The 284,966-nt window shown below is 47.6% G+C and overlaps 7 protein-coding genes, 3 long non-coding RNA genes and 1 other non-coding gene across 19 annotated transcripts; 6 read left to right on the top strand and 5 right to left on the bottom strand.

Annotated features, from left to right (window-relative positions):
* Positions 1-18,284: 18,284 nt before the first annotated feature.
* LOC123783511 (olfactory receptor 10J1-like) lies at positions 18,285-19,217 on the top strand. Its single transcript, XM_045784281.2, has one exon. It carries the CDS (start codon positions 18,285-18,287, stop codon positions 19,215-19,217), a length of 933 nt encoding a protein of 310 aa, XP_045640237.1.
* Positions 19,218-69,649: 50,432 nt separating this feature from the next.
* Positions 69,650-71,213, bottom strand: ACKR1 (atypical chemokine receptor 1 (Duffy blood group)). The gene is made up of 2 exons (XM_045784330.2): positions 71,097-71,213; positions 69,650-70,671 (listed from the first exon to the last, which is right to left on the bottom strand). The coding sequence occupies exons 1-2, from the start codon at positions 71,118-71,120 to the stop codon at positions 69,700-69,702; spliced, it is 996 nt and encodes a 331-aa protein (XP_045640286.1). The 5' UTR covers positions 71,121-71,213; the 3' UTR covers positions 69,650-69,699.
* A 2,641-nt stretch (positions 71,214-73,854) lies between these two features.
* Positions 73,855-103,168, bottom strand: CADM3 (cell adhesion molecule 3). Of its 5 annotated transcripts, XM_045784326.2 has the most exons (11): positions 102,938-103,168; positions 85,793-85,894; positions 83,713-83,853; positions 83,064-83,216; positions 82,282-82,419; positions 81,779-81,949; positions 79,556-79,646; positions 78,968-79,137; positions 77,460-77,515; positions 76,333-76,458; positions 73,855-74,915 (listed from the first exon to the last, which is right to left on the bottom strand). In XM_045784326.2, exons 1-10 carry the CDS (start codon positions 103,017-103,019, stop codon positions 76,345-76,347), a joined length of 1,218 nt encoding a protein of 405 aa, XP_045640282.1. In that variant the 5' UTR covers positions 103,020-103,168; the 3' UTR covers positions 73,855-74,915; positions 76,333-76,344. The 5 variants fall into 5 exon arrangements, with proteins under 5 accessions (XP_045640282.1, XP_045640280.1, XP_045640284.1 ...); XM_045784324.2 differs by lacking the exon at positions 77,460-77,515; XM_045784328.2 differs by lacking the exons at positions 77,460-77,515; positions 102,938-103,168 and adding an exon at positions 86,650-86,667.
* Positions 76,292-77,547, top strand: LOC123783546 (uncharacterized). Its single transcript, XR_006777235.2, has 2 exons — positions 76,292-76,423; positions 76,833-77,547. It is a non-coding gene; the product is annotated as an uncharacterized LOC123783546 (long non-coding RNA).
* Positions 87,125-183,991, top strand: LOC123783545 (uncharacterized). 2 transcript variants are annotated; one of them, XR_006777232.2, is made up of 9 exons: positions 87,125-87,473; positions 126,465-126,595; positions 126,980-127,114; positions 128,781-128,992; positions 134,709-134,942; positions 140,648-140,796; positions 140,893-141,081; positions 180,380-180,632; positions 181,743-183,991. It is a non-coding gene; the product is annotated as an uncharacterized LOC123783545 (long non-coding RNA). The 2 variants fall into 2 exon arrangements; XR_006777231.2 differs by having other exon boundaries at positions 128,781-134,942.
* TRNAR-UCU (transfer RNA arginine (anticodon UCU)) lies at positions 126,642-126,715 on the top strand. The gene has a single exon. It is a non-coding gene; the product is annotated as a tRNA-Arg (tRNA).
* A 6,727-nt stretch (positions 183,992-190,718) lies between the features above and the next one.
* Positions 190,719-218,657, bottom strand: LOC123783275 (gamma-interferon-inducible protein 16-like). Of its 3 annotated transcripts, XM_045783913.2 has the most exons (13): positions 218,369-218,657; positions 216,047-216,148; positions 214,436-214,720; positions 213,227-213,357; positions 212,470-212,637; positions 209,138-209,305; positions 205,827-205,994; positions 202,499-202,666; positions 199,143-199,310; positions 196,207-196,377; positions 193,563-193,982; positions 192,005-192,190; positions 190,719-191,038 (listed from the first exon to the last, which is right to left on the bottom strand). In XM_045783913.2, exons 2-13 carry the CDS (start codon positions 216,123-216,125, stop codon positions 190,970-190,972), a joined length of 2,181 nt encoding a protein of 726 aa, XP_045639869.2. In that variant the 5' UTR covers positions 216,126-216,148; positions 218,369-218,657; the 3' UTR covers positions 190,719-190,969. The 3 variants fall into 3 exon arrangements, with proteins under 3 accessions (XP_045639869.2, XP_045639873.2, XP_045639870.2); XM_045783917.2 differs by lacking the exon at positions 196,207-196,377; XM_045783914.2 differs by lacking the exon at positions 216,047-216,148 and having other exon boundaries at positions 218,369-218,656.
* Positions 218,658-243,829: 25,172 nt separating this feature from the next.
* Positions 243,830-255,533, bottom strand: MNDA (myeloid cell nuclear differentiation antigen). Of its 2 annotated transcripts, XM_087855468.1 has the most exons (8): positions 255,092-255,533; positions 253,649-253,680; positions 250,611-250,895; positions 249,728-249,861; positions 249,044-249,211; positions 247,667-248,089; positions 246,107-246,295; positions 243,830-244,140 (listed from the first exon to the last, which is right to left on the bottom strand). In XM_087855468.1, the coding sequence occupies exons 3-8, from the start codon at positions 250,873-250,875 to the stop codon at positions 244,009-244,011; spliced, it is 1,311 nt and encodes a 436-aa protein (XP_087711594.1). In that variant the 5' UTR covers positions 250,876-250,895; positions 253,649-253,680; positions 255,092-255,533; the 3' UTR covers positions 243,830-244,008. The 2 variants fall into 2 exon arrangements, with proteins under 2 accessions (XP_087711594.1, XP_045639877.2); XM_045783921.2 differs by lacking the exon at positions 253,649-253,680 and having other exon boundaries at positions 255,092-255,532.
* A 3,772-nt stretch (positions 255,534-259,305) lies between these two features.
* LOC123783230 (uncharacterized) lies at positions 259,306-263,131 on the bottom strand. The gene is made up of 3 exons (XR_015721580.1): positions 263,051-263,131; positions 261,369-261,484; positions 259,306-260,777 (listed from the first exon to the last, which is right to left on the bottom strand). It is a non-coding gene; the product is annotated as an uncharacterized LOC123783230 (long non-coding RNA).
* Positions 263,132-276,633: 13,502 nt separating this feature from the next.
* LOC123783254 (olfactory receptor 6N1-like) lies at positions 276,634-277,749 on the top strand. Its single transcript, XM_045783874.2, has one exon. The coding sequence runs from the start codon at positions 276,634-276,636 to the stop codon at positions 277,576-277,578; it is 945 nt and encodes a 314-aa protein (XP_045639830.2). The 3' UTR covers positions 277,579-277,749.
* Positions 277,750-283,049: 5,300 nt separating this feature from the next.
* Positions 283,050-283,994, top strand: LOC123783253 (olfactory receptor 6N1-like). Its single transcript, XM_045783873.2, has one exon. It carries the CDS (start codon positions 283,050-283,052, stop codon positions 283,992-283,994), a length of 945 nt encoding a protein of 314 aa, XP_045639829.2.
* Positions 283,995-284,966: the final 972 nt, after the last annotated feature.

Below are 284,966 nucleotides of genomic sequence, written 5' to 3'. Positions count from 1 at the left end.
TTCCCAGGGATCTGTAACCCACAGAGGGGAAATCACTGGTCTAGGCTAACCTCCTGTTCTACCATTGCTTTCCTTGGGTTCACGAGATGACGTCTCAGTCCGTAGCCATGCATTGGTGTTGGCATGGTTGTGTATCCATTATGTATATTTCATAGATGTGCCTAGAGAGAAGAGAGAGAGATTCTTGCCTTTTAATCCAGATTCTTAAGGTCCAGGAGGCCATCAGCTCTTTCTGCCACCAGGACAGGCATCTGTCTGCTTAGGGAGGAGTCCTCAACAGGGTGTGCTGGCTGCCTGGCGGATTTTCACAATAAACACGATGGCTCTACTGTGTTTTATTCTTGTCTTGACATGAGCGGTTGCCTGCTTTGGGTGGACCCAAAAGAAATAAATGGAAACTCCCAGGGCTCCCAAAGTAGATACCACTGACAAGGAGATGGGGACATGGATTGTGGAAGCCACAGCTTTGGGTGTGGACAGAGATTCTTCCCCCCGAAAAAAGAAACAATGTGACTTCAGGAAAAAATCCTAAAGATGATCTTTTCCTTCCATCTTTAGAGACTTCTTTCTAACCTGGAAGGGACAATCAGTGGAATGTTTCACAGAAATAATGGATTCGAATGGAGACCAGACACAAACTATATTTCCAGTATCTGATTTTAATAAAACATACTATTGCTCAAATTCAAAGGTGACCGTAGTATTTGGATTTTACATAGTTTGGCTTTTACATATTAGCAAGAGCTAGTATCTGTTTATCGGTGAGTCTACGGGTAACCAATGCAAGGTTACCAGTGGCCAAAGGGCCTGGGCAGGTACAGGATCATACAGGTGCAGTAGGCTGGGGAAAAGTCCTGACTAGCGTTACAGTTCTTGGGTGTCCCCTAAAAGTGTAAAATACAGAAAAAATCTGTGAATAGGTCTCCTAACATCCCTCAGGGCTGGACCGCTGACTGAGTGTGACGGTCCCATGGGCGTCTGGGGTATCACGCTGTCTGTCTTTGAGATGCGTAACCAGCCGCTCACTTTCCATTTTGCAGTTGGGGAGCGGTCTGAGCCACGAGGTGTGCTCCAGCCAGCCGACCAGGAGCTTGGCTTATAAATGTTGTGTTGCAGCCCGGGGACCCCGAGGGCCTCAGACTTGCCGTCCTGCCTTCCGACAGACGCAGATCAGTTGAGGTGTGCTGACTTTTCCTTCAGAATGGGGAGAACAGAAGTATAAGCCTGCTAAGGAAGATTCTGAGGGAAGGGTGGTGTTAAAAAAAAAAAAAAAAGTTTTATAAAATGTCAGACGATTGCATTAAATTTTAAAACCTAAAGAATAAAACTAAGTTACTGCCCATGCGTATTTCACAGAGATTAAGTGTAATGCTGACTCCGAGTCCATGCTCTGAGCAGGCTGAGGGCTGTCGTTCTCAGCCCGGATCGCCCAGGGTGTGTGGTTCCTGGTGAGCTCCTCGGTGTCTCGGCGCCTCAGCCCCATCTCAGGAAAACGGGGCTGGCGATAGTGCCCGTTGTGGCTGAGAATTAAATGCGTAGATGCAGTGAAAGGTTTAGAGAGAGGCTGGCAGATAGTGAAGCCGTGTATGGGACTTACTGTGTCATTATTTTGTAAGGAGCCCTTGGACTTGAGAGCAGCGGGGACAGAGCCTCCCCATGTCCATGGGAAAAAGCTAGAAAGACCACTGGGGGACCCAGGGGGCACACCTGGGTCCCAGGATGCGGCCTGCGCACACAGGCCACGTGGGCCGGGGGAGCGGACGGCTTGGGGGCTCAGCGTCTCCGGATCTCAGGGCAGTTGCTCTCTGGGGGTCCCGGGGCGGGTCCCAGGCACGCTTTGAGACGGAGAAAGCCATCCTGCGCTCAGCCCTCAAGGCAAATGTAGTGTAGGCCAGTTTATTTTAGGCTTCCTTACAGAATTACACAGTTCAAAAATGGAAACAGCCGGCTCTGAAAGGAATCCCTTTAGGCTGTTAGCAGATAAGGACAAGAGGTCTTCGCTCAGCCAAGGACATTTGCATTTTAATAGGTAACTTTCGAAGCCCTAATCCTTCAGGACCTGGCTGAACAGTACTGTGACCAGTGTGTTTCTGGGGGTGAGGATGGGCGTGAGTGGGGGTTGAAAAAGGAGGACAGACGGAATCATCTGAACCTCTCAGACGGTGTTCCCCGAAGGTCGTCCCTGCCGAAGGCCATCAGGAAGTTCGAGAGCCAGAGCGTGCGTGCGAGCGTGCGTGCGTGCGTGCGTGCGGCTGCGGGAGCGGGAAGGGTCGTGCACTGCTGCTGCATGCTGGTGTGCAGCGTGCGTCCGAAGCGTTTAGCAGGCGCCGACACCCCGCCGTACCAGGGACAGCCTTACGTCGGGGGACTCGGCCTGCTTCTGCACAACCCGTGAACGTCCAGCCAGATGTTTATCATTATTTGAGCCTTGAATCCGACTAATAAATGCAAAGAATTTTTCCGTTTCTTCCTATATGCTGAATGTTCTAGGGAAAAAACCCGTGGAATGCCCACGTAAAGATTATTCTGCGCTCTTCCTGGAACAGCATCCTTGAAGGGCTCACTGTTGGACTAAATCAGACCCCCAGCAAGTCGTACCCCCTCTCTTTGCGTCGGTGCCTCGCCCTCCCCTCGGGCTGTGCATGTAGCCAGTTCACTTGTCCTGGATATGTTTTCTTATAAAGTTATTTCATCTTATTTCTTCTTTATGTTGAGACTTCATGCGGGTGGAAGAGGTGAGTCTACAACTCCCACAGTTGGGGCTCCTTAAGAAATGGGGTAGAAAATTATGAATACAATATGAGGTATTAGAATGACTATTTAGAACAAGAAATTATATCACAGCAAGTTATGGAATATATAAAAGCCGAAAAATGACATGAACATTATAAAAATCCAGAAAAAGTAACAATTCGCTGCTAGACATTGCACTGTAATACTTTTCCTTTGCACCTTTACCACGTACTCTTTGATCCTCTTCATCAGACAGTGATGTCGTATCATCATTTTTAATAGAGAAACTAGAAACACAACTCATTCTTTCTCCTAGTATTGCTGACCAGTATTTTTTTCTATACTTGCTCCTCGGGGAGCATACAAGGTGCAGTTTCTACGAGACGCCCTCACTGTGTGTAAGACTGTTACAGGTTTGTGGCTTACAGACACAGGAATCCTGATGAATTCTGCTTTTTTATTTCCATGAACAAGAAGACAAAAACATCATGGGGTGTTTATAGTTCTGTATTTCACATTACTGAGATTATTCCTGAAGGGAGAGGACTCCCATTTCCACTAGACACAGAAATGAACCAAATCCCCTGCTTACAATTTTACACACATCTGACGCTCGGGAAAACGTTTTGACAAGATTAGCTTCTGACTCCAGATAGTTCAACCTCGGTTTTCCTTCCTGCCCACACATTTCCAGCGCCGAGGGCCGGAGGTGGCGGTCCCGCTGCAGCCTGACCTCTGGCCCTCGACCTTCGTGTCTCAAAGCCCAAACATCTGGCTCTTTGGTGGTTTTCCTGGAGGCCGCTCATTGCTACCACGATGGCGCTCGAAGTGCCTCGCCGCGTCTTACCCTGTCTGGAAGGAACTGCGAACTGCACGCATCCGTTACACCAAACCAGGACCGAGCGCCCTCAACCCACGTCCTCCTTAGCCGGTTCCCAGAACGGCTACCCTCCTGCTGCCGGTAGGAATGGAAGTCTCACCCAAACGTGGCTAAAATATCTGACTTCTGTGAATCTCACAAAAACATATGACCTCTTCCGGGACTTTGGAGGGGCCCACGCCAGTGAGGGGTCATGAGGGTTAACTTTCCATAGCCCCCCAACCCCGCCTCTGCTAGGTGAGTCCATGATCCGTTCGTTCTTAATCAGGAGAACAAGGAGTGTTCCCAAATACACAGCACAAGATGGGGTCTGATAGGATTGAAAAGCGCTGGTCTGGGTTTTGAAGACGAGAGGAAGGCCAGACGAAGGTGAGATAGGTGTCTTAAACTGGGCAGTTTCCAGAGAAACTGTCCTTTCCTTCAAAACAGGCAAGATTTTCACAGAGGTTCAAGAAAACACTGGAGGACTTTGGGTCGGGCCTCCAGTGTCGGACCCAAAACTAGAATGTCTGGTCTGACAAGGGATGTGAACAGTGACTGAATATTGGAAAGATTCAGTATCAGAAAATTCAGGATGGGGGCGCCTGGGTGGCTCAGTCGGTGAAGCGTCTGCCTGTGGCCTAGGTCACAATCTCAGGGTCCTGGGATCGAGCCCCATGTTGGGCTCCCTGCTTAGTGGGGAGCCTACTTCTCCCTCTGCCTCTGCTGCTCCCCCTGCTTGTGCGCACTCTGTCAAATAAACAAAATCTTAAAAAAAAAAAAAAATCAGGATGTTTTGGTGGCCGTCCCTATAGGCCAGTGTTTCTCATAGGATTGCTCAAGGATTTGCAAGTTTTTTAAATGAGAAAATACAAACATTTTCCACTGGTGATGATCTAAACAAAATAAGTCCTGGATTATTCAGATGACCATTTTGTGACTAAATTTACCACTTGATTTCAGTGCCAACATTTGCATTTTTGCTTACAATTTACAACTGCATCCAGTGACTGTCAAATTCAGTCATTTTGCACCCATGGAAATGGGTTCAACAGGAGAAAAGTGGAGAGAAGAGTCCCAGGGCACAGGCATACCACGGAACAGGCTGCCGAACACACAACCACCGTCCGTTTGGTTTGGTTTGGTTAAATTGAACTATGATTGACATATAACGTCCTATTCGTGTCAGTGGACATCAGAGTGACTTACACCATGATCCCCACAACAAGTCTAGTTCCCCGTCACCACGCAAAGTTATTGCAGTTTTATTGACACTACTCCCTGTGCTGTACATCACGTCCCTGTGACTCGTTTATTTGATAACTGGTGGTTTGTACTTCTTAATCCCCTTCAGCTATGTCGCCCCTCTGGTGACCACCTGCATCTACAAGTCTGTCTCTTTCTTTTTTCTTTTTTTAAGATTTTATTTGAGAGAGTGAGAGAGCAAGCATGAACGAGGCAGAGGGTCAGAGGGAGAAGTAGGCTCCCAATGAGCAGGGAGCCCAATGTGGGACTCGATTCCAGGACCCTGGGACAGTGACCTGAGCCAAAGGCAGACCCTTAACCAACCGAGCCTCCCAGGTGCCCCTATGAGTCTGTTTCTATCGCAGCTCATGCCACAGTCATGTTGCAGAAAGATGCATGAAGAAAATCCTCTCCACGTGACCTTTGGGGCAACAGTTAATGAGAAGGAAAATAAAATCAGAAATAAGTGATGATTTTTTTTATATTCTCAATTATTAGATATACAAATTTACAATATATTTCAATAATGTCAAAATGTTCATCTTGAAGAGAAAAAGAGAACTACTTATAATTATCAAGGGCTACCTCCTTGAAGTCAGATTTTGAACATAGATTGCTGGTAGAGTTCTGATTAATTACATGCCCTCATTTCCCAGAGTGAACAAAGTCTTCAGTCTATTAATATCATTTTGCACAACATACTTTTCCAAACAGGCGATCCCTGAATCTGAATTATTGTAACCAAATATGGGAATGACTTAAATAGAGATACAGAACTGATACTTGATCATTCTACCACAAAACCCAACACACACAGAATTTTGTTTCGGCACAAAAACATTATTCATCATGTATATTCATTTCTTTATTTGTTCAACGAACATTTATGTGCTAAGCGTTCTGTAATGTGCTGGTAATACGAACGAGAACGAGATGGACCAGATTTTTTCCCTCACAGAGTGAAGCCTCCGTTGGAAAAGATAGACATTAAACAAGTAAACAAATAAAATAGGAACAGCTTGTAATTAAGGTTTGTAAAAAGTAAATAACGTTGCCAAACAGAATCACAAGGGTAATTGCGCTTAGATAGGATGGTTAGGGAAGGCCTTCCAACAGAAATGACTTAGAGCACGAGCTAGGATGGACCAAGCTAAAGGCTAGGGCAAGACTATTTCAAGCAATAGGAAGCTCAAAGTCCCCCAAACAAGAAGGAATTTAGACAATTCCAGGAATTAAGAGAAGACAAGTAGGACGGAAGCACAGCAGGGATTAAGGGGGAGAGAGGCACAAAATGAGATTAGATGTGCATCTAGCAGCCGAGTGGCGAGTGGCGAGAGCCTGGTGGAACATGGGGAAGCATCAGGACTTTATTTGAAGGGTAATGAAAAGGCATCAATCAACTTGAGCAAGGGAACACACACACACACACACACACACACACACACGCATTTGTGTGTGTATTCACCTTTAATAGGTTTGATGGCTCTTCATCAGATACATGTATGCACACATCCCTATACACACACATTTGCACACACACATTTGCACACACACACACACACACACACACACACACACTGCAGCTGTGTGTGATAAAGATTTTCCAGGTGGCAATTGGGAAATGGTGAGGAGACAATAAAACACGATGCTAGATTGGCCTGGAAAGGCAGCAGTGCAGGTGAAGACAAGTCGATGGGGTTCAGGCATCTGTTGGGAGGTGGTATTAACAGGACTCGCTGACAGACTGGAACGTGAGGGAAGCATAAAATAGGGTTCCCAAGTTTCTGGCTTTAACCTCTAGGTAGATGGGGATGCCATGCATTACATGGGGAAGACTGAGGAAGTGTCAGATTTAGGGAGGAAAATCAAGTGTTCCAGTTTGGAGATGCTTTAGTTTGAAGCCTTTGTGATATCTAACATGTTTATGCCAAACAGGCAGTTATAAGAGTCAGGAGACCAGTAGAAATGTCTGGAGCAAAGACGTAAAGCTGAAAATCGTTGGCGTACGTTTAAAGCCAGTGGAGCAAGAAGAGATCAGCCAGGGAGAGAGAGCTGCTGGAGAAAGAGAATGTCCCAGGACAGAGCCGTGAGAAATTCTGATTAGAGGATGGGTAGAAGAGGAAGATCCAGAAAGAGACCAGAGGAAATGACCAGTAAGGTGGGAAGAATCTCAGAGAATGTACCACTAAAGCTGAGGAGAGAGCGCTGTTCTAGAGGAAATGGTTGATTGTATTGAATTTTGTGGACGGATGAAGATAAGAGAGTAAAATTTTTCTTTGGATCTAACAATGTGGAAATTTCTGGAACCTTATCAATGGCAATTTTGGGGGACTGGTAGGTGTGGAAGTTGGGCTGAAGTGGGTCGGAAAGGAGATAGGAAGTGCGGAAGTACAATGAGCATGCCGGCCTGAGTTTTGCTGTGGGATGACGATGCAGGAGGATGCGGGGTCAAGCGAGGGTTTCTATTTTTTGGAAAGTGCCAGGTCCTATTTGCTAGCTGATTGGAATAATCCAGTAAGCAGAGACACATAATGAGGGAAGACAGAGGCAAGTAGTGGAAAGGGTGAAGTCCTTGAATCACAAAAAGGGAGAAATGGTTTTCATTCATTCATTCAATTCAATTCAGAGTTCTTGAACATAACACAGGTGCTTCTGCTATCACGTCATATGCGTTTATTTTAAAAAGTCCTTGCATTCTGCAAAAATACACACTAAAAATAACAAGGCTTTTGGGGAAAAAAATATTGTGGCAGATCATGCAAAACCTATAACCAGAGCACTAACATAAACATTAGCATTTCTGCTAAATAAACGGTTAAAAAAAAAAAAGTTAAATCTCAAGTGAATGAATAAAATCAACAGTAGACATAGGACTTGATATGCTTCAAAGGAAAGGAAGGTGGTTGGAAGGAGGGCAGTGAACACTCTCCAGACAGACGTATGGTGACACTAAGCCAAGGAGAACCCCTGTTCCTTGTATAGGTGCTCGGGCCCGTGCCGCGCTCACTGCACCGGAAGATCTGGGTCCGGGCACTGTTTGTCAGTAAACGTTCACATGGTAGGGAAATCTTGTGGCAACTGGCTTCCACATCATAGTGACAGTATTCCTGGGTTTACCAGCAGTATGTGGCACATTTGCATTTCAGAAACATGTGCTGTGTCACAGAAGCCGTAGTATATTTCCCGTTGAGCAGCTGCTGTGTGCATAGCAGTGGACCCAGCCCTGTGTAGGGTACAGATATGCGAGAAAGGACATTTCCCCTAACTGTGTTTGACTTTGTGAAAATCTTGATTTCCATAGTCCGAAGTAATAAAGGGGAGACAGCAATGTGTTCCAATAAAAATAATAAACATTGAATAGCAACAGTGATGCACGTTTATCAAGCACTTAATGTCAGATTGCTTTATCCCATTGAATAGTCCCAGGAACCCTATGGAATGGTACTGGTAGCATCCTCGTTTTTCTTAAGTAGCGGGGTCATGCAAACAATGAACAGCAGAGCCAGGATTTGACGCTCAGAGGTCTGAATAGCTAGGTTCTTAAATATGGGGGGAGAAGGCATTCGGCGTGGTATCCCTGTACTTTTCCCACAACATTTGGGATTATTGACTCGTTCCCTCCACCTCCAACAAGCTGACAACTCATGGCCGTCGTTTGCCTTACAGTTTATAAAGTACAATTCTGGAAGAGCACCTGCAGCTGGGGGAGCTGCGGGAAAAGTCTGGAAAGAAGTGATTGGACCTGACATTTGGGGTGCTGGGAGTTAGCCTGCATTGTCACCATTTCATGTGGTAGGACCAAGCCTCTGTCCCACGGGTTAGACAGGCAAAACAAAGAGTGACAGGGGCTTCCGCCATCTTGCCTGCCCCCCAAAGGGCCACTCTTTAGGTGAGGGGACTCCAGTGACATCAGGCTGTGGGGTGGGCTGCTTGCAATGGCAGCCAAGGGAGGTGGGGCCTCGCATGGGCCGGCTGGAGGAGGCAGACGGTGCGACCTACATTGCTCTTAAAAGTCCACGAAGGCCCCCCTCTGAGAGCACCTACATTTGGATACCTGACGGAGGACAAAAGAATAGTCAATAATGTTGGAGAAATGGGGACAAGTAACAAAAAGAGGACCTCACCACCACCGGTCCTCCTCTAACGAGGGGCGGTCAGGGGCAGGCACAGCAGTTACAATCAAGCTGGGAGCCACTGCTCCCACAGGGTGGGCCACTCCGCCTCATTCTGCGCCCTCTCCTCTCCCCCCAGCAACGAGGGGCTGATGCTGGAAAAGAAAGGGGCGTGGAGGCGTGGTCACCACCCTTCGCCTCCCAACACCGAAGGAGCCACAAGCCGCATTCTGGGCTTGGGGGCAGGTGGGAGAGCAGGGGATGATGGGAACGGGAGAAAATTTCACATCGAATAGAAAATTAAAATCTGAGAACACAGGATTGTGTTAATGACTCCAGTGAGACAGTTTTAGTCACACGAAGTGATAAAAAGTTGGTCTGAGATGTCATTAAGGGAGCGTGCTGCCCAGCGGGAACGGGGCTGCGGTCATAGTCATTGGGAAAAAATAACAATTTTGTGCATACGCCTCACAAGCTGGGCTCCTTGCAACACGGCTGCGTCCGTGAGCGGAGCACGTGGGCCGCGACGCCCCTGCAGGTGTGGCACGCGAGCATTCGCCCCGAGTGGGACCGGAGTTCGGGCAGCTCAGGTGGGCGCTCAGGGTGGCCGCGTGCTGGTTCCCAAAGAGCAGCGGCTCCGGCTGCCTGGTGGAGGAGTCCTTGGTTCTCCTCTCGGGTCGGCCGGTGACAGTTCAGGAGCCGTCGTGCCCTCGCCTTTTGGGATCCTCTCTCGCAGGTGGAAGTGAAAAGAAGAAGCAGAAGGTGGGGGCAGATTTGAAAGCGGAAGTCAGAGGGAGAAGGGAGTTGAAAGCAGAATACAGGAAGGATGGTAGGATTGATGAAAACCATGGGGCGTCTGTTAGAAGTGACTTGGGGGACAGATGGGATCTCCAGGTTCCTAATCCGTTTTTATCCTCAGTCCCAAAGTAGGGAAAAACCATAAAACTTTAAAACAGGAAAGGACCTTAGAGAGGATCCATTTAAACTTGTCATGTTAGGGAATGAGAAGCCCGAGCCCCGGATCGAGCTTCGTGTGAGTTTTCTAAGCCATTCATCAGTGGTCACCACGGAACTAAATTATGAGGTTCCATTTGCTTGCTTGTTTGTTTGGACTGAAGATTCAGGCTGAGCAAAGTCTGAAAGAACCAGTGCTCCTAAGGACTATTCTAGTTCTGCGGGGGGAGGAAGATCCTAAGAAATGAGAAAATAAATGAGCTGAAACATAGCACAGGTCAGAGTGACGTGACAAAGCCCGAGTGGGTGTCCCATTCCTGTATTTACGTTCTTCACATACTGAAATGGTAATAGGGCCATTGACTCTCGATCTCAACTTCAGTGAGTCGCCACATGCAGGGACTCACCATCCGCTCTGCGGGACGGACTGGCAGGTGCACACCGTTGACTACATGACCGCGGCCGGCAAGCTTCTCTTTAGGAGAAACACCAGGAGATTGAAGTGTCGCAAAACCCAGGCCAAAGAACGCTTCAAGCCTGAAAGTGATTCACAGTGCTGAATGCATCCGAATTATCAAGTGGGGGAACTGAGAACAGCCCAGTGAACTGGCTCTTTCAAAAATCTTGGTGTAGCCCCCATCACCCAGGGTTTGTGTCTTAGCCACGCAAGCCCCCCATCTGAACGGTAGACTCACGGAAGCTGACCAGGCTCTGAGGCGTCACTCAAACTCCCTAGATAGCTCCAAATGCGAATTCATTCACTTTTCATGATAAATAGACCCAACCAGACATATCTTTGTGGCTTTTGCTTCCTGGTGGATATAAGCAATAGAGTATGCTAAAATGCATGTCAGAAGGCTACTTACTCCTCCCCTATTACTCTGTTCTTACCCTGTCAAAGAATGCATCACAATCTATGACTTTTTTGTCTGGTTCCTCGTCACATACACTGTACGTTTGATTCATTGTTCTTAACCTGGTGCTCAGCGCAGTGCAGGGCGTGTGTAGACCTTCAATCAATATTTATTAGAGGTACAAATGAGCAATTAACTCATCGATTATTTCTATCATGATATTGTAACTTAATAAATCATCCTTCTCTTCCTTAGAGACAATTATCCAAAAAGAAAAAAAAAAATCTCTTGAAGAGCATTCGAAGCATGCTAGACCACTCTGACTCCAAATGTTGATCTTTCATGAGGACCGTGAATCTTAGTTTTGCACCCATGCTAAGGAAAACTAGCACCTAAGGCCGTACTCTTCAATTCGTTCCTATGGTAATATCATCGAGGGTTTTCTTTTATGACTGATGGCCTGCCAGCCCTACTGAGAAAGGAAGAATGTGGGCAAGATATAGCCTCTAATCCTCTTTCTCTTATTGTAACCACCCGGTATTTAATTATACATTTAATTTACTGGAAATACAGTATAATAAAGTCAGCAAATGAAAAGGCAGATGAAGTCCCTTGTGCTGCCTGGCCCTGGCGTGTAGATGCCCTTCACCCCGGGCACACGTCACCTCGCTGAGGAAGAGAGAGTCTCCTCCGACCTGTCTTTCCTGGCGTCGTTGTGGCAGCAACTCCAGTTCTTTCAGAAACCACAGCGATTTGATTTTCTAGGGCACATGGCCGGCCGGGTACTGGCCGCGTGGATTACCTTGAAGTGTGTCACTCAGACTTCGCGGCCAGATTGAGAGGACAGCAGAGGAACGCTGCAGATCCCTTCGTGCCCTTCACCTCTTCTCCTCTGGACGCCGTCATCAACCCCGTTTCTAGAGCTTTTGTTTCTTCTGCTTACAGGACTGCGCGTGGGTTGGCTGGCATTTGCAGACCCCACTGCTACCCGCCGTGTTATCCTCCTGCCACCTCACGTGTCTGCTGATTGTAAGACACGGGCTTGCTGGAGCACGACGGCGTGCGGTCCCGCGTCGTCCACGCGGCAAGAGTGAACTCCACCCCCACTGGATGTACTCCAGTATGCGCTCGACTCAGATTACGTGGACCAAGTGTGGATTCCAATTCTACTCAGTCCTACCTCACTCTCTCGCCCTAAGGGATGAAAAGAAACTTCTATACACAAACAGTTTCACAGAATAAATGTAAGAGAAAGGACATGATTAGGAAAGCACCGTTTGCAACTTCTAATAAAAAATTGATTAAGACAAAAGTCATCAAAAGATGAAATGATAAAATATTGATGAGATCAATTTGAATGGAGCGCCAGGCTGTTGCCACCTGGAACACTGATCAATTTTGCATTGCTTGGGGTGGGAAAACCAAACAGCGTGCACCTCCTGGTTGGGCTTCCAGATAAGACACAGGACGCTTCGCTAAACTTGAATTTCAGATAAACAATGAATAATTTTTAGAACGTGTGTCTCATGTAATATTTGGGACATACTCATCCTAAAAAAATTATTTGTTGTTTATTTAAAATTCAAATTTAACGAGGTATCCTACATTTTTATTTGTTAAATCTGCTAACTCTATTTGATGTAATGCAAAATTGTGTGTATATATATATATATGCACATATATAGTTTAATACAGTTTCACATATAATTTATATAGTTTAGTATAATGCAGTTTATAGCATATATATTTTAATATAGTTTATATACTTTAATAAGTTTAACCTGCATCTAATTAAGCCTTTAGAACTGACTTCCAATTTACAGAAAATACAGGGCATAGAAAGACAAATGGTACTTTGCATGAATGATATCCTGAAGATAAGATCTTGACTTCATTCTTAAACACGCCCATGAAATGAAAAAACTGGGTGGAGGATGGTAGAATGCTCTAGACCAAAGATGCTCAAAGGAGGAACTTTTTGCGCCCCCCCCGCCCCCAGCAAGCACTGACAATACGTAGAAACACTTTGGTTTCCCCCATATGCTGCAGGGAGGGGAGAGGATGCGGGGCGCACCTAGTGGGCAGAGGCCAGGGAAGCTGCTAACTGTCTTGTAATAGGCGGGACATCCTCCCCCCCCCCCATGACACCATAAAATGTATCGGGCCCCCGAGGACAGTAGTGCCACTGCTGAGGGACCCTGACCTGGCCTCCAAGAGCCTTTGAAGACTCTACAGCTGATTGCAATGCACGGTGCCCATCTGAATCCTGACACCACACTACACGTTCAAGAGAGAAGGCAAGGCAGCGATTTAAAAATGATAGGATGGACAAATGCGTACATGGGAAAGGCTCACGATACGTGGCTAAGAGAACAAATGAACTGGATGTAGCGAACTTTCTATGGCATGACCTCATATTATTGAAAAGGAACAAGAGCTATGAAAACAAGTCATTCCATGTTTGCTGTAAACATAAGGGCGTGTGTGTGTAAGTGTAAACACACACATTAATGCAGAGAAAACCAATTAGAGAATTAGTCACCAAAATATTAATAGTGTTGGTATTTCTAAGTTGGAGATCATAGGTGATTTATGCGATCTATTCTTTCCTCTTTTCTGTGTTTTCTATAATGAACACATATTACTGTTTTCAGCCGAGGGGAAAGAGGGTGGTTTTAGAAAGGAAGTTCTTAGTCTGGGTGGAAGACCCTTACGGCAATCCCCTTTCACAGGGCAGAGCTGAGATGGCTCCTCAGACATCTCCCTTGTGCCCAGAGAACCTTGATGGAGATGGTCATGCTGAGCCAGAAACTTAAAGAACTGGAGCAGAGATCTGCTGTGTCGTTCTCTCTCCAGCAAGTTCCAAGAATGAATCAAAGGGAGCACGAGCAATGGGCCTGACGGCAGCCTCTGCATTTCCAAGTGTGGGAGGCGGGTCTTCCTCATTGGGAGCGAGGCTGAGATGTATGTCTGGTGAACCTTAACAAAAGTGGCTATGGGCCAACACTGGACAAGAGAAGCCCTGGCCGCCATAGCCCTCCGCGTGCCCTGATAGGATTTGGATAAGTTGCAGGAAGTTGTCCATTCTCTGATCCTGAAAAACTAGAATTAAGGGTCTTCGCTTTGTAGGCTTATCTAGTGTTCCCGTGGTTTTACTTGACTGAACTCAATGCAGTATTGGTTTCTGAAACCCCAACAGTTCCCCACAGTGAGTAAACAAATGAAAGCATCTCCCTCATCTGCTACCCGAGTTCCTAACAAAGCTCTTGAGACAAGCCCTAGGGTTCTGTCATCCTTAGCTCTTGGTACCCCAGAGGGATTTTCAAAAGGATGGTCCCAGGAGACCTGGCACAAGGGCTTTGCTTCTCTTGGGGACAATAAATATCCAAAGCTCCTAAAATCTGGAGTTTAAGAGACTGCATTTTTTCCTGGCTACTTCTCAAGCCAAAGGAACCAATGCCCTCAACTTGAAGAAATATAGCAATAATTTGAGGCTTTCTCTGATACTAGAGAAAGCTGAATTGTCCTTGCTTTGCAGGTTTTAGCTTCCCTTGTACATGGCTCTTGAACACAAGGTGTTTTTACCAGCTTCCTCTGAATAGATTCAGCCCTTTCAGTGACTTTTAAAAATCACTATCTGGAAAGTGATTCCTTCTTCCTTTCGCCAAGGTCAGAAGCAGTGAGTGGATGTGGGCAGAACTAAGTGAAAATGGAATGCCATGTGTGTTTTCTAAATTCTTAGTATTTTCCCTCTATGTTTTCCATTATTTTTTGGTTGTATTGATTCTCATGTCATTAATATTATATTTCTTCATGCTCATCTTGCTGTGGTAATGGATTCAAAGACATGAAATTTAGCGGAGACATGATAATAATCTTCCACTATTGGGCTGAAAAGAAAATAGAAGGTGGGATAATGCAGGGAGGTGGCAAGCTGCAGCGAGACAGCTGTTGAGTCAATAGAAAGTGATATTTTCTAAGAAGTAAGGCTACTCAATGATAGAGTGGATGATAGTATATCTACATGGATCTGTATAGTGAGAGAGCGTGACTGCTGGTAATGAAGAGAGAGAGCCACTGCGCTGTTATGAAAAGTGTCCAAGATATAATAGTAAGTGAAAAAAGCTGGTTGTGAATTGTATGTGCAGTTTTATTTCATTTGTATAAAATTGAAATGGTATGGGAATATGCACAATTGTACTTAGAAAATTTCTAGACAGAAATTTTAAAAAGACACAAACATGAATCATGTTTACCCCTGCACCAGAGAAGGCAAAGCATAGGAAGAGAAAACTAACTGTCCCATTTATACCCTTTTGTATAGATGGCTGTTTTTCCCCGAAAACATTTTTATAATATAAAAAAACCTAGTTTCATATTTTAAGTAAACTTGGTATTTAAAAAAAAAAAGAGGGGATGCTAACTTGTAAGATAATGAATTTTCAATCATTGGAAGCACTGACGCAGAATTTGGGGGAATATTTGTGAGAAACGCTTGCTTTTAAAATTACCTCCCAGTGCTAAGGTCCTGTGATTCTGTTATATGAAAGGACTTAACACCACCAAGCACGTGAATTTTCCCAGCTTGCTTTCCATCAGAAAGACTTGAACAATGAAATGGATAAGATTAACTCCTTGGCCAGGATTGCTTGTCAGGTCTAAGCAGAACATGATTTCTCTAGAAGGAAGTATTTTGACTTTTTTTTTCAGGGTGGAGGGATGTATTTGGCTAAAGACCCACAATCCAAGAAGACAGCAAGTGATATAAAGTATTGTTCTTCTTGGTGACATGGATTCCACAGAAATAGGCTGCCATTTTGTTTCTGCTGTCATGACCTTACTATCCTGGTGTTAACACTCATCAGGTCTTTGCCATCTTGATGAGTCCTCGTTTTCCTAAGGGGATGATGAGAGAAGCGAGGGAGACACGAGCTCAATTCAATCTTTTTTTCTTCTCTATCCTCACTTATCTTCTCATTCCCCCTTAGTGGAGGTAGGATTGATTTTCCAGTTACATGAGATTGGGGCTTTATCTTGTTCACTAACACATCAGTTTAAATAGCAGTGGTTTCCAGACTAGCCTATCACCACATCTCAAAGGAAAATGAACACACATTTTGCTCTCCATTTCCCCCTATATTTTGCAAATATTTTATATTTTTCTATTCTTCAAAATCTTTAGTAAGGAAATTCCAAAATCTGCCCTCATTTAGCTGCTTGCATCCCACTGTGGGGATACACAGAATTGAGCCTGTCTCTACTTAAAATTTTAATATTTTGTTCATCATAGATTTTTGCATTAGCTTTTTAAAAATTTTTCCATTAAAATCATGTTCATCTTGATCACTGAGGTTTTTTGGTGCTCCCCTAAATGTTGCACCCAAGATGAGCACCTCACGCGCCACACTTCCCTTCCAGCACTGTTTAAAAAGCTTTTCTTTTTCCAACAATCCTTCTTTAAAAACCGCAGCTAATTTCCTCTGGATCTGGCTGTTGGGTGCTCAAATTTCTATGAAACGCCTGTTCGGAGACTGACTTGGTCTTACAGGATACTGTCCGCTTTCTCTTCTCCAAGGGAAGTTAACCCACTACGTTTACCTTTCCTCCTCAATCCCCTCTGCAGCCTCGTTATGGCATCTCATTGTAAGAAGAATTTAACGTTATTTTTCTGTATGTTTAGAAGAGAAATAATTAAGAAAATGTGGATTATATAGAAAGGATAAAAAGAAAAATCATTTGATTCTGCATTCACTATCCAGAAAACAGTATTTTTAGCATTTCGGTGTATTTATTTCCAACCCATTTTTAATGGTGTGTCTACCATTCCATGTGTTTCCTTTCATTGTTTGTTCCTTTTCTTTCCTTTTTCTTTTTGAAAAATTATGGACTGTCTGTCTATCTATCTATCTATCTATCTATCTATCTATCTATCTATCATATTTTTCCGTGTCAGCACATTAAATGTTTAATAGCTCCATAATTCCCATCAAATGGATGTATTATAATTCATTATTCCTTTACTTTTTTACATTGTTTTTGGTATTCATTATTATAAATAATATCCTAAAAGCTTCTTATACATATATCCTGATACATCTCTCTGGTTATTTCTTTAAAATAAGTAATTGGAAGTGGAAGTATGAAACTAAGGAGAATGGACACTCATGATCACTAATATACTAATATTTCATTTACTTATCAAGGTAAACATACTACAATTTTTCTGGGTTCCCCAACGTTTTCCAGTTTTTCCAATCTTTTTTTCTCAATGCAATCTCATTCCCAGAGTGAGAAAAATTCTTTAATTCTTTTCAATAAAGCCAGGGAAAAAAGGTATCTTCTTTCTCACCTGTTTTGTAGCCACGAGGCTTCCTCAGGCGGTTGTGGTAAAGGTAATTGACACCAGCCTTAAAACGAGAAGACGAGATGTAGGACTTACTAATTTTGAGCAAACCGCCAAACCGTAGGTGTCTTAGCTTCCCCATCTGCAAGATGAAGATAGTTATTGAAAAGATGGGATTGATGTGCTGTTAAATAACACATATAAACATTCTTCATAAACTAAAAAGTGCCATTAAGGAACTATTCTTGTTGTTAATTATTATTAAACTTTTTTTTAAATAAGAGCTAGTTGGTCTCTGAAACTCCCAGATACAGAATAGAGGGAGGGTGCACAAACTGGTTCCCCCAGAGGTACCCAGTTTATTATTCTGAAGAAATTAGAAAAGAGAGCTCAGGGTCTAGCTGTGAGTCAGACCCCCTGTGAAAATTCCCACCCAGCGCCAGCTGGAAAACACAGAACTACACGCAGCGCAGGAGAGCCAGCACTTAGTACTGACCGACACGCCGAGGGCCCGCATCGACGGGGGCAAGAGGAGGCTCCGTCCGTACCTGAGAAAGACGGGAATGTGTCTGGTTGAAAACTGCTGTCGGGAGGCAGTCTGTTTTGAAGCAGTTGAATGATTTGTGAAGAGGGTTCACGAGAAGGTGTAGACATGTGGAACAGGGACAAAGCAAACACTCAGGTCCCCTGAGAGCAGAGAACGTTGTCCCAGTTGGCAACTCGGAAGGTTAGATCTTTAAGAAGATGATCAGAATTGTGGCTTCAACAAAGGGGAAGAGGTTGGCCAATGTGTTAGGTAAATAAAAATCTGAAACTAATTCGTGAGAAAATTCTCCTCAAATTATGCATTTTCTATTTCTCTAGCCCCAGTTGCCTCCAAACACCCGTGTTCTGGCTCATGAGGAAATCTGTTCCACACTAGCACAGGTGTCCTTCCTGCTATCCTGTCACATCCCTGTTCCTTCTTCTGTGCCTTTACACAGAACTGTCCATCCGTGCAATTGCTTCCTGATTGTGTTTTCTACCTTTTCACTCCCGGGGCACAGGAGCACCCATGCACCGGGCACATCTCCTGGAGCAGGTCATTGTAGCCCCTTCTCCTGGTCCTGAGCGGGCGGGGGCCCTGGCGTGTTCTGACTGACTGATGGCCCTGAGTCTCCATCTTGTAGACCCAGCATTCACCCATGAAAAGCAAGAACTACACAGGGGTGAGTGAATTCATTCTCCAGGGGTTTTCCAGCTTCCGAGAACACAAGATTATCCTCTTTGTGATATTTCTTACCTTGTACCTTTTAACTCTGGCTGGCAATGTCACCATTGTGACGGTTATCAGCTTTGCTCGTCGCCTCCACACGCCCATGTACTTCTTCCTTAGTGTGCTCTCCACCTCCGAGACCGTGTACACACTGGTCATTGTGCCGCGGATGCTCTGCAGCCTTACGGGTCTTAACCAACCCATCTCCTTGGCTGGCTGCGCCACTCAGATGTTCTTCTTCCTCACCTTGGCCATCAGCAACTGCTTCCTGCTCACGGCCATGGGCTACGACCGCTATGTGGCCATCTGCAACCCCTTGAGGTACACAGTCCTCATGAACAAGAGGGTGTGTGCCCTGCTCGTATGGGGGGCTTTCAGCATTGGGCTGCTTGTGGCCATAATTCAGATTTCCTCTGTGTTCAGGCTGCCCTTTTGTGACAGAGAAGTGGCCCATTATTTCTGTGACATCCTCCCAGTTATGAAACTCTCCTGTGCGGACACCACGCTACATGACATAATTAACTTTATCATCAGCTCACTTGTTATTGTCGTGCCCATGGGGCTGGTCTTCATCTCCTACGTCCTCATCATCTCCACCATCCTCAAGATCCCCTCTGCCCAGGGCCGGAAGAAGGCCTTCGCCACCTGCGCCTCCCACCTCACGGTGGTCGTCGTCCACTACGGCTGCGCCTCCATTGCCTACCTCAAGCCCAAGTCCGAGAACAGCAGGGATCAGGATCAGCTGATCTCGGTGACCTACACGGTCATCACCCCCCTGCTGAACCCTGTGGTATACACGCTGAGGAACAAGGAGGTCAAGGAGGCCCTTCACCGTGCTGTTGGCAGAAACCCTCTTGTCTAGGATCTATGGTAGTTTGACACGTGGCCTGTCATCTTCTGGATATGTGGGAATCTCAAAAAAAAATTTTTTTTGATCCTGTCCTTCATTCTCTACCCAGGAAGCATTGTGGAATGTAGTGGTAAGGCGGCAGTGAGGAGCCCAGACTTTCCCTGACTTGGGGTGCATTTTCATCATCACGCTCCCGCGCTTGCTACTGATCTCAGACGTCAGCTCCGGAGGACGTGTCAGTGCCGCTCGGAAGGTGCAGGGCTGGTAGGACTAACAAGCAAGAGGGTGGCTGATGGTTACCAGTTTGTGGACAGCGGGAACCTGGGCTGTAGGACACCTGCTTGAAGGGAGGAGTTGGGAGAGCAGCCTGAGCGTCGGGTAGAGCCTGAGCTCTGAACCAGAAGGAGAGCGTGGCTGGTGCGCAGAATGTACTGGAAACACAGAACCACCTTCCTACTTATCATCGCTTTCTCCTCTGGGCAGTGACAAGAGTCACAGACCCTGACATTCCAGAAGAAACATTTCTCTGCTTTAACATTCTCACATGCCCTGGAGACCCAGGAGATGTCTTCCAGTTTTACTGAAGCTCACCTTAGAACTGATTCTTTGGTGAGGTCATACAGTCACACGTTAGTGAGTAACTTGTCACTGCCGGCAGCTGCACCTCCCTGCAGTTAGAGACGCGTCTCTGGGGGGTAACGCACGCACTGTGCCGCGTTCACGAGTGTGGGGATATCCGAAGACCTTTTCTGAAATTAAATTTATTAACCCCGCCTCCCACCTAACTCTGGCTGTCTCAGATCTGGATAATTAGCGCGTGTCTTGCCTTCACGCTCTTCATTTCTGCATTGCTGAACTCGTTTTCCGTCAACAGTTGGGTGCCTGCTTTAAACTCTAAGTTTGCACACTTGTCTAAATGCAGGCTGGGGTGTCTCCCAGTTCCTCTTGCTGTTGGGTCTGCGGGGGGGCAATTGTACTGATTTGTGAGAAAGGTGTAAGGCTTTAGGGTTATTTGGCCCGGAGTGAAAAAGAGACAGAGCTCGTCAGATGTCTTCCAGTCTGTGAGAGGGTGATGCTAAAAATAATAATGGTAATCCAAACTTCCCCCCTTCTCAAGGACAGTCCAGGTGTCCCCACGGGAGGTGCGTTGAGAGGGCATGTCGGACAAGCGGCTTGGGATCCCTAATGGTAGAGGGGCTAAGAAGAGAAACTTCCATGTTTACGCAGCATTACCTAAAAGAATAAAAGCTTTGTCTCTTCACAGCAGCTGCCTCACTGTTGCTCTTATCTGGGTTCCCAAGAGCACCTCCGAATCCTTTCTGGGCCTGGGTCAAGGGAAACCCTCTCACAGGCCTGCTGCTCAGAAAGCCCCGCTGGACATCCTCTCTTTGGGGGTCCTCACTGTAACAGCTCATTCCCAAAATCCTCTTCCAGCATTTTTATAGATGGCTGCGTTTTTGCACACAGAACCCCCTAGGACCTCCCACGGCTGCCCAGGGCTTTATAGGATTGGCGCCCATACTGAAAACTGTGTGTTCCCCTGTGTTCCTATAGTTTGATGCTGCAGAAAATTATGGTGTAATTTTCCCAAAGTAATATTTGCAACGGTAAAGAATGTGCATTGAAGGCCCACCCATTCTTTGTCTTTTTTGAAATTTAGTTTATACCATCATAACAGAGCCCAAAAAAATTAAACCAATGCATTTAATTTCAAAGAGAATGTGTGACTAATTCTCCCTCCACACAAATCCTGTCTGAACAGAGTGATGCTTAAGCCCACACCTTAAGCTTAGTCACCGCATAACCATTATCTCTCTAAGTCAGGACCTGCCAGTTCAGGGGCTTGCTACTGTGACGTGAGGCACACATCTCCTTTTGGGAGAATGTGTGATCCCACGAAGACACATCCCAATCTCCCCAGCAAAGGATGGTTTTGCATCAAAACATCCCTCAAAGGAATCCTACTCTTGTTCCAGAATATTCTTTGCCTCTGTCCCCACACAGTACCCCTTGCTCACACCCGTCCTCCCCATGGTCTTTCCATCCTCCCAGAGTTCAGCAGTCCTGGAGCAGACAGACTCCTTGCTGGCACAGATGTGGAACTGGGCATAAGGAGACTTTTGCAAGTGACCGTAACATTCCCAATGGACCGCATGTGCTCTCCTGCTTTGTTGACAAAGAGAAGCGGCTCACTGTTCTTGGACTGGGTGCTATGGGAGGAAAGGCTGTAAGGGCAGGTGAGGCCTGTGGAGCCCTTCAGTGACCTCTTCGCCCTGGGGAACCAGGACTCCCTTTCACTAGGGACCAGAGGCTGCCTCCGAGCAGAATCCGTATAACACACGGGAGCTCGCAGGGTGACCGTGAGCGCGTCATCTCCGTCATCATCTAAGAAACGTTGTGTTAAAGTGCGGGCTTTGGTCCCGCTGTCCTGTCGGAAGAGGAAGTAAAGACGTCCTGCATCACCCGGGACTTTCCTCTTCTCCGCAGCTTTCATCCGTGCAGGCCGCAGACACCAGTCCCGGAGCGGGAGACAGGGCTGGCTCCCCAGTGTCACTGATACCGCAGCGCACGGAGCAGCCCCGTCCCCACCGCGGAGCCCACTCTGGGAGGTCTCCCATGGGACGCTCACGGCTGCGGTTTGAGGGCGTTATAATGACTCTTCTGGAAGCTGGCTTGGCTGTACTGGACCAAGGCTCAGAACCGGCGATGCCTGAGGAGTGGAAGAGGGTGCACGTGGCGCCCCCGCCCGCCGCTGCGCAGCTCCTGTGTTCAGGGCCGGTCCCACCGCTTGCTCGCCCGCGGCTGCAACATCGGCATCGTGGCGGTACTTACCATCGGCTCAGGTCCTCCGAAGACCCCTGGGAGAGGCGGGCTTAGCCATCATAAAATCAGCTGTTTTTCACTTGCTTCGGAAAGCAGGTGTAACAAATACCATGGTCTGGAAGTAAATTAGGGGATAACGAGTAACTTAATCCAGGGAGACACAGCCTAGAAACACTGCGAAGTCGCGAGCTGAGTTAGTGCTGGTTCGTAGTAGGAAATGGAAAACAGCTCTTCTTGCTTCAAGGGTTTCTTAAAATGTTCACCCTAGGCAAAGAATAGGAACAGAGACTTTAGGGAGAGGTTGCTAAGGAGAGATTAGAGACTTCAGGATTGAGAGACAAGGAGAGCACCTGAGTGGGAGGAGGAAGAGGAAGGGAGGGAGCCCAGGCTTTAGTCGGTACAGCGGGAATTAGGAGGATGACAGGTCCCTCTGATCTTGTTAACTCCCCATGTGTGATTTGTGGCCTTGTTAGTGTACAAACCTGGGGTAAAACAGCGTGGCTGGCCCGAGAGTGGCGTTTGAGTGTCTGATTACTGGTAGTGATATGATCGAGAAGGGGAGTATCTCAAACCTGAGAAGATGAGGCTGTGCTTAGTGGCAGGAATAGGAAAGAAACAAAGGGGGACAGAACACTAATGCTCTGTTTTTGCTGCTAATAAAAACTTTCTATAACACTTACACATCACAAAGTGCATTTTGCCTTTAACCGATCTCACCCAATCAACTCTTGCAAGATTGGTGTCATTTCTATTCGTATTTCACAGATGAAGACACTGAGGGTCAGGGCCCAGTGAGCTCACAAAGGTAATGCGATTTGTTTGGGAGACACCAGCTCTCTGATTAAAGTCTGAGATCCTTGTAAGTTTTCATATTTCTTCCCCTGCGACCCAGACTGAAGGATCAGAAGGGCCAGAGAGGGGTCACCCCAACCCTGCAGGACCTTCTCTCTTTCTAGGGAAGACTGCCTGCCCCATCTTCTCCCCCCAGGGTGAGATGGAATGGTGTTCCCATGTAGGGAGCCAACTGTTCTCCTGTCTCTGTCCTGGGGCTTTCTCATGCCAGGCGTATCCCTACTCGCCGGCATCTGTGGTGGTTTCAAAAATATGTCCAAAAAATAACTCTACTCTCCTTGATGGTAGGTCAACTCACTTCTACTGAGTAGATTACAGCCAAACTGAGGTGTGCCGTTTCCAAGATGAGAGTAGGGGAAGACAGACTTCTGCGCTAGGCCCTTGCTGCTCTGTAGGAAGGCCTGCGTGGCAAGGAGCGAGGAGGAGCTCCGCCAGTCGCCAGTGAGGAGCCGGGGCCCCCAGCCCAACAGCAGGCCCAGAACGGATCCCGACAGTGGCCACACGGGCCAGCGTGGAAGCAGGTCCTGTCCTGGTCAAGGCTGAGATGAGACAAAGCCCCTGGTTGACTGACTGCCGTTCAGTTGTGCAGCTAAGCTCCTTCCTGATCTCTGCCCCACACGAAGGATGAGATAAGTGTCTGTGCTGGAAGCTGCTAGGGTTTGAGGTGCGTGGCACGTAGCAGGGGTAACTGATATAGCAACAACACAGGTGCCGCGCTCCTGCTCCCCAGGGGACACGGAGAAACAAGACTAGTACCCACCCATTTAGTACGACTGTGTCACACGGCCCGAGAGGATGACAAGGAGCAGGGCAGCCAGAGCTCCGGGCCGCTCTCCGTGGGTCTCGGGGTGGTGCGAGGGACAGCAGCACCGGCAGCAGTGGGGAGATGCTGGCCGGCGGGCTTCTTAGGTTGTGCGGTTAGGGGCACAGCCTTTGGTCCAGCAACAGAGGGCCGCGTTTTTAAGGGTTTTAATGACCCGAACAAGGATGTGATTAGAAACTAGTTTGTTCACTTCAACATGTTGTTTCAATGGTAGGGTCTTTCCTTTCTCTTTTAACCGCTGTTTCCTGCCGAGCTGTCCTGTTCATGCCTCCAAGGAAAGAGAAGCTCTGTTCTCCCAAAGCGACATTCTATTGCCCAACGTGCGTAAGGAAACCATGGCAGTGGATTGCTGGTTCTGTAAGACGAGCACGCTTGCAGAGCTGCTGGAGGAACCGCTGCCTTCCAGGCTTAGGGGCTGGGCTGTCACCCGTAGACCAAGGACAGTCCCTGGTTCAGGTGGCCGTGGATTTCAGTATAGCATGAGCTGGAGACTCTGCGGCCTGGGGCAGGGTGGAGACCCAGCTCTGTGGTCTTGACGATGAAGTCGCCAGGTTGTCGATAAGGAGCTCCTGGTTGCTGGGTTAACAGATGATGCCCTTCACCCCGAATCAGGACAGCAGCCAGGAAGTTAGGGGCTCAGAGAAGGTATCTGTGAAGACGGATAGACTGAGCCCATCTCCAGAGGACGTGGAACAGTGCTTGATAACAGGAACAAGCTAGCTACGTTGACCTAAATCTGTGATTTATAGATTTGACTGTAAGCATTTCATCCTGGTGTTCGTGTCTCTGTCTCCAATAAAAACTGTACCAGCTCCCCGTTTTTTAGTTATCACACATTATGAGTCAGACTTTAAAATCGAAGAACATGTAAGTCAGGTATGGTTCCCCCACAGCATAACCTCCAGCAGCTACCGCTGTGATTAATTCATAATACGAGCTGTACAAGTACTTGCAGCAGGGACTAATCTGGGTGTTTCCAGGTTGGTGAGAAGAATGAAAGGCAGTTGTCTGATTAAGGCTCCCGGTTGCAGACACAAGCCACCATATCTAGTTGTGACTATGCTCCTTTACTTACCTATGCCGTGCAATAAACCACCCAAAACTCAGTTTGTGAAACAATAAACATTTATTTAGCACACGAATCTGTGGATAGGTGATTTGGGTCAAGTCAGCTACTTTTGAGGCAATAATATCATCTGAGCCAGAAATGGGATGATGGGATTAACACATTTTTAAATCCTTGTCTTATTTGTAAAATTTTAGGTTTAAATCAATCTTGATTTCTCTCTCTGTTAATTCTAAAACTCCATTCATTGTAATATAAAACATCAAGAATTCCCTAAGTTATTTTTTTTTTTTAGATTTTATTTATTTATTCGACAGAGATAGAGACAGCCAGCGAGAGAGGTAACACAAGCAGGGGGAGTGGGAGAGGAAGAAGCAGGCTCATAGCGGAGGAGCCTGATGTGGGGCTCGATCCCATAACGTCGGGATCACGCCCTGAGCCGAAGGCAGACGCTTAACTGCTGTGCCACCCAGGCGCCCCCTAAGTGATTTTTAAAATAATTTTTCACAGTGTATTTTTGCATAATATTAAATAAGTTATTTTCCATAAAATACATTACTTTAGATCAATATATTACAACTAAAGCTTACGTGGTAAGTTATTTTATCAAAGTCTTTAATGATATCCATTAATACATATCTAAAAGGAAAAATTTGACTTATCCACCTTTAATAAGTGCTCCATATTATTGAATTAAATTTAAAATTATGAAAAAACGTAATTTATGGACAGATTCACAATGACATTTTATATACTACATTTCATTCAGGGATAAAAATAGATGCATTAAAATGAAGGTTGAAATTTAACTACTTTTTGCTACATCAGAAACACAGAAAAAAATCCTTTAATGATTTTGATTTACGTTTCTGAGGTTGAGAGCCTAAGAAAATCCCACACATTGTATGTAAAATAATATTCACGCTTAGTTTGCAAGTACTTACATTCCAAGTGTTTGAGTGCTGAAGACATCTTGATGTGCTGCAGAATAATTTGTTAGACTGGGATCTCTGGCAATCGATGGATAAATATCAAAAATAGAATACATATGTGTATTTGGGATAAGACCATATATTTATACATATAGACATATGTGCTAATGTGTAAATGTGCAGAGGAGTAACAGGCACTCACCCCACACACTGGTTATGTCTGAGGAAGAGGAAGGGAGAGGAAGGGACAGGGTGAGCTCCTGATTTTATCCTTCAATGTCTTTACCTTAAAAAAAAAAAAAAAGATAGGAAACAATGACAAATATGACAAAGTGAATACATGGTACTTGATTTGTAATTTTATAACTTTACTCCAGTTTTTTGTAAATTTAAACTTTTCACGATTGTTTTTTATTTTGAAAGAATCTTCGGGTGAATTCTGAGAGATCGTTTTTGGGTTCCTCATTAACATATTCTATTTCGACATGAACGTTCCTCATGATCCATAACTTTAACCAATGACTCATTGTGGATATAAATGAAACGAATGTATGAGCAAGAAAAAAAAAACATGTAAAATGTTGTAATGGTCAAAACCACCAGCTCGTCTTGCAGCGATAAACTCTCAGAGTGGTTGAGTCACGAGCAGGCATTTCTGATCTCCGCTAACCACCAGACCTGCTCACCTGATTCCCACTGGGAGGCATCCAGCAGGCTCCACTTTAAAGAAACAAGACCAAGGAATGGAGGGCCTCTCCCCTGGCTTCCATTTTGAAGCCCACAGCTGACGTCGGTGGTGAATGATGTCAGTTGTCTGTAAGATACGAGTCTTCCATATTTCCGTGTTGAACCAAGGCCTGGACACACAGATCGTAACGTCAAAAGGCTGTACCCTCATGAAGACAGATAGCCTGTCTGCTTGGGTGATGCGCTCAGGCCTCCTCGGGAGAAAACAGGGAAAGGGGAGTTACGGGAGATGGGGCCATCACAACACCTGAAAGAAGTGACCAAGGAGTAAAAGAGCGTTCGCCTCCGTCTCTCTGCTTATTTCTCATCTGAATTTGACTCCTGTCAGCTGGAAAAACAGACCCCGTCCTTGAAAGAAGAGAGTCAGAGGCCCGTTGGTGTCCGTCTCCCCCTTGCTCTGACCTCTGCGGCCTTTGTCCTCTCAGCCCTCAGGCTTCGCGGAGGAGGGAGGTGTGATCACGTGGGTACTGAGTCCACTCGGGTGGAGGCTCCCAAGCCAGAAAATCGGGGAGAGACTAGAGGTTTTTTGTGTTTGCTTGTTGTTTGTCAGTGTGGGGAAGGGGGGGTGGAGCCAGTAGTGGTGGTGGAAAAATGGGAGAACTGATGTTTGGAGCACCAGGGATCTTTATGGCCAGAGAAAGGAGAGTAGGCATGGCTGCCAGATGGGAACACCGTTACCTTTGGTTCAAGAGAAGAAGTGGTCTGGAACCTTGTTGGTTCACAGACCAGTTTCCTGTATTGGGGGGGTGAGGGCACTAAGGAGAAAGAGGCAGGCCACTCCAAATTGGTAGGTGGCAATTTTATTAAGCAAGGGAACAAGGGAGCTTACCTAGGGGCTTGTCTCAGCAGATCCCTGTACCACCCCACCAGAATCTGAAGAGTTTACATAGATTAACTGCATTCAGCTTCACGTACCCTCCAGATGCTCTCGATGCCACATCTGTCTCAAGGTTGCTCCCACTGAGCAAGTTACCCCATCCCTCCACCCACCCTCCTTTCAGGAACCCTCGGTTTGTTTCCCTGAATCAAGAGTCTCATATGTTTTTTCTCCCTCTCTTATTTCTTCCCATTCAGTTTTCCCTTCCCTTATGGTCATCTGCACTATTCCTTATGTTCCACGTATGAGTGAAACCATGTGCTAACTGTCTTTCTCTGCTTGACTTATTTCACTTAGCATAATCCCCTCCAGTTCTACATGTCAATGCAGATGGTAGGTATTCATCCTTTCTGATGGCTGAGTAATAGTCCATTGTATATACGGACCACATCTTCTTTATCCATTTGTCTGGTGAAGGGCATCTCGTCTCCTTCCACAGTTTGGCTATTATGGACGTTGCTGCTATGAACATTGGGGTGCAGGTGCCCCTTCTTTCACTACATCTGTATCTTTGTGGTAAATACCCAGTAGAGCAATTGCTGGGTCATAGGGTAGCTCTATTTTTAATGTCTTGAGGAACTGCCATACTGTTTTCCAGAGTGGCTGTACCAGCTTGCATCCCCATGAACAGTGAAAGAGGGTTGCCCTTTCTTCACATCCTTGTCAAAATTTGTTGTTCCTTGTCTTGTTAGTTTTAACCATTCTAACTGGTATAAGGTGGTATCTCAATGTGGTTTAGATTTGTATTTCCCTGATGGCAAGAGATCTGGAGCATTTTTTCATGTGTCTGTTGGCCATTTGTATGTCTTCTTTGGAAAAGTGTCTGTTCATGTCTTCTGCCCATTTCTTGACTGAATTATTTGTGTTTTGGGTGCTGAGTTTGAGAAGTTCTTTATAGATTTTGGATACCAGCCCTCTATCTGACATGTCATTTGCAAATATCTACTCCCATTCCATAGGTTACCTTTTAGTTTCATTGATTGCTTCCTTTGCTGTGCAAAAGCTTTTTATCTTGATGATGTCCTGATAGTTCCCAGGAATAAATTCTACCTGTTCATGGTGAATAATCCTTTTAATGTACTGTTGGAGCCTATTGGCTAGGATCTTGGTGAATATTTTGGCATCCATGTTCATCAGGGATATCGGTCTGTAATTCTCCTTTTTGATGAAGTCTTTGTCTGGTTTTGGGATCAAGGTAATGCTGGCCTCATAGAATGAGTTTGGAGGTTTTCCTTCCATTTCTATTTTTTGAAACAGCTTCAGCAAATTGGTATTATTTCTTCTTTAAATGTTTGGTAGAATTCTCCTGGGAAGCCATCTGGCCCTGGACTCTTATTTTTTGGGAGGTTTTTGATTACTGCTTCAATTTCCTTGGTATTAGTCATCATTTCTCCCCTGGCATTCATGATTTTATTAATTTGGGTCCTTTCTCTTTTCTTTTGGATAAGTCTGGCCAGAAGTTTATTGATCTTAATAATTATTTCAAAGAACCAACTTCTAGTTTTCTACTCTTTACTCAAAGAGGAGCTATAAAGGGACTCAGGAAAGTCAAGACATCGTCCAAAAGAAATAATTAACACCACATTTGTTTATCATCAGCCAAATCCAAATCTATGTGGAAAATTCTCTGATTCTGAGGGGGCTGTTGAACCCCAGGGACCAGGTATGAGGAAAAGGGATGGATAGGGTAAAACAACCTTTGTTCATTACACTCAATATATCAACTCCCCCCCCCACACACACAATTGAGTTAATGAAACCAAACAAGTGAGTTGGGGGAACAACTTACCTTATGAGATCTTTAATTCCTCTATCACATATAAATAATATAAGCTATATTTGGAAGTCCTATGTAAATTCCAACAAGCTCTATGTGGAAATAGAACGTGTCCACATGAAGTTGGTAGGACAATTTTTATGTCATCTCTCATCTTGTTTACGTGTTCTGATTCTAGAGAAATCCTCCACACCAACCTCACCTGTGGCTAAAGTCTGTTGTTCTACAGCACCTGGACCAAGGCAATAAGCTCTTCCATATCCACATAAAATTGGGGGCATAATCTATCAACTGGGCAAAGAGAGGATATTGTCAGGCCACTCTGAGCCCCTCTGGCCTCAGTGCATTTGCACCATCTGGAGTCAGCCTCTGGCACTGTGGAAGTCCTGAGTAGGAGAGAAACCCCAAGTAAAAAAGAGATACTCAGTTGGACGAAGAGAAAGATCACCCTGAAATAGGAGCAGGATTCCTGAGGGGGAGGATTTCATACAGTGAAAAGGCTTAGGGGTGACGCTGGAACAGAGCTAGCCTTGTTCTTTACAGCCCCATTTGATTGGACAAAGTCTGTTGGAAACAGATTTAACCCCAGTGTAAAGAACTCTCTCTCTCTCTCTCTCTCACACACACACACACTCACACACACACATACACATACACACACGCAGTATTAGAGATGAAGTGGATTTCTCTGGGAGAAACTGAATTTCCTGTTATTCAAAGGACAGTATGTGTAATGGTCAGCATTTGACCTCTGCCATGACAGATCCCTTTGTTTATTGATCTGGTCTCTATGCCCTTGAAAAAATGAAAATTCTATCAACTTCACTATTCTTATCTGTAAGATTGAAAATAAAAGTAGTACATTCTTCAAAGAGTTATTTTAAAGATCAAATGTGATAATGCATGAAATAAGCTTTTAGCTCAGTGTCTACCATTTAATAAGAGCATAACAATTATTGATTATTATGATATTTTTTAAGTAAAAGACTACTGAAGTAATTATTTTCTAGAAGATTGTTTACTAAAGGCTTTTAAAAGCAAGGTCAGTATGGAGAGGAAACTTGTACTAATATTATTAAATGGTATTTCAACTATGTCAGTTTTTAATTTTTATTTTTAATTCATGAATGTCAAGGTTGCACGATGGTTTTCTATACATATAATAGGGCACCTGGGTGCCTTATGTCAGGCCAGTTTGGAGAAAGTCTGATTTCTATTATGATTAAGTTTATGTGCCTGACTGAGCTCGCAGTGCTAAGGTTCTGCTTAGGTTCGAGGGTGAATTTACTGAGAAGCTAATAAAACTTAAGCTTCTCCCTCATTTGCACAGAAAATAAACATTGGTTTTCATGTATTCAGAGTCTGAGCCCTCCCCTTGTTCGATGCCCACACAGAGAACCGAGGTCAAGTTCTGGCCACCTCTTTTATTTGATGGGAAAAATCTTGGTGTTAGGATCTCATCTCAGGACTCTTTGTTCAAAATTTCATGGTGTGATATCCAACAAATAAAACATAATAGCACTAAAAAACTGCCATTTAAAATAATTTCTTTCTCCAGCCACTTGTCCTTTCTCTCTGGAGCATAGGGTCTTTTCAGTAACAAAATGCCTTTTTAGACCATTTGTATCACAACGTTGAGCTCCCACTTTCTCTTCTCTTGGACAGCCCAGGAGATTGCTTGCACAGAACACAGAAGCAAAGAGACTTAAAGCTGAAGTGCCTAAGAAATGACCTGAATTTTGGTGGCCCTCCGGAAACAGAAGAGAAGGTGGTAGAGGGGGTGAGGAACACGACCTAGATGGTGACCTATAAAGCGGTGTGCTGTGAGAGATCGTCAGGAGTGGGGATTGTTGGAGAATTTGAAGAAGAATGCTCGGATACGAACACTGCCATCATTTGCCCCGTGGTGTTATATACAACGTAACCGTGTTCTATCCCTTCCGTCTGTTAGTTCTGCTACAAGAACAGGTACCTGGCTGACTGCTAGTTTGTGGCCAATTAGAGAAATGGGCTGGATTTCTTTTCTCTGTTGATACAGGGTCAAGAAAAGACAATAGCCTGTAGGAAGTAAGCGCAAGGCAGAAATGGAATCAAGAAATTAGAACTAAGTGCGAGCATAAAAATCAAAACCCTGGGGAATTTGCAGACATTATAAGAGGGCTTTGGACTTCCCATCAGACATAGAATGGTAGGTTCGAATCAATCAATTTTAGGCAATTAGTGTGTGTATGTCAAAGGGCAGGTTGCCCCTGACATCTGGGATTACTATGTATATGAAAGAATTAGCAAACGTTTGGCAACCATAATATATTTAGTTAATCTTGACATTACCTTCCCTGGGGTAATGGGCACAGGGGACCAATGACCATGAGTGGGAGGGGAAGTTTGTAATCTTAATCCATGTGTGCCTCCGACTGGTTGTCCTGTTGAGAAAGCCAGAAACAGACCTGGAGAATGAAGAAACAGAATGGGGAGTGGAAGGAATACCATACTTAGGGCTATGGGTTCACGTGCCAGCTCTATAGTGAGTTTTATGTGACTCTGGGCTAACAGGTCATTTTTTAAATTTCTTTATACACCAACCATTCAAACCACGATCTCTTAAATGCTGACTGGTCTTTTAGGACTGAATCCTTCAAATTCTCTTCCTTACAAGATACCCATTTTTGTTTTGTTTTATTTTGCTTCGGGCAGATGGTCTATTCTCTCACTCATCAAAAAATGCTTTTTTTCCTTCATGTTCAAGTTTTTATTTAAATTTTAGTTAGTTAACATATAGTGTAATATTGGTTTCAGAAGTAGAATTTAGTGGTTCATCACTTACATAAATACCCAGCGCTCATCACAAGTGCCCTCTTTACCACCTATCGCCCATCTAGCCCATCCCCCCACCTACCTCCCCTCCAGCAAACTTTGGTTTATTCTCTATCTTTGAGTCTCTCTTATGGTTTACCTCCCTCTCTCTCTTTCTCTCTCTCTTTTTTTCTTTCCTCTATGTTCATCTGTTTTGTTTCATTGTTTCTTTTGATTATAGCTATGACTTACTGGCTCTACCTATTGCCCTGGTTTTCACTCTCATTCATATCTTGCCTTTTTCCCCTTCCCCTAAAGAATTCTCCTCGATTATCCTCAAAATGACTTTCTCCTCCATCCAGACAGAATAGTCATTCTTCGGGGTCTTCCTGATTCTTCATCCTAATTAAGTCCTAATCAGTGATGCCTGTTGCCACCAACTCCCCCTCGCAGAGAGGCGTCCCAAACCTTAGAGATAATGACTTCTCTTGATTATCCAGACACTCCCACCCAGTTTTTTCATTTCAGATGGGTTTGTTGGATTTGGGGAAGTGGGTGTTAAGGATCAGGAACTATTCAAAATGAGGTTGGTGTAGGCTGGCAAACACACCACCGATGGCTCCTTATCTGTTGGAACAAAATCCATGGAAATGCTGATTAAACAAACATCCCCTCTGCTCCCCTTGTGGGTCTGTGGTTAAGATGAAGCAGCCTCAATTGTGTGAGTCGACTGGTTTTATTTTACTGGGAGTTCCCTTCTCCACGTTTATATTGATAAAAAGAGTTAGATACTGAGTGTGGGTAGTGTAATATAGCCTGCTTATCAGAGGAATTGCCAGAAGAATATAACATCAGTGCCATGCTCACAAGAAGAATGCATGAGTTAATGCTTATCGGGAGAGTATACCATAGATAGCTTGCTTATAACTAGTTAGATGTTAAGTGCTGGTCATATAACACGGAGAGTGTGCTTATCAGATTAGGAACTTAAGTTTATTACCTTTAGAAAGGGTCCTTTTTAGTATATCCTCCTGCACCTGCATATTTTAAAAGGTTTTGGGGTTTTTGCTTTGTTTTGTTTTTCCAAATGAATTGTGTTTCTTAAATAACTCATGCTCTCATTAAAAAAAAAAAAAAGACATCAAAGGCTTCCAAACCAGAGCTACCAAAGTTAATTGAAGTAATTCAAGCAAAAGCAGTGAAAGTTGACATACAGTTAACCTATACTACCTTATAGAAGGTAAAAATACAATTTTTTTAGGACATTTGGGATAGAGGAAAGAATGTGTTGGTCTTCGCCAGGCAGAGTCTTTAGATACTAGGTCAGAGCCAGAACTCTCATAGATTACTCTAGGGGCTTGAAAGCTGTTCACCCAACAGATATGTCCACCCAGAACTTTAGAATGTGCCTTATTTGGAATAAAGGTTTTTGCAGGTATAATTAAGGTAAAATCTCAGAATGAGATTTATCCTGCATTAAGACAGGCTCTAAATCTAAAGACAAATGTCCTTACAAGAGACAGGAAAGGAGAAGACATAGGCATAGGAGAAGGCCATATGAAGACGAAAGTGAGATTAGATTTATGCTGCCACAAATCAAAGAATACCCAGAGCCATGAAGGAGAGGTGAAGAAGTCTCCTCTAGAGCCTTCTGTGGGAGTGGCATTGAAGGCACCTTGATTTCAGACTCCTAGCAACTGTGAGAGGAACATCTCTGTTGCTTTAAGTCACCAAGATTGTGGTAATTTATTACAACAGATTTAGAAAACTAATATAATTACCTTGCTGGAATATTCCAGCAAGAGCTTTGGAAGGTAGGGAGTGGGGGAAAAAAATGACTAAAGAATCCAGAACTTCACGGATGAGTTGAGGTTGGCTGGGAGTGATTCCAAACATAAAGGATCGGGAGAGGGTTTCTTCTTGGATTGGGATGCAAGGGGGTCTGGGCAAAGTTGGCTGAGACCATTCTTCTCTGGTCATGACTCTCCCCATACTTTGCTCGGCACAGCTGAGAGACACCAGCCAAACTTAGAGGGTCCATGCAGAGATTTCTGGGAAAATCAGGACCGCAGTATTAACAATGATGAGATTTTCAATAAGATAGGTATTTCCAGAGAGAGTTGTCCAAGATGATGCCTCAGATGGCTTGATCTTATCCACAGGTTTGGCTGCTTAGATTCTTGGTGTTCCCACTTCTCAACAAGAATGCCAGGCCCTGAGCTCTGGTGGCAACCCGGAAATTTCCCTGTGATAGGCACACTGTGAAGTTAATCCTACGGCATTAGTGCTATGGTGAATTTCACCCGCATGAATTCCCAACCTCAACGCCACTCTGGTTTTTCTGTTTTTTATTTGTTTGTTTGTTTTTTATTTTCTATTTTCCCCAATAATTCAAAATTTGGGGACAGTTTTATATTTACAAAAAAATTGGAAAGATAGTACAAAGAGTTTCCATATACCCTGAATCCAGTTTGCCCTATTATTAACATCTTACATTGGTACGGTACATTCATCACAATTGATGAGCCAATATCAATACATTGTAATTAACAAAGGCCATACTTCATTCAGATTTCCCTGGATTTTACCTACTGTCCTTTTTCTTTTCCAGGATCCCATACAGGACACCTCATGGTATTTAGTTGTCATGTCTGCTTAGGTTCCTCTTGGCTATGACATTTTCTCAGATTCTTCTTTTTGGTGACCTTGACAGTTGTGAGGACCGTTGGTCATGTATTTTGCAAACTGTCTCTCAATTTGGATTTGTCTGATGTTTCTCTCATGTTTCGACTGGGGTTGTGAGCTGTGGAGAGGAAGATCGCAGAGGAAAAGTGCCCTTCTCATCACATTATCTCAAGGGTACACACAATTACTGCTGGTGTTGACCTTGATCATAGGGATGAAGTAGTGTTTATCAGGTTTCTCCACTGCAGAGTTCCCCTTCCCCTGTCATTCCATACACAGTCTTTGGACAGAAGTCACCATGCATCGCCCATACTTAACAAGTGGGGAGTTATGTTCCACCTCCTTTGGTGAATGATATGTTCAGATATTTTGTCCATTTTGTAATTGGGTTATTTTTTTATTGTTGATTTTTAAGAAACCTTTGTGCATTTTGCATACAATTACTTTATCAGATATGTGCTTCACAAATACTTTCTCCTAGTCTGGCTTTCCCCCCCATTCTCTTAACAAAGCCTCTCAAAGAACAGTTTTTAATTTTAATAAAGTCCAATTTATCAATATTTTCTTTCAATAACCATGCTGTCGGTGTTGCATCTATAAACCCATCACGAGACCCAAGGTCGTGTCAGTTTTCTGCCGTGTTTTCTTCTAGAAGTTTTATAGTTGTGCATTTTGCATTAGGGTCATGATCCCCTTTGAATTACTTTTGAGGAAAGATGCGGGGCGCCTGGGTGGCACAGCGGTTAAGCGCGTCTGCCTTCAGCTCAGGACGTGATCCCGGCGTTGTGGGATCGAGCCCCACATCAGGCTCCTCCGCTATGAGCCTGCTTCTTCCTCTCCCACTCCCCCTGCTTGTGTTCCCTCTCTCGCTGGCTGTCTCTATCTCTGTCAAATAAATTAAAAAAAAAAAAAAGATGCAACATCTTGGCCTAGGTTCACTTTGTCATTATGGGCATCCAGTATTCCCAGCACCATTTGGTGAAGAGACTATCCTCTCTCTTTTGATTTGCCTTTGCTCCTTTGTCAAGAGTCAGTTTGCTACAAACCTTGCCGGAATTTGGACTGGGATTGAGATGAATCTGTAGAGTAAGGTGGGAAGATCTGATATCTTACCAATATTGGAAGACGATCTCTGTCTTTTCGTTGGTGTATTTAGACCATTCACAATGAAAGTGATGAATGATAAAGTTAGGTTCACATCTGCCATGTTTATATCTGTGTTTTACTCACTGCATTTGTTTTGTTTCTATTATTCCCTTATATTTCTAGCTTCTCTTGTTTTAACGGAACATTTTATGCGATTCTATTTTATCTCCTCTCTTAGCATATCAATTATGTTTCTTTTAAAAATATTAAAAAGAGGGGCAACTGGGTGCCTCAGTCAGTTAAGGGTCCAACTCTTGATTTTTGGCTCAGTCCTGATCTCAAGGTGATGACATCAAGCCCCACTTCAGGCTCTGTGCTCAGCACAAAGTCTGCTTGAGACCCTCTCCCTCTGCCCCCCCCACATGCACACACTCTCTCTTAAATAAATAAATAAATAAATAAATAAATAAATAAATAATAAAATTTATAGAAAAATATTTAAAAAGAGAGTTTGCCAATAGAGTTGGCAATATACATTTCTACCCAAAGTCCACCAGAAAATAACATTACAGTGCTTCACGTGTGGTACGCCACCCCGTAACTGAGCACCCTTAACTTCCCTTTCCTATATTTTACGATTTTGAGTCATTTGCTGCAGTTTCCCATATACTATAATCATCCAACACGCTCTGACTATTATTAAACAGTTATTTTTTAGATCACTGAAAAATAATAAACTGAAGATTTTACTTTAGCATGATTTAGTTGCTCACTGATGCCCTTCCTTTCTTTACGTAGATCCCAGTCCTGATCTACACCATTTTCCTTCTGCCTGAAAAACTTCTTCTAAAATTACTTGCAAGGACAATCTCTTGGCAATGGAGTCCTTCAGTTTTCATTTGTTTGAAAAAGTATTCCTTCTTCGTCTTTGAAGAGAATTTTCTGAATACAGCATTCTAAGCAGGTAGCTTTTTTTTCTTTCAAAGCTTTAAATATTTCACTTTATTCTTTCTCGCGTGGTTTCTGATGAGACGTTCTGATCAGCCTTCCTCTATAGATAAGGTGCTTTTTATCCTCTCTGTATTTTTTTCAAGATTTTGTCTTTGTCTTTGGTTTTCTCCAGTTCAAATGATATGCCTGATGATAGACTTTTTGGTATTTATTTTGTTTGGTGTTCACTGATCTTAATGAATCTGTGGTTTGTGGTCTATCATGAAACTTGAAAAGTTCTCTCTATTCTAATTTCAAATATTTCTTCTGTCTGTTTCTTCTTCTTCTTTTAGTATTCCAATTAAACTTTCTGAAATTTTTCTCACGGTTCTTGGATATTCTCTTCTGTTGTTTTTTCTTCATTCTTGGTCTTTTTAGATTGTGATTTTTTCTTGCCATGTGGCACACTTTGTAAGTTTGGTTGAGAGTTGGACATCATGTATGAGAATAAAAACTGAGGCAAATGGACAGTTAAGGGGAGGCTTTATGTTAATCTGGCTAGGAGTTGGGCTGTGTTTAATATTTGCTGTATCTGCAGGTCCCAGAGACTTCAAATTCCTCTGGGGTCCTTGTTTCTGTCTTCCCTGTTGACTTGGGGATTCGCTCCTCTTCTCTTTTAACTGTGAACGGTTATTATGCCGGAGTCCCATTGATGTGGTGGTGAGGTACGGGGTGTGGGTGAATTCCATAATTCTAGGATTAATTCTCAGTCTTTTAATCGGCCTGTGTCCACGGGATGTGACCTTCATCAGTGTATCTTATCCTCCCTCCCCACTCCTGGGTGAGAGAGCCATGCTCAAACGGCTGGAGTGAGAGGAATATTCTTCCCCAGATGGGATACGGCTCTTGGTAGATCTTCACCCTGTGAGCGGAGGTCTTTCTATGGAGGGTATTCACGCCGTACGTCACTCAGCTATTCTTCCCTGGCCTTTGCCAGGCCCCTGCGGTTCTTTCCTAACTCTTCGCCGTGAGAGCCCTGGGGGGCATCTGGAGGTGAGACCCATGGAGATACGAGGGGCCCCTTAAGACAATATCGCCCGGGTATTTCCCACTCTCAGGACTTTCCACGCTCAGCCTAAAGCAATTCATCAAAGTCATCCTGGAAGTGTTCCAGTTTGTGGCTCCGGCAGCTTCTCCAGCAGGAAGCAGATCTGTCCGTGGCTCTCTGGATTCACCTGTGTGTCCCCCAGTCTGGCAAGGATGGTTCACTCTGCAACTTCAGTTTCTTGAGGCATCCATGAAAATGTGTCGATTTGGTCTCTTGTTTTGTTGTTGTTGTAAGAATGGGAGTGACTTCCAAGTTCTTCACATATGGGAACTGAGAAACATCTAATCTGATTTTAAAGACCAGATTTTTTTTTTTAAGGGACCCCTCTGTAGGTCAGGACAGCCTGGCTTATGCTCAGGTGAACTCCAGGTGTAAATATTAGGTCTATACAAATAATGCAATTATTTTGGAGTTTTCTCCTAATATCACCTCTTCCTTGAAGCATTCTGTGAAGCCTTTATCTTGCACTGAACTCACCTTCATCTGAGTTTATATCCCTCTCTTTGTGGTCTTTTTATCTTGATTTGCACTTAATTGAATACTACTTAGTAACACTTAATTTTAGAAGACGAATGGCCTCTTCAGCTACGAGCTCTTTTATGGGAGGAACAGTCTTTTAGGCAACTACTATCCTCCTGGTTGTGCTGCCACAAGCGTATATGAGGCATATAGGAAATACTGAATTGTGCTTAGGGCAGTAGGGCGGCTGCTTACTTTTCTTTGATCTTGGTGTTAGTGAGGCTTCCTCAGACTTTTAGAACAGAAATATGCTCAGGTCACTCCATTAATAGAGGCTTATTGTCAGGATGGATGGGAGGCTAAGGAGGAAAGGACAAAACAGCCAAACAACCAGACCCCACAAGTGACTGGTACATCGTTCATCACTAGTTCAAGATACAACACTAAATGCTTTCATTTCAGGGCAGGGGCAACGACCCCAGAGCGGTCATCCATGTGGGGACAGCTCCTGCATTTCTGCTTGCCCGACTGTGCCTACGTTCTGGGTGATGGCCCTTTCTCCTGCTCTATCCATCTGTGTCCCTGATTGACTGATTTAAGGAAGTCCTGCTGAGCACCCTCTGTGTGCCAGGCTCTGGCACATAATAAGGCTCTGGAAATAATAAGGGGATGAAAGATACAGTTCCTGTGCACAGAACATACAAGCCAGAAAGACAGACGAGTAAGCTGGTCCTTGTAGCGCACGAATGCTATGCTGGGACCCTGGATATACAACAGGAACACAGAGAAGGAGGGTTTCATCCAGGTGAGGGGGTCAGGAAGAGTTGCTTGTAGCAGGTGTCCCCCAAAGTGAGAAGTAAATGAAGAGAGGAAGTTTATCGACCAGATGACTGTGATGAGTCTTTATCACAGGCAAAGGGGACAGTGTGTATGAAGGCCGAGGGAACTCACGTTTGTTTGGGAAGCAGAAAGCAGTTTAGTGTGACTGCGTTGTGCAGGATGGGATGGGGAGCAGGGGAGGATGTGGTGGAAATATAAAAAGATAGTGTCTTAAAGATAAGCAGGGTCAGATTATTAAGACATTTTAATATGTCAATAAGTATGAACTTTATCCTTAATGCCCCTGAAGGGAAGACACTGGTGACTTTCATCCATGAAAATGACGTAGTCCAATTGGCACTTTGGAAATACCATTCTGTTAACTGGTGGAAAAAGCCAAGCGAGACTTGACACAAAGAGACTAGTTACTGAGCTCCGATAATCTGAGGAAGAGATATGGGTGTGATGAGAAAGAAGTGAACAGAAGGGAGGGAGAGGTATTTAGGAAATAGAAAGGCGAGGCTCAGGACTTCGTCCATGAATCCTGAGATTCTTCTGATGCCGGGTTCACTTCCGCACAGCCGCTTCTGGGGTCCTGGCAGCCGTGCTCGGGGTGGTGGAGTCAGGGGCCCACACCCTGCGCCATTCTGAGCTCCTGCGTACACTTCCGAAGAGCCCCTGACCTCAGGTTCCTGAGGGGGGGAAGCAATCAGGACATTTTAGGAAAAAAACACAAAACCGAAAACCATGTGTAGGAGCTTCTCTGCACCAAGAATAAGGGCAGATTTAATATGAGGCCAAGTAAGAGTCTTATTGACGATGGAAGGGGTAGCAGGAAGGCAAAGTAGCTAATTCTTGCCTTTTCTTTTTTTTTTTTTTTTAAAGATTTTATTTATTTATTCGACAGAGGGAGACAGCCAGCGAGAGAGGGAACACAAGCAGGGGGAGTGGGAGAGGAAGAAGCAGGCTCATAGCGGAAGAGCCTGATGTGGGACTCGATCCCGGAACACCGGGATCACGCCCTGAGCCGAAGGCAGACGATTAACCGCTGTGCCACCCAGGCGCCCCATAATTCTTGCCTTTTCTAAAGATGGTATGGATGAGGCGGGAAGATCGAATGTTCCCCAAGATGCTGTTGTCCACCAGGAAGCAGGTGTTCCTTCCTGGAGACCCCATTGGTAAGTTGAGGCAGTTAGCCTCCCCCTGTCCCGGGTCCTAACCTCCAGCAGTGCCCTGGGAGGACATGAGCGTCACACGGCTCTCTCCAGACCAGGCATCCCGACACGTAAGTAAGGGGCCCTCATCCTGGAGCAGCCCCTCATTTGGACTGACCCCTGAAAGCTTCACAGTCGTACCTACATTTTGACTTTGTTTCTTCTTCTGTGCAAGGAGGTTGCACTCGGAGTAAGGCTGCGCTATCCGTCGAATTACTATGTGATTCTGAGTGAACACAACCCCCGCCGGCAGCAGCCACGCTGTTGTGTTTACGTCCTGGTGGGTTACGGGCATCTATTCTCGCCCTATCGTGGAACTATGTCTGCTGAACTAAAAAAAAGAAAAAGAGAAAGAAAAAGAAAAAAAAAGGAAGAAAGAAAGAAGGGAAAGGAAAAGAAAGAATACTCCTATTTTAAACAAGAGCGCCTGGGGGGGGGGTGGTGATGGGTTTTGTGAAAAGTAATCTCAGGGACTGCTGGTCTTTTGTGCCCCTGACGCAGTAGATGGCCCCTTTGCCAAGCACCTTACTGGGTTTTGGTACAACCAGTGGGAGCCTGGAACTGAGTTTTAGAGTGAAGATTAGAGAGAGCTTTGTTCCGCATTCTGTAGGAAAGTAATTCAGACTTCCTAGCAGGGGAGAAATGGCTGGGGAAAGATGGGAAGAAACGTGGGAGCAGAGGGCGGCAGTCACTGGTAAGCAGCCTGTAAATCCACATAGGTACCAGCGCTGGAGCACTTTTCGTGGGAGTGTGGCTAATATAACCTTTAGGGCAGCGATGCCGACGTTCACGTGTACGTGTGCATTCTGCAGGGACCTGTGCCCTAGACGCTTCCCCATCAGCCTGGACTTCATTAGCAAAGCCCGATGCACACCACGCGTGAGCTCTGTAAGCGGAAGTGGGGGGATTCCACAGTCAGGTGCGCACGTGCGTGGGCGGGAGGCTGTAGACACCAAGCGTTTACAGACCCAACGAATGCCCTGGGGGCCAGAGGTGAATGTGAGAATACAAACCTCCGAGGAGTCTGAGAAATGATGGCACAGGCATAGTCCTTCCCTTGAAATGGCTGTTGAGAAAACTTTGAAAGCAAGGATCACCCCAGCTCAAAACTTGGTTATCCTGCCCATGAGTACCTAACAGGTGTGAGCTGTGGAAAAGTACAAATGGAGGGAGGCCCACGTAATCTAACTGGTTATCTTACAAATCAAGTGGGGACAATGGTAATGTTCTTAACCTTTACCTAGATGGGCATATCTTCATAATATCAAAACTAAAAATATGGCTAAAGCTGATGAGAAATAGACACAGAATTCATAAAATATATGTTTGTTTCAAGAAACTTATTTTTCTTGCCTTCATTTCAGAAAAGTCACTAATTATGTTCTTTTTATCAGTATTTCCGTGTTATAGTTGTCTTGTTAAAAGCAATGCCAATTTAGATAATTTTCTCTGAGTTGTTGTGGCTCATAGATAGTTTTGATTAATTTCAAACTGAGGGCCTCAGAGGGGAGGGGGTGGGGGAATGGGATAGACCGGTGATGGGTAGTAAGGAGGGCACGTATTGCATGGGGCACTGGGTGTTATACGCAAATAATGAATCATGGAACTTAACACCAAAAACTAGGGATGTACTATATGGTGACTAACATAATATAATAAAAAATTATTATAAAAAATAATAATAATAATTTCCATTCGTAGAAAATTTGCTTTTCTGAGGCAGTAGCAACTGGAACCAACAAAAAAATGCGTAAAGCAATATTTCACTAGAAATGACCTAGCATTTTATGTATTAGGCTCGAACATTGTGATGGGGTCAAATATAATAAATTACTGCCAAGTATGTTACCAAATGTTTAGATTTCATCCTGTAAATTACTGTCACTTGCATCACATTTTTCTTTGCTGTCTTTTACAACAATATCTTAATCCATACAGTATTGCTTAGTTCTTTCAAAAATGTCGGTGCTAAAGGGGAGCCCGGGTGGCTCAGTCGGTTAAGCATCCAACTCTTGATCTCCGGTCAAGTTATGATCTCAGGGTCTCGAGATCAAGCCTGGTATCAGGCTCTGTGCTGGGTGTGGAGCCTGCTTACGATTCTCACCCTCCCTCTGCCTCTCCCCCACCTCTCCCTCCCTCTCTAAAAAAAGAAAAGGCCAATCCTGGAATATTATTAAAAAATAAAAACAGTTGGGACACCTGGGTGGCTCAGTCGGTTAAGCATCTGCTTTCGGCTCAGGTCATGATCTCAGGGTCCTGGGATCGAGCCCTGTATCAGGCTTCCCTGCTCAGTGGGGAGTCTGCTTCTCCCTCTCCGTCTCCATCTGTGTGCTCACTCTCTCCCTCTCTATCTCTCCCTCCCACTCTCTCTCTCAAATAAATAAATAAACAAATAAATAAATCTTTTTTAAAAATGATAATATGCAGTTATCTCTCTTTAGTCGTGACTATGCCATTATCATTAATGGACTTAAAATAGTCTATATAGAAACTAATACCAGAATTTTTTATATATGCATCCTTTCCTTCAGAGTTATGGAAATGCTTTTATTTTCTTTTTCTAATTTCTTTTGTGCTGTTGAAATATCACTTTTGGAACGTATTTCACATATGCAGTTTCTTTTGGCTTACAAAAACATTTTCTCTAAAATGTTAAGAAGTACTTCTTTAGGGGCGCCTGGGTGGCACAGTGGTTGAGCGTCTGCCTTCGGCTCAGGGCGTGATCCCGGCGTTGTGGGATCGAGCCCCACATCAGGCTCCTCCGCTATGAGCCTGCTTCTTCCTCTCCCACTCCCCCTGCTTGTGTTCCCTCTCTCGCTGGCTGTCTCTCTGTCGAATAAATAAATAAAATCTTTAAAAAAAGAAGTACTTCTTTACTCTTTAAAAATTACTTTTTATTACTTTTTATTAAGTAATTAATTTATTGTTTTTATTTCTTAGTTTATGTTGTTCATAAGCTTCTGCTAATATTATTAACAGCAAGCAATATTTCTTAACAAATAACTGTGTAGAACAGAAATTAAACTTTATTTTTTGTGGAAGATCATGATTTACTATTTTTTTAAAAATTCTTTTTTTAATGCTTCATTTTCTAAAGGTTTTATTTATTTATTTGACAGAGAGAGAGAGAGCACACAAGTAGGGGGAGGGGTTATAACTTGAGCCAAAGGCAGCTGCTTAACTGACTGAGCCACCCAGGCACCCCCAAAAATTCTTTATTTAAATTCAATTTAGTTAACATTATATGTTATATGCCATATTATAATGGCATATTATAATGGCATATTATTAGTTTCAGAGGTAGAATTTGGTGATTCATCAGTTGCACGTAACACCCAGTGCTCATCACATCACGTGCCCTCCTTAATGGCCATCCCTCAGTTACCCCATTCCCCTCCCTCCAGCAACCCTCAGTTTGTTTCCTAGAGTTAAGAATCTCCTATGGTCTGCCTCCCTCTTTATTTTCATCTTTTTAAATTTTTCCTTGCCTTCCCCTATGTTCATCTGCTTTGTGTCTTAAATTCCTCATATGAGTGAAATCATCTGGTATTTGTCTTTCTTTAAGTGACTTATTTGCTTAGCATAATACACTCTAGTTCTGTCCCCATCATTGCATATGGCAAGATTTCATTCTTTCTGATGGCTGAGTAATATTCCATTATATATATGTATACACCACATCTTTATCCGTTCATCTGTCAATGGACAGCTGGGCTCTTTCCATAGTTGGCTATTGTGGACATTGCTGCTATAAACATTGGGGTGCAGGTGCCCCTTCAAATCACTATGTTTGTATCCTTTGGATAGGTCCTTAGTAGTGTAATTGCTGGGTCATAAGGTAGTTCTAACTTTTGAGGAACCTCCATACTGTTTCCAGAGTGGCTGCACCAGCTTGCATTCCCACCAACAGTGTAAGAGGGTTCCCCTTTCTCCACATCCTCTCCAACATCTGTTGTTTCCAGAGTTGTTCATTTTAGCCATTCTCACTGGTGTGAGGTGGTATCTCATTATTGTTTTGATTTACCATTTATTTTAGGATCTTCTTTTGTTTCCCTCAATTCTTCCAGTACTTTACCTTGTTTACCCTAATGTAATTATTCTAACAATGATTAGTAACATTCTCATCATGTACCCAAAAGCGGTTTTAAGGTCAATTTACTGGGCATTTCATCAAGATATTCCATCTTTGATCCAGAAAATATTGTATGTAATCCTTGATTTGTTCCAAAGAGTGTCATTTCTTTTGGCACAGTTGGGTGCGTGTCTTCTAGTGACAAATTTAAATTATGCAATTTGTATGTCACCAAAGAAAGCTTCTGAATTTTCACCTAAAATTCTGTCATAGACACGTTAACTTGAATTGGATTCTGTTTTGCTCAAAATATTCACGTCATGTCAAAGTAACGCAATGGCCATTTTCTGAGATTTTCATCCAATAAAGTGCAAGAGGGTTAGTCTTCCTCAGCTATGAAATTTGCCAATTTCACTAATGTGACTTTCTTCATCTTCAGATGGGCAGGTCAAAATTACATTTGCCGTTTCCGAATTGTAAGTGTGAGTAATTCTCTTTTTCATTATCATTGTTTGTATTAGTAATTCAATTTTCATTCAGTAAGGGATAGAAAGTTGTAGGCATTTCATTTCGTTTCATTGCAGATTTGATGAGAATAGCTTTCTTACTCATGTATATTGTTTCTGTAAATAATTAAATCTTTCACTAGAAATTATAATATCATCGTCACAAATCGTATGTTGGTCATGCACATCGGAAAGAGTCCACCTTCATTATTTACAATTCCAAATACTTCAGCCTCTTTTTTTAGCTTTTCAAACATTTATTAGCTCAGAATTTCCTTTTTCCTCTAGGTTTATTAAGATATAACTGACATTTGACACTGTATAAATTTCAGGCGTGCAACATGTTGATTTGATGCACTGACATGTTGCAAAATGGCCGCCACCATGGCTTTCACTACCAGCTCCATTGAGTCACGTAATTACCATTTCTTTTTTTTTGTGGTGAGAACATTTAAGATCTACTCTCTTTGCAACTTTCAAATATACAATATAGTATTATTAGCTGTAATCTCATGCTATACATTAGATCCCCAGAACTTATTCGCCTTATAACCAGAAGTGTGTACTCTTTGACCAATATCTCCCCATTTCCCCCACCTCCAGCCCCTGGCCACCAATGAACTGCTCTCTGAGTTTTTATTTTTATTCCAAATATAAGTGATATCATATAGTATTTGTCTTTCTCTGTCTGACTTATTTCACTTAGCCTAACGCCCTCAAATTTCATCCATGTTGTTCAAACAGCAGGATTCCCTTCTTTCTCATGGCTGAATAATATTCCATTGTGTGTGTGTGTGTGTGTGTGTGTGTGTGTGTGCACAGAAACATCACACATCTTTATCCATTCATCCCTTGATAGACACTAAAATTTCTTAATTTTTATTTCTATCATATTCTTGACTTATTGACCTAGAATTTTTAAAAATGTCTTCCTTTAAACTGTATAAAATTTGAACATATTTTCACTAGAAATTCAAACTAAAGTAAAGGTGAAAGATTTTTACAAACAAAATAATTTGTTTTCAAGAAAGTTATTTTTCTTCTAAAATATTTAAGTGTGTTAAAAAGCAAATATGAATTATAATTAATAAATAGAAAAATAATTAAAAATTATTTTAAGCTGAAAGTTTTAGTCAATATTTGAAACTGTATTAGAATCATATTGAAGATTGGGGCACCTGAGTGGCTCAGTCAGTTAAGCATCTGCTTTTAGCTCAGGTCATGATCCCAGGGTCCGGGGACCAAACCCCACATTGGACTGGGGATGTACTGTATGGTGACTAACATAATATAATAAAAAATCATTATAAAAAAAAAAACCCGCATTGGGCTCCCTGCTCAGCGGGGAGTCTTCTTGTCCCTCCCCGTCTGCCCCTTCACTCTGCTCATGCTCTCTCTCTCAAATAAATAAATAAATCTATCTTTAGACTTATATTGGATATGTTTATCAAAATAAAGACATTCAGGGGCACCTGGGTGGCTCAGTCAGTTGAGCATCCAACTCTTGATATTGGCTCAGGTTGTGATCTCAGGGTCATGGGATCAAGCCTCATGTCTGGCTCTGGGCTGAGCAAGGAATCTGCTTGAGATTCTCTCTCTCCCTCTCCCTCTGCCCCTTCCCCAGCTTGTATGCATGCTCTCTCTCTCAATGAATACATAAAATCTTCAAAAAAAATAAATAAAAATAATAAAGGTATTCATAATTTTAGAGTTCAATGTCTGTTTCCTTGCCAATGTAGAGAATCAGTGCCATGCTTTTCGTATATTGTGTTGACGAAGATCTGAACTTAAGAGGAACGTGAATTGTTTAACATTGCAAAACATTTTTCATCTGCCATGTGTAACCTGTGCTGGTTAGTGAGTCTCTGTGGAAACTACAAATTGGAATGCAAAGAGAAGCAAGAAAATGGACAATTGGCTCTATTGGGAAATGATCATCTTTTATACAAGAACTCATTGCATTCATGTTATCGGAGAGCACAAATGTGACAAGTTAATTAATTTGTTTTGTTCTGTCCTAAGAGCTTCCGCCATTCAAACCTCTTTTCATGCTAGACAGTATTCATCTCACAGTGCTGCAACCTACCAACTTAATGGTATTTAGACACACTTGCTTTTTATTTTGAAGACAAAGGACAAGAGATGTGGAGAAGTGCTTCTCTGGGGGAGGTAAAGGTGTGAGTTAGAAGCAGATGTCAGGATTATCTGTCCTTTGGCCATTGCTGGACACTGGATCCCCAGGGCAGAAGCACTATTATGTTTTTATAATAAATTCTGTCTTGACTATGTTTGTAATATGAGTCCCTCTAGAATGTGGGACGTAGGGCAGGATCCCTTTGCCAGAATCAAAAAAGTGTCACTGACACTAGCCATTGTCTTATATAACTAGTGTAGCCTCTTTACAGGGCATTGGAGGTGTGAAACCATACTCTCCTTTCGGCTTTAACCATACTCTCCACTGCCGGCTGTAATACCAACAGCCTTATATAGCTTGAATTTCAATCTCCTTTCCAGCTGTGTGCATTGGTTGTAATTTTTCCCCCTTCATCTTTTTCTTCTCCTTTGGTGATAAAATTCTGCTTTTCAACAACTGCACCTCCTTGGCTCTGGGCTACGTTCGGGGGGATGGATTTTCTTTTTTTTTTTTTTTTTTTTTTTTTTAAAGAATTTTTTTTTTTTTAAAGATTTTATTTATTTATTTGACAGAGATAGAGACAGCCAGCGAAAGAGGGAACACAAGCAGGGGGAGTGGGAGAGGAAGAAGCAGGCTCTAGCAGAAGAGCCTGATGTGGGGCTCGATCCCATAATGCCAGGATCACGCCCTGAGCCAAAGGCAGACGCTTAACCGCTGTGCCACCCAGGTGCCCCGGGGGGATGGATTTTCTGATCAGCCAACCTGGGTTATCTGTTCAGGACAGTCTTGGGAGAAGTGGGATCCCGCAGTCATGCTGGGCGTGTGATCCATGTTGGTCCATCAGAGTTGCTTCCCATGCATAGTTCAGAGATGGGCGGCGCCATGGTTTTTCAGAGGTTGAGATAATCTCTGAGATTTCTCTGCTTCAAAATTGTAAGCACTAAGTCCTAGTTTTTGCTACAAACTAGAGAATGCCTATGAGAGGGAAAAAAACAACCCGGAAGAATAAGAGCCGAGTGATTGAGAGAAAGACACCTAGCGATGTCAGCTGAGCCCCTGGTTCCAGCCTCACCTACTGGGGATTTGGGGTTATATGATCAGTTACATTCTTTCATTCCCTCTCTAATTTTTTCTTTCTCTAATTCGGGTTAAATTTTTGCATTTATAATCAAAGTGTTCCAAATAATACAGAACTGTCCTCCCACCCGGCTTCTGGATTTTTTCCTTTTACGTACTTCACTGTAGCATTTTCCGTATGCCTTCCCCATTCACATCTCTGTGACTTTGAATAGAAGAGTGAACGAAGCTAACAAAGACTTACTGGTCCCCGTATAGGGAAGCCCTTCTCAGATCCTCCACTGTTTAACCAATGTCTTTGAGATGTGTGCTGTTTTCATGGTTATGAAATATCAGCTCACAAAGTTTAAGCATCTTGCCCAAGATGACACAGCTAGTGAGCAACCAAAGGGACATTCAGAGCCTGGAAACTCTGACTCCAAACCCTAAATTTTCCATCTTCCTCTCACTCAGTCTCCAAACAACATTAAAACAGAAACAGAAAACGTTGTTTGTTTCAGACGCCTTAGGTCCTGCGATTTCTCGGTGGCCTTTCTCTCCATCGTCCCATGACTCCGTTCACCACGTCTCCCCATGTACTTCTCTCAAAGACATCATTGATGTTTTCCTAGTTGCTTTAATAATGAACAGTTCTTACATTTGCCTTTCATACCTCTTAGTGTTTTTAGATCACATTAGATAATCCATAGAGAGTGTTAGGCACAATGCCTAGTACACACTAAGCACTCAAAAATGCCTCTTGCTGTTATTAATACAGAGGTATCAGTATATATTTTTAAATGAATTAGTTATGTGGCTCCAGACCCTCACTATTCCTGTCCCTAACTTCTCCATACAGACCAGCTCCCTGCAATTAACATCGTAGGTGCGGTGTGAGCAGGGAAATGTCGCGAAGATTGGCCACCTCCCTTTTGCGTGGTTCTCCCTCTCGTCTAGGCAGGAGTTGACTGAAACCGTGCTTGCCAGACAGCTTAAGCTTTCTCAAACATGTGCCGTTTGTCAGTGTTTCCAGGGAATTCGGGGGTAGAAATGATGGACTCGCCACACTGGAATCTAACAGGGTGATTGATGGCTTTGGCTGCAGAATGAGGTGTGGACCTGAGGACAAGGGAGGAGAGACATCTTCTCCTCAGTGACCCAGGGAAGCACAGAAAATAGCTCTGGATTTGGAGCTTGGGAGTGGGAGGGAGAACAAAAGTTAACACTAGGAAGCGGGATGGAGATGACCATAGAGACCAGATTTATGTGTCAGCAAATGCCGAACTGAAGTAATGAAACTGTGTTTAAAAAGTATTCACCCAGATACAGTTTGTATCCTGAGAGCTTTGCATATTGCGATAAAGCATCCTTGTCCTCCGAAACAGGGGGGAGGGGCGGAGCAGAAGTGAAGGGGAAAGGATGTGGGTTCTGGGGCACGATCTTTGGAGGAGAGGTCCCTTTCCCCTCATGTGGTGGCGGTGGAAACGGGCTCGGTGGCAAACGTGCTGCTGTTTGGGGGATGCTCTGGGCACCTGCTTTATCACATGTTCGTGAAAGATCATGTGCTCTCTCCAGCCCAGATGGATGCCACCTGTTTCTGTGCCAACATCCTGAACTCGTGGGCACTGAGCAGTAGCCAAAGGGTTATGTCCTGACTAAATCGGAGCCGTGGGCCTGAGCCCTGCCACTGTACCGAAAGCATTTCTCCGTGCCCTCGATTCTGCTGTCTGTGTGGAAGACCCCTCCCAGCCCAGATACTCAGGGGCAAAACCAGTGCTCCCCCTCTGCCGTGTTCCCGGGAGGGAGCCAGGAAGGGTGCAGAGAGGGGCTCAGTCTGTCTCTGAATAAATCCTTCTCAGGGTATGGAATCTTGAAAATGTGCAATAAGTCCTTGTATAAAGAGTTGATTCTTTCATTAATTAACTAAAACATGGCTTCTAAACTTAACTTCTGGCTTCTGTAAGAAAGATTTAAGACTGTGTTTACCCTGGCCCACCCAAAGATAAAGTTCTCCTTTCTCCCAAACTCAAACGCCTTGAGAAAATAGAATATAATATCTAGAAAACCCAGAGCCTTATGTCACCCAGTCCTGTCTCCAGGCTGCATCTAAGGACACCCTAAAACAGAAAGTAAAGTCAAAAAAAAAAAAATCTGATCTTTAACTGATTGCCTCAAAGAACATTGAAGAAAATCCCATTCAGAATCCACAAATCAAGCCCTTCATTAAGAGCAGTTTTGCTTATGTTTTTATTAGTAGTTGTCACGTATTCTTTTATTTCACGGCCCGCTCCCCACACTCCCACCTCTACTGGGGCACTGTCCTGGGACCCTAAAGTCCTTTTGGGGGACTGTATGTTGAGGCACGCACTGAAATTGCGCAGAAAGCAGTTATCAGCCAGGAACACAGCTTAAATTAGTTCCTCAGATTGGCTTCGATCACTTAACAGAAACCTAAGTCGGAGAGCCTTGGAACCCAGTCAGGAAAGACGGTCTCCCTCGCCTCCAAAGTGAAGAGCACTCAGAGCAAAAGCTTGGAAGAGGCTCCGAGTCCCTGGTCCAAGACAGAAGACAAATCCCTTGAACGACTGTAACCGGAAAACAGCAATCCACCCACAGGGGACAAAGCTTCTTCTCATACACTTGGAGGAAGTAGCCACCTTTAAACGCTGTCAGTCCCAAAGAAGGTCAATTCATAGACTCTCTACGCCATGATCAAGTGATCTAATACACAGAGAGCAACCAGGCTCTACCCTAAGTTACCTTTTCCAAGAAGGATTACACGGGAAGAATGTATGCCTCCAGCATTGACTTCGAGAAACAATTCAGTAATTCAGTTACTGAGAGCTATACCTTGACGAAAGGGTGTCAGTTCACCAATCTGCAGACGCTTGGTACCATTAATTCTGGGAAGCATCCCACTGTTTTACTTCTGAATTCTACAATCACCAAGTCATTCTATGTTCTCCACTTTGCCAACCGTGTGACCTTAGTCAAGTCACTTAAATTCCTGGGCCTATCTTCAAATCCTCAATGAAAAGGCTGGGCTAGATCAGCCCTATGTGTTTGCAAGTGTTCCGAGTTTGAATAAATTCGTATCGTTTGTAGTTTTACCTGCTCAGCAGAGCAACCCACCAGGAAGCTAGTATAAGAGGGCTCATCCCGACGCTTACGATTTGTGTAATGTACATCTCTTCCTGTTGAGCCGTGTTGCTACCTCTGTGTACTTTACTCTGGACTGGTTAGCGTAGTGCATTAGAACAGTAGGAAGGCTCCCACTGACTATCCTCTGCAGCTGGCGAAGTGCCTTCATGCTGGAAGAGAAGTTGTAGGGCATGGGGCTCAAACGGGGTGCGCTCAGGAGGCACATTGCCTGGATTTGATACCTTCACCACGTCTTAGTTGCATGGTCTTGGGACAGTTAGCGGTGCCTCTGTGGTGTCACTTACACAAAAGGGAATACAAGAGCACCTCCTTTGCGCATCTCCGTGAGGATTAAATAAATTAATACACTGCAGTGCTCCGGACATCCGTCTAGCATGTGGCAAGCGTTCCGTGACCATCAGCTCCAACGCTAATGAAGACCATCGCTCCATCGATCTTCAGAGGCCTGAACAGGCATTCCCGATGACCCTTCAGATGCTGCAGCTGGAGGAGAAGACAAGTCAGACTCATCGCCAAATGTCACCCAACTCAGAAGGGTCTACTGATAAGTGCAGACCCCAGGTGTGCTAGTTTCTGGGGGTGGTCTCTCTACACACAGGGCTTCCCCTGTGAAACCCGTGCCTGGGCTTTGGCCGCTGACTCTTCTGATGAGCTTCTCTCCAGCAGAATCTGCCCCCAGGTCAGCCAGGGCACCCCAGTGTCCCATCAGCTATCTTGTTCACCTGTATCACAGCTATCTTGTGAACCTGCCAGCAGGGCTAATAACTCTACGGCTGTGGGGCCAGGGTGCGGGGGGTGGGCACAAACCAGCGTCGTACCTCCCAAGACAGCCACCTGTACTCCCTTTTCACCGGAGGTAACTATTCTCTTATCGTAAAGGCCACATCACTTTGCTGGCGCTCTTCCATAGAGGATCACACACTTCCCAGCACACGGTGAGGAGCCCCGCTCTCCAATCCAGCCTGTCCTGCTGCCCTGCTCGCTCCCTGAGTGAACTGTTGCTGTCTCACTCTCTTGCACCTCGCCATGTGCGGTAGGGTATTTATTGATTGGGTGGGCGGATGGATGAATGCTGCCCTTGGAGTGTTGATGTACTTAGGGCCAGAATCGGCCCCTGCAGAGAGACCTCATTTAATTCAAGTAAATTTGAAGTGGTGCAAATGTACCTGGCACTACACCAGATATTATAAGGGATCCAAAGCATATGTCATCGTCTCTAAAAAATTTTTTGGACAGGCAAGACTTCTATTCATGAAGAAATTATACCTGAGGGGGAAAAAGGAAATGATATAAGACAGTACTGGCAGTCCTTGAATTAGAAGGCTCTTCCAAAAATTCATTTTAAGTTAGTTGTTTGAAATTTGGAGTACATTTACCTATGGAAACATTGTCATAAATTGTGCTCTGTTCCCAATATTCATCCACGGTATTTTGCCAGAGAAGTCAAAGATGAAAAGGACTTCAGAATTTATCTGGTCAAACCCTCTCATTTTATGGAAGATACGGTGTGACTTCCTCAAGCTCGCACAGCGAGTGACCTGAAGCTAGAATCTGAATCTCTCGACTTCCTATGAAGTGTTCACTTTAGTGACAGTCGGTGCTAAGGACAGAAAAGGCCATCATCATGACAGTGAACTGTGTTTACATAAATGTTGATCCAAGAGCCATCACAAGGCGGATTCTGGTGAAAGTGCCTTTTCCTGCAAGCTACAGACCCAGCACCCTCCTTGACTGGCCCAGCTCCTCCACTGCCCCCGCTCTGATCACGTCCGCAGGTCTGGCTCCTCTTCCCCGCCCCTTGTTCGGGCCATCTTGTCCTCGTCTGGCCACTTTAGCAGCTTCCTATACAACCTCCAACGTGATTTATCTACGACTGCTGAAAAACAAGCCAGATCATCTCATTTTTCTGCTTGAAGTCTTCCCAGGAGTCTGTGTCACCTCCTGGATAAAATGCACGCTCCCTGTCTTACTCTGCAAACTTCTCCCGGACCTCACTCCTCCCTTCCTCCCGTCACTTCCCGCCTGCCACTCTGTGCTCGGACCATGGTGCCTCGCGCTCTCCCCTCTGCCTGGAGTGCCTCCCCTCTCCTGGCTATTCGCTCTCTGCCCTTGGTACCCATTTTGCTCTGCCTCCAGCTTGTTTCAGTCCATCCCCTGAGTACAGGTACTTGAGCCGCCTGCCCCAGGGGTGGTGATAGAAGAAAATTCAAAACAATCCTTCTGTCACCTTACTGGATGACTGGGGGCATTTGCTGGGTGAGTCGAATCAGGGAATCTGCGAGGTTGCTGGATCCAATGCACGGACGGAAAAATCCCGGGTGGTGTCTCTGAGGCAGAGGCTAGACTGCACACGGCGACTCTGAGTCCCCAGATAGCAAGAACGGTCGGGCTTCCAGGTGTGGTCTGGCTCGCTGGCCCTCGGGTGGATTGTCCCAAGCAGGTGCTGCTGGAATGACTGTCCTGCATAGGTGCTGCTTCCGGGAAGCCTGCCCTCTTGTCCCTCAGCCCTGGCCTTTCCTGGCCCCGTATCCCGGCTCTGTTTTCTCCGGAACTCAGGGCCCTGGCACTTCTCTCTCTCTCTCTCTCTCTCTGTCTCTCGAGTCTCCCTCGGGCCCTCCCCTTTCCCCACATCTCCTCCAGCAAGGACCGATTCCAGCCTCCCGACACAGGAGGGGTGTTGGCCCTCAGGACCCATACATTTACCTAAAAGCCTATTAACGAGGTTCTGGTCTGGGCCATCCACAGCCACTGGGCAGTGTCTCCTGTCCAGCCTCTAAACCCAAAGATTGATCGTTCTCCCAATGAGGGGAGGAAGTGGTTAGTCTTGTGCCACAACGGTATCTCTCTAATTAAAAAGAAATTGATGAGGCTGATTTACGATAGGGCATTTTGCTGAGCTTGAAGACTCGGTTGGGCATCACCACGGACCAGAAGCCACGCTGACCAGCAGCGTTGCTCTCCCTCTCTGGCCAGGCTGCGCGGCTGTCCTCTGTGCACCGTAACAGGTGGAGTCACCACTCTGACCCTGGGCTCAGCACCTGCACTGCAAGGTCTATATATGCCTGTTTCCAACACGCCTGAGTCTTGGAGAGCAGGAGCTGTGCCTCATTCATACCTTTGTGATCTTTTCCCCAACAACAATGTCTGACACGTAGTAGGGGCTCCAGAAGTGACGGTTGCTGTTTTGTTGCATTTCACTGACCTCCTTTGATATCTGGCATTCGTGAAAGCGCTGACCCATGTCCTCAAGGATCTTACAACCAATTTAACATTAATTATTACTACTATAAATAATGATCCTTTCCTGATATGAGGGGTAGATGAGAAACCAAGAATTACTATGCAGATGGAAGACACATAGAAATATATTTAGCTAACCAACAACTAATAGCTCAGATCAGCTGAATGGCCAGCTGTGATGATTCAGCATCAGCCGGGGGCTTATAATAAGTCCGGCAGGAGCCCAGGTGTTCTCCCTTCTCTCCAGGGCTCTGGATGAGTCCCACACATTGTGGAGGGGTAGTAAGTACTCTGAACCGCAGAGCAGAGTCAGATACCAAAGGGGTGTCTAACAGATGCTCCTTTCAAATCAGCTCCGTGTCAAGGAAAAATCCTCAAGTCAAGATGAGAACTGATTTTAAAAAAATAAATTAGCAGAGTCTAACGGATGCGTGAAGTTTGGTTAGAAAAGGGAGTCTTTCGGGAACTTTCATTCTTACGGAGGAGATGAGGCAGGCATGTGTGCAGTTGGCATATAGATATTGCTCTACTCTCCTTTCTCCGAATTGCACAAATTGGCAGAGAGGCAAGATCTAGTGGTGATGAGGGACTTCAAGTAGCAGGACATCTGCTGGAAGTCTCATGCAGAACATCTGACGAATCCTTGCCTTGCCCTGCTGACAACTTCATCTCTCTGTAGGTGAAAAAAGCAATGAGGGGGAACTGGTACTCAGGACTTAATTATGACCAGGAAAGAAGACCTGGGTCATGATGCCTGGGGTAGGAGAGTGACTGGCATTTCCAAAAACTAATAATAAAGGGTAGGATGGCCTCGTATAATAAAATATGGCAACTACCTCAATTCCTTTTGGGAAACAGGCAATGTATGAATAAATTAATTAAAATATTCAGATCAGTGTACCCCAGACACCAGGAGAGCAAATTTCTAAAAGTTCAGAGCAAAGGATTATGATCTTGTGACCCATGATGCAGAAGAGTAATGGAACCCCGTTCTTTAACGGGATGGGCGCTTCTGAGACATGAAACCCACATAAAATAATCATGAGTCATCCTGATAAAAAGAGAAGGCAGCTAACAAAACCCACGGGGCTTCATAAAGAGCTCTTTGATGAGCTCAGATTGAATAAAGACCTGCACGAAAGTGTAAGGAGGAAAGCGTAACTCATAGCAAATCCGCAAGTTCGCATAGTCCTATAAGCACAGGAAGAACATTAACGCCCAATATTTACTGAGGATTTACTGGGTGCCTGGTACTGTTCTCAGCACTTTACATATATTAACTCACGGATTCCTCAGAAGAACGGGAGGAAGTAAGTGTGCACCTTATTTTGTTCTCACAGCTGAAAAATCTAAGAAACAAAGTGGGTAAGTCCCTGGCCCAAGGTCAAAAACCAAGACAGAGCAGAGTTGGGATGTGAACGCCCGCAGGCTGTCCGGGGCCGCACTCTCGACGGCGCTTCTCGGACGCCGTGAGCAGGTGGAAGAGCAGAACGCGTGCGTCTTTGGCAAAACAGTCACTTCCTATGGCTCTGATGGGGGATATTCCGTGTGACGGGGAGGAAGACAACGATGGGCTTAGAGGAGGGGAAGCAGTGGGAGGGAAGGAAAGGCAGCCCCTTAAATGCTGCTTGTGTTGCCGTTCTCTCCAAGGCGAAGAGTTTTAAGTTGGAGCAGGTAGATTCAACCGTGCGGTACCATCGAAGCCCAAGTAAAAAGACACAAGCTTCTAGTTGCTCCCAAGTCAGAGCTGTCCTGGGGATTCTGTTAGCTGGCCAGAAAGGAAACCAGAGCCGCTGTGATCACAGCATCCAAGAGCCCCGGTTGGGAGGGGCGAAGGAGTGTCCTCATGGGAGCAAGATCCGGAAGACGCCCGGTGCTGCCCTTGTCCCGTTTCCCTCCCTGTGGTTGACTCGGTCGGGCTCAACTCTGGGTGTGACATCTTGCAGGAAGCATTCACCACCATGCCACCCGTGTCCAGGGGAGTAAACGTGACGGTGAAGAGCGGGCGCTGTACGAAGATCCCCCGCTGGCCACGGGGCTCCCGTCACTGTGCATGTGACACACGGCGCTTCGCCCTCACAGAGGGCTGCCGTGCGCATCCCTGTCCTCGGTCCCCACAGTACTGTTCTGCAGGAGTTGCTCCTAGCCTACGGAACAGAGGTTTGGAGGAGGAGCTCAACATGCTTGCAGATCTGGAACCGCGTTAAACCGCGAGCTCTGCCGTCTGAAGGGCAGTGGTGTAGGAGAGGACTTGGAAGTGTCCGGGGAGCCCCGTCTGGGTGCTGCCGAGGCGGGACGTCCGACCTGATGCTGCGAGTGTTCACCTGGGGCGGAGGGACTGAGGCCGGCTTCCAGCTGGTCAGAGGGATTCACGCTCCCTGAAGAGAAGATACCAGCAGTAATCATCATAAACGGAGGCCTGATGTGGGATTAACAATCCCTACCAGCTGCCTGTATCAGCCCATTAAAAAAAAAGAGAACTTGGGGCGCCTGCATGGCTCATTCTGTTAAGCATCTGATTTCAGCTCAGGTCATGATCTTGGAGTCCTGGGATTGAGCCCCACGTCCAGCTCTGTGCTCAGCAGGGAGCCTGCTTCTCTCTCTTCCTCTGCGCCTCCCCCACTTGTGCTCTCTGTCTCTTTCAAATAAATAAGTCTTCAAAAAAAAAAAGAAGAAGAAGAAGAAGAAAATTCAAGGCCAAAGAAAGAACAGCTTATTACTATATCAATTTTGTTTTTACATCTTGCTGGAGACTGATAAAAGAGTTGTCACAAACTGGCAAGAATCCACAGACCAGTATTTGGGAAACATTGGATTAGAGGGTTTTTAAGGTTCTTTCTAATTCTAAAAATTGCCGGACTCCAAATCACGTATTTGGGTACCTAATTATGGCTTTCTTCTGTTGCATCCACCTTCTTGACTAGGGATGGACTTGGTGCCAGGCCACGTGTCATGTCCCCTACGTGCTCTCCAATCTAATCTTCCAAGGAACCCCTGGAGCAGGTCCTTGCTCGTCCACTTCCGGAGGAAACTGAGACCGGAGATGCTCTGGGGCTTGTCCCTGGTCACACGGCTGGAACTCCAGTGCTGGTCTCTGCTTCAGCGCCGTATAACAGCCCTTCCATTATTAAATACTCATACGATACTTCAAGTGTGTTTGGAGACCGCAAGCTCCCGGATGGCAGGGTCGGTATGTTTCTTATTTCTGAGTTCCATGGTCATAGTCAAAGCACTACCTCTAATGCAGTGGACAAAATCAGCCAGCAGTTATCGAATGCCTGCTCTGGGTCGGCCAGGGAGCTCAGGACTTACAGAGGATGCTTGTTGATGGGTTGATCAGCAAATTCGTGTAGGAGAATGATGCATCTCCGAAATTGGTGAAACTGTACTCTTGTTTAATTTATATACTGAATCTTCGAACTCACAGGAATCATAGGCAGAGACCATCTTTTCTCTGACTTAACAACCCAAAGAAGGAAAGTCCTGACGTTTTATTGCTTCTCAGGCTCCTCTCGGTGCCAGGGAGAGCAGCAAGGACCCGGCCTGCCCTTTCTTGCTTGTGCTCTCCAACCGCCCAGCCAGGCCTGCCAACTGTTTTACAGCCTGGAAGACCAAACAGGCTCCCCTCTGGGTCTTTTCGAACCTTGGCACCATTAAAAATGGTTGGGAATAATGCAGTGTGAGCCAACCAGTATGAAAGGTGGTTCGGAGAAGGGTGAGAATGTGAGATCCTTGGGGGACGGACAGCCTGGTGCCTGGCTTCCCAGCTTCTATGCACACAGTGCCATCCCAGGCCACTGTCCCACGTGCCTAGGGGACCGAGGTACTGCACTGCCAGGGCAACGGGGGAGGGAGAGCCACTTGCCCAGGGTCCAAGCAGTGAGGTCGTTCCCTTCTTGTGAGCACGGCAGACATGACCGAGCAGCCTGGTCCCAGGCTCCCGAGCTGCCCTCACCGCCCCTCCCCTGCCGCCCGCCCCTGGGTGCTGCTGCTCCCCTTCAGCCCTGTCCTTCCCACCACACCGCACGCATCCCGTGTCGGGGCTCAGGGCCTGTGGGCGGCGGGTGAGAAGGAAAGTGAGAAGAGCAAAATCTATCCATGACAACCTGAAGGTGGCAATAATCACTTCTACTTGAAAATTGCCTGGGAATGAACTGCCTGTTCTTATGTGGATATGCAAACACATGCAAATGTATGTAAATGTGAGACCCTCCTAACTGTTTTCTCCATCTGGTTGTGGCCCCTTGTGGTGAGGCCAGAAGGAAGTGGGCTCCCAGGGATGGATTCTGTCCAGTTCTCACCCTGGGCCGTGGGCGTGGCTGGAGGAACGGATCCTCTGTTCTGGGGCCACCTTGCCCCCCTCGCTGCTGTCTGGGAAGGGGGTAGGACACCTGGGTAGGCTCGTGTCCTCGTGTCCGATGAAGACCTCTTGCTTTGATTCAGCTTGATCTGGCCCGGAGAGGTGGGCCTTCCGTCCTCGGGCCCCTTTCTCATCCCCAGCCCCCCCACCCCACCCGGCCCAGTCTGTGAGGGCCCTTATCCCATTGCTTCGAGTATCACAAGGACCCGGGAAGCCTCCACATCCCTGAGGCTCCGCCACCAGCTGCAAAACAAGAGGGCTGAGCCCGATTCACTTCTAGGTCCCTCCCAGAAGCTCAGATCTGAATGTCTGGGATCTATGGTGGAAAATATAGCAACAGGGCTGTGCTGATATGACTCACCACCAGCTGGATGCAAGAGAGGAGGGAGCACACTTTAAAGTCATCCTGGAACACAGGCCTGGGTTCGAATCTTCGATTTGTCTGGTTCCTAACAATTCATTTGTGGACAAGTTGCATAATTTCTGATTTAAGGGCCCCATTTTTCCCTTTTGGTACTTAACCTCTGTCCTGTGTACATGCATCGGTATACACAACAGGCATTTAAAATGCATCCTTTGTGTCCAGCCTTGGGCAAGGTTCTAGCAACTGAAAGATAAGGAAGTCTTGGACTGTCCTTCAGACATCTAACCTGGGGCAGGGGGCAACACCCAAGGACGGAGGTAAAATAACACGGGGTGCTGACTGTGATGCCCCAGAGGCTGTGGGAGCACAGAGCCAGCATGTGCGTCTACGCACCGTCCCAGTCTGCAGGGACACGGAGGGTGCTGCAGATAGGGGGACACCGGGTGCAGGTCTTGCAGGACAAGTCGGCATTGGCCAGACAAAGCAGGGTGCGGGGAGCTTTCCAGTCTGAGGGACCAGCCCCACGCAGAGGCACCGAGGCCTGACAGAAGGCAGGTCACTTTGGGGAGCAGCTCATCACGCATCGTGTCTGGAACTTTCCATGATCGGCCAGGCCGGAGACGCAGGTTCAGGGGAAGGTAGGGAGGACTGCACGTGCCGTGCTGAGGCCTGGCTTTCCTCTAGGGTAATGGGAAGCCCGTGACTCCCAGAGGATTGACTGCTGTGTTTTCAGAATCTTTCTTGCTGTAGGTGGAGCCGTCTCGGGATGAGCCAGGCTGGGGCCTGAGAGGCCCATCAGGAGGCTGGAAACGCTAGTTGCCCTGCTCGCCCCGTGGAAGGTGGATCTGTGCCAACATCCTGCCCCGTGACCCCGAGCTGCTCCTCGGCACGACCGTGAGGCAGGGAAAGACGAGCTTGGGGCCCCATCTCTGCTCCTTCTTCCCTGTGGTTCTCCCACCCGCCTCAGCAGCCCGATTGTCTCCTGCGGCCCTTGACCTCCTTGCAGCAACATTGCTGATAAACGAGCTTGCCCTTACGGTCTATTATTTAATTCATGGCCCCTGTTAGAGGAATTCTATGTTAAGGGGAACCCGGGGTGAGGGGGGCTGTTTGCCAATGAGAGGCCGAGGCCTAATGGCAGGCATTTCGGGAATCGGCTCAGCCTTCCCACCGCCCCCACCGGCACTCCCGTCACAGGGTGAGGCTGCCTCCTGGCGCCCGGGGACGGCCTGCTGGGGTCGGGTCTGTGCCACCAAACGCAGACGAAGCCTGGCCTCTGCGTAAAGGACACGGTGCCCAGACTCGGGGTCTAGGAGCTGAAGACCGTGTGTGGCTGTACGCACACGCGCGTGTGAGCGTGCCCGCCTGCCCCGCGTCTGCGGTGTGTGCCCTGAGAGCCTTGTTCCGCGTGACGCTCTGGGGTCGCTTTGCTACCGAGAGGGAGTGAGGCTTTTCCTTCCTGCGCCTCACGGCCAGCTCCTTGGCAACCCCTAGACACTCGGTCATGCCTGATCTCGCACTCACCTCACCCCGATCTCCTGACAGCTCCCCACGGTCGCCCCTCCTGGGGACCCCTCCCAGCCTGAGCAAGGGAAGGACAGGCAGAAATGCTGCATTCTCCTTCACCCTGCCTCCGACTTGTGCCCCAGGGTGGTGGGGGGGGAAGACGTGAGGAGCGTCTCTACTTCTGGGGCCGAGGGGGTCGGGAAGGAACGGGAATGTGGTTTTTTCTCACTTTATCTAAAGCATGGGAACTAAGCGTGTGCAGGGCCTGCCCCCAATGCACAGTAATGCCTGAATTTTGAAGCTGAGTCTGGAAAGGAAGGAGACTGGAGAAGGAGAAGCTTCCAGGAGCCAGGCCTTCACCTGCGGGGGGAGGGGTGGGGGTGGGGGGGCTCCAGGTGAGAACAGCCCAGGTGAATAGCCACGGAAGTGTGCAGTGTTCCTCACCTTTCAGCCCTCAAGGGAATTGCCCGGGATCCTGTTAAAGCGCAGACTCTGATTCAGCCGCGGTCTGGGGCGGGGCCTGAGAGTCTGTATTTCCTCCAAGCTCCCAGGTCATGCCAATACTGTGATCCGTAGCCCATATTTTGAGTGGCAAGGCTGTAGAATATGTGCCATTAATCTCCTGCCAGAGAGCTGGGGGCAGCTCAGTGTCTGCCGAGCAGACAGGCTCTCCCCGCCACCCCACCTCCCACAGCAAGGAGCCTCCGAAGGACACCCTATTCCAAGGGACAGAAACCACAGGCCAACATGTGAGAAGAGCTGGGATGTGGTCATTTTGGGGTCCCTGGGGCAAGGTTCAGTATCATAAACAGCATGGGGGAGGTATTGCTGCTTTTTGGCAGTCCAAGGACATTTTATGCTCTGCCCTAAATAATACTGTAATGCAGCCAAAGCCAGCCCAAATGCCAGGAAAATGCCTGCAGCAGCCCCATTATCGCCCTCACTGGGCCAACCTCTCTTTTAAAGGATCGCTTCCTTGGAGCTTCTTGTTAAGTCGTCTCAGGCCCATTGTGTTAGCCTTCTGGTCCCAGGGCCAAGTGGAGACACAGGAAGGGAGGAGGACACGTAACACACAGCATTCCAGCTCCTTCTGGTGGACTTCTGCCTTTGCAGGGGTTTACGAGCAGGTGGAGTGAACGGCCCAGAAGGCAATGGACGCTTTCCCAGTTGCCTGGCCAGCAGACTCTTTCTTAATACTAATTGTGGTGTATTTCCTCTGAGCTGTAACTCATTGTACACCTTCCACATCTGTCAGTTCATTTAATCTTCAGGTCAGATCTGTGAGCTACGCAGGACTGGCATCATTACCTGCTTTTTCTCAAGTGGGAAAACTGAAGTCCAGAGAGCTAAGCGCCAGAGCTCAGAACACCTCGACCCAGCTGTCCCATCTCCACCCAGTGCTCTGTCCAAACACCCCGTCCTTACACACTTTCCCAGGGAACAGAGATGACCTGGGAATCCCTGGCAGGTGGCTGGGCATTCTTCGGAGCTGTCTACTCTGGTTAGTGGGAGGTATCTAAATTAAGATCATCCGAGGCTTGGCAACAAGGGCCGGGCGGGGAGTAACTGGTAAGCGGTGCCCTGTTCTACCACCTCTATTACTTAACGCTAATTCCAGTGAAGAGCTTCCTAAAATACGTATTTCGGCTTCTCTGCTTTCCTTCCATAGTGCCCCTTCGTCCTCTTAGAGCCGGTATCAGCTAATAATGTCCTGCCAAACCTGGGTCTGGAGGCAAGTGGAGCTGAAGTGACCACTTCTGGCCACTAGAGGGACCCCAGGCACCAGCTACAGTTTTTTGCTGCACTTGGTGGCTGGACTGGTACCTACCTCTTGGAAAGATTCAGGTCAGGTGCGCATCTGGCTAAGCATCCCTTCATTGTTCTACAGACCAGGTTTGGAAGAGACCAAAGTATCTTAACTCTGAACCAGAGGACTTTAATTCAAGGATCCAAGAAAAGAGATTAAAATCATCACAAGTGGGACCCAGACACCAGAATCAAAGAATTATGCATTTTGGTCCAGCTCTTTCATTTAACGTATCATCACAGGGGTTTCAGAGTCTTCTGGCCCCAAATATTCTGATTCAGAATATCTTGAATTGAGTCAAGGACTATTGAAAGCCTCTCCCCAGGCGATTCTGAAGCACTGCCAATTTGGGGGAAAGCTGCCGGACTAGTCCTGGCTCTGTCCCAGTGCACGGGACATCCCTCTGCTGTGTCTGATGATTTGTTACTGTCCAGCCTCAGCTTGAGTCCTTTCTGTAACTGTGAACTCATAACTCCTATCAGATCTGTCCTCTTATTCTCTTGCAAGACACCAGTTCTGTTCTCCTGTAACAGCATTTAAAAGCATGTGCAATTTATCTGTGTGTTTAGTGTCTCGTCTCTGCCTCTCACATTTGTCTCTAAACTCCACAAGGGCAAGGCCGTCCTCAGATATGTTCACCACAGTAAAACAAGAGCACAGAGCTGTGCAGAGCTCTGTGTGTGTGTGTGCGCACATGCATGTGTGTGCCTGTGAGCGTGTGTATTTTTTATAGTAACAAGAATGCCACAGCCCATCCCTGTCATCTGTAATCCAATTGTGGAAAGACTTTCTTAACATTCAGCTAAAATCAATCTGTTACTTCTCCCCCATCCAGTGTCCCTAGTTCCAAAGCTAGAGTGGGCTTCCTTCTAATGCTCCCTTCACAGGACAGCCATTCAGTGACATGAAGATAGCTGTGTGTTTTCTACATTTTCCAGAATTGGGGTCCCACCCGCCTCCCCTGCTCCTTCAGCCCCTCCGTCGGGGGGGGGGGCTGTCATTTCGGCCACTCCCCTTTAAAGAGCTCTGATTTGTGAGTGTGGTTCCCAGAGCTGAGCCCTGGGTTCCCAGGCTGGCCGGCGCAGGGCAGGAAGGAGTGGTGGAGCGCCCTGCCTTGGCTCTTACTGCAGCCTGAGTCCGCATTCCCTTTTTGGCAGCCACACACGCTACTGAATCATCTTTAGCCTGTGGCCAAGTGAAACCTCTAAGTTGTTGTTGTTGTTGTTTTAATAAGAACTTCTGTCGAGCCAGGTCTCTTCCATCTTGTTTTGTGCAACTGATTTTTTAAAACACAGGTTTTGCCTTAATTTCTATTAAATTGTATTTAATTTCTGCGATTTTTGCTATCCCAGTGGCCTTCCCTCCAACTCTCTGCTTCCAGAGATTTCCGTGGATTGCTCTCTGTCAGTCAACCAAGAATGTGGTGGGCGTAGCACCATCCTGGAGATTGAAGGAGTGGCCCTAGAGGAGAAACACGGGCTTGAGACAGTCCGCTTCTTCCTCACCTCTTCCTCGGGTCACAGACAGAAAGGGGCCAACTGATTTTTAAAGCACTTTCTTCCCCGAAGCTCCACACCCTTTCCCTCTCCTCTGGGTAACTGCCCTCATTGTACTGACTTTCAGAATCCACCACACCCTCCTTGGAAGAGTGTGGAGGGAAAACACCCTCTGTTCTCCTATCTTCTCTGCATCTATACATGGAGAACGTTCCTGGCCACCACAGGGAGGCAGGACCACAGGCTGATGAAGGGCTTTGTGATTTGCTAAGGGTCTTTGGGTGGGAAATAGAAGCCTGGACTGAGCCACCAAGGTGACCAAGGACCTTGTGGGGTTTCCGTATGTCCTGGGACCCAAACACGTGTAAGATTATTAAGGAGAGACCTGGGAAGTCCTGAGAACCTAGAAAGGAAAGGGACAGGAAGGGACCAGATGGGTCCAGGGAGATGCTGATATCTAGAATTGTGTCTGAGTCATTTCTGTGTCTTCCGGAACCTCTCCCAGTGTCCCGACCTTAGGAGGCACTCAATACATCTTTTAAATGAAATGAGTTACACATCCCTAAGTGCCTTAAAGGGTTAACCTGACCAAGTGCCCAGCATTGCAGAGAGAATGAATTGCCTCAGTGGGTGGGGGTGGGCTCCAGAAGGTTAGAGAAGGAGCCAGAACTCAGAGGTCTGGAAGGGGTGGTGGAATGGGCAGTGGGGGGACTGAGCTGAGCTGGAGCAGAAGCTGGGGAGAAGGAAGGATTAGAAACAAGCCGCAGGGAGGCCAAACGTCTCTCAGGTCCATGAAGAGTGTGGCCTCCCTCCCTGACTGTGATCAAATCTGAGGAGGTGGCTGGACTCCAAATTTGATTCCGAGCCAGCAGAAGACTGTCTCCTTGAACTCGGGGCGTCCCTGGGGACTCACTTTTCCTCAAGTAGAGATGAAGGATGACAGGCCTTCCGTCTCTCCCCCGCTGCCCAGAGCTGTACCGTCCCAAGGCAAAGCAAGCATCACTCCCCCCAAACTCCTCCAACCTGTGGCTCGGGGACTATGGCTGCTGGCCGAGAGTTGACACAAAAAGCAGGTTCCCAGGCCAGAAATCTTTTATTTTTTTTCTTCCGAGACGTTATTTAAATTTAAGTTAGCACAGAGAGCAGTACTGGCTTCAGGAGTGGAATTCAGTGATTCATTACTACTACAACACGGAGTACTCATCACAGCAAGTGCCCTCCTCAATGCCCCTCCCCCACTTAACCCATCCCCCACCTCCCTCCACCCAGGCCAGAAATCTTGTGCCAACGGTCCTCCAGTCTCTTCAGCCCCCAAATGATTGAATGGCTGGGAGAGATGCCCTGGAGGACGTCAGGAGGAGGAGCTCTGGGCCCTGACATTTGTTCTGGGGAATTCCATGTTTACTTGTTCCTCTTTTCCAAGGGCCTGTAAACCCTCCAGATTGGGGCACCACACTTTATTCATAGGAAATTAATTAATTCACATATTTAGCACCTACTTCCTGAGCTCTGACTATGTTCCAGTCACAACAGAGAAAAAGCTCCTGCGTTCTTGACACTTGCTCTGTTGTGGTGGGGGGAGGGGCAGATGAGCAGGAAACTGGTCAGCGAACCAAAGAAGAAACGAGACAATTTCTGTGTACGAGACACACCACACTGGAAACATCCCAGGTGAATTGGCGGGGAATAGCTGGGTGCATGGGGTGGCCAGGGCTCCATCTCATTGGATGTCAGGAAATGTGAGTCTTGGAAGAGGTTATATTTGCATTGAGACCTTGAGGATGAGAAGGAGCCAGTCATGGAAAATGGATAGGGAAGAGTGTTCCAGGCAGAAGAGATGTCAAGTGCAAAGCCCAGAGTAGAAACCGGATTTGCCCATTCAAAGAACAGAAAGTTCTTTAGGTCCCTGGGCCTCAAACTTCCTGAGCAAGGAGGAGACAAAGCCACTGTCTGATCACGGAAATTCCTGTGTTGAGTTTAACTCCAAGGGCAGTGGGGAAGAACTTGATGCCAAATTGTGGGTGTGATATTCTGTTTTCCTAAAGAGAGATTGCATAACTTTCACTGGATTTTCCAAGAGACCTAGGATTCCCCCTTCCCCAGGCATTAGTAACACCCGCCTTCGAGGAGAAGAGCAAGCTCAGGTCCTTCAGAAAGAGACAGTTTGGGGCGCCTGGGTGGCTCAGTCCTTAAGCGTCTACCTTCGGCTCAGGGCGTGATCCCGGCGTTCTGGGATCCAGCCCCACATTGGGCTCTCTGCTCCGCTGGGAGCCTGCTTCTTCCTCTCCCACTCCCCCTGCTTGTGTTCCCTCTCGCTGGCTGTCTCTCTCTGTGTCAAATAAATAAATAAAATCTTTAAAAAAAGAAAAAAAAGAGACAGTTTGCAGCCGTAGACAGTGTATTATTCTTCCAGGATACAGGGAACGACTCAGGACAAAAGTTCAGACCATAAGCCTTGAGGAGGACAAGGCTGGGACTTGGAACATTATCTGGGAATCTTAGGGAGTAGGCAACTTTAAGTGCCCCCAAAAGGTGGTACAAAGGCCACGTCTCTCTAGACGTGGCACTGTTGGGGCAAGTGGGGTTCTCCTGCCGGAAACCTGGTCCCCAAACACCTGGATGGTGAATTAGACACATTTGAGAAATTGCAAGGACTTCTTCCTCTCGTTTATACAACTGTGTCTGAAAGATTTCCTAAATCTAAGTGTGACATAAGGATGGCTGAAATCCCCTACAGCTGCCCCCCAATTCCCCTAAACCAGTTTTTCAAGGGGCTCTCTGGAGATCCTGCACCAGGTAGTCGAGGGAGAAATGAAAGCTGACGCCCACTTTTGCTGAACTCATTTCTCAGCTGGCCCCGCCCCCTGCGTGCCCCACATCCCTCCTGCCCAAATCACCCAGAAGATGTGCGGATTCGATTTGGAAGGACTTGGGCTTGTTAATTAACCTAAACGGTCACATTCGTCTGCAAGGTGCATTATTGTTAATTAAAGCTGCGATTCTCCTTGTGCCCAGACGGCGGGCTGCTGTTGTCAGAATAATTAGATAGCATACGATGGTTTTCATGCAAATCCCTGGCAATTAGAGCTGGCGATGAATTGGGTTTGAAATCCCAGTGAAGTTTTCAATCAGAATTCCTCAGAGGGCTGCCTTTGGGGGAAGGTGATGATGGGGCTGTGGGGTTCGGACATGGGGGTGGGAAAAAGGGTGTGAGGACAGGTATCTGTTTCCTTCAGCCTCTGGGAGGGGCCCCAGTCTGGAATAAATGAACTGTGGGAGTCACTGTGATCTTCGGTCTTCCCCCAAGAAGTAAGTCTCCCTCCGGAAGCAGTGGGGAAGGACCCTCCCCAGGGCATGGGGAGCTCCTGGCACTGATTACTGCTCTCATCTTTCCGAGAGGATTGTTCCTCTAGCCAGGAGGCCCACTAACTCAGACACAGCGAACGTCCCTGCCAATCCTAAGATGAAATTCAGAAGGGTTCTAAGGAAACAGGAGCTGGGTTCCTGGGGGGTGGCTGAAACGACGCCAGGTTCAGACGAGTTTGGGGGAGGCTGGTGGCATGCGGTGGGTGGGTTAGATGGGCCTGGGGTGGGAGGGCCCAGGAAAGCCTTGAAGAAGCATCCGAGGTCAGGATGAGGCTCACAGAAGAAGCATCCCAGTGCAGTCAACACTGCAGGGAAGGGCGGGGTGGGGGGAAGGACTGGAGCAAAGTGGCAGGGCAGGGGTGGGATGGGCAGGAGATAAGTGTGGAGAGGCAGCTCCAACCTCCTGGACCTCTTATCAGCCACGGGCTTCTGCTTCAGCCTTGGCTTGGTGAGACATGTGATAGAGGGCTCTCTGGGCTTCTCTCCAGCGAGACCCTGCAGGAGCCCTTTGTGTCTAGGGCCCTGGCCGCGCGGGGGGGGGGGGGGTCTGCAGTACAGCCTCCCAGACATCAGGTTGACCCTGGAGGTTTCAGAACGGAAAGCACCCTCCGCTGCCCCTCGACTAGGTCAGCCTTGCAAGCGGCGCCCCGAGAGGGGGTCCGGGAACGTCAGGTAGGAGGGAGAGGGGGCGGGGCTGGCGGGTTCCGAGGAGGAGTCTCCGAAAAGGGGCTGAGAGAGAATCCCTGTGCCGCCTTCGCGAACTGTGGTGGGAGGCCTTAGCATAACTGAGGTTTGTAAATTCTCTGTTTTTTCTTCCTTTTCACTTCTCTCTGTCTCCATCGGCCCTAAATCCCGCCTTTCAATTTGGGATGAGCCAATCGGCCGCGGCCCTGGTGGTTGCTAAGAGACGGGAGGTGGGGGATTTGAGGCTTTGTCACGCACCTACCCAGGAAAATTGCCGAGCCTCTCCGCCAGCCGCCTGCCAGGATGTTCTAGCTTGCGCCCGCTCCTGTCCTGCACTCTCCTAGTTATCTCCAAGCCCGGAGAGTCCGGCAGAGACGGTGTAGGGGAAAGCCAGGTTAGAGCACATCTTTACAAAACGGAAAGGCTGTGTCGGGATTCCAACAGATGGACGGTACCCTTCAAGTTTCCCCAGCTTCCCACTGGGCTGGAGGGAGAAGCTCGGTTTCGGGTGTGCGGCATCCCGGGTAGAGGCTAAGTTTGTTGGTGGCAGTAGAAGTTGTTTCCCTTACAGAGAGGGCGTATCCCCTGTCCTTCCAACCACTACCCAAACTTGGAGAAAATCCTCCGGGACCAGGACTACGCAGCCAGAGCGTCGGGGGGTGTGGGGGGCGGAGGCGCCCAGGGCATGGGGCTGTGCTATGAAAGGTGGAAGGAAAGACTCGTTGGGGGAGAAAGGTTTATTACAGGAGCTGGGGTTCAAAGGGGAAGTTTGGGGGATTCTAAGCAGAAGATGAGCCAGATCAGACCCCTGCCCTTGAAGTGCCTCAACCTTCTCCAATCTTGATTTTTAGCTCCCTGCACGCATCCCACACAGACACACAGAGAAGACTCGGCACAGAAGCCAGGGGAAAGAAAACTCATCTGGGTAAGGAGTGAGTCATTAATCCCGATTCCACATTCTGAAAACAAGGATGGAGAGTGGAGCAAAGCGGAGGGAGGCTCTGACAGACAGCGGAGCCCGCACACAGGTGTGTGTGCGGCCGCACGTGGACCGGTGGCATTACAGTCATGCACCCAGCATGCACGTAGGTTCCGACAGATGGAGACAGATGCACACACACACACACACACACACACACACGTGCACACTCAAACATACACGGGGATTAGGGTCCTGCTGAGACATGAACCTCGGGAACATGACTCCTGGGAAGTGGCTTCTGGAATTATCTTGATATGTTTCCTGGACTAGATGAGGCCCCCCGGGATGCTTCTCTCCCTGATCTCTGAGCAAGGTCAACAGGTGTCAGCGAGATAGAAGGCAGAGAGGAAGGCTGGACAAGTCAGACGGGGCAGGGGCCGTGCTCTGGGCTCTTCTGTCTTCTGTTTTTCTCTCTCTGGTTTCTATTTCTGTTTCATTTGCTTTCCGGAGCACTTGCTCTTCCTCCTTCATTTCTTCCAGTTTTTCAGCCATCCTGCTCCCCTCTACTCTGGCATCTCTTGTCCTCCCCTTTGAGACAGCAGTGACCCCACACCTCTAGAGACCATCTGTGCACCCTGAGGAAGTTTGTACATCATTCGCTCTTTCCCCAGGCCGGCTAGAGAAACAGAGGCCAGCAGGAAAGTCTGGCATGAAACGCCTCTCTCTCCATTCTCCTTCCTTTCCTCTCTGTCCCTGGATAAAATAAGAAACCTCCGGCTTCATAAAAGCAGCATAGACTTTAATTCAGGTGGACAGGTGGTAAGGGAGCTAGGACTTGCCTCCCTGGGTGTCCAGAGGAGCAGGCCGTGTGAGCGGGAGGGGCAGGGCGGGCGGGGAGCTGCGCGCAGTCTGGTGGTAGGACAGGGCCAGGAGCAGGGGTGCGGCCACGCAGTGCAGAATGGCCACAGCCTCTGCCAGGTGCTGCAGCAAGTCCAGGGCCTGCTGGGCCAGACACGTCGACAGGACCAAGGCCTTGGACCGCACGAGAAAGTCCAAGCCCACAGCCACCCCATGAAGCCACCAGAACACAAACCAGGCCCACAGGACGTTGACCCAGGGACACGGCCCCCTGCCCAGTATTTTCGTCAGTGCCTTGGCTCCTAACAAAGCGAGGGGCAACATGGTGAAGACGGCGAAACAGGCCGCAGCGTGCGAGAGCTGCAGAAACCAGTGGCTCCTGCTGAACATCAGGGAGCAGAAGCCCAGGGAAGTGTCGCTGGCCAGGGTGACCGGCAGCCCCAGGAGGATAGCCATTCCCCAGAGTCCCACTCCCAGCCGCAGGGTGATGTCAGGGACCTGCCCTCTGCCCATTTTGGGGCCCAGGCAGGCGTGGCACCCTATCAGCAGAGCCTGCGCGAAGGCTGAGCCATACCAGAGCATGTGGGCCAGGTGGCACAGAGCTGCGCCCTGGACGCCACGCAGCCCTGGCGCCAGCACGGGCACCGCGATGCTGAAGAGGGCGCTGCCCACGGCCAGTTGTACTAGCAGAGGCCGTTCGGGGCACACCCGCCAGTGGAAGAGAGGTCTGAGGAGCGCGAAGAGGACCGCGCCACCGGCGAGGATGCCCAGGACGCTGGTGAGGATGAAGAAGGGCAGTGAGGACTCGTCCAGCAGGCTGCAGGAGTGGCAGGGCGCGGCCGCCTCCACATTGCTGTAGTTATAGTTCAGGTCATAGGAATCATTAAACTCGTCCCAGATATCGTCTCCAAAGGTGAACTTAGTAGAGTCCCCCTCCGCCACCTGGAGGACAGTCCCAGAGCGGACAATCACATCATTTGTTTACCCCACTGAAGAGTCCCTGGGAATGACGGGGGCAGGAAGGGGAGTCAGAGGGAGGCTAGCCTGGAGGAGTGGATGCAGTGGGGACCATGGGACAGGATGGCACAGGGAGCCTCGGAGCCTGGGCGGAAGAGCAGGGAAGGGGACCGGACAGGCTGCGAGAGCCGGACAAGGTCAGGGCCAGGGCGCCAGCGACCTGGACGGATGGGGAACGAAGGAGACCAGAGTAAGAAGGAGAAAAAGGGAAACAGAGGGAAGGGAAAGAGGTGAGGGGAGAAGGAAAGAGGTGCAAAGGCCCCAGGACAGACAGGAAGAGGTGGTGGGGCAAAGAGATGGGGGACTGTGGGCAGAGAGATGGGGGACAGTGGGCCTGGCCCCACACTCACCTGGTGTTGCAGACAGTTCCCCATGGCGCTGCTGGGCTGGGGACAGGCAGAGACAAGGGCTGGGAACGTCCCGTGGGTGGCTGCGGCTCCCAGATAAGTGCCAGGGGCTAATGAAGGCCCTCAGTTCTGGGCAGGGCCATGGGATAGGCAGCGGGGGGGAGCCGGGCATTCAGGAAGCCTTCACCCCACGCCCATGGCCTGCCTAAGCCGCAGGCCCAGAAGGGGCACTAGCCTGGGGCTTCCTGTTTTGAGGTTGGATTCCACTGGTGGGGACCTGCACTTGGGAAAGGAAAAAGGCGGCCAGCAGATAGTGGGTATTTTCCCGAAGGTGGAAAGGGGGGCTGAGAAGCCAGGGGGGTTTCCAGCAAGGACGGAGTCTTCAAGCACCAGGAAGGAACAGGGGCCAGGGGTGACTTGTGAGACAGAGATAAGAGACCTGCTGGGAAGGCGGAGGGAAGGGGAGTCGATGACTCTCACTGAGTCTCCACCCCCTTGAATTGGATCCAAGGAAAGATAGCTCCAGGGCGACATTTGTGGGAGGGGGTGTGAGTAGCGCCTGGGGTTGGACCCTACACTGCTGACAGCCCCAGGGCTGTGTGTGCCCCAGTCGTGTGTGTGGCTGTGTGTTGGATGTCACATGTATATATCCGAGTGCTAGGTGTTAGGCAGGTGTCTGGGTGTTTCAGTGTGAGGCCAGGAAGGGCTGGGGGGCAGCTGTCGAGGCTGCATAAGGAACCCACTTTGGGGAGCGATTGGGCGCTCGCCTAGCCACCTATGGGCGCATGAATGCATTTTCCATACCAAGCACAACACACAGTCTGACAAGTTAAAGCAGGCTCTGGGGGACAATGGGACAGCGTATTTTAAAATGGGACTGTTGTCTATGGGGTAATCTCTATTCATATTTCTGTTGGGGGACATAAAGGCTCTGGAATGGCTGCACTGGCCTGGCATCTGGCAGTATGCGCGGCTCCTTACGGGGGTGGGGTCTCCTATTTCTCTCTGGCTGGCAGAGTGAGAGCATTTACTCTGCAGACACAGGCCCCTGAGCCAACACCTCTGCTCTTCTGCAGCCCCTTTCCCTCCTCGGCCTCTGCACCATCTCTGCTGTTTCCCTGCATTTCACTCTCTTGGGTGGGGAAACAGCCGGGCCATTGGGAGGGGTGAGTCATGGAGTCTCAGGAGCTGGTTAGGTGGCACTATTTCATTTCAAGGAAGCATGGGATGTTTCAACTCTGATCTCACCAAGAAACTCTTTTGCATTTAGGTAGGGGTGCATGGAGCAGAGTAGGGAAGCCCAGACAAGAAAGGTGGGTGACCTACACAGCTTGTCCTCCCCTTTCTCCCCAGGATGCCAGCTCCAGTTTCAGGTTCAACATGAGCGGGTGTGAATGGCCCTGGGGAGGGTCTGTGCTGCAGTGGGCCTGGCGGGGTCTCTGCCTTCATTTTAACCTTCCGCAGACCGCCTGGAGATGGGCAGCGGGGAGCAGTCAGACGCCCCTCCCCAGACGCACAGGAAAGCAAGGACCCAGCCAAAGGGGGTGAACACCCTCCTCTCCTCTGGAGAGTTCTATTGTCTCATACAGGGATGCCCTTGGGAGGGGGGCATGGCAAGGCTCCAGGCGCAGGGGACACCCGCAGAACCGCCCTCACACGGATACATCCCCACTGGGGCCAGAGTAGCAAGAAGGAGGCAGCCGGACGACACGGATAATCCAGATATATTGAGGGTGGCCCCTCTGAGATTAGCACAGGAGAGTTAGAAAGATTATAAAGATACACGATCCCCTCCCTGCTCCCCTCCCCCCAACCCACAGACAGACACACACAGCACGACGGCCCCTCCCCCCCGCCCCCCGTACAAATATGGCTTCTGTGTAATATGGACAGAGTGGTTCAGCTTGAAGAGGAAAGGTCATTTTCCCAAAAGCGGGTGCTGGGAGACAGGGAGCCGACAGGCCTGGGGCCCTAGGCTGCCTTGCTGCTGTGAGGGGGGCCCTGGCTGAGGTGGGGGGTGCCTGTGGTGCCTAAGGGCCCTAACCAGCGGCTGGAAGATTCATGAGGATATTACCTGAACTGAGGGGGGTGGGCAGGCCTGCCGGATGCAGCCTGGAGGACGTGCTGGAGGGGGTGAGCGGGGCTGAGGGGCACCCTGGCTCTGAGGCTGGGCGCCGCCAGGACGGGGGTGGGGGGTGAGCAGCCTCATCTCCACGGCAACAAAGGAAGACAGAAAATCAAAAGCAGGGGTGGAGATGGGAAGGAGACAGAGGTTTCACTCCCAGCCCTTGCCACCCGGGGACAGACTATGGGGGGAAAGAAGTGACAGTGGTCCTTCCAGGGTCCGTGCCAGGGAGAGGCCTGGGGGGTGCATAGCAGAGGCTGTGGCCCTGACTCCGTGGCTCTGAGAAGGGAAGTCGAGGCAGGGTTTGAGTGCTCCGTGTTGTAGGGAGAGATGAGATGGACAAGTGAGCAAAACACATCCTGGGTCTGTTTTCCCGTGACAGGTGGGCACTGAGGGTGGCCTGGGACACACGGGGGTCGAGCCACAGCCCAGGTGAGGTACAGGGCCAGATTAGGAGCCCTCCCCGCCGGAAGCCCTCCTTTGCAAAGTGTCCCACAGCCCCCCACCCGCCCGGGCGCTCCCTCTGTCTCACACACACACGCACGTGCATCTACACACAGACACAAGCACGGACACGACAGCCACACACTCACAGAGTTCACATTACTCCCCTCGTTTGGGCAGGACACAGCTCAGTGCAGTGAAGCTCCTTTTAGTATTTTTGTTGTTACGTCTGCCTGGCTGCTGAGGGAGCGGGAAGGGGCAGGGGCACAAGATGGGAGGAGCGGTTGCCGTGCGACAGTCGGGGCTCGGGTCAGAGCCAGGGGCCGGAGCAGCGCCTCTCCCACAGCCGCTGGAGGAGCCCCCCCCCAGGGCCCAGTTTCCTTCGCCGTGGGGGGGCAAGGGCTTCCCGGCCCTCTCCGCCACCCTCCCCCTGCAGATCTCCCCCCTGCTAGCAGGGACCTGCGTCCTCCCCATGCGGAAGCCCTGGGTCCCTGCATGGCTGCCTTCCTCCTGCGGGTCACACCTCCTCCGCGGGGACCCCCACTCACCCCTTTCCCATTGTGGTGGAGGAGGGGCTACAGGGTGGCACCCGCTTCCCTGTCCGTAGCTTGAGGTGTGTGACTAGCAGAGGAAAAGCCCCCTCCAGCTTCTGCTCACCACCTCCCCGTTCCCCCAGGAGGCCAGGAAGCTGCTTGGTGCTAGAGGACGGAGGGCCGGGGAGGGCCAGGGAGGGTGCCCCCCACCAGCCCCGCTCGGCCCCTCCGTCCTTACCCCTCCGCCTCCGCTCTCCTCCTAACACTCCAGGGTTGTTGCTTTCCTCACCCAGGGCCCCTGCTCCTCCAGCCTGGAGACGGATTTGATTTGGGATTGTTATAAAAATAATAATAACCCAAACGCAGAGAAGCCACGGAAAGGGCTGAGGGCAACCCTCCCTCCCCCCCGCCCTCCTCCCTCCCCATTCCAAACCGAGTACAAAACCGCACCCAAAGCAGACATTCTGTACAGGGGGGTGGGGGGGGCTGGGGAGCAAGCGGGAGGGGCGGCCCTGGGGTCGCTCTGTACAAGTCCAGGTTGGTGATGGCCCCAGCAGTCCCCGTGGGGCCCCTGGGGGGCGCAGGAGGTGGCTGGGCGCCTCTAGATGAAATATTCCTTCTTGTCGTCCCCGCCCGACTGCCCGCCTTCTGCATTGATGATGGCCGTGTCTGCGTCTGGGGCGTCATCGGAGCCTTTGGCCTCATGTGTCAGGTAGGTTCCTGCAAAGCAGGAGAAGCTCCTCCTGTCAGTTTCAGGAGGAGTTTCTACACCTCGGAAGCCCACCCCCCACCCCTGCCCCGCCCACCACACCTGCTTCTGCAGTGTTTCTCCTGCCTAGAGCTTTCTACCTCCCCACCTGACCCAATTTGCATTTTGCTGCCAACATCCATCACCTGACCACATCTCATCAATTAATGAATGAATGCTGCCCTTAATTAGAATCTCATTTATAAAACAGGGGGAAAAAACCTTGTGTGTGCATGTGTGTATATGTGCATGTGTGTACACACACATGTATGTGTTCCTGCACACGCGTGTACACATACATGTGTATGTGTGCCTGCATACGTGTGTATACATGTGTACGTGTGTATGTGTGCATGTGAGTACCTGCATGTACAGGTGTGTGCCCATAGGGGTGTATGTGCCTATGTGTATACCTGCATATGTGTGCATGTATACGTATGTGTGCACATGAGTGTATAAGCATGTGTGCCTCTATGTATATGTGTACATGTGAGTACGTGCATGTGTGTGCCACAGGTGTGTGTCTATGCATGCACATATGTCTTCATGTGTGTATAAGTGTGTGTACATGTATGTGCATGGACATGTGTGTGCCCATAGGCGTGTACTTGCCTAAGTGTGTACCTGTGGGTATGTGTGCATGTATATGTATGTGTACACGTGAGTATGTGCGTGCATGAGCATATGTGTACCCGTGAGTATGTGCGTGCGTGAGCATATGTGTACCCGTGAGTATGTGCGTGCGTGAGCATATGTGTACACGTGAGTTCGTGATGTGTGAGCATATGTGTACACGAGTATGTGCATGCGTGAGCATCTGTGTACACGTGAGAATTGCGTGTGTGAGCATGCACACCCTAGGTGGGGACAGGGAAACTGCAGGTCAGTCATGAGCAGGTAGCTGAGATCTGGGTCAGCCCATGCATTCGGCTGCTGGCTAAAGTAGGCACAGAGGGGGAAGTCTGAGGTGTAGCAGGCATCCATACGGGAGAGGAGAGGAGAGACGGTATGGGGACAAGGGGCCAGGGGACCAAAGGACAAAGAGATAAGAAAGGAAGCCAGCGCAGGAAGAGGTGGGACGGGGGGCAGGACTCTGACAGCACGAGACCCTGCGGGCGCAGTGGCGTGGGAGCAGCCGCGGACGGAGCGGGAAGGCTCGATTTTACTTGGATGATCGCCAAGTGATCGGCCGTACCGCGGGGTTGGTGGCGCTCAGTCACTCAGTCATCACAGGGCCGGCCGCCTGTTTCCTTCCTCTCACGCTCCAAGGCGCCTGCTGAGCCCCCAGAGGCCTGTCCCGCAGCCAGCTCCTGGCCGCCTCCCTACCCACCCCCCCCCCCCCCGTCACCCCCGCCTCTGACCTTTGTGCCCCCGGCCGCCCCCTCTGACCTTTGTGCCGGATCAAGTAGTGGCCGAGGAAGATGAGCAGAATGAGCAGCAGGAAGACGATGAACGCCACGATGCCGCCGATGATGGCGTGGTAGGTGCTGGAGGACGAGGGCACCGGGCTGGGGTCTGCAGGGAGAGGACGCACTGGGTCAGGCCTGGGAAGAGCCCCCGTCCCCGAGCCTCTCTGGCCTGGCCGTGGGCAGTCTAACACAGCCCGGAGCACGGGCTCCCAGCAGCGGAGTGGAGCGGATCCTACGCCAGAGGGCATGTGCCTTGTTTCGTACCCTTCTTTCTTACATGGTGTCTGGAATGCCGTAATTACTAAAAAACTATGTATTTGTGAATAAATTGACAAATCTGCTCACACTCAAACCTTTAAATTGTGTTTCTAGCACTGAAGGTTTGGTCAAAGTGCATCGTTTTAACATCCACATTGTCTCTTGTTCTCGCTCTTGCTTTTACTTTTGGGGGTACCAGACTATTCCTTCTATCTCCCCCAGGCCCTCTTACCGCCTGTCTGTTTGCCATTCGGAGCTGGCTTCTCTACAGGGGCCCCCAACCTACTCCCCGTTGCCCGGGGACCAGACCGAGGGGGGCAGTGCAACACCGATGAAGCCGGGAATGGGGACTCTGACAGCACCTCACAGAAGGCCATGGACTGCGGCCGCTGTGTGAAGAGCAGTTCCGCGTTCCCGCCAGATCCCAGTCCTCCAGCCTGCCTCCTCCGGGAGGTCTTGGACTCCAGAGTCACGTCCCACCACCCAGAGGTTTGTGGGAAAGGCAAAGAGTTCCTTCATGGCCGCCCCCCTCCCCCACCCCAAGCTTCCTCCCATGGTGGCCAATGTCTCCGCCACCAGCTTAGAGAAGCTGCCCTCCACTGCAGCTTCTATGGGGGTAGGTCCTCAGAGCACACACCAGGCCAGGCACGCCAAGGACAGCACCGGCCTAGTCCGAGTCCCAAATATCCGAGGACACAGTGCCCAGGGCCAGGACACGGTTCGGATGTGTCCAGAATTACATTAGCTGTAGACATAACTCTCCCACCCATGGGAGTGCTGCTGTTTTCCCACAGACTCAGCTTGAGTCTTGATGCCTCACTGACTCCTTACATATTTTGTCTTTCCTACCTTATGTCTCCTCAAGCTTGACTGGGCCAGCTTTTTGGTTCCTTGACTGTCTACGCCTAATTTGAAAAGAAAACATTTATGTTCTGGTTTTTTATGCTCTGCTTGGGAGGGGGGGAGAGGATGGGCCTGGGGGCTCTGTGATATGATGGGGTGGGGTTGAGGGTGTTGAGTGGGAAGAAGCAGAGGGACGTCACTCCTGTCTTTCTCCCAGGCAGGAGGTGACACACAGTCCACATTAAAAAAAAAAAAAAAATCCTGGATAATTGTTCCAAGGCTATGGAAACAGAAACCCCTTAGAAAAACATAGCTTTTCCTGGGCCAAAATGACCTCTGGGATCATCAGTTACGGATCCCTGTCTCTGTTGAAAGTTCCTTCTATTCCTTCCAGGCTGCTGGGGTCAGGACGGCTCAGTAGCCGCCCAGAAGGAGATGCAGAACCCCCTCCTACCACCAGGGGTCAGCACTGGAGGTGGACGCGCTGAGACAGGACTGGGTGGGGGAAGGGGACCAGCAGGAGACCAACCACCAACCACAGGGGCCAAGCACTTTCTCTCCCCGCCCTGCCAGTCACCCTCAGAATGGCGGCGGGGAGATCTGGGGGCTGACACTGGTCCTTGCTGCTGGCATCCTACAGAAGCTTTGTTTGTGGTTCAGAGACAGCTCCCACGTGCTGAGGTCTGTCCCTGGAGTCAGAATCACCCCATCCACACAAACACCCCGGTCCCAAGGTCTCAGGTCTCTTATCCATGGGAGGCCCGACTGTCATCACCCCATGGACTGAATGGGCATTTCCAGTAAGGGACCCTCTGGTATTCCCCCGACAATGCATTTCCCCTATTCTCAGTTTATAAGGTTTTCAGGCAGGACCCTGCTGCCGCTGGGATCTTCAAAAATTCTGCCCACTCCCCAAATAAGGGGACCTCTGTGCCAGCCTGTCACTGCTCCTGAAGCTGGGTTTTGTGGTCACACCTTTGGGAAGAACTTCAGAGAAGCATCACTAGTGTCTCTGGAAGATACGGCATCAGAGAAAATGCCCTGTGTCTCAGTGTCCTACAAACGTATCTCTGTGCTCTGCCTGGACCCACCCTACCCTGCCCAAGGTCTGCAGAAAGGAGGTGGCGGTGGCACCACGCATCCCATACTGGTCACAGGAGCGGCAGCCCTGAGACAGCCCACTGGAAAGGGAACCCCCCCACCCTGGCCCTGGCGAGACTCCGGGCCTAGTCACACAGAACTTTAGTTGTTGCTGCCTGGGGGGGTGCAGGGGTGGGAGGACGGTGTCAGGTGCACCATCATTGCCAAACAGGCAGACGAGAGCCCACCATCCTGCTGACTGCTTCCACGTTACACATTCCAGAGTGGACCTAGAGCCCAAGTCCCAGGCCCTCCCGTGGTGAGCCCCCTTGCCCCCGAGGCACAGCAAGGGGTGCTCTCAGGAGACAGAGACACAGAGCGTGGGGTGGGCAGGGAGGGTGAGGGGCATGCGGAGGAGGGCTGGGAGGGCTCACCGTTCACGTTGAGCGTGTAGTAGGCCTTGTAGCTGCCCATGTTGCTGGTGGCCGTGCAGCCGTACGTCCCACTGTCGCTCTTGTTGAGGAAGGGGAAGATCAGGGCACTCTCCTGGGTCATCTTCAGTGGGGGCACACTGCCCTCCTTCTCCCACAGGTACTGCTGGGGGCTGCAGAGGCAGAGAAATCACACGCATTTGGGAGAGAGCAGGCCAGAGGGCTGAGGGAACAACAACAAAAAAATACCTGGGTGGAGGAAGTCAAGGATGGTTTGATACAGGCGGAAGGCGTTAAGGGGGCCACAGGCTCGAGCTGCTGAAGGGAGGGGTGACCCCTTGGGGTTTGACTTGGGGACGAGGGCGATTTCCTAACTTGTGTCTGACTGTGACTTGGTGGTTTCTTGGGGGGCCTTGGGAACAGCCAGGGAGGGCCCCCCTTCTGCTGCTTTGCAGGAGAAACAGGGGACGGATGGTGTGGAGCAGGGGCAGGGAAAGCGAGAGGCTGACAGTAGGGGGGAGATGGGGAGATTAAGGGAAGATCTCGTCTGAGGTGCGGAGGTGCGTGGGGCCAGGAAGCCGATCTTCTTACACGGGATTGCCACGCCCCTCGCAGTGCAGCAACAGCTTCTGGCCCTCGCGGGGGTGCGGGGGGTCTGGCCTGATCTTCGCCGTCGGTGTGTCTGTGGAGAAGGAAGCGGTGTCGGTACAGAACTGACCGTCCAGGAGAGGACCACGACCCCGCCATCATCCAGTTGTGCATTCCGGCTTCTACCCCCACATGTCTCAAGCTCCGGCGGGGCTGGGGACAGAGACCTCCACCCCCAACCTCTCGAGAGCAAATCCACAGTTGCTGCTGAGTGTGTGTGGGATTCGCATGGCAACCTTGTAGAGCTAGGATTTCTGAAGATCTGTCTGTGGCGGGGACCAAAGGGATGTCCTCACAGCTGGGAAAGGATTGCTGGGTCACCTGTGCCTAGCACATAAGTGGGACTTCATACACATTTTTGATGGAACCAGTGAACTTGAACTGGATCGTTTATTGAGTTCACAGTCTCTCAATCCTTTCTGCTCTGCCAGGGAGCTTGCACTGGCAGCAATGTGTGAACGCAAAGTTGCATTTTCAGCAGTCCATCCCACTGCGCAGTAAGAGCTTCTCAACAACAAGAGATGGGGGTCACATTTGGGCTGCAGGAAGGCACTGCCACAGTGTAGACGAGCTCTGTGAAGGAATAATGGCATCTGCCACAGGCGCCCAAGGGCCACTAGGAGGCTGGGTCCAGATGGCCACACGAACAATACAGCCAGATGCTGGCTTAGCACCACGGATAAAGAGGCCGAGCTCCCCCTAAGGACACAGCCAACCTTAACACCCAGTTAATGAACACATTTCCCTCAGATCAAACAGGACAAAGAGAATCAGGCCAGGTGAGAATACGGGTGCTCCAGGGCCCCACAGCCCCAGAAACGTCTAGCACAGTGCCTGGAGTCTAGCATTTGTTGACTGACTGCTGATCACAGTTGGGTGCCTGACAGAGCCGTCTAGGGGGTTCGGACACGGGAAGGCCGTCCTGAGCCCCAGACAGGGACCAGGGCCTGAGGGAAGGAGCCCAAGGCCAGGGCCCCCACACTCAGAACTACTGAGCCGAGAAACACCTACAGAGATAGAGAACTCTCAAGTCTGGAAGGGTCTTTCACAGCTACTTTCCCCTTGACCCGCACACTAACTCCAGGAAGCAAGCGGCAGCCACCGCGGGCCCAGAGCAGAGGCCCTGCAGCTGGAATCTGGGCTGCCAGCCGTGGCCTGAGAGTCTGCCAAAGGGAAAGTGACGCCACCCCAAGCCTGCCTCACGTTCCGGTTTCCGCAATGGGTCTGGCAATTTTAAAGAGCACCAAAGGCAGTCAGTCCTGGATCTTCCATAAAAAAGAAGATGAAGCAGTGGAGTTATTTTAGGAAGATGCCCAGCCTCTAGGTAAGTTAGGACAAGAGATGCATGATCTTATAACGCTCTGTCTTCTGCCTTCGTACTTTCTTTTTTCTTGGTTCCCCCACTCAGAAAATTTACAAATTCCCTCAGGGCAGTGTGGAAGTTTCCTGTCCATCCTCAAGGCAGATTCCACAGAGAAACGAAGACCTTGGAAAGGTTTGGAGTCGTGACCATGACAGTGGTCACCATAGGTCAGACTAAGAACACTTGCAGAGCTGGGGCTGAGGAGGAGGACCACAGGAAAATCTGGCATCCTGAAATCACAGTACGTTGGTCTAGGAAGAAGCCTTGGGGATTGCCAGGTTCATCGTCTCATAGAGCAAAGGAAGACTCAAGGTCAGTGGCTAAAGCCATTTTCTAAACCGCACAGAGCCTGTAGCGGTGGGGGGAGGGGAGACGACTTGCATCTCCTGACTCCTGGCTTGCTGCAGGCACCACTAGAGTTTCCCATCTAGCTGCATAACCCTGGCCTAGCTCAGGGCTTGGTAAACTTGTCCTAAGGCCAAATCCTGCCAGCTACGTGCTTTTGTACATGAAGTTTTACTGGAACCCAGCCACACCGATGTGTTGACATACCGTTTAGGGTTATTTTCCTGCAGCAACAGCAGAGTTAAGTAGTTGAGACAGAGACCACGTGACCCCCAAAGCCTCAAATATTCGATATTGGGCCCTTTAAAGAAAAGCTTGCCGACCCTTGGCCTGGTGCTGTCACCCCTCGACTCATCATTTATCTGTGCACGGCACTTCACGTATAGTCACGGGCGCTCCCCCCCCCCCCGCCCCCATCTCATACCTGATCCTTCTTCACCCACAAGCCCACCACATACACAGGACTTCGATGCGCTGAGAGGTCGACCTGTCAGCCCCCTTTAGAGACTCATGGTTCACAGAGCACACGACGTCCGCCCCGTCGTCCTCCCGGGAAACCTGGAATGTCACTGAGCTGCTCACGGTGAAGGTTTTACCATTGGGATCTTCCTGAACGCGGGTTGGTTCTCCTGGAGTACAGAGCAGACACATACACGCGCATACACACAGACACAGAGTGAGCCCTGACACACAGATACAGTGTGGGCCCCACGGCAGACACACAGATGGCGAGTCTCAACGTAGACAAACTTAGAAAGTTGTGAAATGGTTATGTACACACAGGGAGAATGTAGGCCCTAAGACACACACACACACACACGCACACACGCACACGAGTGTGCACAGAATATCTGTCCTTCTCCTTCTGCACCATGCTAATGTGCACATACACAGACATGTACCCCTCTCTCCTCACCCACCCCTCCACCTCCTCCTGAACCCCAAAGCAGGGGGACCTTACCGTGGAGCTCTTGGTCGCCCTTCCGCCAGGTGAGCTGGGCTGCAGGTTTGCTTCCCGAAGACTGACAGTTTAGGGTAGTTGTCTCCTTTTCCCGTAATGACGACTTGTAGCCAGTAATTATGGGCTTCTGTGGGATTCCTGCCATGGAGGGGGGATGGCCAAGATAGGAAGGAGAGGAACCATGAGGTGACCTCAGCTCTCCCTGCAGAGATGGCCTCTCGGGGCGGGGGGGGGGGGCAGGCAGGATGTGTGAGTCCTACTTTGGTTTAGAATGGGTAGAACACTAGAGAAATCATCTTTCTCTTTGATCTTCTCCCTAAAGCCCCACAGGGAAGCTCTGATACGTGACCTGACACCCCACAGCACAACTGGCTGGCTAAGGAAATGGCGTGGAGCCCAGGGGAGCAAGGAAAGAAACGGAGACGGAAGACCCAGGTAAGAGCACGTAAGCAGCTGGGTACTTGGACATTTGAAGCATACACTGCAAGCACTTCTCGTGTTTCCCTCATCCAATCTTGGGAGGTACGTGGAATAGACATTAGCATCCTTCGATTATAGGTTAGGAAATTCAGGCTCAGAGAGAGTAAGCGGTTCCTCCCAGAGCGCACAGTAAGTAGTGGAGAAAGGATCAGAACCCAGGGCACTTTGCATTTTGTTCCACAGCCTGAAGTTTTCCCAAACGCTTGGAGACTTGCCTGGCCCCTGGCTGCCTGAGGGGCTCACCTAGGAGCTGCGTTTGCAAGGAAGCACGCTGTGGAGCCCCTGGGGTTGGGGAGCCTCACCGAGCACAGTGACGAGGGACTTGGCAGTCCTCACAGGCATGGTGAAGATGGAGCAGGTGTACTCGCCCTCGTCCGCCAGGGCCACGTTGCTGATGCTGATGCTGAGCTCGTGGGGAGTGGACCTAACCAGCTGGATCCGATTATCACGAAGGGCTGGGGACATCGGGAGAACGGGAAGCAGGGCTTTTACCGGCACTTTTCATGTTCATCTTCCAGTCCCAGGCCAGCATCTTTGCGAGAACGGGTCTAGCGTGGTTTGGGGGGGTGGGGAACTGCTCCTGAGTTCGAGCAGTCTTTATGTGGTCAGTCGCCTTCCTGAGCCACTGGGCAGGGACAGCAGCCTCAGGGACGCTCAGAAAAGTAGGCTTGAATCTCGTGGGCTGCCTTGTGAAGTACTCGGGGCAACCCTGACACCAGCTAAATCCTAGGTCTCCTTTGGGAATGTCGCCACTGGAGGACCCCGTGGGACCCGCATGGCTCAGGTCAGAGCTGTACACTGTGGTTTTTCTGGAGCCTGGCTTGCTGCCTCCTCAAACAGCACACCTTCCCAGTTCCCAGCCTCCACACCCCAGGCATGTGTTCCCCCGGGCTCCGCAGACCGCTGGTCCAGCCCACAGTTGCCCCAGAGAGAGGAGACCTGGGGCAGTACCTCTCTTCTCTCCAAAGTAGAGAGTCTGCTGGGCAGGGTTAGACCACTGCAGAGACGAGTCCTCATGATCTTTCACTTGGCACTTGAGCACCACGGTGCCGCCGGCCACCACTGTCTCATCAGAGGTCCAGGGCTGGCTATCTGCAGGAGTACAAGAGGGTCAGCTTCCCGAGGAAGCCCCGGCCCCTCCACCCACTTCTGGGCCAATGCACGCCTCAAGACGGTCCAAGGCCCGGGTGTCTGCATTCTCTTAAGGCGTCGTGGGAGAAGGAACAGAGGTGGTGGGGAAGGGGAGACAGACCTTATTTCCTCTTGCTTGGAATACATAGAAAAACAGTCACTTGTTGAATGTTTGCTGAGTGAACTGACAGGGTCACAGACATTTAGGGGAATAAAGGCACCCAAATCTACACAGAGCACAGCACATGCTTCTTTCCTGAGAGGCTCTGCCATTCACCTTGAAAGCACACACACGCACCTGTCATTCTATGCTCTGCCTTCCTGCCTCCGCCTGCCTGTACGAGCAAGGACAGGAGAGACGGTTGAGACCAATAATCCCAAAACTAAAAGTGAGAAGAAGGCCAAGACAGCCTTGGGTCCCACACTCATTTACATAAGAGGTAGCTGATAAAACTGTGGGGTAAGCAACCAAAACGATTAAAAAAAACAAGAAAGAAAGAAAAGCTGAAACATGTTGGCACAGACTTTTCAATTCCTCCCACCATAACTTCCCTTCATCGTCAGCTCACACTCTTTCGGTACCCAGACAACCAGCCTCTCCACACACCAACCCAAATCACCCCCCTCCTGTTATTTTAGAGTAAAGGATTAACGTTTCCCTTCCATGTGATGGAAATACTTGCTCACCCTTCTCTCCTTAGGCAAATTAATTAGAAAAAAAAAAAAAAAAAGTTGGCCTCCGGGAGTCCCTCCACCTGACATGGTTCCGTGTTCCCCTCGGCGTGGCTTCTGCTCCCCATGCGGATCCCCTCATCTCCAGGACTGACTTGCTGTGACCCAAGAGCAGCGACCACCGCAGGACTAAATTACGCAACACCTTCCAGCTCTGATTCTGAAGCACCCGCACCATTCCTTTGGAGGCGCTAACCTAGGTAAGCAGCATTATTCTTCTCTGAATAGCAATTGACTTCCTGCGTTCCCTAATTGAGTAATTTTAAACAATCCCCATTCTCCCCGGCACTGACCTTACCCCTGCCCTGTCTGTTATTCCTTTCCTCCTTGGTCACCAGAGCTCCATTTCCAAGAAATACATAATGGAAATGCTCCTAGCAGAGAAGGGGCCCCGAGGAGAGAAGGTGGCGTGTGCTGGGCTTGATAACAAGCCCCTGCGCTTCGGGGTGTCCGTCTCCACGTTGGAGCACAAAGTCTGGCCGCTGGCTTTAGTGTTTAGAATCATCACGGAACTGAGGGGGATCGTCGGGATCATGGCATCCAATTCCCTCATTTTACAGATGTACACAATGAGGCCATGGAGGTGGAGTGATTGCCTACCATCATTCTATGAACAGGGACTCCAGGGGGGACTACGGCTCTGTTCTTCGACTCTCAAGGTAGTGTGGCCTTTTCAGGGGAATGCTCCTCAACTAACCGTCTAACCTGAAAATTTAAACAATGATTTTAAGATTAGTGAGCCAGAGACAGAGCTGGCTGACGTGATTTATCCCTTAAGCATCTGAAGGCGAAGTTTGGGAAACCTTTCATTTACTGCTTGCCATATACCAAGTTTTGACGAGAAATCCTGTTATCCCTGGGTCCCTTTGAAGACTTCTGCCTCGATTGTGTCTTCCAGAACCTCTTTAGTCTGAGTAACACCCTCCTCCTGGAATCATTTTATCTTGGGAAAAAGGTGTAGGGAATACAGAGGTCTCTGCATGGAGTAAGGGAAGAGGCGGGGGTGCGAGAGAAGTTGGTGGTGTGGAACTAAGAACTAAAATGTCGGATGGAGCTGTGTGGTAATGAGGGGAGTGAGAACATAGGGCAGAGGCAACATGAGTGGGAGATGATGTGAGGATGGTTGAGGGAACCGAGGGACGTGGAGATGAGGGGCCTGGATTCTCACCTTGACTGGCCAGCATGTCAGGGCTGCTCCAGACTGTGGAGCTGATGGCCTCGCCGAGTGGAGCCAGAGTTCCCAGCTCCAAGTCCTGCTCCTGCCAGTAGCCTGGGGAGAGAATCTCCATCAAGGATGAGCCCTACGTATTTGCTGCTACTGTTTGGGATACTTTGGTTGCCGGGGGTGGGGAGAGGGCAGGCCCTTAATGCAAAGTAGGTTCTCCAGGATCCCTATGGAAGGTGGGTTTCCCACAAAGGGGAGAGATTATAACTAGAGCCCTGAAAAAGGAAGTGAGCTCTTCCTCCGAAGGGGGGGTCTAAGGAGGGTGCTAAGTTTTACCAGTCAGTCATACAGTGTCAGAGCCAGAAGAGACCTTAAAGATCCTCTGGTCCAGTTCTCCCACTTCACAGATGAGGACAAAGGTTAAAAGTCACTTGGTGAGGTCATCCCAGAAAAAGAAAGACAAGCGAAGGCTTTTCATTCCTTATCCAGGATTCTTTCTGCTAGACCATACTATCTACTAAAATAACAACAGGTTTAATAATTAGAAAATACGTTTACTCTTAATCCTTTTAACGGACCCGTGAAATAAACACGCCGGTTCCTGTTCTGCCGCGTGGAAACAGGATGAAGTGACTTGCCCAAGGTCATACAAACAGAAGAGCAAAGGCTGGAACTTTAACGCCTCATCCCAAGTCCAGAGGTCTGTTACTTTCCTGCGGAGGCCCCTACCACTGCAGACAGACCGCGGCGGGCCGGCGGCGGCCACCTGCTAGCGGGCGCGCAGTTAGCGCTGCTTCTCCAGCGCCCGACCCACTGCCCACTTGATCCCCCGGCTCTGCTCCCAGCCCGTCGCAACAAACCCCAGGGCCTGAGTCACCGCCTCTCTTCCCGGCCGGTGGGCCCTGCACCCGCCGAACAAGCACCGCACGGAGCCCAGGGCCCGCGTCCCCAGCTCCACCCGAAGAGGCGGAGGGACAAAGAAACCCGCCACAAGAATCTGCCGAGTCTCCCGCCGCAAGCCCAAAAGTAGCCAATCACGGGCGCGAAGCTCAGTGACGTCATCGGCTGCTGAGCAGAGTCCCGAGCGGCGGCGCGTCCCGGGCCGGGAGTCGCGGGAACTTGGCGCGCGGGGAGGGAGGGGCCGGCGGTGCTAGGGCGGGTCAGGGGGTGCGGGCCGGGGGTGCGAGACCAGGCTGAGAAGTGGGCCTGAAGAAAGGGGACGGGACGAGGGGGGGAATTGTGGACTCCAAAGGAAAGAGGAGAAGGGACAGGTTGAGGGGAAGAGCAAGGGAGGGGAGGGAGGGGATGGCGGGGGTGGGCGAGGCGGAGGAAGAGGGTTAGGGCCCGAGAGAGCGCCTCAGAGGGTCGCCGGCCTCCCCTGGTCCTCACACGCATTCTCCAGGAGATTGGAGAAAACACTCTCTTCCCCAAGAGGAGAAGCACATTGCCCAAATGGGGAGGGAGAGGAGAGACAGCAAAAGCCGGGAACCGTGGAGAGAAGTAGGCAGCAAAGGGGACGGGAAAGTGCTGGTGAAGGGAGGCAAGAAGGCTGAGGCTGCCAGGAGAGGCGGCCGGTGCTAGCACAAGGGCTCTCAGACCCCGCAGTGCCCCCCACCCACGGGGCGGCCAGGCCCTGGCCCCGCTGCTTTCTGTGGACTTCAAGGCTGGAGGCAACCTGACGCTGGTGAGTGCTTCATCTTCTTTTCCAGGTTGTGCATTTGTGGGTGCTTGGAGACAGGGTGGAAAGCCAGATGGGGGTGGTAGAGGCACAGGGAGAAGCCAGAGAGTGCTCAGCAACCTCCCCCCCCCCGCCCCCCACTGGTACTATGTGCCCTAAGTAAGCACCGAACAGGCTTCTGCTCACGTGAGCGGAGGGACTAGCCATCTCCTAATTTGGCACAGGACTTCTCAGTTTGCAGGGTGGATCTTCAGCCACCAGTTCATTTAATGACAAAACAACCTTGAGAGAGAGGCAGCCAAACAGAATCGCTTCTTAGAGATGAGGTCAAGAGAGGGCCAGTGACTTCCCTAAAGGCACACAGATAGCACACCTTTCAAGAACCCTCTTTCTCTCTCCCTTGGCGCTCTCAAAGCTTTTTCAACAGCTCCTTTTTCCTGTGGCATTTCTGCCCATTGTATTGCAGTCCACTTGTTTACTTATCAGTTTCCGCATCTAAACTTTGAGCTGGTTAAGAGCAGGGGCCTGACCTTATTCATCTTTGTATCTTCAGCTCTTAGTGCAGAGCGGGCTCTCGGTGCATTAAATTGGCTCTGGTCATTCATTCAGACATACCTGGCTCTGTGCTCTGTTTGCAGGCAGGCAGAGGCTGTATCTGCCCAGCAGTGGATTTCATCTCCACTCTCCTGCTCCTTCTTCCCTCTGTGCTTTTTTGCTGCATTCCCTTGGTTGCTTTTCCCCCTGCTTCTATTTCTTTCATCTCTCCCCTCCTCCATTTTGCTGGCATTTTTCTCCCCCTTTATAGGATGAATATGTGAAATGGTAAGGCAGGGCATTCAAACCACACTGAATTGTTCAGATGAGGGGTCTGATAATTCAAATGAATACTCTCCAATAAATGGCATATATTGTGTCTGTAGATTTCCAGGGAACTCGCTCTGGTTTGTAGTGTTTTAAGAAGCTGGCGAACAGATAACTCTGTGTGTGTGTGTGTGTGTGTGTGTTTTCTGTCCCTGCTGCAGTGATAATTCTCCCTATAATTCTGAAAAGTACTTACGATCTCATGTCTTCTCTTGAGAACTGTCTGTTAGTATGCCTGAAAGTTTTCTCACTGTTCTTACAACATTGTACACCTGTAATGATAAATTCTGAAGGGCCAGTCCCCCAGCAGCGGACGAGTGATTATAATGCTATTAACAGAAACATGATAAGTAGCAGAGATTATGACTGGGGCTGCAAAAGCCTTGTGCCTTTGGGTTCAGATTGTGCGGATCATTTATGACATCAGCATGAATTCCTTCCGTGGACTCCAACTGGAAGGGAAGACTCAGGAGCACTCTGAAAGGGTGGCATGGCCTTTGCAGTGGCCACATGGAGGGAAATGCTCTGCTCAGGCAGGGACACAGGAGGGAAATGCAGACTTTGGACCACAGAGCCACTTATGAGGGGGGCTGGCTACTCACAGGGAAAAGCAATGAAGAGATGCTATTCAAATGGGCCTTACTGTCTTCCTGCTTACAAGCCTTCACTGACTTCCCATCATCTGCAGATAATACCCAGATGTGTTAGGCTGGCCTTCAAGATCCTGGGCAGTCCGATGCCACTGTGCCTTCCAGCATTGTCTTTCCTTTATCCTACCCATATCCCAGACATGATGCCAGTTTGGGTTTTCTATAAACCCTTGGCTTTCCTGCCTACGTTCCTTTCCTACGATAACCCTGCTGAAAATGCCCTCCACCCATCTTCACACATCTAAGCCCTACCCATGCTTAAAGCCTACTATCTGTGACACTTCCTCCAAGAAGTCTTCCTTGATTGTCCCAGATGGAAATAACTTCTGGTTTCTCTGCGTTGCAACACTTGATCTACTTTTCCAAAGTTGTGCATCACTCTGTGTTGTACTGCAAGTTTGGCTTCCCTCCTAAATTATAAAGATTCTGCAGGTGGGGTTGACATCTAATTCATCTCTGTATCCAGCACTGGCTCTAATGCAGCATACTGCACATGGAAGGGGCTTAATAAACAAATATTTAATAAGTGGATCCAAGATGCTGGGCGTCTTCTGTTGTGAGAACTAGGCTCGGCATCTGCCAATGAAGAGGAAACAGCAAACCAAACAGGAGGAGGAAGAAACAGGACAAAGGAGGGAGTATTCCATCCAGAGGCTGAAGCTCTAGAAGCTACAGTATGGTGGGAATCGATATTTATTGATCACTTTGTGTGTGTCAAAGCCCACGTTAGGTGCTCTATAATCATTATCCAGAACAGCCCTTTTTGATAGGTATTATTATGCACATGTTAAGGATGAGTTGACTACGACTCAGAAAAGTTAAGTAACTCAGCCACGTGATGGAGCCAGTCAGTGTTGGGATGGGACAGCCATCACTGAGACCCCTCTGACCTAAGAGCCCAGAGTTTGTGCACATCTCGGCTGCACTCCCTCCCTCTGCAGAAGTACGCATTTGTGTGCGTGGTGGGGGGTGGCAGGGGTCCTAGGAATAAAGATTCCTTCATGTGTTGCTGGCCGGCCGGCTCGCTGAACAACATTCACACTCCCCATCTGTAAGATGGTCAAGATAACAGTGTAGGAAGTTGGGAATGGGGGCTTGTGGTGGTGATGGCTTACACCCACTGAATTTCCGTGTTAATTGGATTTCTTCATGTGGCTTCATCTACACCTCCGGGGGATACTTCATTTACCCCCAAGAGCCTTACAATGTGGGACTTTTCAGTTAACCAAGCAGCAGATGTGTCTAGTTAAAACTAACAGAATCCCCTCACATTTTCATAGGGCTCTAGTGTCTGGGCTGAAAACAAAAAGAGTGTCTTGTTTGCCCTCAGTTGCCTTGGGGGTTTCTTAATTCTTGGTTTATTTACCTGTGGGTTCCAGTATCTTTAGGACTCTTGGCATTTTAAAGGACAAAGTAGCCCTTTCACCCACCCATGTCCTTCTGATTGATTGTTCACACTAAGAGTAGTAGAGGTGGGAATTGGAGACTTACCAATGTGCCCTTGAAAGCACAGAGGCACTTGTGACTCTATTTTTCACTCATAACACATGTCCTCACCTATGGTAAGTGCTCAATAAATATTTATTGAATAAACAAATGAGCGACTCATATGAATGAAAATGTAGTATGTCTCCTGTCTGAGTGATGCTAGGAGGGAAGTCTAAGAGAATGGGCCAGTATAAGCCCGGATCGCTTGGTTCGTGTCTCCCCTGCCCTGTCTGTTCTGGGAGTCCACGGTGCATTGCCCTCAGGCCCGTGAACAGGGTCACAGGTGCACAGGTAGGATGCTGGGACAGGGACGGAGCGCTCCCATGTTACCATTGCTGGCCTTGCCAGCACCTGGGTCCAGAGCTTCATGTCCCCGACTAGAGAAAACCAGCTCCCTGAGTAGGAGTTGATGGTGATGGTGATGGTGATGGTGATGATGATGAGTCAGCATTTCTAACTCCAGAGTTAAAAATATTCTTCATCCCAGCCTACTTGTTATTCCTCACGACTACCATGACAGGTGGGTGGAGGAGTGTTATCTCCAAGGGAAAAACACACTGGGGGCTGTGGCCCGAAATACCGAAGGGACCCACTTTTAGGATCGTTTACCCACACCTTTGGCAGGCTCCCCGGCCAGGGGATCCTACTCTGATTCTTCCCTGACCCGAGCTACTAGTGAATTCTTGTGTATGTTTGGGTCACACACAGAAGAGAATGGGCCTGGCAAAATCAGATTTAGAACTCAGCCCCTGGAGCTTTGCTGTTTGCCCAGAGCCACACGTTTCTTTAACAGCGAATGTCTGATTCTGCATCTGGAGGAAGGTGGGCCAGTCCCATGTGAGTCCTGATTTAGATGATAACTCCGAGATTTGGGGGGAGTCACTTTGACCTGAGAGACTTGAGAGCACAGCACCCTGATCAGAAAAGGACTCCTTTCAAACTTTTACACTTGCTCGTGGGCTGCCAGCAATCACGCTACTTCTGCGGAGGTCAGACTCTTACTTCCACCTTCCGTCCCTTTCTAACTCTGTCCTCCCCCGAGTTCTCAAGCCCTCCTCTCGGTACTATAGTGCAGTCAGACAAAAGCTGGGGCCATGAGCTGTGGGAGTGGTTCTGTCATTTGGGATTGTCTGTTTTTCCAGGTGTTTTTCCTGCTTTATCTTGCTCCTTGGGGATGGGCCTCTGTCCCCTCACAGGCTGCAGGATCGCCTAAAAGATGCCCTGGCTCAGCTCAGATATGCTCCAGCTCACATTTACTGCGGGACTTCCCAGCTCAGTCACGCTCCAGCGGCCTGCCTCCCTCACCTAGGCCTCCCCTCTACCCTCCCTGTGGCGGGGCCACTGAGCCCTGGCTCCTTGTTCCCTCCCTCCATTCTTTCTGTTGCTGTCTGGCTTTTCGTCCTGGAGTCTTGTTTATCTCCTTTCCCTCTGGCTCCCAGCAGCCTCTTGGGCCCAGAAGGCACTACTGTCTCTGCTTTGCTGTACTGTCCCAGGAGGCAGGCAGGATGTAAGTGAAAATAGACGGTAAATAGGATGGGAAACAGAACCTTCACTAGAAGTGCCTGTTATGCTGATTTGCCCCGTGGCTTGGTGAAGCGTGGCCAAGAGGTTCAGATTTGCAGAACCAGGGATCCTACACTATTAGATAATCCAAGAGATTTAGGTTTGGAAGGGGCCGATCCAGGCTCCAACAGGTTTATTACTGAACGTTGGCAGATGCCTTTTGGTTCCATCCTAAGCAGGTCATTGAAAATGAAAGGCTTTTGTTTCCTGGGCTTGGAATGGTGTGCGGCTAAGCTTTTCCAGGCTGAATGAGGAGGAGGGAATCTTTGGGTTAGTTGGCTAGCTCGCCTGTGGTAGGCGTGAGGGTGGGGTTAAAACAAAAAGCTTATCTGTGTGTTAACCCTCTTTTCACTAAAAAAAAAAACAAAAAAACAAAAAACCAAAAATCAGAAAAAACCCCCAAAACACCAAAAGCAAACTTCGTTATTCCAAATGTTTTGTCTTACTCAAATGTTAGGAAAAATGTACCAAACTACAATATGTTATGAATAAATGTATTTTGTATATTTCCTAAAACCCAGCCATGGATTTGCATGTCTGGTCATTTTCTACTGACCCCTAATGGCCAGAGGTGGTTAATCCTAAAATCTTTTTGAGTCTACCACAAAGAGAATGGAATTGATGTCCTTTCTGACCCCCTCTTACCAAAGCTGAGTAATTCCTCTCCTCCTTCTGTTATGCCTATTCCTCCCCAAAATATTTTCCCCTCTATCATTCTTAGAAGCATAGACTTTCAGAGTTGACAAGAATCCGAATAGCATCTAGGGCAAATCTCATTTTAAAGAAGAAAAACCAGGGCTCAGAGAGGTCGAGGAACTTGAGCAAGGCCACACAGGCAGTCTGTGGAACCTGTGGCTAGAAGCCCGTCTCCTGTGGTTACTGTCATCTGAGAGCAGCCCTGTGGGCCAATGGAGTCAGAGGTTAAGTTGCCAGCTGGTGTGATTTCACTCTCAGTGACATCTACCCTCCCTGCTCCCCATCTCTCTGTGTATGGTAGCAAGGCCCCCCAGGACCTGGGACCTCAAAGGAGGTAAGCCTCCTGAATGCCAGGCAGGTTAGAGACAGCATGAGGTGAGGTGCGAGCTCGTGAAGAATGGCGTCTTCACAGACTCAGGGCCTTACTGGCCGCTTCCAGGTCTCCCCAAAGAGGACACCAAGGGGCAGAAGGCGCTTCCATGCCCTCAGATGTGAACAAGGCTGACTGAGGACAGGCTGTGTGCGCGCACGCGTGTGCTGGCATCTGGTGGTGGAGAGCCGCGGGGTGCTGGGCTGGCCGTGAGGAGGGGGACGGCGGCAAGAGAGGAGAAAGCAGAGGAGCATGTCCTATTCTTGAGCTCCGGAGAAAGAAAAATCTGGAGGCAGAAGTGGGCTTGTGGTAGGCTGAGGGCCCCCTCAGAGACTTAGTTAAGATTCTGAGGAGCGGAGACTGGGAAGTGGGTGGCAGAGAAGGAGGTGGGGACAGCTGTTGCTTTGATTTGCTATTGAGTCAGTGTTCTCGGTGCATTAGCACTGGGAGGGAGCCCTGGGCTGGCCCCCAATAGAAACAAGCCCCTCTGTAGCCAGTTCTGCGTAGTAGCAAGAACTGCGGTTGGGAGACAAAGAGGAAGGGGATCTGATCCCAGAAGAGCCCCTTCCCCGGCTTAGCTCTTTCCTTGCAGGACTGGGCTGTGTTCTGTGGACAAGCATCTAGTGTTCTGGACTAAGAGCCTGGGAGGGGAGGAGGCAGAGTGAAGAGGATGCCTCAGGAGGGGCTGCAGGGAGAGCGGCTGGGGTCTGTGCAGGGGGCTGTCTCATCCGCTGGGGCTCAGGTAAGCCCGCAAGGCCAGGCATGACATCACTCCCTTGACGGTAGCTCTGAGCCATTTTGGGAGTGTCCGTTTACCCCACTTCCTCACTCCCTTCCCACACACGCTCACACACACAGAAAGCAGGACGCGTGGGACCCGGGGTCTGCATGCTGCTGCAGGAGTCAGGAAGCCGGACTTCGTCTGAACTCTGAGATGCTCCCCTGAACCGGGTCCAGGCGCTTCATAGCCCTCCCCTAAATTTACCTTGCTGCTTTCACACGTATGGCATAGAACTGGGGAGAGTTCTCCCACCTCAGAACATACTTGAGAAAGGAACCATAACAGGCAGTGTGGAGTAAGCGAACGCACAAGCCCACCTAGCTCATTGGACAGTATGTTTGTGGGAAAGGAGGGGCTGGGAATAGGCAAGGTAGCCCAGGGACATGGGGGAGAAATGAAGAGTGGGTTCCCCAAGGCTGAGCAGCCCCAGCCCGGGTTGCAGAGCCTCAGTGCCTGCTTGAGGGCATGGATGGCCTCCCTTTTTCAACAGGCTCTGTCTTACTCTCCTTGGCTCTTATGTCCTACTTAAGATGTCTCAGCCCGATGGCTTGGTGTGGAGAGAGAACAACGCTGGGGAAAAGTTTAATTTGTTAGAAGTCAGGCAAGAAAGGATTCATCTCTGCTGGCTCTGATTTTACTGACTAGTTTTTACTGTTTCCCTTCACTGGGTGATGAGAGTCAAGGTGTGGATGGCAGGTTCAGGGCAGTGGGGAGGAGCATTACATGAAGACAGATGTGTTCTGCTCTGCACACCCACACTGCTCCAGGACCCCTCCCTTAGTCCTAACAGATTTAGTCTCTTCCTTTCCCTTTTTTCACTTAAAAATGTATTTTCCAGAAGGTGGCACGTTGTTCAATTAGCCTTACTTTGTGCCTTCCAGGGGGACTTGAGCGCTTTGGTGAAACAGACACATCCTTCTAAGCCTACGGACTTCACAGTCCTCACAACGGGGACCCACAGATCTCCTGTTCTTTTCTTAAACCTTCTCTGAGGAGGGTATATATTCAATTTTCATTCTCCACGATGCACATATATTCCAACCTAGTCACCCTCTTTCTCTTATTCAGCATGTGTCCCTCAACACACGACACACTACAGTTTTCAACTATTCATAGCTCTGTTTTTATTTTTTCTGACACAAACACACAGCTTTTCTTATGACCCAGATACAGAGCCCTTTTCCCCAGCCCATTATTAGTCAGAACCCCTTACTTCCCAAAAACCATATGGCTTAAACTCAGAGATTCTCCCCAAAGCAGAATTTAGGCTCTCTATTCTGCTCAGACTCCCCAGGAGAGGGACAGAATCCTCTCCCCTCCCAAGGGCTGAGGCTCAGGCCATCTGTCACTGACACTGGACTCTGGGGCTTGGAAACCAGAAGAGAGTTGGCATGAAACAGCAGTTGAGGATAAATGAGAATATGTGAGGCCCAGGGGCTTAGTGGTGGTGGTTTTTTATATTTGTTTGAGATGGTAGGATAGAGGCTAGAGGAGAAAACACAAAATATATGTTTGGAAAGATTTCATCCTTAGGAATTAGAGTAAGAGTAAGGATGAGTACAGTTGTCCTACTGTCATTTTTGCATTTGCTGAGGGACAAATGATTAGGAGCAGATGGCAAAACTGGCCTCTCGTTTCATAATAAGGAAAGAACTTGGCTCTAGGCTCTTCAGAGGTTGACCTAAGCCGTGCTAGGTCTCTAGTTACTTGTCGTCAATGTATTTATTAGAGTCTTGCTGGGTTTCTAAGAAGTATCAGGTATTTAAGTCAGAGACGCCAGAAACCAGTTCACCCTCTGAAGCTTTTTACCCCGAGGTTTTGCCTGGAATTCTCGAGTCAGGATTGGAAGCAAAGAATCAGGGCAACAGAAGACAAACGTAGGAAGCCAGGGTTTGCACGTTCACCATGAAATCCGGTATTGGAAGTACTGGTTCCCCACTCTGCCTGGCTAGTATCTGGGATTATATGAAGGAAGTGCAGAGCTAAGTAGTGGTTAGCTTAGAGATGAATGGCTGAGATAGCAGCCTTCATTTCTTGTTCTTTTTTCCCCTAGGGCAAGGTGATGCATCTGACCTTCCTGACCCCGACCTGGAAGTAAATGAACCAAAGGTGCTTATAATTAGCAATCAATACACAATTAGTGCAGGTCTAGCTGGGGTAAGGACAAATAAATCCTTAGAGAAGACTACATTTTAGTTCTTTATATTATTTAGCTTTCTTATCATTCTCCTGGAGACAGAGAGAGAGAGGTTTAAGGAATCTCAGAGGGAAGAACTCAACACAGAAGAATGATACACATTTTGAAAAAAAAATGTTGGAAGCTCTGAATTAGAATCCTTTCTGAAACATGTCTGCTGTCCATGAGAACAGGGGGCTCAGGGAGATGAGTAGATAGGAGATACTCCAGCTGTTACTGTAACCCAAATTCTGCCTTCCTGAAGGCTCGCTCATGGAGATAAATCACTTCCATTACCTGTCCTTGAGGAATGAAGTTTCTCCTTGTTTCACATGAGGAGATGGAAGAGGGGCCCTGGAAACTCATCCTGGAACCTTGCCTCCCCAACTAGATTCTGCTGTAGGTCATTCACCAGTGTTAACTATCATAGGAACTATTACTAAGAAATCGATACGGGGAAATCAGCATTTAGGGGAAGATAAGCTTGTGTAGTTCTGATGTGATGGGAGGAATAGGCTGTCTAGTCTCAGACTGGCAGGGGCTGAGCATTCTCGGCTCCTTGCCGCATTTGACGTCATCAGCATTGGCAGATAACCCAAGAGAGTAGCAGAGTCCAGTTTGAAGATGTGCCTCTTGAGATTTGGCCAAGGACTTGGACTCTGGGATAAGATGGTTGTATTAGTTCTGTACAAGATGGTTGTGAAGATGGGCACCGTGAGTCAGGGTTTTGGTATTTGTTTTCTGTGCCTCTCATATATTAAATTCCTCCCGTATCTGTGCGGATAACCCATCTGTATGTATCATCTTTGTATTTACTGCTAAGGTTGAGGGAAGAGAGAAAATAAGCACCATGACAGGACAGTTTGAGTTGGTCGTCAGGCTCAGAGTGGTGGTAAGAGGGGCGTACTTAGCAAACTGAGGAGGGCACATTTTTGCTTTCCACACTTACAGGGCAGATGTGGTAATACTGTATATGACCAATACTGTCTTGATCTAAAACAGGACTATTTGTAGTTCTGTTTTTCAATTATGACTCCACATATGGCAAAACATCCAGTTCTTCTGAGGCCATCTGAGGTCACTGTAGGCCCTCGTCTCCTGAGCATTTCAAACATTTCATCTTCTCAACCTCGGTGTTATTTGCTCGTTCTGCCCCCCTCTTACAGTGGTTTGGATGGTCGTGAGGACCTTTCATATCTGTATCGCAAGGTTTGTTCCCCTCTTCCTGGTGGAGCAGGTCAGGGATCATAGCCAAGATCATGTGTGTTTGTGGTGAGGGGAAGGAGATGCCCCTTAGGAGAGGTGGAGCTTTGGAAGTTTGGAGGGAGAGCAGGACCACGGAGAGCAGCAAAGAGAGCTTGGAGTGGCACGTGGGGGCTAGCACCATGGAGAGCTCAGAGCTCCAGTTCCTTCCTCAAAGAGCAGGGGAACCGGGATCATGGGTTAAGGCAGCCAGCTCTCCAGAAGTCATACTGAAAACACAGACATCAGGACTTCTGTCAGGATCATGCTATACCCATCACTCGCTCTGAAAGGCCTCCTGAAGTCCTTTGTTTGAACCTGTCGTATATACACCCAGGCTCATATAAAAAGTGAGGACCACCACCAGACTGAGTTTGTCAACATGAACCTTAGTAATTATGACAATTACCTGGGTATTAGTGGTGGTGGAGGGGGTTTTATTTTGCCACAATCAATTATGAATAAAAGTATCTTCTGAGGGAAATAGTGCCACAGAGCCTGTATCCCCTCAGAGGCACTAGGACATGAGAAAGCTCAAGTATGTCTTAGCATCAGATAGAGTGTGAGTTGTATCAGAGTCAGGGTGCCCTGAGCCACCCCAAATTGCCATGAACAGTCCAGTCGTCATCATGTATGGGAAAGAGAAGTGGATCATGCCTCTTAAGAAGGCATTTGTCTTCAGGACATTAGTTGGGACATTGATTGGGTCCGTCTCTTGACACTTAGAGAAATTTTAGTACAGGGACAAATCTAGTTCTGTCATCAGTACTTGTTGCTTCAGTGAAGAATATGGAGCTTTAATAAGCCTCTATTTTGCAAAAGTCTCAACAGCTTCATGTGTTCAAGACTCTTGAAAGCTGGGCTTCTCTGTGCTAGAAGGGATGGATCTCCTTGTTATAACATGGTTGGATTGGGTTTTTACTTGGGTTATAGGAGCCCTGAGCACCAGCTGGTTCTGACCTTGTAAAGAATCATCACTACTGCTGGTCCTAGAGGCAGAGGCAGGTCTTTGGCCCCAGAGACTTAATTCTCTCCAATTTATATTGCATGGAGTATTTGTTCTTAATTTGACTGAGTTTTTAGAGACCTGAATCGTTATCAATTGGCTTGTTTCTCCAGACTCCTTCTCTGATGGTTTGTTTCTCTCTATCACTTATAAGCATTCCCGTGGGGATTGCTGTTCTCAGAGTTTATGGGTAGACAGACCTCTAGGACATGACCTCATCCAGGAAACAGAATGTTCCAGTATATGGGCCTATAGCCAATGGTTAAACAGGAAATGTTAAATTTTAACATGAAAAATGAGAGGAGGAGATATAATTACCAAAGCTCTCTAATGCCTTGGGGTGTTTCATTCAGTGGTCAGTAAGGAGGTAGTCCAGGCCACCCGTTGATTTCATGGAGCATCTGGGACCTAGGTTACCAGCCTTAGGTGACATTCCGTTACTGAGAAGCAGATGACAAAGCAGGATCATAGAGCCAGTGTGCAGTCTACTGGAGCAGGAAACAACAAAGAGTGTGACGCCTCACAGCCAACCCCCTCCAGGGCTTTATCTCTCTGGTATAACTGAAGATATTACTCCTAGCATGTGACTTAAGGACAAGCAGCTTTGGATCCTCTTCCGCATATTATGTGGACTACAAGAAAGTAGTATCAGTGAGGAGTACCAACGTCAAATGCAGGGATTGACAGAGCGATGGCACAACGACCCAATCTGCTGTTTCAAAGTGACCAGCACACCAAAAAGATGCCATCTGTGGAATTATATGGCTCAGAACTGTGAGTCACTCTCCCAAGTGAAGAGGGAATGTCTCCAACAAGGCACTCTTGAAATTAGACTTGGGCCCCCAGTCTTCCTCAGTTGGAAGAGGAAGGAGAGAGAGAGAGCATCTGAGGGCAGTGGGCTGGCTCCCTTGCTGTCAGGCGAGGACAGAGGACCTCAAGCTGCGTGTAGCAGAGGACCCAGGTGTCAAGGTTGTCGGGAGTGGGGATGGGCAGGAAGAAAGGTGAAAGAGCCACAGGTCTGTCTTCTCTCTTTCTAGAAGAGTAATTCTCCTTTGATCTGTTATACTTATGTGGTAAGGGAATTTCACATCTTCAAAACTGAAAGTGAGAAAACCACCATCCTGGAAGAAACTCCTTCGACCAGCAATGCTGCCTCACCGGGGAGAGCTTGGGGCAGAGTCCTCAGTGGGATGCTGGATGGCCAGGGGACATGGCACAGCTCGGGCCCTTCGTCAGACAGACTGGTTCCGCATGGAGTTCGCGAAGCTCTGGCATACCAGCGTCTCTCTGAAGGCCTTAGTTCCTCGGTGCCAGGAAATGCACGTCTATCCTTGTCGAGGGCTACAGCTGCACTAGGGAGAGCACGGGAACAGGGACAGTGGTTACAGCTGCAGGGAGCAAGAAGCGGGATGGAGGAGGTCTGCCAGGCAGACCCGTGGGCAGCTCTGGAGTGAATGCTTTCTGGACTTCTTTGGCACATTGGGCATGAGCTCTACACTGGGCACCTGGCCAGGGGGCTGAAGAATGGACGGCAGTGGACAGAAGGTCATTGGAAAGGGAAAGATATTCATGTGTGGGGCAGTGTGGTACAAGGTTAACTTGCTACAGGCCGAAGCAAAGTCTGGCTATCCACCCATCCTCTACACTCGGTCAGCTCACAGCATGCTGGAAATAACTTGAGAAGGAAGAGCCCAAGGAAGGCTCGTCACAGTGCTGAATGTCGAGCTGTTTACCAGAGATCACCACAGAACACGTTAAGTTCATAGGCTTCATATCTACCGAACCTGGAGTGGCCAGCTTCTGCCAGGACCAGTGGAGAAATGTGAGAGGGAAGGAGCAGGTGGCAAACTGAATGTGCAAACGGGTCCTGGGCCTCCAGCCACAGCATGAATGGTAGGGTTCCCATAGCATTTCCCGCCCTTCTCCAGCCTCTCAGTCCCTGTTCAGCCTTATGAACCCTTAAAACGTGCTCTCCTCCAGGGAGCTCTATATCCCAGCAGCACATGATGTTTGTTTCCCTCCCTCTGCACGGAAGTAGCCGCTCTACCACACACCCTCGACCAGTCAAGCGTCTGCGTATTAGGGAATGTTGTCCTCACACTTTCACACCACATCACATTTTGGGCAAACATCACCAAGTAGGCTATGCACTGCCTCGCTCCCTGCCTGGGGACCCAGGCCCCTCAGGGGCACCAGACCCACCTTCTGCACGATCCTGGTCAGAACGGTCATCAGATCACCATCCCTGAGCCTCAGATCTATGCTACTACCTCCCACATCAGAGCTGGCCACTTTAGGTCCAGAAACTAAGAGGTGGAATTAATTTAGATAAAGACTGTGTGGGTCTGTATGTCTTGTATCAGTAAGTCCCAGGACATCATTGCCCAGAGGACATATGTCCACTTTCTAGACAGATAATGCTCTGCAAGGAAAACGAGGCTTCATTTGACTCTTCCTTGGGAGCCGACCTCCCTCCCCATCCCTGACTTCCTGATCTCTCCTCTGGAAATTCTCCATTCCAAAGTTAGTGCCTTGTACTCTTTCCCCCCAGCACTGCTGGGACGTGTTTATAAATACGAAGACAGAGGGTTTCCCTTCCTCTCAACCTGACACCCAAGTAAGGGCTGGCCCCCCAGGTTGAGGCCCAAGACAAAATACTGTGTTTGGTGAAGAAAGACTTGGCTAGTATACAGATTTTCTCTGTTCTCCAATGTTTATGTCCTAGAGCTGAAGAGCTCCCAGCTTTCTGGGGTAACATCTTTCTGCGTAGGTCCCAGCCCAGGGCTGTCCGTCCCCACGACTGAGCAGGTGCAGTTTGGGTCACACTGTCTATGCTGAACGCAGCTAGGGGGGTGAGAAAGCCAGGGGCTGCAGTTGAAAGTCAAGGCCTAGTAGAGGAGCATTACTGAGACACATAGAGCCAGCAGTCTCTCCTTGCTTTGCACGTAGCTGGCCCTCGGGACCTCCTCACCTCCTCAGTGAGTAGGGTCATGAGTATAGTCCTCTGGGGAAGGGGGATTCCACGGAGGGGAGGGGCTGCTATCTCTGTGGTGACTAGGGCAGGAACTCCCTTTGGGGTGTTGATGGGTACAGCATGAAGGAGTCAGCCAGCCAGCTATAGGGAGGGGATCCCCAGTGTCCTCATACCAGCACAAGCTCCTTTATCATGATGGAGACAGGAGGTCAGGGGAGATGGAGAAATTATTCCTCCAGCACCCTGGCTCTTCGCGTTTTCTTCAGATGAAATTCTTTACATCATCCTCCCCAGTTTCAACCCCTCCCCTCTCCACCCCCGCCCCGCCCTGGCCCTGTGCCCATCCCTGCTGGCCACTGGGTCCATAGCCCAGGAGCCGCCTCCCCTTTCTCCTCCCCTGCGGTTCTTTCTGTTTTTCATTGGCATCTGTCCGGGCATAGCCACCACCCTCCCCCTCACTCTCCCCACATCCCTTTGCTCCTCAGAGGTCCTGTCCCCTCTCCCCCTACTGCTGCCCAGCCCTCCTCCGACTGGGCAGAGGAGACCGGAGGATGCATTCCGTTAGTCCCTCCACTGCCTGCCCTCCCTCCTCAGGGGACCTGAGGCTCTGAGCCATGGCTCCCTTCCTGGGCTCCCTATAAACTGTCCCCTGCCACCCCATGAACCTTCAGCAGCCTTTAAGAAAACTGAGGGGCCCCCACAGCGCTGACCTACATAGCCGGGTCCAGGGCGGGAGGGGCTCTTCCCCAAGTCCCCTCACCCTGGCCCCGCCTCCCTGCTCCCCCCACTCTGTTCCTTGTCTCTTTGCTTACAAACCTGAGAAGGCTTGAGTTCCCACCTGGGGCAAAGGGGACCAGGCGAGCTACCCACCCCACCCCAAATCTGGCAAAATCAGTGCTTAGACCAGGATAGCTTTGGGTTTTCTCGGCATCCTCCTTCCCAAATATCTTGATCTTTCCTTTTGCCCAACCTTCCCCCACCTCCTCCGCTCCTGTCTGGGTTTCTTTTCCCAGCTGCTGCCACCACTAGGGATACTGCCATCCTGCCCCCCCCCCCGCCCTGTGTTGTTGTTTTGCTCCAAGGAGAAGCCCCCCCTTACTTGCCCACGCCCCCCTCGGCAGCCTCACCCAGGCCCCTTCCCTGCCCACTCGGAGCTGTGCCGCGGGTGGGGGCGGGCGGGGGGGGGCAGCGATGTTTGCATACAGCAGTTTGGGGGTTTGCACTGGCTATCCAACCCCTCCAGACACATACACAAACCCCCGACACACGCCCTGACTGAAACGGCGACAGATCTCACTCCGCCCCCAACACACACTGACACAGACATACACAGATACTGACACAGAAACGCAGAGGCAGACACCAACACAGACGCGCACACCCAGACACACGCACACGGACCGCGGCACAGCCAGACCCGGGGCTGCTGCGAGCTCACCGAGCCCGGTGCACACGCAGACAGCCAGGCGTACAGCAGGTGCACAGCCGGCACACCCCAGACCCACACCGACACGGATGCCCGGGCAGACCCACCCGGGTACAGCAGCGGCAGCGACTGGAACCCCCGCTTCCAGACAAAGCCCACAGGCTCCCCCGCCCCGCTGCGATTGGAGCCCCCGCCCCGTTACCCCCACCCAACACCGCCCCCCCCCCCCAAACTCACCGTCCTGGGAGAGGTTGGCCCCGCCGGGCGCCCCGCAGCAGGCGAGGAGCAACAGCAGGGGCAGGGCGGAGGGGCCCCCCATGGCGCGTCCCGGCCGGCACCCCGCTACGCGCTGGCGAGCCTGGGTCCCCGGGGGCGGGGGCTGGGCAGCGGGTGGGCGACGACGCTGACCGACAGGGCGCCCCCGAGCCACTTCGGAGCCCGGGGCCGAGGCGGGGACCGGGAGGGAGCCGGCGCTGCTGCAGTCGCGGGGATTAAATAGGGCGCTCGGAGCAAACCATTCGGTTGGAGGTGGAGGGGGGGCGGCGGGGGGTTGGGCTGGTCGCGGGGGGGCCAAGCTGCCGCATTCCCCACTCCCCCCTCCTCTCACACCCCCTCCGCTCCCTCGTGGTGCCTTCCACCTTCTCCCCCGGGAGCTCCGCCAGCCGGGCGCGGGTGTGGAGCCGAGGGAGGGAGCTGGCTCAGCAGTGGGACCCGGCGCGCACCCCTCTTAGGCTTGGGTGGAGGGAGGGGAGCCGGGCAGGGCCTTGGGCCAGCTGGCGAGAGCGGCCACTGCAGGCCTGGGCAAGGGCGTGCCCACTAGCCTGAGATCCTCCAGCCCCGCCCTCCCTCTTTTGGCAACTGGGGAACCCCATGAGCCCTGGGGCCCCCTATCAAGATTGTTGCCCAGCGACATCTCCCCATGGGTAGCCAGTTACCCTGACCATTCTCCTAAACACACGTCCCTAGCTCCTCTGACCCAAGAGCCCCCAGGTATCTGTCCAGCAATAACGTGTGGCCCCAGGCAGTTTCCCTTGAAAGACTTCTTGGAGCAAACCCCCAGGCCATGGGAATCAACATTTCCCTCAATCCCTTGTTCAAGAAACGACTCCCCCTTTAAAACCTGCACTTCAGACTCTTGCCCAACCAAGCAGCCTACAAAGCAACTCTGTAGTTCCCCCCCTCCGCCCCGTGATCCTCCCTATCCTCCCTTTACTCCCAGCCCTTCCCCCCAGTATTTTTTCTTCTTTCTTCATCTTCTGAGGACCTCGTTCTTCCTTCTCAGGTTGTAAGTAAAACTCTTGGGTGAATGGTCTGATCCGCAGACCCTGGGGAAGACGCCTTTTTTACGGAGCCATGCCTCTGTGGCTAATGCAGCTCTTGTCCCTGAGGCCAGATGTAAGATGGATGAGAGAGGCAGGGCCTTTGCACTTGCTTTTAGCTTGAGAGTCCCAAGTCCCTGGGGTTTCCTGTTCTACGTGATCCGTGTATTTCTGGAAGACTCTTGGTACATCTCAGAAAGGGATCCCTCGAAGTCAGTTTTGCTCAACCTTACTTTGGGGTATACATTCCTAAATTTCAGACTCTCTGAATCAAAGAATTTTAGCTATATAAGGATTCTTTAAAAACGTTTGGTACAACCCCGTATTATACAGGTGCAGCTGAGGTGGTAGGGGGTTAACTGCCCTTCCGAGGTTACACTGACAGTTAATAGTAGCAAACGCAAGTGGTGGTGAGGACGTGGGGCAATATGATCTCCAAAGTGTCTTCTAGTCCCATAAGCCATGTGTCGCCCCTGGGTGGTGAGCTGGGATGCATGTCTTCCAAGCCCTACACCAGCCCCCTTTCTGCACTGAGACTGTGCCTCACCATGGGAAGCTGTCCTGTTTGGGTCATCTTTTCCCTCTCTGACCGGCTTTCTCAGCCCTCTGTGATGGACTTAACTGTTTGCCACCTAATAGTTCAGGAACAAGGATGTGGGAGGTACTCCGTAATCGGGAAAGCTCCATATCAATGTGAGTCACTGATGGAGAGACCAGTGAATATTCTCTGGGAAGCTCCTTCAAGATGGTCAGAATGCTGCCGCACTGTTTCTCTGTTTCTAGAATCTGTGTGTAGTCTCTGGGAGAGGAGCTCTTTCTGCCTCGTGCTTGTTTCCTGAGTGTCTGGGTAGTTATTTAGAATTACTTGCAGAAGTTTTTGGCCACCTCGGGCTGTCTGACTTCCTTGCTTTTCCATATTTCAGTGACTCCAAACCATTCTGCTCCCTGGGGCTCCCTGATGTCTTAAAATCTCTGAGAGATTAAAATGGAGGGGGGAGTGTGGTTGAAGGCTTACAGACCAGGATGCAAGAGAGAGGAGAGGCCAGAAAAGAAGATCGGTCTTTCTGATAGTGGTGGGACCAGGTTGGCATGAGTTCAGTCCCAAAGAGAAAAAGGAGTGGGTGTGTTTTCAGAGAGAATGGGGCTTCAGAAGGGAAGGGTCAGGCTCTCCTAGTTAAAGGGTCTTGATGGCTAAAGAGTATTATCTTTGGAGGTAGAAGAAGCCATAGAGATCATCTGAGTGGCTTAAGAGAGGACAGGTTAGTGTCGCAGGAGTGAGAGGGGACGGGTGTGATGGGACAGCAGGATAGGGGATTAGGTCCCAAGCTCCTCTAACTAATCATCTTTTCCATCTGCTGCTCCGCGGTGATCCCCTTCTGCTTGCCCTCTCTTAATTCTCTAACTACTGCTGGTCTGGCCCCACCCTCTACTGTAACTGCACCGGAGGAAGACCAAAGGTGGGAGGAGAGGGGAGAGCTGTGTTGGAGAGACTATTAAGGCTAGCAAATGAAACTCTGGAATGCTCTTTTCCTACTGGCTCCTTTTCCTTTCTCTGCATCATCAGCATCAGTTTGGCAGCACTTTAGGCCTTGGGAATAGGAAGCAGACATTGGCTTTTAGAATTATAGAATGAAAGAGTATTAGAGTTGTAAGCAACCTATAAGATTACCTAATCAATGCCCCTTGTTGAACGGATGAAGAAGATGAGGCTCGGAGAAGTTAAGTGACTTCCCACGGTCACACAGGTGCACAGTAAAGGGGTTGCCCATGTTGGATAGGGAGGCAGATAGTCCCCTCGGGGGCAGGAGGAATAAGGAGAATCACTGTCAGTACTTCTGAGCAGTGTACAAATTGAGGAATTGCTCAGTCCTGCATGTCTCTGAGTGAAAGGGTCGTTTCTCCTGCACATGTGGATGTCTCCTTTGGGAATAACTCTTTGCTTATAATCATTCCAGTGCCCTTTGTGCATGTGCACACACCCGGCATCTCACTCCTATTCACTAGAGTAGAATTTTTGCAAAGCAAGACTGACCTACAAGGATTATCCCCCTCATGTAAATAGGTAAAATAAAAGTATCCATGTTGGATTGTGATCTCTATGGTTACTTTCCACTCTAGAATGCTGTGACACACAGTATGCATTTCCAAGAGACTTGCACAAAGTGTGGAGCAGGTTGTCTGTGGGATTAAAGAGCTGGTAGCTACAGTGGAGGCTGGGGGCGGGGGGCAGAGAAGGAGGGTGGAGAGAAGGCGGGTTTTGGCTCCTGGATGCTCCTGTCCACTCAGCAACAGCCCAGGGAGCTGGGGGTGTGGAATGTGGTGCTGGCCCCAGGGCTGGGCTAGACGCAGCTGTGTGGGCCCTGGGCATTCCTTTCCCCACGCTGCTCCTGCTCCTGCTTGGGATGGGAGGGGGCCTCCGCCGAGCAGGGCGAACACTGGGTATTATCCAGGAGGGGGATGACCGCACCTGTAGGAACAGCCCAGAAGACTGGGCTCCGTTCTGCTCTGGACTCTAATCCTTCTCGTCCCTATGACTTTTCCTTTATCAGTGAGTTCTCCGTAGGATTCCACATGGCTTTTCTCTTTAATTTTCCACCCAACTAAACCAGTACTCTTCGTACTGCTTCCTTCTTCCATTATCCAGTTTTAATTAACCCCATCCTTAATAATCACCTCTGTATGCATTTTAATTCTAACCTTAATTGAATTCTAATTTCAATCCTAACCCTAATCTATTACAGACTCTAACTATTAATCCTAATACCAACCCCAATTTAATTGTCAATTTGAGCCAGCATCTTCATTCTAACCTGCTATGAGCCAGGAACTAGGACGGCAGCACACACATAATAAAAATGATCACAGGTACCATTTGAGAACCCGATGTTTGCCACATTTGGCACTGGGGACTTTTCTACGTGCAGAGCATCTCATTGAGGGACTGGAGAGTACCTGAAGGTGGTTGGAATTATTAGCTGCCTTACGAATCTGAGGAAACAGAGGCTTAATGAGATTATGTCATTTGTCAACAGTGGGTCCAAATCCACTACTTAAGGTCCATTTGAGCTTAAAGCCTATGCTCGTGCCTCTTTCTGCCAACATATACTTTCTGATCAAGCCTTTCCTAAAATCCTAACTAAATCTGACTGGAGTGACTTCTAAAATACTGAGTTTCTTGGGAGAGTATTATTAGTTTAGGGTTTTTATTTGTTTGTTTGTTTAGTAAGTAGTGGTACAAAATAGAAACCAACCAAATACACCAACAAAAAAAGCCCAAATCTCCCTGCCCAGAACCCCATTGACACTTTAAAAACATGAATATATTTGTGAAGTTAAAATAATCAAACTATAGACAGAAACAAACTGAAAGAAAAGCTGCCTTTTCCTTCCCAGACTCCATGAATTCCGCCCCCTCCCCCACCTCGGGCGGGGGGACATTGTTGGCATTGAATTTGTCCAGCAGCCGGGCCTCCCACAGCATATCAGAACAGCAGATAAAGTCAAGGTCAATACCTACCCATGAAATCACCCTAGGTATATATATGATTTAGGCATGAGAATCGCTAGACCATTTGAATATATGTTTAACAGTAACTGTTAAAGGCCAACGATATGCCAGGTGCTACACAAAGTTCTTTGCAGTTAGTATTCCTTTTGGTACTCCCGAGCTTTCTGGACAGCATGCATTACCCCTGCTGCATAGACAAGTGTGATCGTGTCTGAGCCTCAGGTGGAGATAAAGCCTGGAGAAACCAAATGACTGGCCCAAGAGCACAGACACGGGGCTGAGAGATCCAGATTTCAGATACAGATTTGTCTTACCCCGGAGCCTACGTGTTCAGCCCCTGGGTTTAGCCAGGAGACTTGTTAGATAGAAGAGGTCATTTGAGCTTTGTTCTGCAGGAGGGAAGAGGCATTGCTTGACATTAGAGAGGAGGCTGACCTGAGAGACTGTAGGAGGACGCAGATCGATCCGGGAGGAGGCAGTGCAAGGGGAAATGGAGCAGGACGACCGGAGGACAGGGGGAGCGAGCGCAAGGTGCGAGTCATCGGGGATGCGACAAACATGAGCTGAGACTGGGGACAGTTTTTGTGATAAATTCAGGCAAATATAAAATCATGCAATAAATGTGTGTGCCACTATTGCTTGGGCGACGGGCTGATTGATGTATTTTGGAAAGACAGTAGACACACATAATCGTCTGCAAACAAAAATACACATTTTCGGTTACACGGGTATCTGCAGGCTCTCCAACGAATATCTCGGCTTCCTTCTCCTTGTGTTCTGTGCTCCAGCAATATTAAATGGCTTGTAATTTCCCAAACACACCGTGTTGTTTCATGCCTCAGTGTCTTTGCACATACTGTTTCCTATACCTGGATTGCCCATCTCATTAAGTCTGATGAAACTGGTGCTCGTGTTTATCTATCCAAACTTTGATTAGGTGCCGCTGCCTCTCTCAAGTTTTCTAGCCAGAGATAATCACTCCTTGCTCGGTGCTGCCACTGTAAGGAATATAAACTCCCCCTGTTATCCTTCTTTCATGGTGGTGCAAGGGTTTCTCTGGGTTTTTCTTCGCTAACTGTGAGCTCTTTGAGGGCAGGAGTGATATTTCACGAATCTTGTTATTCCCAGGGCTTAGCCTAGAAACAGAAAAATAGATTCTCAGTTAATTCTACTGCATTTAGCTGAAATAGCATATTTATAAACACAGAGGCTTGAGGAACCATTTTTCTCCAGAAGTCCATACATGTATGTAACCAGCCACATTTCACCGACATATTCCCCGCAGTTATGTGTGTGTTCAAGTAGGTACAATGTGTCCAAAATAACTTGAATGATTCAAATACACATGGACATGTATATCTAACCACTTATTCAAGATACCTTTTTGTCATTTTTGGAATTGAGAGCTTTCCACATCCTTTTGCATATCTTCAGTTGTGGAAAATTTTCATCCTTTGAGGATGGCTTTTAATTTTGAAAATAGCCGAATGTCCTTAGGATCCAAGCCTTATGGATAAGTGGCGGCTCGTGTTGGGTAGTACAAAAACAGGACTTGGCTGTGAGGTAATGGCAAATGACTTACTTACAGGTTGACTAATATGGTAGCTGTTAAGGCAGTTTCCAAAGAGGAGGTCTAGAAAATTTCTAAGCAACGACATTCTGGTCTATTTGTTAATACAAACAAAATTAAGCAAGAGTGTTGTCATTTTGTACTCACACCTGGTGGACATACTTGCGTGGATATAAGAACACAAGCGATCGTATGTCCAAGAATAGAACTCTCTGATCATTCTCTCATTCTTTCATTTGTAGCTATGGAGTTTTTATGTGCAATGCACAATGCTAGTTGAAATCGGATGTTTTGACCCAGCTGTTTTGTTGCAATCTAGATAAAAAAAAAAATCTGTAAACCCCCAGGTTTCATTTTTTTCAATTACAAAATAAAATAATCAGTGGATGTTCTTAACCCCATCTCCAATTTCTACCCCAGTTTTGAGGCTTTTTTTATCCGTGCGGAAATATACAAAAGTCAGGGATAGGATAACATTCAGGGATGCAAAATTCTTGGTAATTAAGACTAGTCTGGCAGTAATGGTTTGCTTTTAGAATCATAAGATAGGAGTGAATGTTAAAAATGCTACAACAAAATGTCAGTGTCTGGTGCTGGGCTCTCGAGATGAGCAAGTCTGAAACTAACCTTTAAGGAGCTCAGAGTCCAGTAGGGAAAACAGGCATGTAAGCACATAATTGCTACACCGTGTGACAAACACTGTGATACAATTCCAAGCATGGCCCGTAGAATCACAGAAGAGGCAGAGATTACATTTGTGGGGAACATTAAGGAATCACTGGGACTCCACCAGGTATAAAAAGGATGAAGGCATTAACAAAAGAGGGGAGAGTGTATGCAAAAGCAGGAAAGTGAGAAGCAGCCTGGTTATTGTCGCTAGATGGTGAGAGGAATTTATGCCAGAGATAGCTCCTAATTTTGCAGACCAGGAGCCACTGGAGGGTTTTCAGCAGGGAAATGTCAGTGCCGGATTTGCATTTCAGAGCGATAACTCTCACAGGAGTGGATGGATGGACTGGGCGATACACGTCATTTGATTCAGAAGGCTGACCCTTCAGGTGACCGCAGATCCAGTACCGAGACATTGAGTGGGACCCGCTGAGTGTGGGCTTGTCTGATCCTGTGGGCAGAGTAGAGAGAACACCCAGAACACAGCTTTACGACCCAGCCATCACTACCCCCTGTGGACAGTGCTGTGGAGACAGGAGCTTGAAGTTGTGTCGAGGATGGGGGTAGGTACGATGGCCAACTGTCCTGGCTTTCCAGGGACTGAGGCGCTTTCCAGAACTTTCAGTGCCAAGATTGGGAAAGTCCTGGATAAACTGGGATGGTTGGTCAACACACAGTATCTCAGTGACCCCTGTTACTCAGACCATCTCCCTGGCAACCAGCTGGGGGTCATCTCTAGGGCAGACTGCAGGGGAAGGAAAGCTGAGTTATTTTATGTTTTAGGGGAGGGGAGAGGTGGGAAGGGGTCGGGGGTAGTGGTGATTCAGAAGAGCTAAGCCAGTTGAACGGAAAAGAGACAAGAAAGACTAAGTGGGAGACAGAGTGTGGAGGTTGGTTTCTGCCCAGGACCCCACCTCCGCTCTCTGAGATGCTGGGCTCTCTGCTGGTGGTAGGGAACATTGCAGACTCAAAAGAACAGGCATTTGCAAAGAGTGAACGTGTGTATTTAGTTTTTCCTTCCTGCATAAGGTTCATATATTCATGCATACATTTATTCATTCAACGTTCGTGGAAGGCTTACTGTGCAGATGCTCTACCATTTAGTCTTCACATATGACTTGAAGGTAGAATTATTCCCATTTTCCAGATGAGGAAAATGAGTCTTAGGAAATGTGGTAACTTCCTTTGAGTCGCACATGACCTGGTAGAGCTGAGATCTTAACTTAGCCGTCTCCAAAGTGCCCGGTCATTCCAGCAAACCAGTATATCCACCTGTTACAAATAATACAGATCGTCAGGCGTATTTGGTTTTGTAACCTTGTAATAAAGATTCCCAGCCTCACTGTTAGCAAGTGCCCCCAGATGATGCTCGGACCCCGACAGTCCTGAGAAACCACCTGCCATGGCCCCGTGTCTCCTCGCAGAGACGCTGCTGACTCCTGAGAGAGCCCCATGTGTAAGTAGCTCAGTAGAATACAGTTGGGGTAAATTTTAAAAACAAAACATAACCGAGTTTTTCAGTTAATAATTTTCTTGACATTTTCTCTGTAGTGATTGCTGTTTATTATTTATAAAGCCCTGCGCAGTCCGGCCCTTTCCTAGCTCTCTGATGCCCTGTAACCTGAGGGCATCTGTCTCTGACACACCCAACCTTTGAGCTCGCTGGCTGGCCCTCCAGAGCCGGAACCTTCCCTCTGCTCTGGAGAAGGCTGCTCTCGCACATCTCAGCTTCAGTGACGTCTCCCCTGAGAGGCCTTCCCACGGCCTTGCAAACACCTCTCATTTTCGGCTATAGTCTTAATCATGTGTCTTTGGCTTGTGTATTCGTGGTCTGTGCTGCTTCTCCTGGTAAAAGCTCCACAAGACAGGGAAGACCTGTTGGCTTGGATCACAGCTGTTGCCAGGAGCAGAAGGATAGCGTACATAACAATGTCTGGCACATAGTAGGTGTTTATTGAATGTTTTATTCAATGTTTGCATAAATGCATGAAAGAGAACACTCTCTAGGGCTGCCTGGGTGGCTCAGTCAGTTAAGTGGCTATGTTGGCTCCTGGGATCTAGGGATCCTGGGATGGAGCCCCTTGTCAGGCTCCCCACTCAGCAGGGAGTCTGCTTCTCCCTCTCTCTCTGCCCGTCTCCCCTACTTGTGCTCTCATGCTTTCTCTCTCTCTCTCTCTCTCAAATGAATAAATTAAAAAAGATCTTTAAAAAAAACCAACACTCACTCCTCACACGGGAGAGAGCATGCACATTCTTCGGCTTTACAATCAAGAACCTTTTTCTCTCTGCCATTTAAGCTGTTTCCCTCTGGTTCATGAAAGAAGACGCCTTTCCTCTTCACCAGCTGTGATGTAGCATCTTCTGGGGGCTCTGAGACTGTTAGTAACTTGTCCCTCAACCTCCCGGGTGTCAGGTGAATGTGTCCTAAGCCTAACCTCCTGCCATTCTTTTCTCATTGGAACCTCTTCTCTGACCCTCTTTAAGATAGTTGGGTTCAGACCAGGTCCTGGTAGGTGAGTAAGGCCCTGTCTTATGGTTATGAGCATCTCATGCTCCTCCTGGCTCCCTTGTGTGTTTTCCTGCTGTTCTTTTTTTTTTTTTTTTCCCAAGAGGGATGACCATTTTTATTTTATTTCTTAAAAGATTTTATTAGAGAGAGAAGAGCACAAGCAGGGGGAACGGCAGGCAGGGGGACAGGGAGAAGCAGGCTCCCCACGGAGCATGGATCCTGATGTGGGGCTTGATCGGACCCTGGGATCATGACGTGAGCCACCCAGGCGCCCCATTTTTCTGCTGTTCTTGATTTAATCTCTTTGGCTAATTCACGGTCATTTGTGGTCCATTTTGGTTCTAATACCTCTGTAAGCCCTAAATTCCAGAGCTTGCTACTGCTAAGAGTGGGATCCCCTCACCAGGTGACACCTGATGAGATTTGCCACCAGATCCCACTCCAGGGCTTCGTCGTGCACTAGTCCCCGCACCTGTGCGTACCTGTCAGGCAGCCCAGTGCTGCTGCTGTTCCGGTGGCTGAGCCAAAAACACACTTACGGTGTTTTCACTCCACCCATGTGAGCCCTGGCTTGTGTTTGGCGGACCAAGATGGCCCGGGAGTGACTGTGTGTCCTGCTCTAAGAATGTTAAGCAAGATCCTGCCTTTCCTGACTCATTGAAGACACAGTGTGGGAAGGGAGAAAGTATGGATCTTGAAGTTGGGCTCCCCTGTGCTTGAAGATGGACCAACTGGGCCACTTCCTTGGTTTGAGATCAGTCTTTTCACTTGTTAAATGTTAGACTTTACCGTCCACTGTCCCCGTTGGCTTATGGTGAAGAGTGAGGACATTCATATTCATGTGAAACATGGATCTGATCTAAGAACTCAGTACATGTTAGTTCCCTCTCTCTGTGCCCCCTTCACCCTGGAGCAGAGACGTGAGGGATTGTCTCCGGCTGCCTGGGTGGACCACAGACTCCTGCTCGGTGCCTGTGTCTGAATAGAAAGTGCTACCTGGATCTGGAGTCTCAGTTGCAACTCCTTGATCTCCTCCCCGAGCCGCCGTTCAGCCTGCTCTCTGCTACCCTCGTGTGGCCACCCTGACCCCGCGCCATTCCCAATCCTCTGCTCCCTCGGTGTGGTGGCTTGCTGTAATGCAGCCGCTCCCAGCTTCTTGGCCAGACCGGCTCCTAAGTGCTCTGTGTTTCAAACACACACATAAAACAGAGTTCAGTTTAATTTCAGACGCGTCCTTTGAGATAATATCCCTTCTAATATGCATCTCATCTGTAAGAGCTGCTACAGAAAACATGGTGAGAGTTTGGGTGCCAGTAAGGTCGCTTCGGGTTTCAAATCCCATTATCTGGTGCTTTGATTGGCACAAAGTTCTCTGACCCATGAGTGCTGAGACAACAGTATGTTGCCATAGGTTATTATTTTTGTTTTTTTTTTAGGATTTTACTTATTTGTTTATTTGAGAGAGAGTACGCACAAGCAGGGGGAGGGACGGAGGGAGAGGGAGAAGCAGACTCCCTGCTGAGCGGGGAGCCCCATGCAGGCCTCAATCCCAGGACCCTGAGATCATGACCTGAGCGGAAGGCAGACGCTTCACCAACTGAGCCTCCGAGGGACCCCTCCATAGGTTACTTAGTTATAGAAATCCCCTCTTTTTGCCCTTAAATTCAGATCTCTGCTCCCACCTCTCCTGCTTGCACGGCTGTCCAGCAAGAGCGACAAGCCTTATTTGGGATACAGTAAATACATTCTTCTGTTTGAAAAACTTTGAGTATGAGAATACAGGGATTCATTTGGTGAGGTAAACGAAATTTGAGAGGGTAGGACTTGAACACCAGACACTAAAGAGGTTTTTGGTTTGTTTTTGTTTTTGGTTTTTTGAGAGAGAGCAGGGAGGGGCAGAGGGGCAAAGAGGGAGAGAGCGCGAATCTTAAGCAGGCTCCACCACCCGGTACAGAGCCTGATGCGGGGCTCGATCTCACAACCCTGAGATCATGACTTGAGCCAAAATCAAGAGTTGAATGCTTAACCAACTGAGCCACCCAGGCACCCCTGCAGAGTTTTATCTTTATCCCAATGTCAGTGAGAAAAATTTTGTAACAAGTTGTTATGTGATTGAATTGGTGTTTAAAGATTAACTCTCAGATTCACGATGACAAGGGTGTTAATTCTTTCTCCCTCTTAATCTGTAAATTCAGTGCAATCCCACGCTAAATCCCAATATTTTATTTTGTTTTATTTTATTTTTGAAGATTTTATTTATTTATTTATTTGCGAGCAAGTGAGAGAGGCAGAGAGAGAGAGAAAGTGAAAGCAGGGGGAGGAGCAGAAGCTGACACCACGCTGAGCAGAGCCCACTGTGAGATCATGACTTGAGCTGAAATCAAGAGTCAGATGCCTAACTGACTGTACCAGGTTCCCCCCAATATTTCATTTTTATGGAACTTGATCAGTTGATCCTAACATTCCCTTAGAAGAGAAAGTCAGGTATAGCCATATGTGTGTGTGTATGTGTGTGTGTATATATATATATATATATATATATATATATATATTAACACATAGGGTTGAGGAGGTTGGGGAGATGGTGTTCCAGCTATCCTTCAGTTACTTTAAAATTATAGCAATGAAAACATTGAAGTATTGTCCAGGAATACACAAACAGTTCAATGGAACAGGAGAGAGATCACGGTCACAAACCGATATGGAAATTTAGTGTATGAATTTAGTGTATGAAGAATCATATACTATGTTTCTAATATAGAAAATTTTAGTGTATGAAGAATCATATACTATGTTTCTAATCACTGACTAAGGGTTGGACTGTTTAATTCATGGTATTAGAATAACAGATTATCTATTTGCCAGTTGGTGTGGGGTAGGTTGAGCCCTCCCTCATACCATAGGCAAAAATAAATTTCAGCTGGACTGAGTTACAAATTTTGTAAACAAAACAAACCAAAAAAAAAAAAAAGTTAAACACTATAGAAAAATTTGTTTAATGTCAGAGTGGCAAAGACCTTCCTAAAGACACAAAACCCAGAATCCATGAAAGAAAGGACTGACAAGTTTTACTGCTTGATAGTTTTTAAATGATATAAATGTAGATACCATAGACAAAATTTAAAAGTAAGTTACAGTCTGGGGACAATTTATTTACAACACATATAGCTGAGTATTACATGGATAGCATGCAAAATATCTAACAAATACACATAAGAAGCTGACAGTCCAAAAGAGAAGTAGACAGAGTATATGAGTAGGAATTCTCAAAGAAATATTAAACATCTGAAAACGTGGTCATGGCATTTGGATTTGGAGAAACACAAGTTAAAGCAACAAAGAGACCTGAGATTGTTAAAAAATATCAAAGACCTAGGGGCAGCAGTCAGTTAAGCCTCTGACTCTTTGTTTCTGCTCAGGTCATGATCTCAGGGTCTTGAGATCCAGCCCCGTTCCCGGCTCGATGATGAGCACAGAGGCTGCTTGAGATTCTCTCTCCTTCTCCCTCTGCCCCTCCTGCTTGTGTGTGCTCGCGGGCTCTCGCGCTCTCTCAAGAAATAAATAAATTGTAAAAAGTATCAAAGACCCATCAGATTGTTAAAAATTAAAATGATGGATCACATCCAGTGTTGGCAAGTGTTTGGGGAAATAGGCACCTTCGTCTATTGTTAGTGAAAATGTAAATTGGGGCAGCCGTCTTAGAGGTATTTTGGCAGAATGGATCAAAATTTGTGCTATGTCCACAAATCCGTGCTGCACGTCTAGTCACACGAGTGCCGTGATTTATGTGCATAGATGAGCATTGTGTCGTTGTTCCCAGTAGTGAAAAATGGCAAACAACCTAAATATCCATCAATAGCGAATTGCTTAAATAAATTATACTAGATCCGTACTTTGTAATGACACAGAACAGTTAAAAAGAATGAGGTAAATTTATATATACCGACTTGGAAAGATAACCAAGATGTATTGTTGAATGAAAATACAAAGAAGTACACATGCTATTATCCTTTTAGTATAAAATAGGAAAGAAGCCTAAAACGATATATGGGCCTAGGTTACGTTCCGTCTACGTGTAAATGTGTGTTTAAGTATGTGAACTGCTCCTTACCGGCTGTGTGACTTTGGACAAGCTGCTTAACCTCTCAGTATTTTATTCTCCCTGCGTGGAGAATAGAGATAATAATAATCATACGTATCCCCTGGGGTTGTATAATATGGAAAAATAAATTAATCGATTTAAAGGTCTTTGAATAGTACGTGGCACATGGTAGACACTTGACTGTCCCAATTATGCAGATCCACATTCAGCTTGGAAACTGATGAGTTCTGGGGTGGGAGTGAGATTTAAGTCATAAGGGAGGGGGACTCTAATTGTTTATATGATATACTTAATTTTTTTTTACAGTGATCGTGTGCTTAAAAGTGATCGGGTGATTAAAAGCTTATTCTAAGGAGATCTGTTAAAAGATAATTATAGAAATGCCAGAACGACGTCAGGCAGTTCGGAGCTGGGCTGGCGGCATCGGGAACAGAAAGGAGGTGCTCTGGTGGGTGTTGGTTGTGGGAGGGGAGGGAGGGAAAAGGCCGTCGCCACTCTTAGTTTGGGGGTATGAGAGATTGATCTGAAAAACGCTGAACCGTGGAGTCTCGGCATGAGGTGTAGTATTTTGAGATGGAGGAAGGAGAGCTTTGTTTAAACTGCGTTGAGGGTAGGCTTCTGGGACCTTTCAGTAGACTGCACGTGGAGCCTGGAGCCCTGGGCAAAGCTGACTGTCTCGATACCACTTTGAGGTAGAACAGCGGGAAAACTCTCAAGTTCTCGGGTCTCATTGTAAGGGTTCCCATGTCGTATTTCCATTATAAAAATAAAAGTGTGGCATTCTCGAACAGTCTCTAGGCTAGGGAGACAGAGACCTGTTCTAGTCCATTGTTTATCCATTTTCCCCACAAACATGTATTGAGTAACTACCACCTGCCAGGCACTGTGCGGACTGACAAGACAGAAGGGGCTCCTGTGGCTCGCAGTCCAGCAGGACACAGACATGCGCACAGTGGGGGCAGCGCCGTGTGCTCTGTGCTCCAAGAAGCGTGTGTGCAGGGACAGTCATGGTGTGAAGCTGGGTGGGCTCCAGTCTGTGGGGATTCAGGTGGGTGTTGGGGAAGATCTTACAGAAAAGGAGGTGAATGACCTGAGTCTTGAAGGAGGAGGAGCGGTTTCCAGGTGGATGTGGGAGCGTGGGAATGGGAGAAGGGCAGGGCCTTCCAGAAAGAGGAAACAGCGCTTACCAAGGCGCAACCAGAACCGTGTGTGTGTGTGTGTGTGTGTGTGTGTGTGTGTGTGTGTGTGTGTGTGTGTGTTTTAGGGAATTAGAAGTATTTTGGCTTGTGCTGCATAAGGTTGGAAGTGGGTGGGGAATGATAGTAAATAAAGCTGAGAAGAGGGGCAGGGATCAGACTGTAGATGGCCTTTAGGCTCTTCTCTGGGCTACAGGTTTTCCTTCCAGAAAAATCACCACTGCTCTGTCGGCCGTGTGGCAGAGGAAGGAAGGGGAAAGGCCAGGTGCAGATAGACACGTGAGGGGTTATGAAAAGATTCCAGTAGGCCTGCGCATGAGCCAGGGGCAGCTGGATCTGAGGGCCGCAGAGGGGCAGGACTCACACGGCACAGTGGCTGATAAGACGCGAGCGTGCGGTTTAGAGACCATGTCGCGGCCGACTCCGGGCTTCTAGCGCAGGTGACCGGGTGGCCGGTCCTGTCACCCTCGTGCTGTTTTCTGTCAAATCAGTCCTGTCCTTTCAATTTACTGTGTGTAGCCAGTTCTATGACTGGGGACCTCTGTTAGGACTTACCTTGGTGAGGGCCTAAAACCTCCACGCTGTGCCCTCTGGAAATGATCGACCGCAGGGCAGCTGGAGCAATCGCTCTGAAATGCACATCAAATCCCAGTTCTCCCTTGCTGAAAACCCTTCCCTGCCTCTGCATGTCCTGCGGATTAACAGCGAAGGCATGCTAATGACATGACATAGGAAGGTCTGCCCAATCTGGTCTTCCAGCCATGGGCTGCCACCCTCCCCTGGGACTCTGGGCTTCAGTGACCCCTCGTTTCTTGTAGTTTCTCACACAGACACAAGGGTTTTGGGTGTATCTTTATCATGCTGTCGTCTCTAAGGGCGCCGTTCTCCCTTAGTTTCCCAACACGCATGCCCGTGCACGCACACACTCCCTGACCCACCCCTTCTTTTGCTCCGGTGACAAACTGTCCCTCCTTTGTACTGCTTATGTCCATGGCTCTAGGAAACCTCCTTAGAGCCTCGGACTGGGTTAGTGCCCACATGGTCTATTACTGCCCACGCGGCGTGCATCTCCCCAGCTGTTTGGTTTTTGTCTCTGGCGGTGACCTTACGGAGGGCAGGAATGGCATCTTCAGTATCTCTGTGTTCCCTATGCCTAGCACATCCCTTGACATATAGGACATGTTTGCGGATTTGCAGAATAAATAAACCAATAAACGAGTGGGTGGATGGTTCTACCATCAAGCAAATTAGTAGATTTTGAAGAGCAGAAGATTTACAGGGACATGGAACTTCAGATTTGTACATTTTACCATTGAAATGCCCACGAGTCATGTAGGGGTGGTTATTTCAAGGTTGCCGAATACACCAGGTACGGAGAGGGACGTGTTCAGCTCCTACTTGGTAATCTGTGCTAGGGTGTCTTTTCAGCTAATTTAGGGAGAAAATAGAAGAGAAGAGAAGCCACGCACACTTGAGGGCAGTGTGTTTGACCACAACCCACAGAGGAAATCAATTTAGTTTTTCTTGTAACTGAGAACACATGTCTACAGAAAATACCTGTACGTTTAACTGAAACAATATTTCAGGAAATGATACAGGGTCTTATTAGAGCCTGATACCTTCTGGTGTTTTCTGTTCTGTTCTGTACTGCCCTATCCTGTCCTACCCTATGCTACCATTTCTCTTCTCTTCTATTTCATGATATGCAGCTGACATTCTGACTGGTGTCTGATAACCACTGCTCTTTGGGACCCTGATGTGTGGGAAGGAGGGGCAGGCCCGGCGAAGGGGACAAAGAAGGAGGGGATGAGAAATAGGAGAGGCTGGTGTGCCACGGACAGCAGGGTCATGGAAGTTCTCAAGAACGAAGGTGGGTTTGGTGTGAAATGCTGCAGAAAGGGGAGGCGAGCCTCTTGAATCTGATTATGAGGAAGCTCTTAGTGACTTGGGCAAGAACCTTCTATGGAAACAGAGTCCCCGGCACGAGGCTGCCTGGGGTTTTCTCCTCCTTTGTCTCATTTACTCCTTGTAATGGCCCCATGGGGCAGGCGTGCTTACTTATGTGAATTCTGAAAGGAACAGGCGATCTGAGCCTCAGAGAGGTTCGTTGAGGTGCTGTCCATCACACAGTAAGCTGCGGAGCTGGGAGTCAAACCTTGGTCAATCCTGACTTTAAAGTCTGTTTTTTTCCAATCGGACCACAGCAGTTAGCGTATTTTCGTAATATTGGATAAGTAATTTAATTTCTATGGGCATGAGTTTACTAATCTATGTAATTACAGATGAAAGGGTTGACAAAAATTATAGACTACAGAAATATACAAAATAAAGAGCAAACATTCACCCACTCAGCATTATCAATTTAATCTTCAGACTAGTTTTTTTAAATTTATAAAAGTAATAAGATCATATGGTAAAAATTCAGCTAATGCATAAGGTTAAAAATGAATTATTTTAAAATCTCTGTTTTGAACATTCAGTGATTCAGTGATTCATTGAACATTGAAGATGAGCCTACTTGATCCTTCCGATTTTCTCATTTTCAGTGATGACCAAGGTATGCTTATACCGTCCTCTTCCCCATACTCTTCATGGAGACCCCACAGGGGTCACCCCATAGTGGCATAAAAAGAGCCCTCAAGTGGCAGTCAGAAAGCCCGGGACAGGGTGCAGCTCTGTGAATGACCGGCTGACTGACCTTGAGTGAGGCATTGTATTTATCTGGACATTGGTTTCTTCTGCTTTGACCTTTGGTGACTGAAGGGAGAATGAGCCACTGAGGGGAGATGATGGGGTGGGGGGGTTGGGGCTCACCCACCCTCACCGGGTGCCGCCCTCTGTCTTCTTAGCCCACAGCCCTGCCCTCCACCCGTGGCCTTCCCACACCCTCTTGTCCTGCCCCTGGGGCACCACCCCTCGATCACAGGGGCAGGGAAGAGACTTGAGGGGAAGGTCTCAGACCAGTGTCATGGGACATCCTGCTCCCAGTGCCCACCGCCCGTGGACGCCTGCCCGTGGCAGTGGCAGAGGTCAGAGCAGCACCGGAGGCTCTGGTCAGCCCACTGCTTCCTGGCTGATGACTTCGGGCCAGATGCTGACTGTCCTTGACTAAGGTTCTCCTTTTGTAAAAGGAGGTGATGAGCTTCACTCTTTGCACAATCTAGGAGAGTTCTGATGATAAGAGAGATCAAGAATTAAAAATACTTCCATCATCGTTATGCCTCCTGTTTATACTGTTTCTTTGACTCGTTGATGGATAGCATGAGGGAGGACCGCGGAAGTCCAGCTCCTTTTAAAGGAGGGGACTCTGAGCCTGGAGATTAGCTGGGTTACTCAAAGGGAAATGCTTCCCTTCGAGCCCGTCTTCAGTGTGGGGACTGAATGCTCGCTGGGACAGCCTCGAGAAGGACCAGTCCTACGTAGGCAGTAAATGGCTCTTGGATAAGGAAGGTGGTGCAGACCTTCCTCTGACTTGTCGGACAGAGGCCCCCTGTGTAAGGTCAACCTTAGTCCCTGGGTTTGAGATGTTCCTGGTCACACTTTCTGTGTAAACTGACACCTTGTAAAAGATGAACACCTTTCTTCTCTTGCTGTGACAGAGTCTACTTACGAAGTTCTCCTCTAGGCTTCTTCCAGGCTGACTGGGAAGTGGAGCTGAGGCAGTTAAAGGACAAAGAAATCCCTTTACTCCTAATATTAGGCACAACCGATGTTCTCGAGCCCCTGGGCCTGTGACCAGAGTCATTGACAGACCATTTAAAGGTCTGTCTTCTAACTCTTTGGCCCCTGGCCTACAGTATCTGCCCTTTTATGGACCAGGGTCCCTGTGGTGTCTGTGAAGACTAGGGAGCCTGGTTGCCAGGCCATCCCCATGGTCACTCAGGGCTGGGGCATCAGCAGGGCTCAATCAGGGCCCCCCAGTTTTAAAGCCAGTGGTGCATGCATGGAGCCCCAGGCCAGGAAGTCAAGCAGACACAGGTGTGGTCGAGCAGGAAGCTCCTCGGATGTGTGGAGGTGAACTAGGCAATGGGAAGGACCAGCAGGTCATTCTGGACAGGAATCTGGCTCTGTATGGATGGGGTGAAAGGAGATTCAGAAGAACAGGTCCTATGGACTTAAGATTTGGGAAGCAGGAGAGATCTGGACTAAAAGGCTGGGGGGAAAGTAAAGAGATCTGGAGAATGAAATCTAGAGAAAGGGAAGAGAGGGCCTGATAGTGAAGGAGCGAGCATACCAAGACTTCAGAGCAAGTGGCAAAGCACAGAGCTCAGCGAGTGAGGGCGGAGGAGCTGGGAGGCCTGGGAGACTCAGAGAGCCTTATGGCCAGCAGTGCTGGGCCCGAGATAGGAGCAGAGGGCTGAGTGTGCCCGAGACCAGGAACGGTGATGTTGACGGTAGTGTTTGGAATAGACAGACCCCAGATGAAAATGGATGGGGGTGTGGCCAAGAAATTAGACATGTCAGAGGATAGCCCCCATGGGGAAGGATTAGGGAATGCCAGCTACATGTGGAAAGTGGGGAGAAGAAAAATGGACAAGAGCACGGAGAGGTGAGGACGGGGTGGGGGGGGGCATCCAAGTCAGGATGTGACCCAGGTGATGTGCCTGCCCTGCAGGAGAATGGGGAGATTGAGGGGGTGGCAAGAAGACACAACAAAAAGATGGGACTGGGGAGCTAATACTGAACACACACAAGGATGGTGGCTTGGGGTCAGGACTATAGGCGTAGAGAGAGAGCCTGGATTCTAAAGAGGAAAAGGGGGTGTTAAGCTGGAGGGGTTGCACCAGGAATTAACTCACTTGTTGGGGAATTGGAGTGAAGCAGAGAGAACATCTCCCTCCAAATTCCCAGAAAGATCTGGTGGGACGTGCGAGCCCACTGCCTGTCCCTTCATTAAACACTGCTGGCTTCCTCATGCTTCTTGAGCAAATAGAGAGTTTACATCCTTGGAGCACACTCTCTAGAATTCTCTAGACGGTTTCCTAGAGGAGGCCGAGAGGGAGGAACAGAGAGGCAAACAGGAAGATTCCATCCCCAGTTTCTTCACCATTCCTCAGACTCCCTTGGGCATGGAGCTCTGCGTGGACTCTGTTGTGACCTTGGCTAGTGCTGCAGGTGCAGCCCATTGTCAGGGCAGATTGGGTTCAGGTCTACCTCTGGGGAGACTTGTGAGCAACCCATTGTGCTGGGCTAGACCTGGAATGTAGGATGTTCTGATTCAGGTAGAATTTGCCCTCCCTTGTCCTCCTTTGTCTTGACTCTCAAGCCCACTAATTACCTGCATCATCTCACTTCTTCTTTCTTAGAGGATAGGAAAAGGGACCGGGAGGGAATAAACAATCTTCAGCCAGGTTCCTCAGCTGAGGAAGGAAGGAAACAAAAGGCTTTAGGAACATAAATGCCTCATTATGATGCGTTAGAAAAATGCATGAGAAGAAGAGACAAATGAGCACAGGGCGAGGCCCCAGGAGGACAAAAAGTCTGGAAAAGAACGGAGGGACCTTTGTTTCAGAGGGATGGCCACGCTGCCCTTCTTTAAGGGATGGGGAATTAGGAGCTGAACATCTGTTAGTTGTGCCGAGTGGGCCTGGCTCCCTAGGACAGATGTCACAGAGCTCCTTTTCAGCCTCCTGAGAGGTGCTTAGCAGAGGAGTGGGTGGGGTTGGGAGGGAGTGCAGAAAAAGTTAGAGGAAGCTAGTGGTCACTGGGGGCACAGAAGATGGTGTATGGAAGCCACTTCTAGAGGATGTGTCCACAGTGGATGTGAATGAATAAGGTTTGGGACATGGCAGGCCCTGGAAGATGAGACTATCATGTATTTTATGTCTAAGGCTGTGTTGTCCAAATGTCTAGTTCATGGTCTTACTCCATCTAAATCCCTTAGCATTTAAAACACAGGCTGGTTGAGATAGGTCCCCTAGGGAAGCTGTGAGTAAGACCACAGTAGGGTGTAGGATTTAATCGTATTTGTGCCTGGGCCAATGGGAATGGTTTTTTTTTGACATTTATCATATGTATCCCAGCAACACTTTATGAATGAAATGTATGAGCATCACCAGTTTGTCTGTGGGGTCAAAAAGTGGTATTTAGTCAGAGGCATGAGCAATGCTTGAGTCACACATCTTTGGAGAATTAAATCAGTACAGAAAATTTTTGGAAGTGAATGTAGTCATCTCGTTAGGGTAAGCATAAACAGAAATGGCACACCTAGTTTCAAAGAAGAAAAAGACGTGCTGTCTTCAATCATTTTGAATGACTTAACCTCACCTTCCCTGCCTCATTAAAGCTACCACTTTCTTTGATTCTTTCCCTCCTTATTTTTAAATTAAAAACCACACTTAGACACATCATTCACACTTTTCAAGAAGCTTTCGCTGATTCATGGATGATAAAGTGAAACAAGATACGTCAGAGATCTCTTATTTGAAAAAAGCCCTTGGGCAGTCCAGAGGACTTTTGTTGATATAGATTAATGAGTATAAGGGGTCCCAGGAAGAGTTTTCTTGCTGGAATGGGTAGATTGCTGTGGGGGTGAGGGAAAGACCAAGGGAGGTTATTCAAGAGGAAGGAGGGGACTCAGGCAACAGAGTCAAGACTTGTAACGCATGGGGTAGAGGCAGGAAGGGGATGGCAGCACCTGCACTGGAAGACTCAGCTCATCTGTAACCGTAGCACTTCTTATCGCCCCTAATTTATCATGGGGACGTGGAAGGCGGAGAAGTGAATTCTCACAGGGTTTTGAGGCAAGTGAGCTGCTGCTGACTTTGCAGCTGGGTCTTTCTGCTTCAAGAGTTAGGGTCTTTGGGCACACTTGGAACCTGGGCACCTTATCTGGTGGGCAGTAAGATTGATTTTGTCTTTTTCTCCCATACACCTTTCAGAGTAGTTCCTGCACTAGGATTTGCTTACAGGATCCTGGAGGGTGGGACTGTGTCCTTATTTTCCCTCATCGTTGTATCCCCAGTGCCAAGAGAGAACATTGCGGGCAATGAATGAGGCTCTTGGAAGGCGCTGGGGAGCTGGGACTCTTCATTCAGGGTGTGGAGAACATGTGATCTCTTCAGCCGCAATGAGCTCTGGGCAAAGCTTGGGACAGATAGATTTCTTGGATGTAGGACAACATCTTTCTGAAGATCAGGGGGCTTGTGTCTGCATCTAAGAGAACTTTGAGCCTACTGGGACGTGTCCTGAGAGCCTGTTTTCCTTCGAGGTGGATCCTGGCTGGCATACGGGGTTGAACTTTCCTTTATAGGCACATGGACCTCCTGACTTGTCCCTTGACTGACATCTTGTTACTAGTCCCCCAACTAATGCAATATCTGGCCAGTACTGGGTTCCGTGTGGCAGGTTCTTGGAGTGGTCCGGGGTAGACAGATTAAGAAAAGCCTGTTCTGTGCCCTTTTTCTTTATGTTCAGTATAGACGCACCATCAGTTTCCTTATTGTGAGCTTCTGGCTCTGGGTCCCAGAGGGAAGACGTGCTTGGTTGGGGTGGCTGCTTTCCCCCGGGTGTTAGTCTTCTCCTTGCCCCCTGACCTGATTGAAGCACTTGGTCCTGCTCTTGCCCAGATCTCATTCTTGGGGCTGTGTGAGCTGAACAGGCAGGGAAGTGTGAGTCTTCGAGTTCTAAGGGCCTTCAGGCACTTTGTGCGGTCCTGTTCCTCACTTGGCCATCAGCTGGTCTCACAGGTTAGAAGGAACTGTCTTGAATTGTGATTGGAGTCAGTTGGCGGTGTCCGGGGCAGTGGACCACAGAAGCACAAACTGAGAGGGAGGAGGAGGGAGTCTGCATCAGCTCTCTGCTTTTATTGTAACCTTGTAAGTGGGAGTGGGCTGGCGAACACTGAATCAGTCTTTAAATCAATGCACTGTCATTGGGAGCATAGAGGCCAATTGTCCTCTGGCGCGTCTGGCAATCAAACGGGAGAAAGAGCAGAAGGTGAAGCAGGAAGGACTTGGATTAGACATTCAGGAGAACCAGCACAGTGGAAACTACAACCAACAGGGATTAGGGGTTGCATCTTCTCAAGGAGGCTTTGAAACATAGGAACTGTTTTCTTGGATCTGGGCTGGGCATGGAGGTCTTTATATATGGTTATGGAGGGCTGGCCAATTTGATTCTCCTGGGATGCCTCTGGCAAGCCCAGCAGCTGAGAAACCCTCATTCTTTAAATTAGGCAGTCCTGGGAAGAAAGAATGGCAGCTCTGGAGCTAGGGAGCTTGGGGGAAGGGGGCAGGTAGGTGTTCCCAGAGGGCTGTGTGAGGACCACCTGCATTTCATTAGGGAGCTGCCACTCTTACCCTCCTCCCTGTATGTTCTCCCTCCCTCCCTCCCTTCCCCTCTCTCTCCTCCTCTCTCTCTCTCTCTCTCTCTCACACACACACACACAAACACACACTCACCACTCTTCCGTCTCCTCCCCATCCATAATTCCAGCGAAGATGTTGAAGGCACATCCCATCAGACTCTGGGTATCACCTCCCGGGGCTTGACAGATGCAGCTCTTACAGCGGAGAGATGGACCAGTCCCCCGAGCCCGGCTTCCCCGCCTGGCTGTGCAGCCACCGCCGTTCACAGGGCTTCTATACGGGAGCAGCTCCTTTGTCTCGGGGAAGGAGGGCTTTCCTGAATCCCCAGCTTTGCCCAGCCCCGATCTGAGAGTCGCGGGACTGGGATGAAACCACAGTGAGGGAGAGGGGTGGCGGGAGAGCCGGCTCCGTTTGCTCCCGGGGCTGGGTGCACTCTGCTTAATTAGCATGAGAATAGACAGACTTCCCTGTATCCTCCCTCAGGGCTGGAGAGGAAGGAGCAAAGGCTCCAGCTCCATCCCACCCCATCGGAGCTCCTAGGTGCTGAAAATGACTACCGCCCCATTCCTCCAATCCCCCAAGGACCCAGGACCCACAGTGTTGAGAAAAGCTTTGGCGGAGCCGGCGGGTGGATCTCCACTCCAGATTTTCCAGCTGTCCCTGCCCCCCCACCGCTCCGGAGCAGGATGCCGAGATGGCTGGTGATGCAGAAGGTATGTGCTTTTTCAGTTCTGGTGCTGATGCTGTGTGTGTGGTGAGGTCTCTGTGGCGCAATGGACGAGCGCGCTGGACTTCTAATCCAGAGGTTCCGGGTTCGAGTCCCGGCAGAGATGGTCACCTGGCAGGTGCCTCTTTTATTTTGTGAGCTGTCATGCTAGGTTGGTAATTGTATTTATCTGTCCCCAGAGGTTCTGGGGAAGAGAAAGGAAACCCCTTTCCTTGGGAATCCTGGACCTCCTCTCCTTTTCTCTACCCTCCCCCTTCATTCTTTCTCTGTTCCTCCTTTATGGATTTTCATTGTCTGGCGAAGGCTCAGATGTCTGCTGCCTGTCTCTGCTCAGCCGACTGACACAGCCTTTGAATCCTTTGCTTCCCAGGAGAATCACTGGCACACAGGGACCGGGGTGCCAGGCCATGGGTTCTGGGACCATGGTGGTTCCCTCCTTCTCCGAGAACATGAAAAGGCAGACTGACCCACATGTCCACGAGGAAATGTCCTGCTGTCCTCTAAGGTAAGGGCCCCCTCGCCCAGGGTGAGTCAGGAGACGGATGGGGTCGTGCAGAGAACAGTTTATTCACCATCTTTGTCGTTCCTGGGTCTTTTCATGCTGAAGCTTATCACTCCCTTTCTAATCTGTGAGTGAGATGCACTCCTTGCTCTTTGTCTCAGTGGAATAAACTGCACACACGAATTCTCAGTGGCAGATGAACTTGTCCCGGGAAACTCAAAGGTCTCACGCTCCTGTGACAAGCTGGAAGCCTTTCCTGCTTGCAGGACAAGCTCAGAGGGTGGGGGGGGGGGGCGGTTAGGTCCATAATTCCCCGTTTCCAACAAGACATCTCCTCACCCCGTTCTCGTCCTGCATTCACTTCTGCTCTCCTTCCCTGCCTCATCTAATAGCCATATTCAGCAAGATTGGGAGCTTGGGGTTCTATTCTGGGCTGGTCTGGCTCTCTCTCTCACTTGCAGAGTACGGCCTCCAGCCTATGAGCTAGAGGGAGCAGGCCATCCCAGGAAGCGACCTCCACCCCAGGTGAACCCAGGAAACCTGAGACACACACCTCTCCTGCCTCTGCTGGGGCGTCAGCATCTCTCCCACGTGGGGCTCTGCACGGGCACCCAGCGGACACAGCCTTGCACTCAGGCTCTAGGAAGCTGGCGTGGGGCAAGGGGGCCGGTCCACACAGGGTTCCACCAAGCCCTGCCAAGAGGTGGGAACTGACAGGGCAGATAGGGGGACTCGGGTGGGAGGCTGATGTTTTCTGCCCTTAGGACGCCCGCACATTTTGTAGCCAACGGAAGCTCCTGAACTCCTTCGAAGTACTGGGGTGCTTTAAAGGGACTTAACATTCTTGCATTTAAGAGCCCACAAAGCTTTACCTTTGAGTTCTTTTGGTAGAACCTCAATTCCGATATTAACTCTCCCCCACCAGCCCCGTGGATGTGCCCTTTGGAAGATACCAGGGTGGACCAGAAATCCCTGGGCAGACCCTTCTGGAGTCTTTCTTTCATTGTTAGCTCTGCCTATCCTAGATATTTTTGCTTTAAACTCTGGTCTGAGAGGAAAAATTGGTGCATGTGGGGTGGGGTGGGGAGGGAGTTTGGCAAAGCGGCATGCCACCTTTTCCAACCAAGCTCAGAACACTCCCTCATTCTGGCTCCCCTTCATCATTCTATTGGAACAGGGCTGCTCACAGTGAGAAGTAGGGAGGGTGCTCAAGGTCGGGGCAAGGGTATGAATTCATTATGACCCTTTCCAAGGTTTGCTCAATTCTAGAAGCTTTCTAGGAATAAGAGCTCCATGACATTGTGGGGGTGGGAGGTTGGGGGTGAAGCAGGGAGGGGATGTGTGTCCCAGGGGGCACTGAACTGCGATTTGTTGAAATGTTTGATGAGGATTCAGTGTAGGCAGCTGCTCAGGTGAGGCTCGCTACCAGTGAGGACTGAAGCCCGTGGACAGCCCCCATACCTGATTGCAGCCAATCGGTTCCATTGTAGACCTTGGAATTCGAAGACCTTGGCTTAAGAAAACCTCCCTGAACTTGAGCTGCTTACTTGTAACCACAAGGTTGTTTTATATGTCCTCCAGATGGGAAAATGATGAGAAAGTCCGTGGTGTGGCTCTGCATAGAGACATATGCTGTGTTAGCTCTGTGTTCTGTTTCCTCCGTGTGCAGGAAAGGTGTCTGGCTGTGAAGTGAGGAAAGGAATGGGCCCGAACGGTCAGTCCCTGTCCAGCGCACCCAGGGCGGCTGTGGGCCATCAGCTGGGGCTGACGCTGACTTGTGCTGCCCCAGGAAAGAGGATGGACTGAACTTTCCAGCTGGTGGACTCCTTCAGAGAGTGGACGCTTCCCCTGTGTCTTAGCTGGGAGCTGCGTCTCGGCCAGGTAGGTAGAGGTCCCTGCTAACTCTACCACTCAAGGGAACTGGAAGCTTCCACATACTCACATGTCAGCCAGTCTCCAGCTACCCCAAGCTCTGAGGAGTGGTGTCCTAGGGACTTGGAGAAGGATATCACAAGCACTGGGGGCAAGATTTCTCACATTGGTAAAAATTTCTTTATGAGATATTAGCTTTCTTCTTAATACATGAGACATAACTTCTGATTTATGAATATCATAATTTCTGTATTGTAATGATACTTAGCATGTACAATAGAAATTGCTGTTGTTGTTTTTTTTATAAAGTCACTTCACTGGAGGACTCAAATGCTTCAGCAGTCCTCGAGCTGGTCATTGATTACAAGGTATGCGGGCAAGATGTGCCTTATTTATTATTGTATTCTCAGTGCCTGAAATATGGTAGGCATTTGATGGATATGTTTAAAGAATTAATGCTGACTTAGATTGGCTATAAATTATGTAGATGGGAGAGAAAGAAATGTAGCTTCCAGGAATCAGGAACACATGCGTTAATTCACGCGCTTTACAAATAGTCATCGGGCTCCTGCTTCCTGCCACCGGCCATGTCCTAGGGCCCATGATCCACAATAGTATCGCCTGCTTCCCACGGTGGGTGCGTGTTCCTGTGGCAGGGATAAAGGAGAGATGGGCAGGTACCATTATGATATTGTTGTAGGTAGAGGTACCAGTGGGAGGAACTTAACTGAGGATAAGAGGTAGACCCATGTGAGGCATGGTGATCACAGAAGACTTTCAGAGGAGGAGACGTTTAGGTGAAGAATGAGTGAAACCAGAGAGATCAATTAGACCCAGAGGGTCGACATTCCAAACAGAAAAAGAACCAGAGCAGAGACCCTCAAGTGGGCACCAGCTAGATGGCTTTGGAGGACAGCACCAAGGTCAGTGTGGTTGGGGTGGAGGGAGAGATGGGGAGACTGGTTCAGACATTAATATGGGGCACGTCCCAGAGGGTGACGCCCTCGGCCCCGTCACGCCCAACTTGGCCTTGTAAAGTCAGGCCAGTATTTGCTTGCTTTACTTTCCAGCAATGAAATTCATAGGTCACGTAAGCGTCCTGTGCACAAAATTAAATCAACATAATATCCTCATTGTAATAGAAGACAACAATAAAAGGGAATCAGTTTGTAATAACTGATTTGTACACTACACTAGCCGTCTTGTACCGACACGACGAATCACCCTCCGAGCGACGGCCGGGAATACATGTGTGCAGAGCACTGCAGGTGTGCCTCCTGGTCGACTCAGCTATCACGAGGGATGACGTGTACCAGCAGTGCTGCGACTTTCCAAACTGGTGAACGCTGTCGATAAATTTGTGATCCAGACAAATCCAATCTTCTCGCCAATATTGCGGCGTTTTGCATTCATGGATATTTTAGGACGTTTTCAACCATGCAGAAAGCTCTCTGTATTTATATGTAAAAACAAGTTAGATTCGAGGCCCAGATACCAACAGCTAGCTTTTCAGTAGGTCATTCAAAAGAAGTGCACAACACGAGGCGAGTCTGCATTACCCGAAATGCACCTGTCCCTTGCAGGACAGGACACGCAAGCCCCAGGTACCCTTCCTCTCTACAGCTAGTCGTGTGCCCGGTCTTTAGCAAAACAAAAATTACACCAGATTTTCAAAACGCTTCCTCGGGGCAATTCCAGACCCACCGGCCAGTGCTGGCTTGAGGCTTGTAGGTCAGGCTTTCCTTCGTGTTAGTGGAAATCATCAGTGGGTTTGAGCAGAGGAGTATTGGAACCTCATTTACATGTTACAAGGGTAATTTTGCCTGCGGGTGAAGAACAGCGTGGTTGGGACAGGGGCTTGTTTGCAGGTCTGCTGGATGCAAAGCCTTCTAGAAGCCGCGAGGTGAGGCACCGTGGTTCCCAAGTAGTGGTGCTGGTGCCACCAGCCGTGGAGGGTTTTATCACAATATCCGCCCGGAAAAGTGATTTATTATCTCTGAAGAGCTGAGCTGGCATGGGTCACTTACATTTTGTCTGAGAACTAATTAGTTTTATTTATTGCCATTACAATGGTTGTCACCTACTAGCAAAAATGTGTGTTTTGTTGTGTTTAAAAGCCGTAGCAAATGGAACTTACTCTCCCCCAAACATTATTTCGGTGTTTACGTCCTCAGTCATTTCTATAAATTATCATGGAACAGGATGTCTGTAAACTTCGCTGTGCCCTCCCTAGGAGCGGGATCTTTCTGCTTCTGTGATGGTGATGCTGTTTCACTGAGAACTCTGAGGAGGGGTCCCTCGACAGAGCGGTGGTGGGACATGGATATGATACGAGGCATGGGAACCGCAAGCTCAGTGGAGGAGGTGACAGCCTGGGGACAGCGGACTTGGGACTTGGTCTGAGGTCTTGCTGTTTGCTAGCTGTATGACCCGAGCTTGCACTAGGCCTCTTGAGCCCTGATTTCCTCATCTAGCGATGAGCCGAATAATACCTAGAATTAAATAAGGTAAAATGTCAAAGTGTCTGGATGGTTAGATACACAGTAGGGGCCAAAACACTTGCTGCTTCCTTTGTTTGTGGACAGTGTTCCAGCCATTAGGCTGGTTTCCTGGAGACCGTGGTGAGGATGTGGGGGACTTGGCCACCGGCCACATGTCGCTGTCCCTTGGAAATGCCTGGGTATCGTGGAGTGCCAGGGGGAGTAGAGAAGCACAGTTACCCTCGGAGACCACGTCTGCTCCCTGCAGTTGCTGTGGGGGCCCCGCCTTTCTCTCTGGGGCTGAGCATGGAGACTGTGCAGGGATCCTCGTGCAGCCTGGGGAAAAGCCTCCACAGGCCTGTGGAGAGGCCCCTGTGAAGCCTCTTTGGCGAGCAGTGCCAGGCTTTAAAGCAGGCATGAGGCAAGTCCATCCGCATGGTGTGGGGAGGGGAGCCCAGAGTGTGGCTCCCGGCTCCTGGCCAGGGCCCTTCCTGGGAGCGTTCCTCCCGCAGACCCACCTCCCTCCTGAGTCTGGGAGGAGTGTCACCTGGGAATCACTAACAGCCCCTCATAATCTTTTCTTTCTTTTCCTACATCTATGGGCCACTTTGGAGGAGAGAAATGGCTGCGTCCAGAATTGCAGACAATTTAGAACCAATTTTATTTATTTTGAAGGAATACAAAACTTTTTTCTTTTCTGATTATGTACAAACTTCTAACAGTGTTTTCAAAATTTTTGTACTTAGGCGTGCTCCTAACAGCAGAGGAGAGTGACTGCTGACCCCCAGGTGTTAGGAACAAAGGCTAAGGGGCTTTCACCAAGCACGGCATTTCCCTGAAGTCTTAACACTTTACGCTACATTCTAGTACAAATTTTGGTTCTACTTCCTTATAGCTGCACTTTTTAAGTACAAAAATAATTAGCTGACCTTGAATCTGATAGTAAAAGTGTTGCCTGGCGTGCCCCACATGGGTGCCTGGCATACCCCAGTTATAAAAGAAAAGAAATAAATTAATATTAAAAATGAGCTTGTGACCTCTGAGCACCCACTCAGAGATGAAGGGGGAGATAGTCCCGAGACAGGTTAAGGGGCTGGAAACCTGGCAGGGAATGCGCACGACTTCATTACTCACTCAACAAACATTTATTGAATACCTGCTATGTGCCAAGCACTGAACTAGGTCCTGGGACACACTGACGAGCAGAAGACACAGGTGCTCACACAGAAAATCGGGCTGTGAGTAAAGGGGTGATCCACAGGGCAGGCAGGTCTGAGGCGGGGGAGCTGAGCCCTTCGGACAGGCCGGGAAGCTTCTTCCAGGCAGTGGCTCTGGAGTAGAGTCCAAAAGATCAGTGGGAAATGGCGAGGCAGAGAACGAAGGAGGAAGGAGCTTTCCGGACCGAGGACCAGGGAGCTCAAGGTGTCACGGTGGCAGAGAGAACAGAGAAGGAGAGGCGGGGTGGTCTCACCAGGGATAGGGAGGTGGAAGGTGGCGTAAGTGGAGTCAGAGAGAGATGCAGAGTCGGAGAGAGCCTGACCCCACACGGCTGCGTAGGAACTCTAGCGGGATTTGTCCTTTTCTGAAAGACGGAGGGAAACCACTGGAGATTTTAAGCCAAAGATTGCATGATTAGATTTGCATTTTAGGAAGATGGCTTTCACTGCAGCTCAGAGAACAGCCTGGAAGGCGCCTGGGAGATGCCAGAGCTGAAGGAGAGTGGCTAGCTGTGGGGCGTGGCGCAGCTCCGGGGAGGGTGATGGAGACAGAGCGGAGAAGCTGGGGTGTAGGGATGTGTAGGAGCCGAAACGTGCAGGATTTGGTGACAGAGTGGAAACGGCAGAAAGAGGAAGAAGTTGCCCAGGACGGCGCCACGATTTCTGGCTCGCGTCCCACTGACCAAGATAAGGAACAGGTAAAAAGAGCAGGTTCAGGGCAGAAAAAGGTGAGCCCAGCTTTGGGCCTCTCTTCTGGAGGTGCTCTGGAGATCTCCAAGAGACGTCGGGTGTGTGTGAGGTCGGGAGCTGGACCCGGGTCTGAACTGGCGATCTGATCTGGGGAGTCCTCTGCATGTTGGGAGCCAGACGTCTGCATGAGGCCGGCTGGCGGAAGGTGCAGAGTGAGGGGGCCAACATTGAGGAGAGAAAGCGAAGTCGTACAGGAGGGGTAGGACGGAGAGCAGAACCGCACCACCGCCAAAGCCCAGGGAGTGTCCACGGAGGGGCCGTGGCGGGGCGCCACGTGTTACTGCCATGTCCAGAATGGTCATAACCCAAGTCGACATTAGATTAAGTGGCATGGAAGTCGGTGGTGGGAGCGGTCTGGGTGTCTGTGGAGCGTCAGGGCAAGAAACCAGACGGGAGCGGACGGCAGCCCAGCCGTGAGGGAGGCGACCAGGTTGAGGCAACTCTCAGAAGTTTGGCAGAGAAGCTGATGAGCGGGAAGGCAGGGGCGCCAAACAAGAATGACCTTTTTTGTTTTCTTTAAAATGTCCAATTACGGACACTTTCACACGTAAACCAACTAGATGGGATGGGATGGGATGGTGAACCCTCCCGGAGCCATCGCTCCGCCTGGACAGTGACCGGCTCAGACCGTCCCACTGAGTTCGTGTTTTAGCGGCAGAGACTTGAGCCCCTTGAAATCCACAGGGAAGGAAGTCATGGCGAAGGAGAGTCTGAATATTCTAGAGAGAGAGAAGCGAAGCACGGGTGGTAGCCAGGGTCTGTGAGAAGGTGGAGGGAGGGGAATAAGAAGCAGCGTACCCGCGAAGGGGTACCTTGGGGAAGCTGGCCGGTGTGCCTTTCTCGGCAGCGGGGACCGCGTGAAATGCAGGCGTGCGCAGGTGCGGGCTGGCCCGCCCGAGGTCGGGAACAGAAGAGATTGCATCTGACCCCCGAGGTGGCTCCTCCTCGTCCTGCAAGGCCCCCTCCTTCCTTTAAATCAAGGTGTCGTGTCATCTTCAGGGGCGATGGGAAGAGGAGGGCGTTGGGTGTTTGGAGAGAACGTAGAGAACGTGGAACGTCAGGTTAGTCATTGTGGAGACGTGTGGAATATTTACTGGACGGTTTCCAAGGCCCGTTTGGAGGAGATGGATTGGCCCTGAGAAACAGACTCACTTCGCATACGTCTACGGGCATATTTGTACACCCGCGTTAATGTTTGCTTGCATAATATAGTGCTGTTGCTACCCGGCTGTCTAGCAGAGGAATGTGTCTCTGCGCATGTGTGTGTATGTTTTACAGAGGACATGGATTCCACAGTCTCCCGAGCGTGTGAGCAGCATGCAGAGCTCTCGAAAGGAAGATGATTAGTGTAGACGTGACTTCGGGACGTCGGCGCCCGTGTTTTGCATCGATTGTTTCGGGGCGCCACCTGCTGGAAGGCCCGCGCCACATCACCGGCTGGGTTTTTCCAGCGCAAACTCTAGACTCCCTTCTCTGGAAAGTCCACGTTCTCGCAGATGGCATTTCCCCCTGGTATGTGAGCTCCGCTTCTTAGATGCTCCTGTACGTTCCTCACTTGTGTGTTAAAGCAGGAACACAAAGATGCGTTCTTTTCTGACTCGGTTTTGGCCAGAGACCACATCTGCCCTGTTTCAGTACATTTGTTGTCTGTAAGCCTTGTCTGTGTCCATATATGAACAAAGAATAAAATGTTAGACCTACCTGGAAGAGCATTAGTAAGAAATAGATCATTGGTTAAAGGCATGGGAAGTATAGTTGCTATGGAAACCAACTTTGTCCCGATTATGAGATGTCGTATTTAGCAGTCCCTCAAATCTGGATTTAGTCCCCAGCACTGCCTATTCCAAATCCTCCTCCTCTTGGTTCCTTAGCTAAAATACGTGTTGCTGCGGAGTTTCCAGGTTGACCCTTCAGGACCCTTCTGGTCTGCTGTAAATGGTCTTTTTTGTAGTCTCACCGGCCCAGAGCGCCATGTCCATTAAAGCTTTTTCTCCACGAGGCGTTCAGGTCACACCACGAAACTGCTCTTGGTTTCTAGGTTTTCATTCAGTAATTCCTTTCCTTCAAATTAACTTATGCTATGGGAGAATTCAGGGATAAATCACTCTAATTGCTTCCTCTCCTTTAATTCAGTCAATAACTCTTAATTATGGTCATTTTACATATACAAATTCAGTCATGATTCATAGGGAATTCAGAGAAATGCCAGACTGAAGTACTGAGTCATTCACAAGAAAAGCAGTGTGCGTTCGTTCACTCAGGCGGTCTTCATGAGACGCTACTCTGCGTCAGAAGTTTTGGAAGCCTGTGGGGATGTCAGGGGAGCAAGACAGTCCTGACTGGTCTTTGCAGAGCTTTCTATACAGTGTGGAAAACACTGATGAGGTCATCCCAGAAGACTTCTGGTGAGTTCTCTGGTAGGGGAAGTCCAGAGAATGTTGTGGAATACCTGGAAGCTAGAGAGTTATGGAGGGCTTCCTGGAAGAAGGGGTATTAACCCATGGCAGAAGGGGAGAACAAAATGATGTCAGGAGGGCTATGGGGCAGAAGCCAAATGGTGAGAGCCAGATGATGGAGAGACTGATAAACCTTTCCAAGGTGTTTGGATTTTTTTAACAATAAGTCTAGTTAATATCCATCCCTACGCATAGTTATAATTTTTTATTTTCTTGTGATGAGAACTTTTAAGATCCACTCTTTTAGCAACTTTTAAATATATGGTACAATATTATTGACTATACTCACCATACTGTAGATTACATCCCCAGGATTTTTTTATTTTGTAACTGGAAATTTGTAACCTTTGACCACCTTTACCCATTTCACCCACCCTGGCTCCCACCTCATTTTATTCCAAGATTTTATCTTAGGAGCAAATACCAGTCAATGAAAGATTTTAAGTATGTGTGTGTAAGGGGGCTGGTGGCCACACTTAGATTATATGTTAGAAAAGTTATTCTAGCTGAAATGTGGAGCAGGACTGAGGGGAACACAGACTGGACATGAGTTCAAAGGTAGGTGTGGTGTGGCCCTGGCTTCTACTGGGGCAGGGGAGCCCGAGGGATGTGAATGCAGCCGAGAGAGGTTACATGGATAAGACTTGTTGGAAATTGGTTGTCAGGGGTACAGGAAGGAGAAGAACCTAGTTTTCTGTCTTGAGTAGAGGGGCAAATGGCAGTTTCATTTAGTGAAACAGGGAGTACTGGACGCGAGGTAGATTCTCAGAATGGCCAGGGGGAGGAGTGTTTCTCCTTTGGGCGTGCTGAATTTGGGACATCTAACGCATGGAAGATATGTCAGTGAGCGTCTGGAGGTAGAAGCCTGGTGCTCTGAAGAGAAGTCTGGGCTGGAGACGCAAGTTAGGAGTCACCCTCCTGTTGAGGGTAAATTGATGTTTTGGGAGTGGTCAACAGCTCCCAGAATGCAGAGGGAGCAGGAAGAGCAGCCAGGAAGGAGCCCTGAGGCCCCCCATCGTTAAGGAATCGTTAGAGGAGTCAGAAGCCAGCTGATGAGACCAGTCAGAGGGGGAGAGAACCAGGAGAGCCACTGTGGAGCCACGTGGGAGAAGCTTCTGGAAAGGGTGCACGTGGCACAGCGTGCATGTTGCTGAGAAGGACTGATGTGGGATTTAGTAATGGGTGACCCCTGTCAGGTGGGGTCCTGGTGGAGTGACTGTGGGCTTCAGGGAGTTCACAGTGAGTAGAGGTGAGCAAGTGGAGACAGTGAGTTTATAAAGTTAAACTGCCTCTTGTGAATTGGAGGCTAGGGGTGAGGTGGGAGCTGGAGGGGCCGGTGTGATGAGGGAGTGCTGTTCTGTTTTTGGAAAGGGGTGGTTGAGGGTGTTTCACTACTCATGGAAGTTATCGCACAAAGAATGAAGGCTGAGGGATCAAGAGGGAGTAGTCGTAGGGAGTGGAGTCCCTAAGAAGGCAGCCAGAGTTAATCAGTTATCGTGCCCTTCCTTATGCGGGAACTGTTCTAAGACCATTGTCCCATTTACACAGCCTCACGGAGAGAGGGACTGCTGTTAGGATCCCATTTTTTGAGTTGGGGAAACTGAGGCACAGTTGGGCACTAGGAGGAACCAAGGCCATGCAGGAAGTGGCAGAGCTGGGATTCATATCCGAGTGTTTGTCTTGAGACTTGCAGTGTTAGCCCTGAGGCCTTGTCGTGGGATCCACAGCTGGAGACTGAAGTAGGAGGTGTCCCACCCTACCCTGGTGACTGAAGAGGGTGGGGATGGAAGCAGGTGTCAGCTTGGTGGGTGTTACCCGTGTCCTAGAAATGCCCTAACAGCTTACCCCAATCTGGGTGGCTTACAAACCACAGGGGTTTATTCTCCTGCAGTTTTGGAGGCTGGAAGTCTAAACAGGCCATCAAGGTCTGACTTCCCAAGAAGGGGCTCCCTGGCGTGGGGCTGCACGCCTCCACTGTCTGCCTCTGTCTTCACGAGGCCGGCTTCTCTGTGTCCCAAACCTCTCTCGGCCTTTCTCCTAGAGAGACACCTGCTGTGGGATCTAACGCTCACCCTAAATCCAGGGTGGATCTCATCTTGAGATCCTTAATTTAATTACACCTGCAAAGACACTTTCTCCAAATAAGGTCATGTCCACGGGTTTGAAGATCTGGGCACATGTTGGGGGGCCACGATGTGACCCGCTGCAGCTAGAAAATCGAGGGAGCCCTGCCTAAGGGATTCCAAATCCTCTGTGAAGGAGGAACGTGAATAATTTTCTGAGAGTGAACTCAGAGGTAGAGGGATCAGGTTTCTGAGGAGAATGGAGAAATCTTGCAGTAATTATTACCGGCATCTGCAGTCGGGTCGGTAGGAAACTGCACGTTTGTGCAGAACGAGTCGGCTCTCACGCACTTACCATCCTGTGATCTCCTCTAGCCGCCATGAGCCGCCTGGGCACACAGGCGGAGAGCTGACCGTTGACACGACTGAGTTACGGTGTGCGGGGACGGGGCGTGAATGCCAAGGAAGGGCAGAGACAGACAAGGTTTAGGATGTTGGCAAGTGGTGGTTTTCTAGAGAAGGCCATAGACGTGAGGGCAGATGTGCATGGAAGTGAAGTCAGAAGGGGCGAATGGGTGGGTCACAGCAGACAGGACTTTGGGAGGACTGGGTGAACCGGCTGTCCTCATACAGGTCATTCTCAGAGCTTGCGGGTGGACCGGCTGTCCTCATACAGGTAATCCTCAGAGCCTGCGGGTGGACCGGCTGTCCTGATAGGGTTTATTCTCAGAGCGTGCGGGTGGACCGGCTGTCCTCATACAGGTTATTCTCAGAGCGTGCGGGTGGACTGGCTGTCCTGATACAGGCCATTCTCAGAGCATGTGGATAAGCTGGCTGTCCTGATACGGGTCATTCTCAGAGCGTGCGGGTGAGCCAGCTGTCCTCATACAGGTCATTCTCAGAGCGTGTGGGTGGACCGGCTGTCCTCATACAGGTCATTTTCAGAGCGTGTGGGTGGACCGGCTGTCCTGATACAGGTCATTCTTAGAGCGTGCAGGTGGACCGGCTGTCTTCATACAGGTCATTCTTAGAGCATGTGGGTGGACCGGCTGTCCTCATGCAAGTTATCCTCAGAGCGTGCGGGTGGACCGGCTGTCCTGATACAGGTCATTCTCAGAGCGTGTGGGTGGACCGGCTGTCCTGATACAGGTCATTCTTAGAGCGTGCAGGTGGACCGGCTGTCTTCATACAGGTCATTCTTAGAGCGTGTGGGTGGACCGGCTGTCCTCATACAGGTCATTCTTAGAGCGTGCGGGTGGACCGGCTGTCCTCATACAAGTTATCCTCAGAGCGTGCGGGTGGACCGGCTGTCCTGATACAGGTCATGCTCAGAGCGTGTGGGTGGACCGGCTGTCCTCATACAGGTTGTTCTCAGAGCGTGCGGGTGGACCGGCTGTCCTCATACAGGTTGTTCTCAGAGCGTGCGGGTGGACCGGCTGTCCTGATACAGATCATTCTCAGAGTGTGCAGGTGGACCGGCTGTCCTCATACAGGTTGTTCTCAGAGCGTGCGGGTGGACCGGCTGTCCTCATACAGGTCATTCTCAGAGTGTGCGGGTGGATCGGCTGTCCTCATACAGGTCATTCTCAGAGCATGCGGGTAAGCCAGCTGTCCTGATACAGGTCATTCTCAGAGTATGCGGTATTGGGTTGTATTGTTTTACATGAAGAAAAGAATCTGGTTGCTGCAGAAGTAAAGAGAAGGTTGAGAGTGGTGGAAAAGTCAAAGAAAAGAGAAGGCAGGAGTCTGGATAGGCCATCCGTGTGGACACAGAGCCCACGGGACAGTGGCAAGGCCAGGGTGGAGGAGGTTTCTAAGGGCGTGGCGTTGGACTGGCTCCAGGACCGCGGGTGGCCAGAGGAGCGGCTGAGGCTGGGCGTAGTGATTGCCTTGGAACACCGTACATCCCTGTAGGTTGTCCAGAGACAGAACCGATGGGGTGAGTGTGTGTGTGTGTGTCTGTGTGTGTGAGAGAGAGAGATACAGAGAGACAGAGAGAGATAGAAAGATGAGGGGAGGTCTAGGAGGGGGAGGAAGAGAGATTTAGTATAAGGAATTGACCCCCACATGACAGACGCTGAGTTCAGACCAAGGAGAGCCGGTTGTATAATTCTAGTCTGAGTCCGAGGGTGTGAGAATCGGGAGTCAGTGATGTAAGTTCCAGTCCAAGTACAAATTCAAAAGGCAGGAGGCCGATGTCTTGGCTCCAGGTCAGGCAGAGAAGAATAACTCTGCCTTACTCTGCCTTTTATTCCACTTACACCTTTGATCGGACGAGGCTCCCTCACATGGGGGAGGGCAGTCTGCTTTACTCAGTCCGCCCATTCAAACGTTAATCTCATCCACGCACACCAGAATAATGTTTGACTAAATATCTGGGCTCTCATGACTCAGTCAAGTTGACCCATGAAATTAACCATCACAAGTACCTTGATTACATGCATCGTCCTAATATATTGGTCTTAGTCTCCTCAATTATAAAATGAAGCGTGAACAAGATTATCTCTAAAGGTCCTTCTAATTATAACTTTTGTGTTTTAAAGCAGAAGTCCAAGTCCTTGGTGTGGAAACATCTTAACAGAGTATAATTCAGAAATGGCCCCTGTGAATCCACAGATCTTAGAAACTGATGATTATACTCAGGGTCTGACTGTTACTCTCTCCTTACCTGCCTTTTTTTTTTCCCCCAATCATAAAGTTTTGATAGAACACCTTTAACAGTACAGCTCTAGGAGCCTCTCATTAACCCACAGTTCCAGAAGGTTCCAGGACGGCAGGTCCCAGCTCTGGTTGTAGACGCTCTGCTTTCACTGAACATAGATGATGGCTGGAGCTGTCCCTTCTCAGGTGAGTTTCTCGTACGGGTTCCCGTAGCAGACTTGCCCTCGGGGAATGCGTTCCAAGTCACTACTGAGGCTTGAAGTCTTTCCCTTTGTTTAACAGGTGTGTGTGCCTGACATAAAGCCCCCCCCTCCCCTTCCCGGAGGCAGAGCCTGGGGTGAGATGGCACTTGGCAGTGGGCACGTGGCTCTGCCTTGGGCTTCAGGACAGGAGAGCGTACCCAGAGCAGCACTAGTGTCCTCGGTGCGCACAGTGCCAGCTGGATGGGTTCCACGGAGAGCAGCCACAATGGTCAGTGTCTTCCCAGGTTGGGACAATTTGTCTTTCCTGCACTCGGAGTGCCCTTCCTCTATTTTTTCACCTGATGACTTAACACATCCCCTGAAGTCCAGACTCCTCTGTGTGGCCTTTCTCTACTTCCCTCCCCGCCCGCGGCACCCGGACCAGGGGCCCTGCCTCTGTCACAGCCCGGGGCGCTCCTGCCGCGGTGCTGTCCGCGCGGAATTGCGTGTCCTTTATTTCTGTCTCCCCCACACAATGACTAACACAGAAGATGTGCTGCATTAATTGAGACGGAAGTCATTTTATTGTGGGCTTGGATGAATTTGTCCTTCTCTTGGTTGTTGCCACATCGAGCAGCTCTTTGATGCAGGTCATGGTGCTGGCAGCGGGAGAGTCACGATAAACACGACCCACGAGGTCCTGACCCTCGCGAGGCATGTGTGCAAGCAGCAGAAACTGGCTAGACGGAAGGGAAAGCCATGGGGAACAAGAGAGGGAGTGACTGCCATCTGTAATTAGGGAATAAGTAAGACACTGACGGGTGTCCCTACTTCAGTGAAGAGGAACACGGACCCTTTGTCCGTTGGTGACGCGGGAGGGAACTAGGGGATTCTTCAGCAGCGGTGCGGGGTGGAGAAAAGGGCTCCCCCCGCCTCGAGAGGCGCGTGGGCTCGTGCAGGGACCTGCCCTGGTCCCCTGGTCCCCGCCCAGAGCGCGCCGCGGGGGAGGGGAGGTGCAGCAGGAGCATCGTGAGTGGAGGGGACGGTACCGTCCGGGGATAACGTAATGGCAGGAAAGACACAAGGGTGTAGGTTTGAGGTGTTTTAAGATAAACTTCGGTTTGGATTTGCTGATGTGATCAGGTTTGTGGGCATGGACGGTAAAACGGGGCAGGCGTGTCTCTGAGGTCAGTGATGGGTGGCCGTGCACCGATCTGGGGAGACCCGGGAGGAGAGAGGCTTCAGAGGTGGGTTAGACATGGGACGTGGGGCTGTGCACCCAGCGGTGCTATTTCCTCACCGAGATGAGGTGACATCCTTCACCAGGTGAGCGTCCATTCTCCTCGTGACCGTGACGCTGCCTTGCTGGGTAGGGATAATCGCCTCTCTTGTCGGTCACTACTTCTTGGATTTCTGCTTCTTTCTGGCACCAGTGGATTCCTGTTCATCTGTGCTTTTTGTTTTCTGAAACTTGTTGGTTGTGCTAGTTACTATTTGCTTTGTTTTGTGTTTTTTTGATGAGATTTAAAATTCTGTGGCCGCGCCTGGATCAGCATATCATGTTCTGGGGGCGAGAGCCGCAGGGCGGTGGGCTGTGTGATGTGGGAGAACCGATTGTCGGGGTTGACACGGGTCTTCTTGAAGGTTCAGAGGAGACAGGTGTTAGAGAAAGAGCCTGTGTAAGCGCCATGTAGAGAAAAGGGATGGAGGTGAGTGTAGACAGAGGCCAAGTTTTGCCACGCACTGCACAAAAAGTGACATCATCTCCACCCTCCACAGACTTTGAGTCTGGATGCCGCGACTCTGGAGGCCGCTCCGGTGTGCTTGCTGGGCTCAGGTCCGCGTGCACGAGAGTGGGGCTGCCCAAGGGGCCTGTGCTTATCGGGGTTACATTAATTCTTTGCTGTGAAATAAATTATTCATACCCAACGATGTATATAAAATATATACACAGTTTAAAGCACGTAATTACAATCATAAAATAAACAGTCAAGTCTCAACTAGTCAGCTGAAAATGAGAACACTGCCTGTTCCTTTGACAGCTCTTGGGTTTTCGTCCCCAGCCTGTGTGGGCGACCCTTGCCCCCTTAGCTTTCTGTATGGCTAGATCTCAAATGCAGCTATCCCGAAATAATCTGTTACCTAGCTTTGCTTATTTTTAAACTTCTTATAAATGGACATATATTCTCTTTGTTCCCTCGTGATTGTATTTTCTGAGATTTATCCAGGCTTTCAGAGGTGCAACACTTCACTTACGTTTATGGATGTATACTGCTCCATGGTAGGAAAATACCGCAATTTACTACTACATCCTGCCTCTGATGGGCACGTGGTCCGTTTCCACGCCTTCTCATTTATAAACAATGCTGCGGAAGTAGTCTTCTATCTCCTGGCGCAAGAGTTTTCAGATCATATACTTGGGAATGAGATCGCTGCATCTTAGGTGATACTCCTATCACCAGGGTATGCTTCATTGCTTTCGAAGCGATTCTTCCCCTTTCGGATTGCGTTTTCATTACTGATAATCCCAGAGACTTTGCAAACACGAAGCAGAGCTCCTGCCTGGTCACCCCCACAGAGAGAGCTACGGTGCAGGAAATGGGGGGACACACTCCAGGCCAGTGAGGCTCTGGCCGCACATTTTCCTCGTTCCGTGTCTTGGTTTTCTAACTCCTGTTCTCAGACAGGAGTATCTCTTACCACATGGAGGTGTTTGGGGGGCTTCCCGGAGGCTGAGAATGTCTGAAAGCAGGAGGTGTGGGGTTAGAGGCGGAGAAGGCAGAGGGGGTTGGGGAGTCTGGAATGCCTGTCAAGCAGTGGACGGGAGGAGGGTGACTTGCACACGTTTGCCCGTAATTCCTGGCCCAGAGTGGGAGGATTCTGCAGCTGGGAGCTGCCATAGTCACTGTGGGACTGCTGTGAGCATCTTTTATCCTGAACGTACACAGAAGTGTGGGATCAGCACCGGAAGTTGCGCTGTCCTGACACTCGGGCCGCTGTGCTTCCTGGAACACCAGGCGGCACCTGTCCACCCTCCCTTTCCCCGGAGGCTCAGCCACGAGCCAGTCACGTTAGAAAAAGAGCCTCTAATCCTCACAAGACCCCTGAAGCGTAGGGATGTGCTAACTTCAGGGATGAGAACGGAGGTTCGGGGTGGGGGGTAACTTGCTTCTAGGTGGCCGAAGCAAAGCGTCCCCGCTGTCTGATTTCACCTGTGCCCTTTTCTCCTGGTGTCTGCCCCTGCTCTTCAGTCTCTGGTCCTTTCTCAGCCTGTGGCCCTCAATAAGGGCTTTAGATGCAGAAGAAACCGTTCACATAAGCACTTATGTAACAGTGAAAATCCCCGTGTGGACCTCGTCCATTCTAAGAGCAGCGTTCCAGACCACACAGGGTCATTCTCCCTTGACATTATTATTGTCACTGTCTTTGTATCTGTCTCCTAAGTCAGCTCTCATGGCCTGTGGGTTTAGCCGGCCCCACAACTCACATGTGACTAGAGTTAGGCGGGTTTCGGCTGTAAAGCTTGCTTCGCTGTCTTGTGGGCCCTCTGTTATTTTGCTTGTGTCCTATTTTGCTGGCAGAGAGCACATTCCCGTCCTCTAACGCTCGGGGCTCTCACTGGAGGCTTTCCTGGGATGTGCAAACTCACAAACTCACACGCCCCCTGGCTCTGACGTTTGTCTCAGAGAAGCAGTCAGGCTTGGCAGCACACCCAGCATGCCGATGTCCCGATCCCTGGGGACACTGCCGTCACGGCCTCTCAGGCCCTTCACCTGTCCAAGGACACCTCAGCCTGCTGACGGGGGGTCAGGGGCAGAGCGAGGCCATATCACTCAAATGTGGGGAAGATAGGAACATTGGTCTCCTCCTGGTGAGGCTCGGGGCATCCTGTTGCTGCCACGTGGGATGCACCAGGAGGAAAAGTGGTTCAGAACTTTCTTCCGCACAACCTTCCTGCTGCTTCCCACGCCGGGGCCCCTCCCCTGGTTCTCCAGTGGACCCCGCAGACGTTGGGAATGTCAAGGCCATGATCTGAGGAGTTGTTCTCTATGGCCAACCCCCAGACACTAAGTTGAAATGGAAAGAAATCCTAAACTCTTCTCGTAAGGGTCATGCCACAGGAGGACAAATATGAAGGGCCTTTGGCTTCAGTTCTCTGTGCAGCTGGCTGCCCTGTAGTCCTGAATCCTCTGCTTTCAACCTGGGGAGAGAATCTCAGAAAATAATCAAGTTTTCTGAGGATAGCAATAGACAAGACAGCAGAGGTTTTGCGGGGTCTAGAACGGGCTGCAAACGTTTTTGGCAGAGGGTCAGATAGTAAATGTTTCAGGTTTTGTGGCCCTTCTGTCTCTGTGGGACATAAATCTTTGTGCGGATTTACAATCCTTTAGAAAATACAAACACCGTTCTTAGCTTGGGATCCTTACATGGCTGGGCCACAGGTGGATTTGGCCTGTAGCCTGCCAACCCCAGCCCTATGAGGACACCATCAATTTTAGAGCCACGAAGTAGCAGAGAACACACAGCCAGGATCTTCATGTGGGAAAACCTGAGAGGAAGCCATGAGCAGAAATAGCAGGATCAAGCATGAGTCGTGAGGAAATCATTTCTGGAGAATAGAGTGAACGAGGGAAGGGAAAGGAAGAAGAGTGTCGGGAGCACATTTGAGCATCTGGGGAAGTGGGGTGATTGAGGCAGAGTCCCTCCTAGGTCAGTACACACCCTGCTGTGTGGCCGACCAGGTCTGTGCGGGGACTTCAGAGAGAATTTGCTCCCTTCTGTGGTCATAGCTACATCCCTCTTTCAACCGTGTCCCATCACCGTCCTTCACTCACCTTCCTGCCGCGTTCCAACGCCATTGGTTTCGTGCTCCTTCAATCAGTTATCAGGATAAAAGAGAGAGAGAGGGAGGGAAGGAGGGAATCATTGTCAGTTGGCAGGGGTGGGTAGGAAGACGGTAGGAGCTGTGGGAAGCTCTCTGTGGATTGAGAAGTAAATGCAGGAAACCAGCCTTGTCACTTTAATCAAAATACGAACCGTTTTCTTCCCCAGATCATCAGAAAATATTCTAGGCAGAGAAGGAGAAAAGTCAGAACGTGAGCTGAGAGGTAATACGAGTCCAAGAGAAAATGAGGAAGGACACTCACGTGCTAGCCCAGGGGGAACACAGGTGAACAGGCTACTCTTTGCTAGAGGATAATTTGAAAGACAGATTTCTAAATACCCTAGAACTAGTGGCCATCCCAAGAAAGACCCATTTCCCCAGCATTCTGGAAGAGCCTGAACCCAGAGTTAAAGTATCTTGACTTTCGTCTTTAGCCGATTCCTTCCCAGCCGAGGCCTCCAGCCAGTTAGCTCACCTGAGTCTGTTTCCTCGTTGATAAAATGGAGATTACATGGGGGGTTTTCTGCTATTTCATTCCGTTGTTTGGATTTGCACATGGATACTAAAGCGCTTTGTAAAGCGTTAAGGGCTATGATTATGACAGAGATATTATAGTTGCAGTATTTTATTCATGTTTATTCGTGTTTCAGTAGTCGGTTGACTTTACTTATACGCCGCGGGCTGTGTACTGGGATTGACGGGTTTCCCAGGGACGACCGCCTGGCAAATGTCTGCTGAATCGGACCGTGATAACATGATTCAGTCATTTCTCAGGGATCCAGTCTCTACGGTCCTCAGGCTATGAAAAGAAGAAACATTAAAACCAAATGTATCAAGGACAGGACCCAATTCACCTGTGGGCTTCCTCACTCCTGCTTAGCTGGTCCCCTAGCCGTGTCTTCAGGGAAAGCAGCAGAGTTGCCACTAATAGCGTCTGGAGAGCTTGGGGTCCCCATAAAAGCAGCCAGTTCCCGTCAGAACACCGGAGGGGAACAAGGGATTCAGGAAGAGAGGACAGGTCTTCTGCACCTGGCTTTACCGCGGTGACGGAGGCTGGTTTGTTCTGCCCAGATGTAGGGTGTTTGAGAGATGGCAGCCTGTGACCTTCCTTCCTTTGACTTCACTCCTGGTACCATGTTTCCCAAACACATATTCTTAGAACAGGATCCCGATAAGCCCTCTTGAAGCTGTTACGACGTAGACAGATAAGTTTCCACCAAAAATTCACACTCCCCTTCCAAGGGCCACCTTTCCTGACGGCCTGTATCTGGATGGGCCTGGGGACCGACGGTACGTGAGTGGATTGACGTGTGTCTCTTACAGGCTGAGGTGGTTAAAAAACATTTTGTCCGCTTTCTTTTTTCTTGTGTGCTGCTTACTTGATATTGATGTCAGCAGTGATGCTGGAAACCAAGTCTTGAAGATGAAATGGTCACAAAAATGGAAGGAAATGGGGCATCTGGGTCACTGCGTGGAGGAGAGCTGCCCGGTTGGGAACACCTACAATGGGACTGGAATGTGAGCAGCAAGCCACATTCCCCTGGGATTTGGGTTTTTCTGGGGCCGCAGCTATTATGATGCAGATTATTAGGGCCACTGATCTTCTCAAACCTTCCCAGATTATTCTGTTCTATGTAAGTGGGATCAGCTAGACTTTTCTAGTGAGCTCGTCCACTCCCTCCTCTCCCTGGATTCTTCCTACCCTCCCTGCCGTCATGTCCTCAGATGAATAATGACAGCAGCAAAGAGCAGAGGGAACAGAACAACAATGGTTGTTTCATTCATGGATTCCTTTATTCACCCATTCGCTTCTTTCCCTCTGCATGACGGGACTGCACGGCCATAGCCCAGGGGTTGGATGGGAGCCAGGGACGGGTGTTTGCAGGAGCCTGGTCTGAGCTCTTGTGCTGGGTGGCAGGAAGGGCCGTAAGTTTCCACGGCAGGACTTCATATTGAGAGCTGAGAGGAAGAGTGTTGTTTGTCACCGCTTTACGCCCAGGGAATTTGTTTCTTTTTCATTTCTTACGTTCCGTTTGGCAGCGTGCCCTTGAAATGTAGGATTTGTCAATGACCTTACGGTCATTACCTGGTTTATCAAATTGGCTCCGGAAGACCAGAGAGTTGTTCCCACCTAAAATCATGCTGTGTGCCTGGAGCCCAAGTTTAAATACTTGGATAGAAGAAAAACTGAGAGCCCAGGCCTTGAAGAGGCTGAAGTCACCCATACACGGCAAAGAAATAAAGATCTAGAAAAGAAAACCAAACAGAAATAGGCACTTACAAAAGCACACCAGACTTGTCCCTGAGATCTCATAATTTTCCCACTTAAGTGCGTTGTGCTCACAGGTTCACTCCCAAGATCAAGTAGTTTGTACTTGGGGCGTTTGTAACTTGAGTAGTAGACTTTGGTAAGCCTGGTTTCTAAGCAAGAAAATCCCTCCACCGTCACGTAAGTGATTAAGAGGCTTAACTGGAATGGGAAGCCGGCGTGAGGGCTCCCTCAACAGCTCCTATCACTCGTTTATACAGGAAACAGAGAATCCCACCCGTCCTGAATAAGCCTTTCACTTTTCCACCGCCGAACACGTGGCTCTTCCGGGAAGAGCCTCTTACTTGATGTGCCGGATTCTGACAGGCCTCTCGTTGGAATCCTGACTCTGCCACTTACTGTCTCTGGGACTTGGGGCAAGTTACCTCAGTTTCCCTGTCAGTCGTGGGGATAATCATGTGACCTACCACAGAGAGTTGCCAGAGGGATTCCATGAGCTGATAGACGTACATCATTACAACAGTAACTGCTAAATTACAATTCGTTGTTATTGTCCTTTTTCTGCGGTAGGTTAAATGCATTTCCTCCTTTTTGGGCTTTTGTTAGACAGGAACACCGCTGATCGTGCACTCGGACATTTTTATCAGAATACAGCTGACCCGCCACGTGACTTTCAGGTTAGGACATACTGACTCGACGAGTCTATACGTCATGCCACGCTCACACCGGACAAGGCTGTTACAGTACCCTGACTGTGTCCCCGATGCTGTGCCTTCCACCCCCGTGACTTTCTCATCCCATAGCTGGAAGCCTGGACCCCCTCCCCCCCAGCCATTTTGTCTACCGCTTCACCCCCTCTCTGGGAACCATCAGCTTGCCCTCTGTGTTTATAAATCTGATTCCACTTTTTATTTGTTTATTCATCTTCTTATTTTTTAAATTCTACATGTATATGAAATCATATGGTATTTGTCTGTCTCCGTCTGACTTACTTCACTTAGCCTGATACCTTCACGGTCCACCTGTCTTGTTGCAAATGCTGTGTCCTCAGACACTTTTCAGGTTCTGGCCGAGAGCGTGTTCCCAGCCCTGGATGTCCGTAGCCAGCCTTTGTCTTCCAGCAGCCACAGCCAGGGTCCAGCCTTTTCTCTTGAGTGGCAGCTCTTTGCCTGCACCTTCTCTCCATAGATTCTTTCCATCTTCCCTGGAGTCCTGGCCCCACCTTGCTGGCAATTATCCACATGCTAGTCCGAGCTTGGAGGTCTGGCTCAAGAGTTATAACAATGTATAGCATGTATGGACTCCAGTTAATAATGCCAGATTGTGTATTTGAAACCACTAAGAGAGTAGATCTTCAAAGAAGAAAAATTGTAAATGTGTGTGACGGATATTAACTAGACTTCTTGTGGTGATCATTTTGCAATAAATACAAATATTGAGTCATTAAAGAGTTATAACAATGAAGGAGATTTTAAAATTGGTGTGGGGATACTAAATACCTAACATTTTCCACAGCCAGCTCTGTGGCAGCAGACAGTTTAGTCCAGGAGCAAATTACAGAACAAGAGCTGTGATAATGCTACAGGCCATTAGAAAGAGGAGTAGCCCGCTGAGCCAGCGGCCCGAGGCTCCTTATGCAAGACAGATGCATGGGCCTTGTCTTCCCAGCTAACGGCTGCAACAAGCTAGCTGGACGGCATATGCAGTAGGTAGCATGTAACTACCCCGAGAAAGGAACTATTTCAAGTGTCCTTTGCACACAGGACTCTGAACATCTTTTGGGGGCATGTTTTCTAAGGACAAAAAGAACTCGGGAAATCAGTCGTTTCATTGTAGATGTTATAATTTTGAGATTATTGTATGTGTATTGTAGAATAAAGCAAATAAGCCAAAGCTATGGGTAATATTAGAATCCAAGGTTTTCACTATATATATATATATATATTTTTTTTTTTTCCCTGCAAAAACTTTATTGTTTCCGTTTGGTCCACAGTTTGGGAGAGGGCTCCAGGGGGTTTAAAAAGCTGCCTAGTGGCTGTAGGGAGAGGCTCAGGCACAAGCCTCGGCATTATCTCCTCCAGTGCTGTCCATGTTGTAGCAAATGTTGAGAACTCGTTCTTTCTGATAGCTGAGTAATATTCCATCGTATATATGGACCACAACTTCTTAATCCAGTCATCTGTTGCAGGGCATCTCGGCTCCTTCCACGATTTAGCTATTGTGGACATTGCTGCTATGAACATTGGGGTGCATAGGGCCCTTCTCTTCACTACGTCTGTATCTTTGGGGTAAACACCCAGTAGTGCAATGGCTGGGTCATAGGGTAGCTCAATTTTTAACTTTTTAAGGGACCTCCACACTGTTTTCCAGAGTGGCTGTACCAACTTGCATTCCCACCAACAATGTAGGAGGGATCCCCTTTCTCCACATCCTCTCCAACAATTGTTGTTTCTTGCCTTGTCTATTTTTGCCATTCTAACTGGCGTAAGGTGGTATCTTAGTGTGGTTTTGATTTGAATTTCCCTGATGGCTAATGATTTTGAACATTTTTTCATGTGTCTGTTAGCCATTTGTATGTTTTCATTGAAAAAGTGTCTGTTCATATCTTTTGCCCATTTTATGATTTATTTGTTTCTCGTGTATTGAGTTTGAGAAGTTCTTCGTAGATCTTGAATATCAGTCTTTTATCTGTAGTATCATTTGCAAATATACTCTCGGAGGAATAATTCTGACAAATCTGGGAGCTCATGGTTGATCAGTAATAAGGAGCTAAGCTCAAAATAGGGTGTTGGCTGGTCCCAGAGGCAGAGGGTGGCCAAGGAGATGGCTCCAAAGGTTGCGACTGGAAAAAAGTTTGGAGGTGGTCAGAGGCTGGTAGAAGGGATGTCCCTGGGTCTGTTCTGTCCAAACGCTGTTGAAACGAAGACAGATCTGCAGGACCACTGGGTGCACTGCTCCAGGTTTTCATTATATGAGAAAAGAAAAAATATGGAAACAAAGAAGTTTAATGGGGGGGGGCTATGATACAAATCTGAGTTAAGAATATCAATACAAGCACAAAGTTAGGTGTAATACAATCTGCACATAATCTGTATAAACTATAGCAAGTCTTATATATAATCTAATCCTTGGAGACTCCAAGTCTCTATTACATATCCATACATATGGGGGGTGGCGGGGAGAAGGGACAGAGAGAGAGAGAAAATGCAGGAGTTTGCTTTGTCCCATGAAAGGGCTTGGAAGCCGTCATGTTCCGGGAGCAATGAGCACACCCGACCTTCAGGTACTGTCTTCTAAAATACCATCCTCACGGAGGAATCAGGACTCCTTCAAGGAATGGCGAGGTCTAGGTTTGAGGCAGGGGATATTTAAGGCCAGCTCAAGATTTCTCACAGTATCAGAATGAGAGGAAATGCCAAAGACTGACTGGGTCCTGCCAAAAGAACCCAGATGAAGGGCTCTCACCAGCCAAGTTTGGGACAATATGAGCATCAAAAGAAGAAGGTTTGTGATTGATTGTATCAATAAAAATGTCAGCCTTAAATGATAAAATAAAAGAAAAGGAAAAACAAGAGAAAGGGGAAATAAGCGTGTCTTTTGCTATCATGGAGATTCTTAGGACACAGCTCTTATTCTGGAAATTCGTAGTTCAGAGGAGATAAGTGAGCTTTACCTTGTTCATTGTTTGTGTGGATGGGTAGGTTTTATGCTGCGGTAACAGGCAACCTCAGTGGCTTAAAGCAAGAATTTGTTTTTCACCTTCACTACGTATCACTCAGGTTGGCAGGTGTCATGCAGGTGTTCCCACCCTCCAGAGGGACTCAGCCAGTGAGAATGCTGCTGGACTCTGAGGCAGTCGGAAGGAAGGTGCTGGAAAGCACACCCACATGTCTGCTCCTATTTCATTAGACCAAACAAGTTTAACAGGCCATGTCCAAATTCAGGAGAGTGGAAAAGTTCAATCCCATGACAGCAGATTCTGTAAATCTGTAGGAAATCATCTCTCCTCTGCCCCGGGAGCAGAGTGGCTGATTTTGTGACTTGCTGTGGCTGATGAGGTGTGGGTGGCAGTGACAGTGACACTGGCCCAAAGCAGAGGCTCTGAGAGGCATGTCCCACTTTCCCTTTCTCCTTCACACTCATCCCATCTGGCGAAAGGAGAGCAGGCCCCCAGGAACCATGGCGTCCTCACTCGGACGTGGGGTTGGCAAACACGCGACACCGCCCTGTGGCCTGGACCTAGCCCAGCAGGGCTGCAGCTGAGCCAGCGCCAAATCGCAGCCAGCTCCGGGAGCAGGTGGTGTTTGTACTGATAGCCACCGTGATTTTGGATTGTTTGTTACTGAGGCTAAAGCTGACTAATACACCCATCAAGGACTCAGAAGGAAGGAAAAAAACAGAACGTTGGTGAGCAGCCCAAAGGACTCCCCCACTGCCTCCCAACAAAGGAGCCGTTGTGAGTCCCACAGGGGATGGTGCCCCCCAACACGTAGGAGGAAGGTGGTTAGGAACACAGTGTTTGGGTGAGGCCTCAGTATCACCCTCCGGACTCCTTGCTCTTTGCAAAGGGTTAAGGTACCTTTGAAACAGAGCTAATGTGGAGTCGGCCCAGTGCTGGTGGCCAGCTGCGGCTGCCTGCCCCTGGTGAGTCCGTGTAAGTGAGCATTGCCTTTGCGACACCTTGCCCAAAACATTCATCGGTGTTTACTCAGGACTTCAGTCCGAGGGCGTACGGGAGACGGGAGCCTGGTAAACACCAGCAGGAGAACCAGCACATCAGCAATGTGGTAATTTATAAGGCGATTGTTTGAGACGCCTCAAAACGTCATGACGCGGGATCAGCAGACGTCTGTATGGGGGGCTGTTCTGGTTTAAAAGTGACGAAAGGTAGAAAACAAATGTGGCGCTTATGCCTTGATACGACTCTAGTCTGAAAAATACTATAAAAGCCTCTTGTTCAGTTTGGGAAATCTGACTACAGCTGGGACATTGGGAGCTACCAGGATATTTTTGATAATATTCCTGGACAGGATAAAGGTATCAAGGCTATTTGGAGATTTTTTTTTTCTTATTAAAGGAGATGCAGGCTAGCAGCTGAATATCATGATATCTAACCCAGTTTCAAGTGGCTCAGCAAAAAAATTTATGCAGGTAAACACATACCCATATAATGTTTACAATTAAGGGAAAATGTTGACATTTCTTGAATCTAAGTGATGGGTATACAAGTATCTTACTCTGTCAAATTTATATTTGAAATTTTCCATAGTAAAAAAAGCTGGAAACAAAACAAAGCAAGATATGGGGACGGGGAGGGTGTGAAATTCAGATCTATGCCCAAAATGCTGCCCTGGTCCCAAGGTGCACGAGGTAAGTATGGCCGTGATTTGTTTTCTCTTCCCTCCTTCTGGGCTGTTTCATTTCAGTGACTCAGAGCTTGAACGGTTGCTGTTGGCCTTCTTCATCCTGCATCCTTTTCCCTTCCCAAAGAACCATCCATTGATTAGGGAGAGAGATCAATAATCACACTTTACTTGACTTACGGTCCCTCTGGAGAAACCATATCTTACTGGATGGCCTGGTGCTTCTTAGTTTTAGAAAGAACATTATATATATATAAGATGCATGTACTTGACCTTGATGTGTTATTGTTTTTCCTGTATTCCAAACTATTCTGCCTCGTTGGACAAGCCGTTTCCCTTCTTCAAGGTTAATTTCACGTTTGCTCCAGAGCATGTCTGTTCCTGATGCCTTCAGGGTCTGATCTGGTCTTCTGTGATCCTCACTCGTCACGGGCTCTTGACTCTCGGCCTTCAGCTTAACGCGCACACACACACACACTCCTACACGCGTTCACACATGCACACACACAGACCCACACTCATACACTCACACACACGTACACACTTGCACACACACACTCTCACATCTGTCACCTCATTTTAAAAATAATTCACATTTTTTTGTCACCTGCTGAGCCTCCAAAGCTGTATTGACCTATCGCTGTTCCTCCTCGATGCAAAATTTCTGTTTACTACAGTATTGCCCTTTTTTGGCCACTTACTCATTCTTCTGCTTCATTCCTGAAACAACTGTTGCTAACGTCACACACGCACACACACACACACACACATACACAAGCAACTTGACAGTCAAATCCAATTTCCTGGTTTTATGTACTCATCCCTCTTTCTGTAACTTAAAGAAAATACTCAGTATGTCTTCCACCTTAATTTTTTCCCCTGCAGCACCCAGGGGCCCCTCTGTGGTTCCAGAAGAAGGCCTAATGCCAAGTGACTACAGGGAAGTGGAGGGGCACAGACCCTCTCCCGCCCAGCCCACAGCCTCTCAGCCCCCATCCTTCTGGGCTGCTCCCTTGTGTCCTCTGTGGAGCTGTTGTGCTCACGTGTGTGCCCCTTGCTCCTGTTCTGTTGCCTTATCCTTGCACTCCTTCTCAGCACAGTGCTTCCTAGTGACTGTCTGTTTGGGGCATTTATTCATACTAATCCTCAAGGCTACACCTCCCCGACATCTTCACCTGCATCCCTAGCAAGGACGAATCTAGGGGAAGGGAACAGGGAGTCAATGCGGTTGTGGGGGCAGGGAGAAGGGCTAGCCCTTTGGCTCTGGCCGGACAGAAGCCTCACCCGTGCAGGCTGGGCTCGGGGACTCTGAGAGCCGGGAGACTCATTAAGCGCATCTCTGTTCTTGAGAGGTGATAAGATAGATGGTCGGGTTCAGGCCTACCCCTGCCTCCTTCCTTAATCTTCCTAAGACCATGGATTTTGGATACTGGTTCATAAGTGTAGATCCGTGTCAAGTTAGATTTCAAACCACTGACCACGTACCGAGCCCATGCACACACTACTGGGATCATCAAACCACTGACCACGTACTGAGCCCATGCACACGCTACTGGGATCATCAAACCACTGACCACATACCGAGCCCGTGCACACGCTACTGGGATCATCAAACCACTGACCACGTACCGAGCCCATGCACACACTACTGGGATCATCAAACCACTGACCACGTACCGAGCCCGTGCACACGCTACTGGGATCATCAAACCACTGACCACGTACCGAGCCCATGAACACGCTACTGGGATCATCAAACCACTGACCACGTACCGAGCCCGTGCACACGCTACTGGGATCATCAAACCACTGACCACGTACCGAGCCCGTGCACACACTACTGGGGTCATCAAACCACTGACCATGTACCGAGCCCGTGCACACGCTACTGGGGTCATCAAACCACTGACCACGTACCGAGCCCATGCACACGCTACTGGGATCACCCCTGTGAGGTCACACTCCTAACACTGTGCATGGATGGTCTTTCATGTACCACGTGGCTTCCCCCGCACTTGGCCATTCTGGCTGCAACCGGACGCTGCAGCCATCCCCTAGCGGGCAGGGGGCTGGCGCTTCCCCGAGTTGTGCTCCCACAGCCCTGCCTGCTGCCACGGGCGGCCTCCCCACTTGTCTTCCCTGTGTCTGGGTGCTATCTCAGTATGCGGCCAGTCCGGGGGAGCTCTCAGAGCAGGGTGCACAGCTACCCTCGGATTGTGGCCGCGCCTTTCGTGATGCGTGGGGTTTTACTCTTGAAACCAGAGGAACAGGGCTTATCCCTGTCCTGGGATATATAGATAAGAATTTTCAATCTCAGTATAGGTTTGTGTGCCTCAAACTATCCTGTTTGGATCTCTATGCTCCTCATGAAAGAGAAGGATGGACATTGAAACTCTGCCAGTATCGTGAGAGCCTCACTAGTCACACTTAACCCTGAGTTTTATGCAGCGATGAGGCTGGAGATCCAGGATGCTCAACTTTGTGGGGGAAAGACAGCCAACAAACAGTGGCAGAGTGGTGAGTAGGCAAAGCCTTCCGGACACTCTCAGGGAATGTCGTTCTTCACAATCCAGGGGACGGAGAGAGACTGCTTTGCGGAAGACCATCAGAACCTGGCTCACACAGTCCCCGGTGTGTTTGGGTCTGGGCCAGTTAGTGCAGCACTAACCCCGCATGAATCCTGGAGAATACACGTCCGAGAGTCCAGACGTCTGGTATCTGGATGACATGTCCTCCAACTAGGGTTAGCTTCACCATGGATGGTAACGTATCCTCTGAATTCAGTGGTAAGCCCCAAGGCTAGAAGGGATGAAACCGATTTGGGCGCTGAGGACACTGTTGGAAGATCATACCCTACCAGCCAGCTCATTGCCCATTGACGGGTTCCCTTAAGAAAGATCAGCTTCACCTGAAACCGATACTGCACCAGCTCTTTCCCAGGAAACCATGTCTTGCCCACATCTTAGCCTGTCCCAGCACAGCATGGCCTCACTAATTCCTAGAGACAGAGATCACACCATGGAGTGGGGACCACCCTGTTTCAAGACACTATTGAGTGGGAAACCTCTGCTCTCCAGCATCCTTCTTCATTTGGTTTTGCCAGGTCGTTTACCAGGTGGGGGAAGTCACTGCTAAGTTTACGTTTGTGCAGAGACCCCACCTTGAGGGGCTTGGCATTACTCATCCTGAGGTATGATCACTGTAGCGGCCAAGAAAAACTCAGTTCCTGGCACATGTGATGAGCTCTTCTCTCGGAGGGATTTGAATTCCAGATCATGTGCATAATGGGTGGCCCAAATGTCTAGATCCACAGCGGTATGACAATCTAAGGTTTGGTCCTCAGTGTCCGGGACATAACCAAGCTTTCCAACGTTTTGTATTCGTTGGAGTTGATAGAACTCAATCAGAGGCAATGCCAAAAAATGGCTAACTCAGCACTATCTAAAGGAACCATAACTACCTCCAAGACGTTCCTCAAGAAGTGAAGAGCTCAGAAGGCTTTCTAGAACAGTCTGGCTGCTTACGAAAATGCGACTGAGCACATAGGTGCTCAACAAATGTCTATTGAATGAATACATAGATGAATGAATGAGTGAATGAATGAATGAATGAATGCCAATTTGTAGGTCTTGTATTTCTGCTGGACATCAGCCTGCTGAGCTACTGACGTGAATTTGCTATTTCTAATACAATCTGTCAGATCATCTTGTACCTCGCACCCGAGCTGACACTACTCTGGACAATGTCACATCCAGGTCTTACCTGTGGTGTGGGGGTTGGTTCCAGGAGAATCAAAGCATGACTTTTTGTGCTCCTGCCTTGGGGCTGGGAGATTATCTCATTGTCCTAGTGGACCTGCCCATGCTGGCTCAAAGACCTCGGAGTTGTGCTAACGTGGTAACATATGTTACCAGCGCCTTCACTGCCCCGTTTCTCTGGCAGAGCTTCCCAGCTCACTCGCTGCTCCGCCTGGCTACCACAATGGCAACCCGGACCTCACTCAAAGCTACAGGAATGTATTGGCCCACCTGGCAGAGAGACTGGAACATTCCGAGTGGTGGTTTTCAAACTTTACATATGGCGACAGCTTGCCGGGGTCAAGAGCTTTGGATTTATTAGGTCTGTGATGTTGCATTTCTAGTAAGTTTCCAGATGACTCTGACATTGCTGGTCCAGGGACCACACTTTGAAAACCACTACCCTAAGCATGAACTCCCCTGAAAGCGGGGAAAGGAGATGAAGCAGGAGCTCTTTGCTTTCATTTCCCTATACCTAAAATATCTTTGGCTGAGGTCTCAAGTTAATAGGAGAAAAGCCATTCTGGCTTGAGTGAAAAAGGGAACAGAAGTCTAAGAACTTGATGGAAGGAGCCCTAAAGCCCTGCATTAACTAAGCCCTTTCTTCTGGGGCTTAGCATTCGGTGACCGTATAGGAGCTGGTCAAGTTTGCAAGTGAAGCGAGCTTATGGTGCCTTGTCCTTGTGTTTTAAAACGTTCTTTTTATCATGTCCCATTGCTAATAAATGCAAAGCTTTACCTAGTATGTCTTTCCACCCTAGCAAGACAAATAGTCCCCCTGAAGCTTTGGCTCAAGGACTAGGGTGCTGTATAGGACAGGAGCCAAGTGAGGTAAGGCCTGTGTGCGGTTTTCTGGAAGAAGCTCTGGGGAGCCAGTTGCTGATTAGAAAATTAGTTACGGGTTACTGTGGTGGGAGGAAGAGCTGGTATTGACTCTATTCCAGACAAGGAAAAACCGTGGGTAGTCTGACTTTAAACCTTCAGTTGACTGGGGGAATAGATGTCACCTTTTGTTTTACCACAACGGAGACCTTAACAAAGGAAATGCATTTGGCTGAGGTGGGAATTAGAATATGTTGTGCAGGGGGTTGACCCAGACGGAGCCTAAAAGGAATTCTGATTTTTCTGGGTGTGTTGGTCTGCAGGTGTCTTATTGACATGAGTTTATATTTAGAGGCTTTTGATTTCTGGCTGAAGGAGGGAGAAGCTTAAGGGCTGGGGAGCAGTTCCTAGGACAAAGACAAGAACAATGGCGTGATGACATCATTATTAAGTTAACATCAGAGCACGAAACTGTATTCTACATTATTCCTGCAATTAAAAAAAAAAATACCTAGCAGATGGAACTCTCACTCCACAAACTGAGATAGGCAAGAAGTATGTCTTTTTATTTTTTATTTTATTTTTTTAAAAGATTTTATTTATTTATTTGAGAGAGAGAAGACACGAGTGGGGGGAGGGGCAGAGGGACAAGCAGACTCCCTGCTGAGCCAGGAGCCCGAAGATTAAAGCCCTTTTTAAATGATTTCTATTACACATTTTAATTTCCATTTTTTGTAGTCTATTTGATGGCAGAAATTTTGCTTCAGTCCGTTTAAGATTGGTCTGCATTTTTCCCACAGTCACAGCTGAATTCCTAGAGTTTGGGGGAATGAATTAGATTCACGTGATAACTTTCCTTTAAAATCTGCTGAGACATCTTTAAAGTCCTATTGAAAATATAATAAATATTTCTGAATGTGCTGTCCCATGAAAGTTGTTAATTGTGTTGTTCAACTCTCCTGGATCTTGGCTGAATGTTTGGAGCTGCTTGAAATATAATTTATGGAAAGCGGTGTGCTATATTCTCCCACTTTCACAGTGATTTATCAGTTTATTTCCACAAGTCCGTCCCTTTCTGTGTAGATCCAGAGTCTACTTAATAACGTGTCTCCATGTTTAGAATGGTTATATCGCTTTGGTAACTTTAACCTTTAATCATCGTGCAGAAACTCTGTCTGTAATGAGGCTATTTGCCTTAAAGTCTTCTGTGGCTGACATTAACATGGCCAGACTGGCTGTCTCTAGTTGTTACCTGCTGATGGATCTCTTACCGTTCTTCGCCTTCCAACGGTTCAGTGCTTTCATGCATCAAGGTGTGTCTTTTTGCAAACAGCCTGAGAGCTGCCTTGTGTTGCAATCACTCTGGCGTTCTCATTTAGCTGGCAAGTTCAATTTGTATGTATGGGAGTAATGGATACATTCGGATTTGGTGTTACCATTTGTTTTCATACTTTACTTTCCAGTCTAGTTTGCGTCCTTCTTTTTAAAAATCCTTTCCTAGGGGCGCCTGGGTGGCATAGCGGTTAAGCGTCTGCCTTCGGCTCAGGGCGTGATCCCGGCGATCTGGGATCGAGCCCCACATCAGGCTCTTCTGCTATGAGCCTGCTTCTTCCTCTCCCACTCCCCCTGCTTGTGTTCCCTCTCTCACTGGCTGTCTCTATCTCTGTCGAATAAATAAATAAAATCTTTAAAAATAAAAGTCCTTTCCTAGGACCAATATTCCTATATTTCCCTTGGTCCCTGTTTCCTACGTCTGTGGGGACATGTCATTGTCTTAAAGTCCATGTAGGTTGTTTCCTGATGCAGACTTTTTGTCTGAATATTTAGCAACAGGTTCTTTCTCATTTATAAATTGAGGTGAAATTCACACACTATAAAATTAACCATTTTATTTTATTTTAAAGATTTTATTTATTTATTTATTAGACAGAGAGAGACAGCCAACGAGAGAGGGAACACAAGCAGGGGGAGTGAGAGAGGAAGAAGCAGGCCCCTAGTGGAGGAGCCTGATGCGGGGCTCGATCCCGGAATGCCAGGATCACGCCCTGAGCCGAAGGCAGACGCTTAACGACTGTGCCACCCAGGCGCCGCTAAAATTAACCATTTTAAAGTGAATAATCCTACGGGGTGTCATGTACTCATGACGCAGAGCCGCCACCTCTGTCTAGTTCCAAGATTTGACAAGCTCCTTCCTGCCGGGCTCTATGATGGACGGATGGTCCCCAACTCACAACGGTTTGACTTACAGGTTTTTTTGACGTTATGATGGTGCGCAAGCAGCATACATCGAGTGGAAGCTGTGCTTTGAGTTTTGAATTTGGGTCTTTCCCGGGCTAGTGACGTGCCAGAGACCCCCCCTCGTGATGCTGGGCTGTGGGCTGCGGCCGTGGCTCCCAGGCAGCCACGGGATCACCAGGGTCAACAACCACACACTGACCACCATTGCATCCCCAAACAACCATTCGGTTCTTCACTTTCAGTACGGTGTTCAGTACAATACGTGACCTGTTCAACCTTTATTATAAGATCGGCTTTGTGCTGGATGATTCTTTCCCACCATAGGCTCCCGTGAGCCTTCCGAATGCTCGTCAGAGACGCGGCTGCGCGACGGTGGTCCGTAGGTGAGGAGTAGGAGAGGCATTTTCACCTTACGGTGGTTTCAGTCCAGGGGGTTTATCGGGGTGTAACACACCTGCAAGTCAAGGAAGAACTGCATTTTATTAGGCCTCGTGCTGCGTTGTTTTAATTTTGTTGAAAAAGAGCTCTGGGCACCTGGGGGGCTCAGTCGGTGAAGCATCTGCCTTCGGCTGAGGTCGTGATCTCAGGGTCCTGGGATCCAGTCCCGCATCAGGCTCCCTGCTCAGTGGGGAGCCTGCTTCTCCCTCTGTCTGCTGCTCCCCCTGCTTGTGCTCTCTCTTTATATAAAATAAGTAAATAACAACTTAAAAAGAAATAAATCCTTAAAAAAAAGAGCTCTATACACACCCCACATCTTCCAGAGGAGGTGTGGCCTGCCCTTGTCCTCACTCCCCATCCACTCTGCTGTTAGAATCATCATACCTCTGATCTGGGTCAAAAAGCAGATGAGTGTGTCCAATCCTCCATCATTGGCTGTGGTTGTTGTCGTGAGCTAGTGTGAGCAACGGCAGCTTCTTCCAACTCAGATGAGTTTTGTCCTACTGACTTTATTTTTTAATTTTTAAAATTGAGCTACAGCTGACATAAAACAGTGTCCTGGTTTCCGGCGTGCTGTGTCTGTCGGAGATGCTGAGTGCTGGATCCCAGGAGAATGCCCAGCCAGGGCTGGGGCTGGGGCGCTGGCGCGTTCTCCCCACCTGCGTGTGCCCCACACGTGGGACGGGACGCTGCCAGCACCCAGTGCCCTCACCCTTACCCCGCATTCTCCCGTTGCTTTCCAGACACGGTAATTCCCGAGCATACGTAGAAAGGAGGAGGATGCCCACAGAGGACATCTTGGCCACTAAAATATCGACCCACGTCCAGTGAAGGGTTGGGTTTCAGTTTTCTGTATGGTGCAGGCCCCACTTCTGGAATCTGAAGGGGCAGGAATTGGGGGAGGGACAAAATGGCTTCCAAACGTTTTGCTTGTCGGTGACAGGTTTGGGTGGGCTTCTGGCGGCTCTCGTCGAGGTGTTTCAGTCAGGCTCTCACACTCAACAGGCTGACTGGTGGTGTAAGAGTTGTGTGTTTGTGTTTGTTTCTCGCAAAGTTTTACCCTTATCTTTCTCTTCATAAATAATTCACCAGAAAGTGGGGGACAGCTGTGTCAGGAACTATGCAGGGTCGTTTGTTTGTTTGTTTGTTTTAATGATACTTCGAGGCCCACAGACCCTGGTACCAAGCGCACAGTGGACGGGGTTGGAGGATTGTAGTGTTGGGGCCTTTTGTGACTAAATGGTACCCTAACATTTTGGCAGCTCAGAGCCTTGTTCCCAAAGCCTTCATTGGAGAAGGTGTCCTGGGCTGACCCGAAGGCGTGCTTCCTGTGGAGGAAGGGCCATGGTCTTGGTCTCAGCCACCTGCTCAGACATCAGGAAGCGACTGAAGGGAGAATGGCCTTGGCCTGTCACTGCCGAGGCCTCTGTCCTGTGGGCCGGTCACTGCACAGCCATGTCCCATGACTTAGCAAGGTCACTGCCGTCCTGGGATGACAAACCCCATGGGGTCTGGAAATTCTCTCTTCTTCACAGCTTCTGCGATAGAGTTTCCTTCCTTCTTCTCCACGGGGGATCTCAGCAGATGTTCACGTGTTTGGAGGTCTCCCTGAGGAAAGTGGGCAGAGCACCGAGAGGAGCGGTGGCTCCAATGACCTGAGTTTAACTTATAAGTTCAGTCCTTTTACTTCATTTATTTTTTCACTGATCTTATCACCACCTGACACATATTTTTTTTTGTTTCTGCCACTAAAATATAAGTTTGCCTTTTCTGAACTGTATCGCATTGCTGAGTACCCAGCAAAATAAATAACGACAAAATTAATATTCATTGCATTAAGGAGCTTTTTGGGTAGATGAACGGGCAGTAGTGGCGGAACTTGCTGACAGAGCTGTAAGCCAAGACTCCCTACGTCCATCCATGGCCAACCCTCCTCTTCCGGAGGATTGAAGAGCTCTCTCTTCTTGGACGCTGGCGGTCCTGCAGGCTCGCCCTCCTGCTCTGCGGAGCCATTGCGCCAAGCGTTTCAGGCAGGGTCTGCCCGGCCCGCACCTCCAGGAACCTGGCACACTGTTTGTACAAACCTGTCCGAGGACTTTTCTGACCACCATATGGTTTCTGAGCACGGGGAGAAACTGCTCTGTGTGTGACTTCCCATTTGCTTTAAGGTAAAAGCCAGAGGCCAGACCGTGGCTTTTCAGTAGAGCCACCCATCATCCCGGCTTGCCTGGTTTGTGGCTGTTGTCCCAGCGTGATTTTGAATGCCCCATTTTTACTCATTAGTGGGTCCAGTTTGGACAATGTCTTATGTCTCTTCCTCCTCCAGGGCCCTCCACGATCTGTCCGCCACCCACCCCCGCTGTACGTCTCTGACCTATAATTTCCCCTTCTCGCTCTGCTGCAGCCCATCGTCAGCTCCCTACTGTTTCTTGAGCTCATGGGTGTCCTGCTACCCCCAGAGCCTTCACACGAGCTGTTTCTATTTCTGGAATATTCTTCCACAGGTTATCTGCATAATCAATTCCTTCAAGTCTTTGCTTAAATTTTACCTTCTCGGTGTGACATAGGGGTGTCCATAGGCCTTGTCTCTGTTCCCTGATGTAGCAGAAGAGCCCAGAATGCCTCACACAGTAAGCATCAGCACACGTCTGTTGAATGAAGGAGTGAAAGAATGAATGAAAACTTCTGTTCTCTTTCCCCCAAAGGCTTGCCAGGCGACGGGCTCCCTGTAAAGATCCAGGGTGTTACTAGCTGATGATGACTTACTAGTTTATATTGGAACATTTTGCGGCAGTAGGACTTGACCATTTTGTCAAAGACCAGTTTAAGGGAAACTTGGAAGAGAGGCAGGTCTTTAGAATCCCTAGAAATAATCCCACCGAAGCATCTCTCTAGTTTATCTACAAGACAGGCTAAACCAGCAGAAATGGCTCTAAAAGTAAAAAAGTATCAGTGTTGGCATCATGCTATGTGGTTTATGGAGCTCTCGCAATCCCACCATTTTATTTAATCCCTATAATAGCCGTTTCTATTATCCCTATTTAGTTTATGAGGAAACATAGCCCAGAGAGAAGAGTGATTTCTGCAAGGTATATGGCTGGTTATGTGACAGAGCGGTTAAGTGGCAAAGTGACTTCCCACGCCTGGTTTGGTGCCACACTATGTCTGATGTCCCTTTCTAAGTTAAATCAGGACACCCTTTCATTAGTTGTGCCTTCTGGGGTCTTTGGGAAAGCATACAGGAGACAGAGAATGTCATGACCCACAGCACATGAGAGGATGTGGTCCCAGGCCCAATATGCAGCTGGATGGACACCAAGGGGGCATTTTCCACCCAGATCCGAACGGACACCTTATGCAAGGCTTTCATAAGAAACAGAAGAAGACTCTTTCTTATGGTATTTCATAGTCCCTTCCCAGTGTCCTCTTACAACCATGACAACTATACACATAATAATAGTAATAATAGTTACCCTATACTAAGCACATTGCATGTCATGAACTATTCTAAGTGCGGGTGTGAATTACATCTCACATCAGCTCTTTGTAGCAGGCATTATTATTAGCCCATTTCCACAAAAGGTCCTAAAAGCACATTTGAGCCCATCTCACAGCTAGAAATTGGTAGAAAGGGAATTTGAACCCACATGGCTCAGAAAAGTGCTCCAGAAAAGTGTTGTCCAATAGAAATATAAGCCACATGTGGTTTTAAATCTTCTAGCAGTTACATTAAAAAGTGAAAAAGAAACATCCGTGTATACCTAGAGGGTATTATGGTGAGTGAAATAAGTCAGACAGGGAAAGACAAATATCATATGATTTCACTTATATGTAGAATCTAAAAAATAAAAACAAGAGCAGAAACAAACCTGTCAACACAGAGGGCAAACTGGTGGTTGCCAGAGGGGAGGGGGGACTGGGAAGAGGCACAAAATGGGTGAAGGGGAGTAGGACGTACAGGCTTCTAGCTTTGGAATGAGTAAGTCCCAGGGATGAAAGGCACAGCATAGGAAACATAGTCAATGGTACTGTAATAGCCTTGTCTGGTGACAGATGGCAGCTACACTGGCGGTGAGAACAGCATAAGGTACCGAGATGTGCAATGACTATGTTGCACACCTGAGACTAATGTATACTTCAATAATAAATAAATGTAAAAAGAAACAAATGAAGTCAATTTTAATAATATGCTTGATTTAGCCCAATAAATCAAAACTTTAATACTTCAACATGTAACCAGATAAAAATTATAATATGATTCACAGTTTGGTACTAAGTCTTCTAAGTGCCGTGTGCATTTTACTCTTCGAGCACATCTCAACCTGGATTCTAAATTTTTATCAGAAATACTTAACCTACATTTAGATTTCATTGAATGTATAGTTGAAAAAGTAGATTTACATATTCAAGTTATTTCAATCCTACCTAAAGTTTTCCAGTAACTGAACAGAGTATGAGTTCTTAAATTAAAATTAAATACAGTGTAAGAGTCAGTTCCTCTGTGGTACATCGAGAGCCCCAGAGCCCCCCGCGGCTGGCGGCTGCTGTGCAGGGGTTCTGATGCTAATGTCCGTGTGAAGTCACTGCTCTGGTTTCTGGGAGAGGCCCCCCTTCCATTTCGGCTCGGCCCCAACTTCCCCATCCCTGAGTGGTTCTTATGATCTTCTCCTGAGCTTCTCGGATCTTCAGACATTCAGCCCATAATTCCCATCTTCATCTTTAGTGTGAACATCAAGTGTCCTGAATTACGCAGATCCCACATCATGCTGGAGAAAGGTGAGCAATGTCATAAAACTAATAAACGCTATGTCGGTTTTCCTTCCTAGCTCTGCTTAATATAGAAGAGAGTTCAGGATGAGATAGGACCAGCTCTCACCCATCCAGGATGGAAATAAGAGCCAGATTCAATTGCATGGCTGAGCCTTTGCTTAATGAGACTCCAAAAATCACTCCTTTGATTATGACCGAAAGCCTTGCACATCCCCTTTGAGTTGGTGTGGTGAGTTTGGGAAAGGGAGAGGGAGAGGATTGGTAAGAAACTGCAGAGGAAGCTAGCTCCACCTAGAATTCCCTTTTGTGTTTCTGACCTGGCGTTCAGGGAGGAAGTCCTCGTCCCCTCTGCAGCCAACAGGGCAGAAGATGAGAGGAGAGATCTGTGCAGCACATGGCAGTGCGGCTAGTGTCACCGAGGAAATAGATTTATTGGATTCTACGCAATTTTAAATTTAAACAGCCACATACAGTGGGGGCATCCGTGCTGGAGAGCACACAGGCTCTGTGAGGCGAGGGACCGTGGCCCCTTTCCTGTCACAGTTCCCAGGACAGGTACAATCTTGTTTATGGCACTGGGGGAGATCTTATAAAAATGCACGGGTGTGATGTGATGGCTCAAGTCTTATTGAGATTTAATATGCAAGTCCCATACTGTCTGCAGTTTCTTCTCTGGTTGGCCCCTCCCATCACCGGGAGAGCCTTGACTTCAACAGAAGCTTCTATAATCACCAGTATAAAGGACAAATCCAGGCTGTGATGTTTTCTTTTCAGTGTTCTTACCTTCCCCTTGGGGAATTCTTGCTAGTATACAATGTACAGTGTTGCTGGTTAAGTTATTAAAATTTTAAATGCTTCTAGCCACTGCAGATTTCCAGGCATCCATTATGACATTTCAAGAGTGGGTCTTTCCATCTCAAGGCAAGCGTGGTACTTAGAGAGCTCAAGTTACAGACACTTTGGCTTTCAGACGAAGTAGGTTCCTTTCAATGCAGGCCATAAAGGAGGAAGACGAACAAGATGAGGCTATAGTAGAATCTTCTAGAGTACTTATCTGGGAAGATAGAGACAGCAGAGGGAGCTTGTGTGAACAGAGGGCCACAGGCTGGGCATGGGCCCCCTTGCCTGCCTCTCTCTGCCCTGGGCGTAGACGGAGCCCTCGGCTCAGCGGCATCCCCACTGAGTGAGTCAAAACAGAGCGGAGGCAACTACCCCCAGCCAAGTGGTGTCCACACTCCAAGCACAAACTACTCTCCATCCCAGCTCTAGTGTGTCCCGCCCTGGGGAGACGATGGAGTCCCTTAGGATGCGGAGGAAAGAGAGAGGGCAATCCAGAATCGTCTGCATTTCTAATTAGATTGAATGATGTTAGATTATAAAACACGTGTAACAAAACACCACTCTTCCCATAACTACACTGACTTGTAGCCAATGAGAAAAATGATCTGAAAGGCTTGTCACAGAAGGGTCAGGGTGCTTGTCTCTGTGGATGGTGGCTTATGAGTGCTGGCTTTTTCCTCTGTTCATTTGGCTACATTTTCTGATTTTCAGTCATGATTTGAGTTGCTTTTGTAACAACAAAAAAAAAAACAGCATGAGCTTAATGAAAGAAATAAAATAATGTTTTTTGATTTTCAGGTTGTTTTACCTTTTTTTTTTTCTATCATAAACTGCCAAGAACAAGAATAACTGGCTGAAAATAAATTGAACATATGAAACAAAAAGGTAAAACAAAATCCTTAACTTTGGAAAAAATATTTTAAAAATGAAAACCTTTATAAATCATTGCAGAAGAGTTTTGTAGGGTGCCAAACTGCCAATACTTAAAAAAAAATCATTGGGAACATTTGATTCTTCAAAATTATGAAATATGACATAGATACACCCAGCACCTGTTTAAGATGCTCATAGTCTAACACAGCACAGCAAAGATCTTCGTGCCTGTCACCCGGTTTATAAAATAGAGTATTCCTGTTCTTTCTGAATCCCCCCGGCTGCCCTCCAGTCCCACCCACTTCCTGCTCTCCTGAAGTAACTACTATCCTGAATCCTGGGGGTCTTTAGCCCTCTCTTTGCTTTCAAGTTTTATATCAATAAACAATAGATTAATTTGTACATTTTTATGTGTTAAATAAATAGAATCATATTATGTATGTTCTTCTGCAACTCACGAATGTTCATTCATGCTATTAGGATGATGCTGTCACAGTTCACAGCTGTATAATATTCCACTACACAAATCTACGAATACACCACAATTTATTCGTCCATTTGACAGTTGGTTACTTTTCTTTTTCTTTTTCTTTTCTTTTCTTTTCTTTTCTTTTCTTTTCTTTTTTGCTTTAGCAAACTGCTTCTAAAAATCCTCTGGGACTTGGAGTGCTGTGTCATAGGATAGGTGTATCTTCAAAATTAATAAGCAATGTGTATTTGTAAATCACACATCTGAAAAGGGTTAATATCCAAAATAAATAAGAAGGTCATACAACTCAATAGCAAAAACACATGTACTCCAATTTCAAAATGGGCAAACCTGAATTGATACTTTTCCTAAGAAGATATTCAGATGGCCAACAGGTACATGAAAAGATGCTCAACATCACTAATTATTAGGAAAATGCAAATTAAAACCATGGTGCGATATCATCTCGCACCCGTTAGAATGACCATCATCAAAAAGACAAGAAATAACAGACGTTGGGAGGATGTGGAGGAAAGAGAGTCCTCATGCACTGTTGGTGGGAATGTAGGTTGGTGCAACCACTGTGGAAAATAGTATGGAAGGTCCTCAAAAAATTAAAAATAGACACACCATCTGATCCAGTGATTCCATTTCTGGGTTTAAGTCTGAAGGAAAGGAAATCAGTCCTGAACAGATACGTGCACCCCAAGTTCACCGCAGCATTAGTCACAGTAGCTAAGACATGAAAACAACCCAAGTGTCCATCAGTAGACGAACGGATCAAGAAGATGGGCTGTATCGACCATGGAATATTATTCAGCCATAAAAAGAAGGGCATTCTACTATTTGAGGCTGTCCCTGGAGAGCGCTGTGCTAAGTGAAATAAGTCAAAGAAAGACAAATGCTCTATGGCCTCACTTAAGGTAGAATCAGAAAAAAGCCAAACTCAGCAGTAGAGGTCAGATTTGTGGTTGCCAGAGGTGGGGAGTCAGGGCTGGGGGACTCCGGTGAAGGTGGTCGAAAGGCACAAACTTCTAAGATAAACATATTCTGAGGGTGTGATGTCTAGCATGGTGACTACAGTTAACAATACCGTATTATGTATTTGGTAGTTGCTGGGAGAGTAGATCTGAAAAGTTCTCATCACAAGGGAAACAATGGTGGGGCGCCTGGGTGGCACAGCGGTTGAGCGTCTGCCTTCGGCTCAGGGCGTGATCCCGGCGTTATGGGATCGAGCCCCACATCAGGCTCTTCTGCTATGAGCCTGCTTCTTCCTCTCCCACTCCCCCTGCTTGTGTTCCCTCTCTCGCTGGCTGTCTCTGTCTCTGTCAAATAAATAAATAAAATCTTAAAAAAATAAAAAACAAGGAAACAATGGTAACTAAGCATATTGGGGGACGTTCACTAGATTTATTGTGGTGATCCTTTCACAATACATACAAATATCAAATCATTATGTCACATGCACTACACTTATATGTCAATTATATCTCAATAAAACTGGAAAAAACCCAAGTTAGTAGGTAACGCCACATTACGCTCCAGACACGGTGTCCTCCTCGTGCTTCCGCCTGCACTGGGGAGATTCCTGTTTCGCCACATGCTCCCCGGTGTTCCATCTGTCAGACCCGCACGTGCTTCTCTGCAGATCGTGTGTGAAGCCCAGTCTCACTGTGGTTTCCGTGTTCATTTCCCTGATGCCCTGCGAAGAGGTTAAGCTGCTTTTCCGTGTCTGTCTGGCAGCTGTGTTTCCTTCTGTGCTGAGCGCTGCCCACAACAGTTGCTCTTCTGTCCACAGCGACGCTCTGCCTCCTTCTTGCAGATTTACCGCTCGGTGGGTCCTGCACACGATCCTTTGTCAGTTGTGGGCCTGCACATGCCTTTTCCCAGTTGCTGGCGTGTTCTTTACACTTTCTCTGATATGTTTTAATTAACAGACAGTCTCGATTTTCATGTAATATAATTTATCAACTTTTTCCCCTGTGGTTTTCATTCTGGATCCTTTGCAATTTCGCGGCCGTGAAGCTGTTGTTTTATGTTTTCACTGGAAAGTGTTATGATTTTGTCTTTCTCACTTCAGTTTTCAATCCATTTGAAATAGATTTATGTGTATCTTTTCCTTTTTATTTCATGTGGAAGTATGCAAAGTACTATTTGTTCCTGGTCAAATATGCACTGACAGGTTTCATGTTTTCTGTGTTCCGTAGCTTAACTTGATGAAAATTCATTCTGCCAATTTTTGGTGCATATTTTTTCTGGTCCTTGTATGTTATCTGAGATATCCCCTGTGCTGACCGGTATCCACAAGCTTCCGCTTCCATCTCCGTGTTTTCAAGACATCTTCCCAGTATTCCCTGTGGCTCTGAGTGAACAACCAACAGCTGGATCACGACAGAACCTGTGGCACCCTCTGCACACGGTGCTTCTGGGCTGAATTCTATCCACAGATCAAAACTCTCGAGGTGCACATTTTAAAGCACCTGCAGATTCACTAATCAGTATCATGCATTTATTTTTTTTCTAGGCAATCTGTTGCAAAGATTAAATCCAATTTTTTCCCCCAGAATCCTGGCTACATCACTCCACTGACCTGCAGGAAATTCAGATGCCTTTGAATATTCTAGAGCCAGGGAGGAGAGCTGAAGGAACACACCATGCCTGTGGAGTTATGCATGCTGCCACCAGTACTGTTTTCCATTTGTGAATGTCAAGGAGGGGCGTGCGTGTGTGTGTGTGTGCGTGTGTGTGCGTGCGTGTGCGTGCGTGCATGTGTGTGAGTGTGCGTGCGTGCATGTGTCTGTGTGTGCATGTGTGTGAGTGTGCGTGCGTGCATGTGTCTGTGTGTGCATGGGTGTGAGAGTGCGTGCGTGCATGTGTCTGTGTGTGCATGTGTGCGTGCATGTGTGAGTGTGTGTGCGTGCGTGTGTGTGCATGTGTGTGCGTGCATGTGTGTGTGCGCACGCGTGTGTGCATGCATGTGCATGCATGTGTGTGTGCGTGCATGTGTGCGTGCGTGTGTGCATGCATGTGTGTGTGCGTGCGTGTATGTGAGCATCTTTGTCATATTTTACTTATGCAGAAACAGATTGGTATTTGGTTAAGATTTTAGGCTCTGGAGAAAGATGACCTGGGATCAAATTCTGACTCCTCTACTATGTCTTTGTGACTTTGGGCAGGTAACTTATCTTCCTCACACCGTCATTTTTCTAGCTGAACATGGACAGCAGAATTGTTCCCATCCCTTGGCTTGTGGTTGGGCCTGGAGAATCCCCGAAATGGCACGAGCATGCACCCTCGCCCTCTCAGCTTCCTGACAGGGGCTGTCTGTGTCCCCAGCTCCCGTGGGCGCCACTTGCCCGGAAGAGAACGTCGGTCTGTTCCCGTCTGATGGTGTGGGGCAGGCAGAGTGTGATCTGTGCCATGTGGGGTGTGTTTGTGGAGTTTAATTTCTGCCTGGTTAGGACTCAGACTGCTCTGTGCCGTCAAATGCTTGCAGCGTATCTATGATGGACTGTAGGTCATGTCGTGTATAGTACGTAGTAACTTACCGTTTTCTGATAGCGCCACACGGTACATCAGTCTGTGTCATGTTCCTCTTCAATGACATTTTGCTGGTTGGACTCTTAGTTCTGCAGGTCATGTTTTCATTGTTTACTGTTAAACTTGGGTTAGGGTGAGTAGCCACTTATGTAAGTCTGAGTTCACACGTGTGCTTTCTACGTTACATACTGGCAAGCAGATTGCCAGGTTATAACCATTTGCTCTCCCTTTCCGAGAATCTTTAATTCACTGTAAGATCCAGACTAATCTCAGGATTTCATGTCGATCATTTCCTTCTTTAATTTGTGAACTAGAAACCGGGCTCTTCTGAGGGGTGTGTGTCTTTGGACAAAGCACCCTCTTTGCTTCCTCTGCTCCTGTTACCTTGCAAAACTACAGGGACACCATTAGCTTTCTGTTCTAGGTGTTCGTGTGTCCTTGAAACCCCCCTCATGACAGAACATCTTTATAGATGAGATGGGCTCAAATGTCCACCTCTTTAAGATGAATTTTTCAATGGAGAGGGACAAAGACTCTTCTTTTGGTTTGGAAATTACAGGCATTTTGATGAACACACACACACACACACCCCACTTGTTAACACGTGCTTTACATTGCAGCCCTCCTAAATTACTTTCCAAATGAAAAAGGTATCCAGAGAGAAGAACCTTGGGCTGATTGCCTTGATTCATGCTCCCTCCAGATGGCTCCCGGCACAGACATAATGAGGACGTATTTCATGCTGGTACCTTGTAAGTGTATGGTTCTGTTCATTGTCCTCAGCGACATGCTGTCTGCCCTCAAGCATACAGGGTGGTCTTGTGATTTGTGAGTCTTCAGGGATCACGGGAGTTCCCCCCCCCTTCCCCAGAGGACACAGTAGGAAGGAATCCAGCCCATAATATGAAAATGGAAAGACGGGGTCTTTCCCACTCTCACAGCCTGCGCTTCCAGCTGAGGAAGAAACTCGAGGGAAGGAAGGTTGGTGGACAGCTACTCTGGAAGAGCTTGAGCCTCGGAGGCCGAGACCCTTCATGTTAACATGGTTAAGCAGACCGTTTCCTAGTGAACATTTGCAGCATCCACTGAAAAGAGAACTTTACCCCAAAAGGGGATCAAAACTCACTGACCTGGGGGTTTCCTAGAGCTGCCCCAGGCCTTACCCGTGTCTGATGCTGAGCCTGGTGGAAGGACCTCGGGCCCTCATCACACCTGAGAACACCAGATATGCAGCTCAAGGCAAAAACAACACAAACAAGTGACCTTCACACGACCTTGTAGGAAAGAGTTTTGCTACGAAAATTTAAGGTCAAGTTTTGGGCCCCGTTTAGTGTCCTCATAGAGAATATCTAACGAAAGCCTTTAATTTAGAGATGAAAACACTGGAGGTCAGGGAATTCAAGGGGCGTGATGGCCATGACAAAGTTCTGAAACATGAGGCCAGGGCACCCTCCCGGGGGCGCAGGGAAGGGCTCCTTGCCTGACTTCCAGTTCATGAGTTCTTTCTACCTCTGGCAGGTGCTCTTCTGGTGAACGCCTTCCAGTGGCACTCCTGGGCTCCACTGGAAGAGGCCATATTTGTAAACATGCCTGAAGTGGGGGCTGTTGTCTTAGGTTGGATCCCCAAGAAGCAGACGAGATTGGGCTTTGGGGGGCTCTGGGAGGGTGCACTGGGGAGCCCCTGGAAGGAGGCAGGGGCAGACCAGGCAGAGGGCAAAGGTGGACACAGGGGCCAAAGGTGGCTCGGCCAGTCTCCCCAGGTCCCTGGAGTCCTGGTGGCCTCAAGTTGTCCCCAGCCAAGTGAGGGGGCTGGGACTGTGAGCTGCTGCTAGACCCCTGGCTGCAGGCTCTCTCCAGGGAGGGTGCACCGTCGAGCAGGCAGCCAGACTGAGCACTGCGGTTGGGGGCTCCGGTACTCAGAGGTCTGTGATCCAGACAGTCGCAGTCAGGATCTTGGGATTTGGGGGCTCCGGGAAATGCCTTTGTTTGGGCTGCTTCAGGCCTCGAACCATGCTGAGTGGTCCTGGGGTTTGTGTTGCATTTCAGCTGTCCTGGGAACAAAGGAACGAACCTAGGAAATGTCTTTCTTAAGGAAGAGCCAGATACTGAGACTGAGTAGGGAAGCCAGGCTGTAGCTGGGCTGGACAAACAACCAAAAATAGGAGCCTCAGGAAGCAGGACGTACCCCTGTGTCTCCTACCTCTTAGCAGCTCGGTCTCCTTGGTTAGAGGTGTAGTTCTGTGCATTGCCACCGGGAGGCAGCGCTGTGTCACCTTTAGGGGCCGGTGCTGGGGCTTCGCAGGCTGGAGACCAGACGGTGTCCATGCCCTTCACAGAACTCCCCTAACCCTCTTCTTCCTCATCTATAGAACGTGGGTCGCCCTACTGCTCACTTTGCCCGGTTGTTAGCAATCTGAACTGAAATCATGCTTGTAAGCACTGGGTGAGTGGCTCAGAAACAGTCACCCAGGCCAGGAGCGGCTGAGCAGACTTTGTTCACCTTGAGTGCGGGACAGTGGTCATCGGACTTTCTTAACAAGGACACTGAGTTTTCTTTGACTAAAAGCGGAGGAAGGAGAGACGTCACGGGTCGGCTGACGGACTAAAATCCAGCTGGAGAATGGGGATAAACTTCAGAACAGCTGCTCTGAGCTGGCCCAACGGAGGGCAAAGAGGCCGCTGATGTGTGGACACATGGTGATTCAGAGGCTGGGGTTGGTGGAAGAGCACCATTTCCTTCCCTGGGGGCGTATGCTGTGGGATTTAGTTAGGGAAATCAGGCCGAAGCTGTAGGTCGTGCCCAGACCCAGGCTCCAGTGACTCACGAGGCTCCTGGAGCCCGCATGCCGCCACCATGAACGAGGGTCCTGGCCATGCGGTCAGGAGGTGGACGATCCCGGCGTCGGAGACACGACTTCTGTGTGTCGCATACACAGACACGACACCATCCCGCAATTCCATCACCCCCATGGTCGGTCGGGTACGGCCCATAATGTCAAAGTGACCCCGTGCCGTTCTGTCCCCTCCCCCTTGCTGCCCGCCTAGGGTCCCGGGGTCCCTCTCCCGGCTCATTGCAGGCTGCCTTCCGCTCGGCACCATTTATATTTCCCCTCCGCCGTCCTGGTAAGTGAGCAACAGGGGAAGTTTCTGATGATGCAGAAAACTCGAGGGATCGGAAGGCCGTTTGGCGCTGCAGAAACCTCCGTGAGATTCAAAACTCTGCTCTCCAGAAGGACGGAGAAGCCTGGGGTTGCCTTTCATCGCGCACATGGTGTGACAGACGATCATTGTTAAAAATCCATTAACACATGATTGGTATAAATGTTGGGATTTAATACCCAAATCGCTGTTCTGGTCCCCCTGTTCTTACGTCAGGGCCCCTCCCGCAGCTCAGCGCGAGTCTGATTCCTCGGGGGGCTTCCCGGTGGGGGTGTGTAAAGGGCAAGTTAGCGTCAGGTGTGGTGATCACCGGGCTGCTGTCATCCCCACCCTCCCCCGTCTCGGCACGTCTCTCGTTGTCCGCGGGACGGACGTGGGCCGGCTGCGGGGGCCGAGGAGGAGGGAGGCTGTGCGGCTGGAGCCTTGCTCCCCGCGAGAATGGAGGCTCCGTCCGCCGGTCGGGGAGCCTGGGTCATCGGAGGCTGGGTTTTTCATCCCACGTCTGGAGGGAAACGCGCAGCGTGCGGTGCGGTGTGCACGTGCGCTGAGCTTTAGGCCGGCAGGGTGGTGGGAGGCTTGGCCGTTTGGGTGAATTCTTTTTTACACACAGTACGTGAGAATCGAATATTTAACAAATTTGCATTGTAGTCTCAATATATTCCAGTCCCTGTGCTGATTTTTTACTTCCGTTTTTCAACATGCTAGATCCAGTTTCTGCCCCGCAGAGCTTGCGTTTCGGCGGGTAGGGCGGACAGACGCGGGCCTCGCGCGTCGGCGGCGACGGCGATAGCGCAGGTATTCCTGAGAGCGGAGGCGTCCGAGCAGCGCCTTCTCTCCTTCGGTTACGTGGCTTCGAGCTTCGATGGCATCGGCTCTCGTAATACTGCGTGGATTGTGCGCTCTCGGCCTTGGACAGGTTAAGAGACGGGCCCACGGGCACAAGAGGGGTCGGGCAGGGCTTTGACCCCGCAGCGTGTTCCAGAGCCCGTGTGCTTCTTTGCACAGGCTCGCCCGTTGAGAAGTCCTGGGTGTGAAGGGAAAGAACCGTAGGAGCCGCAACCCGGACTCAGGCCGCAGGACTTGAAAACACTTTTGGAGAAAGTGAACTGCGAAGAAGTGGGAATTCGTGCAGTGCGGGAGGGTGAAGGGCCGGGCGTGCCGAGTGGCCTGGAGCTTAGCGTGCCCGGTCCGAGGGATACAGGGAAAGGCCTGACCACAGGGCACCGAGGTAAGGCGGCGATCACACGCCAGCAGCCAAGGGCCCGTGCACGTGCGGAAGACGCATTGAGAACACACGCAAACGGTATATGGTCCAGGAGCCGGGAAAGCTTTAGGACCTGCTGCTCGCCGGCCGACCACTGCCTCGCCCGCTGTCCGTCACCGTCCCTCCCCTGCTCTCCGTCGGTACATTGTGAGGCAGCCTCCTCAGAGCAGACCAGATGAGACCATGGCAGGAGGGGTGACATTCGGAGGAAATGAACAATTCTCCAGTGACTCTTCCCTGGAAGGATTTGCTAGGCCTGAACCGCATCCTTCCTGAAACTCTGGCCTTCTGGGACTCCCCTGGCTCCGGCTCCTTCTTCCGTCCGCTCTGGCGTTTCTCTGGAGGTCCCCCTTGCTGACTCTTCCTCTTCGTCCCAACTGCAAACTGGCCCAGCTCCAGGGGCTCGCAGGCCTGCCCTCTCTCACTCTGCGAGCCTCGTCTGCCGCTCTCATCAGTTCTATACCATCAACTACCACCTGGATTCTGAAGCTGCCCACGTCGTTACCTGGAGTCCCGACCTTTCATCTCAGCTCCAGACTCGGATACAGTGAGGCAACTCCATTTGCACACCTCACAGGGCCCTTAAACCCGAGGCTTCGCTTCCAGCACTGAAGCCGCTCGCTCCCCGATCTCCAGGGACTCCTGCCTGCCCCTTTCTCTGCAATGACCCCATCATTCACCTGCTTTCCTGAGCCAGAAACCTGAGACTGATTCTTGACTCCTATCTCTTTGTGCTTATAGCAGACACGTGTCATGTGTGTGGGTGGCTAACGTCTTTTAAATAATTCACATACAGAAGTTCACCTCCGCATTCAGAAGTCAAACTCTCCATCCTCCGGCAGCCCAGAAGCACACTCACGGGCACAGGCTTGCCCGTTCCTTCCTTCCCAGCGAGGCTGGACCTGGAGGTCATTCCCATGAGAACCAGGCTTCACATGGGGCTTCTGGCTTGCTGATGCACCCGGCTTGTAGGGGACAGCAGTGATTACAAAGTCGAATCCCTGCTCTGGAGGTGGCGTTAGGACGACAAGTTTCAGGTTAAAGGGCCGCAGGTCTGGCCATCCTGTGTGGAGCCGCGGAAGTAGTGTGCTTGTTTACTCTGCTTTGCTGGCTGGTTCGGGGCATCCTGGCAGGTCGGGGGTGGGTGAGAGGTGGTGGGCTTCTCTGAGTTTGGGCTTGACCATCAGGCGTCCCCATGATTGGAGAGGTTAATCGTTTCTAATGATGCAGCTTTGTATATGTGCATTAAATCACCACATTGTACACCTTGAAAAAAATCACGTTGTGCAAAAAAAAATTTCTTTTAACAAAATAAAAATTGGTCAGAGTAGATCCGTGGTTTGCAGTAGAATCTTTGGCAGTTCAAGACCTTTGCTTCCCGTCTGGTGGAGAGTCGAGCTGAGCACTGGCTGCATGAGGGGCCGGGGGCATCAGCTCAAAAGGGTGGGTTTACTTCTGTTTTACTGTCACTTTAAGCTGTGTCTGTGCGGCCCTGTTGTCCCTCTTAAGCTTTAGCCTCCCTGGCGGTTTCCCAGCTGATTTGTGACATGGTTCTTTATGCCACAGCTCCCCTGGTGGGGTCCCCACGCTGCCTTACGGGGCAGTGACCCGGTTTACATGACTTAAGCCCCACAGAGTGATATAGTTTTGAAATACAGGTGAAGTTCAATGGGGTGAGGTCTGGAGCCCATGACCAAGAAAGAATTCTGGAGATGTTTTTGGTGCAAAATGGTGGTTTAAAGAAAGCACAGGGACAGGACCCGTGGGCAGAAAGAGCTGCTGCCCCGGGGTTGTGAGGGGTGGCTGATTATATACTTGGGAGTTGGCGGTAAGGAAGAAGGGTTTACAAAAGACCTTTTGTATGCTAAGGAGAACCTACAAGATATCGGAGGCCTTGCCATTGTGAAGTTAAGGTTGTTTTTCCCTCTAGGAAAGCGTTAACATGAAGACAGTTGGGTTTCCTTCTGGAAATTAGGTTATCAATAAGAATGCTTTTTTCTCGGAAATCACTAAGACATTTTGTAAACTGAGGGAGACTTAGGTCTTGCTGGACTGTGATCTCTCTAAGTTAACCATTTGTTTTTCCTTCCTTTAGCTTTGGGGCAGCCAGGAGTGCCTGAGGGAGGTCACACAGATCCCACCTGGGAGTTGGGGTGGGGGTCTCGGGGTGTCAGCTTGTCTTCTGCTCCCTCATCAATAGCACTTGCGGGTCTCTCAATAAAGAATGTCTGTCGGGACACAGGGCCGGGTCTGGTCTCCTGACCCCAGGCCCGTGGCTGCTCTGGTGTGACTTCAAGGCTCGACCATTTCTTTGTCACTCATTACCCATGTGCCATTCCAGCCAAGACAGCCTCTCCATTCCCACCCTGCACACCCGCCTCCCCGTACTCCTCTTGTCTCCGTCCTTTGGGAAAGCATTTTTTTAAATAATACTTTTTAATTATATTATGTTAGTCACCATACAGTACATCCCTAGTTTTTGATGTAAAGTTCCATGATTTATTACTTGCGTATAACACCCAGTGCACCATGCAATACGTGCCCTCCTTACTACCCATCACCAGCCTATCCCAGTCCCCCACCCCCCTCCCCTCTGAAGCCCTCAGTTTGTTTCCCAGAGTCCATAGCATTTTTAAAGGGTATCCATCCACATTCTTTTTCAAGTTTTGGATCCAGGTTACCACCCCCATCCCAGGTAACACTGCCATTTGCCAGGAAATGTTCCTACCGTACACCTACTTCCGGCATGCTGTATACTGACAGCTAACTTTGAATGGCTGCTCTTTGCAAGGCTCGATCACACGTTTTGGCTTACTTGCATGGACTGCTCTTGTTCTAACGGTGTCCTTCAGTGCGGATTGGTAGCATTTTCCCCGTTTCACAGTTGAGGATATAGACACTTTTAGGAAGGTTGTGATTTTCCAGATGTCTCCCATAGATGTAAATGGCAGAACCAGGGTTTGCGTCTGTGTCTGTCTGACTATAGAGCTGTCAGTCTTCGACAGGAGGTTAACAGCCTGAAATCCTCGGGGTTCAGGAATCCTGGTGTGGGGGGGGCACCACTCTCTCACAGCAGGTGCCCCTCGGGGAAACGCTGATGGGCCTCCTTAGTTAAGCACCCACAGTGTGTCTCCAGCAGAAACCCTCCTAAGGCAGCACTTCCTGAAGCGATTTTCATTTTGTTCTTCTGTGTCACCGGTTTTCTCCCCAGCCTGGTCATTCTCATCAGCATGAAAACAAGCTGTCATTTCTGTGGACGTTGGAAAAGCCAGCAGACCCTCGGGAGACCTTCCTGCGCCCCCACCTCCCTCCTGCTCCCGCATGTTCGCTGGCCCCTTGCAGCCACAGGGCTGGCTCTGCTCACGCTGTCCCTTGTCTCTCCAGCTCTCTGTCAGTCTGTCCTCGCTAATGGCACCGGGGCGGCCACACTGCGAAGCTGGCATTTGTGCGGGCCTCGTCTTGCCTTGCGCACCAGAAACATATGACCCAGTTGATCCTTTATCTCCTTAGGAACCATCTTCTCGTCACACCTTTGCTCCTCAGCTGCTCTCTTACCGTCCCTGGGGCTGGCCACCCTTCGCCCTTCGTGCTCTAAACGCCGGAGTGGCCTGGGGCTGGGCTCTAACGGCTGCTCCCCAAATGCTACTGACTCCCAAACTGCGATCTCCAGACTAGCGTTCTCTCCGGACTCTGCCTGCATACCTGCAACACGGCCCCCGAGCTCTAATAGGCATCTCAGAGTTCACATGTCCAAGCCCATTCCTGAAGAACCCCCAACACACTCCAGACCTGCTCCTCTGACGTCCTTCTCACCATCAGGAGTGACTTGATTCTTCTGGGTGCACGGTCCGAAGATCTGGGTGTTTCTCTTAACTCCTCTTTGACACTCCGTATCCAACCTATCGGCAAATCCCATTGGGTACAAATCAAGTACATGTAAAATCCCCCCACCCCTTATATCTCCACTGCCCCGCTCCTAGACCAGGGCACCTTCGTCTCTCACCTGCATCAGGACAGCCTGCAAACTGGCCGCGCTGCTCCCATCCGTCCCTGCTGCCCTTCACATTCTCCGTCAGGCAGCCAGAGGGGTGAACCGAGGATGCACGTGTATGTTCCACTTCTCCGCTCAGCAACATCTAATTTCACTCCGAGAGCAAGTTGCTTACGGGGCCTGGCATGATCTGGTCTAACTCTTCCTCTCTGCTTTCATCTCTGCCTGTTCTTCCCCTTGTCCCTCCTGTCCACGCCAATTTAAGATCCCTGGAATATTCCGGAGACTCTCTTGTCCCAGGTCCCTGCGCTTTCTGGTCTCTCTCCCGGAGCCCCGTTCCCTGTGAAGCTGCAGACTTGCCCTCCTCTCACCAGTCCTCTGTTTACCTTTTGCTTTTTCATTCTCCACCTTTGATGAGCACCATATGTTATCAACTGCACCCCGTTCCTGCACCCTCGTCCCACCCCTCCTTCACTTCCCCCCATGGACTTAGCTCCATCCAAGGTATTTTTATATACTTGTTCATGTGTTGATTTTCAGTTTCTCTTCCCAGCAAAGAAGCTCATCTGTAAGCAGAGATTCTCTTTTGTCTCTTTTGCTTATTTATGTATTCATAGTGCCCAAAACAATATCATATATACGGTATTTGTTAAATATTTGTTGAATTTAAAACAATGGAGAATTGAGCCTCTCTTCCAAGCTGGCAAATGAAACAGAAACAGGCAAATGATGGCATGTCTGTGAGCATACGTGTGGGTAATAAAAGCCAGACTTAAAGACTGGAAAGAATATTATTCAGCTCAATCACCGAAACCAAAGACTGATGTTCACTTGCAAATTCCAGCCTTTGTTATTGTCATTTGCTCCAGGTGCTGAAACCCACTGAATTTCTAAGCCCATCCTGGTGCCTGGCAGGAAGAATGGAGCTCACAGAGGAGTCTAAAATTTGTCTTGCTGCCACAGAGCCAGTAAGACACATGTAACCATGGACATTTCCTGCTCCCTCCCTATACCTCCTTTCAATGAATTGCCTGGGTTTGTACCACAGAGTACCTGCCTCTGTTTCCCTGCTGGACGTTTCATCCTCCTGAAAGTGAGCTTCTCCGAAGCTGGACTTGCTTGGTAAGTCCTCCACTCCAACCCCCTCACCCGCAGCCTGCATTCTCATGCACCTGCCGCTGAGTAAGACCCTTCTGTGAAAGGTCAGATGGCTTGAAGCCAGGCCCCGATTTCCACCTGACCCTGAGTTCACCATCCTGCCTAGACTCTTGGTTTAATCACCATGACTTCCCGCACATTGGATGGTCTCAGTTACTGATATATCCTGAGCCAAACTCCTTTTCACTCAGGGGAGGTCGAGCTTAGTAGTGGACAAGTGGGCTGAGCTTGAAATAGAGTGCCGGGCCAAGCTGGGCAGGTGTTCCAGGTGAAGAGAAGTAAATGGTTCAGGCAAAGCAAAGAATGGCTAATAATTACCTGGGAGAGTTAGGACCTACCCCATGGGCCACTGAGGGCACAGCAGTATTCTCTTGGCATGACCACTATTGGCAGTCAATCAGCCCAATCTCACTAGATTACTGGACCCCGGGAAATGGCGAGGTCTCAAGGAAAAGCCTTTTATCAGGTATGAGGCAAAAAGAGTAGCTGCCCTTTTCAAAGATGTAACTTTACAAGTCAATCCTTCTTTTTCAGTGCTTCGACTTTTTTTTATTCGTTAAGTGTTTATGAAGATCAAAAACTGTCAAAAAGTATTCATATATTTACATGTGTGTTTTCTGGAGATACACCGCATATTTGTAAACATCCTTAGACATACGTTCATGTTTATGTAAATACATGTATCCAATCTATCATTTTTTAAAGTATCAAAAATGATTTTATTGGGTCATATATTTTAAAAGTACATTTTGACAGTATTACCAAATCATCCTCCAATATACAATCTTAATTTATATGCCGATCAGTAGCGTATGAGTCCCGTTTCATCACATCCTAACCCAAACTTGATATAAAACTTTTATATACCGTCTTTAAAACTGAAAGGGTGACAAGGGATAAACTCACCGGTGCCTTACTTTGTACTTCTCTGAATGAGAAAAAACATCTTTGAACACATTAAAAAAAAAGAATAGCTAATATCAGAATTTGAAGAGGGCTAGATATTGGGGGAGGGGATGAGTTCCTTCCAAATCACAGCCAATAGCACCAGCTTTTTAATTTTTTTTTATACAGGGCATCATTTTGAAGTGGAAGAGCGAGGTTGAAGAAGGAATCTCTTGGACAAAGGAGAGTGAGTAAAGCGATAGTTTTATTAAGCAAGGATACAGATAAAACTCTCAGGAGTGAGAGGGGTGCTGACAGGGTTGCCCCTGAGGGCTTTTAGGGTTGGTCTATTATTGAAGGCCAGCCAGGGCACTTAAATCCTTAACGTTGCATTGCCTAAGGACTGGTAATAACACCTTTAATGGCTTACTTCCTTTTTGGGGTCAGGTAATGCTTTGTTGGTAACAGTGACCGGTAGAACAAGACCGCCTCTCTGACACATAGGGCAGGGTGCTCTGGTTTGTTCCCTTATCTCTGGTTTTCTTACACCTCCGCATTTTTGGGATTTCTGTGAGCCGATCCCAGAGCCCCTGACCCGTCTCTCCCTATCTAGCCCTGCCTGTCCCTTACTCAATTTCACACTTTTTGCACAACAAAAAAGTAGTTGGCAATGGAAAGAGCAGAGGGCCCGGATTCAGAAGACTTGTTCTTCCTCCCTTTACTGTCTGTGTGGCCTTGGATAAGTCATTCCACTTCAGATACCAGATTTAATCTGTCATAACTGGGAGATTGTAGTCAATGAAACTGGTGTGTGTCAGGCACGCCATGCTGCGTACGTACAGCCCCTGTTTTCCAAGCAACCCTGAAACCCCTGATGGGAATGAACACCCGCATCTCAGAGGTAAGCAGGCTGCTCTCACCATCTGCCGGGCCCGGTATGAAAGCGCTCTGGGGCTGGGAAGGTGCCGGCCGCGATCAGCCACATGCAGGGTGCAGGACTAGCGTGTGCACCCCCAAGTCACGAGGCTGCCAGACAGGAGAGATCCGGATGAGTTTTCTGCAGGCATAAATGTTACCATATGACAAATATTTTTAAGCATTTTTTAGGTACACAGATCTTCTGGAGTAAAGTGCAAATTTTACAAGATAAACGCAGATCTTCCGAGAAACAGCCAAGCCTTTATTTTCTTATACGGTATATAAAATGTATCAAAACACGATCGTTATTATGTAAGAGGCTTATACAAGATGAAATTCTTACAAAGTGGTGGGAAACATGCTAATACCTGTTTACATGTCGTAGATACTCAACCAATGTCAGCTCCCCTTCCTCCTCTCACGGACAGGACGGGGGCACTTGGGTGACTGTATCCTCCAAGTATTTCCAATGGATTTGTTAATTTGAAAGTAGTTCTGATAATAGTTTGAGTGTTCACTTACGAACACTACACATGGAGGCAGTTTTTCTGATCGTTGCCAATCTGCAGTGACAGTGGTCGTTGGAGCCCATTGACTCTGACTCCATGACGGGGGGCACTCGGGCTCCCTGCAGATGCCCTCGGTTATTCTCAGCTCATGAACATTCTCTCGTTCTTTGGCTTATGTCTTCCACCCCATAGACTTGGTCTGGCAGTCACTACCTACTAGTGAGGCCAGACATCTTCTTTTTAACATTTATCAGACACATGAATAATTTGCTTATTCATATCTTTTGTCCACTTTTCAGACAGATTATCCTTTTCCTTATTAATAGGTGTTCTCCATAAATTCCGAATTCAAGACTTCTATTAGCTCTACCCATTGCAGACATTTCTACATTTGGGGCTTGTAGTTGTATTTGTGTGTGTGTGTGTGTGTGTGTTTCTTCCCACAAAGAGATTCAGAACTTGCATGCAGTTACATGTGACCAAATTTTTCTCTCTGGCTTGTCCTTTTGCACCTTGTTTGAGAAGCCCTCCTGCACCTCAGTGAGAGACTCTGCTGTGAGTTCCTCGGCAGCACGCTTTTCCTATTTGATCCCCCTAGATAAATGTATTTTTGTATGATGTGAGATAAGGCTCCCATATGATCTGTCCCCACACAGACTGCCATTTGTCCCAACACTTCTTACAGCTGCCTGTTCTTTCCTCGTGTTGGTTAAGGCCACTTTGTTCTACACCAAGTTCACGGACACGGGGTTCTACTCCCACCTTCTCTATTCATTAGTTGATTTTTCTCTGTGCCTCTGTCAGATTGCTTTAACAGTCATGTACATAGAAAGTGTTGATACCTAGTAGGGATGGTCCTTCCTAACAAATCTCTTAAGCTTGTTTTGGAATATTTTTGTCCTTATTCTTTTATGCAGGTCTTAGGTCACCCTGAAGATCGCTCCAGAAAGCACGTTGAGGCTCTGCGGGGAGTTTATAGGTTAGCTTGACAAGTGGCCATTTTCATTGTATTGAATCTTTATTGATTAAAAATATCATAGATGTCCTTATTTATTTAGATCTTCTTATAAATCTTTCAATAAAGTTTTGGAATTTTCTCTTTAAAGACCTTCCAGATCTTTTATGAGATGGTCTTAAGTACATCATAGTTTATTTGTTCCTGGAAATTGTATTTTTTTATTCAAGATTTTTTTCTATCGGATTCTTCCTGAATACCAAAAAAAAATTTTTTTTTAAAGATTTTATTTATTTATTTGACAGAGAGAGACGGCCAGCGAGAGAGGGAACACAAGCAGGAGGAGTGGGAGAGGAAGAAGCAGGCTCCCAGCGGAGGAGCCCGATGTGGGGCTCGATCCCAGAATGCTGGGATCACGCCCTGAGCCGAAGGCAGATGCTTAACGACTGCGCTACCCAGGCGCCCCATGAATACCAAAAAATTTAATTTTTATATGTTCATCTTATTATCTAGAAACATTGCTGAGTTGTTATTTTTAGTATAATGTATATCATTTTGGCTATCCCACATAGATAGTTAAATTATAAGGAGGTATTCGCAACAGGACAGAAAAATCAATGGCACAAAATAAGGACTCCAGAAGTGGACCCACTTATACGTGGGCAACTGATTCTCAGAAGGTGTGCTGTTCTCTGAGGCTCGCAGGGGCGTTGGGTAGCCTCTGGAGACTCCCTTCCTTGGACATGGACTCAGGACATCACAAGTTCTTCAAGTTCCGTTACACAAGTATGTAGTGTTCTCAACCTTCGGCACAGGCCTGAGTAGCATAACGAGATGATAGCACTGACCACCGCAGCCTGGGATGTAAACCCGCTTCCCCCTGCACACCCTGCCCGTTCCCATCCTGGTCCCCAGCCTGCTGTGGTCTGGCCTCTTCTAGCCACAGATCCTTCCCTTCTGACTCAGGGGTTCCTTCCTCTATTTCCTGCCACTGATGACAATATCAATTTCCCACAAGAGACTGTCTTTTTTTTTTTAAGATTTTATTTATTTATTTGTGAGAGCAGAAGAGTGAGAGCACAAGGAGGGGAGGGACAGAGGCAGAGGGAGAAGCAGACTCCCTGCTGAGCAGGGAGCCCAACAGGGGGCGGGACTTGATCCCAGGACGCTGGGATCATGACCTGAGCCAAGGCAGATGCTTAACCGACTGAGCCACCCAGGCGCCCCCCGGCTGTCTTTTTATATTATTCAGTAAATCACAAACGTCTCCATCTGAAGTACCTACAGTTGCTCTACACTCCTGGTTTGTCCCCTAAGAGCAGTGGATCCATCTGGCTTTGGATCTGAAGGAGGATCCGGGCCATCAAAGAGCATCTCACCCAAGGACCTCTCCCAGCGAGAGTCTCCAAATGCAGCGGTTCTCGGGTTCCACATACAACTTCCATAGCAAAAATTCCAACAGCTTTATATACCACTTGTCTGTGTGCGATGTGAATACCACGGCTTCTCAGCCCTGATTCTCCGGTGGGTGCCTGGTGAACGTAGGTAACGACGTAAGCACACCGGGGCGTGGACCCGCAGCACCAGAGACCCTGGATCCACCCAAGTCTCTGTGTCTGGCATTCTATTTCCCTCCGCTGTGTGAGGTTAGAAAGTGTAGCTCTTGGAGTTGGCCCCAAGGGGGCACTAATGACACGTCAGTGCTCCCAGAACCCATAGCCCGGGCTTTTCTGATTCTCAGCCAGGAATCTAGAAGTTTGGGCAGACGTAGGTTGACAACATTTAGAAATGTCTTTCAGTTTTTCTCTCAAATCAAGAATTCATTCTTCTCTCTGTCTGGGATAATGCCCAATTTCCCCTCCTGCAGCCTTTCTCAATTTTGCTGTGGTAATAATGATCCTAGGGTTTTATTACCCCAACTAGGTCAAAGTGATCCAATTTGGGACCAGGTGGGAAACAGGAATGACTGACTGGTAGCTCTGTAGGCCATAGAAGAAGTCAGCCAAGTTCCTCTTTCGTAACTCAAATTCCTTCCTAGGTTATTCTTAGGACAACTTTCAATGGGAACGTTTATCCGGGCTGCACTGAACTATTCTGGTGGGAAACCAGGCTTTGTTCTGTTTCCTGTGGGTTTCACTTTTCCCTTGTGGAATGTTCTCTCTGCATAACCGCTGCCTGTTCACATTCAGTGCTGTGTGCTGTTCTGCCCATGACCTCATCTCGTGGAAGGTCGAGGAGACCTGGACAGACTGGGAGTGGAGACGGAGTCAACAGTCAAGAGGTGGGACAGGCCGCTACAGGAAGAGAGATGAAGAACAGCAGGACGCTGAGCTCGGAGGAGAGGTGATCAGGGTCTGTGAAAGCTCTGTAAGATTAAAGCAGAAGGTTGAAGACGATAAATGAGGTGACACACAGAAATGTGCACCTGCTTGTTAAGGAAAGGGAGATCTGGTACCCCCGCTGCTTCCCTGGTACCTCTGTGTGTGAGGTACCATGGCTGCCGTGCCGGGGGCCACGCTGTGGTGATGCCCTCCTCTCTCTGGAGTCTCTGTCTCTCCCGTGCTCTCAACTTGATCGACACCCCTCCTGAGACACCTGTTTCCTGGAATTAGCTTACCTGTGGAGGGCTGGCTTCTCTTCTTCCGAGGGCAGAGTTCTCTCCGTATTAGCCCTGACAAGAGCCGACCGCTCTCTACTCTGGGAGGTAGTGACAGAGAACCCACCCCTCCTAAGACAGCTCATTCTACTCTTGAACAGCTCGGATAACTACATCATTCTTCTTTCCAGTACATTCAAAGTTTGAATTCATAGATTGTCTTGTTATTTTTAGGCCAGAACTGCTCATTTCTATCAGAAACTACATCCAGGGGCGCCTGGGTGGCACAACGGTTAAGCATCTGCCTTCGGCTCAGGGCATGATCCCGGCGTTATGGGATCGAGTCCCACATCGGGCTCCTCCGCTATGAGCCTGCTTCTTCCTCTCCCACTCCCCCTGCTTGTGTTCCCTCTCTCGCTGGCTGTCTCTATCTCTGTCAAATAAATAAATAAAATCTTTAAAAAAAAAAAAACTACATCCAATAACTTTTCACCCCTTCTTTTGCCCAAACTCTTGGGCAAATACTCAAATACTTGACCATGACTGGAATTTGGCTTTTTGTGATGAAATATAACTGGGCCATCGACCTGGGGCGCCCCCGCCAGATTATACAGCTGCATTATGGCGGCCTTGGCGAGGAACCACATGTCATCCACCCATCCATCCACGTGTCCTTTCAGTAAATATGCATTGAGCACCTAATAAGCAACAGGAACTCCTCCAGGGTCTGGTGATAAACCAGGAAGCTGAAAACAAATCCAAGTTCGGAGAGCTTACACTCTAATGAGGGCAGTAGACATTTTTCTTGACAGCAAATTAATGAATTAATAATTTGAGATACATGCTCTGCTGAAAGATGATCCTTCAACTCTAGGGGGAAGTTCCAGCTTCTCCCCTGCTTTATGCTGGTCCCAAGGAGGAGTTGCAATATGTGGCCAAGTGCAAAAATAGAAGATAACATTGGGCCGCAGCATTAGAGAGTGAAGTTATTTAGGTGAAAACAGAAGCAAGGAGGAAAATTCTTTTGGGTGGAGGGTTATTTTTTGCTTCTCTCCTTTACAGACTCAATGTGCTTGGAAGTTACAAGTTCAAAGGGGAGTCCACGTGACAATCAGGGAAGCAAAGACATTGATCGGGCAGGTCACCAGGAAGCCGTACTCTCTTACTCCTCGCCCATCACATACATACTCTAGAACGGTCCATTACAGAAAGTTTGTATAAAGTAATATGACTTTGAGGTATTAGAATAGCTCAGAGTACATACATCTTTTCTTTTTTTTTAAATAATAATTTTTTATTACATTATGTTAGTCACCATACAGTACATCCCTACTTTTTGATGTAAAGTTCGATGATTCATTACTTGTGTATAACACCCAGTGCTCCATGCAATACATGCCCTCCTTAATACCCATCACCAGTCTATCCCATTCCCCCACTCCCCTCCCTTCTGAAGCCCTCAGTTTGTTTCCTAGAGTCCATAGTCTCTCGTGGTTCATTCCCCCTTCTGTTTACCCCCCTTCATTCTTCCCTTCCTTCTCCTACCGATCTTCCTATTTCTTATGTTCCATAAATGAGTGAAACCATATGATAATTGTCTTTCTCTGACTTATTTCACTTAGCATTATCTCCTCCAGTGCCGTCCATGTTGCTGCAAATGTTGTGAAATCGTTCTTTCTGATGGCTGAGTAATATACCTTTGTATATATGGACCACATCTTCTTAATCCAGTCAACCTTTGAAGGGCATCTCGGCTCCTTCAACAATTTAGCTATTGTGGACAATGCTGCTATGAACATTGGGGTGCATATGGCCCTTCTCTTCACTATATCTGTATCTTTGGGGTAAATACCCAGTAGTGCAATGGCTGGGTCATAGGGTAGCTCAATTTTTAACTTTTTAAGGGACCTCCACACTGTTTTCCAAAGTGGCTGTATCAACTTGTATTCCCACCAACAGTGTAAGAGGGATCCCCTTTCTCCACATCCACTCCAACATTTGTTGTTTCCTGCGTTGTCAATTTTTGCCATTCTAACTGGCATAAGGTGGTATCTTAGTGTGGTTTTGATTTGAATTTCCCTGATGGCTAATGATTTTGAACATTTTTTCATGTGTCTGTTAGCCATTTGTATGTCTTCATTGGAAAAGTGTCTGTTCATATCTTCTGCCCATTTTTTGGTTTGATTATTTATTTCCCATGTATTGAGTTTGAGAAGTTCTGTGTAGATCTTGGATACTAATCTTTTATCTGTAGTGTTATTTGCAAATATATTCTCCCATTCCGTGGGCTGGCTTTTAGTTTTTTTGACTGTTTCCTTGGCTGTGCAGAAGGTTTTTATCTTTTTTTTTAATAATATTTTTTATTATGTTAGTCACCATACAGTACATCCCTACTTTTTGATGTAAAGTTCCATGATTCATTACTTGTGTATAACACCCAATACACCATGCAATACGTGCCCTCCTTAATACCCATCACCAGCCTATCCCATTCCCCCACCACCCTCCCCTCTGAAGCCCTCAGTTTGTTTCCCAGAGTCCATAGTCTCTCATGGTTCATTCCCCCTTCTGTTTACCCCCCCCTTTCTTCTTCCCTTTCTTTTCCTACTGATCTTCCTACTTCTTATGTTCCATAAATGAGTGAAACCATATGATAATTGTCTTTCTCTGCTTGACTTATTTCACTTAGCATTATCTCCTCCAGTGCCATCCATGTTGCAGCAAATGTTGAGAAATCATTCTTTTTGATAGCTGTGTAATATTCCATTGTATATATGGACCACATCTTCTTAATCCAGTCAACTGTTGAAGGGCATCTCGGCTCCGAAATACATCTTTTCTGTATGAAAGCCATCCAAATCCTCAGGGTCCAAAAATCAAGTCTGATTTGGAGGAAGCTTTAGCAGTCGGTGACATCTCAGCATGAAATCCGTTTCCTAACTAGCTGAGGGATGTTAAGATCTTGACGACTTCCCTCAATCTCCCTAAACTTCAGTTTCCACATCACAGATGACAAAATCGGATTCTGTAACTTCTAAGTTCCTTCAAACTCTGGTTTCCCAAAATGACCAAAATAATATGAATGTTATTAGAATGATATCGGGCAAGGAGATTAAAATAAGTCTATATTTTACTCTTGGCATCTAAGCCTCGGAATACAAGACACACCATCAGAGAGAAGGCAGTACAAGCGAGAATAGCTCACTGTTTTTCCACAGACCTTGGCCCCAAACCACACGGGCAGATCTGTAAAGCCTCTTTTCGTCAGATTAGTTGCACATACAGAGCCTTGGACCTTCCCAGAGGGAGACACCCCATTGCATCCTTCCCAGCTTCCACCTCATCCTCCTTCCCTCCCCCTCACACACCTTCCCCAAAGCAGGACCACAGCCTGATTCCCAACCGAGGGCTGGGAGGGACCCTCTGAGTATCATTGGGAAAGTGATTTCACCTTTCTGTTCCTTGCTTTTCTCATATGAGGAGAGTGAGACGGAGAAAACGATCAACCATCTACAGCCAGGCTGGAGACCAAGTGACACAACATAGTTGCAAAACACCAGGCAGTCAATACGGGATCAAGAAATAGACTGGAAATGCCGAGTCTGGGATCCCTGCTCTGCCATTGTGCTGGACAGTGAAAGAAGGAGTCTTCAGTGCGGGCCTGCCGCAGATCTCCGCCTGGGGCAACTTCCTGATGGAACCCGCCTTTGTGCAGCCTGAGAACCAGGAAACAGGGTTCACAGCTACTGGGCGGGTGGTGCTTGACTACAGGAATGGAGCCAGTTACCCCACGTCACACGGGCCTAGAATCTCGGGCAACACGGGAGTGCCTTCTGGGAACCGCCAGAGGGTACCTCCTTGGACAGACCAGTGAGCCACCATACCCCCGCAGGGACACCAATCGTGAACAGATTGTTCCGTGCGAAAGCAATCCTTCCCTAGGACACAGCACTTGGCAGCTGAAGCACAGAGGGTTTCTGTGCTGACACGTGCCCTCGGCTGCCTTTCTCGGAGCAGGGCACAGCCGTGCAGCATGTCTATTCTTGAGCCCAGCCTTACCGTGTCAAGATCACACCCAAAGTATAAATGCAAGTACCTCTTGGGACCTGGGGCCCCACCCTGATCTGCAGGCCACAGACAATTGCTTTTAAGCAGGACACCCATGAATTAGACTCCTGCTATAGCACTCCTTTAGCAAAAAAAGTTTATTATTTTTTCCAAATTATAAAAATTATACATGTAAAATATGGCATTAGGATGGCATAGAAAAGTATAAAAAAGAAAATAAAAATACCCATTACCACTCTATTCCCCAGCATTAATAGCTGGTATATTTATCGCTGATTTTCTTTCGTATATATATGTATTTTTTTTTCTATACTTAGATTTCATCTCCATAGACATCATTGTTAATGGCATCCAGGTTTTTAGAAGGATATTATAGCGAGGTTTCCATATGTGAAACAGGATTGATTAGTGGTTTCTTGTTTTTCCTGGACTTGATGACCTTGAAGAAAAAGAGATGAAGACAGCAGTTGAGATGCAGCTGATTCTAGCTTTCTCCCTGCACTGACTCTGCCTCCCAGCCACCGGCTGCATCCCCTTCTCTCCTCTTCCTGTAAGGCTCTCACTCCCACCCCTCCCCTTCAATGAATTCCTGGTCTTTGAGTCACCCCACCACCTTGGAAGGAGGTCGTCCCTCACATGCAGCATGAGTGCATGTGGTCGGGGCAGCAGAGAGGAAGGAGCAGATGTACTCAATGCCAGGAGCTGAGGGGCAGGCTCTCACTGGGAAGACAGGTGGGAGGAGAGGGGGAGGCCGTGAGGGGAAGGCTGGAAGGTTTGAGGGCCTCAGAACCGGAGAGATCTACGAGTGTGGGGACTGCTGTGTGTCTGGATGCACCAACCTTTGTACTGATCTGTTTCATTCTGGTGTTAGCCTTTGATGGTCTTTCCACAGTCCCTCACGGATGTGTGCGACAAAGAGCATGGACTTAGTCCTGTAGTACCAACCCCCCCCGTCTTTGTAGACCAGTCGGTATATCTCACTAGAGGCAGGTAGCTCTGTGTTTTGAGATATTCAGGGGCCCTGTGGATCATTTAGGTCTCCTATGAACTCTGTTTAACATCCTGTGGGATAGAAGACGTTTGTCCCATATTGTAGATAATGAACCTGAGGTTCCTGGCATTTAAGCTCACTAGGCAGTTAGGAAATCACAGAGCCAGGATTTGAAACAAATCCGCCTTCATGAAGCCCAGATTTACTAAATAATCTCCCTGCTTTGACACATTCAACCAACTCTATAATACTTAGCTAATTTTATATACTTTGAAGGCCTCTGTGGGGTTTCTCTCTTCAACATGATTAAACATCTCCTTCTTTAAAAAAGGAAAGAATGATGGAAAGGACAGTCAGTCTAGTTTTCTGAAAGACTTCTATGTTGGAGAAACGATGTTCACCAGAAGTTCCCACCTTGATGAAACTGTGAATTACAGATCTCAGCTGTCTCGGTTCCTCACTTAGTTCAAAGCAGATGAGTTTGAGTTTATCGCCTTCCTCACAGTTGACTTTGGTCAGTCGTCCATAGACCAAGACCTCCATCTTCCCTGTCTCATCTTGTATTTCATACCAAATGATGTGTTCATTCAACACATTTTTCTGCAAGAGAAAATCAACACTCTTTTCCTGAGAACTGGATCAGGTTTCCATATCTATGAGAAACACAGGGTGTGGGTGTAAACTTTTGTCTCTGATAGGTTAATATGAGCTGGAGGTCCAGAATGCAGGGTAGCAAATAGCTTAAAATATTTTGTTCAGAGAACTCTCCTTATGAGTCTGAGGGTTGCCGTTAATCATCATTAAGTAGATTATGTCATTTCTGTAATTCTTCTCCATTCTCTAGTTATTCACTCCTCCCATTCTGCCTGAATCCTGAATCTACATCATCTAGTCCCATTGTTCTAGGTTCCTTCTTACTCACTCTACTCACTAATTCTGCATATGCACCTGTATGCAAAGCCACTTAACAGAGGGCACAGGAAACAACAGGGGTAGAAGGAAAGAGCCACCCAGGAAGACACCTTTAATGGAATATGGAACAAAACTTCTCATAGAAAAGTAAGGCTGGCTAAGCTTAGTATTTCCATGATGTGTTGGAACAGAAATACCTTCACTAATTCTAAGAATTCACCAAAATTCTGCATTTTATTGACGATATTAATAAATCGAGTATTTTTTAAACATTATTTTGGGGGAGGGGCAGTGGGAGAGGGAGAGAGAGACTCTTAAGCAGACTCCACACCCAGCATGGAGCCCAATGTGGGGCTCATTCTCACAACCCTGAGATCACGACCTGAGCTGAAATCAAGAGTTGGATGCTTGAACTGACTGAGCCACCCAGGCACCCCATAAATTGAGTATTAAACAACATTATTTCTCTAGTCTTTTCAATATCCATATTTCCTATTAGATAATGCCAAAGTCAGTTACCCAACAATATTTTGATGAGTGAATGTGAAGAGAAGAGCACTTTAGGATTCAGATGATCAGAATCTTAGCTAACTGTTGGAAATAGCTGCATTTTAGGGCAGAGTTATCCATGGATTTTTTACTCTGGTTGTCCCAACTAGCATTCAAGTTTGGGAGGGTAACTCTTTATTCACAGTTAACTTAAGCTGTCACTGAAATGGATGAAACAAAACTCAAACAAAATCATCGGGATATGTATACTAATAGGAAGTCTGCACTGGGCTGGACCAGGATACTTGTGAGTGGATCATCATATATGATAAATGCCAAGGATTCTGGGGAATCTCTTTCTGTAGAATTTGTGTGGCATTACCTTGGGAAGCAGAATATGAAGAGTTTTTCTATCCCATATCCTGAAGTGGGAAGCTTCTACCCAACTACCCTGGTCACTGGGGCCTGAGTTCCTATATTTCAGAAGATAACCAAACCCTATTTGGCAAGTTCAGACCTTCAAATTCTGGGGTTGCAGAAGAAATAGTACAAAACAATGGTTTGGGCTTACCTTATGCACCTGATATATCCCACTCACAAATGTTCCTGGCCCTTGTGAGTAAAGACTGTTGATTTTAGGAGTTGCATTTGCATTTTGGATCAGTCTGCTTGAGATTTCCATCTTTCGGTCAGCATTGACATCTGACACACAAGCGGCATCATACACCTCCAGGAACCCGTTGCGACCGTAATAATCTGATATGGCAATGACTTTCTTTGGAATGAACTTCTCCTTCAGGTCGACGTGAAAAACCTTCACTTGGAAGAATTGGCTCTCAGTAGCCACAGTGGCATGGAACATCTTTCTCTCTCCTTCCATGAGATCATATGCAAATGGTTCTGTTGCTCTCAGCACCATCACTTCCTTGGGGCCCTTCTGGAAACCCTCTTCTATGGAAGGTGCTCTAGGTACAACCTTCAATCTTGGTTTCTACTTGGAAGTACACACCAAAAAGAGGCACAGTTAAGAAAGAGAATACACAGTTGCTTTCTAGTGAGAGCTACCTAGGCTCAATGTTGAGCCTCCAGAAATACCTGCTTGGATGCATTTGGAAAAAATGAGCTAGGCAGAAATGGCTGACCTGGTATAATGTAGTGCATGAAAGACACGGAGAAGAGTTAAACAAAATTTCATTTATTTTCTTCATTGTTTTACGAGTTTGGGAGGAATAATATTTTTTCTTTAAAAGTGATTAACTCAAGATAAAAAGTATTTCTCCTAGGAGAGTTCTGTCGAGCATAGAGGAAGTGAGCAACAGCCATGTTGTCGTGAAGGGATTCCTAGTAGAGATGAGGATGAATATATTATCTTAATTTACCAATCAACTCATTCTAGTGAGTGAGTAAGATATAAATAGCTAAGAAAACAAATCACCCTAACAGCATTGACAGTGGGAATGGCTCCAGTCAGAAACCACTGATTTCATCTGGAATCAATCCCAGTAGATGTCACAATTGAAAGATGGAAACCACTAGCCCTTTTCCAAGAAGTGCTGTGCGAAAAAGGGATTAAACGAGCATTGGAGAATCTCATGAACTTCCCTAATTTGGAAACATCCTGGCTCCAGGCTCTTGAAGAGTAGCAGAATGAGCATCTGAAAATATGCTTCCTTGGCATAGAATTATTTTGAGCTGATTATTTTTGAAAAATAGCAGATATAGGAAAAGCTCAAAAAGAGAATAGAAATCGCCTTTTGTAAGGAACATGCATTTATAAGAGTGTCTCTTTCTCCACCAGGAAGAGAAGGATGACTCTAAATCAGAGAATCTTATGATGAATGACCTGACTGAAATCTGCATAACAAACACCCTTGTTTATTCCGCTTTTCCTGGTAATCTCCATAAGTGGCCTCCACACCTTCCTTTCTCTTGTCTTTAGCTGAAGATGGTATTTCAGCTGGTGGTTTAGGCCACCTCAGGGAGTTACTAATTTTTCCCTGGTTTCTCCCAAGTATATATGAAGTATATATGTTAAAACAAACTTCGGCTTGTTTTTCTCTTGTTAATCTGTCTCTTATTACAGGGGTCTCAGCCAAGAAAGGAGGAGAATAATTTCTCCCTCTACCACACTTCTCTGTTGGAATAATGGCAGGACCCTGAGAAGAAGCATGTCAGTGGAAAAGACAAGTGTTAGGGGAATTTCTCTGACATCCTGTCTCCCCAGTGGCCTGAATCACATCAGAGTTTCAGGAGAGCACTTAGAATTGGAGGCAAGTATTGATCTGTAAAGGGAAGTATGAAGGCAAGGACAAGGCAAGTACCAGGGTCAAGTACGAGGCCACAAGTTGGCTGTCTCAGAGACTAGCAATGCTTCTTGTGATCTGACCTGGAAAATTATTATGGATCTACCCTGAGGCTCATGGGAGCATTTCTGATGGACACATGCTCTTCTTATGCTCATTGCAGGTCTGAGGAATACTGGAAAGAACCTAAAGTCAAATAATACAGAATTATTTTTCTATTTTGTGGACTAACCATGTAATTTTTCTTATACATTAAAATAAGAATTTAAATCTATATTGGTTGACTTAAATAACACTTTAAGGCATATTAAGTGATGGAAAAAAACCCTCAAATTGGATTATAGAAAAATATATGTCATGTGACAAAATGATATTCTTTGTACATACATAACAAAGGGTAAAATCAGAAAGACTATTTTCAAAATGTGACATTTCATGTAAGAGAGATCAGATAGTAAAATTTTACCTATTTTTGTCTGTGTATCTCCACTTCCTAAATTTCTTGAGATAATATTATTTACGTAATAAGAAATGGGAGAGGAAGAACAGGTAATAGTGCTCTGGTTGGCTCTGTATTTCTACACTCTCTTCCACCTAAGTGGTCTCTGTTGTGTATTGAGGGAAACACAAAAATAAAATCAAACAAACAAATGACCAGTTACATCCCATGTGGAATAAGGATGATTAGCTGTCTGCTGGCTCTTAGGTTATTTTAATGCAGACAGGAACATAATCAGGTTGGAATTTGAATTTAGATGGGATCTTAAAATATACACTCGGTGAATAAATGAGTGATTTAAATAAAGAAATAACTGTATGTTGTTGGGGATTACTAAGAAGCCCTTCAGGCTTCTGTTAATCCTTGTCATCAACTAACAAGGCAGGGAAATACAGGAAACTGACACATCGTACCTTGATTAAGGAACTGCTGGATGGGGTGTTTGGCAGTGTCTGTGGAATGCAGGAAAGACTTGCATTTGGGCATGTGCTGGTTGCTGCTGAAGGTTCTAGAAGCTGACTCTGTTCCTGGGATAGCTGCATCCTTATGGTGAAATCAGTTTTAATGGTTATATCATCTCTTCTCTGTAGAAAAATAGATTTTTGTTCTTTTTTGTGGTTGTTCCCGAATTTAGATGAAATATAATATGCTTTTATTTTGTTCTTACTTTGTAAAACAGGACCTTGCCTCTACTAATTAGAACCTGTTGCAGGGGGAATAGGGGTGACTATGTAGACATCCTTCTATGTACCCTTACCTTCCTCTCATCTCATCCAGGATGAGACCTCTCACTCCTCAAATCTTAAAAGTTCAGATGATTGAAATTCACTGGTCTGAGATAGAATATAGCAGCTCTACACTTCCTGCAGGACTGGTCCAAATCGCTGATGAGGTATAACTCTCAGAGCCATCTTTCTTTTGTAAGGTAGCATGTCTCACACGAGGTTGGCCACATTCATGGGCACTTATTAACTCCGCCTTTCTCATCAAGGACATCAGTTTCTATCATCTGCTTTTCAGCATATAAAAGACCCAGCCCTCCATCCAGCAGGAGCGCTAATCCTAACCCTGATGGAGATGTTCTCTCAACATGTGATTCCTCAGCCACGGATTCTGCTATCTTTCCAGAGTGGGCCAGACAACCGGAAACTTTCAGCGTTCTGAGCTGTATTCAGTATATTCAATATCCTACCCAAACCATGGTCACTGGGTGTGCATTTATTCAGTGAGGTTAGGAAATATTGCTGTAATCATGGGCCTTTACTGCCTTTCATTGCTTAATGAAAGCTATTAAATATTCATCACATTAGTTAATTAGCCACAGTTTTTACCACTTCTGACATTCAGGAATGTAATTTTTAAAGTGCCTAGTTGATAGGCATATGACAGAGCTGCCACGGTAGGGCAGCTTCTTGATTACACAGCCTCTGGCCACCCTGGGCACCTGGCTTACGGAAACAACTCCAAACCTAACACTATCTGCCTAAATGTATAAAACTGAATTGCAGACATTTTACCGTCCACATATCTACTCTAGATTCGGGATATGCCAACTAAATGTTAAACTTTACATTTCAAAGTCTGGATTTGAATCCAGCACCAAGTCAATGCCCAGTGCACAGAAATGTCTTCATCATTGTTTTTCCATGGTTTATCAGAACTTTGTACTCTGCTCCAATAAACAGTACGTCATGGTTTATGATGACCCTGTTGATGGAAGCTCTGTTAAAAGACAGCCTTATAAGAGTAGACTCTCCATTCATGTCAGCCACATATCCTTAGTCATCTTATTGACAGGATCGTCCTGAGCTATTACTTTTTAAAATGCAGTGATCATAAACTGGCATCACAAGAATAGCCCTTAGATGATGAAAATATAGTCTTCATTCAGGTAATAGATTGAATGCATAAGGAGGTCATTTTCTCAGCGTATATCCTCCACTCCCCACCTAGTTCATGAATCATGCCATTCTGTGCTGTTTGCTTCAAGGACACATAAAAGCAGAAATCAAAGGTGAGAGTAATCTGTTTACGGCTTTGAATCCAAAGAAGCAAACAGAACACATGCCCTAGAGAAAATCCTTGGGAGACCCCATGAAGAGTCAGAGCAAGGCTTTCCTGCTCACCTAATGAAGCATAGAGCGAATGGACGGACACCCTTTTTGCAGGCCTCCTGTGCAGGGGCCGGACCCCAGAGGAGGAATGAGAGCACGGGGTGTGTAGGTGTAAGAGGCTGAGGGGGTGGTGGAACCTCCCTGGGGTCCCTGTGCTCCAAGGAGGTTTCAGGGCGGCAGAAGGATTCTGATGTGAGAAGAAATGACTGTGTCACCTGTACAGGCAGATGGGGACTTAGAAAGTGTCACTTCCAAGCCAGTATGCATGGCCAAATTGGAGTTGTCTTGACATGGGCACTTATGTCATTTCATTGCAAAGAGAGTTGGGACTGAAGTTCCAATGACCAGATAAGGTCAAGCCATGGCTGCCTGGTCTAGAGGCAAACAGGCACAGGTTGCTAGCTCCATCCCATTTGTAAGTCCTGGAGAAACTAAGGGAAGAGTGTGAGTTTTGGGGGCTGACAACAGCAAGAATGAGAAGACAGAATCTGAGAAACCTAGTCCACAGGGAGTTTGCCCTCAACTGCTATGTGTGTGTTTGCCACAAGGTCTGGCCTGGGTCAGTGGTAGCTTAGAGTCGGGTCACAAACTATACTAGAGGGCAGTGATCAAAATGGTCTTTGGCGCATCCCTCAGGTTGCCTGTGTATTCTTCATAGAATGGACATTGTACCCCTGAGTGCTGGCAGCCAGTGGGGCCATGTCAGGGAGGCACAGAGGCAGGCTACGAAGGAGTTGATGCTCTCATATCTCCACCTGTTGCTCCCTAACATTTGAGGTTATTTTTCCAGGAAGAAAAGAGAACGTAGACTTATTATACTGGTTGACAGTTCAAGGTAGAAAAAATAAAGGGACCCATGAAATGAGCCCCGAATGCTGGACATGAATCCAGAAAAATGGTCAGGAAGCCAAGAGGAAAGGGATGAATGGACAGGGAAATATAGGGAATAAATATCCTCTTATGTTCCTTTCTACTTGTCCACTTCCCACCTGTACACGTGGACCAAACCCATAACTTCTTGAAATCAAGAATGTTGTCAGAATGCATACCTTGCAAGTAGCTAAGGACTTCTAATACACCCAAATCTCAGTATCTGCATTTGATAAACTAATGGGTGGATTTTGGTTATTAGAGTATTTATCCATCGTAGGGAATTACTGAGAAGCTCTCTGAAGGTCATGAGCCCTACAGCATGCTGTGGGGAGGTACAAGTAGTGGGAAGAGGAACATGGTACCTTGGTTGAGGAACTGTTGCCCGGGGTTGGTGGAGGCATCAGAGGAGTCTGAGGGTAGCCCCAAGTTGTCTGTGTACTGGTTACAGAAGGTCCTAGAAGCTGACTCTGTCCCTGGAGTGGCTGTATCCTCTTGGATTCATCATTCTGTGTGATTTCCATTTTCACTTTCTGAAAGTAATTTTCCACCCTGGTTAATGTTTTCCAATATCAGATAAACCAGGACATCTCACTCTCTTTTTCTGTCTCTCCATCCCTCTTTCTCTCTCTCCTTTCCTCTCTTTCTCTCTCTCTCTCTCCCCTTCTCGGCCTAACACACACCATGATCATCACTCTGGAATTATAGCACACACTTAGATACCTCCAATATCTCCCCAGCTCAGACACCAACCATGATTACAAGTGTCACTCTGCAACTTTTAACAACTGAGATAATTCAAATTTCATTGTTCTGTTGTGCAATCCCATTCTTCTGCTGCTGCAGACTGGCCCGTGTCTCTTCCTCAGGAGAACACTGGATTTATTGACTGGTAGAAAGTCCTACCAGGCTCTAAGGGAAGCAGGTCTCAGAAGAACATCAGTTGGGTTTAAGAATGTGTTGTTAAGCAGGTCTTTATTTCCTTGCACCTTTTCCAAATAAGCATATTGGTTTCCATCACCTGTTCTTCGAGTCTAGAAGACCCCCTCTTTACCCATTTGGATGCTTTGTTTGTCATCCCACAGAGATTCCCTCAGATTCATAATTCTAGAGGCAGGATTCTGACCAGGCAACCAAACCCTTCCAGGATCTCAACAACACACAGGCTCATTCAGGATTTCGCCCCGGCCATTCCCAGTACCTGCATTTTCATCATTGTTAAGCAAGTGCAGGAAGTGTCAGTAGAATCCTTGCTCTTGACTCCCATTACTTTTACTAATGAAAGCCCTTTTGTACCGTTCGACATGCAATATAAATTTGCCACAGTTCTGCCATGCTGGGATTCATTTGTCTAATTCATAGTGTCACTTCTTGACAAAGCTGTGGGTGAGGGAGCCCTGGAAATGGTGCCTCTGGTGTGCAGCTTCCTATTTAGAGCAATCTTGGACCACCCCCTGACCCTCTTTCCTCCTTAGACGGTGGTCAGGGCCTGGGCTGTGGAAACAACGTTCAGACGTGATTGTGTCTATTCATCAATTTACAAAATAAGTTAACAAATACTGTAACATCTGCACACCCACCATGGACTCAGAAGTGCCCAGTAAGTGCTCAAGTTGTAGAGTTAATGACTTGCACTGTCTGGGTGACCCTTGCGGACACTGTTAACCTTGCAAACCTCACTTTTCTCGTCGGTGAAATGGGACTAACATTAGCAGCCCGAGTAACACATACCATTTGGTCTCATAAGGAAGGAACAGATCACACACACAGCACACGAAGCACAGATTTTCGAGTCCAATCATTAAGTGTTCGATACACAGATATGTCAAGATTGTCGTTAGTGTTTCATGTCTATGCAGAGAGCGGGTATTTCCGCTCTGATCTGCAGGTGCTTCTTGCGGTATGTGTGACCCCCTCGACGGCATGGGAAATGCTTTCCTAAAGAAGCTGCTCTCTTCGCTTCTGCCACGTGCAGAAATTAACCTCACTGACAAGAACATGGTGAGCTTCTCTCAAAATCAGTTAAACTGAAAGCTTCTATCTGAAAAACAGGATTTAGATGCTGAAAATATACTTTCTGATTGGATAATGTTTAAAAATAATCACTGATTATTTCCTGGAGTGTACTTCCCTTATCTCCCTGCCCTGTCCAGCACACAGGATGGTAAGCTGTTTGCTTCAGGAGAGACATAGTACAAGGTGTCAAGGGTATCATTGGTCTGTATTTTGTTTTGAGACAAGAGAACAAACAGAACCCACGCCTTAGAGAAAATCCTTGGGGGACCCCGTGATGAGTCAGAGCAAGGCTTTCCTGCTCACCTAATGAAGCATAGAGTGAATGATCAGACACCATTTTTGCAGGCCTCCCATGCGGGGTGTCAGACCCCAGAGGAGGAATGAGAGGATGGGGTGTGTAGGTGTAAGAGGCTGAGGGGGTGGTGGAGCCTCCCTGGGGTCCCTTGCTCCAAGGAGGTTTCAGGGCAGCAGAAGGATTCTGATGTGAGAAGGAATGACCGTGTCACCTGTACAGGCAGATGGAGATGTAGAAATTGTCACTTTTAAGCCAGTATTCATGGCCAAAGTAGAGTTGTCCTGAGATGGGCACCTATGTCATTGTCATAGCAGAGAAACGGGGGTTGAGGTTCCATGACCAGATAAGGTCACAGCCATGGTCACCTGGACTAGAGGCAAAGAGGCCCAGGTTGCTAGTTCCATCCAATAAGTCTTGGAGAGACAATGGAGGAATTATAAGTTACGGGGACTGATATCCAGAAGAATAATAAGAAGGAACTTGAGAAACCTTGTCCATAGGCAAAATGTCCTCAACTCCTATGTGTGTATGTTGGGGGCAGGGTACAGCTTGAATTGGGGAAAGGTTGGGGTCAGGTAACAAACTATAGTGGAGGACAGTGATTAATGCTGCTTTGGGCATCCTTCAGTTTGCCTGTAAATTACCTACAGAATGGACAGTGTACCCCCAAGTGCTGGCAGCCACTGGGGCCATGTCAGGGTGGCACAGAGGCAGGCTAGGACAGAGTTGATGGACGTTTGTATGCACTCTCGTGTCTAACCTTGTCCTGTCTTTCCTTGTAATCTTAGGTTATTGTCCAGGTAGAAAGGAGAACTTAGACTCACTGTAATACTGGGCAGGAAGAATAAAGTACCGCATGAAAGGGAGCAGTGGGAAGATGTGATGTATTGTGTAGGAATTCCAGGAGGACTTGCCAGAGGAGAGGAGACAGGCTGGTGTCTGAAGGGGTGTTATCTCTGGGTCAGGGAAAGATAGGAGCAATGAATTCCAAATCACAGAAATACCATATGTTCCCACAGCTGACATGGGAGGGAGCACCAAATGCTGGATATGAATCCAGAAAAATGGTCAGGAAGCCAAGAGGAAAGGGATGAAAACAAAGGGGAATTTAGGGAATAAACATCCTCTTATGTTCCTCTCTGTTGTCTGTCCACTCACACCCCTACTCCTGAACCAAGCCAGAAATCCTGTTGAAATCAAGACTGATGTCAGAATGCATACCTTGCAAGTAGCTAAGGACTTCTAATACACCAAAATCTCATTATCGTCATTTGATAAACTAATGAGTGATTTTTGCTAATTGGAGTATTTATGCATCGTAGGGAATTACTGAGAAGGTCTCTCAAGGTCACGATAAGTCCTACAGCATGCTGTGGGGAGGTACAAGTAGTGGGAAGAGGAAGATGGTACCTTGGTTGAGGAACTGCTGCCCGGGGTTGGTGGAGGCATCGGAGGAGTCTGAGGGTAGCTCCAAGTTGACTGTGTACTGGTTAGAGAAAGTCCTGGAAGCTGACTCTGTCCCTGGGGTGGCTGCATCCTCTTGGATTCATCATTCTGTGTGGTTTTGATTTTCCTTTTCTAGAAGTAGTTTTTCCACTTGGTTAATGGTTTTCAATATCAGATAAACCAGAACATCTGTTTTTCTCTCTCTTTCTGTCTCTCCCTCCCTCACTTTCTCTCCTTCTCTTTCTCTCTCTCTCTCCATTTATTCCCCTAGCACACACCAGGATCTTCACTCTGGAATTAGAGCACATATTCTGATACCTCCAATATCTCCCCAGCTCAGACACCAACCAGGATTACAAGGGTCACTCTGCAACTTTCAATAACTCAAATAATTCAAATTTCATTGTTTTGTTGTGGAATTCTGTTCTACTTCTGCTGCAGACTGGCCCATGTCTCTTCCTTAAGAGAACACTGGATTTATTGACCGGTAGAAAGTCCTACCAGGCTCTAAGGGAAGCAGGTCTCAGAAGAACATCAGTTGGGTTTAAGACTGTGTTGTTAAGCAGGTCATTATTTCCTTGCACCTTTTCCAAATAAGCATATTGGTTTCCATCACCTGTTCTTCGAGTCTAGAAGACCCCTTCTTCACCCATTTGGATGCTTTGTTTGTCATCCCGGAGAGATTCCCTCAGATTCATAATTCTAGAGGCAGGATTCTGACCAGGCAACCAAACCCTTCCGGGATCTCAACAACACACAGGCTCATTCAGGATTTCGCCCCGGCCATTCCCAGTACCTGCATTTTCATCGTTGTTAAGCAAGTGCAGGAAGTGTCAGTAGAATCTGTGCTGTTGACTCCCATTACTTTTACTAATGAAGGCCCTTTTGTACCGTTTGACATGCAATATAAATTTGCCACAATATAAAGTGCCACCACTTTAGGGATTCATTTGTCTAATTCATAGTGTCACTTCTTGACAAAGCTGTGGGTGAGGGAGCCCTGGAAATGGCTGCCTCTGGTGTGCAGCTTCCTGATTAGAGCAACCTTGGCCACCCCCTGACCCTCTTTCCTCCTTAGACGGTGGTCAGGGCCTGGGCTGTGGAAACAACGTCCAGACATGACCCTGTCTATTTATCAATTTACAAAATAAGTTAACAAATACTGTAACATCTGCACACCCACCACGGACTCAGAAGCCCAGTAAATGCTCAAGTTGTAGAGTTAATAACGTGCCCCGTCTGGGTGACCCTTGCAGGCGCTGTTAACCTTGCAAACCTCATGTTTCTCATCAGTGAATTGGGACTAACAATAGCATCCCCAGGGACACATACTATTTGGTTTATAAGGAAGGGACATGATCACACACACAGCCCATGAAGCACTGAATTTTGAGTGAACTAAGTGTTCACTAGACAGGTACGTCAAGATTGTATTTCATGTCTATGCAGAGAGCTGGTATTTCCGCTCTGATCTGCAGGTGCTTCATGTGGTATGTGTGACCCCCTCGACGGCATGGGAAATGCTTTCCTAAAGAAGCTGCTCTCTTTGCTTCTGCCACGTGCAGAAATTAACCTCATTGACAAGAACATTGTGAGCGTCTCTCAAAAATCAGTTAAACTGAAAGCTTCTATGTGAATAACAGGTTTTGAATGCTGAAGTACACTTTCTGACTGGACAATATTTAAATACCGTAACTGATCATTTTCCTGGTGATTATTTCCCTCATCTCCCTGCCTTGTCCAGTGCACAAGATGGTCTGAGCTTTTAATTTAGGAGACACATAGGAGCAGGTGTCAAAGATAATACTGGACTGTGCCTGGTTTTGAAACCACAGAACAAATAGAACTCACACCCTAGAGAAAATCCTTGAGAGACTCCGTGATGAGTCAGAGCAAGTCTCTCCTGCTCACCTAAAGAACCATAGAGTTAACAGATGGACACCCTCTTTGCAGGTCTCCTGTGCAGGGGCCAGACTCCAGAGGAGGAACGAGAGCACGGAGTGTGTAGGTGTAAGAGGCTGAGGGGGTGGTGGAGCCTCCCTGGGGTCCCTGTGCTCCAAGGGGTATCAGGGCACCCGAAGGATTCTGATGTGAGAAGAAATGGCTGTGTCACCTGTACAGGCAGATGGGGATTAGAAAGTGTCACTTCCAAGCCAGTATGCATGGCCAAAGTAGAGTTGTCCTGAGATGGGCATCTATGTCATTGTCATACCAGAGCGACAGGGGGCCGAAGTTCCAATGAGTAGATAAGTCACAGGCATGGCTGCCTGGTCTAGAGGCAAACAGGCTCAGGTTGCTAGCTCCATCCCATTTATAAGTCCTGGAGATACTGTGAGAAGAGTGTGAGTTATGGGGGCTGACAACAGCAAGAATCAGAAGACCGAATCTGAGAAACCTTGTCCATAGGGAGTCTGCCCTCAACTGCTATGTGTCTGTTTGCAGTGGGGTACACTCTGGGTCAGGGGGTAGCTTGGGGTCGGGTCACAAAGTATAGTACAGGACACTGATTCAAATGCTGCTTTACTCATCCCATAGGTTGCCTGTGTACTGGCCACAGAATGGACATTTTATCCTCGTACGCTGGCAGCCCCTGGGGCCCTGTTAGGGCAAATGTGAGTTGATGCACTCACAACCCCAGCTGTCTTTCCCTCTCATCCGAGGTTATTTCCAGGAAGAAAAGAGAACTTACACTCATCATAATGGTTGCAACAGCTGGGGAGGAAAGAAAAAAAAAAGGGACCCATGAAAGTGAGTAGTGGGAAGTTGTGCGATATTGTCCTCAGGCATGAGGGAGAACCGGCCAGAGGCAAGGAGTCAGGCTGGTGTCTGAAGCGTGGTGTCTCTGGGCCAGGGAATAGATAGGAGCAAGGAATTCCAAATCCTAGAGATAACATATGTTCATACAGTTGACATACGAGTGAGCAATGAATGCTGGATATGAATCAGAAATGGTCAGGAAGCCAAGAGGAAAGGGACGAGAAGACAATGGAAAGTGGGAAATAAATATCCTCTAAAGTTCCTCTGTAATTGTGTGGCCACTTCCCACATCTACTCCTGGAGCAAGCCAGGAAACTCCTTGCAATCTGGAATTATGTCAAAAGGCAAACTTTGCAAGTAGCTAAGGACTTCTAATACACTAAACTCAGTATCTGCATCTGATAAGCTAATGGGTGCTGTTTGGTATTGGAGTATTTATCCATCGTAGGGAATTACTGAGAAGCTCTCTCAAGGTCGTGTTGAGTCCTACAGCATGCTGTGGGGAGGTACAATAATGGGAAGAGGAAGATGGTACCTTGGTTGAGGAACTGCTGCCCAGGGTTGGTGGAGGCATCGGAGGAGTCTGAGGGTAGCTCCAAGTTGACTGTGTACTGCTTACAGAAGGTCCTGGAAGCTGAATCTGTCCCTGAGGTGGCTGCATCCTCTTGGATTCATCATTCTGTGTGGTTTTGATTTTCTTTTTCTGAAAGTTGTTTTTCCCCTTGGTTAATGTTTTCCAATATCAGATAAACCAGAACATCTGTTTTTCTCTCTCTTCCTGTCTCTCCCTCCCTTACTTTCCCCCCTTCTTTTTCTCTCTCTTTCTCCATTTCTTCCCCTAACACACACCAGAATCATCACTCTGGAATTATAGCAGATATTCGGATACCTCCATCATCTCCCCAGCTCGGACACCAACCAGGATTACAAGGGTCATTCTGCAACTTTTAACAACTCAGATAATTCAAATTTCATTGTTGTGTTGTGGAATTCTGTTCTACTTCTGCTACAGACTGGCCCCATGTCTCTTCCTGAGGAGAACACTGGATTTATTGATTGAGAGAAATCCTACAGGCAGTAAGGGAAGCAGGTCACAGAAGAACATAGGCTGTGTTTAATGATGTGTTATTAAGCAGGTCATTATTTCCTTGCACCTTTTCCAAATAAGCATATTGGTTTCCATCACCTGTTCTTCGAGTCTAGAAGACCCTTCTGCACCCATTTGGATGCTTTGTTTGTCATCCCACAGAGATTCCCTTGGATTCATAATTCTAGAGGAAGGATTCTGACCAGGCAACCAAACCCTTCCAGGATCTCAACAACACACAGGCTCATTCAGGATTTCGCCCCGGCCATTCCCAGTACCTGCATTTTCATCATTGTTAAGCAAGTACAGGAAGTGTCAGTGGAATCTTTGCTGTTGACTCCCATTACTTTTAGTAATGAAAGCCCTTTTGTACCGTTCGACATGCAATATAAATTTACCGCAGTTCTACCACCTTAGGGATTCATTTGTCTAATTCATAGTGTCACTTGTTGTCGAAGCTGTGGGTGAGGAAGCCCTGGAAATGGTGCCTCTGGTGTGCAGCTTCCTGATTAGAGCAACCTTGGACCACCCCCTGACCCTCTTTCCTCCTTAGGCGGTGGTCAGGGCCTGGGCGGTGGAAACAACGTCCAGACATGACTCTGTCTATTCATCAATTTAAAAAATAAGTTAACAAATACTGTAATATCCGCACACCTACCATGGACTCCGAAGCCGAGTGAGTGCTCAAGTTGTAGAGTTAATGACGTGCCCTGTCTGGGTGACCCTTGCAGATGCTGTTAACCTCGCAAACCTCACTTTTCTTGTCGGTGAAATGGGACTAACGATATCATCCCGCGTGACACCTACTATTTGGTTTTATAAGGAAGGGACATGATCACACACACAGCACATTAAGCACTGATTTTCGAGTCCAATCGCAAAGTGTTCAATGCACATATATGTCAAGATTGTCATTAATGTTTCATGTCTATTTAGAGAGCTGGTATTTCCGCTCTGATCTGCAGATGCTTCATGCGGTATGTGTGACCCCCTCGACGGCATGGGAAATGCTTTCCTAAAGAACCTACTCTCTTTGCTTCCACCACATGGAGAAATTAACCTCATTGACAAGAACATTGTGAGCGTCTCTCAAAATCAGTTAAACTGAAAGCTTCTATGTGAATAACAGGTTTTGAATGCTGAAGTACACTTTCTGACTGGATAATATTTAAATACCATAACTGATCATTTTCCTGGTGATTATTTCCCTCATCTCCCTGCCCCATCCAGTGCACGGATGGTCTGAGCTTTTAATTTAGGAGACACATAGGAGCAGGTGTCAAAGATAATACTGGACTGTGCCCGGTTTTGAAGCAACAGAACAAATAGAACCCACAACCTAGAGAAAATCCTTGAGACACTCCGTGATGAGTCAGAGCAAGTCTCTCCTGCTCACCTAAAGAACCATAGAGTTAACAGATGGACACCCTCTTTGCAGGTCTCCTGTGCAGGGGCCGGACCCCAGAGGAGGAACAAGAGCACGGAGTGTGTAGGTGTAAGAGGCTGAGGGGGTGGTGGAGCCTCCCTGGGGTCCCTGTGCTCCAAGGGGTATCAGGGCACCCGAAGGATTCTGATGTGAGAAGAAATGGCTGTGTCACCTGTACAGGTAGATGGGGATTAGAAAGTGTCACTTCCAAGCCAGTATGCATGGCCAAAGTAGAGTTGTCCTGAGATGGGCATCTATGTCATTGTCATACCAGAACGACAGGGGGCCGAAGTTCCAATGAGTAGATAAGTCACAGGCATGGCTGCCTGGTCTAGAGGCAAACAGGCTCAGGTTGCTAGCTCCATCCCATTTATAAGTCCTGGAGATACTGTGAGAAGAGTGTGAGTTATGGGGGCTGACAACAGCAAGAATCAGAAGACTGAATCTGAGAAACCTTGTCCATAGGGAGTCTGCCCTCAACTGCTATGTGTCTGTTTGCAGTGGGGTACACTCTGGGGTCGGGTCACAAAGTATAGTACAGGACACTGATTCAAATGCTGCTTTACTCATCCCATAGGTTGCCTGTGTACTGGCCACAGAATGGACATTTTATCCTCGTACGCTGGCAGCCCCTGGGGCCCTGTTAGGGCAAATGTGAGTTGATGCACTCACAACCCCAGCTGTCTTTCCCTCTCATCTGAGGTTATTTCCAGGAAGAAAAGAGAGCTTACACTCATCATAATGGTTGCAACAGCTGGGGAGGAAAGAAAAAAAAAGGGACCCATGAAAGTGAGTAGTGGGAAGTTGTGCGATATTGTCCTCAGGCATGAGGGAGAACCGGCCAGAGGCAAGGAGTCAGGCTGGTGTCTGAAGCGTGGTGTCTCTGGGCCAGGGAATAGATAGGAGCAAGGAATTCCAAATCCTAGAGATAACATATGTTCATACAGTTGACATAGGAGCGAGCAATGAATGCTGGATATGAATCAGAAATGGTCAGGAAGCCAAGAGGAAAGGGACGAGAAGACAATGGAAAGTGGGAAATAAATATCCTCTAAAGTTCCTCTGTAATTGTGTGGCCACTTCCCACATCTACTCCTGGAGCAAGCCAGTAAACTCCTTGAAATCTGGAATTATGTCAAAAGGCAAACTTTGCAAGTAGCTAAGGACTTCTAATACACTAAACTCAGTATCTGCATCTGATAAGCTAATGGGTGCTGTTTGGTATTGGAGTATTTATCCATCGTAGGGAATTACTGAGAAGCTCTCTCAAGGTCGTGTTGAGTCCTACAGCATGCTGTGGGGAGGTACAATAATGGGAAGAGGAAGATGGTACCTTGGTTGAGGAACTGCTGCCCAGGGTTGGTGGAGGCATCGGAGGAGTCTGAGGGTAGCTCCAAGTTGACTGTGTACTGCTTACAGAAGGTCCTGGAAGCTGAATCTGTCCCTGAGGTGGCTGCATCCTCTTGGATTCATCATTCTGTGTGGTTTTGATTTTCCTTTTCTAAAAGTAGTTTTTCCCCTTGGTTAATGTTTTCCAATATCAGATAAACCAGAACATCTGTTTTTCTCTCTCTTCCTGTCTCTCCCTCCCTCACTTTCCCCCCTTCTCTTTCTCTCTCTTTCTCCATTTCTTCCCCTAACACACACCAGAATCATCACTCTGGAATTATAGCAGATATTCGGATACCTCCATCATCTCCCCAGCTTGGACAGCAACCAGGATTACAAGGGTCACTCTGCAACTTTTAACAACTCAGATAATTCAAATTTCATTGTTGTGTTGTGGAATTCTGTTCTACTTCTGCTACAGACTGGCCCATGTCTCTTCCTGAGGAGAACACTGGATTTATTGATTGAGAGAAAATCCTACAGGCTCTAAGGGAAGCAGGTCTCAGAGCATTGGCCGGGTTTAAGGATGTTATTAAGCAAGTCATTATTTCCTTGCACCTTTTCCAAATAAGCATATTGGTTTCCATCACCTGTTCTTCGAGTCTAGAAGACCCTTCTGCACCCATTTGGATGATTTGTTTGTCATCCCACAGAGATTCCCTTGGATTCATAATTCTAGAGGAAGGATTCTGACCAGGCAACCAAACCCTTCCGGGATCTCAACACACAGGCTCATTCAGGATTTCGCCCCGGCCATTCCCAGTACCTGCATTTTCATCATTGTTAAGCAAGTGCAGGAAGTGTCAGTAGAATCCTTGCTCTTGACTCCCATTACTTTTACTAATGAAAGCCCTTTTGTACCGTTCGGCATGCAATATAAATTTGCCACAGTTCTGCCATGCTGGGATTCATTTGTCTAATTCATAGTGTCACTTCTTGACAAAGCTGTGGGTGAGGGAGCCCTGGAAATGGTGCCTCTGGTGTGCAGCTTCCTGATTAGAGCAATCTTGGACCACCCCCTGACTCTCTTTCCTCCTTATACGGTGGTCAGTGCCTGGGCTATGGAAACAACGTCCAGACATGACCCTGTCTATTTATCAATTTACAAAATAAGTTAACAAATACTGTAACATCTGCACACCCACCACAGACTCAGAAGCCCAGTAAGTGCTCAAGTTGTAGAGTTAATGACGTGCCCTGTCTGGGTGACCCTTGCAGATGCTGTTAACCTCGCAAACCTCAGTTTTCTCATAGGTGAAATGGGACTAACAATAGCATTGGGAGTGACACATACTATTTGGTCTTATAAGGAAGGGACAAGATCTCACACTGCACATTAAGCACACAGGTTTTCGAGTCCAATCATTAACTGTTCGATACACAGATATGTCAAGATTGTTGTTAGAGTTTCATGTCTACGCAGGGAGCTGCTTTTTCGCTCTGATCTGCAGATGCTTCATGCGGTATGTGTGACCCCCTCGACGGCATGGGAAATGCTTTCCTAAACAAGCTGCTCTCTTCACTTCTGCCACGTGCAGAAATTAACCTCATTGACAAGAACATTGTAAGCTTTTCTCAAAATCAATTAAACTGAAAGCTTCTATCTGAATAACACGATTTGGATGCTGAAAATAAACTTTCTGAGTGGATAATATTTAAAAATCTAACTGATTGTTTTCTTGGAGATTATTTCCCTCCTCTCCCTGCCCTGTCCAGCACACAGGATGTCTGAGCTGTTTGCTTCAGGAGAGACATAGCAGCAGGGGTCAAGAGTAATATTGGACTGTGCCTGGTTTTGAGGCAACAGAACAAAGAGAACACACACTCTAGAGAAAATCCTTAGGAGACCCCGTGATGAGTCAGAGCAAGGCTCTCCTGCTCACCTAATGAAGCATAGAGTGAATGGTCGGACACCCTTTTGCAGTCCTCCCGTGCGGGCGCCGGACCCCAGAGGAGGAATGAGAGCACGGGGTGTGTAGGTGTAAGAGGCTGAGGGGGTGGTAGAGCCTCCCTGGGGTGCCTGTGCTCCAAGGAGGTTTCAGGGCAGCAGAAGGATTCTAATGTCAGAAGGAATGACCGTGTCACCTGTACAGGCAGACGGGGACTTAGAAAGTGTCACTTCCATGCCAGTATGCATGGCCAACGTAGAGTTGTCCTGAGATGGGCACCTATGTCATTGTCATAGGTGAGAGACAGGGGATGAGGTTCCCATGACCAGATAAGGTCACAGCCTTGGCCACCTGGCTTAGAGGCAGAGAGGCCCAGGTTGCTAGCTCCATCCCCTAGGTAAGACCTGAAGAGAGTGTAGAGGGAGTGTGAGTTATGGGGGATGACAACAACATCCATATGAAGATAGAATTTGAGAAATCTCGTCCATAAGGAGTTTGCCCTCAACTGTTACGTGCATGTGTTGGGAGCAGGGTCAGCCAGGCTCAGGGGGCAGCTTGGGGTTGGGTCACAAACTATACTAGATAACAGCAATTAAAATGCTGCTTGGCCCATCCCTCAGATTGCCTGTGTATTCGCCACAGAATGGACAGTGTACCCCCGAGGGCTGCAGCCAGTGGGGCCCTGTCAGGGCAGCAAGGAGGCAGGCTAGGAAAGACTGGATGCACTCACATCTGCACCTGTCGTTCCCTATCATCTGAGATTATTGTCTAGGAAGAAAGGAGAACTCATGATAATGGTTGCAAAATCTGGGCAGGAAAAATAACAGGACCCATGAAAGGGAGCAGTGGGAAGATGTGATGTATTGTGGTCGGGCATTTGGGAGGACATGCCAGGGGAAAGGAGTCAGGCTAGTGTCTGAGGAGTGGTGTCTCTGGGTCATTGAAAAGATAGGAGCAATGAATCCACATCACAGAAACAGCGTATGTTCACACGGCTGACGCGGGTTGAGCACCGAATGCTGGACATGAATCCAGCGGAATGCTCAGGAAGCCAAGAGAGAAGGGGTGAATGGACAGGGAATTGTAGGGACTAAACATCCTCCTACATTCATCTGTAGTTGTCTCGCCACTTCTCACCCCTGGCCCTGGTCCAAGCTAGAAAGCTTGTTGAGATCAGGAATTTTGTTAAAATGCATAACTTGCAAGTAGCCAAGGGCTTCTAATACACCAAAATCTCAGTATCTGCGTTTGATAAACGAATGGGTGGTTTGGGGTTATTAGAGTATTTATACATAGCAGGGAATTACTGAGAAGCTCTCTCAAGGTCACGATGAGTCCTACAGCATGCTGTGGGGAGGAACAAGTAGTAGGAAGAGGAAGATGGTACCTTGGTTGAGGAACTGCTACCCGGGGTTGGTGGAGGCATCGGAGGAGTCTGAGGGTAGCTCCAAGTTGACTGTGTACTGGTTACAGAAGGTTCTAGAAGCTGACTCTGTTCCTGGGTTGGCTGGGTCCTCTTAGATTCATCATTTTGTGTGGTTTCCTTTTTCTTTTTCTGAAAGTAAATTTCGTCCCTGGTTAATGGTTTTCAGTATTAGATAAAACACATCATTACTACTGAGCAAATCAACTTTTTATTACTAGTTTCTAATTATGCTAAAATTTCTGAGCTCATGAAATCCAGGAGGTACATGGATTCCATCCTCTCAAGAGACAATTGGAAAGCAGGCAGCCCACACACATGATTGATTCACACAAGAGCCTGGAAACTCCCTTCATCCCTGTGGCAAGAATGCTGTTCTGGAATTTATAAAATCTATGTTCGAATGTTGTGTCTTGAGCAGGCTTTGGCAAGCTGCTCTCCTAGTGTGGCTTCCAATTTTGTGCACATCTAAAGAAGGGTCATGACTCCACATCTCCTTCACAGGGAGTTATACACACATGTTGTGTGCACGCATTATGGGTGATCAGAAGCTACGGGTTTGCTGACTCTGAACCTCACTTTCACTCTGCCCCTGGAACCCCTTTGTCTCGATGCTTCTATTTGCAGGTTGAGAAATGAATAAAGCACTCAGTGTACACAGGAGGGAATAAGTGTTAGAGCCATAGGAGAGGCTTCTTCAGCGGGGCCTTGGCCATCCTACCTTGGACAGGGGTTTGTCATGGACGGATCCCGAAGCTTCATTCGTGCTAGATGTGGACTCGTCAGTACCGGATGCATCCTGCTTTCTCTTCTTCATGGGCGCTTTGGCTCCTGCTCTGCTTTGCCTCATAACTGAAGCAGTTAAAAAGAACATGATAAATCCAAAGGAGCTGGTCTAGGGTAGCTGTAGCACTTGCCGGACCATGTCCTCTCAGCTCCTGCTTGTGGGTCTGGGGGTGCTGGGGTGCTCCCCTCCTGCATCAGCCCGCCAGCCAGGCGACGGATGCTGATTCACACTGCCAGACAGCTTCCTTTCTTTCCCAGGGGCTCAAGCATATCCCTCCATCCTCTGGACTCCCAGGTACCTCAGTCAAACCCTTTTCCAACCCACTTATCCTATATGTTCTTTTTAAGAATCTGCAGTCTTGGGGCACCTGGGTGGCTCAGTTGGTGAAGCATCTGCCTTTGGCTCAGGTCATGATCCCAGGGTCCTGGGATCAAGCCCCAAGTCAGCCTCCCTGGGAGCCTGCATCTCCCTCTGCCCCTCCCCCTGATTTGCTCTCTTTCTGTCAAATAAATAAAATCTTTAAAAAAAAAAAAGAATCTGCAGTTTTCATGATACAAATGGTGGGTTCAGTCCTATGGAAGGTCTGTTGGAATTACAGAAGCCAGATAAAGAAAATCTGATCTAATTGCTGATGTGACAGATTGGTGTTGCTGGACTTGACATTTTAAAATGTTTTTAGGACGCAGAGATTTTAGAAGAGGCAAATTCTTCACATCCCCGAGAATTAGCTTTTTCTTTCAGCACTGCCTCGTGTTTGTTGCTAGAGAATACAGTAACGATGGAATAAATATTGTAATAGAGTCCTATATGAACTGAATGAAGTATTTTTAAACCTCAAGATTTTTCCTTATTATGTTTTGTCCCTGTTCAAGCTTCGTTAATATGTAGAAGCCTCTGCCTTTCTCGTCAACTCTTTCTGCTTTTTTCTTTACCTACACCCCCCAAATACACCCTGTAAAATACAGCAGACCTCTTTGTAGGAAAGGAATTGTCTAACCTGTCAACTTGTTGGTGTCTCAGGGGTCACCTCATCTCGGCTACCCAGCTGGAAATTGGGGAAGGGTTCTCTAAGCTGTGCCAACACCAGGGCTCTGCTGGACGCAGGGGGCCCAGACCCTGACAGTGAGGGCTCCTGTCCATTACCTTTTCTCTTCTCGTTTCTAAGAGTTTTAACAACGTCTCCAAGTCCTTCTATGTCCTTGAGCAGATCTATTAGCTTGTCCACACAGAGAGGTCCCCGGAACTTCTTTTCCATCAGGTCAGCAATCTTGACCTTGTTATATTCTTCTTGCATTTTTGTAGTCAGTCCCAAGTCATGGGCCAGTAGGGACTTAACCATGCTGAACTGGAAGTCACCGATGGGCTGTAACCCTTTCAGCAGAATAATTCTCTTGTACTCATTCCCCATCTCTCCAGGTGCGGCTGAGCCTGCAAGAGAAAAGTACCATACGGCGTATACCTTCCTCTGGATGACTTAAAAGTCTGGTTGTGTCTATGTGTGTGAGCGGCCCATGTCGAGGTGTCATCCTTGAGTGTGTGTGACAAAGAGGAACTTAATTTCCAGGTATGTCACTGTGGAAAATGGGTGGAGAACTGCTGTATTTGGGACTTCTTTCCTTTCAATGATGATAGTTGAGTTGGGTTGGGGGTGGGGTGGTGGCAGGAGGTCTGGAAAGAGGCAGCTGTTGCCCTGTGTGGAGTGTGGGCTGTAGGGGGTCAGAGTCCCCGCTCCGTCCTCCCATCCCGTGTTGGGGCTGCAGTCTGCCCCTGGATGTCCGCCTGCTGGCTCCTGACTCTGCTGCCTCTCACTCCCCGTGACCATCCTCCCACCGTTGCCTGCTGGGTACCTGCCCCGCGCGCCTGACTCCTCCCTAGTCAGCCCTTCTCGTGTCCTCTTTCCCGGGGCTCGGGCCATGTTCTCCGTGTCTTCTGGGCCCTGGCCCCCCTGCTCTCTCATGCAGAATCACAGCCCTGACTGGCTGGCACTATTTAGTAGTCCTTTTGCTAGAGTTCTACTTTCTTGCGAAAGCAGGAACCCAGCATTTACTGGCTTGATTTTACCCTTCTAGGCTGACTTCCTCTTATCAGTTCTTTTTGGAGAGCCAGATACCCCTCTATGCAGCCATGTTTCTATCCCACTCGACGTCCTCCAATAGTTCCCCACTTTGGTTTTAAACAATTTCTTGCTCCTTAGCCTAGCTTGGAAAGCCCTGAATACTCTGCATCTTTTTTACATCGGCAACTTTTGTATTTCGTATGTCGTATGCTCCAGAAATATACAACACACCTTGCCTTTCCATGTTTCATGACTTTGCTGATTCCCTCTCTGCTTCCTAAAGAGCCGGTCTCACTTTTCTTCCTCCCACTACCGCCTTCAAGACCCTACTGAGGCTTTGTCTTCCGAGAGCCACCAGAATCCCCATTTGGGACTGCGCGTCACCCCTCTGGGCCTCTTTAGCACCTTATACACTTCCTTGATGGCACTCAGTACATGGTAGGGATTCCAATTTTCTGTTTAAATTCGTCAATTCTTTTCATTCAGGGGCTGTGGGTTCGTGTAGCTTTTGTATAATTGGCATGTGTCCAAACTCCCAGGGCTGTGACTTACTCCTTCGTGAGAGAATGTGAACATTCCCAGATTGATCAGGCCCATAGATTGAAGGATAAATCCTCAAAATATATTACAGGGGAATTGAAAATTATTAAAAATGAAGTAAAAACTCTGAAAGCTTCCAGAGATAAAGAGTAGATCACCTGTATAGATGCAAGGATCAGATTGAAACTGGTGTTCAACAGCAAAGCCGCCCAGCACAGGACATCCGGTGATTTTCATACAGTTCTCATCCACATTCCATGCTGATTTCAAAACCGAATAATTTTTTAAATGAAATTTTTGTGTTTTGTGTGTGTGTGACAACATAATTTATTTGCAAAATAAAACCAGATATAAGGTGATAGGAGGCTATGTTTAATCTTTTTTCATTCCACTTAAATATGAGTATATGTTTTATTGCTAAAATATTATACTGATTTTAGAGTAGTGACCCAGCTCCCACTACGATGTCTAGTATTCCAGTATTTAAAGTAGGTGTATTAAATAGCCTTTCTAAAATGCCCAATTCTGAATTTCAAAACATAGGTAGCCCCAGGGGTATCAGAAGAGGTACTGTTTACCTATCTTGAGGGCAAAATAATTTTGAGAGGTGAATTTAAAGCTAGCCAAAATGATATTTAAATGTGAGGGCCTCGGAAACTATTCTCTGATATTGGTAGTTTGTAAGAAAGACAAAGACCTATATGGAAACATCTATTGCAGGAAATATTAGCTACTAAAAATAACACATCGAGCCAAAAAATACTGCAAGCCCAAAGGTGAGAGCAGGAACCGAGCTCGACCAGGCGTGCCTCTGTCTTCTACTTCTGACGGAAGACTAGAGAGACAGGAAGCACATCGACAGGGTGGAGAGAGGGAGGACAGTGAACAGGGCAGTTCACTAAGGTATTTGTCTTCGAGGGTAGGATAAAGGAATAAGCAAACACAGAAGTGCCAGAAAGGAGAATACAGAAACGTCATAAATGGAACTGAGGCTAGCAGAAACAAAGCCGTCCGTGGTAATCATCGACAGACGCGTACATGGCCTAACCAGTTAAGCGACAAGTTCGGTCAGATTGCATTTACGGAAAAAATCCGCCAGTAGAGCCTTAAGAAAAGATCACTTAAAGGTGGAAAATGAAAGAAAACTATTTTATCATGCAAAGAGTAATTAAAAGAAAACCAGTTAATCTACACTACTGTAGCTTTAAATAGACCTGAAGATAAAGATATCACCAGAGTGCAACACAATGACAAATGCTGACCCCCTAGGGAAACAAAACAGTTGTAATTATGTATTCACCTGCTAATAGTAAATTTATATTATTGTTACTTTTATTCCTTTATAATGCTATAAAGGTTACGTATTATATTTTATAACATGATTTCATAGTATAATATAAAATTTTGCTTGTAGTATTATGTACCATGTTTCTCTTTACACGTCCACACACATTTTACATACATGTGTATGTGGATACATGATTACGTATATAATATACATTATATTCTTGTATACATAAATTTGAGAGAACTACAGGACAAAAAACTCATAATTTTATGGTAGGAGATTTTAGCATATCTCCTAAATAAACTAAAAACAGAAGGTAAATTCAGTAGAGATTTAGGAAATAGGACTAACATTGTTAATAACCATAATCAACAAGGTCTATGTAACATACATAAAATTCTGAAATCAGCATTAAAAATCTCTCACTCTAATCAGGCATATATGAAATACTATTTCACAGGCCATACAGAAAGTCGCTCAACAATTCTGAAAGGCTAGTTGTAATTGACTCTCCCTCCCTCTCCCCTATACTTTGCCACTAGAAAAAAAAATCAGTAATTTTCAGGAAGGCAGACAGTTGTGCTAAAAGGAACTGAAATGGCAGCTTTGGTGGGGCAGAGTGGAGAAGCATATAAAAATTAAACTGAAGAGAGATCAAGAAGTCATGTTTTTGCATAACTGTGTCGGGGAAGTGAAACTTTTTCTGCTCTGTGCATGTATGTGTGTGTAAGTGTTTTCTAAAATCACGATAAGACCATACAATGCAGCTTTAAATCCGGATGTATTTTTTACTTAATATTATGTTCTGATACTTTCCTCGTGCCCCTAACTTGACTTCTGCCCAGAACTCCACCACGGCCACCAAGAGTTTCCTGGTCACCACTTAGGGAAGAAAACCAAACCCTTTTTCTAAATATAACTCGTGCCAATAGTCACCTGGGGAATAAATTTTAATGTCTTCTACAGTCAAAATGCATCTCCCTTCGTTCAGGTGTCAGTTGTGGTGGGATAAACATGTCTATTCCTTGTCTTGGTAGCAAAGGATGAGAATCAAGCTATTAATATTTTCATGCCGCCGACTATAATTGATACCTTCCCCCCTCCCCAGTTCTTCATGCCCGAAGCCCCCTGCTTGTTCCGTGTTCAGCCGGCAGGTGCCCGCAGCAGACTCCAGAAAGCCCACAGGCCTCACCTTGCTGAAGATCTACCCGTCCGGATCCTGAGGTCTTTTTCCGAAATGCAGGAATCACTGCTTCTTTTCTTTGAGGAGGAAGATAAATCCACAAAGCCCTCAGGGACTGAACTGCAGGGTGTGATAATCTCCTGAAGGGCAGAGGAAAAAGAAGTATTTTGAAAGATAACAAGCGTCGATGGCACTTCTTAGAGGCACTGAAAACTTGCCCGGTGGTGCTGGTCTCCTCGCACCATGATGTCCCCTGGAGAGAGAAGTTGCAACACAATTTGAGACTCCTCCCTCCATGCTCTTCGCTTTCGATTTCATTAGTCAGAGAAAATAAACAGTTTCCTTCCTGTAAGTACTTAATCAAAATGAAGGATTATAGCAAAGGTATAAGTGAGTGTTTCTGTTACAAACGTCAGGAGATGGAAGGACATTAGAACTCCAACAGTAGAACTCCAGCAGCTTCCATGTGGGTCATTAGAAATCTGTATTCCTGAGAATGATTCTCAAATATAAGAAAACTTAAAGATGAGTCACCAGGCTGCTTCTCCCTCCCTTCCTGCTCTCAGAGTGGTAGGAGGAGATGTTGGAACAGGAATCTTTCCCTACGAGCACTTGAACGTAGCTCCTGGAAGAGGGCAGGTCGGCTATGAAATCACTCTCGGTTTAAATAGTGCCTGAAGCATTCACCCCGTTAAATCATTGACACACCTGGCGCTTGACGGAGTGGCAGGTCATCACGAATGTGTGAATCCATCCTCCGAGACAGAGCAAGGAAGTTGCCTCTCAACTACATCTAGGCTGCGTTCCCTCGCTGATCAAATTCATGATCACACACTTTCTGCATCATTCATGGACAAAACACAGGTGGGGGTAAGCTCATATCATGACAGCATAAGCCTTTGCAATTTCTGGAAGAACACTGAACCTCTGGACGGAGAGGGGCTGGATAAGGCTTTTGCTTGGCAGTGTCTTTTCTGGACAGGACGGTGGATGCATTGGAGAGTGGCATAAACCCTGACATGTCAAATAAACAGCACCGGTGGCCGACTTGCTGGTTGTCACCCACCAGCCGATCTTCAGGCAGGAAGAAGCCGGAAAAGGATCCCAAAGCACAGCCGGTGTTGGTGGATGATCTGAGGTCATCTAAAGAGAAGAAAGCTGATTATTTTAATCCAGACTAGAGTCGTGGAGTGGCTAGCTGAAGTGAGGGCACAGTGAGAAGGAGGCCACCTGCAGACTGGAACAGGGGCCTCCGGAGAAAGCAAACCTTTGACACTTCGATCTTGGACTTTCGGCCTCAAGAACGCTGAGCAAATAGAACTCTGCTGTGTAAGCCAGACCCCCAGTCTGTATATTTTGCTAGGGCAGCCCTAGCAAAGGAATCCAGAAGGGTGGCAAAATCCTTCTTCTCGAGAGCTGGAATAAAGCTGCCAGAGTGGGAGCCTCGGCTGGATTGATTTATGAATTCACGGGACCACCGGGCACCCAGACAGCATGGTTTCTCAGGGAAGTCAACTTCTCCTTCCAAGGAAATGCAAAGCATGATAGAGGTTTACACGTGGAGTCAGTCTTGTACCCTGGGGTGAAGCACACGGTCCCAGAATGCACTGTCACTTACGACGTACTGCTAGATTCAATTTTTAACTATTCAAAAAAGTGTGTTTACATTTACTTTCATGAGCGACGTTGGCCTTTGTTTCTCTTTTTCCTTGATCTTTATCTGATTTTGGTATGATGGTGATATTGGCATGATGGTGATATTGGCATTTCTAAAAGCATGTGTTTAAAATTAGTAATATTTTCTCCTTAGCCGTTTGATAGAATTCATCGAGTGTTTATTCCCAGAGCTTTTATTGTGGAAAGATTTCTGTTACAAAGGAATTTCCTTGCGTAGATATAGGGACATTCAGATGTTCCATTTCTTTATGAGGCAGTTTTGGTAAGCTGTGTTTTGCAGGAATTTTGCCCATTAGATCTTAGTAACCAAACTTACTGTCCTGAAGTTGTTCAAGTATTCTTTTTATTATCTTTTAACTTTCTGTAGGATCTTCAGTGCCACCAGGAAGTGGTCATTTCCATGATCTCCATATTGGAGACGATGAGCAGTCCCGCTAGACTGTCTCTGAGGAAGGGTACACAGGGAAGCCTGAAGTCCAGGGGGGAGGCAGAAGGAGTCCAGAGGGCTTGAAAGCTCTGGCACATGCAGCCAGAGAAAACATTAAGCCCAGTCCAACACTAAAGGTGTGCTTACTTCATTCCTATTATATGATAAAATATGTCCTGCTTTCAACAAAACATTGTGGGGGGGGGGGTGTCAACAGACAAAGAAAAAGAGTCTGAAGAGAGAAAATCAGCATCAGAACCAGACTCAGATATGACATCAACGTTGAAATTATCAGACAGGGACTCTAAAATAACTGTGATTAAAATGGCAAGGGCTTGTATCACTTCTAGGCCAGCCATGACAAATATCCCACACTGGGGCCTTAAATAACAGAAATTTATTTTCTCACAGTTCTGGAGGCTGGAGTCCAAGATCGAGGTGCCAGCAGGGTTGGTTTCCTCATAGGACTCTCTCCTTGACGTGCAGATGGCTGCCCCCTTCACAGAGTTGTCCGTCTGTCCTTGTACTCCTGATGTCTCTCTTTGCGTGTCCACGTTTTCTCTACATGTAAGAACACCCATGAGACTGGGTTAGGGACCCACCCATGACTTCATGTAACCTTAATCGCCTCTTTAAAGGCTCTGTCTACAAATACATTCTAAGGTACTGCATTTTAGGGCTTCAACATATGAATTTTGCGGGGTGGGGGGACACAAGTTAGCCCATGGCAGGGTGCTGATGGAAACAGTAAAAAAGCATGCAAGCACAGGTGGGTACTATAAGCAGAAAGATGGAAACTAAGAAAGAATCAAGAAGAAATTCAAGAAATAAAAAATGTTGTGACAGACAAGGTAGGTATTCGGTAAAGAGGACACAACCAAGGAAAGGATCAGTGCGCCTAAGTAGGTCAATAGAAACTTCTGACACTGAAATGCAAAGAGAAAAAGGAAGAAATAAAAACCAGAATGTCCAATGTCTGTGGCATAATATCAGAAGAGGCAGCACACACATAACTGGAAAACCAGAAGGTAAAGAAAAAGGTGCTGGAGCAGAAAAAGTGCTTGAAAGAACAATGGCAAAGACATCTCTAAGATTAATGACAGACATAGAACCACAGATACAGGAAGTTGAAACAATGTCAAATACAGTAAATTCCAAAAGTTCACACCTAGGCATGTCATTTTCAAATGACAGAAGACAAAAGACAGAGAAAATCATGAAAGAAGTTAAAGGAAAATACAGCACTCTGTCTACAGAGGAGCAAAGATAAGAATGCCGTGGCCCCCTTGTCAGAAATGTTGAAGAAGAGGATGAAGTGAAATATTTTCAATGTTGAAGAAACAACATGTCAATCTAGACTTCTGTATCCACAAATATTATCCTTCAGAAGTGAATGAGAAATGAAGGCTTTCTTAGCCATACCGAAACTAAGGGAATTTGTTGTCCACAGACCTGCCCTACAAGAAACATTAAAAGTTCTTCAGGAAAAAGAAAAATGATATGAGTCAGAAATTCAGATCTCCATGAAGAAAGGAAGAGCATCAGAGAGGAATAAATAAAGATAAAATATTTTGCTTTTTTGCTTCTTAACTGATCTAAAAGACAACTGTCTGTTTCAAGTAATAATGGTAACGATGTTGTTGGCACTGTAGTGCAGGGATGGAGAGTGACCGGCACAGACGCTCTAAAGGGGGGATGAAGGACTGGGAGTGCTCTGCTGTGAGTAGCCACGTTATACAGGAAGCAATCGAGTGTTGTCTGAAGGCAGATTTGGACTTTAAAAACCATTCTGGAAACTCAAACAACTACGGAACGTTTTCTTAGTTGAAATGCTAAGGAAGGAAGGAAAGCAAAGTCATGTAAGATGCTTAGTTAAAACCAGGGGAGGCTGACAAAACAGGAGCAAAGAAACAGAGAACAAATGCAACAAACAAAAACCAATTACAAACATGGTAGTTATCAGTCTAGCCTTGTCAATAATCATCTTAAATGCCAGTGGTCTAAATACATCAATTAATGAGACCCCAATTCTACATTCTGTACAAGAAATCCACTTTAAAGACTCAGGTTAAAAGCAAAAGAATAGAGATAGATACACCCAACTAATACTGATAAAAACAAAATGGAGCAGCTGTAACAATGAAAATTTTCAAGGTTACATGTGGTCATTACGTAATGATAAAGGGATAAATTCTTCATGAAGACAAAATAGTTCTAAATGTGTGCGTACCTAACGGAGCATCAAAATCCACGAGGCAAAAACTGATATATGCATATATGCATATATGTCTCTCTTACAGACATGTGTTCACCACTACAATATTGTATAAAATATTTTCTCCCCCTTAAAATCTCCTGTGCCCTGTCTATTCAGTCCATCCTCCCTCCCTCCCTTTCCCCTGATAACCACTGAGTTAGAAAGTATGCCTTCTGCTTCACTTTTATTGAAGAGATTGTAGGGAATTGGTAAAATTTTCTCCGTAGGAAAGGAGAATTCACCATTGAAACCACTTGGACGTGGTGCTTTTGTTTTGGAAGATGATTATTAATTAATTAATTAATTCGGTTTCTTTAAGTAATACAAGCCTACTCAGATTCCCTACTTCATCTTGTGTGAGTTTTGATAGGTTGAGTCTTTGAAGCAATTGTCCTATTTCGTCTGGATTATTAAATTTGTGGACACAGAGTTATTCATAACATTCCTGTATTATTCTTTTAATTTCCATGGGATCAGTGGTCTGGCCCCTTGGTCGTTTCTGATTTCAGTAACTTGTGTCTTCCCTCTTTTTTTCTTGGCTTACCTGCCTAGGGATGTATCAGTTTTATTGATCATTTCAAAGAACCAGCTTTTGATTCTTTCATTTCTTGTTTTCAATTGTATTGATTTCTGCTCTACTTTTTATTACTTTCCTTTTGTTTTGTTTGAATGTAATTTGCTTTTCTTTTTCTAGTTTTCTAAGGTAGAAGCTGAGATTATTAATTTTAGATCATTTTTCTTTTATAATTCATGGATTCTCCCTTTCAGCACTGCTTTTCTTGCTTTCCACATATTTTAACATGTCATATTTTCACTTCATTTCATTCTAAATATTTTCAAATTTTCTTGAAACTTCTTCTTGACCCATGTGTTATTTAGAAGTCTGTTGTTAACTTTATATACTGTTGGTATTTTCAAGCTATTTTTGCATTATGGATTTCTAGTTTAATTCTACTGTGGTCTGAAAGCAGACATTGTATGGTTTCTATTCCTTTACATTTGTTAAAGGGTGTGTTTTGGTCCAAAATGAGATCTGTCTTGGTGAATGTTCCATATGAGCCTGAGAGAATATGTGTTCTCCATTGTTGGAGGAAGTATTCTTGATATCTATTAGATCCAGGATCAATGATGCTGTTTGTTTCAACTGTACCCTGACTTATTGTGTGCTTGCTGGATCTGTCACGTGCTGGTCGGGGGCATTGAAATCTCCAAGTGTAAGGTGGATAATAATCTTTGAATGTCTCATCTGTCTCAACACTGTCACTCAACTAGCCAAAAACACTTGAGGATTGCCTTTAAAAGGTTTTTGGTTTTTTGTTTTGTTTTTTGTTTTTTTGTGGTTTCTTTTTTTTTTTTTTTAATATATCAGTCAAGTCTCCTCTTTTTCTTATCTGGATTTCTGAATTGCCTACTGAGCTGTGCTGATAGACCAGTTCTTTAATTTTAATAGCATTTGCCAGTTTCCATGGTGTAAATACTACTACCCGGCTTGATTTCGTGATGCCCAATGTGTATTCACCATGTGCGAAATCCCTAAATTATGACAGTCAGCTCTTTATACTCGTGGAGTGAGGTCAGTCCACCCTATTGTTACTGCCAATTTATGTCCCTGCCTCCAAACATGGCCTCTCTTTGCTAGAATGTTTTTTTAGTAAAATGTCAAAATAATTTCTTTTTTAAAAAAGATTTATTTATTTGTTTGAGAGAGAGAGAGAGAATGAGGGGGAGGGAAAAGGGAGAGAGAATCCCAAGCAGAGTCTGCGCTTGCCTGGAGCCCAATGTGGGGCTCGATCCCAGTACCCCGAGATCACTACCTGAGCAGTAAACAAGAGTCCGATGCTTAACCAATTGTGCCACCCAGGTGCCCCCCAAATTATTTCTTTGACATAAAACCTCTCAATTATTTACCTGCTTTTTACAATGAAGACCCAGTTTCCTTCTGACATAAAGTAGGTTACCATAGAACACGTTTTTCCCCCTGCAGCCGCATTTCCCCATATCCTCTCACGTACGTCAAGCGTCCATCGTGCAGAACCATGCACGCCACCTCATGCTTCCAGCATCTGCGCGTGACATTTCCCCTATCAATAGCTCCCATTTCTTCACTTCGCCCAGAACAACACTATTGTGCGTTGATCTCTTTCATGAGAGAGAGTGAAACTAGAGGGTGTGACGCTAAGTGAAATAAGTCCGTCAGAGAAGGACAAATACCGTACGATTCCACTCATACGTGGAATTTAAGAAACAAAGAAGATGAACATAGGGGAAGGGAAGGAAAAATAAGATAAGATAAAAACAGAGAGGGAGGCGAACCATAAGAGACTCAACTCTAGGAAACAAACTGAGGGTTACTGGAGGGGAGGTGGGTGGCGGATGGGATAACTGGGTGATGGGCATGAAGGAGGACACTTGCTGTGATGAAACTGAGTGTTGTGAAACTAATAATACACTATAGGTTAACTAACTAGAATTTAAATAAAATCTTCAAAGAAAAAGAAATAAAGCCTATATGAAGGTAAGCTTCCATGTCCTTAATATCTCCTAATAAAATTCTTCATCTAAAATATTAGCACATTGTTGAGATGCTCGTACTTCTGGTGTCAGCTGAACTTTACATGTAAAACCACAGGAATATAGTTTTCCCAAAGCCTACACCATTTTCTTGGCCTCTTTGAAAAACTAAGGTTTGTCTCTACAGCTCCCACCCATATGAAACCATGAATTTCATATATAAGCTTGTTACTCTCAGTCGAAAGCAGAAGAGGGGTTGATGGTCTACTGCTTCGCCCTCGATATTGTAGCACTTTCCTTCCCCCACTCCATCTATCTTTTCTGTATTATTCTGTATTTCATAGAGTTCTTATTCCTCTAAAAAATGTGACTATATTGTTATATAATACGGCTACAGGAAGATGAAATGCTGTAGACGCATCAGGATGAGGGGACATTGGGGGGGCTAGCACCACGTAGGAATTCATTTAAATTGTAAGGTGACGGTCTTTCCTCTCCAACTTGAAGGCTTCTCCCACTTAGCTCTTCTTCCCTGGCATTTGCAATCTGTGGCTCAGTTTTAACTTCTTATATTTTTCCTTTTGCCCCCAAACAATACCGTAACATGCAGAAAATTCTGGTGGCAGAAAGGGCATCCGTGGCCCTGTGGGCGATCTCTCTACTTTGAGTGGAATAGAAATGAGACTCAGTGTTGGGGCAGGAGAAGAGAGTGACCAGTTCTGTCCTGGACGTGCTTGAAACTGGCTCCTTGAATCCCATTTCCATAGCACAACGCAGGGAAAGCACATGAATGTGTCAGCTTCTGTCTCACCGAGCTCCTGTTCTCTCACCCTCAATCTAAGGCACAAGGCGTGTTTTCCCACCTCTCTGCCTCTATCTCTGCTGTTCCCATTCTTCATTTGATCACTTCATCTAAGATAGACCGTCCTCCAGGAAGGCGTCTCTGATGATCCTTGCTGGAACGAGACTTTCTTTATTCTGCTTTATTTTCAGACTTCTTTTTGCTCTCAAGACTTTCCCTGATATTATCCATTCTAAAACTGGAGACGAGATTCTTTACTGTGGCTAATATTGAACTTCCAACCCACCATAAATAGCTAATTTGGGGGATTCTTACCACAAATTAGTAAAACCATAATTTACTCACATTTACTCAGCAATAAGGACAAAATGAATTGGAACTTTGAGGAGAGGAAAATAATTCACAAATGATAGAAATGTTTGACTTCAGAGTTGTGTTTCCTTTTGGTTTCAGGTTAGGGCTTAAGAACCTTTGGCCCAAGACAAGAAGCTCTTATGCATCCAAATAAATGTTTCTGGATCCTTGGAATGTTTAAGATACCACCTCATGAGCATCAGAAGGAAAAGAAACAAACAAACATGACTGACATGCAAAATGGTAGAAAGTTTGTGGAAGACATACTTCCTAGCACGGTCTCTCTCCCTCCCCGCCCAACAACAAATGTAACAAATTTAAGATTCTGAGTTCAATTCTAATTACAGCAAAAACTGTACCCGCTTTTATATAGTACTGTGGGCGCGTGCATGCGTGTGTGTGTGCGTGAGTGTGTGTGTGTGTGTGGGCGTGTGTGTGTACAGCTTGAATAACATGGCTTCTCTCTGATGATTTCTATGAAGGGGAAATGAAACCACGTACGTAATGAGACAAGTCCGTAGTGCTGTGCACGTGTAGACCTGCCACGCAGTCTCTAAGGCACGTTAGAGAAGGGACCAGTTGTGTTTTGTGTTGTATTTTCCATCTGAAGTTAGTAGTTGTAGCTCTTAGAGATGCTCTCAGGTTGACAGTAACTACACGTAATTGCACGAAGTTACCAGCGGCCCTTACAGGAAGTCAATTACATCTCTGTATGGCTCTAAAATGCCTTCCGAGGTTATTCTTAGGCCTACGTTGGATGGGAGCGTTTATCCGGGCTGCGCTGAACTATTCTGGTGGGAAACCAGGCTTTGTTCTGTTTCCTGTGGGTTTCACTTTTCCCTTGTGGAATGTTCTCTCTGCATAACCGCTGCCTGTTCACACTCAGTGCTGTGTGCTGTTCTGCCCATGACCTCACCTCGTGGAAGGTCGAGGAGACCTGGACAGACTGGGAGTGGAGACGGAGTCAACAGTCAAGAGGTGGGACAGGCCGCTACAGGAAGAGAGATGAAGAACAGCAGGACGCTGAGCTCGGAGGAGAGGTGATCAGGGTCTGTGAAAGCTCTGTAAGATTAAAGCAGAAGGTTGAAGACGATAAATGAGGTGACACACAGAAATGTGCACCTGCTTGTTAAGGAAAGGGAGATCTGGTACCCCCGCTGCTTCCCTGGTACCTCTGTGTGTGAGGTACCATGGCTGCCGTGCCGGGGGCCACGCTGTGGTGATGCCCTCCTCTCTCTGGAGTCTCTGTCTCTCCCGTGCTCTCAACTTGATCGACACCCCTCCTGAGACACCTGTTTCCTGGAATTAGCTTACCTGTGGAGGGCTGGCTTCTCTTCTTCCGAGGGCAGAGTTCTCTCCGTATTAGCCCTGACAAGAGCCGACCGCTCTCTACTCTGGGAGGTAGTGACAGAGAACCCACCCCTCCTAAGACAGCTCATTCTACTCTTGAACAGCTCGGATAACTACATCATTCTTCTTTCCAGTACATTCAAAGTTTGAATTCATAGATTGTCTTGTTATTTTTAGGCCAGAACTGCTCATTTCTATCAGAAACTACATCCAGGGGCGCCTGGGTGGCACAACGGTTAAGCATCTGCCTTCGGCTCAGGGCATGATCCCGGCGTTATGGGATCGAGTCCCACATCGGGCTCCTCCGCTATGAGCCTGCTTCTTCCTCTCCCACTCCCCCTGCTTGTGTTCCCTCTCTCGCTGGCTGTCTCTATCTCTGTCAAATAAATAAATAAAATCTTTAAAAAAAAAAAACTACATCCAATAACTTTTCACCCCTTCTTTTGCCCAAACTCTTGGGCAAATACTCAAATACTTGACCATGACTGGAATTTGGCTTTTTGTGATGAAATATAACTGGGCCATCGACCTGGGGCGCCCCCGCCAGATTATACAGCTGCATTATGGCGGCCTTGGCGAGGAACCACATGTCATCCACCCATCCATCCACGTGTCCTTTCAGTAAATATGCATTGAGCACCTAATAAGCAACAGGAACTCCTCCAGGGTCTGGTGATAAACCAGGAAGCTGAAAACAAATCCAAGTTCGGAGAGCTTACACTCTAATGAGGGCAGTAGACATTTTTCTTGACAGCAAATTAATGAATTAATAATTTGAGATACATGATCTGCTGAAAGACGACCCTTCAACTCTAGGGGGAAGTTCCAGCTTCTCCCCTGCTTTATGTTGGTCCCAAGGAGGAGTTGCAATATGTGGCCAAGTGCAAAAATAGAAGATAACATTGGGCTGCAGCATTAGAGAGTGAAGTTATTTAGGTGAAAACAGAAGCAAGGAGGAAAATTCTTTTGGGTGGAGGGTTATTTTTTGCTTCTCTTCTTTAAAGACTCAATGTGCTTGGAAGTTACAAGTTCAAAGGGGAGTCCACGTGACAATCAGGGAAGCAAAGACATTGATCGGGCAGGTCACCAGGAAGCCGTACTCTCTTACTCCTTGCCCATCACATACATACTCTAGAACGGTCCATTACAGAAAGTTTGTATAAAGTAATATGACTTTGAGGTATTAGAATAGCTCAGAGTACATACGTCTTTTCTGTACGAAAGCCATCCGAATCCTCAGGGTCCAAAAATCAAGTCTGATTTGGAGGAAGCTTTAGCAGTCGGTGACATCTCAGCATGAAATCCGTTTCCTAACTAGCTGAGGGATGTTAAGATCTTGACGACTTCCCTCAATCTCCCTAAACTTCAGTTTCCACATCACAGATGACAAAATCGGATTCTGTAGCTTCTAAGTTCCTTCAAACTCTGGTTTCCCAAAATGACCAAAATAATATGAATGTTATTAGAATGATATCGGGCAAGGAGATTAAAATAAGTCTATCTTTTACTCTTGGCATCTAAGCCTCGGAATACAAGACACACCATCAGAGAGAAGGCAGTACAAGCGAGAACAGCTCACTGTTTTTCCACAGACCTTGGCCCCAAACCACACGGGCAGATCTGTAAAGCCTCTTTTCCTCAGATTAGTTGCACATACAGAGCCTTGGACCTTCCCAGAGGGAGACACCCCATTGCATCCTTCCCAGCTTCCACCTCATCCTCCTTCCCTCCCCCTCACACACCTTCCCCAAAGCAGGACCACAGCCTGATTCCCAACCGAGGGCTGGGAGGGACCCTCTGAGTATCATTGGGAAAGTGATTTCACCTTTCTGTTCCTTGCTTTTCTCATATGAGGAGAGTGAGACGGAGAAAACGATCAACCATCTACAGCCAGGCTGGAGACCAAGTGACACAACATAGTTGCAAAACACCAGGCAGTCAATACGGGATCAAGAAATAGACTGGAAATGCCGGGTCTGGGATCCCTGCTCTGCCATTGTGCTGGACAGTGAAAGAAGGAGTCTTCAGTGCGGGCCTGCCGCAGATCTCCGCCTGGGGCAACTTCCTGATGGAACCCGCCTTTGTGCAGCCTGAGAACCAGGAAACAGGGTTCACAGCTACTGGGCGGGTGGTGCTTGACTACAGGAACGGAGCCAGTTACCCCACGTCACACGGGCCTAGAATCTCGGGCAACACGGGAGTGCCTTCTGGGAACCGCCAGAGGGTACCTCCTTGGACAGACCAGTGAGCCACCATACCCCCGCAGGGACACCAATCGTGAACAGATTGTTCCGTGCGAAAGCAATCCTTCCCTAGGACACAGCACTTGGCAGCTGAAGCACAGAGGGTTTCTGTGCTGACACGTGCCCTCGGCTGCCTTTCTCGGAGCAGGGCACAGCCGTGCGGCATGTCTATTCTTGAGCCCAGCCTTACCGTGTCAAGATCACACCCAAAGTATAAATGCAAGTACCTCTTGGGACCTGGGGCCCCACCCTGATCTGCAGGCCACAGACGATTGCTTTTAAGCAGGACACCCATGAATTAGACTCCTGCTATAGCACTCCCCCAGAAAAAAAAGTTAATTATTTTTCCAAATTATAAAAATTATACATGTAAAATATGGCATTATGCTGTCACAGAAAAGTATAAAAAGGAAAATAAAAAATACCTATTACCACTCGATTCCCCAGCATTGGTAGCTGGTGCGTCTATAGCTGAGTTTCTCATAGTCATGTATACATCTTTTCCTGTACTTAAATTTTATCTCCATTGGCATATTGTTAATGGCATCCAGGTTTTAGAAGGACATTCTAGTGAGTTTTCCATATGCAAATAAGGAGAACATCTGGAGAAAAAGAGTTTTTGAGTTTTTCCTGGGTCATTGTTTTTAAAAGCAGATGAAATACAGTATATTTTAATTTCATTCTTGCTTTTTGAAATAGAATCTTCACTCTGCCGTTTTCTCAGCAAGAATAACCCATTTTCAGATGACCTCACCACCTCCTCCTCTCCCACTGCAACTAGTATTGAGCACTCACCGTAAGACCACATGATGGAAATTTCTTCGTTCTGAGATGGGTCCTGTTCGACCTAAGCAGCAAACTGGCCTGAGCCACTGTCTCCCACAGAATTCTCAAGGTTATCCATTAGTTGATAATCTTCCCAAGTGACAAGGAAACTAGTCTTAGAACGGAGTCTTCCACATTTCTGGACGTTTTTCAACTGTATCTTTCACATTAACCAACCCCTCCAAATTAGTTCTGTCCTTTAATCTTCAGGCTTCAGGAAATAATAGCTCTCCATTCTTTGGTGTGCTCTTATCATCACCTTGTGGGAGGAATTCTCTCCAAGCCACAACTCCAGAGGCAAGACTCTGCAGCCCTTGCAGTGTACATCTCACAGTCTCATCCTTTAGCCACGTCAACTATATTCAGGACAATTCAAGATTCCACTAGGCATACGGATTCTGTCATACCACGTGTATGCAAAATCCTATGCACGATGAAAGCCCTTTTATAATATTGGTATCTTGAGGTTACTTTGCCACTGCATTACCATCTGACATTCAGAAATCTAATTCGTATGATGCCACCTGTTGATGGAGAGGTAGGAGACAGCTCCTGGAAGTTCCTGCAGGTGGAATGAGGAACATGTCCGTTGCCACACCAAGCACCGCCTTCCTCATTGGACTCGAAGCAGCTGAGCTAACAAAAAGAAACGAGCAGGTCATCGTACTGAGAAAATTTTCAAAATAAATTGCAGCCAAGGTAACAATTGTACTTAGATGCTGGAAGCATGACGTGCCCACCAAATGCTCACGTTTTAGAGCTCAAGGCTGGGTTTGAATTCTGGCTCTCTCACTAAGTTTGTGGTCTTGAGGGAGACTTTTAAATTCTGTGAGCCTTGGTATTCTCAGGTGTGAAATGGCAGCTACAATTGAGCGCTCATGGGGGCATGTAATAAAGAAAAAAAGTTAGATGTGTAAAGGAAGAACACTGGTCTTGGTGTTCTACCCCTCCCCCTGCCTTAACATGCTCAATAAATGCAAATAGCATTAGTGTCATTGTCATTTTACAGTCCTGGGGGCTTGCGTGTCTTCTCTGATGTACAATTGTTTTACGGTTTATGATGACCCAGGTGACAGAAAACCCAGATTAAGGAGTCACTAATCAAGAACTAATGATATACAGTATGGTGACTAACATATCATAATAACAAAAATAAATAAAAGATTAATATTATTTTTTTTAAAAGGAGTTAGGGGAAGCACCTTATAAAAAAAAGCCTCTCTATTCTCATTTGCCATCTGTAGTAATGCAATCCCATCAACAGGAGTGGCTTGACTATTACGTTTTAAAAATCAGTTAAATAAAATGGTTCCATCACAACAATAGAATTTAGAGACCTCAAAGATAAAGTTTGGTTCCATAATATTTCAAAATGGCAACTGATTATTTTTCCTTTCAGTGTAATGCCTTATGGACCTACCATCCCTCATTCGGCATTCATTCATGCCGTTCTGTGCTCTTGGTTTGAAGGGAGACACGACAGAAGAAATAAAAGGTACAGGTGGCCTGCTACTAGTTCTGAATCCGAAAGCATCAAGAACCCCTATCGTAGACAAAATCTTTAGCAGAATAAGAGCGAGGATTTCCCGTTCACCTAGTGGATCGCACAGAAAGTGTTCTGGAATTATTTTGCAGGCCTCCTCTGAAAGTGGTAGGACACTTAAGAAGAAATGGCGGTGTGGTGTGTTCAGATATACATCTATGGTGTGTCGTGGAGGCACATCACTCTTCCTTTCGGTGCTCAAGTGGTTCGAGGAAAACAGACATGTTCTTGCGTCACCCACTTAGGCAGGTGGGATCCTAGCGAGGAGACGTGGACTCTTCCAAGCCAGTATGCATGAGACAGGCTGAGTTGTCCTAGGTACTCACAAAAGTCATTAAAGTTGCGTGTGCACTGGTAATGGCCGGCCATGGGCTCCATCTATGGCTACTTGTACCGGGATGGCAAAAAGACACAGGGTGCTTGCTCTGACCCACAAGTAAACCTTTAAAACTACTAAGAGAAATACCGATTCTTGGCACTAACAATGAAATAAAAATACATAATTTTTAATCGAGAAAGCCAGTATATAAGCAGCCTGTCTTCAACTGGTGTGTATGGGGTGGTGGTTAGAGGCTGGTAGCCTGGGTCAGAGAGCAGCTTGTGCTTGGTTAGACACTAGCTAATGAACAGTGACTTGGCGCTCCTCCTGCCTGTCTATCAAGCCACCTGCCAGTTTACTTCGGATACAGGCTTCTGTGCCCCGAATGGAGAGCACTGCAAAGCTGATTGCATCGCTGAGTAAAATACGGGCTGGGACAGGATTTAATGCACACAGGAGTGAACTCACTACTCCAACATGTCTTCTGTTTCCTTTGAACAGGGTATCTAGAATCTAAATTTATTTCTAGTAGGAAAGAAAACCATAGCTTTAGTAGTTGTGACAAATTCCCTAACAGAAAATAAAGAGGCCTGTGAAAGGAGGCAATGCGAGGATCTGAGCTGGGGAGCCTGGGTGGCTGAGTTGGTCAAGTGTCTGACTCTTGATTTCGGCTCAGGTCATGATCTCAGTCCTGAGTCAGGCTCCATGCTCTGGAGGGTCTGCTTGGGGATTTTCTCTTCCTCTGACCCTCTGCCCCTTCCAGTCACACTCTCTCTCTAAAATAAATAAATTTAAAAAAAGAAAGAAAGAATAGAAAAGAAGATCTGAGCTATTCTGGGTGGGGCGTCAGGGAGGACTTACCCCAAAATGGATTGGGTCAGCATTGGAAAAGACTGGGATGAAGAACAGACAGGAGAAAGGGATTCCAAGCAAAAGAAGAGTAGCAAAGTAGCACATGTCAAATCCATGGCCTGGGAAGGAGCATGAAAGGTGCAGCCTAAGCAGGAAGTGTGTGAGTGGCAGAAGTGAGAGGCGGGAATGGGAACTGGAGCGCAAAGGATGAACCAACGTCTGTGGCCACCTCCACGTGTCTGGCCGTCTCCCCACGCCGTCCCTCTGAACTTGGACCAACCCAAGACAAGAATCCTCTTGAGGTCAGGAATCATTTAATGAACATATACCTTATAAATAGCGAAAGACGTGGAACCTGGTGGTGTGTCCAATTGTATGCATGATAACGGAACGGGAGATGTGGCAAAGGAATTGTAGTCAGTCCAAGATTAGATGAGTAGGGGCGCCTGGGTGGCACAGCGGTTAAGCGTCTGCCTTCGGCTCAGGGCGTGATCCAGGCATTATGGGATCGAGCCCCACATCAGGCTCCTCCGAAATGAGCCTGCTTCTTCCTCTCCCACTCCCCCCGCTTGTGTTCCCTCTCTCGCTGGCTGTCTCTATCTCTGTCGAATAAATAAATAAAATATTTAAAAAAAAAAAGATTGCAAAGTACTAGTTGCTTCATTTAAAAAAAAAAAGATTAGATGAGTAGCTCTTTCAGGATTTGATCACACCTGTAATTAGATTTCAGGGAGGTGTAAGGAACGGGGACAGAAAGAGGGCACTTTGCTGAAGCGACTGATGTGTGGGGTTTGGGTAAATATCTGAAAATATGGGGGATGACCTAGCCGAGAATGCACTGATGGCGACAATCCCCAGAGGCTGACTCTGCTCCTGGGATGGGCTCCATTATTCTGATGTCACGTTCGTAGGATTGTGTCTTCCACTGTTTGAAGGAAAGTAGATGTTTTCCCCCTGCTTATTGGTTTTCAATATGAAATGAAGTATTTATACACAGACACACACACACACACACACACACACACACTCACATACATATATGACCCTTATTTGTCCTTTATTAGCTGTGCTGATTCATCTCTTAGTACTTGATTTTTCTTTCTTCATGGAGTAAATACATTTATCGAGAGCCCCTATGAGGCGGGCACTGAACTAGGCTGTGGGTTGCTCTGGCAACCCTACCAGAGCAATAAACTTGCTGTCGGACCACGTTCTCTGTGTCCCTGTGCTCACACCATTGTTCCCAAGAGCAAGATCACAGCATTGATGGAATGGGATGACTTTAATAGTGGCTTGGCATGTTTTGCTGTAGAAGTATCAGCAGGTTTGACTTGGGAGTCGTTACCTAGACCCCACGGAGCCATCTATGTAATACACTGTGTATAGTGTATGAATTAAATACGCTTTCTTAAGGTACTCAAAATATGAATTCCAAACCCTAGGGAACCCTAATGGCTTCAGGGAGGTATCACCAACCTATGTCAAAGGAAAAATCATTTTGAAACTAGGGTTTGATATCTAGTCAAAATCGTACTTTAACGTAAGGACCTGTAAAGTGATGGTCTGGTATTAATCAGCACAATTACCAACCAGAAGATTTGCAAAACAAAGACACCCACCAAAACGCTATTTTGGAAATAGTATTTAATAAAGCCAGGAAGTGGTTCAGGACAAAGGGTAAGTAAGAATGAACAACAACCTTAATTAGGTTTGTCACTGAGTCAAAAATACAGGAAGTCTTGGCGAAAGAGAAACAAAATGGAGAGTAGATTAGCACCGGGGCTAAGGAGTGTGAGGAGAGAGTGCAGACGAGCTCACGGAGTTACTTGTCCTTAAGGGGACGATGGCAATACTCATGTTAAAATATTGACAAGGACAGAGAGGAGGAAGCATAGGGTAAGGGTTACAAACTGAAATAATGATTTCCACAGAGACTGTGTCATTAACTAACTGGAATTAAAATTAAAACTTAATAAGGGACACCTGGGTGGCTCAGTTGGTTGAGTGTCTGCCTCTAGATTTCGGCTCAGGTCATGATCTCAGGGTCGTGCGACCCAGCCCTGCGTCAGGCTCCACACCGGGCATGGAGTCTGTTGAGATTCTCTCCCTCCCTCTGTGCCTCCCCTGCTCATGCTCTCTCTCTTTCTCTCTCTCAAAAAAATCAATCAATCAATAAAATAAAATAATAAAACTTAATTAAAAAATTGAAATAGGGACGCCTGGGTGGCACAGCGGTTAAGCGCCTGCCTTCGGCTCAGGGCGTGATCCCGGCGATCTGGGATCGAGCCCCACATCAGGCTCCTCCGCTGGGAGCCTGCTTCTTCCTCTCCCACTCCCCTTGCTTGTGTTCCCTCTCTCGCTGGCTGTCTCTCTCTCTGTCGAATAAATAAATAAAATCTTTAAAAAAAAATAAATAAAAATAAAAAATTGAAATAAAGATGGCATAAGTCAGCCAAAATAAAGCATTCAAAGAAAACACATAAAGGGCAAACCCAGGAGACACAAGTGTCTTCTTTTAACCCACCTGTATGTTGTTGACAAAAGGTCGTTTGAGTGTTGGGAAAAAATCGGGACAATTTCGTCATGCAAACTGTAATCAGACAATTTGATCGCCGTCAGTTAATTAGAAATAGACTGTGAGACGAAGAGCACCCGAGGGCTGCGATTTCCTTACGGAAGGACAGCAGGATGCCTCCCCACCCCCCCACCCCCGGGGGGCCCTTGGGCACGGGTGGAGCTGGAGCCCACTCCGGACAAGTTTTTTCCCCTCCCTTCTACCTGCCTGAAAGAATTTAGAAAGGGGGCCTGCACCAGGAGGAGAGGGATTACCAGGGATAACCGGAGACTCATCGCCTGACAGCGCAAACCCTGCGGTCGAGCCGCGGCTCTTCCCGTCCTCTGTGAGTCACCGCCGGCCCTTTGGAGCCTCAGACCTGCCCCGCCGCTCCGCCCAGAATCGCCTTCACGCCTCGGGCTGCCTCCGCGGCTCGCTTCTTTGCGGGGTCCTCCTACTATGAAATTATTTCTTTTTTTGTTCCTGTTAACCTGTCCTTTTATTACAGGGGATTCTCAGCCTAGGTATTTCCTAATAGTAATAAAAATACGTTATTTGTTATCATTTTATATTCCTTTGTATTACTAAAAATAGTATGACGTATTAGGTAGCTTATTTCTCTCTTTATTTATATATATTTATATATATAACCGCACACATATAGATAAATACACACATAGATATACTTGCAATATTTATATTAGAAATTGGGAAAACTGAACGGAAAATTAGACAAATTCCTCCTTGTTTCAAGATTTTAGCATTTTTCACTTATTAAACAGACAGAATAAAGAAAAAATTCAGAAAATATTCTTTTAAGTTGACCGCCAGAGTTAATAAGGTTAAATAAAAAACTTGACGTACTACTCAGGAAATTCTCAAGCCTGCATTTAATGTGACACTCCTCTCGAGCACACCTGGAATGGTTGTGTACCCGGCTCTACAGACAGACTACAGCGTTTCACAAGGTAGGTGTCGGATTTGACTCCGCCACTTCCTTCCTATAAACTTGCATCACCAGATTTGCCTCTGCCTTCGAGGAACATGGGGAGCACGTCTGCCTCGACCTGAAATGCCGTCCAGCTGCCCGGGGTTGTGCGGACCCACAGCGTTCAGGAAAACGCTAGGGCGCCAGGTGCTTGAGTGAGGGCGCCCGTGAACCATGACCACAAGCATTCTGCTGTGTGGGTGTGTGTTCTCATGTTTTGTGAAACTGGGATAATACCATAGAATACAGTTTTGTGTCCAGATATGTTTTCTTCCTTAATATCATTGCATAATACTTGTTTCATCCCACCATCCTGCCCCTTACCCCAGCTCCCCCCACAGCCAGCAAGTCCCCTGGGCCCCCTCCAGGCAAGAAAGCCCAGGCCCGCTTCTTAATATCCACTCATGCTATGAACACCCCCAGGATGAATTTTAAAATCTGCAGTCGTTGAATTCCGTGTTTAGGCCTCAGTGGTGGCGGAACACAGGATGTCTCTTCTATTCCCAGGTAAATGCAGGATTAGGATGAAGTCACAGCAGTTTTCACTTTGCAGAACACAGTTGATCCCCTGCCCCCACCCCAAGAACCGGACTGAATTCTTCCCCTTGTGAACTTGGGGTGACAAGCTAAGCCCTGGGATCCGTCTGTACGGAGAACATCACAGGACCGGTCCAACGCGACTTTCCTAGCCTGGTGTCTAGATCCTGAGACCTTCCTGGGAAATAATCCCTGCTTGTACCAGCAGGAAGAGGAATCAGCAAAGATCTCAGACTCGGACCTGCAGATTTCAGGGTCTTGTGAAGGGCAGAAGAAAATGAAGTGTTTTGAAAGATGACAAGGCAAAGGCAGTGGCTAAAGTCACTTGATAAGGGTGAGCCATGTCCAACTCCACTGTCCTTCAGGCCAGGAATGTGTCCTTATGAAATAATTCGAGACTCCTCCCATCAATGTCTATAACTTTCAGTTTCATCAGCCAGAGAAACTGAACAGTTTCCTTCCTGTAAACATCTTAGTCACAATGAAAAATTGCAGCCAAGTTTTTTTCTGAAATGTTTTTATTTTAAAAAATGGTCTGTAGGGACGCCTGGATGGCTCAGTCGTTAAGTGCCTGCCTTTGGCTCAGGTCATGATCCCAGGACCCTGGGATTGAGCCCCGCATCAGGCTCCCTGCTCAGCGGGAAGCCTGCTTCTCCCTCTCCCACTCCCCCTGCCTGTGTTCCCTCTCTCGCTGTCTCTGTCTGTGTCAAATAAATAAATAAAATCTTTAACAACAACAACAAAAAAATGGTCTGTAGCGGCAAGGAGTTCCAGCATTGAAATTTTCTTACCAGGCAGGCCGACTTAAACGTGGATCAGCAGATACCAACACCCTTGCCCGGGGCTCAAATTTCAAAGGGGAGCAGTGAGTCACCCAGCCACTTCTCCCCACTTTCTTTCTCCTTCTGAGCCCCCTGTGGCTGTGGGAGAGGAGATAGAGGTCTGTCAATACCAGCACTTGAGTGTACCCCCTGGAGGGAGGAAGGTCTGCTGTACAGATCCTTTGGTTTCAATGCACATATACGAGGGGCCTGACAAAGGGACAAAATCATTGCAAGTGCGTGAATCCTTCTGAGAGCATTTGCAAATGAATTGTGCGCTGTTTATCTGCCCGCCCCGTGCCTGGGATCCTTTCCTTCAGTGACTTGCTGTTCTCAGTTGTACAGAGAAAACAAGTGTGTAAAGTGTGTAATTGGCTTCTATAAATAGAATAACGAAGCTCTTCGGAATTTGAAAAAGCACTAAGCCCCTAAAAGGGTTGAAGGCCGGATAAATGATGTTCCTTGTTTTTTGTTTTTTAATGCTATGAAGGGCACGGGATACACCCTGGAGGTTCTGAAGATGTCAAATGAATGGAAGGAATCAACAGGCGGTATCGTAACCTGCTACGCGATGTTCACGAAGGACGAGGCCACGACTGGAGGGGGGACCCTCAAAGACCGGCGAAATTTGGCACAGGACGTGAAGCCATCTAAAGGAGAAAAACCTTACTGCATTAATCTGCACTAGAGTGATGGAGAAGTTGAAGTCTGAATTGGGAAACCATCTGGATAATTCCACCAAAGCAGCATTAAGTCAGCGAAAACCAAGGAGGACCTGCCAGGTGTCACAGACATATGTGGGTGTCCATGATTCTCTGTTACAGACTTTAACGCGGCTGGGGTGGTTTCATCGGGCTGGTCTTAAGGTAAAGGGTAGAGCAGGTCCTTAGGGAGGTTATTACCCATCGGTTAAAGAATTGCTCTGTAAGAATGATCTCTTTAAGAGAATGCACACAGAATAATAAAGGTGAAGTGAAGGGACTATCCTAGGAGACAAATATGACGGGGTTATGAAGCCGCTGGTTATATAAGAGTTAGTTGAGACGATAGCAATAGTTTTATGAATTGAAACACTCCTTCTAACTATAATTAAGCAGAGTCCACAATCCTGAATGTTTAATTGTATGTTTAACTGTTGAATGTATTTCCGTCCCAGGCAACAGCAGCCGATCTATTTCTTATTCCGACCACGCGTCACAACCAGAATCCAAGCTTGATTGGAAATGCATTATTTAAATGAAAATAAAATGACTATTGATACGGTTCAGTTGGGCTTAAAAATATCGTATCTCACATACGCAAATGTCGACTGTTCTTCTTTTGTCATTGATCATTGTGGCAAAAAATAAATGATCATAGCTGATTAAAGGCTAGGCTTGCCTAATGCATCTTTTTCTAGCGAGCCCTCGTATTTGTGGGACATCGCAAGAGTCTGGCAAATCCAGGTTTCGGGGCAGTATAATCAGAACTAATAAAATCATGCAAATATAAAATGCAGCTTGCTCTATCTCATTTCCAGGTGTTCGTGTGTGGTTTTCGCTTCTGCCTGGATTTCCCTAGATCCTTAAACTCCCGTCCTTTTCCCCGTACTTTCATGTGTGTCTCTGTGTGTGCGGCTGGATAGTCTTTGACCTCAATTTATATATTAACTGCTCGCCTAGATTGGACGACCCTCATGTGTGCTTCACTGGACCCTGCGAAATTCTTTTTTTTTTTCTTTCAGATTTTATTTATTTATTTATTTGAGAGAGAACACAAGCAGGGGGAGTGGGAGGGGGAGAAGCAGGCTCCCCACTGAGCAGGGAGCCCAATGCAGGGCTCAATCCCAGGACCCCGAGATCATGACCTGAGCCAAAGGAAGACGCTTAACCTACTGAGACCCCCACGCTCCCCTGGACCCTGTGAAATCCTTGTCTTGGTACTTGGGGTTATTTTGTTGGGCAATTGTATTTGTTGAGAGCACACTCTGAGGAGGTCCTGAGCTAGTAACTTGGATAAAATACTTTGAAAGACAGACAGGCCCCCTCCTACTCCTGAAGCTTGTAGTGTGGGTGAAATGACTAGTAATTACGGTTGTCGCAAGTGATAGAAGAGGAAAAACCAAGCTCCTTTACAAGTAAACCCAAAGAAGACTTATTGCAGCTAAAGGCAGCGCCGAAGGAGGGCTTCCTGAGGCGGAGACATTAAACTGGGAACCAGAGGATGAAAAGGGTCGACGAAGGTAGGTTTGTGAAAGTCCTTCGGTAGATGTATGGAAGAAACTCTGAGTAGAAAGCAAAGGGAAGACACTCGAGGGACTCAGGAGCCAATGAACCCATTGCTGTGTTCACGTGTTTTCTTGTGGGTGCTACAGAGTTCTCCCCTCCACCAGGAAACCCAAAGACAGAAAACTTCCTGAGGTCAGAAATAATGTCAGATTCACCAAGGAATACTCAATATATGCATTTGAATAAATGACAATTGAGCTATTTTTGTGGAAGGTGAAATGAGACACTATTTTAAGGCTCAAACACAATAATGTGTGTTAATGAAAATGGAGCAAAGGAGGAACGAGAAGAAAATATCTTATTTAAGAGAAAATGCCCTTGTGAACATGTGATCACTAACCCAGATCTTTCTCTACAAATTCCTTAAAGGTCTTACTCCAACGAACTTCTCTATAGTAGTCTAGACCTTGAGATCGTCTTTAGAAATGGCAGAAAGCACTGTTTGCTTTTAGGAGTGAAAAGATAAATGAGTGAAGATCGCTGGAAACTGAAGTGTGGAATGTTAAGATCTTGTGAAAGCCTAAGAAAATAAAGTATTTTGAAAGATGACAATGGAAATCATGCCAGTTGGGATGATTCAACAAGCTGGTTAGTACTGTGTCATGCGTGTAATGAGATACTTTTCTCCCCTCTTCGCATTTCTCCCAGAAAAAGAGTTTTGAAGGTATGAGGTGACTTGGAGACCCCACTCACCAGTGTTCGCAGCTTTAGATATTGTTAGGAAAACCGGTTTCCTTCCTGCAAATATCTTACTCAAAATGAATAACATGATAGCAGAAACACCCTCTTTTGGTCTTGATACACATTCATAGCCGAAAAGAGTTACATTAGACCTTTCTCACCCAGTAAACTTAAACGTGAGTCAGTAGAAACGAAGTCTCTTATTTTATACCCAGATGGGAAGGTGAGTCACCCAACTGCTCGTCTCTCCTTCCTTGTTCTCAGAGTGGCTGTGGCAGGAGGAGGCCTTGGGAGAAGCCTGCCATTACCCACACTTGACTGCACCTTCTGGGTGGGGGAAGGGCTGCCATGAACTCCTCGAGGTGTAACATGTGACACATTCTCCTAATTATTAACAGCTGGCATTCCCGGACACTAACAGAGGCACAGCATCATCATAAACCTGTGAACCTTCCTGGAATATTTATAAATGAATTTTTCACTGGTTACCTTCTTGACTATGCCTAGGACCCATTATTTCAGTGATTGAATTCCATTATTAGCCTTGCTTGTGTCAGTTACACACGGAAAACACAAGTGAGTAGTGAGCTCATAGGACCACAGCAATAAACCTTTCACATTTCCAAAGAGTGCGGAGCTTGCGGAAGGGCTGGCGATCTGACAAACACTCCTCTTTTCCGTTAGGGATAAGGAATGCAGTCTGGTGAACGGCAGTGTCAAGAAGTCAAGTGAATGGAACCAATCAGGGGTAGGTACTGTGGTGAGCCATCATCTACTGGAAACAGGGTCCCCAGTAACAGCTAAACATGAGACCGTCCGCCGTCATCTGAAGGTAATTCAGACTAGGGACGTGGAAGAGAAGATGAAGTCTGAATTTGCCAAACTGTTTCACTGCACCGAAGCATGAACAAGTCAGGGAAAAGCCAGGAAGATCAGGCATGAGTCCTACAAAAACCTGTGGGTTTTCATGGTTCTTTACCACGGACTTTAGCGCTGCTTAGGAGGATGCACTGGGCTGGTCCTAAGAGTAGAGAGGAGTAGGGGTGCCCGGTGACTCAGTCTGTGAGGCGTCTGACTCTTGATTTCGGCTCACGTCATGATCTCAGGGTTGTGGGATGGATCCCTGATGGGGCTCTGAACTCAGTGAGCAGTCTGCTTGACACTCTCTCTCCATCTCCCTCTGCCCCTCTGCACCCCGCCGCACACTCTCTAAAATAAGTACATCTTTAAAAAAAAAATGTAGGAACATTAGGGACCTCAGAGAGGGTCCTGTGAAAAACCCTGCTGCACGGGCTGAGGCTTGGTTTCGGTCTTGGTAGGGTGGCTCTAGGGTTGGCCATTGGGTGATGTGTACAGCCTCCCTGCTGGGTTAGTTGGTGGCCCGGGTTGTTGAGTGTCTGTTCAGTCACATCCGCTAGCTCGCACTGTGCGCTTGCCCGTGCTTCTGCTCTGCGCTCAACCCCACAGCCGCTGCGGGGCCTCCCTTGGTCCCAGCCCCCGGATGTGCGACCAGGCCTCAGCCGGTGAATGAGGCCCCCATGCAGAGCTCTCTCGAGATGCCGGCGACTCAGGTGCCATGCAAACTGAACGCTGCGGCCAGGGTGGCTGCCAGGCTCTGCTTTGACCCCCGCTTCGACCCCTGCTTCCTGGCTGCAGTCAGGAAACGATCCCAGGTCAGCCCACCCCCGGGCCACTGAACTACTTCCCTGCTGAGTCTGCTTCCGCTCAGGGATCTCATCCTCGGGCTAGCCGAAACCGTCCCCTCCCGTTCTAGGACTTGGTCGCGGTCGCGGTGTTGCTTCTGGGGGGACGCTACTCTGCAATCCCCAGAAACAGTCAACTGGTATATTTAAAATTTGGATTTTAGGAATTTAATTTCTTTAGGTGATACTGTCACTTAGAGTAGGCATCATTCACCATCTTGTCACTTTTTGCTCTTTGCATGTCCCTCCTTGGGTCGCATGGGTCTGGAATCCACACAAGGAAGAGAACAGGAAACTGCCGTTGAAGAACTAATGATGTGGGGTGCCTACCAATCGGGGGATGGAACTAGGTACTTCACTGCAGCCAGAAGTAGGGAAGCTTCTTGAAAATACTGGCCTCTCTGTATAAATCACCCATGGTGCCCCTTCCAGAGAAACCAGTAACATGAATGCTCCCCTTCAGAGGAATGTAACTGCAGAAAGGGGTTATTTGGGGGGGGGGGGGGGCGAGTAAACCTTTCCCCAGGGCATAAGATTCATTGATTTTCAGATAGGCTGTGGGACCAACCTGCATCACCTGAGGCTGACCCCAGTGAGGGCCTTGCCCTTTGGAAGTCACAGTCCGCATGCAGACCTCCATGCTGGTGAGGTCCCCCCACCCCGGCACCCCCAGCCCGTGTGGCTCACAGAGCACAGGTGGACCACCTCACACGCTCACTCCTGCACTAAGGAGACCACATCTGGCACTTCAGCAGAAGATGCCCTTTAAAAGGAAGTTTTATTTTTTTGCATTATAAATGTGGTAGATACAAAATGTACTATTCTTAGAAAATAAACAAAAATGCAATTAAGTAAATTTTATAAAATAAAGAAAAATAATCTACAACGCAGATATAAAAAGCCCTTAATGTGCTGGGCTATTTCTGCTGCATCTATTTTTAATAGAAATCCTCTGTTTTAATATCACTATTAAAGCCCATGAATTGGTCGGGAGGGTAGTCCATCGCATCAAATTCCGCCTTTAAATTCAAACCGACTTGTTCCTTCTTGTTTTTCCTAGCCTTGATGACCTTAAAGGAGAGATCAGAAAGACACCATGAGATCCTAGGGGTTGCAGTGCAGGTCTGCTGCTCTTCCTCCTTCCGCCCGCACCGTGTCTCCTGCTCCGCCAGCACCCCATGTCGTCCGGAGGCTGCTCATTCTCCCTCCCCCACCTGCTGCACCCCACCACCCTCTTGTGAGCCCTCCCCATCTGGAGCCTAAAGGACAGACTTCCTGGCATCCCCATGGGTCCATGTGAGCAGCTCCACAAGGATGGAAAGGAGGGGAGTCCTCCCTGGAGCAGAAAAGTGACAGGAAGCAACAAAAGGTTTTCCCCAGGGCAACCGCTCCGGACTAAAGGTAGAAGCTGGGGATTCTTGCCTTAGGGGATCTGAAGAGTGGCACTGATGTGCTCGTACGTGTCTGCATGCATGCATAGATCAGAATTTCTAGATGAATTACTTGCACTCAGTTTAATGTTAATTAGTGCATCAGGAATTCCATGGTGGACCTCTGAGTACGTGTGTGTATATTCCTACGCGCACAAGAAAAGAGCGTGGTGTCACGTGGGCCAGGATGTGCACTGCACTACCTACCGTGTGGTGCCTTCTGCACTAAGATGTATTTACTCGAGGCACTGGGACCCCGTGGTCTTTGTGTCTGGCGTGAGTTCTGTCGACCCTCTTCCTCGTTAAGCTTGTTTTTGATGCTTATTATACAGACTTTCCATTTTCTTTCTGACCCCTGTGCTCACTTCTTTTCATTCCTGAGTGATACATTCCACCTCGGGCTACTCTCAAAGACCAGGTTCTCCCAAAGCTTCATGCTATGTGTCCGATTTTCCCACTGAACCCAAGAATCGGACCCTGGAGGCCAAGCACCTGGGCCAGCATTAGAATTTCGGCTGCGGCAAGTAGAGCAGTGCCAAGTAGGGCTATGGCCTACCTTCCAATGACAATGATAATCAGTATCTCTATGAATGAAATGGGAATAATGACTGTATCTTTGTCACCGTCTCAGTTCCCAGCACACAGTAAGCACTCAGCGAGGTGTTGTCTTATTTGTATAAATATACCTGTCATCATGTTATAAGTTCTCTTGGGCAAGACCATTCATATCCATGACTTTAAGAATTATCCTTAAACTGACAAGTGCAGCTGCTGTTTGCTGTCCCTGTCTCCAAACTGACCTCTCCCTAATGCATCTCTCCAGATAGTTACTAGAATGCTTTTTGCTAAAAAGTCAAAATCATCAAGCATTCTTCCGCATAAAATTTTTCAAGGGGTTACTTCTTTTCACAATGCATTTTCCATTTCCATTTATTTCGGACAAAAGAAATACACCATCTGCCCCCTGACCCGTTTTTACTTTCTGGACTCATCTTCCCACTGTCTCCACATCTACGGCATTTCGTTTGTACAGAAATCGTGTTGTCTCACGCTTTCGAGGATACGCGTGCATCACTTCCTTCGCCTAGAACTCTTTCCAATGTCTACTCTGCTAAGAAAAACAGTACCTAGTGCAGACTGACTTCTGTTTTTGTGCTGGGCAGTTGGGTAATGAGTATGTTCTCACTTAACCATGTATGGTCTTAGACCAGTCCTGTGATGTAGACACTGTGGCCCTTTCAGAGGACCAGTCCAGCTACATCCCCAGCGTCAGGCACGTGGTGCGTGCTGAAGCCAGGGTTCTAATCAGGTCTGTCCTACGCACAGCCCTGCTCTCAACCGTTATGAAAAGTTGCCTCCTTGCCTTCCTAATGTCTTCAAATAGTTCCTTATTTAGCGTAAGTATCATATCCTTTGGAATCTATGTGAATGTCATTTCCTCATAGCCTTTTAAAAACCCTCCACTGAGAAATGAATGTAAGGCACGGCTATGTTCTCCTGCCACCGCTGGACTCTATGTCCAAAAACAGGAGTCTGGTGCTCTCAAAACCTAAACAAAATCATTTGCCTCTTGTGGCAAACGAACGTTCCTGTATCCAGACCCCACCTGGATAAAGCTGTGAGTTCCACATGTCAGTTTCAGCTTCTGGTCAATTGTTTTCAGTTGAAAGCAGAAGAGTCGAAGTTTATCTCCTTTCTCACACTTGATGTTGTGCCATCTCTCGGTCCCCACGACCTCCATCGTTCCTGTATTATCCTGTATTTCATACACTGTTGTCTTCCTGTTCACTTTTTTCTGCAAAAGAAACGCAACATTCAGTTTCTGAAGACACAGCAGTGACTTTCGTCCGTACGAGGAAGCACCTGGTGGCCCAGGAAATGCAAGACGTAAGAAGCCAACCACAGGCACAGGTCACATACAGCTCTGGCACGGTCCTCTCAGTGAACTTTCCTTTTATTATCCTGCTTGTGCATTTTCTTCCCCCTTCTTGTTCTAGATATTTTCTATCTGGCACTTCTAGAACAATGAGTTTTCTTCCTATTTTCTGCTGCTTCACCACAAGCGAAGTGTTGATTCCTTAAAACAACTGGAATCGGAGGAATGGGAGCTCTGGTGGACTCCGTTAGCTCCTGTCCTTATGCAGAAAGGAATGGACATGACCACGACTACTCAGTCAGTCGACCATGAAGAATCTATATTAACAAGTAAGGTTCCAGGAACTCACTCACTCTTTTTTCAACCTTCCCCATTTACCCACTCTTCTCCAAATCTTATCTCCACTCTGCAGGATCCTGCAGTTCACAATCTATCCAGTCTCACTTTAAGTTAGAACTCATCAATTCTATAAGTGCATTTCTAACCATGGTCTCTTAAAGACAGTGTAAGACGGGAATGGGCATCCCAGAAGACAGGCCTATAGGGTTATGAAGCATGTAAGATCATATGAGATGCTCTGAGATACCAGGGGAGTTCATGACAGTTTGTAAATTCTGGGGAAAATCGAATGCATCATGCTAACTAGTACCCTGACATATCATGACGTATCAGTTAAACTGTCCAATGCCATCCCCATCCCCTTTTTGGGATATAATGGAATGAGATTGCCATGCCTTTCAGTATCATGCAATAGGAAGCCTTAGTCTTCAATAAACCGTTCACAAATAATGTATTAGATCAATAGGTCAGAGGAGACAGGCTTGAATGACGGTGCTGTTTGCCCACATGTTGAAGGCTTTCACATTCAGGAGAATACAAGCCTATATGGTTATTACTCCGAATGTGTGTCACAGCCAGAATTAACCTTTGTTAGGACAATCTATTATTCAAGGTTAAAAAAAAAAAGATGTATACAGTCGTGGAGGAGCTCAGAGGTACAATTATGAGCACGTGCATACTGATTTATACCCTGTGCTGTCCTTGCTCACGGAGGCTGAAAATAATTATTACTGGTGAAATGGCAAGGTTTCTAGTGGCTCTTTTTCAAAGAACTTGCATGAAGCTATCTCCTTGGAAGACTAGTGGGTCACCAGTCCCAGTTCCTGCTTTATGGCACGCTTGACCACCTATCTGTGGTGAAGACACCGGGCTGGGAGCTGGGTTCCACCCCTGAGTCAGTGCACAGAGCCTGGATGGATGGAGAAAATAAAAACAATTTCTTAAAATTACCTCATGTAACAGAAATAATCCGTACACAAATGTTCCTGATGCTTGCTTGTAAAGATTATCAATCTTGGGAGTTTCATTTGCTCTTTTCATGATGCTGTTTGGGACCTCAATCACTTGGAAAGGATCAGCTTCGTACACAGATGAGGTTTTGTTTATCTCGAGGATTCCTTTGCATTCATAGTAATCTAATACGGTAATGATATTCTCTTTTGTGAATTTCTCTTTCAGGTTGCTGTTTAAAACCTTCACATGGAAAAACTGATTGCAAGTAGCCACTGTGGCATGAAACATTCTGTTTCTCCCCTCTTCTGGGGATTCGTATTCGAATGGTTCCGTTGCTTTCAGTACCAGGACAGTCAGGGGGCCCTGATGAAGGACACGTCCTCTAGGAGCAGCCTGATGTTGGCCCTTCATCGTCTGGTTCTGTGTTGGACAGAAACAGGGAAACACACTTACAAGTTTGGGCAGGGACACCAGGTCACTCTCTGACGCGTGAAACCTCAATTATAACCCTGGGACCACAGGGACCCTCCCAGATACCTGGAGCTGGAACCAGGCTGGAAGGGAACTGGCTAACAGAAAGGAAAAGCTAACGGAGCGGTAGCTTATCTAGCAAAAGTACAAGGCCCCTCATGTCAACAGAATCTTTCTGAATTCAAGCCTGATCCTCCGCAGAGCCCACAGAACCGTGATGACCAGAGCACCGCCCTGAAGCCCCTAAGGAACAGATTCAAGCAGTTCATTCAAATGTCTCCTCCACCCATTTAGTCTTAAACGACTGAAGAAAGTAAAAAATGGGAACAAACAACGCTGACAGCACTAGAGGTGGGGACTGCTGCAGCGATTCAGGGTTTTCAGTGAACTGGGGCCATGCCCAGGGTCTGGCTCATGTCATCTCTGCTCAAGGAACAGTGCTGGTAGTGGCTCCAGTTCCTGTTCTACTGGGCCTAGGAGAGGGTGTGTGCCTGGAACCTGTTCCCACAGCATCTCTCCATGGCCGGGATGCTAACAGGAAAACGGAGCACAGGTCTGTTCACCTCTAATGCCCTTCTCCCTGTGTCCTGGTCTGCGGGAGTACAGCCGGCGGGGATGGGCCTTGCGTTCATGAACACGGGGGGACATGGAGCCATGCCACGGACCCCGCAGACCAGGAGTGCTTAGACTGGTGTGGCCTGGGGTCGTCGGCCCGGGGACCGCCACCGTACTGCCTGGGGCTGCGGCTTCTCCTCCTGTGACCAGTTTACCCCGAACGAGGGAACCACGTTCACACAAGCAGGTCGGGATGCCCGGGCGGACGGCAGTGGGGACGAGGACAGATGGGAGGGAAGCTGGACGAGGACAGGGGAGAAGCTGGGCGAGCACAGAGGGGAAGCGAACCTCAGGGAAGGCAGGGAAGAACGGAGCTGCCAAGGACGCCTGGGGCCGTGGCAGGAAGCCTCTGGCGGCGGACGTGCTGGCTCCCGGGGGGCACACCGGCTCAGTCTGCTGCAGCGACACCTTATTCTTTTTGGTCGCAGCCGTTCCTTTGGCGGCAGTTCTTCTTTTCTGAAAGTAGTTGAATGTTCCCGTTAGCGGTTTTCAGTATTAAAAGAAGCACAAGACAGTTTCATTACTTTGATGCAGGCTCTTGCAGGGCACGTGGCGTCCGGAGCAGCGGCAGGGCGTCCCCGGCTGTCACCTACAGAGACAGGCAGTGGGTGAGAGCGGGCACAGAGGACAGCCGAAGAGGGAGACGCTCCTGAAGCAGACACGCCGGTCCTGGAGGCGCCCCTGCACTGGGACGGGACGAGCTCGGGACTGCGGAAAATCGAGGTGTGAAGGGTGGGCGAGGCGCGCTGCCCACCTGTGAACGCATCTGTATAACGGACGTGATGTCATCATGTTTAGGTCACACAAACGTTTACCACGTTTCTGGAGTGCCTCTCTCTCTGCCTGGCACAGAGCAGGTGACCCCTAATGCCTCCGTTATCAACTCTGCACTTAGAATAGTGATGAAGAAGCAAGCGCGACAGCAGAGCTCCTCCCTGGGACGGGAAGCCCGCTCTCGGTCCTCAGGCTTACCAGCGACGCAGCGGTCCCCTCCGCCCTCTGGCCCATCACAGCGCTGCTCGTGGTGGGGGCACATGCAGCGGGACCCGCTCCCGCCTGCTGCTTCTTTTTCTTTGGCGTTTCTTCTGTTCTCACTTTCTTTGCAACTAATACAAGAACAAGGAGGACACAATGAGCCAGGAGCTGAAGCAGTTTCAGAGCAAAGTCCGCTCAGCTCCTGCCTGGGATCGAGGTACACTCTCGGCTGCCTGCCCTGCAGGAGCCGGCCTGGCCCAAGGGGACCCACGGCCTGGCCGGGAGACCGTGGCCTGCTCCCCAAGCAGTGAGCACATCCTCCCCATCCTCTGGGTTCCCACGTGCCTCCACGACACCCTTTCCCAGCCCTGTTCTCCCATCATTTCCTTAGAAAAATCCAAGGTTGCCATGATACTGACCGCTTGGCCATGTTCTTCAGAAGATCTGTTAAAATAACAGCAACCAATGAAAGGAAAGAGGATACAGATTGGGGAGGTGACAAAATGGTGACATTGGCCTTCGGATTTTTTAAAGGTTTGTTTTAACACGGAGATTTTACCAGGGGGCAAGCAGTTTGCCTCTCTAAGAGGTAGGTTTATGTTAAGCACGCTGCACCTTTGTTACCAGGGACAAATGATCATGTGGCAGACAGGTCAGTACAACAGGCACGTGCGCCTAACACAACCTCCAGCACAGATCAATCCATCGGTCCCCTTCCCGGGGAAGGGGATGCCCAGGGCGGTCAGCTCTCTGCAGCCCCTGCGTGGTCACAGCCGCTGAGTCATGCACTGGCAAAGGGGGACGCCAGCCCCCACCAAGGGCTCTTCTACTCAATTTGGGGAAGGGGGGAGCAGTCTAGTGTGGGAATCTTCCTTATTACCTTTCATCTTCTCATTTCTAAGTTGCTTAACAATGTCCTTAAGTGGTGGCATGTCCTTGAATAGGTCTATTAGCTTGTCCACACAGGCAGCCCCTGGGAACTTCTTTTCCATCAGGTCAGCAATCTTGACCTTGTTATATTCTTCTTGCATGTTTGTCGTCAGTCCCAAATCATGGGCCAGTAGGGACTTAACTATGCTGAACTGGTAGTCATTGATGAGCTCCAGTCCTTTCAGCAGAATAATTCTCTTGTACTCACTCCCCATCTCTCCAGGTGCGGCTGAGCCTGCAAGAGAAAAGTACCATACGGCGTATACCTTCCTCTGGACGACTTAAAAGTCTGGTTGTGTCTATGTGCGTGAGCGGCCCATGTCGAGGTGTCATCCTTGAGTGTGTGTGACAAAGAGGAACTTAATTTCCAGGTATGTCACTGTGGAAAATGGGTGGAGAACTGCTGTATTTGGGACTTCTTTCCTTTCAGTGATGATAGTTGAGTTGGGTTGGGGGTGGGGTGGTGGCAGGAGGTCTGGAAAGAGGCAGCTGTTGCCCTGTGTGGAGTGTGGGCTGTAGGGGGTCAGAGTCCCCGCTCCGTCCTCCCATCCCGTGTTGGGGCTACAGTCTGTCCCTGGATGTCCGCCTGCTGGCTCCTGACTCTGCTGCCTCTCACTCCCCGTGACCGTCCTCCCACCGTTGCCTGCTGGGTACCTGCTCCACGCGCCTGACTCCTCCCTAGTCAGCCCTTCTCGTGTCCTCTCTCCCCGGGGCTCGGGCCGTGTGCTCCGTGTCTAGTTCCCCTGCTGACTTTCACCTGCTCTCTCGTGCAGAATCACAGCCCTGATTGGCCAGCATTACTTAAGAGGTGCTTGAATTTCCTCCTTTCAGGCTAGTTTCTCTACTCAGTTATCTCTCCATAAACTGCACTTCTGGCCTTCTTGAAACCCTTCAGGAGTTCCCTGTTTTCCTCAGGAAGTACTCCCGGATATTTAGCCCGGCTTGGAGGCCTTGAATAATGTCTCTTCCTGACTTCTCCCCCTTTCCGTTTTTCATATTTAAGCTCCAGAAATATACATCGCACCATGTTATGTCAGCCTCGCTGCATGGAATGTACTTCTTCCCTTTTTTTTTTTTGGAAAAGTAAATCTAGAGAATACATGGTCTTCAGGACCTCGTATAATATAACTTCAAGTTCTGCCAGATTATGACATGTGCAGACATGTTCAGCCCGAATCCAATCATATTCTTCTGCTGGGTATTTTTACATAGTGTTCTAAACTCCAAATCTAATTCAGCTTATGAAAATCACTATTTGTGAAAAATGCCACGTTAATCATTTTTTTTTCTCTCTCTTATCTTCCCCTAACACACGACTCAGTAAGTGGAAGATGATTTTTAACAGCTCACACTCTGGAATTCATAAGACTTAGCGCCTAAACTATAATCACGTGACCACATATTTCAACAGATACAACTCGAATATAAGTGAGTGATTTCTGAGATGAGACTGAAAGATTGAAAGCTGCCCCACAGGGAGACAGAGTGGATTCAGACACAGATGGAAAATGCATGTGAGACCTCTCAGGGCACAGGTCAAAGTGTCCACACCCACATGCTGTTAGTTGGTAAAAGAATGAAATATAAAATGAAAAGGAGAAAATACTTAAAGAAGTGATGAGATACACTTCTTGGAATTAAAATACCACGAACATCCTCAGAGGGATTGGCCAACAGAGCGCCAAATAGGAGAATAAAGGAAAAACCCACATCAGGACATAGTATAGAGAAACTGAAAAATGTCCAAAACAGCAAGAAAAATTTGACTTCCAGAGAAAAAGTGTGGATCACTTGCAAAGTTTCAAAATCAGATTTTCAACAGCAAAACCGGCATGGAGTTACCTTCGTATTTCACCCAAATTCCCTATCTGCACATTTGGGATCTCCCAAAATTGTGAAAACAGAAGTTGTGTGGCTGTGCGTGATTGTGCGTATACACGTGTCTACCTGATGACAAAATTTGTTAGAAAATATCTGATGTGAGATCTCAGGAGCCTATGGAGAATTTTTTTTTGAAATCCCACCTTAATGCAAGTGCTCACAGGTCTTGCTGATACCGTTTTGAGTAGCGTTGTTGGGCCCGGGAGCTTGTGGCCAAGAAAGAATTCTTGAGACGTCTTTGATGCAAAATGGTGGCTTATTAAAGCAGGGGGACAGTGGGCAGAAAGAGCTGCTGCACCGGGGTTGTGAGGGGTGAGGATCACACCCTTTGGAGCCGGGGGAAGTAAAGATAAGGAAAGTTCCAAAAGGACTTTCATATGCTAAAGAGGTACGCAGGAGGACTTGCTATAGGCCAACTAACGTTGTTTTTCCCTCTAGCAAAGCCTGACCACGAAGACAGCTGGGGGGCTTCCTGGAGGAAGTACAGTTATATTCCGCCCGCCCCAAGTGTTTGCCAAAGGGCTGCAGGTTGTAATCACACTGAATTGTATCCACATTTCCTTTCCTTTTGCTTTTGTTTCCCACAACATCGCTACACAACTGTGAGTGCCCGCGAGCTGAGAGCGAGGACGCCTATCTCCACCCTGTGTAAGGTACGCGAGATGTGGTGTGTGCACGACACAGCCTTTCCTAAGTCACTCAAATTCTGAATTTCAAAACATGCGAGCCCAAGTGTTTCAGAGAGGTGTTGCCAACATAAAATTGAAGAAAAAATAATTTTGAAACCAGAATTTTGGATCTGGCGCAAAAGGCATTGAAATGCAATGCTCTGTAGGCGAATCTCTGAGCTGGACCAACGCAAGAAACAATATCAGCGGCACAGACACCAGCCAAGCAGTGTTTTGGAAACACTATTCCCCAAGAAAATAAATGAGGCCAGGAAGAAAAAAAGCTGCTGACTAAAAAGAAAGAACAAGACCTTGATTGACTCTCTCAGTATTTTAAAAATAAATAAAGCCCCAACTGAAGAGAAACAGAACAGGAAGTGGGTCAACATGGTGGGGTGGTTAGAGACGGAAAAGGACATGTGCTCACTGAGCCACTTGCCTGTTGGGAGGGTTGGAGATGCATATTTAAACCTATTGGCGAAGAAGAAGAAAGCACAGAATAAATACCATAGCTAAGTGTTATAAATCACTCAAAATACAGCAGTTCACCTCATGTACATAAAGTGATAAACCCACTAAAAGGCAGCATTTGTAAACTGGATTTTAAAAAATCGACTTCCGTGTCATTGACAAAAAGTAGAAGTCTTTAAAAAAATTGTTGCAAGAAGTTGTACATGGAAACACTACAGACAGCAGTCTAGCTGTGTCAGTGAGCTTTAAGTAGACCTTAACACCAAGATTTTAATCAGAACTGGCGTTTCACTGCCGAATGATAAAAGGTTTACCTTCCAGAAAGATGCAACAGTTTTAATTATGTATTTGCCTAAGAGTACTAATATATATTATTTATTATGAGCTTGTATTATTCATATTATTATAAATAGTGTTATGTGGCATATTTCTCACTATATATCCATATATATGTAATATATGTTAACAATTGAGAGAACTACAAGGAAAAAATGGACAAAATCATGATCATAGTTTGATTCTAGCATATGTTAGCTACTGAACAAAGCCAGAAAAAAAAAAAAAGCAGAAAATACTTAGAAAAGTGGACCAACATTGCTCAGCTCGAATAAAAAGCTTGATCTAACACTTAGGAAATTCCCAAACTAGTATTTAAAATGCTTCATTTCTCTCAAATGCACATGAAATGTTTGTGTACCAAGTTCTACAGAAAGACTAAAGCGTTTCCAAAATGTGGCTACAGATTTGTTTCCAACCACCTCTTTTCTACAAATTCCACCACCTGTCGCCTGCCTTTGAGGAACCCGGGGAGCGGGTGCGCCAGGACCTGAAATGCTGTCCCGCCATTCGCGGTTGCGCGCGGACCCACAGCGATTCGGAAACGCTAGGGCGCCATGTGTTTGCGTGGAGTGTGCCCATGAACCTGACCAACGTTCCGCTGTGGGTGTGTGTTCTCATGTTTCGTGAAATTGGGATAATACCGTAGAATATAGTTTTAGGTCCAGATGTGTTTTCTTACTTAATACCATTGCATAATACTTGTTTCATCCCACCATCCTGCCCCCTATCCCGGCTCCCCCCCGCAGCCAGTAAGTCCCCTGGGCCCCCTCCAGGCAAGAAAGCCCAGGCCCGCTTCTTAATATCCGCTCATGCTATGAACACCCCCAGGATGAATTTTAAAATCTGCAGTCGTCCACGTAGTGGAAGGATTAGGACGAAGGCACTGAGATTTTCACTTTGCAGAATACAGTGGATGCCAGCCTCACGCCCCACCCCTCCCGCGTCTCCCGTCCCCCGTCCCCCGTCCCCCCTCCCCCCTCCCCAAAGGACTCAAGGACTCACCCGCCTCCTGCGACCCTGTGATATCAACCAAGTCCGCGCATCAACTCTGCGAAAATCCGGACCGACTCACCTCACCGAGGATGCTCCGCAGTGGTCCCGATCTCGGGGTCTCCTTCGGCAATGTCGCGATCGGTATTTTTTGGTTCGAGCAGGAAGATAAATCCGTCAATACTGCAAACTCCGGAGACGCTAAGAAAGTGATTTCTGAGCTAGAAGATGGCAGCGGAGAGCATCGCAGGGCGCCGATTACGGAACTTATTCTGAGGCTCCTCCCATGCAGGTCTCCGGCTTTGCGTTTCCCGAGTCCGAGGAGCTGAGCCGCTGTCTCCGAAACGTCTTAGTTACAATGAAAGATCAGAGCTCAATTATCACTTCTTTTATTTTATTTTTTACAAATGCCCGAAAGGAGCTTCAACATTAGAACTTTCTTAAGCAGCAGACTTCAGGGTGGGTCAGTCGACGCCAGAGCCCCTTCAGGGAGGCTCAGAGACCGCGAAAGAGGAGTGAGTCACCAACCCCAACTTCCTTTCTGTTCACATGGCAACCAAGGCAGGAGGAGATCTTGGGGGATTTTTCATGGGTAAACACCAGTGACTAATAGGCTCATATCACAGCAGTAACTCCTTCAAATTCTAGCAGAGCAGGAAGCTTCTAGAAGAGTAGATGGCCCAATAAATACTTGGTCTAAAATGTTTTTTCTGTATCGAACAACGGATACCATTTGGAGAATTGTAGCCCTGAGACATCAAATAAATGGGGCCATTCGGCGTCTAGTGTGGTGGCAACCCCCTGCCTGACTTGCAAGAAGGAAGGGGCCGTGAAATGAAAAGGGGTCCCAAAGACCAAGGCATGTGAAGGGAGACGAAAACTGATTTCCTTCATTGGAACCGGGTTTGTGCAGGAGAGAGTTGCAGTCTGGGTTGGAAAACCTTTGAATATGCAGGAGTGAGTCAGGCGAAATCAAGGAGGGTCTGGCAGGTGCCAAAAATACCAGCAGGTTGGCATGACTCTTTATTACAGACTTTAGTCCTGCTCCTGTGGATGCATTGAGCTCTCTTAACATAGAGAATGGAGGGACGTTCGGGAGGTCAGAGGGCCCAAAACCAGAGACCCAGAGACTGGGAGGCCGAGGACATGAATATCCGTGATTCAGGATGTTTTCTTTTCCCTGTACTAGAAACTAACTTATGTAGGGTCATGCCCTCTGTTGTTTCTCCAGCACAAAACACACAGGCTACTGGCCCAAACAAAGGGAAGTCGGAACCACGCTCCTACATCCTTATGATGTAGTTTTTGAATGTTGGTGAGGTCCGGAGCCGACCGCCAAGAACGAATTCTCGAGACGTCTTTGGTGCAAAAAGGTGATTTTATTAAAGCCCAGGGACAGTACCCTTGGGCAGAAAGAGCGGCTGCCCTGGGGTTGTGATGAGTGGCTGATTACCTACTTGGGAGCTGGGGGAGGTAAGGAAAAAGGGAGTCATCCAAAAGGACTTTGATATGCTAAAGAAGACTGTCGGGATACCCGAGGCCCGGCTATTGTAAAGCTAAGATAGTTTTTCTCTAGCAAAGCTTTAACATTAAGAGATGGGCGTTTCCTTTTCAAGTCCTTGTCTGTAGGCTGCCGGCGAGAAAGAAATTTAATTTTGTTTACATTCCCTTCTGCCTCAGTTTCCCACATCACTCATGGAAGGGAGGGTGATGTTAGGGCTCCAAGAAATTGAGTCACGGGTCTCTGAAACTTCGCCTATTGATAAGAAAGCTTTTTCCGTGTAAATCATTAAGACATTGGTAAACTGAGGGAGACTCCTATCTTGCTAGACTGTGATCTCTGTTAGTTAACCGTTTGCTTTTTTCCCTTCCCTTAGTTTCAGGGCAGCCCAGGGAGCGTGAGGAAGGTTGCATAGATCCAAGGGGGGGGGGTCTAGGGGGTGTCAGCTTGTGTTTTGTCCTCGGCTTGCCTTCTGCTCCCTCATCACACCTGTGCACTTAGAATTTTAAAAGCTGAACCAAAGAGATGAAAAACAAATATGCATCTACCCTGACTCTTAGTCAGTGGTCCAGCAATCGGTGACTTGGGCCATTCTCGAGATACACCTCGATTAATCAGGCCCTCAACCCACTAAAAGATCAGTGCTCCAGAATTCGCAAGGATTCCTTGTTGTAAGATACAGGCCAACTGGGAAATGAACGAACTTGTAATATTGAGGGGGGAGGGGAATGTCTGGAAAATGACCTCCTGTCATCTCAAGTCCTCTTCCCAAGTACTATTTGAGAAGATCACTTAAAATCCTCAGTCAAGAGTCACCACCAGGTTGATGCCCTTTGTCCGTCCCCCTGACAGGAGAGGTCTTCTAAGGGGAAGAGCTAGGGCGGGTGGAAGAGCGCATACACCAAGAAATAACAGGCAGGTCCTTCAATTCCGTAGTAGGGATCCAGATCAAGGTAGAGAGCCTTGTAGTCTCGGAGAAGAAAATGGGGGGCACGGCAGGCTGGGTAGCGTCCAATCAAAACTCCCCACCTCTGGCCCTTCAGGGTCAGAACGAAACTTATTACTGAGCGAGCCTGAGCGGGCCAAGTTGACTTACACATTCACCAAGTTATCAACCACGTGAATTAATATTTTATAAGAACCAACGCTTGGCTGTATCAATTTTCTTTATGTGTTTTTGCCTATTTTACTGTTTGTCTGTTTGCTGGTTACTCTTTTGTTTTGTCTGTTTACCTGTGTTTCACGATATACAAAATCAAATTTGTATATCGACTTCTGTTTATAGCTTCGTTCTTTCTTTCTATTTTTTTTTTAAAGATTTTATTTATTTATTCGACAGAGATAGAGACAGCCAGCGAGAGAGGGAACACAAGCAGGGGGAGTGGGAGAGGAAGAAGCAGGCTCATTTCGGAGGAGCCTGATGTGGGGCTCGATCCCATAACGCCGGGATCACGCCCTGAGCCGAAGGCAGACGCTTAACCGCTGTGCCACCCAGGCGTCCCCTAGCTTCGCTATTTCTATAGACTATTTATTGTTTACTCCTTTTTCCCCTAATGTTGTAAGACATACATTTATATCAGTTATATTAGTACTCTCTTCTTCTAAATTAAAACACTTAAAGTAACATTTTTTCCCTCTTAGGACTACTTTTGCTGGGCTCTCTAGGTTTTATGGGGTGTGATTTTATTGTCCCCAATCGTCTTTGGCATGTATATAGTAATGGCATATTTCATAATGTACTACATAATTTCAGGCAAGCTGAAAATGTTCTGCATATCGTATTGTTGACTTCTAGTTTAGTCCTGTGGTGCTCGTGAAATACACCCTAAGATCCCGAGGTGAGTTTCACTGAGACTCACTGTCAGTCCCTGCATTCCAGGTACCCTTGAAGAGAATGTGGAGTATTCGGTGTTCTTTAAATGAAAATTAGATCATATTGGTTGAACGTGGGGTTAGAATTTTTCAGTCTCCGTTCTGGTTTTTTTCTTCTTGTTCTATCAATTACCGTATCAGAGGTTTTACGTATCTGTGATTGTTGATTTATCTTCTGCATTGATGCTATTAGGGTTTGCTTTATAATTTGAAGCTTTAATTAGATGTATTTTTTGAATCGCTATGAATTTCTGATACATTGGCCGAGATAGTTCCCAAGCTTCTCTTTTTGTCCTGTCTCTAGCCGGCTTTCTCTGACTCACAGCAGAGCTTGGCTTAGGCATTGTTAAGGTGGGTTCGTGTAAATACCAAGCTGTTTCCCTGGTCCTACTTACCTGTCGTGACTCAAACTCGGATTCATGTCGGGGATTGGTTTTGGGCTTTGTTAGCGTGTGTTTTATAACAGTCCCTCGTCTGCTGCTTGGACCTTCTTGCTAGGATTTAGTCTTTCTGCTGTCAGGCTGGACGACAAGGGTTTCTATCTCTGCTTCAGCCATCTGCAAAGTCGCCCGGCGCTGTTTGCTCTCTGGTCCCTCTACTGTTTCTCAGCTTTATTGGGACATCATCGACATATAACACCGTGTACATTTAAGGCATGTGTGTTAATTTGATACACTTACACTTTGCAAAATGACCGGCACTTGGGCCTGAGCCAAGACCTCCCTCATATCACCTAACTGCCATTCCTTTCTTCTGCGGAGAACTTTCGAGGTCTGTTCTCTCAAGTACGTGACAAATGACGGTTCACTGCAATCACACTGCTGTGTATTACATCCCCAGAACCTACTGAGTTTATACCTGGCACTTTGTATACTTTGACTCATGCCTCCTCATTTCCTGACCCCCCCCCCCCCCGCCGTAAACAACACTCTACTCTGTTTCAATGAGTTCAGCTTTTTTTGGCTTCTACATATAAGTGAGATCATACAGTATTTGTCTTCTTCTGTCTCAATTATTTCACTTAGCATAATACCTTCTGGATCCATCCATGTTGTCGCGAATAGCAAGAGTTCCTTCTTTTTCGTGGCCGATTAATATTCTATCGTGTATATACACATTTTCTTTATCCATACGTCCATGGATGGACATGTATTGTGAATGATGCGGTGATAAGCGTGGAGGTGCAGGGATGTCTCTCTGATATCCTGCTGTCACCGTTGGGTACACACCCGGTGGTCGGGCTGCTGGATCATCCAGTAGTTCCATTTTAGGTTTTTCAGGAACCGCGTCCTGTTGTCCACAGTGGCTGCCCCAGTTTGCATTCCCACCAACAGTGCACGAGGGTTCTCTTTTCCCTACGTGTTCACCAGCATCGATGCTCTCTTGTATTTTTGATAATGGCCATTCTAACAGGTATGAGGTGATGTCTCATTGTAGTTTCGCTTTGCGGTTCTCTGATGACCAGTGACATTGTGCATCTTTCCATATCCCTGTTGGCTAGTCATGTGTCTTCCTTAGAACAATGTCTGTTTAGTTCAACTGCCCGTTTTTAAATTGGATTGTCTGTTGTGGGGTTTTTGTTTTTGTGTTATTTTGGTATTAAGTTGTGGGAGTCTGCATATATTTTGGATATTAATCCCTCATCAGATATATGGTATGAAAATATTTCTTCCCAGTCCTCAGGTTGCTTTTTCATTATGTTGGTTGTTTCTTTCGCCGTGTAAAAGTTTTTATCTGATGTAGGCCCCCTTATTGAATTTTGCTTTTGTTGCTTATGCTTTGGTGTTATATCTAAAAAATTGTTGCCAAGATCCGTGTCATGGATTTATTTTCTATGTTTTCTTCTTGGAGATTTATGGTTTCAGGTCTCATGTTTAAGCCAATATTCCTTTTCAAGTTCCTTTTTATGAGTGGAGTAATATAGGAGTTTAATTGTATTCTTCCGCATGTGGCGATCCAGTTTTCCCGCAACCATTTATTGAAGAGACTAGCCTTTCCTCTGTGAGTATTCTTGCCTCCCTTATCACATATTAGTTAACAGGGGTTTATTTCTGGGTCCTCGATTCTGTTCCATTGATCTATGTGCGTATTTTTATGCCAGTATGACTCCCCTCTGGCAACCATCGGTTCTCAACATCTGTGAGTCTGTTTCTTTTTCTTTTCTTTTTCTTTCTTTCCTTCTTTCTTTTTTTTTTTCCAAAAATAGTGTTGGGCAGTCAGGATATTCATATGCAAGTGAATGAAACTGGACTTATCCCATATACAAAAATTAACTTTAATGGATTAAAGATCTAAACATAAGAGCTAAAAATGATTAAACTCTCAGAAAACATCAGGACAAAGGTTCATGACACTGGGGTTGGCAATGGGGCTCTTCAAGGTGACACCCAGCGTACTGTCAACAAAAGAGAAACACGTGACTCTGAGCACATCAAAATGAAAAACTCCCGTGCATCGAACCACACAAGCAACAGACAGAAAAGGAACCCCTTTCCTTTGGAATGACAGAACATATTTGCAAATTATATACCTGCTAAGGGATTAACTTATAAAAACTGCTACAACTCGATGAAAAGAAAAAAAAAAAAAGACCTGATTTAAAAAATGAGCAAAGAACTTGAATAGACTTTTTTTTCAAAAATGCTATATGAATGGACCATAGCATAGGAGAAAATGGGCAATAGTAATCAATACTCATTGTAGGATAATCACTATGGAAATTGAAATAAAGTGCAGTAAGAAAGCATAGCACAAGCACCGGGCCGGCTGCTACGAAACGGAAAATAGGAAGAATCAGGCAGGATGGAGAGAAGTCACAACCCCCGTGCACTGTGGTTGGAAATGTAAAATAGCTCAGCAGCTATGCAAACAATACGGGGGACCCTGCAAAAAATTAGAAATAGAATTGTTATGATGCAGGGATTCCACTGCCAGGCATATCCCCACAGAGAAGGGAAAGCGGGGTCTGAAAGACATGTCTACGCACCCGTGTCTATCACAGCAGCGTTCACAGTAACCAACGCGTTGAAGCAGTACGAGCATCGTCAGTGGGTGAGTGGGTGAGTACAGTGCGGTGTGTGATGCAATGGGCTATCATTCCACCTTCAAAAGGAAGGAAGCTCTCATCACAATCCGCGCACTCTTCATCCCCATCGGCTCTTTCCCGGTTCCCTTCCCCACCTCCCCTCTGGCAAAGACAGTTTGTTTTCTATATTTAAGAGTCTCTTTTTTATTGCACATTCGAAACTAACGTACCACGGTATGTTAATGATACTTGAATTAAAATAAATAAATAAATGTGATCACTTATAGCAAAAAGAAAGAAAGAGAAAGAAAGAAAGAAAGAAAGAAAGAAAGAAAGAAAGAAAGAAGAAAGAGGAAAGAAGAAAGAAAGAAAGAAAAAAAGAAAGAAAGAAAGAAAGAAAGAAAGAAGAAAGAGGAAAGAAGAAAGAAAGAAAGAAAGAAGAAAGAGGAAAGAAGAAAGAAAGAAAGAAAGAAAGAAAGAAAGAAAGAAAGAAAGAAAGAAAGAAAGAAAGAAAGGAAATTCTGTCACCTGATCAACACGATTAAACTTTGAGGACATTATTACTAAGTGAAGTAAGACAGTCACAAAAAGACACCATATGCGGTACCAAGAGTATTCAAATTCACAGAGACAGAAAGCAGCGTTTCTGGAATTTGCTGGGAGCTGGGGGAGGGAGAACCGGACCTTGTTGTTTATCAGGGACAGAGTTTCAGTTGTGCAAAATGAAAAGAGGTCTGGGGATTGGTCACACAACCATGTAAATGCCCTCAACACTACTGAACAGCATACGTAATCATGGTTAAGACGGTAAATTTGATGTGACATGTGTTTTTCCACAATGAAAATTAATCTCAGATTCAAAGCTTCGGAAGCGTGGCAACACAAAGACCCACACCAACAGCTCTTTGGCAAGAACTATTCAATAGAAAAGAATAAGTCTAAGAGACGCTGGGGCCGAAGGGGAGGTAAGACTGAATGAATGCCTTCATCAGCAGTCTTATAAATAAACCCAGGCAGAACCAGAGGGAAGAAAACAGAAAGTGTATCAAGGTAGTAACGGGAGGCTAGGAGACAGAGGCAGGAGAGCTTGCTAAGGCATTTGTCTTTCAGAAGATAGATAAAAAGTTGTTAAAGAAACTTGGCAAGAAGGGAGAAAAAGAAAGCAAACTGAAATGAACTAAGATGGCAGAATCCCATTAAAACATATTTATAAAGTATGTACATAAACAGACCGAACTCAGCTGCTCAGAGACGAGCGTTTTCAACTTGGGTTAAAGATAAACCCAGCCATCCAGCCTTGACAAAATGCGCCTGTAGCGTTTAGTCACTTAACAAAAACTTAGAAAAAGTTATATTATTCAAAGCCTAACTTGAAGAAAGCCAGTTTAGTAGCGTAGCTGATAATAAAGTTTTAGGGGAAAAAATGTCAGTACAGATGGAGTTTTACTACATAATGACAAAGTATTCAACCCTCAAGAAAATAAAAGCTAAATTATGTATTTACATAATAATAAAAATATATAATTTGTTATTAGTTTCCATAACTCGATATGGAAACATACAGTAAATTTTTCTTTTTTTTCACATATTCACACATAGTATATATTTTTGCATCGTTACGCAAACTATATATAAAAACATACGTTTGAAATCGAGAGAACAACAATGAGAAATGGACAAAAATCAGCATCCGAGGTGGAGATTTTTACCACGTCTCAGCTGCTGAAAGAACAAGGTGAAAAATAGTTAAGGTTTAGATTCAGATTCGACCAACACAATTAGAAGCTTAAGAAACTGGACCCAGCTTACAGGCTGCTGAATCCCACCCGTATAAATTCTTCTCCAGCACGCATGAGATAATGAGAAAATATTCATCATGTACCAGGCCGAGGTCAAATATCTGCCCAAGCTAGGTAATACTTCTAAAACTCTTCCCCACCCCTTGACACCAATGAATGTTGTCTGTGACTACGTGGAGGACGACGCATCCCAAAAAGGGTTGACAGAGGTCTTTGGCCCTTGTCGTAGAATGAAACTCAAAGTAAAATTAAAGAGACCCGTGAAAAAGTAAAGCAGCTACATTTTGGCGCAAGGGTGTTTGTAGAAGTGAGAGATGATGTCCTGGTGTGTAATCTAAAATTGGGATAGTCCCTTAGGATTAATACACCTAATACAGCTCTATGTCCTGATTTACCTTTTACTTACTATTAGCTCATGGTGATCCTCTCATCTCCCGCCTTGTCTTTTACCCAGGCCCAACACCGGTCACCCAGTGTCCTGCTCATCCCCCAGTGGACAAAACCAAAACTTTCCTCTAAATGCCAACTTGTGCCGGGAGACCTGTGAGCATTAATGTTAAATCTGCAAAGTCAAAATGCACTTCCCCTTGGTCAGGCCCCAGTGTGGTAGGATGAGAGGTCTCTTTTCCACCCAGATAGGGGAAGGACTAGAATCAGTTTTCACGTTTCTGCATATGGTTGAAGCAGCCCTTTTTCTCCCAGACAATCCCATAATGAATTCTCCACTGTGATCGTGTGGTTACCCCCTTGGTCCCCAGGGCTTTCCTAGAGAAATTCGCACAGATCTCACCTTCCTGGATCCGTCCTCCACAGCGGTCCTCAGAAATGCAGGTATCACAGTCTTGTCTGAACGGGAAAAAAAAAAGTCATAAAAGCCAAGGCTGCTTCATGATGTTATAATCTCGTGAAGTGGAGAAAATGAAGTTTTCTGAAAGTTAACAAGGAAAAATGGCACTGGTTAGAGTCACTTAAAGACGTGGTTATTGACGCGCATCTCACACTGTGTTCACATGTAAGGAGAGAGGACGTACATATTTAGGGAGTAATTTTGAAGCCCCACCTCTCAAACTTGGTTTCTATTTCAGCAGCCCGAGAAACCGAAGTTTCCTGTCTGTAAATAGTAATCTTGTACAAGGAGAAACAATAGTTAAGGAATCCCTCTTTGCTTCTTTTCACTTAAAAGTGGCTGAAGGGAGTTTGAACGTTAGAATTTTCTTTTTCAGCTCACATACTTGTGGGTCCTTAGACACCTATAGGCCCTTGCATGAGGTTGGGAGTTTCACATGGCAAAGGTGCCCTCTAGCTACGATCCCCTGCGTTCCTGTTCACGGCCGGGCTGTGGCAGGAGAGGTTGGTAGAGGCTTCTCTTTCTACAAGTACCTGACTGCATCTTCTGGGATGGGGGTGGGCCTTCTATGACACTGCTTTTGTTTAAATGGTTCCTAAGCGTTCACCCAGTTTTTAATAATGGGCAAACCTGCAGCTTCACAGAGATAGAAGGTTGTTATAAATATAAGTCATTACTCCAGTGTATCAAAGGAGTTTGGCACTATTGACTTTTGGTTAGGCTGCATTACCCCAATGACCAAAATCATGGTTACCCATGCTTTCTGCCTTAGTCATGAGTCAATGCAAATGGGTAGAGGACTCATTAGGACAGGACTGAAGCCTCGAAAATTCTGGAAGAACAGTGAGCTTCTTGAAGGTTAGGGGGCCCGGTAAACCCTTTGTTCTGCGTGTTTTTTCTGCGACACTGTGGATGCACTCTGGAGCCCCCGAAACCCTGAGATGTCCAGTAAATGGCAGCGGTCAGCGGACAGTATTGGGGTAAGCCACCACCTGATCGGCCAGAAGGGTGAGGCTTCCCCAAAGCTAATGCAGGCAAATGTTCTGAGGCTGTCTACAGAAACGAACAAGCTGATCGTCTTAATCCAAACCAACATAAAAAATATGTATGTTCGGACCATTATTCAATGCCGAAAAGAAACGAGCTTCAAGCCATGAAAAGACACAGAGGGACCTTAACTGCACGTTATTAAGTGAAAGAAGACGGTCTGAAAAGGCTCCAAAAGGAATAATTCTAACTACCTGACATTCTGGAAAAGGCAAAGCTGTGCACACAGTAAAAAGAGTGGTTGTCAGGGAGTAGGGGAGAAAGAGGTGGGACACGGGATTTTGAGGGCAGGGAAACTAGACTGAGTGATACTACAATGGATACGTGCCGTCATACGTTTGTCCAAACCCATAGAATGTGCACCACCAAGACGGAAGCCTCACGCAGCCATGGACTTTGGGTGATACTGATGCGTTGGTCAGAGTGGGTTCATCAACGGTCATAAATGGACCACTTTGGTGCAGGACATTGGTGGCCGGGGAAGCAGTGCATGCGTGGGGCAGGAGGTAGAGGGGAGCTCTGTAATCTCCACCCAGTTTTGCTGTGAACATAAAACCACCCTAAAAAAATAAATTAAAAAATGAAGAAGGATGTGTTTTGGTATTTAAAGGCAGCCGAAGAATTCTTTGCACCAGAACACACAGGAAGACCAAAGCTAATATGAAACCCTGTGGGCAAGATGATGAGTGATCCCACGGTGGGGGGATTTCAGCAGCCGGGGCCCTTCTAAAAGGGAAGAAGACCTGAACTGGGGCACCTGGGTGGCGCAGTTGTTAAGCGTCTGCCTTCGGCTCAGGGCGTTCGAGCCCCGTATCGGGCTCCCAGCTCCTCTGGGAGCCTGCTTCTCCCTCTCCCACTTCCCCTGCTTGTGTTCCCTCTCTTGCTGGCTGTCTCTCTCTCTGTCAAAAAAATGAATAAAATCTCTAAAAAAAAAAAAAAAAGGGAAGAAGACAGGGACTTCTTATTAACTAAACTTCGCCTCTGTACCAGGCGTTGTCCCTTGATTCCCCCCAGTAACTCATGAAGGCTGGTACGCCTTGGTTGAGACCTCCCTCGTTTCTAGATGGCATCTCCCAAAAAGCATCTGGTGTGCTTTGCCCCTTGTCAGAAGGCGTTCAGACCCTTGAAGGGAACAATCTGGCTCAGTGTCTGAAGCGGTTCTGACCACTTCTAATGAATGCGGGCATGGTCCCAGGGCTTCTGAAGGGACACGGAGACTCCCCAGACCTAAAACTCGTTTGGGTTTATGCCCTTTGTGGACCCCCTCTGTGCACTGACACCCTTGGATGTAAGGGTCATCTCTCCGGTTCTATTGGGAATTGGGTGTGTCACTGTGATGCTGGTCAGAACAGCAGTCAACAAAGTCACAGCTCGCTCTTGCCACTTCCACTCCAGGCCGACACAAATTACCTCAATTCTTGCAGCGACCTGAGAAGTAGACGTTATTGACATTCTCGGTTTGAAAATGAGGCAGGGGGGCGCCTGGGTGGCACAGCGGTTAAGCGTCTGCCTTCAGCTCAGGGCGTGATCCCGGCGTTCTGGGATCGAGCCCCACATCAGGCTCCTCTGCTATGAGCCTGCTTCTTCCTCTCTCACTCCCCCTGCTTGTGTTCCCTCTCTCTCTGGCTGTCTCTATCTCTGTCGAATAAATAAATAAAATCTTTAAAAAAAAAAAAAAAAAAAAAGAAAATGAGGCAGGAAGGGTTTGGCTAAACTGCATTATATCCCATAACTGCCACTTTGCGGAAGTGCAATTCGAATGCCAGGTTTTCGGGCTGCAGGGCTCGCTCACTGCTGACAGCCCCCCGACAGCCTGGAGCCGCAGCGCCGAGCATGCGCGGATGGACACACAGACAAGCAGGGATGTGCCGACGGCCGGGTGATCAGAACCACTTTATTATTTTTTTTCTAGAAGGAAATGATCTTTTTTTTTTTCTTAAAAAGGAAATGAGAGTTTAAAAAATTATCCGAGAGAGCAAACAATGTGGCAATACCTTCCTTTGTCTGAACTCAGGGTGTGCGCTCCTCTTCGCGGGGTTGGGGCACAGCTTTGTCTATCGTCCTATTTCCTGTTTCTCTTTCACTTCCTTCCTGCTCAAGGAACTTTTTTTTTTTTAAAGCATAAGTTAGTCTAGTACTTTTGATTCTTGATGCTGCTTTCTTGAGTATCAGAATGAACCCATTATCATAGTTCAAAAAATTAGAGTTCAAAGACACCATGTAATTCATAAAATCCAATCTCCATATTGCAATACTACAAAAACAGGGGTCAGGGAAAGTGTGTGCCCGACTCTGAGTTCGTTAGTCAGTGGCAGAACTTAGATTCAAGCTCAGGCCTGCTGGCCCCGCCACCCCGCACCCCTGCCCTGCATGTCCACAGCGCCTGGTGAGTGTCGGAAACACATGCTCTTCTGTGTGGCCAGGCCAAGCTGGGACCCTACTGTCTCATGACTTGGCCTGGGGGAAGGACTCTCAGAAGCACAGTATCCTAGAGCTGCTGTCTTGACACCCGGGGCTGCACTCCCATGTTCCCAATTAGTATGAAATGAGGGAGGCTAGCAGAGGAGACAGGGGCCTCCCCGAAGTGCCCGCTCCACAACTCAGGCAGGGGAGGTCTCTGCAGACAAAATGCTGATAATTACCAAAGTTGAGACTGTGCCTCATTAAGCCTGCGGAGCCCCTGGGAGCGGTACCCTTGCCTCACCCTCCGGCTTCCCCAGCTCAATTAAACAGCTTGTTTGCCTGCTCGTTAGTAAACTTGTTAGCGCCTTGCTCCGTCCCCTGGGTTGCTCAGAAGAAAAGTTTGTGGGAGGGATTCCTTAGCTGATGGGTCTGCCATCCTGCTTCCCTATGGGAAATCTAGGTATCCAGGTCTTTCAGACAGGCTCTGTATGGCGTGACCCCCCTCACCCCCCCAACCCCAGAAGGATTCCCTCAGGCCCCACATGTGCTCGCAGCTCTGTGCCGCCCACCAAACGCTCCCCCATCTCAGGAGTGCCTCTGCACTGAGCAAGGCAGGACAGGACACAAGCTGACTCCCCATCCAGCAACCCGAGTTCCCAGGTTCTGGGAGCTTAACCAGAACAGAGACTGACTAGGCGGTGGGGGAGGGGGCGGGGGGGGGTTTATAGCCCTTGTTAATGAAGGTCAGTTGAAATGACATTCAAAGTCGCCTGATCTTTCAGCCCCTCAGACCAACCATCAGTAATTTTATTCAAAACCTATATATCTAACATAATATAATAAAAAATATTATAAAAAAATTAAAAAAAATAAAAATAGCTAACAGTAAAAAAAAAAAACAAAAAAAACCCAACCAACCTAACAAACAAAAAACAAAAATACAAAACCTATGTATCTACCACCAACAAATTAGCAGGACTAGCAGACATGCTATTTGAGAGCCCACTGAAGTGGGCATAGAAGCTTGTACAGAAGGAAACTGAGGCTCAGAATGCTATAAGGATGGGTCTGGCGGCCAGGCCCAGGTGGGGGGTGGGGAGGACATTTCAGGTAAAGGACCAATATAGGGAGGTAAGGGGACGGGCTCCCTGATTAGGGACAGCCCAGAATGGACGGAGAGGAAGGCACAGAAGCAGGGGTAAGTGGGAGACACAATGAAAGGCACTGGATTCAGAAAAAGCTAGAGCTCAGCATTACGGAGATTCCACCTGCCCTGGCCTGTGGCCCCAGATCTACTAAAAGACTCGTCCTTAGTCTCTTCATGCCCCCGGTTCTGTGTGAGACGTGGCAGAAACGGAAGAGTCATTAGTATGTCAGGGGTCTCAGACCTGCCGGTCTCCCCAGCCTTGCTGCCCCCCTGCCATTAGTAGGAGTTTTTAATGCAGTCAGGCTATCACCCCGCCCTTGGTTCCTGGACCCCGGTCCAGACGCCTGAGGCCCGACTCTTGCTGGCTGTGGTGAGGCTGCGGCATCCTATCGCCTGTCCAGAATGCACCCTGGTCTGCGTCGGCCACAGGCGGACAGGCAGCGGGGGGCGGAACGATCGTTCCTTCTTCGTGTCAGCTCAGCAACGGCAGCCTCGCCCAGCAAGAAGCAGACCCCCTTGAAGAGTCAGCAGAGACACCCGGGAAATCATCTGCTCCCATATTGTCAAACAAACAAGCACACAAGATTAGAACTGTAATATATGAAGCAGATATGCACAAAGTAGAGAATAGACTCCAACAGAACGTAGAAATGGGGGCCGGAAGCCCTGGTCACTCCTTACACCCTCTTTCCTCTCCTGGCTCCTAACTAGGTCCTCCGCTCAGATCATTTAGTTCAGTCTCCTGACTTTTTAGACCACTGAATTGTGGGCCAGCGAGGATGCATGGCTCATTGGTGACAAAGACAGGACTGGAGCGCAGCAGAGACAGGCCACCGTCCTCGTAACATTGTTTTTAATTGTTTTTCTATAAAAATGGAAACAAAAACAAAAACAAAAACAAGGATTCCTGGAGTTGCTGTGGAGAGACATGGACCCAACACCAGGTCCGGGTCCCGTCTGGCGGCATGACCTTGGCGAGACCCGCGGCCTCGTCCTCTCTGCCCAATGACAGCTGCGGTGCAGGGCTGCACACATTCCCTCCTGCTCAGGGAGCTCTGATTGTGTGATGGAGACACTTCTTAGAGAAAGCAGGGCCTGGACTGGGCCTTGGGGGTTCAGATCTGTGGTGTTGGTCCAAACCCCAGTTTGCCACTCTTATTTATTCCAGTAAAAAACATAACCTCTCTCCAAACATCCATTTTTCTCATCATTTTATACATGTCTATATCCTGAGAGTGAAGAGCTAGTCCATAAATAATACAGCAGCCTTACCATCCCGGAGGCGGGGCAGTGCCATGGTTCCAGAAGGGCCTTTGCAGCCCGTGTCCCCGATTCGATCAATCATTATCTCTACCACTTTCTTGTTCCACGACCTTGGACGAGGCACTCAATCCTATCTGGAAAATGAGGACGACGGTGGAATCTTATTTAAGTAATTCTTGTGAGGGTTACAGTAGTTTATACTTGGAAAGAGTAGAGACTAGTAAACACTACATAAGAGATGGTCGTTATTATTTCAGATTTGCCATGTAGGTTTCTGTGGCCAGAATTCCTTTCCTTGAGTGCCCCGTTTTGTGTGAATCTCCCATGGCCGTCACGTGTGGGTCACTGGCATTGGTAAGACTCCAAATCAAGCATCTTCTCTGGGTCTAGGTTTCCAAAATCCCCCTGGAACCGCCTGTATGTTTGTCCCTGCCCTTGCAAAATTAACCCTCTGCCCTTATGCAAAGCTTTGGGGTCTTTCTGTTCACCCACGCTGTGGTCTCTCAGCTCCTCTTACTGAGGGGCACTCCCAGGGACAGCAAACACCACGGGGCCAGCGCGTTCCTGGGGGGCAGGCCAAAAGCATCGCTGGCGATTGTTAGGGTCCTCCTCTTCAATACTGCGCGGTGAGCCCTAGGGCCTGCAGTCCCGCTGTGGGAACAGACGTGCTCACCAAACAGCTCCAGGAAGCACACGTCCCACCCCCGACTCCTCGTACAGAGCCTGTGTGTCATCCACTGACGGGTAAATGAAAAAGGAATGAATGAACGATTGGACTTCCTGAAGTCCTAGTGAGGACGACGGGGAGAAGGTCCCCTTCCCAATCCCCCCGCCCCATCATTCCCCTCGCGGACATCAGTGAAGTGCTCTGGACTCACCCTCCCTCTTACTTCATGGGCTTTTTGGGGTCTTTCCGTTCAGGTGGTCCCTAGGGCAGGGCTTCCCGCCAGGAGCAGACACAAGGGGAGCAACTGACTCCCCTCCCCACACCTCTCCCATTGAGTGGTAAGCGAGAGTCCAGGAAATCAGCCCCTTGGGCCGTGTGCGTGGGTCAGCAAGCAGCCTTTTTGTTCACCTTATTGTGTCTTACAAATATCACTTTTTTTTCTTCTGCCATGATGCAGAAAGAAGTCAGAAGCAATGCATCCATGTGACTCTTGGGGGCCAACTCTCAGGGCCAACTCTTTGGTTCCTTCATCCGTGTTAACATCCGTGCTATTATTCCAGAAAGAGAGGAATAAGCATATACACTTATTTCTATATACTATATATGTATCCTTATTTCTATATATACCGTATATGCGTACCTATTTCCATAGACTAAGTATACCATTTATATATTTACATATAAGTAATAGGATTATTTTTAATACTAGATCATATATATATCTTTCCATATACTATATATATACACACTACATCCATAATATCCATATATATATATATATACACATATACATATACACACCCACACACCCACTTTATTGACTTATTTCTTTCTGGAGTGATAAAGCTGGTGTCAACACGGCAGAAGAAAGGAGCCAGCGAATGATTACGTATGCGTACAGATACACACATACTCAGAACACAAACTCTGCAGCAGCATTAAAGCTCACATTCTATCACCCAGATGCTTACATAGGTTATCAAATAAACCCACATATTTTAAAGAATGAAGCAGGGCACTACAAATCATTATCCTTAGAAAACAGGCACTGACCAGAACTCGCTTGGGCACCAGGATATATGATTGTACCATGTCACTCTATTAACATGTATTTTAAAACATATATTTGTTTTCATAGATAATATATCTACATTAAAAAATTTAAAAATATTATGGGGGCGCCTGGGTGGCACAGAGGTTAAGTGTCTGCCTTCGGCTCAGGGCGTGATCCCGGCGTTACGGGATCGAGCCCCACATCAGGCTCCTCCGCTATGAGCCTGCTTCTTCCTCTCCCACTCCCCCTGCTTTGTTCCCTCTCTCGCTGGCTGTCTCTATCTCTGTCAAATAAATAAATAAAATCTTAAAAAAAAATAAATAAAAATATTATGAATAGTATATGCAGAAGAATATTTCTCTGACCCATGTCCCTCTGCCCCTTGCTATCCCTTGCCAGCGCTCGTCCCCACAGTAGGAAACAACTTCCCTAAGTGTTTCCTACGACCCTGCAGTGTTTATTTATGCAAAAACAAGTAAATATGAATATTCTCGTATGCGCTGTGGAGATCAGTCCGTATCACTATAGAAATGGCCTTTTGGTCAATGGCCGCACGGTGTTGCACCGTGTGTTTAATTTAACCGGGCCCCTATAGGAAGGTTCACGGGCTGCTTCCAGCCTTGCAGTTACGAGCAGAATTACAATGAATAATTCGTGTACACATCATTTCACATATGCGTGCATCCATATCTGTAAGACAGATTCCTGGAAGCAGAATTGCTGTGCTAAGTGGATGGGCAGTGAGCCCAAGTATTGCAACATTGTCCTCCAAATGTCTCGTGCTCTTCTCCACTCCTATGAACGAGGCATGAGAATGCTTCCCTGCAGGCTTGCCAACAAAGGGTGTGTTTAAACTTCTGGATCTTTGTCAATCCGAAGGTGAGGAAAGTACCTCAATGTATTTAAAATTGTGTGAATGTTACTATCAGTCAGGTTGAATGTCTCTTCATACATTTAAGAGCCCCTGTTATTTTATAAATGCCTATTTTGGGGTCTGTCTCCCTCACTCCAAATTAAGCATCTTGAGGAAAGGGATTATATTTTATCCATCTCATACTTTCCTTAATAGTGTGGAAAATAAAAAAAAATTAATAAATATATTTAATGAATGAAGAACAGAATCATTGTGATTTTCCCTCTCCTCATACTATTTAAGCCGCTTTTGATAACACCTTTTCTAACCTTTGGATCTTTTTCTTTCTTGAAGAATATTATATATAAATATGTCCATAATATAGAATATTTAGATGACTAAAAATGAAAAATCACTTATGCAATTGTTTTCAACAATTACACATCTCTTATTTCTAATCATTTCCTGTACATAGGCTTTTTTTTTTTCACATATTAACAATCATATTATAAAATGTTGACACTTTGGAAATCCCGCTTTCTTCACTTAACACCCTGGCAGGGTCCTCACTACATTGTTCTCCTTTGCTACACTGTAAGTACTTGATGGAGGCATCAGAAGGTACCTCTTGCTTTTGCTCCCTTCCTAGTACAGAATAAGTAGTGAGTGAGCACGCCGGCCCCTGGAGGATGATGTGAGGAAAATAGATGTCTTCCTCTGCCAAGCAAAGCGTACGCTTGGAACGCTCCAACTCTTATTTTCTCTCTTCTTGCTACTTTTAACTCGAAAGCCCCAGCCCTTATTCATATATACTGCCAAATCTTTAGCACAGATTATTGCAAAGATCTGGGTTTGTGTATAAGCTTCTTATAGACGTGTGTATGTGTCACATCGATTGCTTTCTGAAGACGAATGCTGTCATTATAATACGCTCTTATTGCCAAGCCGGGGATGCACAGTCGGGGGCACTCCAGAGCATGGGGGACGTCTGTCTCCGAACCTTACAGATCCATAAATATGACTGTAGATTAGGAGTGGTTGGTGTCTGGGACCGTGGGGAACGCAGCAATTTTGTCAGATGGCAGTTGCGAACGTCCATCCTGGGGGAAGGTCAGGTGTTCCGGGGACAGGGAGTGCAGGCTCAAGGCTAAAAATGACGGAACGAGAACTTCTAATTGCCCAAATGTTTGAGAAATTTTTACTCAAGTAGAGATTCTTCTGATCTGGAGGTTACATTGTTTTCTTAAGTAAAATTCTCAAAAGCATGTAAAGTACTCTAGCTCTCTCAGGAAGATTTTCTCGGTTGACCCGAGGAGATACGATGGTTGGTTCTAAGTGTGTGTGGTCTATGGGGAAATCTCTCATGGCTAATGTCCTGATAGCCCGTTTAGTTTTGCTACTATCTTATCCTGTGTCTCTGATCGCTAAATGTTCAACCACATTTGCATCTGCAAGTGAGGCAGATCTCATTCTTCAACGGATTGATGATTTCTGTCTAATATGTATATCCATCCAGTGGCTGCATATGTATGGTACCCGGTTGAGGTCAGCATTCACACACTGACTGCAGGACCTTTATGAAGACGATGCTGATGGTCATAACCTGAGAATGACGACAGGCAGCTGGGTCAGCAGCACGCAGGTGTCCTGCGTAGGAGTCATGGTGGTCGTGGTATAAGGAGTGACGGCGGGGGTGGTGGAGGTGGCGGCGGTGCTCTGGGCCAGCGCTTGGCACCGAGCAGACATGCATGACGAGTGAATCAGTGAATGCGTGATAGTGGACGTGGGCAGCCAGTGGTGGTGGTCGTCATGGACAGGAAGGGACCCAAAGAAAAATGTTGGGGCTGCTGACTTTCTCAAACCATGGCAAGGCTCGCTGTGGGCAAACAGCTGGTTCAGTCTTCCTGGGTCATCCAGCTCTTGTCTTTGGTGGAAATGAAGCTGACTGAGAAGTCTTACAAGGCAATTTTTAGAAAGATGACGCTCACTTCTGTTACTGTTCATGTGTGCATGAGATTATGTGAGATGGAAGGAGCCGAGATGCCCTTCAACAGACCAATGGATAAAGAAGATGTGGTCCATATATACAATGGACTATTAATCAGCCATCAGAAAGAATGATTACCCAACATTTGCATCAAGATGGATGGAACTGGAGGAGATTATGAGAAGTGAAATAAGTCAAGCAGAGAAAGACAATTACATGGTTTCACTTATTTGTAACATAGGGAATAGCAGGGAGACCATTAGGAGAAGGAAGGGAAAGAGGAAGGGGAGGGGGAAACAAAGGGGGAGATGAACCATGAGAGACTATGGACTCCAGGAAACAAACTGAAGGTTTTAGAGGGGAGGGGGGGTGGGGGGGATGGGTTAGCCCTGTGATGGGAAACAAGGAGAACACATATTGCAATGAGCACTGGGTGTCATATGAAAACAATGAAGCATGGAACACTACATCAAAAACTAATGATGTATTGGGGTGCCTGGGTGGCTCAGTTGTTAAGTGTCTGCCTTTGGCTCAGGGCGTGATCCCAGGGTCCTGGGATTGAGCCCTTCATCGGGCTCCCTGCTCTGCTGGGAAGCCTACTTCTTCCTCTCCCAATCCCCCTGCTTGTGTTCCCTCTCTCTCTGGCTGTCTCTCTGTCAAATAAATACAAATCTTAAAAAAAAAAATCTTTGAAAAAAACAAAAAAACAAAAACTAATGATGTACTGTATGGTGACTAACATAAGATTAAAAAAAAAAAAGATTATGTGAGATGGACTGTCTCTTCTCAGAGAAAGCTATACGGAACTTGCAAAAACTTGTGTGGCCCACAGGAGACAGCGTCCCTGAGACTGGATTCTGAGCCCAACAATCAGGGTTGCAGGGTTGAGAGGAGTCACTTGAGAAATAGAGAAGATGTGCTTCACTTCCCTGTGCCCAGCTTCCTGCCTCTGAGGAGCCCCTGGGGAGAGCTAGTTACACCCAGAAACCCCGGGGGAGCACACAGCAAGGAGCCAGGGAGACCAGCGTGTCCGGGAACATGAGCTATAAGTGGGGGAGAGTGCTGGGGGGGGAAGGATGCTGAGAAGGACACTATGAGAGTTAATGTCCTCCCAACAGTCAGGTACTGGGCAGGGATGGGGCCGCAGAGGTGAGCGTAGGGAAGCTGAGGCCGAGGGGAGGGTGCTGATCTTTCCTAGGGGAGCCCCACTAGGGTGTGGGGTGTGGGAGGAGAACTCTGGGACCTTAGTGTAGATCACCTAGCTCCACCCTCACCCCAAAACCATTTCTCAGTAGCTTTAGGGAACCATACATTTTCTGTGTTGTGGAGTCTTAGAAAACATCTGTTCAAACCCTTTTTTTTTTTTTTTTTTTTTTAGTTTTGAGAATAAGTGCAGGGTATGTAAGGGTATATAAGGAGAAGCTGCTCAGCTCAGCATGCATTGCCAGTCAGTGACACAGCACATGTCCAAGCCAAATCCCTGATTCAGAGAAGCCTCTTCTTTCCATCGCACAGGACTTCGTGCTTCGGACTTCTGACCGCGCGGTTTTCCTGCATGAGAATTCCTGGTGCATTTCTCCAGTGGAGATCATCTTTCCAAAGACGCGGCGTGTCTGCTGAGGGAGCCACCATCGGGCACCACGGACCTGAGAGGTCGGGGACTGTTCTCCGAGCCCCTGCACCTCCGTCCTTCCCCGCCTCTCCCTCCAGTGCTTGTGGGCACCGTCTGTAAGCTCCAGTGGGCCTTCCAGAAAGAGTCCCTGACAGTCACGTTTGGGGGGTGACTCCTTTCTTTTCCACACCCCAGGTTTGCTGGTCTTTTCATCTTTGGAAAGGATAGGAAGGGTAGAGGTAGGAATTTACCTGTCTCCTATTTCCTGATGGTGGAATCCAGGTGCCTGACTCTCTAGAACCTAATATTATAAATTAGAAAAGGACTGAACTGGGATCAGGAGCCTGGGCTTCTAGTCCAGCCCGACGACCACAGATTCTGTGATGTGGGTCTGAGCGCATCTGCCCCCAGGAGTAAAACTCCTCCATCGCAAAAGGAGCGGCCCTGGGGAGAGAACTCCAAGGTCCGACCAGGTGCTCACACTTAGTTCTTGGCACTAGGAACGTTTTCCAAAGACAAGAAGACCCCAAAGTAGTTCCCGGGAGTCATGGGTCAGCGGAACCACACGTGGACCCAGAGCTTCGTTCTTGCGGGTTTCACGGCGCCCGGAAGCCTGCGGCCTCTGGCGTTCCTGGGCACCCTGTGCGTGTATGTCCTCACGCTGGCGGGCAACCTGTTCATCATCGTGCTGGTGCTGGTGGACGCGGGGCTGTCCACGCCCATGTACTTCTTCATCAGCGTCCTCTCCTTCCTGGAGCTCGGCTACGTCAGCACCACGGTGCCCACGCTGCTGCGCACGTGGCTCTGGGGGCGCGCGCCCCTCCCGGCGGCTGGCTGCTTCGCCCAGCTGTATGTCTTCCACTCCCTGGGCATGACCGAGTGCCACCTGCTGGCGGTCATGGCGCTGGACCGCTACCTGGCTGTCTGCCGCCCGCTCCGCTACCACACGCTCATGAGCAGAGAGGTGCGGCTGTGGCTGGCGGGGGCCACGTGGGTGGCCGGCTTCTCCGCGGCCCTGGTGCCGGCCAACCTCACAGCCCGCCTGCCCTTCTGCTTCAGAGAGGTGGCCCACTACTTCTGTGACCTGGCCCCACTGATGCGGCTGGCGTGTGTGGACACGGGCTGGCACGCTCGAGTCCATGGGGCAGTGATCGGTGTGGCCACTGGCTGCAACTTTGTGCTCATTTTAGGGCTCTACGGGGGAATCCTGAGAGTCGTGCTGAAGCTGCCGTCGGCGGCCAGCCGGGCCAAGGCCTTCTCCACCTGCTCCTCCCACATGACCGTGGTGGCCCTGTTCTTTGGCTCTGCCTTTGTTGTCTATGTGGGGTCACCTGAGAGCCACTCCAAGGGCACCGACTCGCACATAGCCCTGGTGTATGCCCTTCTCACCCCTTTCCTCAACCCCATCATCTATACCCTTCGCAACAAGGAGGTGAAGGAGGCGGTGAAGAGGGTCACCGTCAGGATCAGGACTATGTGGAAGGAACCCTGACAATCTCTATTGTCACAGCCCAGCTGCTTGGCCACAGTGGGAGCCAACTGGTCGGCCAGTCAGTCGTCTGGTCTGACTGACAGTCACCACCAGGGAACGAAGCCATCCGCTTATTTGTCAAACGTGCTGCCAACGCTCACCCAGGAGGACATAGTCTGGGTTCATCGGACTTGGCAGATGTCGAGGGAAGGAACGTGTGTTTGATTCTGTTCCAATCTAGCGGGGGGGGGGGGGGGGTGGGGGGGAGAAACACCACGAAGGGGAACAGGAAACAAAACAAAACAAAAAAATGGGCTCAATGCAAATCATTTTGCTGAATTCCTAAGCTGGGGAGAGAGCACAACACTGGGGGGTAGGAAGAGAATCTAAAGCTAAGGGGGAAGGGGTGTCCCAGAGAAAGGACGGTGACAGAAATAGTTAACTGACCAATCAAGGCAGCACTGTTGGTTTCTAGCCCGGCGCTTGGCATTCACTGATTTATGAACAAATAAATGAATAATGAGCGAACTCTTGAGAGTCAAACGTGTGTCAGACATCGAGTGCCCCTCTTATAGCCCACAGGAGACAGGCTCTTGCTTAGATCTCTTCGCTGCTCCAAATTCCCCCACCTTCAATTTACAATCTTTCCCCTCTTGCAACCTCCTGGGATCCTTCGCTCTAAACTAGAAAGTTGAGGTCCTCCTTAGTGCAGTTTCCCAACTGATACAAATAACCGGGGTGCTGAGTGGCTGGCCCCCTCCCCCAATACATGCCCTTTGAGGGAGCTGGAGTCCCGGGCTGGTTGCCTCTGGCAGAAGCAGCCTTTCTGTTCCCCCAAGGGTTTTCTACAGATGGTGTTGATTTTTCTGTGTGCCGTAATGTGAGAAAAATGGTTGAGAAGCAAGGCCTTATTGGGGTGAGTGCTGAAGGCAAGGCCTGGCTTTGTCCACTTCTCCCCTGGTGACATCTGGGTGAGACTAGCAGGAGACACAGTGAGAACAAGCCAGCACTAACTCCATAACCGGCTATCGGCTCTGTACCGGCATGAGGGCTGACGTTCTATCAAGCAGATGGTTGGTTTGTCATACCAGCTAAATGCACCCGTGAGCACAGAGGGTGTGATTAATGACTGCTCTGCGGTTCAGGTAAAATAAACGGGGGTCATCTGGGGGCAAGCAAGGATGTACGACCATAGCAAATCACTGAACCCACATGGTTTTTTAAAATATACGTATAATTTCGTTGCTTCAACAAATAATATTCCTGAAGGGTTCAACGGTCAAAGCAGTCTTGCTAACTCACCTTCCCAACCCAACTGTTCCTTTCTATTCCTCATTTCCATGCCAGTAGACCACTTGTAACACTTCTCCCTGTAGGATTACAGTGTTTCTGCATGCAAAACCCAGAAGATGAGAATATTTTTTAATCTCCCATTCTTAAGCATAAAGCCCCATACTCTGCTCTGTTCCTCCTCCTTTGCTTTCCTTTTTCCTAATGAGAAATCATGGAGCTCTTTTCGTTTCCTTGTGGAGACTGCTTTCCCATTTTAAAATTAACCCCATAGTACTCCATCCTGTGTTTAATCTCACTGGTCTTCCATTGAAGAACCCTTGGGTTGTTCCAGACTTTGCCTGTTAAGTACAGAACTGCAAGGATAACCTGTGTAAGCTTCACTTCCCACGTGTGCACACACATTCCCGGAATGCTGCTCCTGGGCTGTAGTGCAAATGCATCTGATACGGGTAATTATTCCTAAATTTTCCCTGAACGGGATTATGTCATTTAGTTCTTCCATCAGCAGTGGATCGAAGTTTGTTTTCCCACAACAATGTCTATAAAGTGTATTTCTAAACCTCGGTCCTCAGTAAAATGAAAATTGTAGAAATATTGTCTCATTGTAGTTTTAACTTTCAAATTGATCTCATTGTGTATGAAGTTAAATTTTTTCTTACATTTAAAAAACCTTATATATATATTTAAAGATTTTATTCATTTATTTATTTGAGAGAGAAAGAGAGGTATGAGCAGGGGCAGAGGGAGAAGCAGACCCTTACTGAGCAGGGAGCCCAATGTGGGGCTCGATCCCAGGACCCTGAGATCAGGACCTGAGCTGAAGGCAGACGCTTAACCAACTGAGCCACCCAGCCATCCCAAAACCTAATATTTTTTTTATATGATTGGCTGATATGAGGGTCTGTCTCCCAAACACTGCAGTAAACATCAGAAGGGAAAGGACTGTGTTTTATGCATCTCATTTTTCCCACTTCCTACGTAAGGCCTAGGAATTAAAGATGTTTGAAAGATATATTAAATAAAGGAATAAAATGAGTGACCGTGATTTCCCATATTTCTCACATTATTTTTGTGATACCTGATACAATTTTTCTAACCTTGAAGTCACCCTTTTTAAGAATGCCTTATACAGAAATACAGCACATACAAATATTTAGACTAATAAAATTTAAAAATCACTTTTAAAGCCATTGCCTTAAAATAATGATTCATCTGTTCACTTTTATCTTCTAAGAAACATACACTGTTTCCAAATATTAACAATGGTACTGTAAGGTTTTGAACACATTGAATCATCCTTTTTTCACTTATGTTTTAGGAACAAATAACTTGGGATGTCATCTTCCTGCCCGAATCATGAATGACTTGAGGGAAACATGAATTCCTATGTCTTTCTCTCGTTCCGGTCCTGATGCAGGCTAGATTCCACGGAAGCACTCTCTCCTAAAAGGGGGTGACAAAGAGGAGAATAAACAGCTTTCTGGCTTGGCAAAGCCTGTACGTGGAAGCCTTTGGCCCTTTCTTGTATATTTTATTTCTGTACTGCCGATTCCAGATAATGTCTACACGTCCTATGCTTGGGTCTTTACAACCCACTGACAGCCTTCTAATCGTCTGAGTTAACGCCAAGACATGCAGGTGTACAACGAGGCTGTGGAAATGCCCGTGCACGCCAGTTTCAGAGTCCGGCTTTCTAGATGGGGCTGTGGGGTTCCCACTGCGATGTGATATAGAGACAACAAGTAAGTGTTAATGTGACCGCTCTGGGTACAGCATGAGGATTTGTTTGAAGAGCCTAGAGAGGGGACGAACCTATACGGACCCATGAACGGGGGATAAGAGTGTAGATTACTTTGGAATTTGGGACTGTGGGGGATGCAGTAATTTAGTAGAAGTTCAGCTGCAACTCTCCACCTGGTGAAAGGTCAGGTCTTCACATGAGGTGGGACGCAGGCTCCGTGCGGGCTGGTTGTCGGAACACGTGAGAATATCCCCCGGAGACTCTTCCAATCCTGAAATTGCGTCAACACTCTCAAAGGCAAATATCTTCTTTTCCTTTTGCTCAAAAGTCCTCAGCCCCAGCAGGAAGCTAGAAGGCTAGTGACTCTGTCCGCTTCCGTGTTGACGTACTGGCTCACCCTTTACGCTTAGCTCTTTACCTTACACTTAACTTAACAACTGTCTTCTCCCCACCTTTGATTCCAAAAAATAAGGACATTCACATCTATGAATGATTCAAATGCATTATTTTCATTAGAGAAATGTTTTTCTTCTCTGATTGTTCTGAATTCCGTATTCATTCCATAGATACTCCCAGAGAGTGCTCAGCTGAGGTCAGAGCTCAGATGCTAATCTCAAGGCTTTTGATGAGAATATTGAGGATATGAACACCAACAAAAGTAATCATGAAAGAGTGGATAAGCCTCATGAGGAAGTCCTGGTAATCATAGCAGAGGTGGTGTAAGTAATGGCAGCCATACTGGAGACGGAGACTTAGAACACGCTCTTAGAGAAGTGGAGTAGGTGTTTGACAAACCATGACTGACCCAGTGAATAATGAGAGGGACACACCAAACGTGACAACGTGGAGGTGGTGATGTCGGGCACAGAAGTGATAGTGCCTGTAAGGACGGTGCTCGTTTGGTGCTGAGATTAGGGGTGGTCGGCAAGGGAAGCTGGATGAGGAATCTCGTCGCAAGGAGAATTGTGAAAAGACTGAAAAGGCAAAACTTCTGGGGCACTCAAGGTCTTACTGTCCATGTGTGCATGAGATTACGTGAGATGGGCTGTCTCTTCTCAGAGAAAGCTATATGGAACTTGCAAAAACTTGTGTGACCCACAGGAGACAGTGTCCCTGAGACTGGATTCTGAGCCCAACAATCAGGGTTGCAGGGTTGAGAGAAGTCACTTGAGAAATAGAGAAGATGTGCTTCACTTCCCTGTGCCCAGCTTCCTGCCTCTGAGGAGCCCCTGGGGAGAGCTAGTTACACCCAGAAACCCCGGGGGAGCACACAGCAAGGAGCCAGGGAGACCAGCGTGTCCGGGAACATGAGCTATAAGTGGGGGAGAGTGCTGGGGGGGGAAGGATGCTGAGAAGGACACTATGAGAGTTAATGTCCTCCCAACAGTCAGGTACTGGGCAGGGATGGGGCCGCAGAGGTGAGCGTAGGGAAGCTGAGGCCGAGGGGAGGGTGCTGATCTTTCCTAGGGGAGCCCCACTAGGGTGTGGGGTGTGGGAGGAGAACTCTGGGACCTTAGTGTAGATCACCTAGCTCCACCCTCACCCCAAAAGCATTTCTCAGTAGCTTTAGAGGACCACCGACTACCCAGGCTGCAAGTCCTTTGTAAGACATCTGTTTAAACTTTTTCATTTTAGAGAAGAGGAAGTTGAGGAAATGGTCAGGGTCAATGTTCATTTCGAGTTAGTGGCAACGCAAGTTTAGAAAGCCAGTTCCAACAGAGGGTGAGTTTCGTCTTATGCTACCGCCCTTCTAGACCAATACCATGGCGTCCTGACTTCATCCGTTCACACGCACCTGCCTCGGGGACTTCTTAGTGGGAACCCTTCCTCAGAATGCATCCAGTCTACTCACTGGTTCCTCTTCTGTCCTTTCCGGTCTGAGCTGTGAGGGGGCACTTCGCAGAGGACATCTCTCTCTTCCCCCACTGCTTCCTCCTCCAGCCTTTACTGAGAACATTCCTGAATTCCAGAGGGGCTCCCCCTGGGAGACCCAGCAGGCACATTTGAGAAAGTGTGTGTCCCCTTTTGCACGGTTTAGCACAGCTGACTGTTGGGCACGGGGGATCCAGCTGTGGGTGGTTTAGAGGATCGAGGGACATCTCATTTGGACCTTAAGGGGATGAGTGCAAGAATTTCCTGTCTCTCCTATGTCCCTGTGGGGAGTGTGGGAGGAAACCCTGGGTTCCCAATCTAGGGGTACGTTCTGTCCCCCAGAAAAGCACCAGCTGCACCAGGAACCTGGACTCCACTCTGTCAGCAAGAGTGTGACATGCACACCTCTCCTGCCCTCTGGCCTTCATTTCCTCTCGGAAAGTGACAGGTGGAAAAGTGTGCTTGATGACATTTCAGTTGTTTTCAGGTTTATTCATTCCATACTTTCAGCTCTGGGGAAAGTTTTCAGGAAGGACAATTTCGAAGTGAGTGAATCTTCTGTCTTTGCCCCTTGTTCCCGGGAGTCATGGGTCAGCGGAACCACACGTGGACCCAGAGCTTCGTTCTTGCGGGTTTCGCGGCACCCGGAAGCCTGCGGCCTCTGGCGTTCCTGGGCACCCTGTGCGTGTATGTCCTCACGCTGGCGGGCAACCTGTTCATCATCGTGCTGGTGCTGGTGGACGCGGGGCTGTCCACGCCCATGTACTTCTTCATCAGCGTCCTCTCCTTCCTGGAGCTCGGCTACGTCAGCACCACGGTGCCCACGCTGCTGCGCACGTGGCTCTGGGGGCGCGTGCCCATCCCGGCGGCTGGCTGCTTCGCCCAGCTGTACGTCTTCCACTCCCTGGGCGTGACCGAGTGCCACCTGCTGGCGGTCATGGCGCTGGACCGCTACCTGGCTGTCTGCCGCCCGCTCCGCTACCACACGCTCATGAGCAGAGAGGTGCGGCTGTGGCTGGCGGGGGCCACGTGGGTGGCCGGCTTCTCCGCGGCCCTGGTGCCGGCCAACCTCACAGCCCGCCTGCCCTTCTGCTTCAGAGAGGTGGCCCACTACTTCTGTGACCTGGCCCCACTGATGCGGCTGGCGTGTGTGGACACGGGCTGGCACTCCCGAGTATATATTGTAGTGATTGGCGTGGTCAACACAAGCAACTTCGTGCTCATTTTAGGGCTCTACGGGGCAATCCTGAGAGTCGTGCTGAAGCTGCCGTCGGCGGCCAGCCGGGCCAAGGCCTTCTCCACCTGCTCCTCCCACATGACCGTGGTGGCCCTGTTCTTTGGCTCTGCCTTTGTTGTCTATGTGGGGTCACCTGAGAGCCACTCCAAGGGCACCGACTCGCACATGGCCCTGGTGTATGCCCTTCTCACCCCTTTCCTCAACCCCATCATCTATACCCTTCGCAACAAGGAGGTGAAGGAGGCTGTCCGAAGGGTCACCCAGAGGATTAGGGCTATGTGGAAGGGACCCTGAGGATCTCTAGAGTCATTTGGTGACTGTAGGATTTAGTTGGTCAGTCGATCAAAAAAACCAATCAAATAATTTTTTCAAACACACTCCATATTCCAATTCAAGTGGACTGAGTCTTGGATGGAGGAAAACTGAGAACATTGTAGAGATTAGAGAGACGTGGCCTCTGAACGCATACCTACCCAGTAGGGATGGAAGGACACATCTAGGAAAAATAACCGAGAATAAGGATGTCGGTGCAGATACGTAGGCAAACTTGGAACTTTGAGCGATGGAACTGCGTTTGGAAGAATTTGGAAGAACAAACGCTGACTGTGGGATTATGCTCAGGATGGGATTCCTGGAGAAGCTCCGAGAAAGGAGGGAAACAAGGTTAGCAAAGAAAAATGAACGAACTTCTCAGGTGAATGTTCAGGTGTGGATTGGAAAGCCGTGGGATGATGGCTCGGAGCGGCGCGCGGCTCCATGTCCCCGGAACCCCGCGGCACAGGAAAGTGAAGCTGGAGCTGGGAATTTGTTCTCTAAAGGGGAAGATCGGGGTTAGAGATGAGGGTGCCTGGGGTGCTGATGGTTAGACGTGAGTCACAGAAATATGCCCTGCTCTGTGAGTTTGAGATCGTCTGTTGGTCATCCGGGCAACATCACCGGTGGAGTCCCGTGAGCACCGTGCTGGCTCCGGGAACCAAGAGGAGATAATAAAAAGAAGGCATGATTTCTGTTTTCAGAGAGTTCGCAGTTTTGTTTTGAAGATTCTGTCCTCCGTCCCTCTCCCTTGCTCCCACCCTCCCGCTTCTCCTTCCGCCCCCCCCCACCACCATCACCACCTCCATCACCACCAGTGATATATTGACTAATATCAAGAAATAAATATCTCCTTTTTGTTCTATGTGCCTCGATGGTGGTGGAAGGTCATGAAAGGGAGGGAAGCAGCGCTCGATTGGCAGAAAGGGACTGAGGGAAAGTAAAGTAGCTTCA

Source organism: Ursus americanus, chromosome 2 (genome assembly GCF_024610735.1).
Source record: "Ursus americanus isolate L20-20 chromosome 2, mUrsAme1.1.p, whole genome shotgun sequence".
Taxonomy (NCBI): domain Eukaryota; kingdom Metazoa; phylum Chordata; class Mammalia; order Carnivora; family Ursidae; genus Ursus; species Ursus americanus.
This window is presented reverse-complemented; position numbering and strand designations above follow the sequence as displayed.

Bases quoted from the DNA above. Each gene is read 5' to 3' on its own strand.
- LOC123783511 (XM_045784281.2), top strand. From the start codon at position 18,285: ATGAAAAGCAAGAACTACACAGGGGTGAGTGAATTCATTCTCCAGGGG.
- ACKR1 (XM_045784330.2), bottom strand. From the start codon at position 71,120: ATGGGGAACTGTCTGCAACACCAG. The intron at 70,672-71,096 runs GTGAGTGTGGGG...ACTGTCCTCCAG, and splicing joins GGAACTGTCTGCAACACCAG to GTGGCGGAGGGGGACTCTAC.
- CADM3 (XM_045784324.2), bottom strand. From the start codon at position 103,019: ATGGGGGGCCCCTCCGCCCTGCCCCTGCTGTTGCTCCTCGCCTGCTGC. The intron at 82,420-83,063 runs GTGAGGCTCCCC...CCTCCATGGCAG, and splicing joins GTCCCTCGTCACTGTGCTCG to GAATCCCACAGAAGCCCATA. The intron at 79,647-81,778 runs GTATGTGGTGGG...CCTTCTCCACAG, and splicing joins TCAGCGCATCGAAGTCCTGT to ACACACCGACGGCGAAGATC.
- LOC123783275 (XM_045783913.2), bottom strand. From the start codon at position 216,125: ATGAAAATCACCGGATGTCCTGTGCTGGGCGGCTTTGCTGTTGAACAC. The intron at 213,358-214,435 runs GTAATGGACAGG...TAACTGCTTCAG, and splicing joins TAGAAACGAGAAGAGAAAAG to TTATGAGGCAAAGCAGAGCA. The intron at 193,983-196,206 runs GTACGATGTGTC...ACTTCCAAGTAG, and splicing joins CCAGCAGTTCCTTAATCAAG to AAACCAAGATTGAAGGTTGT.
- MNDA (XM_087855468.1), bottom strand. From the start codon at position 250,875: ATGGGGAGTGAGTACAAGAGAATTATTCTGCTGAAAGGACTGGAGCTC. The intron at 249,212-249,727 runs GTAAGCCTGAGG...AACTACTTTCAG, and splicing joins AGGGGACCGCTGCGTCGCTG to AAAAGAAGAACTGCCGCCAA. The intron at 246,296-247,666 runs GTAATTTTAAGA...TTTCTTTTGCAG, and splicing joins GATTATTTCTGTTACATGAG to AAAAAAGTGAACAGGAAGAC.
- LOC123783254 (XM_045783874.2), top strand. From the start codon at position 276,634: ATGGGTCAGCGGAACCACACGTGGACCCAGAGCTTCGTTCTTGCGGGT.
- LOC123783253 (XM_045783873.2), top strand. From the start codon at position 283,050: ATGGGTCAGCGGAACCACACGTGGACCCAGAGCTTCGTTCTTGCGGGT.